At 40.2% G+C, this 270,799-nt stretch overlaps 5 protein-coding genes and 1 pseudogene across 6 annotated transcripts; all 6 read right to left on the bottom strand.

The window, feature by feature from the left end:
* Positions 1 to 15,847: 15,847 nt before the first annotated feature.
* LOC130916039 (high affinity choline transporter 1-like) lies at positions 15,848 to 71,904 on the bottom strand. Its single transcript, XM_057836402.1, has 9 exons — positions 71,707 to 71,904; positions 52,489 to 52,690; positions 52,286 to 52,399; positions 40,042 to 40,197; positions 38,503 to 38,651; positions 38,205 to 38,351; positions 30,843 to 30,996; positions 17,939 to 18,156; positions 15,848 to 17,848 (listed from the first exon to the last, which is right to left on the bottom strand). Exons 2-9 carry the CDS (start codon positions 52,670 to 52,672, stop codon positions 17,315 to 17,317), a joined length of 1,656 nt encoding a protein of 551 aa, XP_057692385.1. The 5' UTR covers positions 52,673 to 52,690; positions 71,707 to 71,904; the 3' UTR covers positions 15,848 to 17,314.
* Positions 71,905 to 87,895: 15,991 nt separating this feature from the next.
* On the bottom strand, positions 87,896 to 89,775 carry LOC130916030 (high affinity choline transporter 1-like; annotated as a pseudogene).
* A 17,719-nt stretch (positions 89,776 to 107,494) lies between these two features.
* On the bottom strand, positions 107,495 to 117,813 carry cfap161 (cilia and flagella associated protein 161). Its single transcript, XM_057837037.1, has 7 exons — positions 117,666 to 117,813; positions 112,119 to 112,208; positions 111,837 to 112,051; positions 111,693 to 111,774; positions 110,526 to 110,684; positions 110,343 to 110,416; positions 107,495 to 108,301 (listed from the first exon to the last, which is right to left on the bottom strand). The coding sequence occupies exons 1-7, from the start codon at positions 117,756 to 117,758 to the stop codon at positions 108,067 to 108,069; spliced, it is 948 nt and encodes a 315-aa protein (XP_057693020.1). The 5' UTR covers positions 117,759 to 117,813; the 3' UTR covers positions 107,495 to 108,066.
* A 2,745-nt stretch (positions 117,814 to 120,558) lies between these two features.
* On the bottom strand, positions 120,559 to 137,267 carry cers3b (ceramide synthase 3b). Its single transcript, XM_057837866.1, has 11 exons — positions 136,876 to 137,267; positions 134,124 to 134,297; positions 133,835 to 133,952; positions 131,695 to 131,813; positions 131,495 to 131,552; positions 131,345 to 131,395; positions 131,167 to 131,259; positions 130,956 to 131,084; positions 124,613 to 124,719; positions 124,297 to 124,450; positions 120,559 to 124,232 (listed from the first exon to the last, which is right to left on the bottom strand). Exons 2-11 carry the CDS (start codon positions 134,294 to 134,296, stop codon positions 124,119 to 124,121), a joined length of 1,116 nt encoding a protein of 371 aa, XP_057693849.1. The 5' UTR covers position 134,297; positions 136,876 to 137,267; the 3' UTR covers positions 120,559 to 124,118.
* Positions 137,268 to 142,025: 4,758 nt separating this feature from the next.
* On the bottom strand, positions 142,026 to 208,074 carry ano2a (anoctamin 2a). Of its 2 annotated transcripts, XM_057836755.1 has the most exons (28): positions 207,950 to 208,074; positions 195,016 to 195,191; positions 194,637 to 194,942; positions 175,665 to 175,760; positions 175,292 to 175,464; positions 175,113 to 175,167; positions 171,726 to 171,777; positions 171,578 to 171,633; positions 171,391 to 171,438; positions 171,244 to 171,308; positions 169,026 to 169,160; positions 168,787 to 168,947; positions 166,326 to 166,408; positions 165,922 to 165,933; positions 163,355 to 163,429; positions 163,230 to 163,286; positions 160,844 to 160,918; positions 158,862 to 159,063; positions 154,246 to 154,357; positions 154,111 to 154,168; positions 153,936 to 154,036; positions 153,682 to 153,845; positions 153,451 to 153,603; positions 153,155 to 153,207; positions 151,790 to 151,956; positions 151,548 to 151,653; positions 149,457 to 150,012; positions 142,026 to 148,001 (listed from the first exon to the last, which is right to left on the bottom strand). In XM_057836755.1, exons 2-28 carry the CDS (start codon positions 195,166 to 195,168, stop codon positions 147,445 to 147,447), a joined length of 3,831 nt encoding a protein of 1,276 aa, XP_057692738.1. In that variant the 5' UTR covers positions 195,169 to 195,191; positions 207,950 to 208,074; the 3' UTR covers positions 142,026 to 147,444. The 2 variants fall into 2 exon arrangements, with proteins under 2 accessions (XP_057692738.1, XP_057692739.1); XM_057836756.1 differs by lacking the exon at positions 165,922 to 165,933.
* Positions 208,075 to 212,098: 4,024 nt separating this feature from the next.
* Positions 212,099 to 270,466, bottom strand: vwf (von Willebrand factor). The gene is made up of 53 exons (XM_057837203.1): positions 270,219 to 270,466; positions 270,091 to 270,142; positions 269,143 to 269,286; positions 268,881 to 268,983; positions 267,320 to 267,528; positions 266,611 to 266,732; positions 266,173 to 266,392; positions 265,893 to 266,015; positions 265,721 to 265,832; positions 265,612 to 265,658; positions 265,336 to 265,472; positions 263,220 to 263,358; positions 257,817 to 257,917; positions 257,537 to 257,732; positions 257,117 to 257,332; positions 255,978 to 256,224; positions 254,387 to 254,478; positions 254,038 to 254,189; positions 253,551 to 253,654; positions 253,341 to 253,479; positions 253,126 to 253,260; positions 252,401 to 252,547; positions 252,195 to 252,335; positions 252,013 to 252,111; positions 250,856 to 251,012; positions 250,472 to 250,639; positions 250,138 to 250,273; positions 249,234 to 249,525; positions 247,956 to 249,075; positions 246,150 to 246,254; positions 244,969 to 245,112; positions 244,763 to 244,897; positions 243,407 to 243,565; positions 243,234 to 243,280; positions 242,966 to 243,143; positions 234,313 to 234,542; positions 233,851 to 234,040; positions 233,399 to 233,740; positions 232,888 to 233,126; positions 226,073 to 226,175; positions 225,919 to 225,990; positions 225,605 to 225,709; positions 225,317 to 225,522; positions 224,433 to 224,582; positions 224,133 to 224,249; positions 223,872 to 224,052; positions 219,219 to 219,259; positions 217,299 to 217,415; positions 217,098 to 217,196; positions 212,790 to 212,918; positions 212,674 to 212,713; positions 212,498 to 212,595; positions 212,099 to 212,388 (listed from the first exon to the last, which is right to left on the bottom strand). Exons 1-53 carry the CDS (start codon positions 270,222 to 270,224, stop codon positions 212,203 to 212,205), a joined length of 8,469 nt encoding a protein of 2,822 aa, XP_057693186.1. The 5' UTR covers positions 270,225 to 270,466; the 3' UTR covers positions 212,099 to 212,202.
* Between the last annotated feature and the right edge of the window lie 333 nt (positions 270,467 to 270,799).

Raw genomic sequence — 270,799 nt, 5'->3', positions numbered from 1 at the left:
GTCCAATGGTATGTCAGGCGATGGTTGGGTTAACATCGGTTTATAGTTGATGAACTAATGTTGACAAATAGTAAATTTATGATTGACCGGAAAATATGATTAAAAAGTCATTGAATTATGGATTAGCTGGCGTTTGGTCAAAAACATAACATTGATTCAGAATTGTTCCAACATTACTAATAATCGAAATGAAGTTTAGGTTTGATAAGGATTTCAACGTTGAAACAACATTAATTGAGGGTGCAAAACTGAAGTTGATTCAACGATATAAGATCGACAGCGGAATGTTGATCCAAAATCTTTTAGGTTCGCTCGGAAGGTTCGCTACAACAGAGCCTTCCTAAGAAGTCTACTGCTTTAAGATGGCGGCTGTTAACTAACACTGTCGAGTCTATCATTTTGCATCTTGTTCTCTATACATGTCATAGCTAGCGTAGCATCATGTGGGCGTAGTTTGTAGGCTATCGGCTCATGTCAGGTATTATTGGAGCCACCGAGCATCGCCTTTGCAGCGGCGTCACAACTCCCTTCCCTTCTCCTCACTCCCGATCTGCTCTCTCCGTGAGTCTGTGCATCACACTTTTCTCGCGTCATTCAACCAACATAGTAACGCATTGTAACGCACACCTTTTCATCCTCAGTAACGGTAACGGCGTTGCAAAGATGAAAAAAGTAATTAATTACTCACTTCTGGAAGGAAAAAATAACGCCGTTAGTAAAGCCGTTATACTCTAAAGCTGTTATTAACAACACTGGTAGGGACGATATTACCGTAATGCACATAACGCTAGCCCTCGTTCCTTGTGGAGGCTGGCCTGACCGCAGTAGTTTTGCAGGTTAGCAAGAATAATGTTATGCTAACTCTGATGTGGGTCGGCCTTTCAGTTGCAAAATTAATGGTGTTTCCCCCAACTTCCAAAACATTGACGTCTTTTTACATGACTTACAGTGGCTGCTGCTGGCCGGAAAAAAAAACTTTTAATAACCCCTCTGACATGAATCTGTCGGGACTGTGTGAGTATGTAGGTGTGTCTTTGTGGTGGTGGTGGTGGTGGGGGGGGGGGGGGGGGTTCAACTCATCAGCCAACCAAACATTCATTGTAACTACCTTGGGTTGTGTCTGCCATCTTAATTCCACAACCTGATCGTATTTTGTACAGATGTTCCAGTACACCATTCCTACCACAGATTTATAGCAAAATATAGTATGCATTCCAATAACTACCTGCATCCAATGACGTGGAACTCCATCAAAGCTTAGGTGGCTGAGTGATGTTGCCATGGTGCCCCCGTCCCACACATATATACACACACACACACACCACCCCCACTCCCACCCACACCACCAGCTCAAAATAAAACGTGACATGGAGTAAAAAATAATAATCATATTAATAAAAAAAATTAAATGTAAGACTGATGGCGTGCTTTTGATCAGGTTACGTCAGAGTTCTTCAGAAGTAATGTTTTGTACTTTACTTGATTTTTACTGTGTACAGTATTGACATGAATGCTCCCTTAATTTGCCAGATTGTTTTTCTAAAAACAATTTCCTTTATTTTTTTTTTTTTTATTTTTTTTAATAATTTAAAGCAACTTCACACCGACGTCATTTTCTACATACTGCTGCTGAGTGTCGATACTTGATATGTTCAGGTACACTGTAATTTCAAAACAACACGTTTCCTTTAAATTGTCTATTCTCGCCCTCTGCTGTACATATGAGATCATTACAGTGGCATGCAAGAAGCGCTAGTGGTGCTATGAAATGGTGACCATGTCAAAGAATGAAAATGACTTCACTCATAAATAATATACTAGTGCTGTCAAACGGTCAAAACTTTTGATCGCATTTAATTGCATATTTTCATGGTTAGCTCGTATTTAATTGGCACTTTTTTGTAAAAAAAAAAAAAAAAAAAAAAAAAAAATTATTGTCCCATTATTTTATCAAATTTTACTACTAGAGCCGCCAAGCGATTAAAACATTCATTGCATGCAGTCCATAATAAACCCGCGATTAATCACTTTTTTTTTTTTTTTTTTTTTTCAATGCAAAAATGATTGTTTTAAATGTTTTAAATACACTTATTAGCATGGGAGTTGACCAACAACAAAAGTTGGGCAACTTTACACTTGTAAAGATGACTTAAACACCCATTTTCCCCAAATAACTTAAAACAAAACAGCGGCAAGGAGGGTACATTTCTATGTAGCCTACAAGAATACTTTAATGAAATATATCATTTGTTGTCATTGGTTTAATTAATTTTTATGAAAATAAAATTAGCCCCCTCAATTTTTTTTTTTTTTCCAAATTAGATGAAATGATTGAACTTACCAAAATGCAGCTCTTTTAAAGCAGGTCATCTGTGAATGTCAGGGGGATTTGCACCAGTCAATCCACCTCAGAGTGCTACATTTTGGGTTAAAATGCCAAAGTTACGTTTTGCCCGAGAACATGGATTCTCTGTGTCTTTTTGCCCAAAAATGAGCTTTGGTCGGCCACGAGAGAAGCGCTTACAGCCTGGAGCCTTCATGCTGGAGGTTCTCGTGGTGGTTTCGTAGTGAGACTACACAATTGGCTCGGAACAGCTTTTTTTTTTTTTTTAATTGAAAAAAAATCCGTGATGGGCTGAAGGTGCAAAGTTTGAAGCGCAAAGTAACGAGGGTCGTCGCCGGAGTTTGACTTTTGGGGCGGGGGGGCACGACATGTTGATGACCCCAAAACGCAGTGTCAGCAATAAAATTAACTTCCAAGAATATTTATAATAATAATTTGAAAATGAGCGTTTTTTTTGTTTTTGTTTGTTTCACATCATTCTTGAGGGGAATTCTAAATCAGGCTGCTTAGGACAGCTATACTTTTCGCCAAGATTGTCATCCATTGAATATGGTACGCCTGCCGGTGTTGTGCCAATGTAGTTACCCCAGTCAAAACTTGTATCCCCTGGGCGGAGCCATATGGAGCTGGATTTGTGTCTTCATTATTCGATCCAAAAAAAAAAGTTGCTTCATTCAAAAAAAAAAAAGTTGCTTCAATCAAAATATATATTTTCAATTAAAAAAAAGTCAATTCAATTTAAAAAAAAAAAAAAAAATGTGTTTGAATGCAAAAATAAATTTGAAATTTAAAAAAATGCATTTGAAAGTTATTTTTCTTTGATTTTTTTTTTTTTTTTTTAACTGAAGTCATTTTTTTGGGGGGGTTAAAGCAACTTTTTTGATTGAATGGTAAATGGTGTTATACTTATATAGCGCTTTTCCACCTTTCAAGGCGCTCAACGAGTCATGTTGTTTTGCGTTTGGGCCACATTTTGGCTAGGACATTTGTGTCTTTTTTATTCAATCAAAACAAGTTGCTTCAAACAAAAAAATATATTTTCAAAAGAAAAATCAGTTCAATCAAAAAAAAAAAAAAAAAAAACATTTCAATCATAGAAAAAAAGTTTTTGATTGTGAAAAAATATTTGAGACTCAAATATTTGAATTTGAACACACAACAGCCCCCCCCCCCCTTAAACTCTGCTTATGACGGGGGGGGGGGGGTAGATGTTTGGTGTTGTTTATGCCAACAAAATTACAAAATAAGATTTGAGAATTTTAGGCCAACTTGGATTTCTGTGGTCATGGGCTTGTCTCGGTCTTAACTCCCAAAAGTGATCTTCTCGCATGGTGTGGTCTTGAGCCCAACACTACTTGGGTTTCTGTTTCAGAAAAAATGAATTAACTTCCACTAGATTACAAAATCATTATTAACCTGAGCATCCACTTTAGTTTGGTTGTGTGGCACCAGTGAGATTTTACATATGTAAAATTTGCGCCTTGGCTCACTAAAGTTTGAGCATAGACATCATCATTATTGACAGGTCGGCCATGCACTGCGCAACTCCTTCAAGCAGGGGGCTGGCCACATCAAGAGGAGCTATTCACAAACACACGCACACAGCGAACTAACGGTGGATTTCGGTTCAAAAAGTATGAAGGCTGTACCACATACAAACAGGAAGGATTGTCTCAGGAGTGATTTGTTCGAGGATTCAAGGTAATTATGATATTTTTTTGTACCATGCATGCATTTTGAAACATGAAAAAAATGGAGAAATTAGCTGCTAAGGCATTGGCATCATAGTTCGCAATATTTACGTAAAATAAATGCTACCTGCACATTTTTTTTTTTTTTCTTTTAACCAAGAATCGAGACTGTTTTACAACCATATCTATAAAGAATTCAGGGATTTAAGCATTTATTCACAAGAATTTCAACGTAAAGACCTCTTTGTTGTGGTAAGGTCTAGATAGTGAACTTAAAGACAAGCCGCAAATTTTTTTTTTCCTTTTAAACCTGTCCTGTTCAGCTGTTTGACACGGAGAATGGAAGTCTAAGTGCACGGTTGGTTGGTCTGAACAGTTTTAATGTTTCACATTGAGAGTATGACATACTCCCATTTTGATCATTCAACATACCTCGTTTATTATGACAAAGCAGCGATCAGGAAGGGCTTAGGGGGGAACAGAAGAAAAGGAACACAAGAGAAGAAAGAAAAGAAACACAACAACAAGAAATACATTGAACGTCTACACCAGTGCTTCTCAATTATTTTCTGTTACGCCCCCCCAAGAAAGACGTAAATGTTTCGCGCCCCCCCCAAACTCTGCCGCCACTGTAAATAGTATCATTTGTCTATAATATTACTATTATAAGTACGCCTCTGCCTCACATTGTATCCTCTTTTTCTATTAGAGAAAATAACAGAGATCAACTTATAAAGTACAACTTTATTAACATTGTTTCGTTTGTAACAGAAAAGACTTAACGCGCATCAATTTGCCTGAATTATAAAAAAAAACAAAAAACTCACATCCAAACTGTAAAAACACACTCAAGGTACATTTTTGACCATTTGATACTGAAAAATAAAATCAGTAAATAATAACAAATTCAAATTGATTAGAAACATTAACTCATGAAGACAATATGCCAAAAAATTTGACCGAAAAAAACAAAACTGAATAGAAGAAAAAAGTGTTTTTGGACAGAGGGACAGTTTTTATTTTCGCTGCTCGCTGCTCCCAGTATCACCTCCAGTTTGCCATGATCCATCCATCCATTATCTTCCGCTTGTTCCGGGGTCGGGTCGCGGGGGCAGCAGCTTTAACAGGGAAGCCCAGACTTCCCTCTCCCCAGCCACTTCAACCAGCTCCTCCGGCGGGATCCCAAGGCGTTCCCAGGCCAGCCGAGAGACATAGTCTCTCCAGCGTGTCCTGGGTCGTCCCCAGGGCCTCCCGCCGGTGGGACATGCCCGGAACACCTCTCCAGGGAGGCGTCCGGGAGGCATCCGAACCAGATGCCCGAGCCACCTCAGCTGGCTCCTCTCTACGCGGAGGAGTAGCGGCTCGACGCCGAGTCCCTCCCGGATGACCGAGCTTCTCACCCTATCTCTAAGGGAGAGCCCGGACACCCTGCGGAGGAAACTCATTTCGGCCGCTTGTATCCGGGATCTTGTTCTTTCGGTCACGACCCAAAGCTCGTGACCATAGGTGAGGGTAGGAACGTAGATCGACTGGTAAATCGAGAGCTTTGCCTTTCGGCTCAGCTCCTTCTTCACCACTACGGACCGGTGCAGAGTCCGCATTACTGCAGACGCCGCACCGATTCGCCTGTCGATCTCCCGCTCCCTCCTACCGTCACTCGTGAACAAGACCCCAAGATACTTGAACTCCTCCACTTGGGGCAGGATCTCATCCCCGACCCGGAGAGGGCACTCCACCCTTTTCCGACTGAGGACCATGGTCTCGGATTTGGAGGTGCTGATCTTCATCCCAACCGCTTCACACTCCGCTGCGAACCGCTCCAGTGAGAGTTGGAGGTCACGGCTTGATGAAGCCAACAGCACTAAATCATCTGCAAAAAGCAGAGATTCAATGCTGAGATCACCAAACCGGACCCCCTCAACGCTTCGGCTGCGCCTAGAAATTCTGTCCATAAAAATTATGAACAAAATCGGTGACAAAGGGCAGCCTTGGCGGAGTCCAACCCTCACTGGGAACGAATTCGACTTACTGCCGGCAATGCGGACCAGACTCTGACACCGGTCGTACAGGGACCGAACAGCCCTTACCAAGGGGCTCGGTACCCCGTACTCCCGGAGCACCCTCCACAGGATTCCCCTACGCACACGGTCGAACGCCTTCTCCAAATCCACAAAACACATGTAGACTGGTTGGGCGAACTCCCATGCACCCTCGAGGACCCTGCCGAGGGTGTAGAGCTGGTCCACTGTTCCACGGCCGGGACGAAAACCACACTGCTCCTCCTGAATCCGAGATTCGACTTCCCGACGGACCCTCCTCTCCAGCACCCCTGAATAGACTTTACCGGGGAGGCTGAGGAGTGTGATTCCTCTATAATTGGAACACACCCTCCGGTCCCCCTTTTTAAAAAGGGGGACCACCACCCCGGTCTGCCAATCCAGAGGCACTGTCCCTGATGTCCACGCGATGTTGTAGAGGCGTGTCAGCCATGACAGCCCTACAACATCCAGAGCCTTTAGGAACTCCGGGCGGATCTCATCCACCCCCGGGGCCTTGCCACCGAGGAGCTTGCCAACCGCCTCAGTGACTTCAACCTAGAGCAGGGCGGTAAACCGAAAATTTACCGTCACCGAAATTCTTAACGATGACCGACGTAATTTTGACCATGTCGGTAAATTCGGTAAATTAATAAAACAAGAAAATAGTCTTTTCATCCCGCTTTGATTCTGTGTTGTTCGTCTATGTTCATTCCCCTTTAAGAAAGCAGTGAATGTGCTTACGTAGGGAGTCACGTGATCATCAGGAAGCCAATCAAACAAAAGCCCGGTAAGCTAACGCTAGCAGCTAACGCTACAAGCAAAACGTGATGGAGTGTGGCTTAAGGGAGGTTCACCAAACTTTCAACCGACATTTAGTAGACTCTTGGTGGCATCCAGACGGGCTTTCACCCGCTGTCCTCCTTTGTTCTCACGATTTCCGGAGATGGTGCTTTCAGTGCTTTCTACTGGTAGCCAGGCTAACGCTAGCTAGCGGCTAACGCTACAAATGAACGTTATGGAGTCGGATAGAGGCTCTAACCTGGTCGAAACGGCTGAACTTAATGAGTGGATTGGGCACGGACTGCATCTAGCAGTTACTATGTGGCGTTATTTTGTATCTGTCTGTGTGTGTGATTCCTCTGATAGCTTTTGTGATGGTAAAGAATTCTGCATAAAGTACAATCCAACGGCGAAACTTATAATGACCGAGAAATGGCCCCAGCTATTTTTATTGTGCGTGCATTTATGAAAAAATGCACTGGGGGGGAAAAAAACGCTTAAACCATAAAGTAAACACTTGTATTTAATAATTATATCACAGCAGCCATTAACAATAAGTTGTCTTTTTGAAGTGTACTGTTCAAGCTGCAAGTCATTTGTGTTTTCAATTACATGTTTGCACAGGCATATTGATTTTGACAATGTACATTGTTCAAGTCATACACGCTGTTATAAATGTTCATACTTGAATTCTTATTGCTTACAATACATTTTTATTAGGGCTGTCAAACGATTAAAATTTTTAATCGAGTTAATTACAGCTTAAAAATTAATCGTAATTAATCGCAATTCAAACCATCTGTATAATATGCCATATTTTTCTCTAAATTATTGTTGGAATGGAAAGATAAGACGCAAGATGGATATATATTTTCAACATGCGGTACATAAGGACTGTATTTGTTTATTATAACAATAAATCAGTTCTAAATCAGTTATAGAAATTTTATATTAAAACCCCTCTTAATGTTTTCGTTTTAATAAAAATTTGTTAAATTTTCAATCAAAAAATAAACTAGTAGCCCGCCATTGTTGATGGCAATAATTACTTACACTATAAAATCAGTCGCACCCAAACGCCAGCAGAGGGCAGAAAAACTCCGCAAAACACAATTAACAGGTGGGCCTTTCACTCTAGTGACATTTAAATATGTCTGAGCTGGGCAAGTGCGTTAATTGCGTCAAATATTTTAACGTGATTAATTAAAAAAAAAAAAATTAACGCCAGTTAACGCGATAATTTTGACAGCCCTAATTTTTATAAATTTAATGTTTAGACTGCATGTACAATTGTTAAATACAGTATATCAAATTGAATGCTGGTAAATAAATCAACAAGAAATAGTTAATCTGTATTTCATGCATTGATTGATTTTCAAATTATATAACAGTCCGCTTGGGCGAATTTATCGTCATTTATCGTTATCGAGATAAATCTGCTCAATTTATCGTGATACATATTTAAGGCCATATCGCCCAGCCCTACTTCAACCCCAGAGATCGAAGAGCCCACCTCAGAGTCCCCAGACTCTGCTTCCTCAAAGGAAGGCGTGTCGGTGGAATTGAGGAGGGCTTCGAAGTATTCTCCCTACCGACTCACGACGTCCCGAGTCGAGGTCAGCAGTACACCATCTTCACTATACACAGTGTTAATAGTGCACTGCTTTCCTCTCCTCAGACGCCGGATGGTGGACCAGAATTTCCTCGAAGCCGTCCGGAAGTCGTTTTCCATGGCCTCACCGAACTCCTCCCATGTCCGAGTTTTTGCCTCGGCGACTGCCGAGGCCGCAGTCCGCTTGGCCAGCCGGTACCTGTCAGCTGCCTCCGGAGTCCCACAGGCCAAAAAGGCCCGATAGGCCTCCTTCTTCAGCTTGACGGCATCCCTTACTGCTGGTGTCCACCAGCGGGTTCGGGGATTGCCGCCACGACAGGCACCAACGACCTTACGGCCACAGCTCTGATCGGCCGCCTCAACAATGGAGGTGCGGAACATGGCCCACTCGGACTCAATGTCCCCCACCTCCCCCGGGACAAGGGAGAAGTTCTGCCGGAGGTGGGTGTTGAAACTCTTTCTGACAGGGGATTCTGCCAGATGTTACCAGCAGACCCTCACAATACGTTTGGGCCTGCCAGGTCTGGCCAGCATCTTCCCCCGCCATCGGAGCCAACACACCACCAGGTGGTGATCAGTTGACAGCTCCGCCCCTCTCTTCACCCGAGTGTCCAAAACATGCGGCCGCAAGTCCGATGACACGATTACGAAGTCGATCATCGAACTGCGGCCTAGGGTGTCCTGGTGCCAAGTGCACATATGGACACCCCTATGTTTGAACATGGTGTTCGTTATAGACAAACCGTGACGAGCACAGAAGTCCAATAACAGAACACCACTCGGGTTCTGATCGGGGGGGCCGTTCCTCCCAATCACGCCCCTCCAGGTCTCACTGTCATTGCCCACGTGAGCGTTGAAGTCCCCCAGTAGAACGAGGGAGTCCCCAGAGGGGGCGCTCTCTAGCACACCCTCCAAGGACTCCAAAAAGGGTGGGTATTCTGAACTGCTGTTCGGTGCATAAGCGCAAACAACAGTTAGAACCCATCCCCCCACCCGAAGGCGGAGGGAGGCTACCCTCTCGTCTACCGGGGTAAACCCCAACGTACAGGCGCCAAGCCGGGGGGCAATAAGTATGCCCACACCTGCCCGGCGCCTCTCACCATGGGCAACTCCAGAGTGGAAGAGAGTCCAACCCCTCTCGAGAGGATTGGTACCAGAACCCAAGCTGTGTGTGGAGGAGAGTCCGACTATATCTAGTTGGAACTTCTCTGCCTCACACACCAGCTCAGGCTCCTTCCCTGCCAGAGAGGTGACATTCCATGTCCCAAGAGTTAGCTTCAGCAGCTGGGGGTCGGACCGCCAAGGCCCCCGCCTTTGGCTGCCGCCCAACTCCCTACGCACCCGACCCCTCTGGCCCCTCCCACAGGTGGTGAGCCCATGGGAAGGGGAACCCACGTTGCCTTTTCGGGCTGAGCCCGGCCGGGCCCCATGGGGACAGGCCCGGCCACCAGACGCTTGCCTTCGAGCCCCACCTCCAGGCCTGGCTCCAGAGGGGGGCCCCGGTAACCCGCGTCCGGGCAAGGGAAACTGGGGTTCATTAATGTTGCTCATCATAAGGGGTCTTTTTGAGCCATACTTTGTCTGGCCCCTCACCTAGGACCTGTTTGCCATGGGTGACCCTACCAGGGGCTTGAAGCCCCAGACAACATAGCTCCTAGGATCATTGAGACACGCAAACCCCTCCACCACGATAAGGTGATGACTCATGATGTGGGGTTATATTGCACTGAGCATGCTAACAGTGCTCACTGGTTTACTGATATAACACTGACAAAGCGGGACGATTGTTGGCAATATTCGGCACGTTTTCGCTGAAAAACAACCAAGCGGCTTATCAATGAGATTGGGGTCTAATGTCTTTAAGTGGCGTCTTAACTGATTTGGCTTCCGGCTGTCCGCTATAATCATTTTTAGAGACAGTAAACAGTGGTCTTTCCTCGTCTACCACTGTATTAAATGTCAAAGCCAAAAGGTAAACGGCCCGAAAAAAGCGCATTCTCGACGGCCGAGGGAGAACCGTAGGCGAGGGCGGTCGTCGTGACGATCCCAAGCCGAAAATGGCACTTCTCGGGCGGGCTCGTGAGAACCGAAGAAGACAGCGGGTCGCTGCGTGAGTCCGGCCGGAAAACGGCTTTCGAAAACGGCGCACAGCTCTCCAGCTATTCATGAGTCTCTTCCGTGTGCTCTTGCTTACTTCAAAAATACTGCGCGCACTTTGAAAATGAGAGCGGCACTGCCACCCACTGAGTGGATGTGCAAGTACACTTTATTCTAGTACGGCAAAAAAAAAAAAAAAAAAAAGCATGTTCCCAGAGGTCACACGCGTCACCCCTGGCATCGCTCTGCGCCCCCCTGGGGGGGCGCGCCCCACTATTTGAGAAGTACTGGTCTACACTAACTACTTATACTGTATGTTGGTGCTATCGTCAGCTAGATGTATTTCCGGTTGACACCATGTGAGGGCCTGTTGAGCTGGGAAAGAGAGGGACGGGGTGGGGGAAAGGGGTAGAGTGTACACAAATCGGCTCTGTGATCTAGAACCCAGTAATCGTGTGAATCCCTTGTAGGTGTAAGCCCGTTGGCAACCGACCCTACACCGCCCCATCGCCAATCCCGGCAACGGGACCAAGCCGCACATTCGACATATTACGTAAAATAAATGCTACCTGCATGGTTTTTTTTTGCTTTTAACCAAAAATCGAGACGCCCATATCGATAAAGAATTCAGGGATTTAAGCATTTATTCACAATAATTTCAACGTAAAAAGTTTTTTGTTGTGGACTTGTGGTAAGGCGGCACCACAGTTAACTTAAAGATCAGCTGCACATTCGACATACTGTATTTACATAAAATAGATGCAGCATATTTCTGCCCCCTTTAATTCTGAATGACACTTGCAGAGCGCCATCTTTTCCATGCTATAGTCAATGAGACATTTTTTTTTTTTTTTTTTTAAATTCAAGGCTTCAATGTGATAAAGTCTTAATTTGTAAAATGCTTCCAAGCTAAAGATAATGACTCTTCCAGTATTTTTGTGTCACACTCTCATGCTCCTACCCAGTATCTACAGTTGCATAGATACCGCAGAAGAACCTGTTATGTTCGCTGTACTAAAGGCCACATGTTAAAAGTGATTCAGTGCAGTCTATGCGTCCCCTATTCACTCAAAGAGTCACAATCCAGGGAGGTAACACCGGGATACTCACAGTTCTGGATTCCTAGTTTTTTTTTTCTTCCAATAGTACAGTGGACCCTCATGCAATCCGTTCGACGACCAAGTTCGTACTGTGAATGTGCTCGTTTGACGAATATCTTTTCTCTGTAAGAAAGAATTGAATTCCAGTTAATGCGTACAACACTTCCCATGACCCCCCGTGTTATTCCTTAATAATAATTCAAAGCATCATTTTCAAGGCTAAATAATCTGGAAAATAGAAATTTATAAACACAATGTAATTTATATACGCACACAATGATTGCATGAGTCTTCTATAGCAACGTAACAAGAGTGCAAGCCAGTCGAATTTATACGCTTTACAAAGATCGCTAATGAGCACACTCTTTTCCTGATTTCTTACTATTTCTTGCTTTGCCCGATTCCGTGAATTTTTGTCTCTTTCTCACCACTGTCTTCGGTCACCATCTAACACCGATGCGCTATGCTTGCATGAGCCCTGTAGCGAACAAGAAAAAGAAAGGCTCTTCTGGTGTCTAGTATGGTGAACATTCGCTTGCATGACTTATTTTCTCTCGAGGCGATGCTTGTATAATGAAAAACTCATTAGGTGAGGATAGGTGCTCTTATCATGAGAGTCCACTGTATAAATTTATATTTTATAAAACCCTAGCCGAGCTTATTGGCACTTTCTCCACGCATATTCAAGATTTTGGGTGTTTCGAAGGGGGTAAAAACAGGGGTTAAAGTGGCTAGAATTTCTTGCCGGAACTCTCTGACGTGAAGGTCGCCACGGAGCTAGAAATTGGATTTATTTATTAAATTTTTTCCTCCTTTTTTTTTTTCTTTTTTTGGGGGGAGGGGAGGGGGGGTCAAACCTCTTAAACTACTGAATGCAAAGAAAACTGTTTTAGCACAGTTTTTTCTATAACACATACAGAAACAGATTTTCATTAAATTGTATTTTTTTCAATGATTTGCAAAATAAAAGTTAACAAAAACAGCAATAAACCCAATCTCCATCTCCTAATTTTTATTTTCCCTCATTTCCTCACATAATAAATACCATATCTCAATTTTAACTACTTAAGAACATAGGATGCATATTAAAATTGAAGTTAATGTAAACATTTTTTTTCTTTTTTTAATAACAAAGATATAAGTAACATACATCCAGAAAAAATAAGTACAAACTAGGCCTGCAAGCAGGACTGAACGGGCCCTCGCAATCTAGCGCAACTCGGACGTCACGCAACTCGGACTGTGTGCAGGTCAGGGTGGTGGCAGATCCTCCTCTCTAATCATCTCATTAGAACCTAACATGCTCGAAAGTCGCCTATTTACATTCCCACACCAAAGAGATAAAAACCCTTATTGGAGAGAGTACTACAAAAAAGGAGCCACTACTGAGCTGTGCAGTCAAGCCCTTATTCAAAACCAAAATTAATCTTCTAACTGGGCCAATTCGACCAAGTGTGCCAAATATTGTGGCTCTATAAACTGCCTGAGTCTCTGAAAAAAAATATTTCCTTTAAATGGCGAACAAAGGGTCGTCATGGCAACAGACAGAGACACGTGGACATGGGCTGTAAATAAGTATTTTAATAGGTCTTGAAACTACAATGATCAAACTGAAAAGAACTGGACATGTATTGGAAAAACGAGTGACTTTCTATTGCCGCTAGTTGGCGCTGTAGGGTTGATGCAAATGACCCCTACAAGGCCCTTCAGGGTATGACTCTCAACAAGCACGGGAAGTTTGGCGCAGATATGTTGTATATCTGCCGTGTTATGACTGTTCAAAGTTTTTGGAGAGAAAAATTGTTGACAGTCATTTTCACTTTCCTGTTTGGACCCCTCCGCTTCAACGAAACTTCAATATTTTTCATCAGGCACCTGAAGACAGGTCTTAAGGCTTCCCTTATGCAGGTTTGAGGTTGATTGATTTTTTTTTTCCCTTAGAGGAGGAGTGTGTCCCGTAAAAAAGGGCATTTCCTGTTCCCACTAGGAGGCGCCAGGCACAAATGGTAAATTTTCAATCCAGTCGTGCTCAGGCTGGTATACCTCACACACATGGCAGATTTAAAATAGATTGAACGTTGTATGAGGGAGTTATCAGTCATTTTCCGAATTCGATGTTTTGGCGAAAAAATGGCCGACTTTGGCACCCCGCCCAGGTCAGGCCCGTGAATGAAAACACACCATTTTGATAACTTAAGATTTCATATGCCTCATGAACAGTCTCGCCAATTTTGAGAATGATCAAACTAATTCCCTAGGTGCCAAGGTGTAAAATGTGCACACTGTAAATCGATAAAAAATTCACATTCAATCCAAAATACCTGATTTCCTGTTGGGTTTGGAATACGCATGCAAGAGACTTTTTGGAGCAGTTTTGTACAAGGTATTGACTCTCCGAATTTCATCCCTCTACGTTGAAAAAACCTAAATGGAGAGGCCTTTTTGAAAATTTCAAGGGGGCGCCAGTGAGCCATTTTGTTACATGTTTTCGTAACGTTGCAAGATTATTGAACGTTATGCAAAGCCGCATGTATGTCGAAATTTTTGTGAGTTTTCGTGCATGTTCAAGCCTCCAAATGTAAACTCCTACTGTGAACCGATAAAAATTTCACATTTGATCCAAATTACCCGATTTCCTGTTGGATTTGGAATACGGGTGCAAGAGACTTTTTGGAGCAGTTTTGCACAAGGTATCGACTCCCCAAATTTCATCACTCTATGTTAAAAAAACCTAATAGGAAACACCTTTTTGAAAAATTCAAGGGGGCGCCACTGAGGCATTTTGTTACATTTTTTCGTAACATTGCAAGATTATCGAACGTTATCCAAAGCCGCATGTATGTGCAAATTTTTACGAGTTTTTGTGCATATTCAAGCCTCCAAATGTAAACTCTTACTGTGAAACCATGAAAATTTCACATTCGATCCAAAATACCCGATTTCCTGTTGGATTTGGAATATGGGTGCAAGAGACTTTTTGGAGCAGTTTTGCATAAGGTATCTACTCCCCAAATTTCCTTGCTCTATGTTGAAAAAACCCAATAGGAAAGGCCTTTTTTAAAACTTCTTTCTGTCGCCACTAGTTGGCACTGTAGAGTTGATGCAAATGACCCCTACAAGAACCTTCAGGGTATGACTCTCAACAAACACGGGAAGTTTGGCGCAGATATGTTGCATATCTGCCGAGTTATGACTGTTCAAAGCTTTTTGCGTGACAAATTGTTTACGTTCATTTTCACTTTCCTGTTTGGACCCCTCCGCCTCAACGAAACCTCAATATTTTTCATCAGGCACCTGAACACAGGTCTTAAGGCTCCCCTGATGCAGGTTTGAGGTCAACAGATTTTTTTCCCTTGGAGGAGGAACCTGTCTCGTAAAAAAAGGCATTTCCTGTTCTCACTAGGGGGCGCTAGACCTAATGGGTAATATTTCAATGCACTCGTGTTAAGGGTGGGATACCACACATACATGCCAAATATGAAAAAGATCGAACGTTGTGTCAAGGAACTATTAGTCATTTACTGAATTTGTCATTTTGCCGAAAAAATGGCCGACTTTGGCACCCCGCCCAGGTCAGACCCGTGAATGAAAACGCACCATTTTCAAAACTTAAGATTTCATATGTCTCCTGAATAGTCTCACCAATTTTCAAGATGATCCAACCAACTCCCTCGGCGAAAAGGTCTCAAATGTGCACCCTGTAAATCGACAAAAATTTCATATTTGACCCAAAATAACCGATTTCCTGTTGGGTTTGGAATATGGGTGTAAATGCTTTTTTGGAGCGGTTTTGGACAAGGTATAGACCCCCCAAATTTCATTGCTCTACGCTGAAAGACCCTAATGTTATAGGCCAATTTTAAAATTTCAAGGGGGCGCCACTGAGCCATTTTGTTATATTTTTTTGCAACGTTGCAAAATTATCGAAATTTACAATTTTCCGGACGTATGTGCAAATTTTGGTGACTTTTCGTGCATGTTCAGGCCTCCAAATTGGCCGTTTTCATTTGCCCTGAAAAAAAAAAATAAAAATAAAAAAAAAAAAAATCCTTTGCAAAACAATAGGGCCTTCGCACGCTTAGTGCTCGGGCCCTAATAATAATAATAATAATAATAATAATAATAATAATCCTTTGCATTACAATAGGGCCTTCGCACGCCTAGTGCTCGGGCCCTAATAATAATAATAATAATCCTTTGCAAAACAATAGGGCCTTCGCACGCTTAGTGCTCGGGCCCTAATAACTTATACTATGCAGAGTGAAACAGAATATATTTTGAAGATTGCGCAAACATTGACTTTCTTAAATCATAAGGAAATTAATAAGTAGCCAAACATAAATGAACAAATATTAGTCCAAAGTGTACATTGACAGCTAAGATGTTCTGAACCTCCCCATCAGAGCAAATAAAACTATATATTATAATTAAGCCTCCTCAACTCTTTCGCTGCTCTTAAAGATTTGATCCATTTTATGTTGCATTGTCCTTTTTTTGTCGCATCAATTCAACTTTTTTTTTTTTTTGCTGTTCCAGAAAACATGCACATTTGAACCAATCAGAGCTAACTATCTATGCTGATCACATGTCAGCATGTCAGCCAATTGAACGGATAAATGAGACCAGGCGTTTTGCTTTGCTGCGTGCATTCGTACATGGATGTGACTCGTCATCGTCAGACTCGGATAACTGCAGCAGCTGGGGAAACCCCCATGCCGTCCGTGGAATAAAATAAATAATAAATATTGGTGGAAACGGATTACGCTACACAAGCACTTTATTAAGCTTGTTTTTAACACTTGTGTATGTAAATCTGATGTTGGTAGATTGTTTTGTTCTTGGAGATGAAATGCACGTGAGGCAGCTTAGCATTTTTTTTTATTTTTTTTTTTAAATAGCGTTTTGACATTTGTCGTCATATTTTCGGAATCAAACCACCGTGTACCGGAACAGCATTCCGGCCCTGAATCTTATACCGGAACTACGTTCTAGCCCTGAATCTTATACCGGAACTGCGTTCCTGACTGTTCTGGCCCACTTTCACCCCTGGGTAAAAAACACACAAGACACAACTATAATTGCTGTCAATTATTCTTTATTTGCAGCAGAATCAAAATCATGGAGAACTCCATTCCCACTCTACTGCCAATAACTTATTTCAGTGTTGTAACTTGTAAATATCAGATTCTTAGAAAGTGCAAACACAAATATTTTTTAAAGAACACTACCTAAAAATTGTAGAAATAGCCAGTAAAATGCTGTTAAACATTTAACACTTTAAATAAGTGAGAGTAGAACCTTAGCACCACCAGTGTGGCGTCTAATCTCTTAATAGTTCTTATAGGAAACTAAAACACCCGCCCAAGTTTCGGAAGCGGTTTAGATTAGGAATACAATCACATAACATGGATCAGTTGTAATAATAAAATAAATCTTACCGAAACTGGCATTGTGTAAAAAAGATTGGGTTAAATATGTGCTTTAACATTATGACTGCAATCCTGATATTGAATTAGCAGCAACCTGCTAAACTTTGCAATCCCTGTCACAATAATATTCAATACTTTGTAGAACAAACTAGAGCATAGAAAAAAATGTAAGTATGTGTTCATTAATACACCCATAAACAGGGCTTAGTGGAAACCATAATCCTATAAAGCTGTATTAAAAACATACTTCTTTTCCTCATTGAAAATTTGAATTGGTCTCTCCTCCTCTTCTTCTTCTTCTTCTGACTCCATAATCTCTTCAAATGCATCCAACACATCCAAAGACCGAGGAATGATCTGGCGAGTGAAGCCTAGGTGGACCACCCAGGACATGAGAACAATAGACGCCAGAGATATGATCGCTATTAGAGTCCTGAAGGGAAAGTACTGCATGATGACGCCATCTTTCTCCCTCCAGCCCGGGTAGAGCAAGACGGGCGAAATGCCGAGTTCCGGCTCACCGCTCAGCACACGGAGAAGCAGCGCTACCACGTAGCCGCCGATGGCACCGTAGCAATTGGCACAGCGAAGGTGTACCACGCAGAACAGCTGCGGAGTCACAATACAATAGAGTAGGTCCGCAGCAAGCAGCCAGAGAACTAGGATGCTGCTCTTATTAAAGGTCAGGCCGGTTCCAGCCAAGCCCACAAACAGCACACTAATCCGGATCACCCATTGTAGCTCCTTCTCTGAGGCCTGAAAAACACACACAAAGAAGATAAAGTCAACATTTTGTTTATGTGCTAACTGATGCAGCAGTCACAACTCTCTCATACACACACACACCTGCTTTCTGAAAGTCGTCTTGTATATGTTTTGTGTGAACATGGATGCTGATGACAGCAATGTTGAGTCCATGGAGGACATAACTGCTGCTGCTATAGCGCCAATGCCTAACACTGACACCCAGGTGGGTGTGATGTAGCAAAGAGCCAGCGGCAGGACATTCCCTGCCTCCCCTCGCTCATAAGGTGGGGGTAGACCATATTCTGTCTGGTTCCAGTCTTAGAGAGGAGATATAGAGGCACATACAGAGACAGAGAGGGAAAATAAAATCATGGTAATGGGGACAAAACGTATGTTTTAGACCTAATTAATTATCACATTTTCAACTAAGAAAGGAAAAATCCCTTTCAATGATAAATTTCTCTGTTTCACACTTTTAATTCTGTTGGGGAATTTTGCCCTACAGGGATGGAAAATGTGTTGATTGATTGCCAACTTCCTTCCTTATAGACTTAAGTATAGTGGAACCTCCAAAATTAAATATGCAAAACCGATGCTGGTCCACCTCTGATACGTTGCATAATTCAATTTCTGGTTGACCATTAATTACCAACTTAAGTTCCTGATGAGGCACGGGCTGCGTTTCAAAAAGAGTTTGGCTCCGTTCCAATCACAGTTTGAGTTCAATGTAAACAGATTCAGAACACTGACTTCACCTTTCCAACATGATTCAAAACAATTCATAGAAAAATATCTAGCATTAATATTATAGTATAGTACCATATATAATAGTATTATAACCAGATTTTTCGTAAAGGGTGTCATTTTAAAGTTATTTTTAGTGTAGAATCTGAATTCGGACGTACAGTGGGGAGAACAAGTATTTGATATGTAACCCGAGTATCAATGCCGCCCCGCGTTCCGCTCCCACCTCTGACTAGGCTGGGACGCGAACCCGCGCGCCGCGACGAATTCTAGTCGGCAGGCAAGTTCGGTAACCACTGCGCCAATAAAGCTCGAGCCAACGGCGCAGCCGTTAGCGACCTTACATGAAGGAATCGGCGGGGAGGTTTCCACGTGCTACAACGGATACACTTTCTGTGTACCCGTTACACTCTCCCCCCGAAACCTTCGCTGCCGATCCCGGACGAGCCCCCATTTGCAACCCGAGTATCAATGCCGCCCCGCGTTCCGCTCCCACCTCTGACTAGGCTGGGACGCGAACCCGCGCGCCGCGACGAATTCTAGTCGGCAGGCAAGTTCGGTAACCACTGCGCCAATAAAGCTCGAGCCAACGGCGCAGCCGTTAGCGACCTTACATGAAGGAATCGGCGGGGAGGTTTCCACGTGCTACAACGGATACACTTTCTGTGTACCCGTTACAGATACACTGCCGATTTTGCTGGTTTTCCCACTTGCAAAGCATGTAGAGGTCTGTAATTTGTATCATAAGTTCTCTTCAACTGTGAGGGACGGAATCTAATACAAAAAAACAGAAAATCTCGTATGATTTTTAAATAATAAATTTGTATTTAATTGCATGAAATAAGTATTTGATACATCACAAAAATCGAACTTAATATTTGGTACAGAAACCATTGTTTGCTATTACAGATACCAAACGTTTCCTGTAGTCCTTGACAAGGTTTGCACACACTGCAGCAGGGATTTTGGCCCACTCCTCCATGCAGATCTTCTCCAGAGCCTTCAGGTTTCGGGGCTGCTGCCGGGCAACACGGACTTTCAGCTCCCTCCATAGATTTTCTATCGGGTTCAGATCTGGTGACTGACTAGGCCACTCCAGGACCTTAAGATGCTTCTTAGGAGCCACTCTTTAGTTGCCTTGGCTGTGTGCTTTGGGTCGTTGTCATGCTGGAAGACCCAGCCACGACCCATCTTCAGGGCTCTCACTGAAGGAAGGAGGTTGTCAGCCAAGATCTGGCGATACATAGCCCCATCCATCCTCCCCTCAATACGGTGCAGTCCTTTACCCTTGGCAGAGAAGCAGCCCCAAAAAGTGATGTTTCCTCCTCCATGTTTCACCGTTGGGATGGTGTTCTTGGTGTTGTACTCATCCTTCTTTTTCCTCCAAACACGACGAGCCGAGTTTAGACCAAAAAGTTCAATTTTGGTCTCATCCGACCACATGACCTTCTCCCATTGCTCCTCTGGATCATCCAGATGGTCAGTGGCAATCTTCAGACGTGTCTGGACATGCACTGGCTTCAGCAACTGGACCTTGCGTGCGCTGTAGGATTTTAATCCATGACGGCGTAATGTGTTTCCGATGGAATTTTTCGAAACTGTGGTTCCAGCTCTCTTCAGGTCATTGACCAGGTCCTGCCGTGTAGTTCTGGGCTGATCCCTCACCTTCCTCATGATCAGTGATGCCCCACGAGGTGAGATCTTGCATGTAGCCCCAGAACGAGGCAGATTGACCGTCGACTTGAACTTTTTCCATTTTCTAATAATCGCTCCAACAATTGTTACCTTCTCACCAAGCTGCTTGCTTATTTTCCTGTAGCCCATCCCAGCCTTGTGCAGGTCTATTATTTTATCCCTGATGTCCTTACACAGCTCTTTGGTCTTGGCCATTGTGGAGAGGTTGGAGTTTGTTTGTTTGAGCATGTGAACAGGTGTCTTTTATACAGGTACCAAGTTCAAACAGGTGCAGTTACTTCCCGTAATGAGTGGAGAACAGGAGGGGTTCTTAAAAAAGAACTAAAAGCCGAAATATTTACTAGTTGGTAATGTATCAAATATTTATTTCATGCAGTTAAATACAAATTTATTATTTAAAAATTATACAATGTGATTTTCTGGATTTTTGTATTAGATTCCGTCCCTCACAGTTGAAGAGAACTTATGATAGAAATTGCAGACCTCTACACTGCTTGCAAGTGGGGAAAACCAGCAAAATCGGCAGTGTATCAAATACTTGTTCTCCCCACTGTATGTGGGATTACGGTAACTCCACAAATCGTTATTTATAGGAGACCAACATGACATTCCTTAGTTTTTTTCATGTTCACCGGAAGTACTTTCACTAAACCGCTAACAGTTAGCTTTACACTCTGCAAAAAAAGCTCTTTTTGTCATTGCATGTGGTGTCAGTAATCAATTTTTTTCGTTTAAAATGCTGTTAAGCAGCGATTTTTCATGTTTGAAGTGTCAGCTTTTAACCGCAAGTTTGCGTTTTGGAGAAGACTGCCAATGTTTTAGCAGGCTAATGCAGGTTTTCTTTTTTCCCCATTAGCCTCAATGTAGCAATGCTAACGTTTCCAGTGTTTAATATAGTAGGTTTCCTTATTCTGTATGTTTGAACTTTAATTCTACGGCGTGTTGATAACCAATAAACTTGTTATAGTAACTTGAGTCTCACATGCCATCAAAACGCACGTATACACGCACGCACAAATGTATGCACGCACGCACGTGACAATAAAACGCAGCCGTGAAAATTACCGACCGTGCGATAAATGGACTCATTGCATATCGCGACAGGCTTAGCAACTTCAATAAAACATGTCGTTAGTTAGTTGGTTAGATGGACTTACAATCTGGGTGACGGCGCTTTAAGTGTTCTTTCACGGCCGACGTACAGCCAAGCTTGGCATTGAAGAGACAGGATAACATTGTACCCTCCTTTGTTTCGTTGAAATAAGTCAATGTTTCGGCCACTCTGGTGCGCTTTTTTGGCTTTGTGTCGCTTTACCCGCTTGCATAACAAGCATCCGACATTAAAAAAATCTCCCGAACACCCCCCCCCACACAATTTTTTTCTCCTCGGATCGACACAATTCACGTGGGTCACCCATTTTGACTTCAAAACGGCGAATTTCGTCGAAAGGTGAGATATATTCATGCCTGAACAATGACAGATTTTAATTTCCCGCTTCAGGGCACGTACGTAGTGTAGCCTTGAGTGCGCCAAAGCGGGGTCAAACCATTCTGCTTAGACGGGAGGGGGGGGTGTTAAAGTAAAAGTTAATTTTAAAGTTTTTAAGTATATATCGAGTAGAACATAATATTTAATTAGACACTGATTTAAATAAGAAATATGTGAATGTAAAGTAAAATAAATTAAGGGTCATTCAGGGGCCCCTATGGTCCTAAGGCCCGGGACAACATACCCGGTTGCCGCCCCTTGTCGACGGGCTTGCATCGTGGGATATAGGGAGCTCTGGAGTGACCATCGTTGTTGACTCCATCACTAAGCCCTCTAAGGGTCGATCTCACCAAGTTCATTTCGCTGTTTAGGGGAATGGAACAGCCCTTAAGATGGCGGCGGGAATTCCCCCAAGGGGGAGTTTCGAGGGCAAGTGAGCGAGGGCACATTTAAACCGCGATTGAAACGCAGCCTTTGAGTCGCCCTCGCTCAATTCGTCTTAGCACTTGCTATGATGTCACGCGAAGGCCACTTGGAGGGTGGAGGGAAAGTGGTCGGAGGGGGAGTGATAGAAGTAAATGGAACACACTTGCCCTCTTTCACTCACAGGCCAAACAATCATGGATCAACTACATGTTGTTGGAGTAGCACTATAGTGCCTATTCCAAATGACACAAGCTATACGCAGACTCATGTCATTAAGACGGAGACGTATTCTGCGCTTGATGGCAATGCGTCGGTACCTGGTAATTTTCAGGATTATTAGTTTTGTATCAAATTTTATTTGGGTAATCCATCATTTATTTAATTGTCTTTACTTTATGATTTGTAGATAGTTTTGTTGGATCTGTTCCATTTCTCTAAACACCTCAAGTGAACTTGGTAAGATCGAACTTTGACGGCTTAGTGATCGAGTCAACAACGGTGGTCACTTCAGAGCTGCATATATCGCTAATGCATTGCTATGGCGGATGAAAAATATGTCCATGAGGTGGCGATAATGAAGCTCAAACACCTTTGGCTGCTGTCTATTTACCACCAAAGAAGGAAATGAAATAAGAAGCCAGCACGTTGTTTGAATGTTATAAAAAATTTATCATTGTGTTGTTGTTGTTTTTTTTAAATTGACGGCCTGTGGCAGTTACGGCGAACATATGAAGTGCCAAAATAAAAAAAAAATTAAAAATAATAATAATAATTAATGAATAAGTAAATGAAAATATAAAAGAATATTTTGTTATTGACTTTTACTTTTTGTCAATAAAAATAACAAGCAGAAAAAAAACGACAATTTTTGTCATTGACTTTTCTATTTCGCTTGCCTTTTCTATTTTGCTTTTACTGAAAGGAATGGTCTGTCAATCGACTGAAACTAAAACTAATGTCAACTAAAAATATAGCAGGTTAAATCAAGGGCGAAGGTTTGCATAGGGAAGGTCGGGACATAACACTAGCTTTTCAGGATGCTCAAATTGTCCCCACTCACCTTTAAGCAACCTAATTTGATTTAATGAGTTGAGTTCTAAAGGTCATTTAGATTGTCATCCAGTATGTTGTAAGGATAGAATTGACCCTACCATTATTAAGTGAACTATTTTTATTATGTTCAGATTTACATTTACCCCTTTTCACTTGCTGAATGTGCCAGTCCATTTCTTTCCTCCTCAAACGCACATTTGATTGACTGATGACTTGCATGTATTTAAAATGCATTGATTTATTTTCTACATTTAAAAATATTTTATTTGCAGCCTATGCAGACATTTCTTTCAAATAATTATATGTATATTCAACGTAGTCGAGGAAGTTTTCATTTTTTCGTTGCAGTCGTGTTTTACCTGAAGGAAGGCTCCATTTTTATTTATTTTTGTAATACCCTTTTTTCCAGTGATATATATATTTATTTTGACATTTTTGAGTGATTTTAAGACAAATGTCTATTTGTTGCATTCCTGGATAGTTAAAAGATTATAAAAAAAAGTTTGTATTTATTGTGTATCTTAATATAATTGAAGTTATGTTCAAATATTGCAATTTAAGTTAATAACTAATAAGCTAATAACATCGAGACATTTACTCTGGAAGCTTTCAAAATGTTTCATAGTTTTTGAAAACAAAGGTTTGAATGTCTGAAAGTTTTCAAAATGTTTATTTCGTAGTTTTTTAAAACAAAGGTTTGAATTGAATAGTGTATCACCTGAACCAATCCACATGAACAGTAGTGTAAGTCAATACAGATTTATTTAAGGCAAGTGAACGAGGGCGACTAAAACTGTTTTTGAAATGCAGCCATGGTCTCTTGGAGAGTCTCCCGAGGGAAATGGAAGTACAGTATGTTGATCACATAGTACAAGGTGAGCCAAACATTCGCCCGTGTGGCCTAGTTCTGCTTAAGGCCACGTTTAACCGATAACAATCTTATGCAATAACCCAAAAGTAGCGTTTTGCAGTCATTTTAATTGCGTATTTACACAACCATTATGTGTGGGGAAAACTGCATGCACACAGAAGCGCAAAGGTGTATGAAACCTCCAAATTGCCGTCGTAGTATATCTATTCCCTATGTGTAGTTGGCAGCACCACCCAAACTTGATTCCTGCATGTAACCCTTCCCTTCTGACGTTTCCTCTTTCGTCCTGGTTGAATAACAACATGGCGAAGCAAATCAGGCAGAGAAATTTTGTGTGGGCTGATGGGGAGGTAGAGCTGTTGCTTAACGTAACTATAAGCTACAAAGTTAGGCCGTGTACATGGTTGCTACTTGAAGATATGTTTACATAAATTTTCAGACTGTCTGCGTGCACTGACTTCATCAGTATCTTCACCCCCTTCACTGACAAATGTACTGGAGCATTATCCTGACTAGGGATGGGAATTGATAGGATTTTTACAATTCCGATTACATTGTCGATATTGCTTAACGATTCGATTCTTTGTCGATTCTCTTATCGATTCTAATTTGGCGAAGAAGAAGAACAAACGTTTTGATTGGCATGGAGTTTGTAAGGTTGTGACTTCTGATTAAACAAACTCACAACAAGGTCAAAAGAGGCCCAAAGCCTCAATATTAACTGTGGCAATAAGTGGCAAATGAACAAGAATGTGTAGTATTTTACTGAAACATTTTTCTAATAGAAATAAAAAAATATTGGTATATATTGGCATATAGGTCGTTGGTCTGCCGTTGGCAATATGTGTTAAACTTGCAGGGGTCCCCAAACTTTTTCCAGTGAGGGCCACATAACTTTTCTCTGATGAGGGGCCGGGGTCAGTTTGTAACATAAAAATTGCAGGAGTGCCTAAATGTAAAATAATTATTGTTTTTCAGAAAGCCACAATCAAATAACAATTTCTGGATATTTCACGGAACAAAAGTAAATAAAATAAAAATAATAATATAATATAATAATAATTAATAGTAATAACACTATTAATCAAATAGATAATAACCAAATAACCCTCTCTGAGTTCTTCACAGAAAAAGGCCAGACAATAAATAACACTATTGACAAAAAAAAAAAAAAAAAATCAAAATGCTCTCTGGTATTGTTCAGGGGGCCGGACCAAATGTCGGGGCGGGCAGTATCCGGCCCGCGGGCCGTAGTGTGGGGACCCCTGTTAAAGTGTATTATTTACCAGTATATTGAAATGCATGCCTTTTAGTTTTTATGGTGCTTTCACGCTCAAGTGGGGGCGCCCTTGCGCTTCCTCACGCGAAGAAGAACGCGCTCACGTGAAGAAGAGCGCGCTTACACGCGAAGAAGAAGAAATGCCGCATCCAAGCGAGTGAGCAAGTTAGTGAGAGAGGGAAGCACTGCTACGACCCTACGTTCTTTCTTAATGTTTGTAAAATATCTACAGAGGCAACGCCTGGATGTATCATCTTTTGTGTTGTTGTTGTGTGTTTCCACACGCGATCGGACACTTAAATCCAGTTGTGTAGTGGTTTGAACGATGTGCTAATGCTAGCGAACGCATGCTAATCGTGTTGTTATTACTGAATAAGCAGCTAATCATCGCAGATTTACGTTGATGCAAACCTGTTTGTTATTGGGGACGAAATTGATTTGTTTCATTTCTATTTTTAGTTTCACTCTTTAAGTGATGGTTGAATAAAGTCAGCAAATTATACCAACGTCTTCTGTATCGTCATTTCGGAGTTTAGCTAGCTGTCTCGGCGAGGACAGTGCAGTCTATTCCCTCCCGATGCAGTTTATTCCCTCCCGATGCAGTTATCTCCACCTTCTCTCCCGATGCAGTTATCTCTACCTTGCAATGATTGCAAGTCGTGTTGTTGTAATTTTTCCTCGTGAAGTGAAGACACAGTTTCAAGCGTTTGAACCTACGTGCTGTCATTGTTATGTTTACGGCTGCAATGCTCGTGCTAAACCATCTGTAACCTTTCATTTTCACACTCTTTCCTGGTGGAGTGTAGCCAAACGTTGGAGCGGGTGGTTCTTGGCGCCATGCTAGTTTGATGCGTCTAGACAACAAGACAGTCACGACGCAATATGCGTCTTCAGGACTCGTTAAAGGGATCGTTAAGGCTTTTTCATTGTGATGTCGAGGCCTCGAAACACTCGGAACTGGTTCGGAATTGGAATCGGATTTCGATTCCCATCCCTAATCCTGACAGTTGTAACCCAAAACTCACTTTGTCAACTGTTTGAACGACAACGACAGGGGCGAACATTATCAAGATTTCCACTCTGGTAGGCATTTCAAAATTTTTGCATTTTCAGCCCTTCAAAACACAGTCACTGTGTAAACGATAGGGCTCTCTGGAAATGTTTTTGCCATAGACTTTATAATGGTATTGAGTATTGACAGGTCACATCGGACACATACTGCGCTTACCCTTCAAGCAAGGGGCCGCCCACTTCAAGTGGAGCTATTCACAAACACATGCACGCAGCATATTTAACGCCGAGTTGAAAAAGTAAGAAAGCTGTACTGCATACCAACAAGAAGGATTGTCTCGGGAGTGATTTGATCGAGGATTCAAGGTAATTATTATATTTTTCGTTCCATGCATGCATCTTGAAACGTTGTGAAAAAAAATCAATGCGAGAAATTAACTGCTACGGATTAGCATCGTCCTTTGACATATTTACTAGATTTGTTCCGATCATGGTTTTTTGCTCCCGATCCGATCCCGATCGTTTTAGTTTGAGTATCTGCCGATCCCGCTAATTCCCGATCCGATTGCTTTTTTTTGCTCCCGATTCAATTCCAATCATTCCCGATAATTTTTCCCGATCATATACATTTTGGCAATGCATTAAGAAAAAAAGGAATAAAACTTGGACAAATATATACATTCAACATACAGTACATAAGTACTGTATTTGTTTATTATGACAATAAATCCTCAAGATGGATAGAAAGACTTGTGACTTTGTATATTGTGACTAAATATTGCCATCTAGTGTATTTGTTGAGCTTTCAGTAAATGATACTGCAGCCATTCAACCTAAATGCATGATGGGAGGTGGAACCATGACTGTGCGTAGTGCTACCAATGGATATATCTTCTTTGCGTTGGGAAATAACATAAGGTGTAAAGAAAAAGATCAATTACTACCTTGCTTCCCCACATTGCTCCAAAGGCTGCCAAAATTCAATCTACTCATTTTACGCTGCCTTTTATCTCTCTAAATGGGTAAAATGGAGCCATTACAGATTGAGCGCAACAATGCGTGAGTGGGTCGTGCAACGCATGCATTAATTGCATTAAATATTTAACGTGATACATTTTTTAAAAATTAATTTCCGCCGTTATAGGGAGAAATTTGATAACCCTACCTTAAGCCTAAACTAAAGACTCTGGATGAGTGTAACATATAATGTCTGTAACGTTAAATACAATTAGAAAACGATTTAATTAAAAAAATATACAGTATATAATTTAAAAAAAGGCATGGCCGATATTTTTTTGCAGACTCCGATACTTTGAAAGTGACGTGATCGGGCCCGATTGATCGGCATCCCGATTGATCAGGACATCTCTAATATTTACATAAAATAAATGCTACCTGCATATTTTTTTTTTTGCTTTTAACCAATAATCTAGACTGTTTCACTTCCATATCTATAAAGAATTGAGGGATTTAAGCATTTATTCACAAGAATTTAAACATAAAAACCTCTTTGTTGTGGTAAGGCGGAGCCACAGTGTGACTTGAAGACGTGCAGCACATTTGACATATTTACTTAAAATAAATTCTTCCTGCACTTTTTTTTTTTTTTGCTTCTAACCAAAAATCGAGACTGTTTTACGTCCATATCTATAAAGAATTTGGGGATTTAATTATTTATTTACAAGAATTTAAATGTAAAAAGCTCTTTGTTGTTGTAAGGCGGCGCCACAGTGTGACGTAAAGACGAGCAGGACACATTTACTTAAATTAAATGCTAACTGCCCGTTATTTTTTCTTTCAACCAAGAATCGAGACTGTCTTACGTCTATACCTATAAAGAACTGAGGGATTTACGCATTTTTTCACAAGAATTTTCAATGTAAAAAGCTCTTTGTATTTCCACTCGGTCAGCTTTGACAGAGATAGGCCCCCTCTTAATGGGCCCCACGCCCCATGTCCCGTCAATACCATTATGAAGTTTATGGTTTTTGCATTGTCACCCTCGTTGCCGTTGTCGTGTAAATGCCCCCAAAGAAAGCATCGACAGCCACCTCTCAAAACCTACGCAGGAAAACGCAAGTGCTCTGTGGTTGGACGGAATGTCACATCTCAGATGGGAAAGGCTCCTGAATAGTTTGGACTCTGAAACCAAAGTATTAGAAGTACTACATAAGTAAGTGGTAGGACTTTGGACCTGCTTGCTGTCTAGTGATTGGACTTTATTCTTGGAAAACAATAGGCTCAGAAAAAGCGTTCTGCGTTTGCTGGAAACAACAGTTCTCAAAAGTGCCTCAGTGTAGACGTCATTTTGCCAAGAGACTTTAATTCATGAGTTGTTAACAAGGGGCATAACCAGAAGCAATGTGATTGGGAACAACATAATGCCATATCTGAACCTGAGCTGTGATCAGCAACATGAGGAATGTCCGCCAGCTTCTGCAAAATCCTAAAAAACTTTCACTGACAAGGCTCATTTTCCCTCCCAGTGCAAAGAACTAATTTATTATGTGGTAGTCAGGCTAAAATGGCAATTCCAATCAGACTTTGCATTTTACCACTCTGTCATTTCTGAGAAATCTTGTCACATTACTACTAAGGCCTGATTTATGATTCTGCGTTCCGCTGACGGCAGAGCGACGGCGTAAACCCTACGTCGTCATTGAGCATTTGAAGTTCTGCATGAAGGGAACGCGTTGCTCTGTAATTCACTGCCAAGCCATTAGAGGGGTTTGGCTTTGTCTGTGTACGGTTTTGGGGGCCTCATGTCGAATTTCTTTAGTTGTCCTCCGGTCATAGACAGCAATGCCAACTGCGATGGAACGTGTGTATTTGCAGCTCCAGTTAAGCAATATTGAACAACGAATTTTGGTAATACAAATGTTGAAGCGTAAGACATTTGTGAATGTTTGAAAACAGCAATGTTGTTATGCTGAAATGGACACAACGTTTTGAGTGGACCAATCACAGTCTTTTGACGTTCACGTCACGACGAGTTGACGTGAAACTAGTCAGGATATTTTGGAGGCACACGTCAGGCTACGGTGTATGGTCGGAAATCAGGTCTGCATTAACGGCGTAGGTCCGCCATCACCTCAACGCAGAAGCATTAATGGGTGTAAATTAAAAAAAAAAAAAAAAAACCATCATGATACGATATGATTCTTTGGACACCAATATGATATTTGTTGATATTAAAGTCTGCCACAGTATGATTGGATTCGATTCAAGAGCCTTTAATCGATTGAATGTTATATTTAGGGCTGTCAAAATTATCGCGTTAACGGGCGGTAATTAATTTTTTAAATTAATTACGTTAAAATATTTGAGGCAATTAACGCACATGCCCCGCTCAAACTGATTAAAATGACAGCACCGTGTAATGTCCACTTGTTATTTGTGTTTTTGGAGTTTTGTTGCCCTCTGCTGGCGCTTGGGTGCGACTGATTTTATGGGCTTCAGCACCCATGAGCATTGTGTGATTATTGACATCAACAATAGCGACTACTAGTTTATGTTTTGATTGAAAATTTTACAAATTTTATTAAAACGAAAAGGTTTTTTTTTTTTAATAAAAAAATTTTATAACTTGTACTAACATTTATCTTTTAAGAACTACAAGTCTTTCTATCCATGGATCGCTTTAACAGAATGTTAATAATGTTAATGCCATCTTGTTGATTTATTGTTATAATAAACAAATACAGTACTTATGTACCGTATGTTGAATGTATATATCCATCTTGTGTTTTATCTTTCCATTCCAACAATAATTTACAGAAAAATATGGCATATTTTATATATGGTTTGAATTGTGATTAATTACGATTAATTAATTTCCAAGCTGTAATTAACTCGATTAAAAATTTTAATCGTTTGACAGCCCTAGTTATATTATGCACAAAGTTAAAACAATTGTTAAACTTCACCTAAATAGATCAAATACAGCGCATTTCTGAGGTTTCTGAGAATTTTGTTGCAGATCTGGGTTGTTTGAGCATATGGATATCTGTAAGTGTACTTGTAAAATGGGACCTGGGAGACCCAAGTGGTAAGGGATGTTTTAAGTTCACCTTTGGAGGATCTACTGCACTAATTTGGCTCGTAACAAGAGTACTGTGTAAACACTAAAGATGGGTGTCAGGCTACGAATGAGTCAGGAGATAATCTTGCTTTATATGTTGTGATCCTCTGCCTCCATGCCAACATCTAACTGAGGAGTTTGACCGTTCCGCTTTATGGCGACCCTGACTTATGCTGCACATACTGCAAGCAAATGAAATGGGAAAAAAAATGAAACTCTTCCATGCCAAACAAAAGCCACCAAGATGATATTGTTTATCTGTGATGGTCAAACAGTGCTCATTCCTCGTAGCTGTCTCGGTGGATTCAACCTCTAATGCTACGGGTGGTGGAGTGTTAAAGGATGTTTGTATACCTGCAGATGCAGCCACGGCACCGACGATCACAGAGGGAATTCCCATAATAAAAGAAAGGCCAGCAGCAGCAAAGCAGGTAACCTGTGCCTTGGATGAGGAGGCTGCTGCAAGGATCCTTTGGTGGAAAGACTGGTAAGCCAGTCCTCCTAAAGCCTATAAACACAGTACACAAGTTCAAAAAGCATGTTAGTTATACATCCTTTTACCAAATATCTTTCACCAAATACAGGTAGTCTTTACGACGGACCCGACTTACGCGATTTCGACCTTAAAATACCTGAGTATCGTCGGGGTTTTTTTAAATTTTGTTTTTTAATGTTGACTTTTGTTTTGTGCTTTTATTTTGGCACAGGAAGCGTAGAAAAGGAAGCGTATGTACTGACGCGCCCAGTGCCCCCGCCGAGTGACAGAGGAGACAGCCTGCGCGCACATTTGTTGCCTCTGAAGCATCCAGAGGCGACGGCTGTATATAACCCCTTTTGTTCTGTTTTCAGTTGTGTTGGAATACTTGGGGCGAGTTTATGTGATTGTTTTTCATTATGTGCGGACGCAAACTGATACATGCTAATGGTTTATTATTGCTGTATCATCAGCTATTTGTAAATGCAAATTTGAATTGCAGTGATTGAAGATGAGACAGATTTATTTATTTATTTATTTATTTTATTCTGCAAGTGTTGATGTCATGAGCAGTTGAATAAATTCAGCAAACTACAAGGACGTCTGACATCGTCATTTCAGAGCTTGGCTCACTGTCTAGCTAGGATTTAGCTCCTGTGTCTTGGCGAGGACGGGACGATGACATATAATGCATGTTTTTGGATAGTTTTTTTTTTTTTTTTTTTTTTTATTTAAAGGGTGTTTTGAGGTCCGACTTGCGCGGAAATCCGGGTTACATCGCCAGTGCAGGAATGGAACTCGTTCGTAAACCGGGGACTACCTGTATACTCCATGCGAGTGTTTCAGAGCTCAGATTTCATTACTTTTGACACTCAGAAACTATTAAAGTTGAGTGCACAGCCACGGTTCTCAATGTTAGCTAGTGCAAGCTCAACTGTATATGGCGGAAAACACGGACAAGGCTGAAAAAGCAGTTTCTGCTCTCGCACCCCTCTGTAAAATAAACTGCTGTATTTTAAGCCAAAAGAACTGTTGTGTCTGATAGAACAATATGTCTAGATGCTGCCATAGCAGATGCATGGCGCATTAAGTCCCCGAACTACTTTTAATTTGTTCGTTTTACCCTGAAAACCCCCGTTTACAGACGTCGAGCAACCTCTTTTGTTTCAACCCAGCCATAAAAAGAAGGTAAGTGATTATATTTATTATTCAAAATGTCTGTCATTTTTAGCTTAGAATCATTAATTGATGTCTAATATTTCGTGTAGAAAAAAAAAAGAAAAAAAAAGAAACGACTTTAAAAAATTATTTACTCGCATATTTGAAACTTTTAAACAAATTACGTCTCAATGAAAAAATTGGCGTCTGTAAAAAAGTCACGGATATCTACCTCATAACTATCACTTAATTGTATTTTTTTCATTACTGTTGCATTTTTCCCAATATTTTAGATGATAAATAATCGATCCAAACCAAGAAAAATTGAAAAAAAATCGTTTAAAAGGGTAGATATATGAAAATGAAAATCTCGATTACTCCTTGACGTCTGCGATTTCTGCATCGCGACCCTTGTTATATTACCATGTTTCACCCATAAAATCCCGAAAAAATCCAGCTGTGGCCATTCACATCTGTGTCTTGACACTCGATGATACATGCAATATGGAGTTTTTGGATCGAAACAAGGTAAGTACGCGATAATATCTCGTTAAAATCATGCGTCTTTAATTCTGCTCTCACGTGTTCTGACCTCCAGTTAGGGTTTTGCTGTTTATAAAATACTTTTTTTTTTTTTCAAAATGCACCCCTGTTCAAAATTTTTCTTCCCCCATACAATTGACATTTCAAGCTTTCCAATGATGTATTACACGTGCAAATCGGACAATTTTGAAATTTGGACAAATTGGGGGTCTCAGAGCGGAACTTCAAGTCACCTAAGTATTTTCCGCCATATACTGAAAGTACAAAAAAAAAAAACAGCAACAATTATGTAACAGAATTAATCTCCAAAATGAGGCAAATAACCACAAATGAAAAATCAACTTTTTAATGCCAAAATCATCACATATTAATTCCTTTTAAAATCATTGAAATAGACTGAATTATTAATTAGTGATTAATTAATTAAACTAATTAATTAAGACTAATTAATTAATTGAATAATATTTCAATAAGAATTAAATTAAGAATTAAAAGTCTTTTTAACAAGTAAGTAATTTTAACATATTAAAAGTCATATCGGCTCGATGTTGTCCATGCCGCTGTGGTGGTCACACTGAGCACTTGTAAAGCATGAAATAAAAACAAAGTTATATACATTACTTGTATCCAGCTAGTTAGGGCCCGAGCACTAAGCGTGCGAAGGCCCTATTGTTTTGCAAAGGATTTTTTTTTTTTTTTTTCTGGGCAAATGAAAACGGCCAATTTGGAGGCCTGAACATGCACGAAAAGTCACAAAAATGTGCACATACGTGCGGAAAATTGTAAATTTCGATAATGTTGCAACGTTGCAAAAAAATTTAACAAAATGGCTCAGTGGCGCCCCCTTGAAATTTTAAAATAGGCCTATAACATTAGGGTCTGTCAGCGTAGAGCGAAATTTGGGGAGTCTATACCTTGTCCAAAACCGCTCCAAAAAAGCATTGGCACCCATATTCCAAACCCAACAGGAAATCGGTTATTTTGGATCGAATATGAAATTTTTATCGATTTACAGGGTGCACATTTGAGACCTTTTCTCCGAGTGAGTTAGTAGGATTATCTTCAAAATTGGTGAGACTGTTCAGGAGACATATGAGATCTTAAGTTTTTAAAATGGTGTGTTTTCATTCACAGGTCTGACCTGGGCGTGCTGCCAAAGTCGGCCATTTTTTCGGCAAAATGACAAATTCAGTAAATGACTAATAGTTCCTTGACACAACATTCAATCATTTTCATATCTGGCGTGTATGTGCGGTATCCCACCCTTAACACGAGTGCATTGAAATATTACCCATTAGGCCTAGCGCCCCCTAGTGAGAACAGGAAATGCCTTTTTTTACGAGACAGGTTCCTCCTCCAAGGGAAAAAAATCTGTTGACCTCAAACCTGCATCAGGGGAGCCTTAAGACCTGTGATCAGGTGCCTGATAAAAAATATTGAGGTTTTGTTGAAGCCGAGGGGTCCAAACAGGAAAGTGAAAATGACTGTCAACAATTTGTCTCGCAAAAAACTTTGAACAATAATAACTCAGCAGATATACAACATATCTGCGCCAAACTTCCCGTGCTTGTTGAGAGTCATACCCTGAAGGGTCTTGTAAGGGTCATTTGCATCAACTCTACAGTGCCAACTAGTGGCGACAGAAAGGAGTTTTAAAACAGGCCTTTCCTATTGAGTTTTTTCAACGTAGAGCAATGAAATTTGGGGAGTCCATACCTTATGCAAAACTGTTGCAAAAAGTCTCTTGCACCCATTTTCCAAATCCAACAGAAAATCGGGTATTTTGGATCGAATGTGAAATTTTTACCCATTTGTAGTATAGTTTACATTTGGAGGCCTGAACATGCACGAAAACTCACCAAATTTTGCACATACATGCGGCTTTGAGTGGATTTTGATAATCTTGCGACGTTACAAAAAATGTAACAAAATTGCTCAGTGGCGCCTCCTTTAATTTTTCAAAACGGCATTTCCTATTAGGTTTTTTTTAACGTAGAGCAATGAAATTTGGGGAGTCGATACCTTGTGCAAAACTGCTCCAAAAAGTCTCTTGAACCCATATTCCAAACCCAACAGGAAATCGGGTATTTTGGATCGAATGTGAAATTTTTATCAATTAACAGGGTGCACATTTGAGACCTTGTCACAGAGGGAGTTAGTTGGATCATTTTCAAAATTGGTGAGACTATTCAGGAGACATAGGAGATCTACAATTTTCAAAATGGTGCGTTTTCATTCATGGTTCTGACCTGGGCGTGGTGCCAAAGTCAGCCATTTTTTCGGCAAAATGACAAATTCAGTAAAAGACTAATAGCTCCTTGACACAACGTTCAATCTTTTTCATATCTGGCATGTATGTGCTGGATCCCACCCTTAACATGAGTGCATTGAAACATTACCCATTAGGCCTAGCGCCCCCTAGTGGGAACAGGAAATGCCTTTTTTTACTAAACAGGCTCCTCCTCCAAGGAAAAAAATATATTCACCTGAAACCTTCATCGGGGGAGCCATAAGACATGTGTTCAGGTGCCTGATGAAAAATACTGAGGTTTGGTTGAAGCAGAAGAATCCAACAGGAGAAGTGAAAATGACTGAAGCCATTTCGTCTCACCACAAGTTTTGAACAGTCATAACTTCTACAACATATCTGCGCCAAACATCTCGTGCTTGTTGAGTCATACTCTGAAGGGTCCTGTAGGGGTCATTTGCATCAACCCTACAGCGCCACCTAGTGGCAATAGAAAGTCACTCATTTTTCTAATATATGTCCAGGTCTTTTCAGGTTGATCATAGTCGTTTCAAGACCTTTTGGAATACTTATTTTACGGCCCATGTCCACATGTCTCTGTCTGTTGCCGTGACGACCCTTTATTCGCTCCTTTTTTTGTAGTACTCTCTCCAATAGGGGTTTTTATCTCTTAGGTGTGTGAATGTAAAGAGGCGACTTTCGAGCATGTTAGGTTCTAATGAGATGATTAGAGAGGACGATCTGCTACCACCCTGACCTGCACACTGTCCGAGTTGCGTGACGTCCGAGTTGCGCTAGATTGCGAGGGCCCGTTCAGTCCTGCTTGCAGGCCTAGTTATTATTAGTTTTTTTTTTGTTTTGTTTTTATATTAAATATACCGCAATGGTTTTGGCACATTGTTTTTGAATCACCCTGTATATTATAGTTTGCACTCTCTACAGTCTGCTCTCAAGCCAATTAAATCAGTGCTTGAAGCTGGACAGAATCACACAATAAAAGGTAGATGTTGTCTGTACCTATGTAATATACCGTATTTTTCGGACTATAAGTCGCAGTTTTTTTTCATAGTTTAGCTGGGGGTGCGACTCATACTCTGGAGCGACTTATGTGTAAAATTATTAACACATTATTATATCATTTCATAGTTATTTTGGTGTTTTGGAGTGACATTGATGGTTTGGTAAACTTGTCAGCATGTTCATTATGCTATAGTTATCTGAATAACTCTTAATATTCTGTTACGTTAACATACCGGCCACGTTCGCATTTCGTTATTCATGCGTCATGTACCATTATCATACAGTACACTTCAGCATGTTGTTCTCTATTGTATTTTTATTTTAAATTGCCTTTCAAGACAACATATCTGTTGGGTGTTGGGTTATGTCAGTACTTCTCAAATGGTGGGGCGCGCCCCCCCCCCAGGGGGGCGCAGAGCAATGCCAGGGGTGGCGCGAGTGACCTCGGGGAACATGCTTTTTTTTTTTTTTTTTTTTTGCCGTACCAGAATAAAGTGTACTTGCACATCCACTCCGTGGGTGGCAGTGGCGCTCTCATTTTCATAGTGCGTGCAGTATTTTTGAAGTAAGCAAGAGCACACGGAAGAGACTCATGCAGAGCTGGACTCACGCAGCGACCCACAGCCTTCTCCGGTTCTCACGTGTCCGGGTGAGAAGTGCCGTTTTCGGCTTGGGATCGTCACGACCACCGCCCTCACCTACGGTTCTCCCTCGGCCGCCGAGAATGCTCTTTTTTTCGGGCCGTTTGCCTTTTGGCTTTGACTTTTAATACAGTGGGAAATGAGGAAAGACCACTGTTTACTGAGTCTAAAAATGATTATAGCGGAGAGTCTGAAGCCAAATCAGTTAAGACGCCACTTAAAGACATTAGACCTCAATCTCATTGATAAGCCGCTTGATTGTTTTTCAGCGAAAACGTGCCGAATATTGCCAATTGTCACAATCGTCCCGCTTTGTCAGTGTTATTAAACCAGTGAGCACAGCGGTGAATCAGCGAAAATAAAAACTTTCCCTCTGTCCAAAGACACTACCCCCCCCCCCCCCCTTCTATTCAGTTTTGTTTTTTTCGGTCAAATGTTTTGGCATGTTGTCCTGAAGAGTAAATGTTTCTAATCAATTTGAATTTGTTATTAATTACTGATTTTATTACATTTTATTTTTCAGTATCAAATGGTCAAAAATGTACCTTGAGTGTATTTTTACAGTTTGGATGTGACTTTTTTTTTTTTTTTTTTTACTTCAGGCAAATTGATGCGCGTTACGTCTTTTTCTGTTACAAGCAAAACTATGTTAATAAAGTTATACTTTATTATAAGTTGATCAATGTTACTTTTTTTCTTTAATAGAAAAAAAAAAGGACACAATGTTAGGCTGAGGCGTACTTATAATCGTAGTATTATAGACAAATGATACTATTTACAGTGGCGGCAGAGAGTTGGGGGGGCGCGAAACATTTACGTCTTCCTTGGGGGGGCGTAACAGAAAATAATTGAGAAGCACTGGGTTATGTGTTGGGTTTTATCAAGCAAATTTCCTCCAAAAATGCGACTTATACTCCAGTGCGACTTATGTTTTTTCCCTCTTCGTTGGGCATTTTATGGCTGGTGCAACTTATACTTAGGTGCGACTTATAGTCCGAAAAATACGGTACTCTGCTTTCTCTGCAGTCTGCTCGTAAGCCAGTTAAATCTGTGCATTAAACTGAACACATTATTCTTCAATAAAATGAACAATATCAGGTTAATCATTGTGATATTTTTAAAGGTTGTGAAAGCATGAGAGGATATGTCTATTTACATTTTGTGACGTTTCGTTGCCATTTTTGGACATTACAACATGATAGAAGATATTAACAATCCCACGGACATGTGGTATCTATGATGCAAGGATTCACAGGGAATAGTAAAATTGTAGATATATTGTGTTTTATGTACATATGTAAAATATAATTTTTATATATATTATGTTAAAGGTAATAGCTTTTTCACAATCCCTCAGTCATGTCAATAGAATACAACAGATTTTCTCTTTTTTTTTCTTGTAGCTATGCTTGAAGCTATATTATGCGAGCCCCCAAATTTGTGACATCTTTAGAAAAACACTGTGCATTATCCTCCACAAATTACGGTATGTCCTCATTGCAAAAAACACAGAACTTGAATTCAATCAATACACAAATGTGACAGAAATGATTGTTATCAAGAAGGAGCAATAAAAAATAACAACAGCAAAAGCAGAAAGAAAAATCATATTATGATTTAAAAGATCTGACCAACACTAGAAAGTCATCTGTCCATTTTCCTGAGTCTTCAAACTTCACTTCTCCTATCCATGAGTGGCCGCTTGACTGGTTGAAATGAGCTGTTTGTGCCAGGTCAGTCACCACAGGACTGAGAATCAAAAAGGGAATACAGAGCCACTAAAAACAAGAGAAAAAAACACTAGTTAGTCATCGCAACAAGTATGAAATATGCATTGAAAAAACACATTCTCAAAGCAACTGTGGCCATTCCATTCTTCAGGGAATGACTGCATTTACACAACCTCCGGACATTTTTTTGATAGCTCACCAGACTAATAAAAATGAAGGCTAGTTGGATGATATCGGTGTACGCAACAGCATAGAGGCCACCTAAAAAAGTGTATATGATAGAGACCGCCGCAGAGATCAAGATGGAGATTGTAGTTGATAGTTCAAGGATAATTTTCATCGTCCCCCCTGGACATGACACAAAATATTAAATCAAAGGAAACAGACCAAAGTATTAGTGCATGACATACAGACCAGAGCCACATTCATCAATCACATTAGGATATGGCAGAAAACACAGACAAGACTGAAAAAGCAGTTTCTGCTCTTGCACTCCTCTTTAAAAGAAACTGCTGCATTTTAAGCTAAAACAACTGTTGTGTTTGACAGAACAATATGTCTATATGCTGCCATAGCAGATTCATGGCACATGAAGCCCCCGAACTATTTTTAATTTGTCTGTTTTACCCTGAAAACCCGTTTACAGACGTCGCGCAACCGCTTTTGTTTCAACCCAGCCATAAAACAAAGGTAATTATATTTATTATTCAAAATGTCTGTCGTTTTTAGCTCAGAATCATTCATTGAGGTCTCATATTTCTATAAAAAAAACGACTTTAAAAAATTATTCACTCACATATTTTAAACTTTTAAACAAATTATGTCGCAATGAAAAAAATGGCGTCTGTAAAAAAGTCACGGATATCTACCTCATAACTATCGCTTAGTTGTATTTTTTTGGTTAATGTTTTCTCCGATATGATAGATGATAATAATTGATCCAAACCAAAAAAAGTTGAAAAAAACATTTAAAAGGGTAAATACTGTATATGAAAAAGAAAATCTCAACCACTCCTTGATGTCTGCGATTTCTGCATCGCGACCTTTGTTATATTACCATGTTTCACCTATAAAATCCCAAAAAAATCCTGCTGTGGCCATTCACAGCTGTGTCTTGACACTCAGTGATACATGCTACATGGAGTTTTTGGATCGAAACAAAGTAGGTACGCGATAATATCTCGTTAAAGTCATGGGGTCTGTAATTCTGTTCTCGCGTGCTCTCACCTCCAGATAGGGTTTTGCTGTTTAAAAAAAAAATATATTTTTTTAAATGCCCTCCTGCTCAAAAATTTTCTTCCCCCAGAAAATTGAGATTTTAAGCTTTCCAATGATGTATCACATATGCATATCGGACAATTTTGAAAATTGGCTAAATTGGGGGTCTCAGAGCGGAACTTCAAGTCACCTGAGTGTTTTCCGCCATATGAGTTTTAAAAAGATGTACAGCGCAGGCCAAAGGTTTGGACACACCTCATTCAATACAACACAAATGAAGGTCCCTCCTCCCTACCCTATTTATATATCAATAAATTTCACTGTAGTGTATTTAGTATATTTTTAATTATTTCACCTTTTTTGGCTATGTATATACAGTAATTCCACATGTGTTCATTGATAGTTTTATTACCTTCAGTGAGAATTTACAATGCAAATAGTCATGAAAATTAAGAAAATGCACGAAAGAGAAGATGCGTCCAAACTTTTGGTCTGTACTGTATATAAAAAAAATAATTACCTAGAGCAGCCAGGATGCAGGCAACCCACAAAATATCACTAAGTATAGCAGGAATCAATATTGCTGTAGTGAAAAACTGGCCATAGCGATTCTGAAATGGATCCAACATGGTCACGTAGCGTTTTGACCTCATTTGTTTGGCAAAAAACAATCCTCCTTGAAAGACAGAAAACACACCACAGTAGAAGGACAATTGTTAGGTTGATTTTCAAACAAGCACCGCATTCACTAAGCACCTATCTCAGTATTTTTCTAGGAGCATGGGAAACAGATTTAGTCAAGGGGAAGATGTTCCCTTATCAGTTTTGAAGGCCAGATTGACAAAAGGCCTCCGTTCACAACTGTCTAGCCCTAGAAAAAAAACAAAAACATGATACCGTTCTTGACAATTTTGCCTTGACAATATTCAAACTTAAACTGAAAAATAAAATAAAATACAAAAAGAACTATACGACACAATACAACACAAAGTTCAGGCTTTTACTAGGATTCAATTTACTCTACATTCTAACAATATAAGTAAGGAAAATGGAAACTAGGAGTAATGTAAATATAAAAGTGAGTAATAGTCCTTTCAGGTCATCAAGTGCCTAATCAGAGTGTTAGTGAGCAGAGGTGCACAGAGGTTGTAAAGACGGAAAGAGGAAATGAAAAACAAAACTAACCACACCTGGCCATACATCATATAAAGTACACATGATGAAAATTTGTTTTACAGCTGTAATTAACTATTATGTTATATTCTTGAGGTGAAATTATGAATTCTACTCCCACTTTTTTTTTTTTTTACACTGTTTAAACCCTGCTATGTTATTCCTCCTTGATAGTATTTGACATTAAATTACTAACATGATATTTAACCAGTATAACTTGTGTTTGTAGAATGTCATAAAATGGGGAAGCGAAAATGAGCCCATGGTCCTCTTCAGATTCTCGTTTTTTCATCGAGCAGGACCCAACGTTACAAAACAAGGTGAATGATTTTTTTTCCCAAGGCATTTTACATTAAATGTCTCTTTCCTACAGTAAAGAACTGGACACATTTATTTCTTGGGCATTTTTGATCACAAGAACAGATTGTAGGGACAAGACACTGCCTAACAACAGCCTAAGAATGACTCAAGGGGACTGAGATCAAGTCTATTTTAGAAGAGATTAGCTGATGTTATCTGTAACCACAATGTGGCATTTACCATCAACGAACATCTCGTCACCCAACTGTAGGAAACCCACGTTAGGTATTAACACATTAGCTGACCCTTACATTTAGAACTCATGACCAACCACATGTTTCAAAGGATTATGAACTAGCACTAGACAGGTCAAAAATGGCCAAGTCTCATGTCTAGCAAAATAAGTAATGACATGGTTGCTATATCTGGTGGGAGCGAGGTAGAAATGAGTGGTTCACAGTTCTAGGGATAAAACTAAAACTAAAGAGCTAAAGAACACACACCCTATTTCCCCTACCTTTGAACCCTGCTGCTTTAATAAAGAAGCGGCTTATTAACAGATGTTTACGGGCTAACGACCTTTATGCCTTCTAAACCATTTTTCTTAGCGGCCTGGAGCGTCATGGTGATGTTGCTGTTTTAAAAGCATTCAGAGTTTCTACTAGCATGACTGTTCCATTATTATCCAAAGCTCTGAGTTACCATGTGTAGCAGCTTGCGCTTTTAGCGCATTGTCAAACACGTCCTTAGATGTGTTTTGTGATGATAGCAAAGCTACATCTGTACGAAGGCAAGTGATTTACAGGTACATGGCAATCTATTGTGAAGAGAAGAGTCTTGGTGTAACGACTGTTGAAGAATGACTGTTGAATATCGTCTGTCTTCAGCAAGGCCCTGATGAGCAGTGTTGGGCACATTACTTTAAAAAAGTAATTAGTCATAGTTACTCACTGTTTCTTCCAAAAACTAACTGAGTAACTGAATTACTCTATAGTAAAAGTAACTAGTTACCAGGGAAAGTAATTATTTCCGTTACTTTAAAAAGAAGTTGTTGTATGTCAAAGAATTTGAAATTTTCTGAGCAGTATTCGAGTCAGTTGACTAGAGAAGAACAGACAGGTAGTTGTGTTATAGAACCTTTTTATTGCACCTCACCAGCAACAGATTTATCCTACACTTGAAGTGCAACAGAAATAAACAGTAAACAATATAATAAAATAACAATCAGCAGTAAACAATATAAAATAAGGGTGTAACGGTACATGTAATAGTATTGAACCGTTTCGGTACGTGGCAGTCGGTTCGGAACGGACGCGTACCGAACGAGTTTCTGACGTAATATAACCCTTACTTTTAGAGGCTGTGAATCAATCGGGTTACAGTTTCTTTGTGTAGATTATATTTACTCCGTCTTCTCTACTATAATGAGGACAAACACGGTAGGACAGTCCAGAAACGTCAACGGCGCGACAACGTGGCCGCCGCGAGAACGCAGTGAAACGCGGGCGTTAGAGTCAATCAGCCAATGCACGCCAGTCGCAGTGCGGCCGCGTGTTAGATGCGTCCCAGAAGCGGCTCAACGCGACGCACGCGAAAAGAGCGGCAGAGTTTATTATTTGACACGAGACGCGGCCCTCCTGCGTCAATACTACTACCGGTAGCTAGGATCGGGCCGGAAGTCACTCGTGTAATAATACGGTGGATCCGGTCGGTTTTCAAACTAATATGCAATCGTAACCTACTTTTTGAGTACATCAGATCTCTTGAGTGGTAGATCAGGACACAGTTGACTTGTCTTTGTTGATTTACTGCTGTCTTCTCTGCTATAATAACAACCAACACGGCCCCATGGGCAATACAAAACCCACCTACCACAACAGAACAAGTAGGAATTACATAGGAACTAAAGTTATACAACATAAAATATACAATATAAATGAATACTACCTCACATTTGTAAAATATAAACACGTAATAAAATAAATAACAGCTCATTTAAATAAAATAAATTGAAATGAGCTAAAACACCTGTAATTAAATAATAAGAATAATACACACATCCTGCTTACACAATTAAATTTATTAATTTCTGTGTGGCGCTTTAACTTGAGAAAATCCACCAATAAAGCTTTTGAAAACCGTTCATAAGAAAACAAAATGTTTCATTGAGGCATTTCATTTGTAAAATAACATGTTAATATCTTTGTCATTGGGATTGCTTTTCTCTTTAGCACAGGACTTCTTTTTTCTTCTTTCTTTCAGAAAGAAAGCTGACCAATACGCGGGGTCTGAAAGGCAAATTGTTGTTGGATTATCTTTAAATACCCGCTACTTTTTGAGCAGAATTCTAATTTTGTATAGGCTAATGTTCCTATTATTGAAAGCACAAAAGTGTGTAATTGACAACTAGCACATTTATATTTTGCATTTTGTTTTTTTACTGTACCGAAAATGAACCGAACCGTGACCTCAAAACTGAGGTACGTACCGAACCGAGATTTTTGTGTACCATTACACCCCTAACATAAAGTGAGTTGAATTAATTAAATCTAACTCTCACAGCCTGAGACAACTGGGCAAGTAGACATAGCCTACTTCAAGTATTTTGACTTGAAATAGTGTTTATATCTCCACCTCGTAAAGGACAAATTTTCCTCTGAATGCTCTGCCATCATATCCCTCTGCATCTGTTTTGCGTGTGTGTTTGCCGCACGCGCTGTTCCGGTTTGTGTGTGAAAACACCGGCTCTGATTGGCTTACCGTGACACATGACTCTAAGACTCAGCCAATCACAATCACTTCCATCATATCTATCCAGGTGGTGCATTCAGGTAGCCTCGTCCCCCTACTCCTCCCGTCACCCTCAAAGCGTCTGCCGTCCTCAAGATGGAAGCATCATTCTTGCTGGCTGACAGTGGGGGATGGGAACGAGGCTAGCATTCAGGTGTAGCAAAAACAGAAACGTTAGCAAGCTTTGGAAAGCATTGTCTAATTGAATGACCAGGGACAAACAGCCTGCAGTCATAAGAAGTACGTGCTGTAATTTTCTGATACAGAATTATCCGAGGCACCCTAAAGTGCACGTGGCGCCAATATTGTTTTGCTCACATGATGCGGGAGTGAGTTAGAGACACGGCCTGCCGAGAGCCGTACGTTTGTGTTAATGTTGAAGTTATGTGTGCTATTAAAGAAACAGAGTGCCAGCACGTCCTGTGTGGTACAGTGCCTTGCAAAAGTATTCGGCCCCCTTGAACCTTGCAACCTTTCGCCACATTTCAGGCTTCAAACATAAAGATATAAAATTTTAATTTTTTGTCAAGAATCAACAACAAGTGGGACACAATCGTGAAGTGGAACAAAATTTATTGGATAATTTTAACTTTTTTAACAAATAAAAAACTGAAAAGTGGGGCGTGCAATATTATTCGGCCCCCTTGCGTTAATACTTTGTAGCGCCACCTTTTGCTCCAATTACAGCTGCAAGTCGCTTGGGGTATGTTTCTATCAGTTTTGCACATCGAGAGACTGACATTCTTGCCCATTCTTCCTTGCAAAACAGCTCGAGCTCAGTGAGGTTGGATGGAGAGTGTTTGTGAACAGCAGTCTTCAGCTCTTTCCACAGATTCTCGATTGGATTCAGGTCTGGACTTTGACTTGGCCATTCTAATACCTGGATACGTTTATTTTTGAACCATTCCATTGTAGATTTGGCTTTATGTTTTGGATCATTGTCCTGTTGCAAGATAAATCTCCGTCCCAGTCTCAGGTCTTGTGCAGATACCAACAGGTTTTCTTCCAGAATGTTCCTTTATTTGGCTGCATCCGTCTTCCCGTCAATTTTAACCATCTTCCCTGTCCCTGCTGAAGAAAAGCAGGCCCAAACCATGATGCTGCCACCACCATGTTTGACAGTGGGGATGGTGTGTTCAGGGTGATGAGCTGTGTTGCTTTTACGCCAAACATATCGTTTTGCATTGTGGCCAAAAAGTTCAATTTTGGTTTCATCTGACCAGAGCACCTTCTTCCACATGTTTGGTGTGTCTCCCAGGTGGCTTGTGGCAAACTTTAAACGAGACTTTTTATGGATATCTTTGAGAAATGGCTTTCTTCTTGCCACTCTTCCATAAAGGCCAGATTTGTGCCGTGTACGACTGATTGTTGTCCTATGGACAGACTCTCCCACCTCAGCTGTAGATCTCTGCAGTTCATCCAGAGTGATCATGGGCCTCTTGGCTGCATCTCTGATCAGTTTTCTCCTTGTTTGAGAAGAAAGTTTGGAAGGACGGCCGGGTCTTGGTAGATTTGCAGTGGTCTGATGCTCCTTCCATTTCAATATGATTGCTTGCACAGTGCTCCTTGAGATGTTTAAAGCTTGGGAAATCTTTTTGTATCCAAATCCGGCTTTAAACTTCTCCACAACAGTATCTCGGACCTGCCTGGTGTGTTCCTTGGTTTTCATAATGCTCTCTGCACTTTAAACAGAACCCTGAGACTATCACAGAGCAGGTGCATTTATACGGAGACTTGATTACACACAGGTGGATTCTATTTATCATCATAGGTCATTTAGGACAACATTGGATCATTCAGAGATCCTCACTGAACTTCTGGAGTGAGTTTGCTGCACTGAAAGTAAAGGGGCCGAATAATATTGCACGCCCCACTTTTCAGTTTTTTATTTGTTAAAAAAGTTTAAATTATCCAATAAATGTTGTTCAACTTCACGATTGTGTCCCACTTGTTGTTGATTCTTGACAAAAAAATTAAATTTCATATCTTTATGTTTGAAGCCTGAAATGTGGCGAAAGGTTGCAAGATTCAAGGGGGCCGAATACTTTTGCAAGGCACTGTATATCTTTGCTAAGAAAAAGCACAAAACAAAACACGTGCGCTATTCTCAAACCTGAACGCACCCCAAGTCTTGGATGACAAATAAACAGAGCAGAGTAGACCCGCTACGGCTGGTAGTTTCTTCAATTTACTTAGAGTAAGTAACGCACCGCTTTTGACCATCAGTAACGGTAACGGCGTTGTAACGGCCGAAAAAATAATTAGTTAGATGACACCGTTACTGAAAGATGACACCGTTACTGAAAAAATAACGCCGTTATGTAACAGCATTATTTATAATGGCGTTATTCCCAACACTGCTGATGAGTGCACAGAGCCCTGACATTTTAACTGAGACGCTATACAAAGAAGCACACTCTTTTCATGTTTTCCATTATTTTTTGCTTTGTTTCAATTCCGAGCATTCCTTTCCATCCCTCAGCACTGTCTTTGGTCACTAATTTCGATGGTAAATGTTCACTTGTAAGCACAAATGATTCGGATGCATTTCGATACAAAATTGGACAACAAGAATGAGCGGCAGGTGGGCAGATGGGGGATTTTGTTGATGTGAGATACCTAGAAACTTGGGGAGACAAAGCAAAAGACAGAGCTCGCATGCCACCTGGTGGCATGCCGAGGCTTCTCTGACAGACTAAGCGAGGGAGTGGCTTTTCTGGATTTCGTACATAAAGTGAAATCTTATAATGAGACTTTTTTTTCTCTCGTGACGATGCTCATATCGTGAAAAACTGTCATTCATAAGCTACCCTGCCAACCTAAGGTCCTTTCACAAACATATCCCGGTAAATTCCCGTGTAAAGTGACGCCGAATTTACTGCGTCATTGCTTTCACGCATGTAGAGATTTCCCGGCAATGACGCGGGTTGGACACTTTCACACTTGTCCCGTGTTGCCCACTGGCACTCTCTGTACAGTGAGGGCTGCTTGCGTGATATTATAACCCGGACATTACGTCATTTTTGGTCAGCATCGGCTGTCACAATGTTGGTCAAATCGTTTGTGGGAGCGTTCTTTACGTCGTAACTGCAGCCAGTTCAAGCTCATCAAGACAGTATTAAAGTATTAAAGCCCAGGTGATCCAAGAGAACAGTGCCGGGATATCAACTTCCTGGGCGCCATTCGGCACCTCTGCCACCCTTGTTTTGAAATACCCTACATTGTGCTGGTATTTGAGCGTATTCTTTTTGCTGTCTTATTGGCTTTCTGCCTACCGCTTATGTTATTATTATTGATCCCCGTCGACCTACTGTCACGGACCCACCACAATCGTGTGTATTATTGTTTGTATTTAATAAACTCTTGAATGCATCCCTCCTTTGTTTTGTGCTTTGAGGTACAAACTTGTTTCCGCAGTTGCGGATCCTTACATCGGCAACAAAATAAACCACACATTTCCTAAGATGGACGATGGACTCTCTTCCTCGGCTCTACGATCCAATAGCAATTTAATTTGGTTATGTTTTCAGTTTCATTTAGCTATTTCCAGCTTGCTATTTTGATAATTGCAATGTTTGTTTACCGCTTTTCATTTTAGTGCGAAGAAAGAGTAAGTGACGATCGGCCCGCCATGATATTTACATCATCAGCCATCGTGCTGTGACCCGGGAATTTAACGCTTGCTCACACATGAGCCCCGCGACATTCCCAGGCATTATACTAAGACGAGACCCGTGAAATGTCCGCGTAATCTCCGTGTCAGTCGACCCGGGAAATTGCATTCACATACAAAGGCTGCCAGTTTAAATCCCGGGATTTTCACGGTGTTCCGGCACGTGTGAAAGGGGCTCTAGGGGAATTGTTTCCCTCTAGTGTGTTCATCTACCAATCACTGAAACATGATTATTCAATGTCAACCATCCCAATTCAAATGGATTTAACGTTTATCACTGTTAATGGCAGTGAATCAGCTTACAGACAAGTTAGCTACAATTACGATTAAGAAAAATTTCAATTTTACCTTACCTTGACTTGTAGCCAACAAAGCAGTCCTTGTCAAGAAAATTCCCAAAGTGCTTAAAAAAACACCTATGAAGCAGCTTTGTGGCTAACCAATCCTTTTAATAATAATAATAATAATACATTTTATTTGTAGAGTGCTTTTACCAATGCTCAAAGACGCTTTACAGTAGGAACAAAAACCGCAAACAACGTGAACAGAACAAAACAAAGAAAATAATTATAAGTTAAAAGCTAGTTTAAAAAGGTCAGTTTTTAACAGTTTTTTGAATGTGGGAAGGTCTGAACAGGTACGGATGGGTTAAGGGAGTGAGTTCCAAAGGGAGGGGGCAGAAGTGGAGAAGGCTCTGTCCCCCCAAGTTCGGTGTGTTCTTTGTTTGGGCGGTGGATGTTTCCATTAGAAGAGCGGAGGTGACGGGAGGGGGTGTGGAGACAGAGAAGGTCTTTGAGGTAGCGAGGGGCCAAGTTATTGAGTGCTATGTAAGTGAGAAGGATGATTTTGAACTGAATTCTCTATGAAATAGGAAGCCAGTGCAGTTTGTGGAGGACTGGGGTAATGTGGTTCCTACAGGGGGTCCAGGTGAGAAGGCGTGCAGTGGAGTTTTGGATATATTGTAGTTTATTGATGAGTTTGGATGGAGAACCGAAGAGAATGCTGTTGCAGTAGTCAACTATGGAGGTTATGAAGGCATGGATCGAAGCGGAAGATCGAAGATGATTATGTCTGATTTGTTACTGTTGAGTTGAAGATAGTTTTCTTGCATCCAGAAATTAATTTCACTGAGGCAGTTTTGAAGTGTGGATTGGGTGCTGTGCGAGATTTGTTGTGTGGTTATGTAAATTTGGATGTCGTCAGCGTAGCAGTGAAATTGGAGTCCATGTTTACGGATGATCTGACCAAGGGGGAGGATGTAGAGAATGAAGAGGAGGGGACCTAGAACTGAACCTTGGGGGACACCTTGTGGTAGGGGAACAGGAGGGGATGTGCAATTATTGATGGCGATGAATTGTTGTCGGTCAGTTTTATATCCATCAATGGCAAGCCTTAAATTGTCCTTCTGTATTGGCACTTGGGTCTGTTCTTCACAAATCGGCATGTAAACTCTTCACACCAATGTTCACTGGATGATGATTTCTAATTCAATTTTTCGAATTTTTATTTAATTTACCAGCTGACAGTTTCCGGACTACTGGATTCTGCCTTTTTCCCCATGTCATGAACCCTGCGACTATTTTAAAGACTTTTACCGGCCAACGAGCTTCATGCTACCTTGTTGCAGTGTGCAGTTTCATTCATCCCTTTATGCCTAGCCTGCGCTGTCATTTCTCGGAACAGCATAACATGGAGACATAGCCTTGGGTAAGTCAATCAGAATCCTGAGAGTGTGAGACTGGAAGTATTCCATTAGATTCCAACAATGGTCGGAGTTTCTGAGTGTAGCTATGCGCTTCAAATGCATATCTGAATGCACCCTTTGCTTTTTTGCTGTGTGGAATTGATGCTGTGTAAGCATGTTCTGAGGAAATAGAATCAAAGTGCAGTGGCAGAGGTGCTGTTGAATCTTACAACCAACTAATCACTTATCTATAGCACTTGTTCTTGAAACAGTCAAGTTAATGTAGAGCTGGAGCTTATTTTTAAGTCAAAGACCAGTATGACCTGCCATTGTTTCCAGTCAGGTTGCAGGGCACATACTTGTGATTCTCATGAAAGCTATGCATTACGGTAATGAAGGTCATTTACCAAAGCTAAATGAAAATCGCAGAATGCTATGATGACTCAATATTTTTTTTTTCATCAACAGTTTGAACTCCCTAATATTTTATTTTACAGTAAAATATCTATTTGATTAATGTCTAAAAACATGTAATAAGCGCATTACACATAATATTAATGATCAGCTGTGGGGGGAAATAAACATACAGTATGTAAACATAACTGTTGACAATATCAAAAAAGGCTAAACAATATTACCTTGTAGCCATCTTTTGTCTTGCATTTTATGATGTGCATTATCGGTCAAAATAACTATTTAAAACAACTGTGATTATGAAGGGACCATGAACACGGTGCAACAGTAATGAAAGCTGCATGCTTGGATACTAGATTTTTCTTGAATATTTTTGTATTTAAAGTAATAAACCATTATAGCTTATCATAATCTGGTAAACTATATACAGTGGTACCTCTACATACAAATTTAATTTGTTCCAGGAACTGGGTTAGAAGTCAAAATAGTCTATGTCGAGCGGGATTTTCCCATAAGAATACATTATAATTCGATTAATTCTTTCCACAGCCCAATAAACTACTGTAAATTCTTCATAAGTACTGCAGGTACAGTTACAAATAGTAACTACACATAGCAAAACAAATAAATTATGAATACAAATCGGTATAATATCATAATAATTATTATTTCTGTAATAAGTTCTGAAATAAATGATTAAAAACCTGACAAAGCTGGTGACTTCCTTGCCGAAGTTACAATAATATTAATAACAATTGTCACCTTAATATTAATAACAATTGTCACCTTAATTTATAAAGACTGGCGAACTGGTCGGAGCAGGACTGTCGAGATCCTAGACGTAGTCCATCATTTCCATCTTAATTTCAATGGTAAGTGTCACCTTTTCCTTTTTTTTCACCACCTGCACTAGCCTTCTTGAGACCATTGTTGATTTCTCCGCCGTGCTGCTGTCTTGCAGGAAGGATGAAATGACAATGAAATTGCGCCGCTGTTGGAAATTGTCGTATTTCGAGCATGTCATCATATGCCGAGATGAATGACGAGTCAAATTTTACGTCGGATGTCGAAAGGATTGTATGTCGAGGTTTCACTGTAGTTTTAAACAAATCTATATATTTTATAATGAAATTGAATATTTATGATGCTGTAATAAGGTAAAAACATCATAGCTTTTAATGGATGCATTACAGTAATGAAATTACGACTCTAAAATCAATTTGAAAAACATACAAAATACTATTTTGATAACAAATCATACATGGACTGGGCCACATAACAGACATACCCATCTTTCAATCAAAAATGGACCATTTCAGGTTTTCACGACTATATCCCTAAAATCTTCAAAGACATAGTTTAGGTTAGCTTCATGGCAATAACCCACAAAGAGAAACATCCATTCAAAATGTTTTTAGAAAGCATGAGAAAGCAGGGCGCCACGGAGAAACTTTACAAAAGCAGTGTTGGAACATGCAGAAAAATTCAGCTGAGATTCAAACAGAATTGTGAGGCAGACTAACTAATACTAACCACAGTGCTCCAGTCCTAATTTGTTGTTATAATACGTTTTGTGAATTATAATAATTTTTAGGGCTGTCAAAATTATCGCGTTAATGGGCGGTAATCTCACGTAATCAAACAGATTAAAATGACAGCACAGTGTCATGTCCATTTGTTACTTGTGTTTTTTGGTGTTTTGTCGCCCTCTGCTGGCGTATGGATGCGACTTATTTTATGGGTTTCAGCACCATGAGCATTGTGTAATTATTGACATCAACAATGGCGAGCTACTAGTTTATTTTTTGTTTGAAAATTTTACAAATTTTATTAAAACGAAAACATTAAGAGGGGTTTTAATACAAAATTTCTATAACTTGTACTAACATTTATCTTTTAAGAACTACAAGTCTTTCTATCCATGGATCGCTTTAACAGAATGTTAATGTAAATGCCATCTTGTTGATTTATTGTTGTAATAAACAAATACAGTACTTATGTACAGTATGTTGAATGTATATATCCGTCTTGTGTCCTATCTTTCCATTCCAACAATAATTTACAGAAAAATATGGCATTTTTTATAGATGGTTTGAATTGCGATTAATCACGATTATTAATTTTTAAGCTGTGATTAACTCAATTAAAAATTTTAATCGTTTGACAGCCCTAAAAAATATGTTACATAAGATAAGCAAATTAAGTAGTGGTGCTGTGAGATTCAAATTTAATATTTTGTATGACTTCCATGGGCTTCGGCAAGTATTCATACAATTTATTGATGAAGTCATCAGGAACATCAAAGAAAGCAGTCTTGAATGCCTCCCAGAGTTCATCAACAATCTTGGGTTTCGTCTTCCATGTCTTCTCTTTCATCCTACCCCAGACATGCTCAATAATGTTCATGTCTGGTGACTGGGCTGGCCAGTCCTGGACAATCTTGATCTTCTTTGCCTTGAGGAACTTTGAGGTAAACATTGAAGTATGCGATAGAGCACCATCCTGCTGCAGAATTTGTCCCTTTTTATGGTTAGGTTTGAATTGCGATTAATTACGATTAATTTTTAAGCTGTGATTAACTCGATTAAAAATTTTAATCGTTTGACAGCCCTAATAATTTGTATATTAAAAAAACGACTGTTACTACGCTGACACCTACATAATTTTTTTTTTTCAAATATTTTACTGCTGTGATATTTATGAAAAAGGATTGCCCCCTCACATACTCACCTAAAAGAAAGTTTATAAGATACGCAGGAGGGCCAAAAGCCCAGACGAGACCTTGGGCTGGTGAGTACACAGCCTCAGCAGTCCCCATAATGTAACCTCCTCCAACCCATGTTGCTAAAAGACACATGACAAAAATAAAAAAGTCAAAGCTGAACTTTAAGCATTAGTAGGTGACACACATGCGAGCAAATAGAAAGACTTACCCGTCATTGTAAAAACGCCAATCAGGACATTTATGTTTCGGCCCCCAACGATGGCCACTTCGCTCTTTTTGCCTGTGCATTTCTTCTCCACTTTTTTGGATTTGCGTGATGCCAATATCCCAGTTAGCAGGATAACAATGTAAAAGGCAGCCACAGCCACAAGTCCAGCCACATGCACTGCCATGCTTGGAAACCAGTGACACTGCCAACAGACACAATCCCACAATAACCACAAGGTTGATATGCTGTATATTTACTAATTATTCAAATGGCTATTAGTCTAAATAACAGTCTCTGTGTTAACAAAGTCTGGTGTGATTAAGCTAAAATAATACATATGTATAGTCCCTTCTAGGTTAAGTAAAGTTAAACACAAGCTGTCTACACACCAACAAGCTGTTTGGGAGGCGTGCACGGAGAAAACCTTTCCTCACTCACAATCATGAACGCAAACGTCTGGAGTTCGCCAAGCGGTACTGGGGCTTCAACTGGGACCGTGTGCTTTGGTCAGATGAGACCAAGATTGAGCTTTTTGGCAACAAACACTCTAAGTGGGTCTGGCGTGCCACGAAAGATGCGCATGCAGAAAAGCACCTCATACCCACTGTGAAGTATGGGGGTAAGTCAGTGATGCTGTGGGGCTGTTTCGCTTCCAAAGGCCGTGGAACCTTGTTAGGGTGCATGGCATCATGAATGCTTTGAAATACCAGGACAATTTAAATCAAAATCTGTTGCCCTCTGCCCGAAAGCTGAAGATGGATCGTCACTGGGTCTTTCAGCAAGACAATGACCCTAAACATATGGCCAAATCTACACAGAAATGGTTCACCAGACACAAAATCAAGCTCCTCCCATGGCCAGCTCACGCCACAGACCTCAACCGCATTGAAAACCTGTCGGGTGAGCTGAAGAGGAGAGTACAGAGGAGAGGACCCAGGTCTCTGGATGATTTAGAGAGATTCTGCAAAGAGGAATGGCTGAAGATCCCTCTTTCTCTCTTTTCCCATCTTGTGAAACATTATAGAAGAAGCTTAGGTGCTGTTTTGTTGGCAAAAGGAGATTGTACAAAGTATTAACACCAGGGGTGCTAATAATTGTGACACACATTATTTGATGTCAAATAATTATTTCTTTATGTGGGATTTTTTCCCCCACTGAATAAATGCACTTGTATTGAAGGTTGGATTTTTCTTTTTTTTCCATTAAGGTCCCATATTATTTAGAAAAAAAAATATTAGAAGCTAAAAAACACATAATTATTATAAATCCAATAATTATGGAGGGCACTGTATATGATGCGACATTGTAATTATCCAATGTTTTTTTTTTTACGTCGTTGGGCGAAGTTGCAGTAGGAAGGAATGAGTAAATATTGTTTTTTTCTTTTTTTCTTTTGGGAGTAGGTAGAAAGTTCTCGGTCGTGTGCAGATGAGAGAGGTATTGCTCGTGTCGCGTTCAAGGCCTACTCGGATTTCAAGCCATCAGCGACCTTGCTGCTATTTGATGACCGTCAATCCTGCCCCTGTGTTTTATTCCAACACATTGTTGAGGACACCAAGGTGGCTAATGGCTAGAAATAAAGTTAATAAACAGTTTTTGAACACGACACGAGCAGCTATACAACAGCGCCATGGTGCCAAGCAAGTTTAAACGTCATCTCCGAACGAAACACCCGTCGCTTCAAAATAAGTCGATGGACTATTTTGTTCGCCTTTGTGAAAACAAAGAGAAACAGGCACTTTTTTGAGAAAAACTACAAAGGTAAATTAGAAAGCCCTCAAAGCCAGTTACCTTGTTGCTGAACTTGTTGCTAAATCCAAAAAGCCCCACACTGTGACAGAGACATCAATACTACCTGACTGCAAAACCATTGTCTGCGAGATGCTCAGCCCTGATGCGGTTTAACCCTTTAACACCTAAGCTTATTTTGGCCGAATTTGCATGCATTTGATGTTGCCTTTATATTTAAAAGAAAAAATTGTTCACAATGGCCAAGTTGGGTCCCTTTTTTAAGGACACCTTGAACTTCATGTCCAAACTGTTGTTTTCTTCACTGACCAATTATAATCCACATTTTGGACCCAAAAAGACAAAAAAAATCCAAAAATATTTTTTCAAAATTTGTAATGTTGATGTCCCGTTGACAACCAAACATGCTCGACCAACCGTTTTGAAGCTTGATAATATTTATTCAACTTGTTAGGATAAACATTCAATAGAAAAAATAAGATTGAATAGTTTTATGTTTGACAATTCAACACAAACAACATGTATGGTCATAGGCGTTTTTGGCCTTTACACATACTATGGTCAAAACAGGTTATATACAGTGGAAAATAGTGAGGAAAAAAATATATATATATCATCTAACACAAAAAGGGTTTGGAGGATATCTCTTTGTGAAGTTAGGTATTATACCCATCACCTTATCTAAAGTATATACGTACATGCAATCAAGCTTCTCGAACACTCATCTTTATAAAAAATGAAAAGATTATAGTGAAGAAAAAATGTATATAACATTGAAAAAAAAAGTACTTTAAAAAATATTGACAAGTAGTTCAGTTCAATTCAAATTTTTCTGGCATACGACCCAATAAAGTTTTTTTTTTTTTTTTTTGCGAACTCAATAAAGCTTCTGGATGAACAGGTCACGGAGCTGCGTCACACACAACGTCACACAGCCTACTCTTTAGCGCGCTGCTGTCACTTCTACTAGCCAAGACGCCGACTCATCCCAGGAATACAACGACAAATACGGCTCATCTTCTTCCTTGAGTTAATGAAATAATGCATTACCTTACGCTAAATTTAGTTTTAGATTAATTCTGCACATTTCAAAGTCGCTCGCTCAATCGAACCGGTGCACAACACCGACCGATGCTTGCTTCGCATGCCTCCTTTTCCTTAGTTGGCGCCTCGTTTGGAAATTTATTAAAAATGTCCACATTCGGTTCGTCCTTCTTGACATCACAACGCCTCTCGGGATCTGTAGTTTTTTGTGCTACTTCGGTTTTGAAAAGGGATAAGAAATGATGGAAATATGGAGATAGATACATGGTCCATGCAGCGTTTTAATGCATATTTATGAGTGCAATAAAACTATAAAACTTACATGACATTATCTCCCGTTTTTCATGGGCGATTGACTTCAAATAAAAACTGGTGTGGACATCAACTTCCGCACTTTCAAATGAGACCAACCAGCGGCACGTGGGTGACGTAATTACAGCGTGACGAAGCTTCAAAGACGACATGCGTAAAAGCGTCGCTGCCGACACGTTCGGTGTTAAAGGGTTAAGACATTGCTGAAGTCCCCGTCTGATAATACTGAGCTTTTTCAAGCCTAACTACTGTAAAAAAAATAAAAACAGAGAAAGACTGAGAGCTGTTGAACAATAAGGATATCGGCTCTGTGTTCATCTAAACAGGCTCAAGTTCCACACTGAGTAAGTATACATACTGAGAAATTATTTTATAATTAAATATACTGTACAGAAAATAATTTTGGAACATTTTTGGATTATAGTGTGCCGCAAAATTTTTTCCAATGTAAAAACGTGCCGTGACTTAAAAAACGTTGAAAACACTGCTTTAAACAATTTCTTAGTAGAGCATTCCATATGCGCAGTAATAACCCCTGCCCTTAAGCTATCTGAGAATGCACACTCAATTATATCATTTCAATAGTCATAATTCAAATAACAACAGTATTCAAAAATAAAATGAATGATGCTGTACTGTCTGCACAGACTTAAGGGCAGTCCGAATCACTTCTTGAAGACAATGAGTCTGTTCTTTTTGGAAATAATGCATTAAAATTACTCAGAGGCAGAACACATCCTACTCAAGGTTTCGAATCACACTGTGGACAAAAAAGGCTACTCCTCTGCTTCCCGGGCATCATGACGCAAGTCAGTAAAGCTATAAGAAAGCAGACTTTTTGCACAGCCCCCTCAGTCTGACGTCCCTCCCTCACCAGCATGTATGTGAATTAGTGCTTTGTGTGTTGCAATGGAGGCCAGATGGACAGCACTATTTAGCAGCAGCGAGCAGAGCAATCTATTTATTCACCCTCATAAGAAGTGTTGATAGTTAGTAAACAGGAAGACAACATATCTGTACACCTCTTCTTAGTTCCTAACCTTGCTAAAAGTACAGAACCCCGTGGGTTTCACAAATGCATTCCCTGAACCCCTGGAATAAGATAAAGTTTTCTTTTTTTTTCCAATTTCAAAACCGATATACTGTAGAGGTGTGCATCGGCACTGCCCTCACGATTCGATTCGATTACGAGTCGGAGGGCCACGATTCGATTCGATTCAGATGGTCACAATTCGATTCAGTTCGATTTGGCAATGCATCGCGATGCATTAAAGCCTAGGATGCATTAAAATTCTAAAGCAAAGCATATTTTTAGTGAATCATGAGGCAACACAAGCGGTCAGACATTTAACAACTTTTTATTGGCTCTTGTGTCACTCCTGGTTGAAGTCAAATAACAAATACTTTCATATATACCGGTATATATTAAAAAAAAAAAAAAAAAATCACAGCATAATAATAATTAGTGCTTTGAATGAGACCAGGGCTTTCTCTTTTTTTTAGTAGCCGCCTTTCACACAGTGCAACATCTGAACTCCTGTGCAAAATCAGTAATAACAGTCACTGTATTTTAGTCACAACGATCCCATCAATAAAAATATTCAAGTAAATATTAAAGAAAACGACAAAGAAAATATTCTAGAGCAGCAGCATCTTTATCGCAATATCAATCCACGGATCAGTTCAGTTGCAAACAAAACAACTAAATTGCAATGTAGAACAAAAGTAAAATGTAGGCCTCCATTTTTTACACACCGCATAACTCTGGTCAAGTTTCCCACCAACCTCGTAGAAGCCAAAATGGCTCCAGATGTCTGCTTTCAATGTCTTAGGTGCATCAATAATCTTTCTCGCTCCCTTTTTCTCCGCGTCAGCCATTGTTATGTTATGTCCTATCTCTCTGCTCTCTCGATTGCAACAGCGCATGTCTGTGACGTTACTCCGGTGAGGAAGCGGATTTGGGTTCCTTGTCCCCCTTGCATTGCTTTGAATGTAAAGTAGCTCCCTCTACAGGTAAACATGAGAATAATAATACAATTGGGGAAACCAAATCCGTTGCATCACCGGAATTGCGCAGGGAAGATTTTTGAACATAGTTATATATTTTAAAATGCCCTGAATCGATTCGGCTTGTTGCCCACATCGAATCGAATCGTCCATGCCCCGCATCGGGATGCATCGCCGCATCGATTATTGTTGACACCACTGATATACTGTAGCTCAGCTAGCAAGCTAATAACGAAGCAAATTCCTTTTCAAATTTCTTCTCATTTCAACAGCAAGTTTTCAAAATAGGTTCAAATTTGATGTAGTGACCATGTAGTTTCTGTCATGTTTACATCTCAAATTTAATAAAAAGCTTCACATTTTATGAGTGCACAAAATGATCAACAAAATTTGTACACAAAATATGTACATGAATCTTCACACAAAAACAAGACAAAAGTGTGAGACAAAAATTTAAAACAAATAATTTTGCATTTTGCTTTTCAGGTTGGAAAATGAAATTCATTTCACACGAGGCCTGCACAATAAATCATTTGAACATTGCCATTGCATGCGCAATAGTCACATCGTAGGGCGTGCAATTGTTTTTTTGTTTTTTTTTAACATGTTACCTTTTCTGTTCAAAAAAGCTGCAAGTGTGCTGATTGTGGATCCCTTTATACACAACAAGCCTGGATTAAACAGCATTATATAAATAAGGGATGTCCCCGATCCGATCACGTGATCGTAAATTGGGCCGAACGCGCCATTTTTCAGAGGACCAGAATCAGGTGAGGTGAAAAGGATCCGGTTATAAGTCAAAAACAATAGTTATATTTTTCTGCTTCATGCTTGTACAGCACCAAAGCCTCTCAACCTCCATTCTGCGAGCAGTGAGACCAAACTGTTTTTTCTTGGTCATAGGTAGAGGCATGCGAAATTTCCGTTTCTTAGATTATTCACGATTCAGCCGTGGAAGATTCGAGAATGATTTACAAACATATAAATTCCAATTATGAAATTATACCAGGTAAAGCGGAACTAAAGCACAGTCAGTGCGGTCTTTGGGACGCAATGAAGAACAGACCGAGAGTAAATATCATGTTCAACTCATGCCGCTAGATAAAAAAATACAATAAAACCTCACTGCGGTCGACAGCCGCTACAAACAACGCCCAGTTGCTAGTTGCTACAAACATACGGCCACAATAATGCTACGGTAGATATCACATATATGTAGAACTAGATGCGAAATGACAGACGACGTCGGGTGTTAGAACATGTATAGAAAACTAGATATGAAATGACAGACTTGCTGCCGTTAGTAAACAGTCGCCATCTTAAAGCAGTAGACTTCTCTGGAAGGCTCTTCTGTAGCGAACCTAATGAACTTTTTATCTAAAATACTCCTAAATCTGCAAAATCTTGATTTGAATCTATCTTTAAAACACTTTAAAAAATTTCACATGTCGAAAGTAGACAGAAGGGAAATTATGGAATAACAGGAGCAATTTTTACAACTTTAACAGTTGATTCACAACATTAAATTAATTGAATGTAGTTTAAAGCTACTGATACAGAATGGGGACTTGAGTATTTCATTTACTGTTTTTAACAGTTAACTTGATCCTGAAATAGTAGTTTGGTTTAGCCGGAGAGGATTTCTAAACAATTTTGGAACTAATGTACGAAACATTAAAAGCAGCTAAAAGCTGGGGGGGTGCATCAATAACCGATTTATTTTAGAATCCAATCGTTGTTTCTGAATTGTAATCAAAATCAAATTGTTAGGTGCTCAAAGATTCCAACCTCTACTCACCAATGCAACTGGCGTTTGGTACTTAACGTTAATGATGATTGACAGGTATGTAACTTTGATCTAGCCAGAGATCAGAGGCCAGATGTAGCTGTACGATCAAAGGCACAAATGTGTTATTTATCGTTAAACTTGCAGACCAGTCTGAAGTGTGCTGTGCAAACTCATTCATTGTGTAAGTGAGAGGCTGTTCTCGGCAGCATGAGCGTCAAAGCGTGAATAAATTTGAGTGGACTCACTCAACGAATTATTTAATAAAGACAAGCATTTTTCTGCGTCATTCTTGTTTAAAAATAATTCACATTATGAAGGCGGCATGGTGGAACAGTGGTAAGCACGTCCACCTCACAGTTCGGGGATCGTGGGTGCAATTCCGGCTCCGCCCTTCCTGTGTGGCATTTTCATGTCCTTCCTATGACTGAGTGGGTTCCTGCCACATCCCCAAAACAGCGTGCATGGTATGCTGATTAAACACTCCAAATTGTTCGTAGGTTTGAGTGTTTGCGTGAATGGTTGTGTGTCTATACGTGCCCTGCGACTGGCTGGCAATCTGTTCAGGGTGACCCCGCCTTCTGCCTAGAGTTAGTTGTGACAAGTTCCAGCACCCCAGCAACCCTCGTGACGATAAGTGGTTCAGAAGATGAATGAGTGAAGGAATTATATGAATGTCATGGAGAGTTATTATAACAGCTTCAAACGTGACACAATGAAAAATGTGGGTGCGCCTACATTTTGTGCTGGTGCACTTTAAGAAAAAAGTTAGGTGCAACTAAGCCTGTCGCAATATGCAATAATTCCATTTATCGCGCGATATATAAAAAAGAAGGCGGTAATTTTTCCGCTGCGATTTATCGCCTCGCGTGCACGTGCGTGCGCGCGTGCGGCAGATGTGCTGTTAAAAGTTCGGATTCCTCGTTACCAACTGCGCAAAATGCATCTTCATTCCAGGTCCGGCAAAAACTAGCGCCGGAGCCAATCGTTCCCATTATATCCTATTGTTCAACGTATACCGGCCACGTCAGTGCTCCGGAGTGACTGAGGACCATCTACGGCGCGCCGGTGTTGTTGACGTGTGGCCGCTCCCGTCAGGAGTGACATTTCACGCGGGGCGGCTATTTTTCAGCACAACGCCGGATATTTACAACAAAGTCCGCCAAAACATTGTTACCGACTTGGCTGCGACGAACAACATGGCTTTGACAACGAACAGCTGAATGAAATTAAGAGCGCTGTGCTTCAAACGCGTCCTGTTTATGAAAGTCGATTGTCAAATGCTGGTTTTGTGTAGTAATGAGCAGAGGTGACTTCAGCGGCGCTTGCTAACTTTTTCAACGCGCCCACACACTAGATATCATGAAATGGCAAACTAGATGTGCTACGTCCCATGCCATTGGCTACGTGAGCCCAGAGTGATTATGGGACACGTAGTCCATATACTACATCGATGAATTCTAAACTGTCATGACTGAATGGAAGTTAAGAAGGCCAAATCAATCCATACCATTGACTATAGCTAATGTTGCAAATATTGTTAATTCAGTACGTGACACAGATGGATTCGGACCACAAATAGGATGTCTTGCTCATGTAGTAAACCTAGCTGCTAAGAGAGCTGTAGCAATCAACAGTGTGCCCTGCCTCACTTTACAAACAGTAAAGATTGTTCTCAGCACTTTTATATAAATTTTTTTCATATCAATAAGAAGTAAGCACAGAAATATTATGCACTAAAATGCATGTTTATATGATGGCAATTTAATTTTTGCTCGTTAGCAAAAAAAAAAAAAAAAAAAAAAAAAAAAAAAAAAAAATATATATATATATATATATAATTGTTATTTTTTTACAGAGCATTAAATGTATTGAATCGGATCCAAAATCGTGTCCCCCGTATCAAAAATCATACCGAACCTTGACTTAACTGTATCGTTGCATCCCTATGGAACACCATTGCAGAAGCTATGACGGGAAAAGTTTTCATTTGCCTAAATGCTTAAGTTATTAAGTGCAATTTTTTTTTTTTTTTTAAACACATTTTATTTATTCTGTGTTTCTGTGCGGTATCAATATTGTTGATTTTTACTTAAGAGGGATGGTCTATTGTTTTAGTTGTGATTTCTTTAAGAGTATTTTTGAATTTGAGAGTAAATATTTATCGCATTTAAATTGGTGTACTTAATCTATTAATATATACTGTATTCTCACTGTGTTATTGTAAATTGGTTAAAAAAAATATTGGGGGGGGCGCAATAATATCGCATATCGCAATAATTTATGAGAATAATTATCGCACACTAAAATTTGTTATCGCGACAGGCCTAGGTGCAACCAGTTCAACCAATGCAAAAAAGTAAGTGTGGAGCCTTGGCAATATATATCGCACTGTTATTTTTTTTCTAATATTGTTTAAGCCTATCCCAAACAGAGCTGTATAAGTTATCTGACAAAAATTCTTCTAGTTTTAATATCGCAATATTTCGCAACCCCCCCCCCACCCCCCCAAAAAAAAAATCGCAATGAAAGTTTTTTTCCTATATCATTCAGGACTATTTCAGACTGTTCCTTTTTTTGTTGTCATGTCAACATTCTCATTCTACTGCCGCATCCTGTAATCACATTATATTTTCATGGCAAAAAATGTGACGGAAATATTTTTTTTATTCAAGTGCAGTTCACGCTTCCAGTAGGTCTGTTGTACATCCTCATACCAAGTTTGAGTCAACCCTCCATAGAGTAAACCAGTTTCTCCTCCCATCAGATTGAGGACTAGCAGTTAAAAAATTGAAATTAAGCCTAAAAATTGGGGGCAAACCAGTGTAAACCCTAGTCTAAAACAACACTTTGCGTTTAGTCAGCATATGAAAACAGGGCCCAGTGTGTAACCTTCGCCGAAACCCTTAGATTTGCTCACCGAACCCAGGTTAAGAATCACAGACTTAGGTTCTACACCAGGGGTAGCCAACTCCTCGAGGGCCCCTATCCAGCTTGTTTTCCATGTCTTCCTCCTTTAAAACACCTGAATCAAATGATCAGCTCATCAGTAAGCTCTGCAGGAGCCTGATAACGATCCTGATTATTTGAGTCAGGTGTGTTGGAGGAGGGAGACATGGAAAACAAGCTGGATAGGGGCCCTCGAGCACCAGAGTTGGCTACCCCTGTAATCAACACACTAATCCAAACAGATGCTACAAGACTCTCTAATCCCTCAACTGTACTGAGATGCTGAATTCACCCTCCTAAATATCATTATGTTTTAATTACCTTTAACAAACTTTAAATAAAACTACAGCCTAACATTTGACTAGGAGCTTTGCTTTCAGGGATTAACATTGGCAACATGCCAGACGCTAAATGACAATATTAGTGAATCTTGATATGGTTGAGACAGTTTTGATCCTCATGAACAACTTAAATAAATATTAGAAAATTAAGGATAAAGAAATGTGAGAACAAATCTGCATTTCCCAGTTACTTTGTAAACAATCATTTGTATTGTCCGAACATTTCATCTTTGAACTAATTATTATTATTATCATTTATTTTTTAATTAATTTTTCAAAGGTAATACCAAACCATGTTATCCAGGCCACTAACGGCGGAAGTCTGTGCGCCCTTGACATCTACTGCGTATACATGTAACCACAGGCAACACAGGCACCAATAAATCCGTAATTAGTTAATTAGCCTTGATACAAAAAATGACAAATCTGGCTCAAAGATACTGGGCCATGCTACATACTGTAGCTACAAAGTTTCAAGATGACCGGTTAACAAATTACTAAGGAGCAGTGTTGGGCACGTTACTTTGAAAAAGTAATTAGTTACATTACCCACTACTTCTTCCAAAAAGTAACAGAGTTAGTAACTGAATTACTCTATAGTAAAAGTAACTAGTTACCAGGGAAAGCAACTATTTCCGTTACTTTAAAAAGAACTTGTTGTATGTCAAAGAATTTGAAATTTTCTGAGCAGTATTCGAATCAGTGGAATAGAGAAGAACAGACAGGTAGTTAACTTTTTAGTTGCTTCAGCAGATTTCAATTGCTTCCCACAGATGTCGACAAAAGCTTTGCCCCGGGACATAAATTACACATTACATGCAGGTTCTTTCCTTTAATTTCGACAAACTTGAAATAGTGTCTATATCTCCACCTCTTAAAGGACAATTTTTCTTCTGAATGCTCTGCCATCCCCACCCTGTGCATCTGTTTTGCGTGTGTGTGTGTGTGTATGCTGCACGCGCTGTTCCGGTTTGCTTGTGAAATCACCGGCTCTGATTGGCTTACCACGACACATGACTAACCCTCAGCCAATCACAATCACTTCCATCGCATCTCTCGAGGGGCTGCATTCAGGTAGGCTCGTCTGCCGTCCTCAAGATGGAAGCAGAATTATTGCTGCCTGACAGTGGGAGATGGGAACGAGGCTAGCATCAGATGTAGCAAAAACAGAAACGTTACCAAACTTTGGAAAGCACTGTCTAATTGAATGAGCAGGGACAAACAGCTTGGAGTCAGAAGTACGTGCGCTATTCTCGAACCTGAACGCATCCCAAGTCTTGGTTGACAAATCAACAGAGCAGAGAGTCGATTCGACACGGCTGGTAGTTTCTTCAATTTATTCAGAGTAAGTAACGCACCGCTTTTGACCGTCAGTAACGGTAACAGCGTTGTAACGGCGGAAAAAGTAATTAGTTAGATTACCCCGTTACTGAAAAAAATAACGCCGTTACGTAACGGCGTTATTTATAACGGCATTACTCCCAACACTGCTAAGGAGTAAGACTTTAAAGATATATTTCACAAGAACAAAAACTACTTGGGTGGCGCATTGATAGGCCATCCCTTACAAAGTGTGACGTACAGACAGTATACTTTTATTTTAGGGTTCTTCTGGCACAGGGCATTTTGCTTCCAAACCCCCCGTTGGGTACTTACATGTCTGTGAGACAGCCAGAGAATCTACTCTGACAGGGAGGAGTAAAATGATATCTATTTGCTTTTGCATTGATTCTCATCAACCTGGACCATATTCCAATTCAAGTACTTTAGAAATTGACTTTCTCATTCTAAAATTCAATTTTTTTCAACCAAAATTGCCAACTCATTTCTTATAGGAAAATTCACAGATATACATCATTTACATTCAAATTTCAAATTGTTCAGCACATTCAATTCCCATCTGGAGGGATTTTCAACAATCAAAAATTCTCCACTCTTGGAACCATTAACCATCCACACCAGACAGCACAATCCACATAATTATATATTATTCACATTACAACTGTAATGAACATCAGCTTTTAAATACGCGTCACGCAGCATCTCCTGACACATTGAAGAAGATGTGAGAATCTACGTCAAACCATATCAGGTAAAGAACATACCTGTGTGTCTGACTCCAGCCATAGACTTCTTAATGATATTGACGGGTCGGATTCGACCTTCAATGTGTTTCTCAAAGTCTGCATAAAGCTTAACCCCACCAAATATCAACCAGACGACAAAGCCATCAGCAAACCCATGCGGTACCAGAAGTCGCATTAATGGTAGGAAATACTCATAATTTATTAGCAACAACATAACAATGTTATAAAAAGAATTCAGAGACTAACCCAAACCCTTGTACTTTAAAAGTGTTGAAAAGTACATAAAATGCACACGTTACTTGTATTTTTAGTTTTAAACATATTTTATGGCTCTCACGAAATTACATTTAAAAAAATGTGGTGTTCATGGCTCTCTCAGCCAAAAATGCTCCCGACCTTTGTTTTAGCATGTATCATTCCACAAATGTGGGGTTCATGGCTCTCTCAGCCAAAAAGGTTCCCGACCCCTGTTCCAGCATGTATCATTTCACAACCTTCATACCATGCGCTGTCAGTACAAAGTGGTCGGCAATGTAAATAAATGATGGATTTACTCTAACAAAAACAATGTATGAAAAAAAAGTTTTGTATAAAGTCCTACTTATATTGCTGTCGGTTAGTCTATCTTGCCGTACGTTGATTGAGTGTGGCTATCTGCTGCTCACACACTGTATATAATCGTTTCATAGACAGATTTTCCTCAGAAAAATTACAAGGAAAAGGCAGTGTCACTACACAACAGTCTTCGGCTTTCGACTGTACAGAGAAGACGGAGGGTAAATCCAAATATAAGGAGCAAAAAAAGACAACTGTTACACGATGTAATAAAGGCTCAGTCCTTACCCTCGGTAACACACCAGGCACGTCTACGGCGCGTCAACAATGCCCGCGCGTCAACGCACCAGTGACGCTCGCCGTCAATTTCCAAAGGACGCAATTTAGGAGCAGAGCGTCTCTGGAGCGGCTCCATCGATTCACGCGAAGATTGCAAGATCGCGCGAGAGTAGCGGGTATTTAAAGATGATAATACAACAACCATTTGCCTTTAGACCCCTTGTATTGGTCAGCTTTCTTTCTCAAAGCAAGAAGAAAAAAGAACTCCTGTGCTAAAGAGAAAAGCAATCCCAATTACAAAGATTTCAACGTGTATTTTACTTTTTTTTTTCTTATGAATGGTTTTCAAAAGCTTTATTGATGGATTTTCTCAAGTTAAAGCGCCATGCAGAAATTTACAAATTTAATTGAGTAAGCAGGATTTGTGTATTATTCTTATTATTTATTTAATTACATGTGTTTTAGCTCATTTCAATTTATTTAATTTAAATGGGCTATCATTATTTTAGTATGTATTTATGTTTTACAAGTGTGATGTAATATTCATTTATATTCTATATTTTCTGTAATATAATTTTAGTTCCTATGTGAATATTAGTTAGGGGTGTGACAAAATATCGAAATGGCGATATATCGTGATACTTTGTGTCCCAGAAGGTTATCGATATGCTCCTGCCAAGAATCGTGATATCGTTTTAAAAAAGGTGTCAAGGTTTAAAAAAAAAAAAAAAAAAAAATTGTTATCAAAATCTTCCACCATAATACAACCCCTAGCAAAAAGTATCCAATCCCGAGTCTCGGACAAGCACTCACTCAGACATCTTATCATGTAGAACAAACTCAGATAAAAAGCTTGAAAAAATAATGAATTAGTTCAAAGTGCCAACTCTCTTTGATTGCAGTTGCCAGATCATCCATGCAGGTCGGAGCCTTGCTGTGGATCATTTTTTTCAATTTCCACCACAAGGTATCAATAGGGTTGGGATCTGGGCTATTTGCAGGCAATGACATTGACTGGATGAGTCTTTCTGCAAGGAATGCTTTAACAGTTTTAGCTATGTGGCATGATGCATTGTCATCTTGGAAAATGACAAACATATTTTCAATTGAAGGAATAAGTAAGCTGTCTAATATTTCAATGTAAACTTGTGCATTTATTGAAGATTTAACCACAGCCATCTCCCCAGTGCCTTTGCCTGACATGCAGCCCCACATCATCAAGTACTGAGGGAATTTTGATGTCGCCTTCAGGCAATCATCTTTGTAAATCTCACTGGGACGGCACCAAACAAAAGTTCCAGCATTATCACATTTTCAAGAGTCATGAATCTGCATTGGACAAGGTGTCAAGAGTCAAGAATCTGCATTGGACAAGGTGATGAGGCTGGAACTTTTGTTTGGTGCTGTTCCAGTGTGACCTAAAATGGCCCAAAATTACCTAATTGCCTGGAATTGACTGCCACTGACAGCCAATCCGTTTGAACTGGGAGGGTGGCAGCGAATGAACTTCATTCGCTTTGGCGTACCGATGGCTGACCACTGTATTTGCGGCGGACAAGAGAAAATGACTTCTCAAAATGTCGAAGAATTACGTCCGTGTTCCCCCACCCCCGTCAAAAGACAGACAGAGGACAGAGACGTCACCGGAGCTACCGAAAAAAAGGACTTTTGCTAAAAAGTGGCTACAGGATGTACCATGGCTAGAAGCAAATGATGCTCGCACGGAAATGCAGTACAAAATGTGCCGTGAGAATCCCAATGTCGGCGATAACAGCAGCGCATTTTATGTAGGGTCAAAGAATTTCAGCCATCCAAACTTTGAAAAGCACGAAAAAAACACCATGTGGCAATTAAGCAAACTATCGATGTCAGACAAGTGGCAGAATAGGGCGGAATAAAGGTAATGAACAGCGACATGCACTGACAAACGTGTTTTTGCTCGCATTTTACAAAGCTAAACATGCACGTTCAATGAGGTCTTATGAGGAGGACATCCCACTTTTAAAAAGGCTTGGAGTTAATGTGGGAGCCGCATAATGCCCTTTATTTTGAATTGGTGCTTTTATGTTTATTTCTTTATATTTCACTTCAAAGTAATGGCAATTTCGTTGTGCCAGTTGATGTTAATCAAGCATTAATTGTTAATATAATTAATTAAAGTTAATTGGCTCTAAGTAAAGCTCGTCATAAATTTATCGCATCAGGCGGGTCGTTTCTCAAGCTCAATGAGGACATTGTCACATCTCCAGGTCCTCCTCTGAGAACCTGGGCTAAAAAATTATGTGCACCCCTGACTATTATGTTACTTCTGACTATGAGATGAGGCTAGTCAGTCACTTCGAGAATCCTCAGCTAGCCCTAAGTCGTCATTGGTGGACCAACGCAGAATGGGAAAAATTTCTATGAGATGATGCTAGTCATTCATTTCGAGAATCCTCAGCAAGCCCCAAGTCGTCATTGGTGGAAAACGCAGAATGGGACAACCTCCAAATAAAATGATGTTAAAGGTGGTGCCCTTCCCAATTCACTATGGGGCCCAGAATGTCAACACCTTCTCAATTTTAGATGACGGGTCTGAGAAGTCGATGACACTAGCAAGGGCAACCAAAGCCATGGGCATCCCTGAAGATCTTCCTTTGCACACAGTGAGACAGGACATTGAGGTTTTCCTGGATATTGAGTGTCTTTCCGTGTCTCCTCAGCTACCCATTCTCGCAAAAGCTACTAGCTCAAAGGTGTATTTACAGCCAGCTGCCTGAGCCTCGCCAACCATACCTACCCGGTGGAACGCCTTAAGCAGAAGTTCATACACCTCTATGGTCTTCTCATTCCTGCCTTCACAGAAGCTGACCAATCACTTCTTATTAGATCAGTCACACTTTGTCACATCGATCCAACCAGTCAGGTTAGGACCACCTGGTAGCCCGCTATCCTTACCAGACAACAAACCCTCCAAGGCCCAGTTCAGCTCATGGGGTTTAGCGTTAGGGCCCACTAACTCTGTCCAGTATTTGTTTAACTTTTCGGCATCACAGCTTGAGGAGCTGTACCAACACGATGAGAGGCTGTAGCAAATAGACACAGTCCCTCCACCATCCAAAGAAGGATGTAATGCGGTCAAAGTAAGACCAAATGGCGGTGGCTCTGCTCAAAGCTAATAGTGTACACATCGATGTGGAAGGCACATGAAGTTATGCCACACCCCTGCTTTGCGATCCAGACATGCCACCACTCATAGCCTCTAGACGCTGTTATTCCGCTACTGTGTAGTATCGAGAGACGTCTCGTGAAAGATTCTAACCAAGCTTAAGCCTAGAAGAAATAGATCCAAGAGCTCACACAGGACTGCAACTGGCACTATGTCAGATCAGCAGATAACCCTGCTGACGACTTGTACTTGCCGAACCTAACGGATGGTTCTTAGGACCCTCCCCTTCCTTCTTTAGACCTCGGACACTTGGTCCGAGAACCTTGTGACAGAGCCACTCGCCAACCCGTCTGAACAACGCATGGCCACCGTCTGCGCCCTTGCAGTTACGCACCTGACAGTTTGAGTGGTCTGGTTTATGATACCGGGCAGCAACAAATCACAGCCAAAGTCCAGGGGCTTCAGGGGAGACTGCTTACCTGGCTTCCCGCCAAGTGCCAGAGTACCGGTGTGCTGAGAGAGAGAGGTGTTGCTGCAGCCCCAGCTATCTTCATTCCCTGAGGACTATAAACTGCAGAGCAAGGGGAAGCCAGTCCTTCCCAAAAGCAGCCATTGACCTTATCCCAAGCTCGACAGATCTTCTGGCTTGGTAAGTGCAACTGGTCAACTGTGACATTCAGAGGGCCTCAGTGACTCCGCCTTGCACCCCCTTTTGTTCTGGACCATTCACATCTTGTCTAAGACAGTGTTTTTCAACCAGAGTTCCGCAGCACACTAGTGTGCCGTGAGAGATCGTCAGGTGTGCCGCGAGAAATTATCCTACATTATCCTACAACGTTTTTTTTTTTTTTTAATTCGACGGGCCGAGTTGCAGTAGGAAGGAAGGATTAGATAGAAAGTTGCAGTCGTGTCTAGATGAGCGAAGTATTTCTCGTGCCGCATTCAACAACTGCTCGGATTTCTAGCTATCAGCAACCTTGCTGTCCGCGACAATGTGGACCACAGCACGTCTACTTTACATAATTTGACTAGACTCGTCAAGAGTCAATAAACACGAAAGCGTCCTTTCCATTTTATCCATATGTGATGACCGGCCATCCTCCCCGTATTTTATTCCAACACATTGTCGAGGACAGCGTGCCCACTCACGGACACGCTCTGCCCACCCAAAGAAAACTGGATGTAGTACTAACGGCAGTCTGAGCACCGCGTATGGTATCCGATTCATACAGTACTGATTTGTTCTAAGTTTTAACCTTTGCGTTGTTACCTCCTCTTTCACCTTAAAAAAAAATGAAATGTTGGTTTTGTTCCTTGGGGGCGGTACACACATTTACGCATATTTTGATTTTTTTATTTTTTATTTTTTTTACATTTAATCAAAGTTTTCACCAGTGTTCACCTGGCTGTTGAGTTTGGGGAGTTTTGAAGCATTCTGACGGGGACAAAATAGGGCTCAAAGCGTCAGCGGGCTCAATGACTGCTAGGGGGCGCTACATAGTGTATTTGGAATTTGTCTTTTCACGGTATGAAAGATTGCACCTGTCTTGACCTGCCTGCTGATTTTGGTGCATTTTGAAGCATTCTAAGGGGGTCAAATTTAGCTCAAAGGGGCTGCGGAACAAAGAATAACTATTATAATAACAAAACCGAGGAACCACAACAGGTTACCTAAAAAAACATTGTCACCAACATGTCCATGCTATTCAGTTTTGGATGTGTTCTAAGTCAAATAAAATCAAATCAACTTTAATTTGTTTAGACCAAATCACAACAACAGTTCTCTCAAGGAGAAAACAAAACATGTTTTAAGGTGCAGCAGCCCTACGCTGGATTTCGACCAACTTGAGCATTGTAGCTTTTTTTTCTTTTCTTTTTTTTTTTTTTATGCCCCCCCAGGTAAGACTAATGCCCACCCACACCTGGCATCCTGGTAACACCACTGCCTCAGAGTGTGTAATTTTCTGTGTTTAATTATTATTTTGTCCATTTTCATAGTTCTAAGAAATTAGTGATTTGCGTATTGAGATTCTCTGAGCAATCATCTTTCACATGAAGGTCATTTATTCTAAAAGATTACTATTTAATAGCTGCACACTATTACAGTAAGTCACAGCTGACTATCAGATGAGGCTAGTCAAGTGTCACTACCTATTTTTTGACTTATGGTTCAATCACACTGATAATGGTGTGTGTTTGTTAACCTTCTGTTGCCCTTTATGTTGTATTTTTTGTATAATATATGGTGTTTTAAATGAATCAAAATACTTATTTTCATATTTATAACACATATACATTTAATAACACTTATATTCCTATGTATACATTTAAAATTTTTTGAAATGTATTTCTCCCTCCCAACAGGAAATCCAACAGGAAACACTGCATGCGCAAATGGATTGGACGTCTAGCTCCGTCAATGGTATTGAAAGATGAGCTTTCACAGCCCTTCCTCCAGTTGAAATAAATTTGACATCTACCGTTGTCAATGGTAGGCAGAGAGTTAAATAAAAAGGCCGTCACGTTTACTCATTCATTCGACACATGCGCGCGCACACGCACATGCACACACACGCACACAAATATATATATATATATTTTTTTTTTTTAAAAAAAAGAAAGAAAATGTAGTTGTTTTTAAATCACCCCATTCGTCCATGAAATTCTTGTAGAGTGTATTAATGTTGGCATATCGTGTCACCCATGGTAAATATAGCGCCTATTGTGTCCTATACATCTGGCTAACGGTTTTTTAGCACGCGCGCGTACGTTTTTTTTTTTCTGTATGTGAGAGGTTAAATTGATTAAAATACGGGTCCACATGCTTAAAAATAAAAGACATACGATTAAAACCGAGCGCGAGCCGAAGAGCTTCTTCCACCTGTCAACGTCCAAAGATTATTGGGGGGAGGGGGTTTGAATTGAAACATGTGAAACTGCCCCCCCCTCATTAAAACTCACCGCTCCGTAAGACGATGTAAATTGTGCTGCTGTTGCTGCTTGCTTTGGTTTCTATTCCCACATCTGCCGTCCGCTCCGAGGTTATCAACTCTTCCGAGCTGCTCTATTGTTCGTCCTCGGCAGCTGCCCAAGCGTGCTGCGTTTACATGCCGTCACGGCGAGTGGAAAATTTCAGAAACATGACGCTGGAGATGTGGCACTGCCCACTATTTAGAACTCACGCGCGAAGACAGCGGCATGGTCTCTCGTCACCACCACCGCCACTTCGTTTTTGTGTCATCGTCAAAAGTGCGCGAGAATGGCCACCTAAAATGCTTCTAATAAGCCTCGCGTTCCTCTTCCTTGATTTGTTCTTTTAGTGATGATTAATATTAATGCAAATGAGTGGTGTATTTCTGCATTGTGGACGTACCTCATCCCCTCGGTGTCTAATTTTTGTGTGTGTAATTCATTAACACGTGTATTTTTCATTTTGTATATATTTTCTATTCTTTCTATCTTTATATCTATGTTGGCATATATGTATATGGCGGATAACACTCAGGTGACTTGAACTTCCGCTCTGAGACCCCCAATTTGGCCAACTTTCAAAATTGTCGGATATGCATGTGTGATACATCATTGGAAAGCTTAAACTCTCATTTGTCTGGAGGAAGAAAAATTATGAAGAGGAGGGCATCTTTAAAAATGTTTTTTAAACAGCAAAACCTTATCTGGAGGTTAGAGCACGCGAGAGCAGGATTAAAGACGCCATGACTTTAATGAGATATGATCGCGTACTTACCTTGTTTCGATCCAAAAACTCCATGTAGCATGTATCACTGAGTGTCAAGACACAGCTGTGAATGGCCACAGTTGGTTTTTTGGGGGGATTTAATGGGTGAAACATGGTAATATAACAAGGGTCGAAACAAGGTAACCAGTGCCACGCAATATTATCTCGTGAAAATCATGGCGTCTTTAATTCTGCTTCCGCCTGCAGTTTTTTATAAAGGTTTTGCTGTTTAAAAATGAATTTTTTTTAAAAAATGTCCTCCGTTCAAATTTTTTCTTCCCCCAGAAAAGAGAAAATTGAGATTTTAAGCTTTCCAATGACTTATCACCAGGGGTGAAAGTGGCTAAAATTTCTTGCCGGAACTCCCCGACGTGAAGGTCACCACGGAGCCAGAGATTTTTTTTTTTTTTTTCAGTTTTTGGGGGGTGGGGGGTCAAACCTCTTAAACTACTGAAATGCAAAGAAAACTGTTTTAGCACAGTTATTTCCATAACACATGCAAAAACTGATTTTCATTCAAAATTTGTATTTTTTTCAATGATTTGCTAAATAAAAGTTAAAACAGCAATAACCCCAACCTCCATCTCCTAATTGTTATATTCCGTTATTTCCTTACATACTAAATGCCAAATCTTAATTTTAACTACTTAAGAACATAGGATGTACATTAAAATTGAAGTTAATGTAAACATTTACCTTTTTTCTAGTAATAAAGATATAACATACATTCAGAAAAATAAGTACAAAGTACTTACATAATGCAGAGTGAAATGGAAAATATTTTGAAGATCGCGCATTGACTTTTTTTCAATCATAAGGAATAAATAAGTAGCCTAACATAAATGAACAAATATAAGTCCAAAGTGCACATTAACAGCTAAGATGTTCTGAACCTCCCCATCAGAGCAAATAAAACTAAATATGATAAATAGGCCTCCTCAACTCCCTTGTTGCGCTTAAAGATTTGATTAATTTTATGTTGCATTGCCCTTTTTTTGTCGCATTAATTCAACAAGCTTTTTTTTTTGCTGCAGAAAACATGCACATTTGAACCAATCAGAGCTAATTATCTCTGCTGATCACATGTCAGTATAGCAGCCAATTGAACGGATAAATGAGTCCAGGCGTTTTGCTTTGCCGCGTGCTTTTGCACATTGACGTGACTCATCATCGTCAGACTCAGATAACTGCAGCAGCTGGGGAGACCTCCATGTCGTCCATGGAATGAAATAAATAATGAATATTGGTGGAAACGGATGACGCTACACAAGCACTTTATTATGCTTGTTGTTAACACTTGTGTATGTAAATCTGATGTTGGTTGATTGTTTTCTTCTTGGAGATGAAATGCATGTGTGGCAGCTTAGCACTTTTTTTTTTTTTTTAACATAGCGTTTTGACAGTTGTCCTCATATTTTCTGAATCAACGCACTGTGTACTGGAACATCATTCCGGCCCTGAATCTTATACCGGAACTGCGTTCTGGCCCTGAATCTTTTACCGGAACTGCGTTCCTGACTGTTCTGGCCCACTTTCACCCCTGCTTATCACACATGCATATAGAACAATTTGTCAGGCTGGACAATTTATATATATGTATATATATATATATATATATATATATATATATACACATATATATACACACACATATATATATATATATATATACATATATATACACATATACACATATATATATATATATATATATATACATACATATATATATATATATATATATACACATATATATATATATATATATATATATATATATACATACATATATATATATATATATATATACACACATATATATATATATATATATATATATACACACATATATATATATATATATATATATATATATATATATATATATATATATATATATATATATATATATATATATATATATATATATATATATATGTATATTAGGGCTGTCAAAATTATCGCGTTAACGGGCGTTAATTAATTTTTTAAATTAATCACGTTAAAATATTTGACGCAAATAACGCATGCACTGAATGACCAGCTCGCACATTGCCTTAAACAGATTACAATGAGGCCGTTTATGGACATTAAGAGTGAAGAGAATGCCAACGGCCGCTTGGGGGCAGCGCCGTTCCATACTAATGTTATTTCTTCTAAACGTGGGAGAATTAGTAGTTGTGAGATGTTTATGCTGTATGCACAATGCAATGCAAATTGCTATTTGTGCTCCACACATATTTCGGTAAGTTTTCTTTCTTTTAGTGGCAATTATGTGTCTCTTGTTGTATTTTGGGTAAGATATGTACAGAGATATGTATTTTATAAAGGCCAGTGGACACAGGCGTTCTTTGGACCGCGCCGTTTATTGGCATAAGCTTCTCCTTCACAACAAACATAAGTATCGTTTAGTGAAAGGACAACAAAAATAATATTCCTATCTCTCTCAAAAAAAAAAAAAATGTTCACAAAAAAAAAAAAAAAACACTTCAGTCTATAGTAATGAGGCCCTATTCTCACAGTTAAACAACAATGCAAAATTAACTGGCATTCCATATCAAAATAGCATGTAAATGCAAAATACATGTAAAACTTACTCAGACTTTGGTCACTCTATTCTTATTATTGTTATTTTTATTCTTATTCTTATTATATTAACTCTACTTTTGATTGAAAATTTTACAAATTTTATTAGAACGAAAACATGAAGAGGGGTTTTAATATAAAATTATTTTAACTTGTAACTATAACATTTGTCTTTTAAAAACTACAAGTCTTTCTATCCGTGGATCCCTCTCACAGAAAGAATGTTAATAATGTAAATGCCATCTTGTGGATTTATTGTTACAATAAACAAATACAGTACTTATGTACAGTATGTTGTATGTATATATCCGCCTTGTGTCTTATCTTTCCATTCAAACAATAATTTACAGAAAAATATGGCATATTTTATAGATGGTTTGAATTGCGATTAATTGCGATTAATTACGATTAATTAATTTTTAAGGTGTAATTAACTCGATTAAAAATTTTAATCATTTGACACCCCTAGGGTTGTTCCGATCATGTTTTTTTTTTTTTTGTTCCCGATCCGATCCCGATCGTTTTAGTTTGAGTATCTGCCGATCCCGATATTTCCCGATCCGATTGCTTTTTTTTTTGCTCCCGATTCAATTCCAATCATTCCCGATAATTTTTCCCGATCATATACATTTTGGCAATGCATTAAGAAAAAAATGAATAAAACTCCACAAATAGAAAGACTTATAATTCTTAAAGGATAAACATGACTTTGTATATTGTGACTAAATATTGCCATCCAGTGTATTTGTTGAGCTTTCAGTAAATGATACTGTAGCCATTTAACTGCCCAAATGCATGATGGGAAGTGCAACCATGACTGTGCGTAGTGTTACCATTTGATATATCTTCTCTGCGTTGGGAAATAACATAGGGTGTTAAGAAAAAGATGAACTACTACCTTTCTTCTCCACATTGCTTCCCATGACATTTCTATTCGTAGGGAGACGGATTGTAAGGCTTTAGCCAATTAAAAAAAGGCTTCAAAGGCTGCCAAAATTCACTCTACTCATTTAACGCTGCCTTTAAGCTCTATACTGTATATAGGTAAAACGGCGCCATTACAGGTTGAACGCGACAATGTGTGAGTGGGTCGTGCAGCGCATGCAATAATTGCGATAAATATTTTAACGTGATAAATTTTTTAAAAAATTAATTTCCGCCGTTATCGGGATAAATTTGATAACTCTACCTTAAGCCTAAACTAAAGACTCTGGATGAGTGTAATATATTATGTCTGTAACGTTAAATACAATTAGAAAACGATTGAATTAAAAAATATCCAGTATATATATTAAAAAAAGGCATGTCCGATATTTTTTTGCTGATTCCGATACTTTGAAATGACGTGATTGGACCCAATCGATCGGGATGTCGATCGATCGGGACATCTCTAATATATATATAAAATCAGGGGTGCACATAAGTGGTCCGCATGCGCGCATGCGTACTGGACGTAGACAAACGCGCTGGCCCTCAACGGCTTCCATACGCTTTTGCGTACCGATGGCTGACCACTGTATTTGCGGCGGACACAAGAAAATGACTTCTCAAAATGTCGAAGAGGCAGGCCACACTGAGTAATTACTTCCGTGTTCCCCCACCCCCGTCAAAAGACAGACAGACGTCAGAGACGTCACCGGAGCTACCGAAAAAAAGAACTTTTGCTGAAAAGTGGCTACAGGAGGTACCATGGCTAGAAGCAAATGATGCTCGCACGGAAATGCGGTGCAAAATGTGCCGTGAGAATCCCAATGTAACCGATAAGAGCAGCGCATTTTATGTAGGGTCAAAGAATTTCAGCCATCCTAACTTTGAAAAGCATGAAAAAAACAGAGCGCATGTGGCAATTAAGCAAGCTATTGATGTCAAACAGGACCCCACTCGCCCTATGGACAAGTGGCTGAATAGGGCGGAATAAAGGTAATGAACAGCGACATGCACTGACAAACGTGTTTTTGCTCGCATTTTACAAAGCTAAACATGCACGTTCAATGAAGTCTTATGAGGAGGACATCCCACTTTTAAAAAGGCTTGGAGTTAATGTGGGAGCAGCATAATGCCCTTTATTTTGAATTGGTGCTTTTTATTTCTTTACATTTCACTTCAAAGTAATGGCAATTTTGTTGTCCCAGTTGATGTTAATCAAGCATTAATTGTTAATATAATTAATTAAAGTTAATCGGCTCTAAGTAAAGCTTGTCATAAATTTATCGCATCAGGCGGGTCGGCTCTCAAGCTCAATGAGGACCAAGTCACATCTCCAGGTCCTCCTCTGAGAACCTGGGCAAAAAAAATTATGTGCACCCCTGTATATACATATATATATATATATATATATATATATATATATATATATATATATATATATATATATATATAGAGAGAGAGAGAGAGAGAGAGAGAGAGAGAGAGATAAATAGATAGATAGATATACATACTGTATATGTAGATATGTATGTATGTATATATTTTTGATAGCATGTAGTAGAAACGTAGACTTAAGTATTAACGTTACTCTGCAAACATTTGACTGCCGACTTGTTTAATCGCCTGTCACGACACAAATAGAATAAAATATAATTAGTCTAAGCTGTCAAGGCCCCAGCACTGAAAGTCCAAAGTAAACACCACAAACCTTCTATCAAGAAAGGGATGTGTACTTACGTTTGGTCACGGATGCACACGAAGGAAAGCTTTCCTTACACACACCTAATGTGGCTGCGGTCAACTCGACTGCACGCCGCTCTTTTAGGCAAGGCAAGGCAAATTTATTTATATAGCACAATTCAACACAAGGCAATTCAAAGTGCTTTACATCACATGAAGATCATAAAAATCACATTTAAATCAATACAACGTAAAAACCAAGACAATCAAAATCGGAAATAAAATTATACATAAAAATTGCATTTAATAACAAATAGAATAAAAATAAATTAAATAAAAATAAAACAAAAACTACTACTAATAATAATAATTGAAATCAGCAATGGAGATAAGCACAAGAGGAATAGAAAGCAAGTAGATTGAAATATATAGACAGTTATGGATATGCAGTGCTAAACAAAAGCGTTTTTAGCCCTGATTTAAAAGAGCTAACAGTTTGAGCATACTTCAGACGTTCAGGCAACTTGTTCCAGAGGTGAGGAGCATAATAACTAAATGCTGCCTCACCCTGCTTGGTTCTTGTTCTTGGAACATGCAGAAGACCAGTTCCAGATGACCTTAGGGGTCTAGATGTCTCATAGGAATCTAACAAATCAAGCATGTATTTTGGTCCAAGGCCATTAAGTGTTTTGTAGACGAGCAGTAGTATTTTATAGTCTATCCTTTGACTCACTGGAAGCCAGTGTAGCCATTTCAAAACCGGTGTAATGTGGTCCAGCTTCCTTGTATTTGTGAGGACTCTGGCTGCAGCATTCTGTACTAGCTGCAGCTTCCTGACTGATTTTTTATCAAGACCCATAAATATACCGTTGCAATAGTCCAATCTGCTGAAAATGAATGCATGCATAAGTTTTTCCATGTCTTGTTGAGTCAGAAGCCCCTTAATTCTGGTTATATTTTTTAGGTGGTAATAAGCGGATTTAGTGACGGACTTTAGATGGCTATCAAATTTTAGGTCTGAGTCAATAATCACGCCAAGGTTTCTGACTTGATTTGTAGCTGTAAGTGACATTGAGCTAAGTTGCCTGCTTATTTTTTACCTTTCCTTTTTTGGCCCAAAAATGATCACCTCTATCTTCTCCACATTTAACTGGAGAAAATTCTGGCACATCCATTCATTGATTTGATGAATGCATTGTCTCAGGGAGACTAAGGGACTATAATCATGTGGGGACACAGAAATGTACAGTTGTGTGTCATCTGCATAGGCGTGATAGGAGATGTCATACTGTTCCTGTCAGGGAATGCTGGGCAGGCAGGTGTGTGTGGACCCAAACGCAGGAAACAAAATGCAAGGCAGGAGGCAGAAGGCAATGAACTCAAAAAACGTTCTAATTATAACTAACAAAAACACAAAGTACAAACAAAACCACTGGGGATCAAAGGGCAAGATTAAAACAAAACTTACTTAAATCAGAGGGACTGGTACACGAGGGCTTGGAACGGACTTGAAGTTTGGCAGAGACGGACATAGACATAGACAATGACGCAGCAAGGAGTGAACAGAAAATGGGAGCATATATACACACAAGCAGACAAGGGATAACGAGACAAGGAACAGCTGGGTAACACAGGTGGATGCAGATTGCAGAATACACTGGGAAAACACACACAGGTGAGAGCAATGGGTAATCACAGGACAAGTCACACGAGAAACCAAACACAAAACCTAACAGTACCCCCCCCTCAAGGGACGGATCCCAGACGTCCCGAGGAAACAAAAAGTCAGAAGGTTGCTCGGAGGAGGGAGCAACACCAGCCCGTCACGGCCAGTCAGGCGGGCGTCCAGGACGCCAGACGTGGGCCGATCGCACGGGTCGATCGGGAGGGCGCCCGGGGCGCCAGACATTGGGCGACCGCACAGGCAGATCAGGCGGGCGTCCCCGACGAGGTAGTGCTCGGTTGTCCATACCGCCACGTTTTGGCAGGAAACGGGGAGCAGCATCATCGGGGCGAGGGTCAGGAACAGAGTCGGAGTCGTCGTGCGGCCCAGGAACGGAGTCGGAGTCGTCGTGCGGCCCAGGAACGGAGTCGGAGTCGTCGTGCGGCCCAGGAACGGAGTCGGAGTCGTCGTGCGGACCAGGAACAGAGTCGGAGTCGGAGTCGTCGTGCGGACCAGGAACAGAGTCGGAGTCGGAGTCGTCGTGCGGACCAGGAACAGAGTCGGAGTCGGAGTCGTCGTGCGGACCAGGAACAGAGTCGGAGTCGGAGTCGTCGTGCGGACCAGGAACAGAGTCGGAGTCGGAGTCGTCGTGCGGACCAGGAACAGAGTCGGAGTCGGAGTCGGAGTCGTCGTGCGGACCAGGAACAGAGTCGGAGTCGGAGTCGTCGTGCGGACCAGGAACAGAGTCGGAGTCGGAGTCGTCGTGCGGACCAGGAACAGAGTCGGAGTCGGAGTCGGAGTCGTCGTGCGGACCAGGAACAGAGTCGGAGTCGGAGTCGGAGTCGTCGTCGGTGTCGTCGGTGTCGTCTGCTGGCGGGACAGCAGCGGTGTCGTCTGCTGGCGGGACAGCAGCGGTGTCGTCTGCTGGCGGGACAGCAGCGGTGTCGTCTGCTGGCGGGACAGCAGCGGTGTCGTCTGCTGGCGGGACAGCAGCGGTGTCGTCTGCTGGCGGGACAGCAGCGGTGTCGTCTGCTGGCGGGACAGCAGCGGTGTCGTCTGCTGGCGGGACAGCAGCGGTGTCGCAGGAGGCTGCTGGCGGAGCAGCAGCGGCGTCGCAGGAGGCTGCTGGCGGAACAGCAGCGGCGTCGCAGGAGGCTGCTGGCGGAACAGCAGCGGCGTCGCAGGAGGCTGCTGGCGGAACAGCAGCGGCGTCGCAGGAGGCTGCTGGCGGAACAGCAGCGGCGTCGCAGGAGACTGCTGGCGGAACAGCAGCGGCGTCGCAGGAGACTGCTGGCGGAACAGCAGCGGCGTCGCAGGAGACTGCTGGCGGAACAGCAGCGGCGTCGCAGGAGACTGCTGGCGGAACAGCAGCGGCGTCGCAGGAGACTGCTGGCGGAACAGCAGCGGCGTCGCAGGAGACTGCTGGCGGAACAGCAGCGGCGTCGCAGGAGACTGCTGGCGGAACAGCAGCGGCGTCGCAGGAGACTGCTGGCGGAACAGCAGCGGCGTCGCAGGAGACTGCTGGCGGAACAGCAGCGGCGTCGCAGGAGACTGCTGGCGGAACAGCAGCGGAGTCGCAGGAGACTGCTGGCGGGAGAACAAGACTGCGGAGAGTCGGCGCGGGAGCCACTTGACTGCGGGGAGTCGGCGCGGGAGCCACTTGACTGCGGGGAGTCGGCGCGGGAGCCACTTGACTGCGGGGAGTCGGCGCGGGAGCCACTTGACTGCGGGGAGTCGGCGCGGGAGCCACTTGACTGCGGGGAGTCGGCGCGGGAGCCACTTGACTGCGGGGAGTCGGCGCGGGAGCCACTTGACTGCGGGGAGTCGGCGCGGGAGCCACTTGACTGCGGGGAGTTGGCGCGGGAGCCACTTGACTGCGGGGAGTCGGCGCGGGAGCCACTTGACTGCGGGGAGTCGGCGCGGGAGCCACTTGACTGCGGGGAGTCGGCGCGGGAGCCACTTGACTGCGGGGAGTCGGCGCGGGAGCCACTTGACTGCGGGGAGTCGGCGCGGGAGCCACTTGACTGCGGGGAGTCGGCGCGGGAGCCACTTGACTGCGGGGAGTCGGCGCGGGAGCCACTTGACTGCGGGGAGTCGGCGCGGGAGCCACTTGACTGCGGGGAGCCGGCGCGGGAGCCACTTGACTGCGGGGAGCCGGCGCGGGAGGAACTTGACTGCGGGGAGCCGGCGCGGGAGGAACTTGACTGCGGGGAGCCGGCGCGGGAGGAACTTGACTGCGGGGAGCCGGCGCGGGAGGAACTTGACTGCGGGGAGCCGGCGCGGGAGGAACTTGACTGCGGGGAGCCGGCGCGGGAGGAACTTGACTGCGGGGAGCCGGCGCGGGAGGAACTTGACTGCGGGGAGCCGGCGCGGAAGCTTCGGGAACCCACGACGTCAGCACTGCCGCGCGCCGTCGGCGTTGACGGCCACGCCGAGGCTTTTGCTGAGTGCCTTCAGGTGGCAGGGGCGGCAGAATAGCCCCATTAGGCCGCAGTGAGCCTGGGCGTCCCCGCAGACCACCCCGGGGGGGTCCCCGATAGATGGCCCAACGGGATCCCAGGTAGGAGTCTTTGGCCAAGATTTCAGAACGGGACACCAAGTGCGACGGGTGGAAAGAAAAATTACCAGGGGAAACAGAGGGCGTGAAATCAAAATCCAGGTCGGAGTCAGAATCAGAGTCCAAAAATATATGCCGAGGGAACACAAAATCGGGGGAACGGGCAGAAAGCCGTCGGCGAGCATGCCGGTGCCGGTTGTTTCCCGCTGGGTCCACTAGTGGCTGCGTCATTCTGTCAGGGAATGCTGGGCAGGCAGGTGTGTGTGGACCCAAACGCAGGAAACAAAATGCAAGGCAGGAGGCAGAAGGCAATGAACTCAAAAAACGTTCTAATTATAACTAACAAAAACACAAAGTACAAACAAAACCACTGGGGATCAAAGGGCAAGATTAAAACAAAACTTACTTAAATCAGAGGGACTGGTACACGAGGGCTTGGAACGGACTTGAAGTTTGGCAGAGACGGACATAGACATAGACAATGACGCAGCAAGGAGTGAACAGAAAATGGGAGCATATATACACACAAGCAGACAAGGGATAACGAGACAAGGAACAGCTGGGTAACACAGGTGGATGCAGATTGCAGAATACACTGGGAAAACACACACAGGTGAGAGCAATGGGTAATCACAGGACAAGTCACACGAGAAACCAAACACAAAACCTAACAGTTCCATTATCTGAGCTAAGGGAAGCATATAGATGTTAAATAAGAGTGGTCCAAGAATTGACCCTTGAGGGACTCCACACGTGAATTTGGTTCGTTCTGACTGATGGTTTCCGATTGACACAAAGAAATCCCTATCATGTAAATAGGATGTGAACCACTGAAGTATAGTGTCAGTAAGCCCTACCCACTGTTCCAATCTGCTGAGTAGTATGTTGTGATCAACCGTGTCGAATGCGGCGCTGAGGTCCAATAGTAACAGAACAGATGATTTGCCTGCATCGGTATTCTGACGAATATCATTTAGGACTTTGATAAGCACGGTCTCGGTGCTGTGTTGTGGCCGAAATCCAGACTGAAATGAGTCAAAAAGATTATTTTGCATCATGAAAGTCTGGATCTGTTCGAACACAACCCTTTCGATAATTTCCCCCAGGAATGTCAGATTTGATATTGGCCTGTAATTACTAATGATTGAGGCATCCAGATTAGGTTTTTTTAGGAGAGGTTTTATTACTGCAGTTTTTAAAGTCTGTGGAAACTCTCCTGTTTGGAGAGAAGTACTTGTAATCTGAAGTATGTCTGGGGCTATGCAATGAAAAACAGGTTTGAAAAAGTTTGAAGGAAGGATGTCTCGGCAGCATGTTGTGGGCTTTAATTTTGACACAATTTCTGTTATAGTGGCATAGTCCAAGAGGCTAAACTGTCTAAGATTGACGTGGGGGACATTTTGGGAGGCATTTAGTGTAACAATTGTTGATCTGGAGTTGCACACAGTCTGTCTAATCTTTAGTACTTTGTGTGTAAAGAATGCTGCAAAATCATTACAGGACACCTCAGATGCCAATTCCTGAGGTATTGATGCTTGTGGGTTTGTCAGTTTGTCAACAACAGAAAATAGCGTGCGAGTATTGTTGGTGTTTCTACTAATGATCTCTGAAAAATATGACTGTCTAGCATTTTTCCGTTCCTGGTTGTATTTGCGAAGACTCTCTTTGTAGATATCATAAAAAACTAGGAGTTTGTTTTTTCGCCATCTGCGTTCTGCTCGTTTACAATCTTGTTTTTGTTTTAAAGCTAGTGTGCCATTTCTCCAGGGTCACCTCTTCTTTCTTGACAAAGTTTTTGTCTTAATCGGGGCAATAGTGTCAATTACAGTCATCACGCTGGAACTGAAACTATTTACAAGTTCTTCCACTGGAGCTGTTGTAGGGGTTAATGGTGAGGCATAGGCCTGTGTGAATAACGCACAAGTGTTATCACTTATGTAACGCTTCCTAATTAGCTCTGTTTCCCTTTTCAGAGGATCGACAGGGGTGGTCATTTTAAACATAATGCAGTTGTGATTAGAAAGAGCAACATCATTCACCTGAACCTCAGAGATGTTAAGACCTTTGGATATTATTAAGTCCAGTATGTGTCCTCTGTTATGTGTTGGAACTGTGACATGCTGAGATAAACCAAATGTATCCAAAATATTTAAAAGCTCTCTAGCACATCCTTCTTCAGGATTATCAACATGAATGTTAAAGTCACCCACTAAAACAACACAATCAAAGTCCATGCAGACAGAAGACAGTATTTTGGTAAACTCATCAAAAAACATTGTGTTATACTTTGGTGGTCTGTAAATTGTTACCAAGGCAGCTCTGCAAGGGCTTTTTAGCTGAATGACAATATATTCAAAGGAATCAAACTGACCACATGAAATATTTGTGCATTGAAAACGGTCCCTGATCATACTGGCAACCCCACCTCCTTTCTTATGGGTTCTTGGCACACTAAAGAAATTGACGTTTGTGGGGGTTGACTCAATCAGAACTGTCGAGCTATTATCTTGATCTAACCAAGTTTCTGTTAGGAACATCATGTCAAGGTTATGTTTGCTGATAAAATCATTAATTAGGAAAGATTCACTGGTGAGTTTTGGGAATGACATACTATGCTTAACAGGTTGGCAGAGTTCATTAAACGTTTTTTATTTCTCACTAATCTAGTCCATTTTTTTGTTGTTTATCACCACTTGGATTGTTGAGCATACAGACTGTACTCCATAGGGCCCTGGCTTTTGCTGGGACAGAACAGTCTTTGTAATGTTGTCACAGCCTGGACCCGGTGCATATCATATTGGTGTCGCAAACATGGCTTCCTTGATAGAAGGATAATACCCTGTAGTTCCTGAGTTGTAGTGCTTTGGCTTTGCCCGGAGAGAATTCCAGGGGAGGCTGGTTGGTTTGTAGCCATCTTCCCCTGGCACCTGTCGGGTGAGACAGGTACAGGGTGGAAGCGAAGACATGAACTTGAGGAGATCAAGAGACTGGTTAACTTTGCTATTTATCATATCAAAATCCACGGACTCCCGACCAGGTCGACTCATTATTCCATCCAAACTAAGTCGTCGGCGGGGTGGCTTCTGGGACTGTGGGGATTTAAGCCTTGATGGGGCCTTAGCCTGACTGAGTCGGCGGCGTGGTGGCGTCTTGGAGTGTGAGGATTTGGGGCTGGATGGGGCCTTAGCCTGACTGAGTCGGCGGCGTGGTGGCGTCTTGGAGTGTGAGGATTTGGGGCTGGATGGGGCCCCGTCAGCAGAGGATTGCACGGTCGGGTGGTTCTCCTCCTGTTGAGCTGATGGAGCCACTTCTTGGGTCTCGTCTGAAGGGGGTCGATCACCTGCTACCAGGGTCTCCTCCCATTGAGGCAGTGGAGCCTCAGCAGAAGAGGGTTGGTCACAGCCTGGCAGGGCTGGCTTAGTCACTTCCACTTCAGAGACTGTAGGCTCCATTTTTGGAGGAGACGTTGATCCTTGAGTAACGTTAACGCTTTGAGTAATTATTCACGCCCTATTCATGATGCACATGTATGTTTATGATATCATTTTTTATTTAGCACATATGGATAATATTGAGAATCCATCTGAATGTAAAGGACTGCTTATTCATTGCCAAAAAGCTTCGGGTGAAAATCTGACAGAACACATGACATAGCATTACTAAGTAACTAACGTTACAGCTAGATAGATATTCTGCCTGTGGGGTTTCTCGTTTTTAAGTTGCGAGTGGTAACGTTTCGCTTTGATCATAATAATGGTCTCCTCTCTGTAAAGTTTGATACTATGGACATACCACTCCCCTGCATACTGCAACTCTCTCTGTCTGCTTCTCGACGAAATTCATTAAAAAAAAAAATCATTTTTGAAAAAACCGGTCTATTGCCAGCTGTTGGAGTGCAAATTCAGAAATTGGAAATCCTGCGATCCTCCTAAATCGTTCACTCAGTCGCTCTCAGTGAATTTGACAGAGCCTTGGGTTGTTCAGGGTGTGCGGGGCTTTGGGATAGGCCCATTGGGCTATGCCGATTGCCCAAGGAGTTTGCGCCTTTCAGTTCACCTCAACCTGCCCAATTTTAGCCAATAATAATATTACATTGGATTTATACAGCACTTTTCAGGATACTCAAAGATGTTTTACACCGCATTGTTGTTTCACTCCAAACTCAATGGTGGCAAGCCACAATTATAGCCACAGCTCCTCTGGGGCAGTGCGACAGAAGCGAGGCAGCCTATTTGCACCATTGGCTCTTCTGACCACAATTCACCACTCATTCTCACACTACTTTCATACAGTCAAGTAGGGTTAAGTATCTTGCTCAAGGATTCCATTGCAATGGGCACAAGTGGGAGCTGCATTCGGACCCCAGGGCCTTCAATCAATGGACGACCCGCTCAACCATTTGAGCCACCGTCACCCCCAATAAGGCCTAAAACGTGACAACCATGATTTAGCACAGATGATCTGCGCCAGCCAGCGCAGTCAAAAATAGTGTCTCTTTAGCTGCCAGGTGAGGTCTCACACTCTATCACCCACTCTCACCGCTAAGCAGCATCGTCTAGTATTTCGGGAAGGCCTCAAAGCTTTTTTGGAGGGGACCCTCCTACTTAAAATCAGATGTTATTGGTTGATTCCCCCTGTCACTCTCCAAACCAACACATATAGCTTGACCTTCCCTCAGATTCATGAAACCGTAAACAATTAATGAGCCAGCTCAGTGGTCTTGTCAAGCGGCTGACATTTCTTATTGAATATTCTTTCAAGATTGTAACCTTTTGTTGCTGTTGTGAACATAACAGACATGACCACAATGCAGATAAGATAAAATATGTTGATGTACTTATTAGTCCAGAATATTTTAGTTCTTCTCTGAATGCATTGACGACTCTGAGGGTTCCCCACTGCTGTGTATTATGTTTATTATTTGTGTTGTACTCGGTCAGTAGGGGAGGTTTGGTACTTAGGGTACTAATATTGTCTAATATTTGAACTAAAACAACCTGGTCGAATAAAGCATTCTCAGCTACTGCAAGGTAGGAGTAGCAGGAAGTCTCAGACAGTCTCAATTTGATCACTGCAACCGTATTTACCATTACTGCATTTTCAAGTTTGTTTCTGAAAAAAGAAAAACAAATTCAACCTCACACTTCAAACTCATGTACTATATATGTGTGTGCTTGCACATTGTTTTAATTTGAACTATTTAAAGCACAGCAACATGAAGAGTTAATTTAAGCCCCTTTCACACATACCTGAACCCTGGTTAATTCCCAGGATTTAAACGGGTCGCCCTTATGTGTGAAAGCAATTTCCCTGGTCGACTGACACAGGGATGACGCGCACATTAACTGGGTCGTGTCCTAGTATAATGTCCGAGACTAACCCGGGACACTGCATGTGTGAAAGCAGCCTTTGAATTCGCGGGTCACAACGCAAAAGCTGATGACGTAAATATCATGGCGGGCCGATGGTCATTTCCTCTTTCTTCACAACAAGACTAAAAGCAATAAACAAATATCGCAATTATCAACATGGCAAACTGGAAATAGCTGAATTAAACTGGAAACATAACAAAATTAAATTGCTACTGGATCGTAGATCCGAGGAAGAGACAGATCATTGTCGATCTTTGGAAATTTGTGGTTTATTTTGTTGCCGATGCCGACCAAAAATGACGTAATGTCCTGGTTATAAAATCATGCCAGCCGTCCTCCTAGCACAGAGAGCATCCAGTCGCCAACACGGGATAAATCAGAAGCCCCTTTCAGACATACAACCTGGGTTATTCCCGGGACATCTCCCCATGTCTGAAAGCCATGACACGCGTATATCCCACGTCACCTTACACGGGAATTTACTGGGATATAAGTCTCAAAGGGGCTTTAGGCATACAATGAGTTATGGCAGGAGCTATACCCCTAAAAAGCTGTATTTGGGACAGTTATTTTCCTCATTGTAAAATGGTCAAGGTTTCTCTTCCACTTCAACTTCCACACACGGCCTCCTATTTCTTTTTGAATACATTAAACACATCCCAGGACTGAGAAATTATCCGGTGAATGAAGCCCAGGTGGACCAGGTAGAACACAAAAACAATACTTGCCAGAGAAGTGAATGAAATCAGAGTTCTGAAGGGAAAGTACTGCTTGATATCACCATCTTCCTCCCTGCAGCCCAGGTACAACTCACAAGAGGAATTCCGACGCAGAACAGGTGAGGTGTGACAATGCAGTAGGGTAGGTCTGTAGGAAATAGCAAGAATGCAACCATGCTACTTTTGATAAAGGCCAGACCATTTCCAGAAGAGGCCCACCAGAAACACACTAATCCGGATCAGCCATTGCAGCTCCCTGTTTGATGCCTATGAGTAAAAACAACAAAAATAGAAGATGTGTTAAATTGCGTGTTGCTCCCACCCACACATACCTGATTTCTCAAGCAGTCTTGTGTATGTTGTATATGTGTGAACGTGGAGTTTGAAGCCAGCAATGCTGAGTCCACGGAGGACTTTACTGCTACTGCTATGGAGCCAATGCCTAAAACTGACACCCCGGAGAAGGTGGGGGTAGGTGATATTCTGTCTGGTTCCAATCTTGGAGGAGAAAAATTCTTTTAACCTAAACTTTCTTTGAACTAAATCTTCAGTAAAAATTCTGTTCTGAACCAGTTTACCTTGAATGAATTGTCAGGACCGTGGGAATTTTGTATTGCAGCTAAAGTTGGAGTACAGTAGACACCCACTTATTTTTGGGTCACTATTCAAAAACTAAAAAAAAAAAAACATGCATTTGTTTGTATCAACTGTGAAACTTAAACTTAGCTTGTCAATGAAAAACCCACCTGGTTTTAGTTGTGTACTCTTTCTGTGATGTCCGAGGATGTCACCAAAATCCAAGGCAATAAGAAATCGTGACCAAGTTTTTGATATGCTGGCCTTAACAACGTATATCTCTGCTTTGATTTGTGAGTGCAAACTTGAGATATAGACAAGCATAATTATGTAGATTGCTACTTGGGGGTAAAATGCTGTTTTTTTGCTGTTCATGCCTAGTTTCACCAGCCCAGAGCCTTTCACACCCGAATTTGGGGACGGGGCCAAGTATCCATCCATAGCCTAGCATTCGAATGCCACGACTAATCATTAACAAATATAATTTTTATGCACTTTAATCTCTAAAAATATCTGGGCTTCTACTTGCCCAGAATGGCTTAGTAGCTGTGGGCAAAATTTTGTTATGCTGTAGCTGCCTGCTTCCTTTTATAGTGGATGCATGGAAGGTCTTACCATTAAGATATTTTTTAACTTTAAAGAGGATATAAGTAGAAATGTAGACATAAATTTTAGTCATAAAACGTTCTCTATTTTTGGAAATTATAAGGTAAATTAAGCTTTTTACAATTTACATATTGTTATAGTTTTGGGGATAGGCCATTATGTATGGATTGCTCCAAAATAGATTAATGATAATAAAAATAAATGCCAATTTCATTTTCCTCAGCAAAATATACATTATTTATTTATTTATTTCTGTGAAAAATCGACCATTTGGCTGGAGGGTCCCATTAAGTTAAGTTTGCTTGCAGTGTGCAGTGTTCTTAGTTTAAATACGTGTTTATGTTTTTGATTTACCCTGTTTTATACTGCCAATATTTGTATGTAATTAAAACTACCCATAAAATGAGATGATGCAGCTCAAGGGGTTATTCATGAAACACAGAAACAACTGTGTATGGTATCATGTGTGTACCTGCAGATGCATTCACAGCTCCAATGATCCCTGAGTGTATTACCAATATCGAAGACACACCTACAGCTGCAAAGCAGGTAAACTGAGCCTTAAGTGAAGAGGCCGCAGAAAGGATCCGATGGTGCAAGCTTGGCATGCCAGTCCACCTAATCCCTACAATACGTACAGGTAGGGTGAGAAGATGAAAACTCCACACAGGAAAGCGAAACGCAAACCCTGTGTGAGGTGAAGTTCATATAACTAAATGCTGCCTCACCCTGCTTGGTTCTTGTTCTTGGAACATACAGGAGACCGGTCCCAGACGACCTAAGGGGTCTAGATGTTTCATAGGAATCTAACAAATCAAGCATGTATTTTGGTCCAAGGCCATTAAGTGTTTTGTACACGAGCAGTAGTATTTTATAGTTTATCCTTTGACTCACTGGAAGCCAGTGTAACGATTTCAAAACTCTTCTAATGTGGTCCAGTTTCCTTGTATTTGTGAGGACTGTGGCTGCAGCATTCTGTACCAGCTGCAGCTTCCAGACTGATTTTTTTATCAAGACCTGTAAATATACCGTTGCAATAGTCCAATCTGCTGAAAATGAATGCATGCATAAGTTTTTCCATGTCTTGTTGTGTCAGAAGCCCCTTAATTCTGGCTAGATTTTTAGGTTGTAATAAGCAGATTTAGTGACGGACTTTAGATGGCTAACAAATTTTCGGTCTGAGTCAATAATTACGCCAAGATTTCTGACTTGATTTGAAGCTGTAAGTGACATTGTGCTAAGGTGCCTGCTTATCTTTGACCTTTTCTTTTTTGGCCCAAAAATGATCACTTCTTTTTTCTCCACATTTAACTGGAGAAAATTCTGGCACATCCATTCATTGATTTGATGAATGCATTTACTCAGGGAGTCTAAGGGACTATAATCATGTGGGGACACAGAAATGTAGAGTTGTGTGTCATCTGCATAGGTGTGATAGGAGATATCATACTGTTCCATAATCTGAGTTGGGGGAAGCATATAGATGTTAAATAAGAGTGGTCCAAGAATTGACCCTTGAGGGACTCCACACTTGAATTTGGTTCGTTCTGATGGTTTCCGATTGACACAAAGAAATCCCTATCATGTAAATAAGATGTGAACCACTGAAGAACAGTGTCAGTAAGTCCTACCCACTGTTCCAATCTGCTGAGTAGTATGTTGTGATCAACTGTCTCGAATGCGGCGCTGAGATCCAAAAGTAGCAGAACAGATGATTTGCCTGCATCGGTATTCCGAAGAATATAATGTACGACTTTGATAAGCACGGTCTCGGTGCTGTGTTTTGGCCGAAATCCAGACTGAAATGAGTTAAAGATTGTTTTGCATCATAACAAGCTGGATCTGTTAGAACACAACCCTCTCGATAATTTTCCCCAGGAATGTCAGACTTGATATTGGCCTATAATTACAAATGGTTGGGGCTTCCAGATTAGTTTTTTTTTTTTTTTTTTTTTTTTTTTTTTTAGAAGAGGTTTTATTACTGCAGTTTTTGAAGTCTGTGGAAACTCTCCTCTTTGGAGAGAAGTATTTATAATCTGAAGTATGTCTGGGGCTATGCAATGAAAAACAGTTTTGAAAAAGTTTGAAGGAAGGATGTCTCGGCAGCATGTTGTGGGCTTTAATTTTGACACAATTTCTGTTAAAGTGGCATAGTCCAAGAGGCTAAACTGTCTAAGATTGACGTGGGGACATTTTGGGAGGCATTTAGTGTAACAATTGTTAATCTGGAGTTGCACACAGTCTGTCTAATCTTTAGTACTTTGTGTGTAAAGAATGCTGGGAAATCATTACTGTTAGGTTTTGTGTTTGGTTTCTCCTAGTGTGACTTGTCCCTGTGATTACCCATTGCTCTCACCTGTGTGTGTTTTCCCAGTGTATCCTGCAATCTGAATCCACCTGTGTTACCCAGCTGTTCCTCGTCTCGTTACCCCTTGTCTGCGTATATAATGACCCAGTTTCTTGTCACTCCTTGTTGCGTCATTGTCTATGTCTGTCCTTGCCAAAGTCAAGACCCGTCCAAGCCCTCGCGTACCTGTCCATCCGTTTACGTAAGTTTTGTTGATCCATAGTCCTTTTGTTTAAACTTTGTGATTTTTGTTAGTTATTATTAAAACGGTTTTTTTGAGTTCACTGCCTCCTGCCTTGCATTTTTGTTTCACTGCTTTTGGGTCCACACAACCTGCCTTCCCGCGCATTCCCTGACAGAATGACGCAACCACTAGTGGACCCAGCGGGAAACAACCGGCACCGGCATGCTTGCTGACGGCTTTCTGCCTGTTCCCCCGATTTTGTGTTCCCTCGGCATATATTTTTGGACTCCGATTCTGACTCCGACCTGGATTTTGATTTCACGCCCTCTGTTTCCCCTGGTAATTTTTATTTCCACCCGTCGCACTTTGTGTCCCGTTCTGAAATCTTGGCCAAAGACTCCTACCTGGGATCCCGTTGGGCCATCTATCGGGGACCCCCCCGGGGTGGTCTGCGGGGACGCCCAGGCTCACTGCGGCCTAATGGGGCTATTCTGCCGCCCCTGCCACCTGAAGGTACTCAGCAAAAGCCTCGGCGTGGCCGTCAACGCCGACGGCATGCGGCGGTGCTGACATCGTGGGTTCCCGAGGCTCCCGCGCCGGCTCCCCGCAGTCAAGTGCCTCCCGCGCCGGCTCCCCGCAGTCAAGTGGCTCCCGCGCCGACTCCCCGCAGTCAAGTGGCTCCCGCGCCGACTCCCCGCAGTCAAGTGACTCCTGCGACTCCGCTGCTGTCCCGCCAGCAGTCTCCTGCGACTCCGCTGCTGTCCCGCCAGCAGTCTCCTGCGACTCCGCTGCCGTCACGCCAGCGGACGACGACGACTCCGCTGCCGTCACGCCAGCAGACGACGACGACTCCGCTGCCGTCCCGCCAGCAGCAGACGACGACGACGACTCAGACGCCGTCCCGCCAGCAGCAGCAGACGACGACGACTCAGACGCCGTCCCGCCAGCAGCAGCAGACGACGACGACTCAGACGCCGTCCCGCCAGCAGACGACGACGACTCAGACGCCGTCCCGCAAGCAGACGACGACGACTCAGACGCCGTCCCGCAAGCAGACGACGACGACTCAGACGCCGTCCCGCAAGCAGACGATGACAATGACTCAGACTCCGACTCAGTTCCTGGTCCGCCCGACTCCGACTCAGTTCCTGGTCCGCTCGACTCTGACTCAGTTCCTGGTCCGCCCGACTCTGACAACGACTCTGTTCCTGGTCCGCCCGACTCTGACGACGACTCTGTTCCTGGTCCGCCCGACTCCGACCACGACTCTGTTCCTGGTCCGCCCGACTCCGACCACGACTTTGTTCCTGGTCCGCCCGACTCCGACGACGACTCTGTTCCTGGTCCGCCCGACTCCGACCACGACTGCGTGCCTGACTCCCTTCACGATGACGACAACGTTGCTCCCCGCTTCCTGCCGTGGCTTGGCGGCACGAATGTCAGAGTCCTTCCTCGCTCGGGGCGCCCGCCTGATGAACCCGTGCGGTCGCTCAACGTCTGGCGCCCCAAGCGCCCGCCTGATCAGCCCGTGCGGTCGCCCAACGTCTGGCGCCCCGGACGCCCGCCTGATCGACCCATGCGCTCGCCCCGTGTCTGGCGTCCTGGACGCCCGCCTGACTAGCCCCTACGGGCTGATGTTGCTCCCTCCTCCGGGCAACCTTCTGCCCACCGTGTTTGGACTTTTTTTTTTTTCCTTGAGGATGTCTGGGATCCGTCCCTTGAGGGGGGGGTACTGTTAGGTTTTGTGTTTGGTTTCTCCTAGTGTGACTTGTCCCTGTGATTACCCATTGCTCTCACCTGTGTGTGTTTTCCCAGTGTATCTGTGAGCGTCATTGTCTATGTCTGTCCTTGCCAAAGTCAAGACCCGTCCAAGCCCTCGCGTACCTGTCCATCCGTTTACGTAAGTTTTGTTGATCCATAGTCCTTTTGTTTAAACTTTGTGATTTTTGTTAGTTATTATTAAAACGTTTTTTTTTTTTAGTTCACTGCCTCCTGCCTTGCATTTTTGTTTCACTGCTTTTGGGTCCACACAACCTGCCTTCCCGCGCATTCCCTGACACATTACAGGACACCTCAGATGCCAAATCCTGAGGTACTGATGCTTGTGGGCTTTTCAGTTTGTCAACAACAGAAAATAGTGTGCGGGTATTGTTGGTATTTTCTACTACTGAGCTCTGAAAAATATGACATTTTAGCATTTTTCTGTTCCTGGCTGTATTTGTGAAGACTGTCTTTGTAGATATTATAAAAAAACAGGAATTTGTTTTTTTCGCCATCTGCGCTCTGCTCGTCTGTAATCTTGCTTTTGTTTTAAAGCTAGTGTGGCATTTCTCCAGGGTGACCTCTTCTTTCTGGACAAAGTTTTAATCTTAGTTGGTATTACAATGCGCAGCCTCATTTTCGAGTGATATTTTTGTATAACACACACACAAGGCACACCGCATTATTGGGGGCATGAAAAACAAAAACTAGCATGCAGGCTAATAAGCCCACTAGCGTTTTTTTTTTTTTTTTAAAGGCAGCTGGACAAAACTGAGTTCAATGGTACATTATTAAAGAATTTAACAAATTAAATCAATCTTAATCAATCTACAAATCCATCAAACTCCTCATCTTCTGTATCCGAATTGAACAGCTAGGCTAGGTTTCGATCAAACACGGCAGGTTCCCTCTTGTCATTGTCAGAGTCAGTCTCCTTGCCGTGCATCTCCTCCTCCTCAGAAATAATTCCGGCTTTGGCGAAAGCACGAACAACAGTGCAAGCAGACATCTTAGCCCTAGCATACACAACCCGTTCGCAAATTGTGGCGTTTTCGAGGGTCCTTCGCCAAACCAATGTTGCTTAGCTTAACGCGTACACTCGAAAGTTACATTTACTGGGGGCACACCCCCGATCACACGCAACCTTCTTCCTTTAGGGTTCTCATGCGGCTCTCACTTACGTCGGCCTTTTCAAAAAATTGCTAAGTCAGGCAGACACATTTTAGTTCTCAGTCCACACAATAGACAGAGATTATTAGGCTCATCGTCTATTTTGGAGAAAAAAAAATACTTTTAGGTGCGCCTTATGGTTGTGAAAATACAGTGTTTTACATTGATAATGAACATGTAACAATTACCATACATATTGATATTGAATTATTACACAGCCCGAAGTCATCAGTCAATTTTCCTGCCCCTTCAAGCTTCACTTCTCCTATCCATGATTGCATGTTTGAATGGTTGATATGGGCTGTTTGTGGGAGGGCAGTCACTAGAGGGCTGAGAACAATAAATGGCACACAGAGCCACGAAAGCAATAAAAATAGAAAAAAACCAACCAGTCACAGGAAAAACTATTAATGGCAGTTTAAAATATTTGAAAGCTACTCCAGACCCGGCTGCAGAAAGAAATTACATGGGGGGCATTACATAATTTTTTTTTTGGGGGGGGGGGGCACGTCTTCAACGTAAATTTAGCCTGAACAGTTGCGTTATTACCCGTACATTACTACATCAGTACAGTGAAATATTTTCTGTCACTGAAGTCACAAGTGGTAGTTCATCGTAAAATCTATAAGACAAACGGAAAACATTGGTGCAGTTCTGTGCTTGTAGGAGGAGGTGGCAGCGCTATCCCTTCATGGTGACTTTAGGCCGCGTCTTTGTCATGGCTTGAGTTTGTCTTTAGTTTCTTGAAAAAAACACAGCTGTCCATTCCAATTTGAATTAGCAAAGGAGGAGCCGCTCAATCGCCATTTCTGCAAACGAAGCAATCCGTATCCAATCGCAGCACCCAATGGCCGGCTACTCGGCCCGGCCCCCTTATCTGTGATTGGCTAGAAATTGCCTTCATTCAGATTGGTTGAATTTATTAACGACAGATCAAGATAGGATGAATAGAGGGTTCATCCTCTCCGTGTGTCTGTGTGTTTTTGTGGAAGATTTAAAAAAAAAATAAAAATAAATAAAAAATTACAGTACACAGTACATTCTAATGGAGCTAGGGTGGGCACAGCAATCTGTCAGGGCAGGCTCGGCCCCCTAATGCCCCCTAATAAAGTCCGGCCATGCCGCCGGGTCTGAGTTACTCTGACATGACCTTTGTCCAATTTTTTTAATAACTTACCAGACTGACAAATAAGAAAGCGAGCTGAACAATATCAGTGTATGCAACTGCATAAAGGCCTCCTAAAACAGTCTAGATCAGACATGTCCAAAGTCCGGCCCGGGTGCCAAATACGGCCCGTGGTCAAATTTCATCCGGCCCCCAGCCCCTGTCATAAAATCAATAACGTCTGGCCCGCACACAGACTTAATAAATCAGTCAGCAGTACTGCTACCGGCATATGAAGTAGCTTACACACTAAATGCTGTTCCTCATTTACCCACGAAAAGGAAGCAGCACTCTAAGCAAAATCACCCCGTGTAACCCTTACTTCCAATTTTCTAAAATGACGACAATCAACAACAACAACAACAAAAGTTGACTGCGACGGCCGACGCTTCAAGGATAGGTGGAAATTGGACTATTTATTCACTAAAATACGCAACAGCTGTGTCTGCCTCATTTGCAGAGACAGTCACGATTTTTAAAGAGTTCAATGTGAGGCGATATTACCAAACAAGACACGCTGACATTTACGACAAGATTACAGGGAAGATACACAGCGAGAAATTGAAGCAACTTGAAGCTAGTTTAATTTCACAGCAGCGGTATTTCGCAAGGGCCCGAGAGTCGAAAGAGAACACCACAAAGGCTAATTGCGAGATTGTGGAAATTATTAATTAAAGAAAATAGGGCTGTCAAAATTAGCGTGTTAACGGGCGTTAATTAATTTTTTAATCACATTAAAATATTTGACGCAATTAACGCACATGCCCCGCTCAAACAGATTAAAATGACAGCAGTGTAATGTCCGCTTGTTACTTGTTTTTTGGTGTTTGGCGCCTTCTGCTGGCGCTTGGGTCCAAATGATTTTATGGGTTTAAGCACAATGAGTGAGCATGGTGTAATTATTGACATCAACAATGGCAAGCTACTAGTTTATTTTTTGATTGAAAATTTTACAAATTTTAATAAAACAAAAACATTGAGGGGTTTTAATATAACATTTCTATAACTTGTACCAACATTTATCTTTTAAGAACTACAAGTCTTTCTATCTATGGATCGCTTTAAGAGAATGTTAATAATGTTAATGCCATCTTGTTGATTTATTGTTATAATAAACAAATACTGTACTTATGTACCGTATGTTGAATGTATATATCCGTTTGTGTCTTATCTTTCCATTCCAACAATAATTTACAGAAAAATATGGCATATTTTATAGATGGTTTGAATTGCGATTAATTACGATTAATTTTTAACCTGTAATTAACTTGATTAAAAAATTTAATCGTTTGACAGCTCTAAAAGAAAATAATGAAGCAAATGTGACACAAAGAATGGCTTGCTAAAATTTGCTTAAATACATTGTTCTACGTAAAGCAAGTCAGCCACATTTTTTACCACACCAAATCTGGCCCTCTTTGCAAAAAGTTTGGACACCCCTGGTCTAGATGATTGAATTCTTCTGATTCTGTCGAAGTGCCCTTGGGCAAGGCACTGAACCCCGATTTGCCTACAATGGGTTGACAACGCCTTGCATGGCAGCGGCCCCATTGGTGTGTGAATGTGTGCGTGAATGGGTAAATGTGTGCTAATGTAAAGCGCTTTGGGCATTGTAACCATGCAGATAAATGCGCTATATAAGTACTGTCCATTTACCATTTGAGACAGCTGCTGATAATAGGATGGAAATCGTAGATGATAAATCGAGAATGATGCTCAATGTTGCCCCTGGAAATAACACAAAATGAACATTACAAAAACTAATCTACAAATACAAGATTGGCACACTATAAACCCACAAGATATCACTGACTAAAGCAGGAAATATTGCTGCAGTGAACAATTGGTCATAGCATTGCTGAAATGGGTCCAACATGGTCACATAGCGTTTGAACTAAAGATGCACTTATACCGATACCAGTATCGGCGGCGGGGTCGATCCTGCCCAAAATGGTGGTATCGGTATCGGCGAGTACCAACAAAGAGGGCGCTCATACCATTTACCGGTCCAGTATATTAACACTTGACCGCAGCTTTTTTTTCCTCCTGACGCTCACTACACTCTCTGTTGTGTGATGACACAAGATCAGTTTGCATGCCAAGCAGCTATCGCTATTGGCCTGCTCCAGACCAATGAGAGCGGGCCAATAGCCGCTCTTAACCAATGCCGGGGTAGCTTTTTCATATGTAGAAAAAACAAAGTACGAGAGGAAAATGTCAGCGGTGTGGAAATATTTCAGTTTATAATCTCTGTCGCGTACAGTGGCTGCATGCAAGATTTGCGGCCTGAACGTTTGGAGAGGTGGAGTTAAATCAGCCAATTTCAATACCTCGAACCTGATAAAACATTTGAAACATGAAACGTGTGAACGAACACAAAGAGTTTGAGGCTCCAACAGCAGGACTGCTATCCAGAGGAAGGGGGCTCGACCGGAGCAACAATCTCTGGTCAGTTCAGTTCGTCTACTTTACTTTTATTGTCTTTCACTCATAAGCGGATTTTAAGGGGGGAGGGCTGGCCCCCCCGTTGGCCGAAATTTGGCATTGCATAAAATTGACTTTCGTATAGATATATAAGTTGTAATGCAATAAAACTGCAACAGGAATTAATGATATGAACAAAAATATGTATTTTTATAGTGGGTCAAAATTATTTTTCGAACAGATCATGTGACTAGCACCTTAGACAGTCATTTGCTTTGCATATAATTTTCACACACACACACACAAAAAAAAATTAGGGAAGGGCAATTTTATTTTTCAAAGGATTTTTTTCTTTGATTGAAAATAGGTTTTTTGATTGAAGCAACTTTTTGGGAGATTGAATGATTTACACATGATCAAGACAATGATTAGACAAGACCATTATATGGTCCAAACACAAAAAGGATAGCTTCAATTAAAGAAAAACTTTTTCAATGAAAAATTAAGTGTTCAAATGCAAACTTTTCAATCTCAAATAATTTTTTTTTCTTTTTCTTTTTTTTGATTGAAGTGTTTTTCTTTTTAAAAATATTTTTTTTGGACGCAACTTATTTTTTGATTGAATAATAAAGACGAATAGGTCCTAGCCAAAATGTGGCCCAAACACAAATCAACATTACGTCAATCAAAAAAGTCGCTCCTATCAAAAAAATAAATAAATTATTCCATCAAAAAAAAATAAAAATAAAAAAAATAGCTTCACATGCATTTTTTTGAGTTCCAAATTTATTTTTGCATTCAAACACTTTTTTTTTGATTGAAGTGTTTTTATCGAAAATATATATTTTGATTGAAGCAACTTTTTTTTAAATTGAATAAACTTTTTTTTGGATTGAAAATATATATTTTGATTGAAGCAACTTTTTTTTTAATTGACGCAACTTTTTTTTTTTTTGGATTGAATAATAAAGACACAAATCTACCTCCATATGGCTCTGCCCAGGGGATACAATTTTTGACTGGGGTAACTACATTGGCACGACACCGGCGGGCGTACCATATTCAATGGATGACGATCTTGGTGAAAAATATTGCCTAAGCAGCATTATTTAGAATTCCCCTCAAGAATGATGTGAAACAAAAAACGGTCATTGTCAATTTATTATTATAAATATTCTTGTAAATTAATTTAATTGCCGACACTGCGTTCCGGGGTCATCAACATGTTGTGCCTCCCTTGCCCCAAAAGTCAAACTCCGCCTATGCTTTCACTGAAAGAAATGCCACAGTAATTTGAGACCTGTTTCAAAAGTAGGGTTGCCACCTTTCAGAAATAGAAATAAGGGACGCTCCCCTCGCACCCAAAGCCATACAGGCGATGAAAAAAAAGGGACATCCCCAAAACTCCTAAAATACATAGAAATGTATCCACAGTACTTATATGTATTCCGTGTTGGTTCAATACGGAAAATCAACTTTTAATTTCCAATTCGGAACGATTCGTTATTTCAAAGGGCAGGTGGCAAGACTATTTAAAAGTGCTGTAGAAGTATGCAAAGTAAGCCAAGCTAAGTGGCTCAGTGTGTATTGCTGCTGGTGCACAGAGAGAGAGGCTAATAGAGAGACAGGATGCTGTGGTCAATTACTATTACTTATAATTTCATGAAAGTTGATGAAATTTCAACATGTTGATGACCCCGGAACGCAGTGTCGGCAATTAAATTAATTTACAAGAATATTTATAATAATAAATTGACAATGACCGTTTGGGAGCCAAAACTCACGGTTTAAAAAAGTTTATTAATTATTCATTCATTGTATTTTTACTTTTTTTTTTTTTTTTTTTTTTTTTACTGTTGGGCTAGTAATATACATGTTTTAATTTCACAAATTTAGCACTATTTTGGCCTTTGAGAGCCAAAGGTTCATTTAACTATTGTCACCCATACTAGGTTTGGAATAAAAAGTTCTACTTGATTCACTTTGTACATATGTATATTTCAAACAAGTGGTATCGGTATGGTATCGGTATCAGCCGATACTGCAAAGCCAGGTATCAGTATCGGGGCCAAAAAATGGTATCGGCTCAACACTAGTTTGGACCTCATTGATTTTGCAAATATTGATCCTCCTTAATAAACAAAACATACCACAGGTTCTGACAGACCTACAGCACACAGAGCAACATGAAAAAAATACAACTTAACCTGAAATATACAGCGGGGCTTTCCCATTGGCAGTGTATCAAATACTTGTTCTCCCCACTGTATGAGCACTGGTGTTTTACCAATGTTTTGAGACTCCACATACACTGTACTGCTTTGTTTTTTGTTTTTATCCACTAACAACATCAGAAGTTTAAATTGAGTACAGTATACTGGGGAGAAATGAACAAAAAGAATTGAAAAGCTTTTTGCAATAGCCTTAGTCTACATTGGTTTATGTAACACAGCTACGTGTATAAAACTCTGAGAATAACAAATGTACATATATGTATATATTTTTGAAGGTTGTAACAAAAAAAATGTGGACTGCATGAAGTGATGTAAATACTACGCTTGATATCTGTTCTATCTCGATATCTACCATGTTACATTTCCCATCAGAAAGCATTCATCATCATCACTCAGTTTTATGCTTTCCCCATCAGGCATTAAAACGTCACATGACCCTAAAAATCTGAGCCACATGATCAACCCCATGGCCGCTACAGGATTGTGTAAGAACCTGGATTGTAAAGCTGTTGGGCTGTGTCCAAAATTAGGGATAAAAAACATCCTTGTAAAAACTCAAGAGTGGCATGATTTATGGCTGTTAAAGTCAAAACCATTAGAGACTGAAGAAGACCGCCTGTTCTAAATGCCCTCTGTTTTGACCCACGAAAGTCCTTTAAATGATGAGGAAATGTTGAACAATTGCTCGGTGTTTTCATGATCTCAAGATCTCAAAATGTTAGGAGCCTGATGGAAAGGGGGGGGGGTCAATTTTTTAACAGGAAATGTATTGGTGGGGTCGTGTGTTAAACACAAATTTTGCAAAGCAGCTGGTTGTCAGAGAACAGCAATTTTGTCTCAACAAATACTGAAACTTTATTCATCATGCATTTTAGGCATATGAAATGCCAAACCTATGTAAATGGTGAACATTAGTTTTACTATTCAAAATTGAACTTATAAAAATACATTTTATTCTATAATTCCCTTTTCGCAAACATTCATTTTAAACGACAAATGGTTCTCATTTCTGATACTTACCAAAAATAAAATTTACAAGATAATCAGGAGGTCCATAAGCCCAGACAAGACCTAGAGCTGAATAGTAAACAGCCTCGGCAGTCCCCATGATATAACCTCCTCTAACCCATATAGCTCCGTGGCGATTGCTCTAAAACTGCAAGGGAAGCTGAGCTTCCTCCAAAATCTCAAAAAATAAGTGATCAAATGTATACTGTTGTGTGCGCATGCCATTGACCTGCTCTACTTTTGTTCAGAATCAGATTAGTTAGTAGTTACGATGTGGATTGCATTTCATTCATTCGCACAGCTTCACAGTCCTTTAAACAGTGTGGACGCTGTGAGTCTCCAGAATTGAGAGTGTATTGTTCCACTACAGCAAAACAAGAAGGGTCATTGGCTCTTGGCAAGTCATTTCTCTTTGCAAATAAGGGAGACACAGTTGTTGTGTATTTGAGTGAAGAAGTAGTCCAATTTCCACCTTTTCTTGAAGCGTCGGCCGTCGCAGTCCACTTTCGTTTTTTTGTTGTTGTTGTTGATTGTCGCCATTTTAGAAAATTGGGAGTAAAAGGTCACACGGGGTAATGTTGCTGAGAGTGCTGGTGCCTTTTAGTGGGTAAATGATGAGCAGCATTTAGTGTGTAAGCTATTTCATATGCTGGTAGCAGTACTGTTGACCAATTTATTAAGTCTGTGTGTGGGCCAGACGTCATTGATTTTATGAAAGAGGCTGGGGGCCCAATGAAATCTGACCACGGGCCGCATTTGGCCCCCGGGCTGGACTTTGGACATGTCTGATGTAGCTAAAAGGCACAAAAAAGTAAAATCAATGCATCCATGACTTAGAAAGAAATTATGCGTTTAGAAAACAAAAAAATCTCTTTCCTGTAATTGTAAACACACCAACTACAACACTGATGTCGCAGCCTCCAACAATATTGACTTTGTTCCCATTGCCAGTGTATTTCTTATCCTCTTTTTTGGATTTGCATGACGCCAATATCCCAGTTAGCTGGACAACGATGTGAAAGGCAGCTACAGCTATGAGTCCAGTCACATACATTGCATGCTTGCAAATTGATAACATTGCCAGTGATGTCTGCAAAATTTACAATGTGTTATATGTTTAAAAGGTGTTAAAAATTAACTTCCAAATATAGTAACGGCTCTGCGATATTTGTTGCAATAATGCAGCTAAAATTTGATTTTATTATACCTTCTGTATTTACCAAGGGCGTAGGTTTGCATAGGAACAGAAGGGACATAACACTATGACCTTTTCAGGATGATCAAATTGTCCCCACCATCTTTTAAGCAACCTTATTTGCATTATACAATGAGTTCAGTTATGTAGGTAATTTAGATTGCCTTCCCATATGTTGTAAGGACAGAATTGACCCTACGATTAAGTGAACTATTTTCATTATGATCAGACTTATGTACAGTACATTTACCCTTTTCACTTGCTGAATGCACTTGCATTTATTTAAATGTATTTATTTATTTTCTACATTATTTATTTAAAAATGTTTATTTGCAGCATATGCATACATTTTTTCCAGATAATCATTAATCATAGTCGAGGTAAAAAGGTTTTTTTTTTGTTGAGTTTAGCTGCATGTGGACAAAAGCAATACTGTTTTACTTGACGAAGATGTTTTTTTTTTCAGTTTATCTATTTAGACAATGTTGAGTGGTCTTATCATAAGACCACTCATCATTCTCTAAATAAATATACAAACATTTGTCATAAGACTCTTACGACAAATGTTTGTTTTTTGCATTCCTGGCTAGTTAAGAGATTGTTAACAAGTATGTATTTATTGTGTATGTTAATATATATTAAGGTTTGTTCAAATATTGCAATATTAATGTACTGTCCCCAGCAAAAAGTGTACATGCAGGTTATGCAGTTATATCGTCCCTACCAATGTCGAGACTAAATAAGCCTACGCCCTAAATACTGAACTACATTTAAAAAAAAATACATTAGAAAAATTAACAAATTTGTGCAAGATATAACACTATTCTTTATTATTGTTAAGTCTCCTGCTTCTGCATCCTGAGCTCTGCCCACTTCCCCATGTTTGTGTGAGTGTCTGTAATTGCAGTTATGGAAACATTAGTGTTGGCGCACAGCTGCATTTCATCCAATTTGTTGAACAGGTCAGTGACAACGATTTCCTTTTAAGATCCCATATCGATCTAAATTTAAGCAGGTTTTGGTTAAACTGTTTTTATACTTAGGCAAATGTTTGGTGTGTCAAGTACATCTTTATAAAAACTGTAAAAAGTATTGTAGCACGATGTCTTTAGACATATGCTTATTTGGGTTTGTGACTTCTCATATCACGCTATTTTTCAGAAGATTGGAATCAGTTCAGAGTTTTTTTTTTTTTTTAAATACTGTATTTTTATTTTCATGCATTACCTCAAATAATAGGCTGCCATAGGGTGGTAGATGCCTGATCCATTTTTACTGGGAGGTCCACGAGTGATCTTCATCTATCGCCGTCAATTGCACAAAAAAATGATCAATCAGTGCCAACTTTCACCAGTTGAAATGGATTTTTTGTCTAGAGATGTCACTGGCAATGAATGGGTTAAGACAACGGTCTCCAAATCAAAAAAGGGCCACTGGATTCTCGTTTTTGTTCCAATTAATTGAGCACACAACACAGTTTAACCACTGAGGTTTCCACTAAAACAAGCAGAACATGACTGCAATCAACTGATTACACTTGTACGACACCAGATTGGTTCAAAGTTGTCGTCTTGTTTTGTTGGAATGAAATTCTGGACCCGCTGCGGCCCTATGTGGAATAGTTTGGAGACCACTGGATAAAGGGCTACAAGCAACAAAATAATCCAGAGAAAATGCTATTGCAAAAACAAAAATGCTGAAATTCTGTTTCCTACACTGATTTGAAGTTCAACATGTCAGGTTTTCACTCCTGAGCCCGTTTTAGACATACCTGTCATAAAGATATGTAAGATGAACGAATTAATCTAAATACATGTAAAAGTAGTGAAATACTAGTATATGTATAGACTATAAAGACATACATTTCAGCGGTACTCATTGTGTAACTGCAATGAAATACTAATTTTCAACATCGAAATCAAGAACTTACTGTGGGTTAGGTGTAGAAGTGCTCCTTCCTGTCCTGGCCACAGCCATCAGTTTCATTTACATTAGGAAATAGACCTCACTCATATGTAATGATTGAATTTGGGACAAAATATCGTTTGACAATATATCGCGGTATGAATCATCACGATTCGCATCCACTTTGGAAAAAATGGATCACGACATACAGTGGGGCAAATAAGTATTTAGTCAACCACCAATTGTGCAAGTTCTCCTACTTGAGAAGATTAGACAGGCCCGTAACTGTCAACATGGGTACCCCACAGCCATGAGAGACAGAATGTGGAAAAAAAAAAAAAAAAAAAAAAATTACATTGTCTGATTTTAAAAGAATTTATTTCCAAATTAGAGTGGAAAATAAGTAATTGGTCACCTACAAACAAACAAGATTTCTGGCTGTCAAAGAGGTCTAACGAGGCTCCACTCGTTACCTGTATTAATGGCACCTGTTTTAACTCATTATTGGTATAAAAGACACCTGTCCACAACATCAGTCATTCACACTCCAAACTCCACTATGGCCAAGACCAAAGAGCTGTCGAAGGACACCAGAGACAAATTGTAGACCTGCACCAGGCTGGGAAGACTGAATCTACAATAGGTAAAACGATTGGTGTAAAGAAATCAACTGTGGGAGCAATTATTAGAAAATGGAAGACATACAAGACCACTGATGATCTCCCTCGATTTGGGGCTCCATGCAAGATCTCACTCCGTGGCGTCAAAATGATAACAAGAACGGTGAGCAAAAATCCCAGAACTACTCAGGAACTACATGAAATCAAAATAGAACTTATTGGTAGAAACACAGGTTCCTATGTTTGGAGGAGAAAGAATACTGAATTGCATCCGAAGAACACCATACCCACTGTGAAGCATGGGGGTGGAAACATCATGCTTTGGAACTGTTTTTCTGCAAGGAGACCAGGACGACTGATCTGTGTAAAGGAAAGAATGAATGGGGCCATGTATCGAGAGATTTTGAGTGAAAATCTCCTTCCATCAGCAAGGGCATTGAAGATGAGACGTGGCTGGGTCTTTCAGCATGACAATGATCCCAAACACACAGCCAGGGCAACAAAGGATTGGCTTTGTAAGAAGCATTTCAAGGTCCTGGAGTGGACTAGCCAGTCTCCAGATCTCAGCCCCATAGAATATCTGTGGAGGGAGTTGAAAGTCAGTGTTGCCCAATGACAGCCCCAAAACATCACTGCTCTAGAGGATAGCTGCATGGAGGAACAGGCCAAAATACCAGCAACAGTGTGTGAAAAGCTTGTGAAGAGTTACAGAAAACGTTTGGCCTCCGTTATTGCCAACAAAGGGTACATAACAAAGTATTGAGATGAACTTTTGATATTGACTAAATATTTATTTTCCACCATGATTTGCAAATAAATTCTTTAAAAATCAAACAATGTGATTTTCTGGGTTTCTTTCCACTTTCTGTCTCTCATGGTTGAGGTTTACCCATGTTGACAATTACAGGCCTCGCTAATATTTTCAAATGGGAGAACTTGCACAATTAATGACTGACTAAATACTTATTTGCCCCACTGTATAGACTAGATGTACTGCCACTTGACTTTGGCACATAAATATTTTAGGCAAATTGTTATCAGCAGCTTTACCACAAGTAGCCAATAGTTATTTTGTGGCGCTAACAGAGCAGCGTGGATCAATTTCCACTCACTATACATAAGCAGAAGAACAAGTTTCCTACCTATTCATGAAAATTGATGAGTGATAGCAGGTCATTAAATCAAAGACCTTCCAAACTCACGGTTTCAAAATGGAACTAAAATTACCACATAACAACAAACTAAATAGCGTAACTAGCAATTGATGAAAGAATTGGAACTGGGTAAATATAATTTGCTATTTATTTAAAAAAAAACAAAAATGAACAAACTGCAACAAGTTCTATAAGGATTTATTGGGGGTTTTTTTCCAATCGAACCCAGGTTAAGAACCACTGCTCTAGATATTCTTTCACAGCTCGAAATCCAAAAAAATGTGAGATGGCAGGCGATCCCAATTGCGTTTTGCGGCTGCATTACACTGTACTTGAGTCTGTACTGCATTTGCATGTGCAAATGAACCCAAAAAAATATATACAGGGTGATTCAAAAAGAGTGTGCCAAAATCATCATTTGATCAATAAAGTGTTACCAGTTGATATCTTTTTTTGTGTAAATATCTCATATTACAGTCAGGACAGCTGCGTCTTATAGTCCAATGCGGCTAATCTATGAACAAATGCCGTTTTCGTGTCAAATTTGGTGGGTGGCGGCTTATAGTCAGGTGCGCCTTATAGTGCGTAAATTACGGTAACTTCAAATTTTCAAACCAAGTGCTCAAAGGTGGCAATCACTGGCACTTCAAATACATGAAATAATACTTGAAGTTACGTTCAACACATTTGCCTATGCCAGAGTTTTGTAATGTTTTTCATTTTTGACATATCGCGTAATGATTTACCCGAGGCACATTCTTTATGAATCACCCTGTATATTTTTTATGTTGTATTATATCATGATCCTGGCATATTAACGTGCATTGTCCCATCCCAAGTAAAGATCTATTTGAACTACATGTTTATACATATTTGTGCAAACAAATGATGTTCAAATTGTCTGTTTACAATGTATGTTTAAGCCTATTTGAACACTTTTTTTTTTTTTTAATCATTTTCCCTCGAGGAAAAATATGAGGGTTGGGTTGCCAATAAAAATGTTTTTGTTTCATTTTTCCTCAAGTGTTTGAAGGGAATAGGGCTTTTATTAGGCCATGTGAAAGCGTAAAGAGCATTCCGCATCCTGGCTTTTATTTTCAGTGGGTTTTGATCCATCTGACAGAAATGACTTGAAATGAAATGATGTGTTTTATTGTTTTTCTCCTCAAATTTACAGCTAAGAGAACAGGACATAACAAGATTTATACACAAACTATCTATTAATCACAAAAATAATCAGTAATTAGTGGATTATCAAAATAATCATTTGTGGCAGCCCTAGTGTTTATCAACGGAGCTAGAGCATCAGAAGATGAGGAAAGGATCATTCACCCACATCATCCCTCCAGTCAGGGTACACCCTGGGCCAGTCATCGGATAATTTCAGGAAAAATTCAAACTCATGCTTTTTCTATGGGCAATTTAGTCTCCGGGAACTTGGCTGATTTTTCATAAGTAAATGTCAAGGGTAGCCGAGTACCTCATAACACTCCAGTGACAACCCGTTTACAACTAAATATACAGTAATGGTTTTTCAAGAGTGTGGGAAGTATGCTTCACCACGGGCCTTCATATCACATTTTCTATTATTATTATCTTTAAAAACGACAAAACATGACCACCTATTGTTAGACAACACATATCAAATGCTTACACCAATAGACATTCCTGGTAAACAAATCTGGGTTCTACCTCAAATTTGGTGAGTGGGAAATCCTCCAAATGACAGAAATTACCTGTGTTCTCTATAATTACACACACTACATGTGATATACTCTGTTGGACCGTCTGGGCTTTCTCCGGGCAACGATATGCAGTTGCCCTCTAACTTGAGGCGATTGAGAAGCAGCAGGCCCTCCCCTGCTGGGTCAGCGGTGCACAGGATCCAGTGGTTATTAGACTTTTCAGCTTTATGTCCATCCAAGAAAGTATGAGCTGTCACTTCAAATTCATTGCCGTATGTGGTCCTGTGGGGGGATAACAAGTAATGAAAGCAGCGGTGCTATAAATAGTCCACTTGCACATTTGAATATATTACATTTTTAAGGATGCAGAAGGGGGAGGGTGAAAATAAATACATAGTTAAATCTAAATTCATGTGTTTTTTATAAGATTGATTCCAAAACTTAATTATCCATTATCTTTAATTAAAAAATCAAAAGTTGAGTCTTTGCGTTTATAAATTGATCAGCACAACTTACACAAAACACACAAGCATTTGAGTTGTTTCACTCAAAATTACTTTTTTATCTCCAACTATTCTCTGACTCTCCCATCTAGACCAATTCCAGGTCCAAATTTGTCATGCTTGCATGTTTTCTCCATACAAGGCGTGCACAATGGCAGTACACACGCATGCTGGATAGTTTACGTACTACTAGTAGGCTACTACAAAGACAGTGTTCTATTTCACTGACTGTGTGTATTGGAGTTTTTGTATTGGAAATAAAAGTGCCTGTGTATTATAATGCAAATCCCCACAGCTAGACGGTGCAATGATACATGACCACATTCGAAAACTAAAAGGTCCAGTAAGCCTCGATTTAACACTCCCTTTTTACAACACTCAAATAATAAGCATGCGAATAACCACTCTGCACGGTGGAAGCTCAACAGCAACAACAAATATTATAGCTACAAAGCATGTCTGACATTTTTGAAGACACCAAAAATAAATTTCCTTTCTGGACTCCACGGTCTAAATCTGCAGCCAACTTTTCCTAACTAATGCTAATATAGAACTATCTTCATGATTAGGAGTGGGAACCTCTTGGTACCTCACGATACGATACGATTTGCGATACAAAGCTCACGATAACGATGATTTGTTGATATGGCGATACAACGATTATCGATACATTGGTCAGGAAATCATTCTAGGATATTCTACAAACAAATAACGAACAGAAAAACAAGCTTCTGCTGTGAATTGGAATGAGTGTATCACTTGTAGACGTCCAATCCATTTGAACATCCCTCCCACTTCAAACGGATTGAACGTCTATGGCCATCAGTGACAGCCAATGCCAGGTAATGAGGTAATTTTGGGCCGTTTAAGGTCATTTACCTGTTGATTTTCAGTTACTTCCTGTTGATTTTGGGGTATTTTATGGGTCACTTCCTGTTTATTTTGAGACAAGAAATGGCCTGTAAATGCCACAAAATGAACAGCAAGTGACCTGTAAATGCCCTGAAAATCGGACAGAATAACTGTAAATGCTCTGGTTTCGGATGAACGAACGTTTCCAGTCTAAATGATTGGGTGTCAAGCATCATCAATGCAGCCTTATAGTTAACTGAGACACTATTATGGTGGAAGATTTTGGTAGCAACTTGTTGGTTCCCTTTTTCATTTATTTATTTATTTATTTTTTAAAACATTGACACCTTTTTAAAACCATATCTCAATTCTTGCATATCGATAACCTTTTGGGACACAAATTATCACGATATATCACCATTTCGATATATTGTCAAACCCCTATTCATGATCATCTTCATTTTTTTTTTCAACCTCAAATTGGATTTTAGAAAATTTCACAGTTTTTGTATTGAAAGAAAATGTTTTTGCGCCATGGTAATGCCTCTGTCAACAGTTAACTTTTCCTTTCTAATAGCGCCTTATTCAACGTGACCCTTGTAGCCAACAAGGTCTCAGGTTGTGACTATGTTATAAACAAACAAACAAAAATTCTAAATATATATTTGATCACCAACGTTAAATATGCTAAAGTTTCAGTGTGTTTAATTATTTTTAACAAAAATGATCTACCAAAACTTTTTTTCTCCCCAACACCAATGTGTGCTGCAGCACACCACGTCCCGCAACACTGTCAGTAGCTGTTGTGAGCTTTAAGATGAATTCTATATAGGCTTACTGGTGTAAATTGATAATAAAAATACGTTATGGTAGTTTGAATAGTTGAATTTTCCAGCAAAGAACTGGGCTTGAGTACCCCGGGATGAAGCACAAATGGGACAATTTGTGAATATAGAGGATTACTCTACCCAAGAATGAGATGCTCCATAACAGCCAGGGCCTGGTGTGTCTTGCAGTGGAGGAGGACCACATTAACATTGGCCTGTAAGAAAACAAAGCAAAGTTCATCCCCGTGAAATCATGTAAGGCACAAAGAAAATGAAGACACACAATCAGGTTGAATGTTTAACCACGGCGGCGAAGAGACTCACGGGTACAGGCAGGCCCTCGTGCTCAAGCCTCTCCTGGGGGTCAAAGTGCACCATCTTCCACCAGGATAGGAAGCTTTCGTTTGCGTCCAGGTTGACCTCCTGAAGACGTGACCTCAATGCGTTTTTTCGAAACGTTCGCGCGTCACTCGTCAAATATAGCTAAAAGAAAAAGTTTAATGATTGTCTCGTATACAGGACAGCCAAGAAGTTGCCACGTGATAAAAATGCATTGCAGTTGGCTTTTATAATTAATAAAAATAAATTCAAAGTAGAAGGTAACTTTGTCCATGTGTTACCAAGTTTTTGACAGTGTTTATTTTAAAATTAAAAAAAAAAAAGAAAGAAAATGTTTTCAGATGTAAATTAAGACGGAGTATTAGGGCCAAGTAAAGGAGAAGGGGAAAAAAAAGGACTACGAGATTAGATACTGGTACTACGGGAAAAAAAGTCGTATTATTACATTGGGTAAACCGCTAAGCACTTTATGGACATTTACCTCAGCTGGGAGCTACGATAAAGCATGAATATAAAGCCATATATTGATTATATTTTGATGTAGATGAGCCAAAAGATAAAGAATTTCCTTATTTATGAAGCAATTCTAAGAAGTAAACTCAGGAGATGCACAATATCATCCCAATTCGCTAATACGTCACTTACGACATAACTGGGAGCTTCAACGGAGTGTTGGTAGCCTACCAACGTCAACGTCACTATTTGTAGCATTGCCACTGACCTCGGGTTGACAGGTATGGTAGTAATAGCATGAGAGAAAAGTCATACTTTTACTACAAGAAAAAAGTCTAATTGTTACTACGACAAAAAAATTGTACTATTACGTAGCGGTAATGTGCCTCTTCTCCTGAGTCTATATTTTAGAATCTGCATCATAAATAAGGAAATCCTTTATCTTTTGGCTTATCCACATCAAATTATCAATAGATGGCGTTATACCGATGCTTTGTCGTAGCTCCGAGCTAAGGTACACAAACGTAAATTGTGTAGCGATTTACCCAATGTAACAACATAACTTTATTTCTCGTAGTACCAGTAAGACTTTAATCTCGTAGTCCTTCTCTCCCCCCCCCCCCCCCCCTTCTTTTATTTTGCCCTAATCCTCCGTCGTAATAAATAGTAGGGGATGCTGCAAATTTGTTTGTTACTTACACCCCCGGTGAAGCCATTTGCTGTTTTCAGGGCAAAACTTTGCTCATAATGCAGAGTCGCTCCTTCAGGAGTGCCATCCACACTGTTGTCATACAAGCAGTATTACAAGATTCAAATTAAAAACTACATTGGATATGTCTTTACCTGGTTATAGTGAATGCCGTGCGTGCAGAGGGCTGAATGCTTCTCCCCGCACTGACTCCACATGGACCTTTAATTCCAGGAGAAGGAACCTTGATCATGTTGTCAATGTACGCGTTGATGCCGAGCGCATAACACTCGCCCACTTCACTGACGTTCACCAACATCACAACATCTCCAAAATGCAGCGCACCATCATTAGTCACGCTCAGTTTCACCTAACACAAGTAGACATCTTTTCATCACTATATTGTGTGGTTATTATTGTCACTTGCATGATTGTACCGGAGTGAGGATGTTGTTCTTGAGGAAGTCAACTCTCTGGGCAGTCAGCTCGCCATTTTCTCTTTTACGCAGGTACTTGTTCCTTACATGCTGTATGTATTAAAAAGACACATCAGTATTTATAGATAGCTAAGAATTCGGGCTGACATAATTATGATTATTTTTGCTATAGTCGACTAATCAACTCATATATAAATAATGTTTTCTATTGTTTACTCTGGGCGTATTTTAAAGCCCAGAGTAAACCGAAAATAACATGATACAGTGGAACTTTTTTATTCTTTTCTAAAGGGATCCACGGATAGAAAAACCTGTACGTACTTCTTAAAAGATACACGCTATTATGAATTGAAATCATTTGATCTGAAAACCCCAATAGATGTTTTCGTATTTATAAAATTTGTAAAATTAGTTCAACTAGTAGGTCACCATTGTTGCTGACATGGCAGGGCGATGACTTCACATGGTTACGCTGCCGGGTTTCCAGAGTATGACTAGCGACATATACATGTGATCTGTTCAACCCTTTTTGTGAAAGCATACATTTCAAACATAACTTTGACATTAACACAGCTATTTTTCACTTATGTGACATCCCAAACATCTGAATGTTTTCGTTCTACAAAATAACAAACAACAAGACAAATAGAGCATTTTGATCGCAAAGTAACAATTTATTTACACATAACTAAACTATTGAACTGTTGAACTGTTTGCGCACATAACAACGGAGAAGGCTCTCGGCTGCTCCTGGTTGAATGAGTAATCTGATGAGTCCGAATCAAGATCGGTCTCACTTTTTTCATCATCTTCATCGTTGGTTTCAACCTCGGGCTAAGGAGTAACGCAACGGAGTTCCGCAGAATGCGTGTGGAACATGACGCTGTTGCGGACGTCATGGTTCTCATCAAGATAGATTTTTTTTTTTTTTTTTACATTTTTTTTTAAAAACAGAACAATTGTGGCTTATTGGAGTCTACAAGTCTTTAGGTCCAAGGTTCCCTTTAAAACCATTTCAGAGTCACGAAAGTGGACAGCTACTCAAAAGTTGACACTTAAGACTTTTAACTCTTTAAAAAGCAAGTGAGTATTTTTAAACATTTATTTATTTATTCTACATGTAAGCCCTTTAACCATTTATAGGGCAAGTTGTTATTTCTGGTCATTATTAAAAACTAATACATTTCAATAAAAGCTAAATCAATACAATTGAAATGAATAAAAACAGAAATACACACTGTTTACAACCCCAAGTAACACTGTTAAGTTGTTGTTGTTTTTTTTCTCCATAATATTGAACTCGGTGCACACTCAGTAGACGTCCAACTCAAAGCAGGAAGACTGGGTGTGAATGCTTATTTTTCAGTGCCACTGACTGCTAGACGTTTAGAGTTGCACCGATTAATCGATTATTTTATGGAATCAGCTTCCAGCTAGTATTAAAGAAGCCGAGACAGTCTGCACATTTAAGATTAGATTAAAAACGTTCCTATTCGACAAAGCTTATGGTTAGGCTAGTTGAAGTCGGAGTAGACTCACAGTTTAGTCTAAGCTGCACTAGAAGCTATAATGCTGGGGGCAATACAGCCGCTGAGTTCTATCTCCTTTTCTTACTCTACCTACCACTTGTCTTACTTTATTTCTATTTTCCAATGTTAATATCTAGTTGTCTAGTCTCTTCATCACTAGTCACCCGGTGTCCCCTTTCCCCCCTCCCCTCTGGGGAGGGGCTATTTTTCAGCTGCAGCCTCCTGACTGTCCGGACCCCTGGCTGGATAGACGTCCTCGCTGCTACCCCCGTCTCATCTGACTAGAGGGACTTCTTCTTGCACCTTCACTCCACTGTATTTTTACGGACCAGTGTTTCCCACAGGATTTTAGGAGACTGTGGTGGGAGGGTCTCTGACAATAGGATTTTTTGAAACTGTGGTGGTGGGCTGCATCGGAGTCGGACAGCCACACCATGTCGTGCCACGGCGATTTTTTTTTTTTTTTTCATTATTTTTTTCCCCCAAGAAAAACCATAACAAAGATATATTTGAAATATTTCATTAGCTAGGCTAATGTTATAGCTCTCAGCTACGGTACATGTATGTAAAATGCGTTGCTGATTACAGCTACGTTACCCTATGTAATAATGCGACTTTTTTTCTCGTAGCAATAGTACGACTTACATCTCGTAGTGACTCAGGGTTGGCAACCCAAACTGTTGAAAGAGCCATATTTGACCCCCCCCCCCCCCCCCCCCAAAAAAAAAACAAAAAAAAAACTGATACAGTATGTCTGGAGCAGCCAAAAATTAAAAGCCTTGTACAAGCCTTATAATTATCAATACTAGCTATATTAGCCTACTATAAAAATGAATAAGTTGGCTAGAAATACATAATTAGCCTTCATGATTAAATGTTTATTTTCCCTGCAGTGGATCCTATAGCGCACCACGTGACTACTCTGTTGTACGATGACACCACAAGTTTAACTTCATTACAATATTAATGAATTGAAAGAATGTTTGTATCATGTTTGTCCTACTAGAAATCCTATTAAAACAAAAAATATATTTCCCTCCCCCATCTTTTTCCATTAAAAAAAAAAAAAAAAAAAAAAAAAGCTCCGAAGCAGCACTAAAGAGCCGCATGCGGCCCAAGAGCCGCGGGTTTCAGGCCGCCGTCGTAGCCCTCCTTTCTCCTTTTTATTTGACCCTCATAAGTACTACATTACCACAACAATAACAGTTCTTCTGTCAATTGACCCATTTACAGGACTGGGGGAATTCTAATGGCCGTGTAAAGTTTTTCTTGATTCGGTGAGAAGGTGAATAGTTTTTTCCCCGTTGTTCGTGAACTAAATTTCCACACAAACGCACATCGAGGTACCATTAACTTAGCAAGGAGAGGTATGAGAGTCATTTTTCGAGTGTCCCAGAGCTCGCGAAATTGGGGGGGGGCGCATTTATCCAACTTTCGTCAGCCGTAATTGTCTGAAGTTGGCGCGTCGGTGTTGTGCCGAAAAATAGCCACTCCAGGCGAAATGTCCCCCCGACGGGAGCGCCCACACGTCACTCGTACAAACAGCCTTTTCTTACCAATCGATGGACACGGAAACGACGTTCTTGTACCGTGAATATGTATCATTTTACTCTGCTTGAACTAATAAATACTTTACTGTGACCAACGCTCTGAAAATAGAGCAAGGCTTTATTTTGGGCCCCGCCTCTCTGCGCAAGTTCAATCAAAGTTTGCTTTCCGTCCAAGACGGCCGTCCACCGCTCACTTTCGCCGAAAAGTCCGATCCAAACTATTGTAATGCCCCGGATATGGGGAAGAAGGAGAGAAGTCTGTATTTGCTTACCCACTTGATTGTGGTAACAATAATAAAGAAAAACAATAACAAAATAACAGCGGGCTGCTACGACATGCGACCGCTATCTCTCGCTATCTCGCTCGTTCTCCCATTCTTCCTACTCGTTCCCCTTGCGTCTCTTAAATGAATGAATAAATAAATAAAATACTACTCTAAAATGCTGCTCTCACTCGCGCGGGTTGTAGAGTGGAGTGGGCTACAGCTGTGTAATCGGCTGACTGACGCATCTGATTAGTATCTTTTTTTTTTTTCGGCGGGGGGGGGGGGGGGGCGCAAACGAGACTGTGGCGGGCCGCCACAGTCTCTTTCATTGGTGGGAAACACTGCGGACTATAATTTCGCTTGCTAATTCCCATTAGCCGTTCTGGGGTTCCTGTCTATCCGTCCTGGGAGTGGATCTCTCCTGACTGTGGTACTCCCCAAGGTTTCTCATTTTTCTCCCAATTGACTCTGGAGTTTTTGGAGTTTTTCCTTGCCGGCATGGAGGGTCTTAAGGATAGGGGATACCCAGGACTTGAACTGCATCTATTCATCTTTGTTGCTTCATTTCTAATTGTGTATCATATTGCCTCTGTAAAGCCCTTTGAGACTTCTGTTGTGATTGAGGGCTATACAAATAAAATTGAATTGAATTGAATTGATTAGATCGAGTAATTCGATTAGAAAAAAGCTTTGAATTCAGTTTAGCTGCTTCAAAGATTCGTTTAATTAGACTAGCATAATAGTTTGTTTTGAAAGTGTTGGATTTAGTTTGAATGATTTGGGAGGATACACTGCTCTCTGGTGGCAACAGTGAATATGACATTAGCGTCGAACATGGCTGAATCCAACAAAAGGCTAATATGTTTGTTAATGCATTCGTAATTTAGTTTATAGGTACATTTAGTAGTTTTTTGCGGAAACATGTTTTTGAGCAATTTGTTAAGAGAGAAAAATAAAAAATTAGCATTTTATAGCATTTAAGGTAGCGGACTTTTGCTATGCAAGTTAGGTTAATTCAATCTACTAAATCTACATATCAATTTGACTAATTAAACTCCAATTATTTTGTGTTAAGTGTTTTATTCCTAAAATGTGTGCTCATAGTTGTGCATGTGTTTGTCTTACAGCTTTACAAAATAATCAAAATGTGGAAAAAGTGAAGGAAGTCAAGTAAAGTCAAAGAACCACAAATAACGTCACATTTAGTGAGGACAGAACAGGTGTAATAAAATGACTTATAAACAGTGGCTGCCTGAGTTTTTGTTTTTTTATGGCAAAAGATTCCTCACAAAATATTATTTTGTTGTACTTGGATCCTTATTTTTTAAAATGCCTTTTGAGGCTATATTCAGCTATAATCTTCTGCGACACGTTAAATGTTTGTTGTCCGATTACTAGATTAATCAAACTTGTTCATTGATAGATTAATCGATTTCTTAAATAATCGATAGCTGCAGCCCTACAGACGTGCAATCCATTTTGGCAGAGAGGGGTGATTAGACTTTCATTTATTCGTACCTCCCCGTCAAAATGGATTGGACGTCTAGCACAATCAATGGCAGCCAGTGAATTAAAAGAGTGCCCTTTAAGTGTTACACAATAAATAAATAAAAAACAAAACGTGCATAACAGTTTAATATATATATATATATATATATATATATATATAAAAAAACTGAATATTTTTAGTTTTTTCCAATTCAAAAAGTGTAAAATATAATAAAACAATAACAAAATACATTTAAAAGTTTTTGTAATTGTATTTTTGTATTGTATTTACTATTGTAAAAATATATAACAAATTACTCTGAAGAGGCTAAAAAAAAAGAAGAGTACTGTATTTGAACAATTTGCAGGTCAACAATGTCCACACGATTGACTATCAAAATAGTAGATAAATATGGTAATTGATTAGTTGTTGATCAGTCGATAATTGGTACCAGCTGTGCTAAGAATATGACTGAATGATAGATGAATATTTGATCGACAGTTGGCTTAATACTTCTGCTAGAGATAAGCTACAGAAGATACAGATATAGGAGAAAAGTAATTGGTGAAAAAACAACTCAGGTAGATTTAAAAGATGGCTGGAGTGATGTTGAACTGGTATTGGGTGAATACGGGTCGGTAGAAAGGGAAGGAGGTGAATAGATACTGAAGAAAGATGGTCAATAACAATGAGAGCTTAGTCTGGACACTGACCTCTTCCAAGTGCTGCTCCTCGTTCCAGTTGCCAATTTTCACGCTCGTTCGGTAGGTTTTAAAGTCGGGCATGGAGGTCATTTTGTTAGCCATGTTGTCGTTGGCTTGGGCAACTCTTTCGAGCTACTTTCGAACAATATAAGTGGCGGCTTCTATGGCAACGTGTAACCAAACTAAGCGCCCACCGCTTCGCCGCTAGAGGACGCCAAAACACACGTCAACAAGCGATGTGCTTCACGCATGCGTGTAAAAAGCTTGTGTCATCCCTTTACGTGAAAATGACATAATTTTGAGATAAAATGCGTTAGTTTTGACGTGACTGTGACGGAAAAGCCTCTTTCCTATCTAAGAGTGCTGCTGTGTGTTTTATTTCCCACTGACCTCTATGGAAACATTGCTTTATTGTCCAGCTCCTCAGCATATAAGTGTGTTCACATTGAAAAATAGCATACTGTATATTTCAGATATTTGCTATACAGACTAAAAGTCGTATATAGAGCTATGCTTGTATAGTTGGCTTTAGGGATTGGCCAAAAGTACAGTAAATACCAATTGTTGTGAATGGTGATATCTGTAGAGCAATTACAGATTGCTACTATTGCTGATATTGGAATAGTTGAATTGATAAGCGGCTCCATAGTCAAAGTGAATATATCTGTATATATTTTGTAAATTAGGTGTGTAAAGTGTAGGACTAGTTTTCAAGCATGTCCCGATCACGTATTTTTGCACCTGAGTCCGAGTCACCTAATTTTAAGAATCTGCCGATACCGAATCCCGATCCGATAGCGAAAAAAAAAAGGTTTTTTTGTTTTGTTTTGTTTTGTTTTTATTTTTTTACAGCCCTTTTCCTGGGAGTGTTGCAGAGTATAAAACATATATTTTTGTATCTTTTGGCAATGCCATTGTATTTCCGGATTATTTTGTTAATTTGTAGCCCATAAAAAGTAAAAAATATATATATTTGGCAGAAAACACTCATGTGACTTAAAGTTCCGCTCTGAGACCCCTAATTTGGCCAAATTTCAAAATTGTCCTATATGCATGTGTGATACATCATTGGAAAGCTTAAAATCTGTATTTTCTGGAGGAAGAAAAAGAACAGGAGGGCATTTTTTGACCCCTTAAAAGCAAAATCAGTGAGTGAAAAATAGGCATTTTTGAGACCGCTGAACTTTTCATTAAGTTTTTCATTTAAAAAAAGGTTTTGGACACGCATCCTGGTAGATAATATATAACGAACACTTCAAGATTATCCCCCTTTGTCTCTCAAATCTTTGATAATCAATACGCATGCACTAAGACATGTGGGTGGGTGTACAATAATATAGGAAATTGGTGTGTCAGTAAATGTAGATTTACTTTAGCCCTGTGTCTTATTTTGTAAATAAACATGGCTAAACGGGAGTTAGTTGTATCATTAATGATAACTTTACTGCATACAATTTTTTATTTGGCTTGATTTTAATCTGTGCAAACAAAAAATATTTCTAGGGGAATTTTAGGGATTAAATTCCAATATCATACTATTTTAATTTTTGCAGAGGTGTTACAAAATATTTTTTCAAATAATGATTAAAGAGTGTGAATGCAAGATACTGAGAATAAAAGGCTCCATATGCATAAAGGAAACATATACATGTGGTTCCATAACACTATCTATTTATTGTATTTAGCCTTGAAGCCTAAATGGCGTTATACCAGTACTTGTATAGCATTTTCCCACCTTTCAAGGCGCTCAAAGCACTTTACACTACATCGCCATCTACAGTACCTACTGGTGACGCAGCACCAGGAGCAATGTGGGGTTCAGTATCTTGCTCAAGGATACTAAGGCACGTTCATCAGGGCAGAGAATTGAACCCACAACCTCTGAGTTGTGGGACAACTACTCTACCACTGAGCCACGCCATCCCCAGATCTAGGTTTTATGATTTAAGCATCTAATGTATATAATACATCGATTTCATCCCATAATAAGCAATCCAAACAGCAACAAAGGTCGAAAAGATGGACAGTACGCTAGTCAGTTAGCCTGCTATGTCCATAATTCTCGCGCAAGCGTTCGACTGCAATATATGTCTTTTTGTGGCTTTCCAGTAACTCGAGGTGAGAGCATGAGAGAGCATTATTAAAGACACCATGATTTTAACGAGATATTATCGCGTACTTACCTTGTTTCGATCCCAAAACTCCTTGTAGCATGTCATATCGATTGTCAAGACACACCTGTGAATGGCCACAGCCAGACTTTTTGAGGATTTTATGGGTGAAACACAGTAATATAACAAGGGTCGTGATGCAGAATTAACAGACAACAATGAGTCGTCGAGATTTTCTTTTTCAAATATTTACCCTTTAAAATGTTTTTTTCTCTATTTTTCTTTGTTTGGACCAATTATTTATCATCTAAAATATCGGGGGAAATGCGACAGTAACAAAGAATACAATTAAGCAATGAGGTAGATATCCGTGACTTATTTACAGACACAATTTTTTTCATTGTGACGTAATTTGTTGAAAAGTTTAAAATATGTGAGTCAATAATTTTTTTAAGTTTTTCTTTCTTTTTTTTTTTTTAAGCAAAATATGAGACATTAATCAATGATTCTAAGCTAAAAATTATAGACATTTCGAATAATAAATATAATTGCTTACCTTCTTTTTATGGCTGGGTTGAAACAAAAGCCGTTGAACAGTGTCCATAAACGGGGGTCTCCAGTGTAAAACGGACAAATAAAAAATAGTCCGGGGGCATAATGCACCATGAAACTGCTATGGCAGTATATAGACATATTGTTCTATCAAACACAACAGTTCTTTTGGCTTAAAATACAGCAGTTTATTTTAAAGAGGAGTGCAAGAGCAGAAACTGCTTTTTCAGCCTTGTCTGTGTTTTCTGCCAAATATATTAGGGCTGAACGATATTGATAAAAAGTTATCATTTGGGGGGGGGGGGGCGGTGCAGTTGTAATGTATTGCGATATTAAAACTAGAAGAATTTTTACCTGATAACTTGAATAGCTCATTTTAGGATAGGCCTGAACGATATTTGAAAAAATTAACAATGCGATATATATTGCCAGGGCCCCACACTTACTTTTTGCATTGGTTGCACTGGTGCGCCAAATTTTTTTCCTGAGGTGCACTAGCACAAAATGTAGGCGCACCCACATTTTTCATTGCATCAGCTTAAACGCTACATTTTTAATCACTCTGCATAACATTCATTAAATTCATATAAGTGAGTCCACTCAAATTCACTCAGGCTTTGCCACTCACACTGCCGAAAACATACTGATAGATGCATTATTAGTTTGATGCTTTTGATACGTTTCTGTTATTTACTGCAAAGTCCTTTGGTGATCAAGAGCAATAAAAAGGAATTGAGTTTAGTGTGTTTTAAGCTTCGCTAATATGTAGCTCCATATTAGGTCATGACTTATACTTCACAGTTCTTTATGAAAAAAATGTTTCGATATGTACAGGTTATCTACAAAGTATTCACAGTTTCACTTTTTGTACATTTTATGTCAGAGTTTTCCAAATTAATTGAATTGCCTTTAACAAATAATCTACACGTTAAATCTGTTTGTAGTGGAACGTTTTGCATGCTTTTCTTAAAGGCCACAAGAGGGCATAAGTTTACTGGAAAACATGTAGAATGTTGTTTCATTCTATGTAAAATAATCAGTGTGTTGTTTGCCTTTTGTGTGAATTTAAAGCTGAATCTAAACATTCTATAATTTTAAGAGACACTATTTTGTTTTATTTTTATGTTTTTTTTCTCCATTATTTAGTAGTGGTGATCCTTTTTTATGTACGATACAGTACACTGGAATAAGCTCTGTGCTTGCAATTGAACCCTTTACTTCCCTAATGTTTTTCTTATTTCTGTATTGCAGTTTCACACCTCTTTGTAATTTGGTCAAATACTGGCATTTAACTGGCTGTGAAACCCAACACAGCATTAACAACGGGTGGAACAAAACATACAGTGGGGGAAAAAATCAAGAATTTCAAGAATTTATTTGCAAATTCATTCATTCATTCATTTTCCATGCCGCTTTTCCTCACGAGGGTCGCGGAAGTGCTGGAGCCTATCCCAGCCAACTACGGGCAGTAGGCAGGGGACACCCTGAACTGGTTGCCAGCCAATCGCAGGGCACAAGGAGACATACAACCATTCACGCACACACTCATACCTACGGACAATTTAGAGTGTTCAATCAGCCTACCATGCATGTTTTTGGGATGTGGGAGGAAACCGGAGTTCCCGGAGGAAACCCACGCAGGCACGGGGAGAACATGCAAACTCCACACAGGAAGGCCGAAGCCCGGGATTGAACCCTTGATCTCAGAACTGTGAGGCAGATGTGCGAACCACTAAGCCACCGTGCCGCCTATTTGCAAATTATGGTGGGAAATAAGTATTTGGTCAAGAACAAAAGTTAATCTCAAAACTTTGTTATATCCCTATGTTGGCAATAACATAGGTCAAAACATTTTCTGTAAGTCTTCAAAAGGTTTTCACACACTGTTGCTGGTATTTTGGCCCATTCCTCCATGCAGATCTCCTCAAGAGCAGTGATGTTTTGGGGCTGTTGGTGGGCAATACAGACTTTCAACTCTCTCCAAAGATTTTCTATGGAGTTGAGATGATGAGATTGACTATGCCACTCCAGGACCTTGAAATGCTTCTTGCGAAGCCACTCCTTTGTTTCCCGGGCTGTGTGTTTGGGATCATTACTATGCCAAAAGACCCAGCCACGTTTCATGTTCAATACCCTTGCTGATGGAAGGAGGTCATTCATTCATTCATTTTCCGAGCCGCTTATCCTCACGAGGGTCATGGGAGAGTTGAAGCCAATCCCAGCTAACTATGGGCAGGAGGCAGGGTGCCTGAATCGGTTGCCAGCCAATCGCAGGGCACAACATGACGAACAACCATTCGCGCACACACTCATACGTACGGACAAATTTAGAGTGTTCAATCAGCCTACCATGCATGTTTTTGGGATGTGGGGGCAAACCGGAGTACCCGGAGAAAACCCATGCAGGCACTGGGAGAACATGCAAACTCCACACAGGAAAGCAGGAGCCCAGGATTGAACCCTCGATCTCAGAACTGTGAGGCGGACCTGCTAAACAGTCTGCCACCGTGCCGCCTAAGGAAGGAGGTTTTCACTCAAAATCTCACAATCCATGTCCCCATTTATCCTTTCCTTTACACAGATCGGGCGTCCAGGTCCCTTTCCAGAAAAACAGCCGCAAAGCATGATGTTTCCACCCCGTTGCTTCACAGTAGTTATGGTGTTCTTTTGATACAATTCAACATTCTTTCTCCTCCAAGCACCAGAAGTTGGGTTTTTACCAAAAAGTTTTTTGTTTTTTTTTGTTTCATCTGAACATATGACATTCTTTCTCCCAGTCATTATCTGGATCATCCAAATGCTCTCTAGCAAACTTCGGATGGGCCTGGACGTATACTGGCTGAAGCAGGGGGACACGTCTGGCACTGCGGGATTTCAGTCCTTGGTGGTGTCGTGTATTACTGACAGTAGGCTTTGTTTTGGTCCCAGCTCTCTACAGGTCATTCACGAGGTCACCCCGTGTGGTTCTGGCAATTTTGCTCACTGTTCTTGTGATCATTTTGACCCCACAGGATAAGATCTTGCATGGAGCCCCAGATCGAGGGAGATTATTAGTGGTCTTGTATATTTTCCAGTTTCTAATAATTGCTCCCACAATTTATTTCTTCACACCAAGCTGCCTACCTATTGCAGATTCAGTCTTCCCAGCCAGGTGCAGATCAACAATTTTGTTTCAAGTGTCCAAGTGACATCTCTTTGGTCTTGGAAATAGTGAAGTTTGGAGTGTGACTGTTTAAGGTGGTGGACAGGTGTCTTTTACACTGAGAATGAGTTCAAACACGTGCCATTAATACAGGTAACGAGTGGAGAGGACAGAGGAGCCTCTTAAAGAAGTTACAGCTCTGTAAGAGCCAGAAATCCTGCGTGTTTGTAGCTGACCAAATACTTATTTTCCACCATAATTTGCAAATAAATTCTTTAAAAATCAGATAAAGTGATTTTCTGGATATTTTTTTTCTCATACTGCCTCTCATAGTTGAGGTATACGTATGATGACAATTACAGGCCTGTCTCATCTTTAAAGTGCGAGAACCTGCACAATTAGTGACTGACTAAATACATTTTTTGCCCCACTGTATGAACAGAATAATTAAAAAAATAAAATGCAAACTACTGACATATCATAGCCTCAAAACTAGCAAAATTGGGACATTCAAAGGTCAAGTCAAGTCACATTTGGGAATCAGGCTGTAACAGCAAAATGTCGAGAAAGCTAACTGCTGTGAATACTTTGCTGATGCACTGTACTTCATTTTTATGATGACTACAAATATTCTGTCCAAGAAGTTACTAATCTTCGTCAGTGACCGTTGGCCCGGTCACGGACTCCTGAACCGTTCATGTGGCTCCGCTTGTGATTTCTATCCTCCTCGCTGTCGTCCTCCTCTTCATCGCTCCTGTCGTCTCCTTCCAGCTGCACACCAAAACAACACAGTGAGGGTGCTGTACAAAACGTGATATCCACCTGTTAAACGCACCTTACTGAAGAGACACTTGTAGAGCATTTTTGATATGAGGATGGCCCAGTAAAGGTGCAGCATTTGGAGTACCAGCAACATGGCGTTGAAAAAATAGTAGCCAAAAAACGGAGGGTAATGGTCCAGCGGATATACCCATGTGCAGTGGATCACCCTTCGAACAATCACAATAAAATTGGTTGAAATTTGACACTTTTTTATTTTATTTTTGTAGCTCTACAGTGTTACAGAATATGTCGATGGCTACTCCAAGTCGACAACAACATGTTCTCTTGCTCTTCATCTTATAATGAAAGGTTGAATTGTACATACTCACCAGAAAGGAAAAATACCAAGTCTGGTCAACATGAAAAGAAAGGTGAAGACCACAAACATGCCATTAGCAGTCTGATGCCACTTGGCATAGTTTAATACTTTGGCACCCTGCATGAAAAGAAAAATATAACTTTTATAATTTTTTTGCACAACTGTTAGATATTCACTTTTAGCAAATAAAGATTAGAAACAACAACAAATACAAATTATTAATTTATTACATTTACAGTACAGCATGAAGTTTTATGTGGGTCAAGCATAGGGATGTCCCGATCACATATTTTTGCACCCGAGTCCGAGTCACCTGATTTTGAGAATCTGCAGATACAGAATCCCTAGCTGATACCGATTTTTTTCTTTGTCTAAATTTGAACGAAAGTCACAAACATGTTGGTACTCTTCCAATCAATCAAAATCAATCAAAATTTATTTATATAGCCCTTTACAAAACCCGAAAGGCCCTCAAAGTGCTTTACAACAAAACATGGCTCAAGATAAATAAAATAAATAAAAGGCAGGAGAATATTATACAATGACATTTTAAAAAATAAAATAAAACAAAGAGCGCATCGCAATAACATTCCAGCAAGTAAAACAATAAAACCGATAAAATCGAAAAAACATTAAAAAAGCCCTTAAGCTAATAAAACCAGGCTATCCTAATCTTTGTAAAAGGCGAGTCTAAAAAGGTGTGTTTTTAGCCGAGACTTAAAAAGACCTATATCCGTGGTGGTGCGGATTTCGGGGGGAAGGCTGTTCCACAGCCTGGGGGCAGCAACCGCAAAGGATCGGTCTCCCCACTGTTTAAGTTTTGACCTTGGAACATCTAAAAGAAGCTGGCCGGTCGAGCGAAGAGTCCTGCCAGAGTTGCGAAAAGTTAAAATTTCCGATAGATAAGATGGAGCCTGGCCATTAATAGAATTAAAAACAAACAGTAAAAGTTTGAAATCAATTCTAAAATGGACTGGAAGCCAGTGGAGTGATGATAGCATGGGGGTAATATGCTCACGTCTAGGTGTACCTGTTAAAAATCGAGCAGCAGCATTTTGAACAAGTTGCAGCCGAGAGATCGAGGACTTGGGTAGGCCAACATAAAGTGCATTGCAGTAGTCCAGCCTTGAACTTATAAAAGCGTGAATTGCTTTTTCAAGGTCGTGGCGACTAAGAAAAGGCTTCACTTTGGCTAAGAGACGAAGCTGGAAAAAACTTGCTCTTACAACGGAACTAATCTGTATTTCAAAGTTAAGCCTGCTATCGAATATCACTCCGAGATTTTTAACATGTGTCTTAAAAATGTCAGCCGGAGCGCCAGAGTTGGGCTCAAGGGCTTTCATCATGGAAGGTGTGCCAAAAGTAATAAATTCAGTTTTGCTCTCGTTAAGGTGTAAAAAGTTTTGTGCAAGCCACTGCTTCACATCAGATATGCACCCTATCAATTTAGCAAGAGCAGTTTTTTTGTTAGGTCTCAGGGGCAGATAAAGCTGCAGGTCATCAGCATAAAAATGAAAAGCGATATTATGTTTTTTTATAATTGATCCTAAAGGTAGGAGATAAAGCGCAAAAAGAACAGGCCCTAAAATAGAGCCTTGCGGTACCCCGCAAGACAGAGAAGTTTGTGAGGAGGAAAATTCCCCAATCATTACCGAGAATGTTCTATGTTGTAAATAGGATTTAAACCATTTTAAAGCGTTACCACGGATACCTATGAAATGTTCTAAACGAGATACAAGGACTGAATGGTCAACTGTATCGAATGCTGCTGTGAGGTCCAGTAAAACAAGGATAGCCGGGTTTCCATTATCCACAGAAAGAGCAATGTCGTTATGTACTTTTAACAATGCTGACTCAGTGCTATGTCTGGACCTAAAACCTGATTGGAACTTGTCAAGGGTGGAATTTGTCTCTAAGAAGGTTTGCAATTGAATAAAAACAACTTTTTCTAAAACTTTGGAAAGGAAAGACAAGTGGGAGACAGGTCTAAAGTTGGACAGCACAGAGGAGTCGAGATGGGGTTTTTTAAGAAGGGGTCTGACTACAGCCTGTTTGAAGGCAGCTGGGACAAAACTGGAACTGAGAGAGGTGTTTATGAGAGACAGCAAACTTGATCCAAGGCAACTAAAGACTTCCTTCAGAAGCCTAGCTGGTATTCCGTCTAATGGACAGTTAGTGGGTTTCATGCTACTAACTATTTCGGTGAGGGATGACAATGAAATATGATCAAATTGCTCAAAGACATTGAGCAGTTCTGAAGGACGTACGTGATCGGATGAGAAACCAGAGTTGCAGACATTTTGCCTAACTGAAGAGACCTTGTTTTGAAAGAAATTGAGAAACTCTTCACATTTGGCAGCTGACACATCAGTTAAGACAGTGGGTTGTGGGTTTAAAACAGAATCAATAGTGTTAAAAAGGAGTCTTGGATGATTGGAGCTGTTATTTATAATGGTAGATAAATAACTAGACTTGGCCTGTTTTATGGCCTCCTGGTAGGCAGCTAAGGTGTCCCTCAGCAATCGCAGAGAAGCATGGAGTTTGTCCTTTTTCCACTGGCGTTCAGCACGCCTGCATTTTTGCCTGAGAAGGCGGATATTGTCGTTGAACCATGGAGCGGCTTTGGGTTTGGAGCTTTTTTGCCGTAGAGGGGCAATGGAGTCTAAGACAGCAGTGCAAGTGGAATGGAAAATGGAGAGAAGACTGTCAGAGCAAAGAGGAGAAGGCAGCACGGCGCCAGGATGCTGCTGTAAGTCTCCAAAAGCAGCCACAAACTCTCCTGATGTGCATGGAGTAATGCGTCGTTGGTAGCAGGCTGGAGATATTGGCTTTCCGGCAGAAAAAGGGGCAGAAAAGTCGAAAAAGATGGGAAGGTGGTCCGAGATAGCAGTATCCACAATTTCTGTGATGGAGACTGAAAGTCCAAGTGAAATTACCAAATCCAGGGTGTGACCTTGCTCATGAGTTGGGGCACTCACAGACTGGGTGAGGCCAAATGAGTCCAGAAGTCCTTTAATCTCATTTGCCAGCTGATTAGCTGAGCAGCAGACATGGATATTAAAATCCCCGCAAATTAAAACCCTGCCAAAGTTTGGAATAAAATCTGATAAAAACTCAGAAAACTCCGGGATAAAATCCTTGTTAGAACCAGGGGGGCGATATATTGTGGCACAAAGCAATGGGGGAGAAAGCCCAATAGAGAATAACTGCAGTTCAAAACTTGAATAATTATGAGCAGTTATTGGCCTGCATCTAAAATTGTCCTTGAATACAACAGCCAGGCCGCCACCACGGCCAGTCGCTCGCGGGGTGTTGAAGAAACAGCAGCCGGATGGGAGGAGCTCCGAAAAGGCGCTGTATTCACCTGGTTTCAACCAGGTCTCCGTTAGAAAAAGGAAATCCAAATGGTGTGCCGAAAAAAAGTCATTCAAGATAAACGTCTTATTCGTAAGGGACCTTGTGTTAATCAGCGCTGAGTGAACCAGGGATCGCTCAGCCGGGGGGGGTGGGGTCACTTTTTACGGGAGTTTTACGGAGTATAAAACATATATTTTTAGTCCCGCGGAAAGTGGGGTACTGAGGGTGCTGCAGGGTGTAGTGAGGGTGTTTGGGGGATAAAAAGTATTTTGGTATATTCTTTTTTTTTTTTTTTAAATAAATAAATAAAACATATTGAAACAATAGAGTATATAATTTTGGGGATTAAATATATATGGTGGAAAAAACTTGTAGTCCGCTCTGAAGTTCCGCTCTGAGACCCCCAATTTGGCCAACTTTCAAAATTGTTCGATATGCATGTGTGATACATCATTGGAAAGCTTAACATCTCAATTTTCTGGGGGAAGAAAAATTTTGAACTGGAGGGCATTTTAAAAAAAAATGTTTTTTAAACAGCAAAACCCTATCTGGAGGTGAGAACACGCGAGAGCAGAATTACAGGCCCGCCATGACTTTAACGAGATATTATCATGTACTTACGTTGTTTCAACCCAAAAACTCCATGTATCACTGACTGTCAAGACACAGCTGTGAATGGCCACAGCTGGATTTTTGGGGGGATTTTATGGGTGAAACATGGTAATATAACGAGGGTCGCGATGCAGAAATCGCAGACATCAAGGAGTGGTCGAGATGTTCTTTTTGATATATTTACCCTTTTAAACGTTTTTTTTATTTTTTTATTTTTCTTTGTTTGGATCGATTATCATCTAACATAACAGATAAAATGCTACAGTAACAAAAAAATACAATTAAGCGATAATTATGAGGTAGCTCTCCGTGACTTTTTTACAGACGCCATTTTTTTCATTGTGACATAATTTGTTTAAAAGTGTAAAATATGTCACTGAATATTTTTTGAACTCGTACTTTTTTTAACGAAATATGAGACATCAATTAATGATTCCAAGCTAATAACGACAGACATTTTGAATAATAGATATAATTAATTACCTTCGTTTTATGGCTGGGTTGAAACAAAAGCGGTTGCACGACATCTGTAAACGGGGGTTTTCAGGGTAAGACAGACAAATTAATAATAGTTTAGGCGATTAATGCGCCATGAATCTTCTATGGCAGCATTTAGACATATTGTTCTATCAAACACAACAGTTGTTTTGGCTGAGAATACAGCAGTTTCTTTTAAGGAGGAGTGCGAGAGCAGAAACTGCTTTTTCAGTTTTGTCTGTGTTTTCCGCCATATGTTAAATATGTTTTTTTGTTGTTGTTGATAACATGGTCACCACCTGACACCTTGCTTGCTAAAAAGTTAACCATTGACAGAGGAGGCGTTAACAAGGCGTAAAAATGAATTACTCCTCCTTGAGTCATCACCTTATTGTGCTGGAGGGATTTGTGTATCCCAATGATCCTAGGAGCTATGTTGTTTGGGGCTTTATACCCCTGGCAGGGTCACCCATGGCAATCAGGTCCTAGGTGAGGGGCCAGACAAAGTGTTACTCAAAAGACTCGTATGATGAAAAAATATTAATGGACTTAAGTTTCCCTTTCCCGGAAGTGGGTTAGGGGTCCCCCTCTGGTGCCAGGCCTGGAGGTGGGGCCCGAAGGCAAGCCTCTGGTCCTCCTTCCCATGGGCTCACCACTTGTGGGAGGGGCCAGAGGGGTCGGGTGCGTAGGGAGTTGGGCGGCAGCAAAAGCCTTGGCGGTCCGACCCCCAGCTACAGAAGTAAACTCGTGGGACATGGAATATCACCTCTCTGGCGGAAAAGGAGATGAGCTGGTGTGTTAGGCAGAGAGGTTCTGACTAGATATAGTCGGACTCGACACCAGACACAATTTGGGTTCTGGTAACAAGCCTCTTGAAGATGGGTTGGACTCTCTTCCACTCTGAAGTTGCCCACGGGGAGACGCACAGAGCAGGTGTGGGCATACTTATTGGCCCCCGGCTTGGCACCTGTATATTGAGTTTTACTACGGTACATTAGAGGGTAGCCTCCCTCCACCTTCGGGAGGCGGACGGGTCCCGACTGTTGTTTTTGCTTATGCACCAAAAAGCAGCTTAGATTACCCACCCTTTTTGGAGTTCATGGCGGGTGTGCTGGAGAGCGCTCCCTCTGGTGACTCCCTCGTTCTGCTGGAGGACTTCAACGATCACTTGGGCAATGACAGTGAGACCGGGAGGGGCGTGATTGTGAGGAACCCCCCCCCCCCCCCCAATCAGAACCCAAACGGTGTTCTCATTTTGGACTTTGCTTGTCCATAACGAACACCATGTTCAAACATAGGGGGTGTCCATATGTGCACTTGGCACCAGGACACCTTAGGCCGCAGTTCGATGTCTCATCGGATTTGCAGCCGCATGTTTTGGACACTCGGGTGAACAGAGGGGCGGAGCTGTCAACTGATCACCCCCTGGTGGTGTGTTGCTCCGATGGTGGATGAAGATGCTGGCCAGACCTGGCAGACCTGAACATATTGTGACGGTCTGCTGGGAATTTCTGGCAGCATCCCCTGTCAGAAAGAGCTTTAACACCCACCTCCAGCAGACCTTCTCCCAAAGTGAAAGCCAGTGATTGGCAAAAAAAAAAACAACAACAACAACCAACAAAACACTGATGAAGGCAAAATATTTATGCCAATACTTCCTATTTTTATTATTATACTATCATATATTATCATTATTATACTATCAGATATTATTATTATTATACTATCATTATATATTAATTTTATTATTTAACAGTTAAGCCTTCTGAGGTTCATTTTATCACAGTACAGTATATCATTGCATTGTACTGTACTACTATTTGTCACACTTAAACTAAATGGATCGGACTCAGTAATATTTCGGTATCAATATAATCATTGATTGTCGACATGATGAGCGAGCTGACCTCCAGCAGGATGTCGGCCGAGTCGTGGAGGGCCATCACGATGGTGCCGATGCGAATGTAGTTGGAGATCCACGAGAATGCCAGCAGAGTCACTGTGGCGATGTGGTGGATCACCTGCTCTTTAAAGTCCTGTACCAGCAAGTCAAAACTTCAAGCAAGCTCATTTGGAAATATTTCTTCATATAAATGTATGGATAAGTTACACACTTGCCTTCCGCTTCACATCGAACGTGAGGCTGAGGAGCAGTGAAAAATAGAAGCCCATTTCCAGGAAGTAATACCAGTACTGGGATTGCAGCAACGACTGTGTATGTGACAGGCCAATATGTTTCATTAAACATCCTATAAATTAATTATACTGTATTCTGTCGCATGTCAAAAATCCTTACCTGCTTAGGGAAGCCTGCCCAAACGTCCCTTAGATTATAAAACCATGGTTTCTAAAATCAAGAACAACACAAATTGCTGACATGACAACTCTATAAATAAAAGATAAAAAAACGTGACAAATAAAAGAGTTTAAATAAACAACCACTTGCATCATGGAGAGCGACAATGCCGCCAACAAATGCAGAAAAATAGAACACGCATCTCCAGCTGTGGACGTGAAAACAACACGAGCATATTTAAAAAATCGCATTTATGGAACAATTCTGATTGAACACACACACACACACACACACACACACACACACACACACACACACACACACACACACACACACACACACACACACACCTAGCCTCACAGAATCTCTTGCGGAGACCTGGACGCTGGAGGTTCCGCTTCCTCCTGAACCACAGCTGAACTCTTCGCTCGGTCCAGTTAGTCTTTTTACACAGAGCCCTCACGTCTGCCTAACACAAACACACACAAAAAGTTAGGAAATCTTTCAGAGAGGCTTTTTAAGGCCCCTTTGATCAAACTTTAGACTTTAATTTACTAAAATTTCAATCAATAGGAGTTGCTGATATGGGTATCTTAACCCATTCAGGGACAGTGGTCACACTCACTACAGTGGACAGCTTTGAAAAGTTGACACAAGAGGTGACTATTTTGGTCATTGAAAAAACTTAAATATTAGCATATTAAATATATATAACTTTTTAATTACTTTAGTATACTTAACTACCGACTTAAATACCGTATTGGCCCGAATATAAGACGGCCCTGATAATAAGATGACCCCCTCTTTTTGCAAGACTCAAGCTTGAAAAAAGACTTTTTGAACACCAAATTAATTTTTATACAAAAATAATTACAGTACATCCGAAACAAAGGATTATAACTAGGGCTGTCAAAATTATCGCGTTAACGGGCGGTAATTAATCACGTTAAAATATTTGACGCGATTAACGCACATGCCCCGCTCAAACAGATTTTAAAAAAATGACAGCAGTGTAATGTCCGCTTGTTACTTGGTTTTTGGTGTTTGGCGCCCTCTGCTGGTGCTTGGGTCCAAATGATTTTATGGGTTTCAGCACAATGAGTGAGCATGGTGTAATTATTGACATCAACAATGGCAAGCTACTAGTTTATTTTTTGATTGAAAATTTTACAAATTTTATTAAAACGAAAACATTATGAGGGGTTTTAATATAACATTTCTATAACTTGTACTAACATTTATCTTTTAAGAACTACAAGTCTTTCTATCCATGGATCGCTTTAACAGAATCTTAATGTTAATGCCAGCTTGTTGATTTATTGTTATAATAAACAAATACAGTACTTATGTACAGAATGTTGAATGTATATATCCATCTTGTGTCTTATCTTTCCATTCCAAAAATAACTTACAGAAAAATATGGCATATTTTATAGATGGTTTGAATTGTGATTAATTACGATTAATTAACTTTTAAGCTGTGATTAACTCAATTAAAAATTTTAATCGTTTGACAGCCCTAATTATAATATATTTGAGAGAAAAAGCATGTTATTTTGCTTCATTCAAATCTTAATATCTGAACATTTAAATATGTAAACTAAAGTGCAATCACATTCGTAAATGGCTTCTGGTTTTTGAAATGTAAATAAATCAATCTATTGTGATAAAACAACAAAATTGCAATAACTGTGATAACCATCAAAGTGAAGTCTAACTGTAACTGTAGTCTTTAAACGAATCTGGATAAGGAAAAACATCGCAATAAAATAATGCAACTGGTTAAACTTGATGAAATGAAGTGAAATGAAATGTCCAAAAGTATTGTAAATTGTTTAATAGTGGAGGATAAACTGTCCTCTGGTGGCAGCGTTGGGTCTGGGACTGCCGTTCAATAATGCTTCCCTACAGGAGTACTCAGACGTCTCCCAAGGATAAAGGAGAGCACACTTAACCCACATAAGGTTCTAAGTTGCTTCAGGTAAATGCTGTATATGTTTGTGTATGCATTTGTAATTAAATTTAGAGCTACAGGTTGTGGAGTACCGTGTGAGACGAGTATGTTGTAACCTGGGGACTACCTCTAATGTATTCCTTATATTTTTTGTAATTATAAATACATTTCAATATTAATGCAATGTTAATAAAAGTTATATTCATTTAATTAAAATGAATAAAACCAGAAATGCCAACTGGTTACGCTCTCAGGTAATACTGTACTCTAAAGTTGATATATTCGTGCTTGAAGGGGTTACATAACACTATGGGTAATTGCTCAATTGTCAGCTTGTCTACAAAGCTTCTGAAAGATAATGTAGCATTGATGATGTTGGAGTTCCCGAAAATGCATTCATTTTCACCAACATATAGTACGTACTTGCAAGTACAGAATCACTGACTTTTTGGCCATGTTGAGGCTCCTTAAATTCCCATTTAATTAGTTGCTAATTTACAGTAGTAACAACAATGCAATTTCTTGCATTTATTTACCTGTGACGGAACATTAGATTGTGTGCAGAAGTAATTTTCCAAGATAGCATTTTGCTCTACGATTCGCCGCGCCCTGTCTTTAACACTGCAAACGTCGGCCAGCGGCGCGGCTACCAACCTGCACACCAACATGGGGATGACAGAAATTACTTTTCATACTGTCATAGGAGAAGAGTGCGGTGATTTTTTTAATCCATCACTCATAAACTTGACTTGTAGTTTGGCAGTGACCATCCAGAAATATGTTTTGCCAAACTTTAATATAAAAAAGTTAGTTATTCGTGCTCACCTCTCAAAAAGGAACCTGACGAAAAGGAGGCCGAGGGCAAAGGGCAGCACAGCATACAGCTGGGAGGCTTTGGCGTAGACGCGGCCTTCGCGGTCCTCCAAATCCGTCCACGAGACATTCAATGGTAGCCACAAACGCTCCCACCACAGCCACTCGGTGACCGTGTGTAACATTCTTCCAAACACAAAAAGAATATGTACCTCTCAAACAACACTAGTGCGGTGCAGAGCAACTTTAGTTTATCATTTATATTCATTTATCATATTAGAAAATTTTTCCCTCAAAAAAACATTTTTAGAACTGACATATTACATAAAAAGAAAATTAACAGCACTCTAACAAGTGCTATTGAGATTCATGACTCTTAACCTTTTCACGCACAATTTTTTTCCCCTTGTTTTTTTTTTAATCTATACGGACCACTCATTCAACTCATTGGCTTCCTTAACGGCGCTAGACGTCCAATCACTAGAAGGGGTGAATGAACATATATATGTGTGTGTGTGTGTGTGTGTGTGCGTGTGTGTGTGTGTGTGTGTGTGTATAAACCCTTTAACAAATATATATATTTAACCCTAATATCATATTTAATACATTTTTAACCCTGTAACAAAAACTTAAACATTAGCAATTATTATAATTATAATATATAATAATTGATACATTATAATTAGTATAATAATAATAATATATTTTAATTAATACATTATAATTGCTAATATTTAAGTTTTTGTTGAATGACCAAAAATAGTCACTTGCCCTATAAAGGGTTAAAGGTCTTAAAGGGAACCTCGGTCTTAAAGACTAGTAGGTTCCAATAAGCCACAAATGTTCTGTTTTACTAAAATATGTTATTAGAAACACATAAAATATTGCCATTGGTTGAAAAATCTATAAAATTTAGTACATATTTTGATCTACGGAGGGGCCATGTTTTATGGACAGTCGGGGTGATGACGTAGATTGTCACCGTCACTCGACGAATACTACCGGGTTACTGCCATTCCTCTACGGGGCAAGACGTCCAACACATGCGCTGATCAGTTAAACGCGACAAGGACTTACTATATATGTTTTTATTAAGTCTTTAATTACCTTGTTAACAAAATACTTTTTGCATGTGTTTCCCTCTCATACTTTTAAGCATTGTGTTTTCTTGTGGTAGCTTTAAAGCAGATTGTTGATCTGTTGACCACATTAGTCACGTAGCATATTTAAACCACCTTTATTGGATATTAATTAATTTAAGTATTTTCTTAAGGCATCTTTAGTATGTTCTGTCTGTATGCACATAAACAAAACAAGTTGAAAGCGCACATTAGTACTTTGGGTGTCAAATTCGCCTCTTGTAGGACGTTTCACGGTGTAGCACATTTTGGCAGAACACAATTTTTTTCCCCCTGCTCTCGTCACGTCTCATCCCGTCTTTCCTTTTCATTATCTTTTGCTGCTCATTTTGTGAAATATCGACAGTGCTGTCATGCTCATTAACGTTCCTCTCAGGTTCAAATTGAAAGGGTTGAGCAGATGGCTAGAGTCATACTCTGGAAGCCTGGCAGTGTAACCATGTGACGTCACCACCCTGCGACGTCAACAACAATGGCGACCTACTAGTTAAACACATTTTACAAATTGTATAAAAAAAACGAAAACATCAAAACGGGTTTCAATATCACATTATTTTAACTCATAATAAAGTTGATCTTTTAAGAACTACAAGACTTGCTATCCGTGGATCCCTTTAAGTGTCTACTTTTGAATAGCTGTCCACTGTAGGGACCACTGGCCTTAAAGAGTTTAATGAACTTATACTTTTTAATTGCATGCCGCAATAGTAGTTAGCACCTTGAGCTACGTACATTGGAGACTGTCCACACATAGATGTGACTTGAGCCTTACAATTGCCTGGTGACCAGTCCACAGTGTAAACAATTCAGTTCTGAAGCCGTGCAGTTAATCTATGGACTGGCAAGGGAATATCCTGGATAGGTTGCCAGCCAAACAAACATGCACACCCTTGTCCAAAATCACAGTTTTGTTTTCTAAAGTAGGAGCACTCATAATAAAACCTTTGCAATCACAGAGATGAAATGTAAGGCCTACATATGAAGGCTTGTAATCTCACTCTGAAACCTCTTGGCTGTCATCTTGATGTCTTAAAACGTATTTACAATACTTTCCTGAAGATTAATGTATTGATATTGACTTTATGTGACCTCTTAACAACTTCCCTGTTACCGTGGAAGAATTCAACCCAATTTTATGTAGGATTTCTTAAGAATAGGACACTATTATTAGTTTACAGCAGTTTTAACGAAGCCAGCCATTTCAAAAGCGCAGATACTAAAGGGCAAAATGATAAACAAAACGATGTGAAGAGCAATTCACAGATAGAAAGATTACAAAGAAGTAAAGTCCTCCATTTATCTTGGACTCTGCCCATGTGTGTAGATAAAACATACGGGTAGTTTGTTCACAAAAATGACTAACCATGTTGCCGTTTTACACATTGAAACATGTTGTCGTTAAACGAGAAGCTGTTGAGTCAGTTATTGTCAGCGTGGCCGGGCTGGACCAGGCCGTCATTTGAATAGCTGCGGGCAATGTTTTTCCAGGCGAGTTCGAGCAGAGGAAAGGGCAGGACATTGGAAAAGGTGTGTACGTGGTTAGACAGCATGCAAAGTTAGTTTTAAAAAATACAGTAAAATCCCGTGGTATGAGAACACATGAAAATTTTAAAGCCCACACTCACCTTGTGGCTTTTTAAGGCAGGTATATAAGTAGTGTGTCAAAGTCATGTAGTCCGCTTACACACGCCCTGTTAGATCCTCTCTAACTGCCTTACTCAATGGAGACAACTTCATGCAAAATCAATATTTACTTATGTTCCGATCACTCCCTTCATTAGTTTGACATGAAAGCGTGTGTGAGAGAAAGAGAGAGAGAGGGAGGGAGGGAGATAGAGGGAGAGACAGCTCACCTGGGTGGAAAACTTGTAATGGTGCCCTCCCTTTTGGCCTCCCGTATTAAGCACACTTTCCAGAATGGTGCAAAGTACTAGTTTTCTCAGCAAAGAAATACCAATCAGATGGGATTGTTAGTTCATTATCTAGGTAAAATTCTGTTTCTGTACCTTCACCTGTAGGAATTCCCTCTGGAATGCAGGGGAACCCCCCCCCCCCACACACACACACACACACTCACAATGGCCCCCATTCTGTAGAAGAGGAGGAGTCAATGCATGGCATTCAAAGGAGAAACAGGAAACCTCCCATTAAGTCACTGCGCATATAAAGGACAGTAAGGTTAGTATCAAAGTTCACATGCATTTGAAAAGGTGGGAGATATTATTGGCAAGTTCAAATGTACAATAAAAGAAATGAATATAACTTCACCTGATTTATAACTGACAATAACAACAAGGCCTGTCTCTCATAAATTATTGCGATATGCGATATTATTGCGCCCCCCCCCCCCCCCATTTTTTAAAACAATTTACAATAACGCAGTAAAAATAGAGTATATATTAATAAGACTAAGAATAAGTAATATTAAGTACACCCATTTAAACGCAATAAACGTTTACTCTTAAATTCAAAAAAACTTTTTTTAAGAAATCACAACTAAAAACAATAGCCCATGCCTCCTTTAAGTAAAAGACAACAATATCAATACCACACAGAAACACAGAATAAATGTCTTTTTCAAGAAAAAATAAAATTGCACTTCAATAACTTAAGCATTTAGGCACAGAGGTATAAAGTTGTAGTAACACAAACAATTGCACTTCAACAACAACAGAGAAAACAGATTAATTAAGTAGCAGTAACAAAAATTTGGCTTCACTAAGGCTAGGTTTATACTGCAGGTCTTAATGCACAAATCCGATTTTTTTGTTATATGTGATTTTTTTGGCGTGCCCGTTCGGACTGCCTTTGTCCATGGAGCCCGTTCAAGTATCACGCATACGCACTAATTCGCAGTCCAAGATGCGCTCAGCAAAGTGACCCGCGTGCGCAGAAGCATCAAAACAAATGACACATGCTAGCTGTATGACATTCCAGGGTGATTGTATTTTGATTTCCAAAAAGATGGCACAAATAACAGACATTAATAATCCCCGTTTAGTCTTTTATTCAAAGTTTATATGGACTGATAGAACGCATACACGCACGCACATAAGCCTTGACTTGTGTGCGTGACATGACGTGAGTGTGTCAATTTGCCCAGTCTCGGCCTTGTAAGCAATACTGAAATATTGCTCCTTCGGCGTATAGAATGAAAATCGAAAATTGTCAGGCTTATCTTTTTCTTCATTATTTTTTTATGACTGTGGTCAAGCCCGCTTCGTGCATAAAAGCAGAGTTCAAGCTAAAAGCTAATGCACAGCTACATCGCTCCCATCCTGCCTGCCGCTTTCGCTTTGCTGACGTCATTGCTGCATGAATTCCGATTCGGAATTGAAAGTTCAGACCGCCAGCCACATTCTAGAAAAATGTGGCCTAGATCGGATTCTTTGTGTCAATCGGAAACCATCAGTCAGAACGAACTAAATTCACGTGTGGAGTCCCTCAAGGGTCAATTCTTGGACCACTCTTATTTAACATCTATATGCTTCCCGTAGCTCAGATAATGGAACAGTATGACATCTCCTATCACGCCTATGCAGATGGCACACAACTGTACATTTCTGTGTCCCCACATGATTATAGTCCCTTAGTCTCCCTGAGTAAATGCATTCATCAAATCAATTAATGGATGTGCCAGAATTTTTTCCAGGCAAATGTGGAGAAGACAGAGGTGATCATTTTTGGGACAAAAGAGGAAAGGTCAAAGATAAGCAGGCAACTTAGCATAATGTCACTTACAGCTACAAATCAAGTCAGAAACCTTGGCGTAATTATTGACTCAGACCTACAATTTGATAGCCATCTAAAGTCCGTCACTAAATCTGCTTATTACCACCTAAAAAATATAACCAGAATTAAGGGGCTTCTGACTCAACAAGACATGGAAAAACTTTCAGCAGATTGGACTATTGCAACGGTATATTGACGGGTCTTGATAAAAAATCAGTCAGGAAGCTGCAGCTAGTACAGAATGCTGCAGCCAGAGTCCTCACAAATACAAGGAAGCTGGACCACATTACACCGGTTTTGAAATCGCTACACTGGCTTCCAGTGAGTCTAAGGATAGACTATAAAATACTACTGCTCGTCTACAAAACACTTAATGGCCTTGGACCAAAATACATGCTTGATTTGTTAGATTCCTATGAGACATCTAGACCCCTAAGGTCGTCTTGAACCGGTCTCCTGCATGTTCCAAGAACAAGAACCAAGCAGAGTGAGGCAGCATTTAGTTATTATGCTCCTCATCTCTGGAATAAGTTACCTGAACGTCTGAAGTATGCTCAAACTGCTCGCTCTTTAAAATCAGGGCTAAAAACGCTTTTGTTTAGCACTGCATATCCATAACTGTCTATATATTTCAATCTACTTGCTTTCTATTCCTCTTGTGCTTCATCTCCATTGCTGATGTCAATTATTATAAGTAGTAGTAGTTTTTGTTTTATTTTTATTTATTTATTTATTTTTATTCCATTTGTGATTAAATGCGATTTTTATGTATAATTTTATTTCCGATTTTGATTGTCTTGGTTTTTACGTTGTATTGATTTAAATGTGATTTTTTTATGATCTTCATGTGATGTAAAGCACTTTGAATTGCCTTGTGTTGATTAATTGTGCTATATAAATAAATTTGCCTTGCCTTGCTTTGCCTAGACCACATACGAAAGTCACCCAGATCGGATTTGAAATGGTCCACTTCTTTGCGACCTGTCACGTTCAGACCGTCAAGTTAATGCTTCACTTGAGTCGGAAAATCTCGAAAAAATCGGATTCGTGCATTAAGACCTGCAGTATGAACCTAGCCTTAAGTGTCAAACAACATTAAACAGAGGTAAAACGGTCTCATTTCTTCAGCAATGTAGCGGACTACACATTCCGTGAGGGAACGCCATTTTGCGAGCTCTCTTTTGTATTTCTCAAATCAAGCGATTACCTCTATAACTGTCGATTGGCGTGACGAGGTAGGCTCCGCTTGTTGCGATGTAGTTTTCTTACCAAGCAGTGAAAACTAAAGAGGGTGATAGTGTTTCAAATGAGCATGCAGATTTGTTGTGTTGGCCCTCTTTGTTGAAAAAACCTCCAAACACGTTTTGCACACTGGTTCGTACTTTTTGTTTGCCTTGCTATTTTCATTTGGTTTAAAATCAAACTATTCCCACATCGGGTCTGTGGTGTTTGGCTTGGGAATCAGCATTTCCCGTCCATTTTCTGCTCGCGCACTCAGCCCCGCCTCCATCCATTGAATGATGGTCACGCAAACTCAAATGTATAAAACGAACAAACCCAGAAGTCAATAAAACAGAGTGAATCCTGGTCACAGCATACTGCACTGTTGGTAACAAGGAAGCCAAACTTTTAACAGCAAGTCCGCCGCACTTTTGCCGCACGCATGCGCACGCACAAACGCACGTGAGGCGATAAATTGCAGCGGGAAAATTATCGCCTTCATTTTCATTTACCGTGCGATAAATGGAACTAATGCATATCGCGGCAGGCTCAACAACAACGCTGCATTTTATAGATAATAAATTATAAGGGAAGCACTCAGAGGAAGATTTTACTTGTCAGTAAAATTAATTATGAAAAATAAAGTGAGCGAATGTAATTCATTTCATGACCAAGCTCATAACTCAATTTATTCAGTCATCAGTCATATTAACACACTGTATTATTAAAAAAAGAAAAAAGCGTATTAAATTAAATGTTAAAAAATGAGTTGTTTTTGTAATGTGTCCTCACTATAGTAATAGTAATGTCAGTTGATTGACTCTGGTTGGTTGAGTAATCTGCCTTTGTCTGTGGCTTGTGGCCTACAGCGGCCAAACACAAAAAAATACAACTAAAATCTATTTAGAGTATTTGTAACTCATTATCATTTAGGTTATAGGTCTTAACGTGAAAATGAGATGTGTTAACTTGAATTATGAAGTCTTGGAGCAAAATTTAAATTTCTGATGAAGAATAACTGTAACAGATAAGTTGTGTAAATTTGATATTGCTTAGTAGTGTTTACCTGAAATGTTAAATTGTATAAAATTAGTCCTAGGCTCACTCGTCACTCCCGATGCCTTCATAAAAGTGCCCTAGTTTAGCATAGACAGCTATACTGTTTAGCTCAGTGGTGGCACGTTATGCTATCATTGCAATAGCCCAGATTCAATTCTCGCTTAGATCTATTTATTACGCATGTAATTGAAACTAAGTCCAGTTTACTTAAAATTTAGAGTTCAGTTTACTTTAAATGTTAACTTCAAATTACTCGACATAAGTCCAGTTTACTTAAAACTGAGTTTTTGGCAATGACTTGGTAAGTTTTCCATCAAAACCTGAAAATTTAAAGTGCCTATGACAGCAAAAAGCATGTTTTTTTTTTCATATTTTCCGCGGTACTTTATGCTCCTGAAAGAAATTGACCGCTTGGATGTGCGTGGAAGCGATTGCCATATTTATTTAGTTTTTTTTAATCCCGCGTCATGAAAATGAGTGACTTCCGGGTCCAGTCTCGAGTTGAGAAAGAGGGCGCTGTGACGTGTATGGAAGAAGGAGTCCTCTTCACTGTCCAGCCGTACTGTTCTATGAGAAGGACTAAGGATTCAGCTGACTTTGCTTTTGCTTATTTGTTTATTTTTCGCATCACGCCAGCCAAACGGCTGCAGAAAAATTTTGCCGCACCAGGGAGAAGTATGAGCCTTTTTGGGGTTTCAAAAGGTTCCCATTCACCGGTGGATATTGGCCAAAACAAGCCCTACTACTGTGGGACCATTGGACTTACGAGGAAGTGAGTAAACATCGTGTTTTGTATTATGTCAAATACTGGAATCATTTTAATACGTAGGTGGCTTGCATTTTGCGGCTGACATGCTCCTTGTCGACTCGGCCGACGACACCGGTGGCTTGTCACACATCCCCCCGCCGGGAGTGCACTGTACTCGGTTTATTGTCTCCTTCATGTGCCCGGTGTTCTGTCAAATTTTCAACCCCATCAGAAATTGCAACTTTGTGTTAAGAATGGCCGCGAATACAGCGATTGCAAAGTAAACACTACAAACTTTCTTTAAATAAAGGACTATTTACTTGCTTACTTGTTTCATAATGGATGGGCAGGTAGAAATGATCTCCTAAGAACACATTCTTTCTGTCATGTTGGCTGCACAACAACTGCACGCTGCTCTTTGTTTATGTCGTCGCCGTGTAGTAAAGCATTATTTTTCTTTATACTCGTGTTGACCATATGGCAGCTATGCGTTCCTCCGACGTTGGCCGGTTTGTCCGGAGGTACTCTCCAGCTGCTTCCCCGGCGAGCTCTCCTGTCCATAGTAGCAGGGGAACGAGCTGTGACTTGCTCTCCGCTGGACAGGTTACCGATCGGCGAAGACAATCGACAACCCCGCAGCAGTGTGACTTGATCTGGGCTAGTTTTGTGTGATTTATTTTTTTGTTTCAAGAGCAAAAATAAGACTTTGAGACGTCACTCGGTTCGGGTTAGCATGTCGGCTAGTTGTCACGCCTCTTGGCTTGTTTAAATTCGCGGAAGTCGGGGGGGGGGTGTCAAAAGCCTGACTAAGTACGGCGGAACAATATAGCTTTCGGGAGGTGTGACAGTAAAGGTGAAGTCGACAGTTTTGACCATTATGGAGTAATTTTGCCATGTCGTACTGAATAAATGCATTTTTATTATTTCATATTCCATTTAGCACAAGATTGTTATTTGTCATGACCATACCATTTATTTAGCAATTGGGGAAAATACTTCAATAAAAAGAACATCCTTTAAAAATATTGGAGTAGAGAGACTGAAACAATGACATTTTGCGGCTCTCTTCGTCGCATTTTCCTCGTTCTGAATAATTCCCGCTCAAGGGGCTGCCTGCTAAATCAGACGAAACCATTCTCCCGCTGACGTCATCCACCTGTTGGGTCCGCTAGAGCCTTATAATGGTAGGTGTGGCTAGAAGGCTGAATAAAACACTAATTTCTCGTCATCTGCACTTTGCCAAATTGTTGTATATAGTCGAAGCGTCTCAAAATATGATTCTAATTCACATAATAATGCTATTTAAGACTTTTTCTTTATCCTGTCATACGCACTTTAAGTGAACTAAGTTACTTAAAATTCCATGTTCAAGTCATCACCTATTCAGAACTCATGACTTAAATCATGATTTATAATTTCAATCAAATAAATTAACCAAGTAATAGCTTCGGTACTAGGTTTTAAGTTGGGGTACTCATATGTTAAGCAAAGGCGGAGATTGAGGTGGCCGAAAAATGTATTTCCCATCTCTGAATTTAACGGGGAAGTTCAGAATTTTTGACATACGACTTAATCTTATAGTTACCGGGGGTTTAATTAGTCAGTGGAGTTGTTTTTAACAAATTCTGTGCCGTTTGTTAGTTATCTGTTAGTTTCAGGGCTCCGAAGTGGCTAAGCCAGTGTGAGTCACTGGTGCTTGCTTGCAATAGGCGTGTTGTGGTCACAAGCTGATGGAATAAATGATTAGAAACCTGATGAAGCTGGCGATTTCTTTGGCGATGTTACCACAATAATAATTGTCACCTTAACTCATAAAGACTGGCGAACGAAGGTTGTCGGAGGACTGTGGAGATCATAGACATTCTACAGTCGTATTGTCAAGCCTGCTCACAGATGCGCACACCACGCTCATATTTTTCTATCATTTCCATCTTCATTTCATTGGGAAGCATCACCTTTTTTCCTTTTCACCACCTGCACTATCCCTGGGACCCGTGTTTTCTCTCACAAGAAAATCTGCCGTGCGTCTGTCTTCCGGCAGAGCAAAGAAACTGCGGCGCTGTCATAAACCGTCGCATTTCAAGCATGTCGTCGGATGTAGAAACAAATTGTGAGTCAAATTTGACTTCAGATGTGTAAAAGGTCGTGTGTCGAAGCAATCCAATGTCGTGGTACCACTTTATACTGTGAGGTACAATTAGGTACTGTTTGTGCAAGAAAAAAAAAGACTGGAGACAAAATAGCAGACGAGACAGCACCGTAAAGTCAAAAGTGCGTAAGTCGAATATATGGTAACCCAGGGGCTACCTATATATATTACGGCTGTCAAAATTATCGCGTTAACGGGCGGTAATAATTTTTTTTTTAACTAATCACGTTAAAATATTTGACGCATTTAACGCACATGCCCCGCTCAAACAGATTAAAATGAGTGTGTTTTTGTGTTTTTCTTATGGTTTTTTTGTTGTTTTGTCATCCTCTGCTGGCGCTAGGGTGCGACTGATTTTATTTTACGGCAGGGAGCCCATGCGACGTCTCGCTCGGGTACGTCAACAATAGCGAGCTACTAGTTTAATTTTTGTTTGAAAATTTTATTAAAATGAAAACATTAAGAGGGGTTTTAATTAGGGCTGTCAAAATTATCGCGTTAACGCGCGGTAATTAATTTTTTAAATTAATCACGTTAAAATATTTGACGCAATTAACGCACATGTCCCGCTCAGAAAGTATTCTGCCTTTTGGTAAGTTTTACAGCAAGGCTTTTTGCGCTGTCCAACAGCGAACTCTTGTGGTCGCTTTGCGACATGGTTTATTATTTTCTTCTTTTCTTCATTATGGCTGCACGACGTCTCGGGCTGATAATGTTGTGCTTATATGATCCTTGGACAAGATTTGTCCGTAAGTATGGTTGTTGTAAAGAATGTACATATTATGTTAGTAAGCGAAATGTTATATTTTTTGTATGAGACGCTTTTTGTTTATGTTTAGTGAACCTGTATAGCGTGCTAAGCTAACGTTGTTGCTAATGCAATGCTGTGTACTTTTTTGTTGTTGTTTCACTACGGTCTAAAGAGGACAGTGGTTTGAGGCCATTTTATTAATAAATCAGATGAAAAAGGAAGAAGTCTGATTATTAAGGCGTCGTTCACTTGCTGTCTAGCTTTGGAAAAAGTAGACGCTTCAGAGTGAGGACAGCATAGACAGATTTAAATGACAGTAGAGTGAAATGCCCACTACAGTCCTTATGTACCGTATGTTGAATGTATATATCCATCTTGTGTCTTATCTTTCCATTCCAACAATTTATTTTACAGAATATATATATAATTTACAGAAAAATATGGCATATTTTATAGATGGTTTGAATTGCGATTAATTACGATTAATTAATTTTTAAGCTGTAATTAACTCGATTAAAAATTTTAATCGTTTGACAGCCCTAGTTTTAATATGAAATTTCTAAAACTTGTACCAACATTTATCTTTTAAGATGTCATATCTGTATGCCTTCTCAGTTATTTTTTCATTCCAGCATTTGATTCAGCTGGATGGGCGGGGCCGTTGCAGCACACCTGTGGTGCATTAGGAGCACTCATTATTTAAGGACTCCTGTCACCGTCTGCGAGGTTCAGACTATTGCTTGTTTGCGTGTTACTTGCCTTGCTTACCGCTGTGTGTGCATCATCTTTCGAGCTTCCCGATGTTTCTGCGGTCGTGTCCTGGTTTGTTCATTTTACTTTTATGCTGTTGTGGACTTGTAGTTAGATTTTTGTACTCTGTTATATTCGCGTCTTATAGCGTGCTCTCTTAGTTGTACTTTGTTATACTCGCGTTTTTAGGCGTGCTCCCTTAGTTGTACTTTGTTATATTCGCAATTTTGGCGCGCTCCCTTTGTTGTACTTATTAAATACAAACATTCACTATTTCTGTTTCTTGGTCTGTGATTTGGATCCGGATCAACGGCTTGCCGTTCACAACATAATAACTACAAGTCTTTCTATTCATGGATCGCTTTAACAGAATGTTAATAATGCTAATGCCATCTTGTTGATTTATTGTTATAATAAACAAATACAGTACTTATGTACAGTATGTTGAATGTATATATCCGTCTTGTGTCTCATCTTTCCATTCCAACAATAATTTACAGAAAAATATGACATATTTTATAGATGGTTTGAATTGCGATTAATTACGATTAATTAATTTTTAAGCTGTGATTAACTCAATTAAAATTTTTAATGGTTTGACAGCCCTAATATATATACTAGTATATATTGCTGACACTGCGTTTCGGGATCATCAACATATTTTTTGCCCCCACCCCAAAAGACAAGCTCCGTCTATGAAGTTAAGGCATTTCTGTATCAGTGCTTTTCTATCTATACCAGTGACAAATAGTGACAGTCAGAGTAATTAAACAATGTTCCACTAGATGGCAGAATGTAAAAGACGAACCTGTTTATCCACCTATTCCCTGCATTTATACACGTTACTGTACGGTACACAAGACAGTTTTGAAATTATCAATTGGTGTAGTGTATTAGATTTTTACAATGAATAATAATATGATGCAGGAAACTAATAGACCACAGTGTGAATGCTCTAAACTCTCAACCATAACCGCAACATACCAGAATACCACAACAAAGACTCATTTCATCCATTTCCAACACTGGACCATAATCTACAGGGGCACTGTGGAAGTCCAATTTGTTTGGGCATGTCTTCACTAACCTATGTTAACGCAGTAATAAAGTCATAATTGCAGTAAATAGCATGAAAATAACGGAAATAAAAGGTAATAAACTAATGAATTATTAAACTGAAAAAGTGGGTAATCACCATCTTCTTGTGGCGCAGGAAATTTAATAAAACAGACCATAATGATGTTGTTATTTTATTATCTTTTGGACTTGTTTTGTATATCAAAACCTCTAAAAATAAACATTTGATCTACGAGCGTAACTGTGGATTCTATAGCTCCCACGTTCCTCGGTGACGAGACGCATTGGGAAAGCTGAACGTGGGCTATTTGAGCTGCATCAGTGAGGTGAAAACCATGAAATATAAACAATAGAAATATTTTATGTTCCTTTGATGAGTGATTGGGAGCATTTCAGAAGATCACAGTCACTTTTTCTGAATTGTCCTTTGTGGTATAAATATGTGTGACATTTAACTCATTGGCTGACATTGACGGTGATGGACAATAGTCCATTTTGACTAGGAGAGGCCGTCAGTGAATGATTACTGCCAATCCTCCCAGTCAAGATGGCCGCAGTCAATAGTAGCTAATTAGTTACATAAAGTATAAGAAGGGTCTTGGGATAGGGATATTATGAAGGAACAAAGGCTCTAGGCACAGACAAAAAAAATCTGGAGAGTGTCCCCCTCAATCCCCACGTCTCTTTCTGCTGTCTCTCTTCTCCACTCATACTGGCGTGTTGCGTTTAAGTTCACTGGGGGAAGGGGGTACTCTGTCTCGCAGCTTTGTGAAGCTGGTAGATTGACTCGGCTTGGCGGGGGGCTCCTCGGTACCAGGAGCTCTGTGTCTGGAGGGCAAGGTGGAGCACCGTGCTTTGCCCCTGGAACGAGGCTGCTGAGGCGGAGGGCCTTTGAGCGAGAAGAGTTCACCAGAGCTGAGGGGCGGCTGCTGTGACTCAGTTTCGGGTTGGAGGGGCCCCAGCGATATAAGAGAAGTCTCCAGACGGATCCTAGAGAGGCTGCTGGAGTGGCTGGGTCTGGGGAGACTGTAAGACGTCTCCTTCCCTCGGTGGCGTGAAGGCAGGGTGAAGCAGCGGGCCTTGGCCCTGGCGCCCGGCTCCCGGGGCGGGGGAACGATAGGCGAAAAGAGCCTTGCGTCCGTATGGGAGGGGGTCATTTCTGCCAGAGGGCTGCTTAGAGAATGGCAGGAAGCTCTTTTGGATAGAAGTTCTTTAGAGCTTGACTGTGGAATCTTGGTATCGTTGATTGATGAGATGTCGTCACCTGAACGGCAATGTAAGAATACATAAGAAGAATTGTCACTAAAAACAGTGGCTTTCAAACATTTTGAGTCGAGGGACCCCTAGACTATATAAAGTTCGACACTTTTTTTATCGTGACTACCACCACCGGCCTAACAGCTCGTACATTGAATATAAAACAATGAGTATCTGGCCAATCAAATCAGAACCACAAAACATAAAAACAGTTAGTAGCGAGTCTTAAGTAGCTAAGAAAAGTATTTTTGCCAAGTGAAGACTAGGCCGAGGCTCAGTGAAACAGGGTTGCTGCCGCGGGGAAGCGCGTGTTCACCCACAGTGTTTTACCCGAAGTCTTTCAATTGAAAGTAACAAAAAGAGCTTTTTGGAGCAGTCTCAGTTAAAATGTTGAGGCTCGGTGTAATCATTAAGGCTGATTTATGCTTCTGCACTGCAGTAACGGTGGATCTACGCCGTTAACGCAGACCCGATTTACGACCTTACGCCGTAGCCTGACATGCGCCTCCCAAAAATCCTGACTACGCGTCACGTCAATGTGTGGTGATGTGAACGTTAAAGGACTGCGATTGGTCTGCTCAGAACGTTGTTTCCGGTTCTGCAAAACAACAGCGGCATATTTAAACATTCCAACACCACCACAAACGTCTTCTGTGTCACCTACGCCTCATTATTTACAGTATATTAAAAAACATTTGTTGTTCAATATTGATTAGCTGCAGCTCCAAATGCAAGTGTTCTATCTCCGTTGCCACTGCTGTCTAAGACCGGAGTAAAACTAAAGGAATTCGACAAGAGTCCCCCAAAATCATACAAACAAAGACAAAGCCACACCCTTCTAGTGGCAGGGCTGTGAATTACAGAGCAACACGTTCCCTTGACGCAGAAAATCGAATGCTCAACGACCACGTAGGGTCTACGCTGTAAACGGAACACAGAAGCATAAATCCGGCCATAGGGATGTTCCGATCGCATATTTTTGCACCCATTGAGAATCTGCCGATGCCAAGTCCCAATCAGATACTGAAAAAAAAGTGTTTTTTTTTTTTTTAATTTGAATACATGTTACAGTACTGTACTCTTTATAGTACTTCCTCTTCTGCTTTTTCCAGAAGAGTTGTGGACTATAAAACGGCTATATTTTTGTTTCTTATGGCAATGCCATTGTATTTCTGCATTATTTCGTTACTTTTTAGCCCTTGAAAAATAAAAAATAATTTTTTTTTTTTTTAAATGATGAACCCGATCCTCTGAAAAATTGCACAATCGGCCCGATTTCCGATCACATTATCGGATCGGGGACATTGGTAGAGCTTGCCTGAGGTAGAAAAGTATTTTAAATTAACTCAAAAAATGCTCTATGATCCCTTTAAAAATGTTCTTTATCCTGCCTTTACAAACCTTACAAATTGAACTGTACGCCTGGATGGAAACATGTTTAAAAAGATTTTCTTTCCCTTACCTATGATGCCCAGCTGGATCATGAGGGCATCCAAATCCACAACTGAATTGTCTTCCTCATTTGCTGTGTTCTCATTTTCCTCCCCTTGAAGTTCACTCTTCTTGTCTTCTTTGTCTCGCTCACCTTCCTCGCTTACTTTCATTTCCTCCAAATTTTCCTTTGACTTTTCTTCATCTTTTTTGTCAATTTCTTCTTCACATCCACAACTTCTGACTCCAGTTCTCACTACATCCTCAAATGACCTCCCAGCTTCTGAGTCGCTGTCACTGGTCCGACAGGGGTCCTCCTGAGTTACATTCACCCCCTCCTCATTCTCTTCTTCCACTTCCTTCTGTAACTGCTGTTCTTCCGATGGTGCCTCCACCACAATGTCTATGTTGGCCGGAAAAGGAAAGACGGGATGTTTGCTGGAGAGCGATTTGGAGTGGGCCTCCTGGTCTTGATTAAGCAGAAACTCCATCAGCATCATGTTCTCCTTCTTCAGCTGCTCCCGTAGTGACCGTGGCACATCTGGGATCATCCAGGCCACCAGCATGCTGAGGAACATGGCGAGGTTCTAGGAGGAATCAAACGGTGTCGTTATTAGAATGTGCAGCAAGTCCTAGAACCCACATACCGGTGCACTTCCTGATTAGACCGCCTGGAGGGACAGTTCAAGAGCACACTCGCTTTGCTTTCTTCTGAAGGGAATACGTACCGTTCTCGCACACACCATATAATTGTTTACATTAGTCTCACACATTCATCTAACTATAGTTTAGCCAGACTTTACTCCATGCCCTTGGACACGGTAAAGTGAATCACCTTATCAGGGCTCATGAGGGGGAAATGAAAAAATGGTAACGTTTCTCGTAGGCACCGTCTGTTTGCATTACTCTAACACACGTAATATAATTAATCAGGGAATCGTATCATTTCTCATATTTACTGTAGGACTGCACTACTCTAACACACCTAATATGAAATAAATAGCACACCATAGTTTAATGAAAAGAAGTTGAATAGATACACAACGCCATCTTATCATAGAAGCCCAACGTCTGCGTCACGAGCATGATTGACGCAACTCTTGCAATCAGTTCTCCCGGCCACTGCAAGGACAAAGAGCAGGGCGCGCTGTCCTAAAACAAGTAGCGCCTCGCCCAGCCCGGATAACAAGCTGATAGCGGGCGCTTGGGACATCAAGACCAGCATCGGTCGCTGTGGCAACCACGTCCCATCGACGCATGAACCTAACCGCCCAAAACCGGCCACAGAGGGATGATCCCAGGACAACACCCTCGGCCCAGCCCACTCCACCGCAGACTTCAAAAAGACTGAACACTGAGATAACAAACGCTGTTCGCTGCTTGGAAACATTTTCTTAGTAGCCTTGGTTTGGATCCAGAATTGTCCCTCCGTCGTCTGTTTTTGCCTTGTTTTTTGACCATTGTCGACGGATAAATTGTCAACCTGCTTTCAGTGAGTCTTCTTCAAACTTTTGGAACATGGAGTCAGTACAAAGGGTTAACATAAGAGGTGAACGCGCGGAATATCAGCCCTCCCGGTTGACTCACGGAAGCGGTAAGCAGCGGAGCACCATTTCCGTTCGGCTGTCGCCGTTTCAGTGCGGCTTGGCCGGGGGGGCGAATTCCAACACTTCTTGGTGAGGACACTCACTAAAATGGCTACTCCCCAGTTATTTGTGGACATATCACAATGAAGTTGAATAGGTATATTCTTTAAAGATGTATACACATTGATCCTTGGCGCCCAATTTGTATTTTTTTGTCTGAGGGCTAGTAGGGGGCATGCACTCTCTTCTGTGTTATCATGTCTATGGGCTAATGATACTTTTAATTAAAATTGCTGTCTGACAGGAAGTTCATTTGATCTCGACTGTAGTTCAGTTCCAGTTTGAAAAGCAGCTGACAAAAAGTGAAATTTAAAATTTGATGAATGAGCAGGCTGGCTAGATAACCAAATATTTATATTTATGGATAGGCAATTGAAAACAAATAGTGGGCAAAAAGGGCAAAAAAAAAAATCACAGGGATGAAAAGATAGTAGTCGGGGGACGTAACAGAAAATAATGAAGAAACAGTTCGTTACCTGAAAGAATATTACAAAAACCAGTTTTGCAGCCAGAACAGACCAGTACTGTTTGGAGAAGGTGTAAGCATCCGGTGCCCATGGTGGATCCCTGTAGTCCTTATACCTAATGAACACAAAGTGATGGTATCAGGTTCATATTGCTACATCGTAGACACTTTGCTCTTATAAAGTGGTGCAGTCCCCTGAACTCAAGGATTAATGGGAGGACTATGCAACGTAAAGTATTAAAGTATTGGCACCTGCACATGGATACTGTCGTGTTGGGCGCAGTGCCCGGCGGGAAGTTGGTGACGTTAAAGTAGGACAGCGAGTGCTCTGTGTAGCCGTTCATGGTGCCGTTGCCGCTATAAATGTACTGGTACACTATGCGTGGCACAAACTCCGATGTGAAGGAAATCACAAATGCCTGTAAAGAGAAACCACCACGGATCAATACTAATGAACTGTAACACACGTTCCTGATTAGGGTGAGCACAGCCTAGAATGTCACCAAATAAGCAAAATGGCACATATCTAGAAATATTCGCAGCATTGATTTATACCACATTTTTATGCTACACTCACTCATATACATATCAGCTGTATGACCATTCTTAAATGAACCAAACATGCATGTTTAAGGAATATGGAAAGAAGTTGAATATCCAGAGGTAGCCGAGGTAAACACCGAGAGACATGCAAACTCAACAACTGTAAGGCAAACGTGGTCAGCATTATACATCAGCTCAACGTCAAGTTGATAATAATACAGTGGTACCTCAACATATGAAGTTAATTCGTTCCAGGGCCTTGTTTGTAAGTCAAAATGGTCGTATGTCGAGCAGGATTTTCCCATTAGAATACATTATAATTCCATTAATTCGTTCCACAGCCCGAAAACCTAGACTAAATTCTTAATAAATACTGCTTTTACTATTACAAATGGCAATTACACAAAGCAAAATAAATAAATTATAAATAAAAATCGAAATACTATTGTAATAAAAATAATTCCAGTCATAATGTAACAAATCAGGTTCTAATGTGGCGGACGTTTTCTGCGTGCCTGTACCTGAACGCACCGCTTGGCTGACATGACAGTAACGTAGAGAGTGAGGTATAGATTTTACTTTCTCTTGCAATGTTTTGTTTCTGGCATCAACTGCGGTCGGAGGAAGATGGTCAAGATCGACATTCTACGGCCGTATTGTCGATCCAGTTCACAGATGCGCACACCACGCTCACATTTTTCCATCATTTCCATCTTCATTTCAATGGTAAGCGTCACTTTTTTCCTTTTTCACCACCTGCACTAACCTTGGAACCAGTGTTTTCGCTCACATGAAAATCTGCCGTGCGTCCATCATCCAGGAAAACAAAGAAACTGGCGGTGTCATAAATCGCCGTCTCGAGCATGACGTCGGATGTAGAAACAAATGGCGAGTCAATTTTTACATCGGATGTCAAAAAGATCGCGTGTCGAAGCGATCGTACTGTATGTCGAGGTACCACTGTAATTAAATGTTACGTGCGTAGACTAAAAAAAAACCAATAACAACATAAATTCGCTCAGACCATCCATCTACAATATGCCCATTAGGTCTGGCAACACACTTAACACTTACATTGGTAATGACAGAAAACTTGCTGATTCCACAGAGAATGTTGTACCATATTCCTGGATGTGGCATGCACGAGAAAAGAAAAAAAAAGGGAGAAACAAGGAAAGACATTGTGCAAATGTGTAGGAACTTAAATACAGAAACACAAATGGAGAGACAGTAGAGAATTTTTTTTTTGATGAACTCATCCACTCATCCACATTGATAGTGATAATTGTCCAATCTGTCAATGGCTTTGGAGGAGTTACAAAGTTCCGAGAGAGTTACAGAGTGCTGTCTTGTGTATGTTTTCCATGTACCTATGTCTTTTAACCTCACAGCGTCCGGCCGCCGGATCTCAGTCACAAACTTGGCGGCGTCAAGGCGGATCTCGATGACGTTGTTGAGCAGAGCAAAGGCGGGCGCTAGCGGGAAGGACGCCACGAACAGTGATACAAAGCCATATTGAATGACTGTGGACAGAAATGCACTTTTTTTAGAACGGTGTCCCTTGGGAGTGATTGAATGTGCAAAAGAAAAACAACGCTCACTCATTTCCATGTATTCCGGGCTCACGCCCTCAAAGGGCTCCAAGGCAAAATCCTTGTGGAACTGCTGCTTGGATCGCTTCTCTTCGGCTTCGTCCATTTCGTCCTCGGTGCCTCTGTCCTTGCCTTTTTGCTCTTGTATGTTTCTGTACATCTTCTTCAACTTACTAGAAAGAGCACACAACAAGCACCCTTAACTATTTCTTGTGAGCTTTGACGTTCTCTCAGGAATCTAGGTTTACAGCGAGAGAACATACGGAATGAGAACCTCGAAAACATTGTTTTGAATAAGCTGTTTTCCGAGCATGATCATGCTGAGTTGGATGCACAGCTCGATGAGGCAGCCTGGAGGCGCACACTATAAAGGGGATAGCTGGTTGAAAAACCATGCCACAAAATGTAGAAGAAGCAGAATGAGCTGTGAGGCCCTACCTCCTCCATGCGATAGTCGCTAAAGACGTAAACGTAGTCCCCAGGTCGACCGGAAAACCTGAATGACAATAACGCAGATTTAAGAATATAGAGAAGCGAGGCTGATGAGAGTGACTCACAAAAAAAGACGCTCACCTGCCCTTGAAGAAGGCCACATAGAAAATAGGTGCAAAAGCGTTCATGGATTTGAGAAAGAAGGACTTAAAGATCAACCTCTCCTCAAACTCCTCCTGTGTCTTTGGGAGCTCTAATTGAACAAGAACACAAAAAAATATACCGAAAAGTCGGAAAAGGGACTTATTCACATATGGGGTGATATGAGATATGGCTGACTTGATTTAGGAGTTCTTCAATGTCGTTCGGTATCGGTTGCTGTTTTAAGATTTGAGCAGTGTATAGTGGCAGTGAACTCTTTGAGGAAGTGCTGCCTGAACAAGTGCAAATATAATACATGGGGGAAGTATTTTAAATGGTATTCAAAAAATGCATAATGTGTCTTTTTGAATTCGTTGAGACGTATACCCAGTGTTATCACGAACACGTTACTAAGTCGCTCATTGTTGTAATCTGATGACTTTCTTCCAGTAACGAGCAATCTAACACGTTCATTTTTCCAAACCTGTTATCTGATTAGTTAGTTTCCTTGGTGTCTGTGCAGTAAGATTTTGTTATTGCCTCATAATGTACAGTGGGGCAAATAAGTATTTAGTCGACCACGAATTGTGCAAGTTCTCCTACTTGAAAAGATTAGAGAGGCCTGTAATTGTCAACATGGGTAAACCTCAACCATGAGAGACAGAATGTGGACAAAAAAAACCCAAAAAATCACATTGTTTGATTTTTAAAGAATTTATTTCCAAATTAGAGTGGAAAATAAGTTTTGGTCACCTACAAACAAGCAAGATTTCTGGATGTCAAAGAGGTTTAATTTCTTCTAACGAGGTCTAACGAGGCTCCACTCATTACCTGTATTAATGGCACCTGTTTTAACTCATTATCGGTATAAAAGACACCTGTCCACAACTCAGTCAGTCGCACTCCAAACTCCACTATGGCCAAGCCCAAAGAGCTGTCGAAGGACACCAGAGACAAAATTGTAGACCTGCACCAGGCTGGGAAGACTGAATCTGCATTAGGTAAAACGCTTGGTGTAAAGAAATCAACTGTGGAAGCAATTAGTAGAAAATGGAAGACATACAAGACCAGTGATAATCTCCCTCGATCTGGGGCTCCATGCAAGATCTCACCTCGTGGCGTCAAAATGATGAAAAGAACGGTGAGCAAAAATCCCAGAACCACACGGGGGGACCTAGTGAATGACCGACAGAGAGCTGGGACCACAGTAACAAATACTACTATCAGTAACACAATGCGCAGCCAGGGACTCAAATCCTGCACTGCCAGACATGTCCCCCTGCTGAAGCCAGTACACATCCAGGCCCGTCTGCGGTTCGCTAGAGAGCATTTGGATGATCCAGAAGAGGACTGGGAAAATGTGTTATGGTCAGATGAAACCAAAATAGAACTTTTTGGTTGAAACACAGGTTCTCGTGTTTGGAGGAGAAAGAAAACTGAATTGCATCCAAAGAACACCATACCCACTCTGAAGCAGGGGGGTGGAAACATCATGCTTTGCGGCTGTTTTTTTTTTTTTTTGCAAAGGGACCAGGACGACTGATCTGTGTAAAGGAAAGAATGAATGGGGCCATGTATGGAGAGATTTTGAGTGAAAATCTCCCTTCATCAGCAAGGGCATTGAAGATGAGACGTGGCTGGGTCTTTCACCATGACAATGATCACAAACACACAGCCAGGGCAACAAAAGAGTGGCTTCGTAAGAAGCATTTCAAGGTCCTGGAGTGGCCTAGCCAGTCTCCAGATCTCAACCCCATAGAAAATCTGTGGAGGGAGTTGAAAGTCCGTGTTGCCCAACGACAGCCCCAAAACATCACTGCTCTAGAGGAGATCTGCATGGAGGAATGGGCCAAAATACGAGCAACGGTGTATGAAAAGCTTGTGAAGAGTTACAGAAAACGTTTGGCCTCCGTTATTGCCAACAAAGGGTATATAACAAAGTATTGAGATGAACTTTTGGTATTGACCAAATACTTATTTTCCACCATGATTTGCAAATAAATTCTTTAAAAATCAAACAATGTGATTTTCTGGTTGATTTTTTTCCCACATTCTGTCTCTCATGGTTGAGGTTTACCCATGTTGACAATTACAGGCCTCTCTAATATTTTCAAGTGGGAGAACTTGCACATTTAGTGGTTGACTAAATACTTATTTGCCCCACTGTATATATGATGAAGAATATTGTAGTCATGTGCGAAGAGCATTTCGAATAGAACATGTTAGAAAGGTTCCCACTACGCGTTCGTTTCCATGGTAACCCCTCAGTTACTCCCTGTTTTTGTCACACGCAAGTGTTTTGGGACAGAGAAAGACGTGAGGAGCACGGGTGCACATTCGAGCCGAGTGCAGCCAACTGTTGAGATGTGCGAGGGAATGTTGATCTGTGTGCGTCCAAAAATGAACTTGAGTATTTTCCCTTAATTCTATAGGGTTCCAGCGGTAGGTTGGAGCCTCTACATGCACGGCCATTTCGAGCTTTGCCATTGCAACGGTGGGTAGTCATCACGCCCGCTCGTCCTCGCCATGTTGGCAAGCATTGTTTACATCTTAATCGTGTTCGCCGTGTTGGCGAGCATTGTTTACATCTTATTCGTGTTCGTTTAGCATCTTTGGGATGTATTGTAAGTCCGATTGAGTGTAAAGTGCTTAGATGCAGCCACGTTTTGTGGCCAAATTGATCGCGTGTGTGTACAGCGTACTTCCAGGTTGTGCGCGCGCATTTGCACCCGCCCCCACCAGCGCCATGTATAAAGAGAGTTGCGACACTCTCTGATCTCGCCACAGGTGGTCACATGGTTCATGGAGGCGTGAGTAGTTCCAAGCACAAGCAGTGCTGTAATGGTTTCCTATGGAACTTACAGCGGTGATTGTGACATTTACGGGACAATGGATAAATTCACTTATCTAAGTACTTGTGTGATTATGTTTCAACAAATTCCTTGCAGTTTGTCAGTTATTTGTTAGTTTCAGGGACTCTGAAGTGGCTAAACTAGCGCGAGTCAAAGGTGGTTGAAATAATCTCCATCGACAAATTTAACCCCGCTAACTCGAAGAATAAGCCTTATGTGAAAAATTCTGATCTTCCCCTTTAAATTCAATTATCGTAAAGTCAATTACATGTGATGACATTTTTCTGTTGTCATTCTTATGTGGGAGGCAGCAAAGGGAGAAAAATTGGTAAGAAGTAACCGATAAATTACCTTTAAAGTAACTAAGTTACTTTGATAATAATCACTAAAGTAACTAGATTACTTTTTGAGGCGTGCTCAGTAATCAGTAATTAATAGGGGTGTAACGGTACACAAAAATCTCGGTTCAGTACATTTTGAGGTCACGGTTCGATTCATTTTCAGTACAGTAAGAAAACAAAATGCAAAATATAAATGTGCTAGTTGTTTATTACACACCTTTATGCTTTCAACAATAGGAACATTAGCCTATACAAAGCTAGAATTCTGCTCAAAAAGTAGCGGGTATTTAAAGATAATCCAACAACAATTTGCCTTCAGACCCCGAGTATTGGTCAGCTTTCTTTCTGAAAGAAGAAAAAAGAAGTCCTGTGCTAAAGAGAAAAGCAATCCCAATGACAAAGATTTTAACATGTATTTTACAAATGAAATGCCTCAAAGAATCTTTTTTTTTTTCTTATGAACAGTTTTAAAAAGCTTTATTGGTGGATTTTCTCAAGTTAAAACGCCACACAGAAATTAATAAATTTAATTGTGTAAGCAGGATCTGTGTATAATTCTTATTATTTAATTACAGGTGTTTTAGCTCATTTCAATTTATTTTATCTAAATGGGCTATTATTTATTTTATTATGTGTTTATATTTTACAAATGTGATGTCGTATTCATTTATATTGTATATTTTATGTTGTATAACTTTAGCTCCTACCTAGGTGAATATTAGTTCCTACTTGTTTTGTTGTGGTAGGAGGGTTTTGTATTAAACACGGGGCCGTGTTGGTTATTATATAGCAGAGAAGACAGCAGTAAATCAACAAAGACAAGTCAACTGTGTCCCGATCTACCACTCAAGAGATCTGATGGACTCAAAAAGTGGGTTATGATTGCATATTAGTGTGAAAAACGACCAGATCCACCGTATTTTTACACAAGTGACTTCCGGTCTGCCCGATCCTAGCTACCGGTAGTAGTATTGACGAGGGAGGGTCGCGTCTCGCGTCAAATAATAAACTCTGCCATTCTTTTCACGTGCGTAATGTTGAGCCGCTTCTAGGACGCGTCTAACACGCGGCCGCACTGCGACTAGTGTGCATTGGCTGATTGACTTTAACGCCCGCGTTTCACTGCGTTCTTGCGGCGGCCACGTTGTCGCGCCATAGACGTTTCTGGTTTATACTGTCCTTCAGTGTTGGTCCTCATTATAGTAGAGAAGACGGAGTAAATATAATCTACACAAAGAACTGAAACCCGATCGACTCACAGCCTTGAAAAGTCAGGGTTACATTACGTCAGAAACTCGTTTGGTACGCCACCGTTCCGAACCGAGCACCACGTACCGAAACGGTTCAATACAAATACATGTACCGTTACACCCTTAGTAATTAAATTACTTTTTCAATTAATCTGTGACAACACCGTCCATACCCAGCTCAGTTAGCCACACTGCAATGGCTCCGTAGACCTCTTCCAACACCAGCACCACCAGCATGTTGAGAATGATGCCCGTGGTGGTGACCGTCATTCTCACACTGGCTTTGGCCTCGTGATCAGGGTTCATGGACCACACGCTTAGCATGCATATCCGATACACGGCCACCCCAAACACGGCTGAAAACGTCACAAAAACCTGGACACATACACACATACTGTTTAGTGGAATTTTTTTAAGTGTAAATGCAGAAACACATAAATTTCACATTTCTCTGTACAGTGGTACTTTTACTTACGAATATCTATACATACAGAATTTTCAGGTTAAAACACGGCTCTACGGGAAAATATCACCTCTTGTTACAAAAGAAATTTCAGGATATGAAATGCAAAAATACAGTATGGCTGGTAGTCACAGCTCCCAGACTTTACTGAACATAACATACTTACCGTAATTTTCAACTATAAGCCGCTACTTTTTTTTTTTTTTTTTTTCATTTTGAATCCTGCAGTTTACAGCCCAGTGCGGCTTATTTGTTGATTTATTTGGGTTAATAGGTCACACTTTATTTGACAGCGGCGTCATAAGGCTGTCATAAGACTGTGATATGACACTATCATGGGCATCACTGAATGCTTATGACAGATTTCATTATGTGTCATCTGGCAAATTATGTCACTAACTTCATTCATGTCCAGCTTACATCTTTTGCATCCATTCAAAAATGAGATCATTTGCCGGATAACACTAAATGACATCTGTTATAAGCATTCATTAATACTCATGACAGTGTAATGTCATAATTACGATTGTTTAATGACAGTCTTATAGCGCCACTGTAAAATTAAGTGTTACCAAATACCATAACTAGCAGTTAATGAAACAACTGGAACAGTAACTGAAGAAATAATTAGCACAGGACATGAATTTTGATTGTTATTTACATCTGTGGCGCTGCAATGCATGCAAGGAGGCATGTTGGACAACAACAGTGTTGACTGCAGGTGGCAGCAGAGGTTGACTGTCTCCCCTAAGGGAGCAGTGATAGCCAAATTAAGCTTCTTGAAGCAATGAAGCTTTGCAGCAAATTGGTTCAAAGCTTCATGTTTGTTTATTTGGTTTTATGACAGTCGTATGATGCCGCTGTCAAATAAAGTATTACTGGGTTAATATCTTTTGGCGTAAATATCCCATAATACAGTGAAGAAAGCTGCGGCTTATAGTATAGGCTTATCAATGAACAAATGCCGTTTTTGTGCCAAATTCGGTGGGTGGCAGCTTATAGTCATGTGCGCCTTATAGTGCGAAAATTATGGTATAGCTGCTCTGCTATTCGCTATGTTCTTTATTCTTGTTTTTTTACATTATGCACAACTCAGATTTTAGGTTTAATATGCAATAATCTTATTGTAACATGTATTTGTTACATGTTTGATGTATTTTTATGCATTATAAAAGACTTGTGTCTGAATTTTGGGGTGCTTGGAACACGTTAGGGCATTTATATGGAAAACGCTTCTCTTCTTACCGTACTTACCTAGTTACGAAACCACTTCCAGAACCAATTAATTTCATCAGTAGAGGTATCAATGCACATTTACCACACTCTTAAGTCGTGTAGTGTATTTTCTTATTTTTTTCAGTGTGCAATATAAACTTTCTGGACAACACAACTTCAACATGTCAACATACTGTAACAAATATCCGTAGTTAGCGGTACTATGTGGAAATATTCGATTCATAAATAGTGATTCATGTTTACACCTGTCCTGTTCAGCTGCTTACCAAAGCGAATAGGAATCTGTGAGTCTTTATAGACTGAATCATTTTAATGTGCCATGTGGGAGTTTCACATACTTTCAATGTAGTTGTAAATATTGTTTCATTTATTAGGAGAAAGCAGCGGAAAGGAAGGAAGCGGACAGTAACAATTTGATCTACAGAGAAAATACAGGAAACAAAAAAAGAAGCGTACCAGTAGCAGTAGTGTGGAAACGTTGATGAGGTAACCTGGCATGTGATCCTCGATGTCTAGAGACTCTGGCTCAAGCTGCTCAATTAATAAAGAAACAAGAAAAACAAAATAAAAAGGTTTATATTGTTAGTTTCCAGTGCTATCTTTCTATATTAGTATGTCAGAAGCACTAATGTATATTTACTAGGGCTGTCAAAATTATCATGTTAACGGGCGGTAATTAATTTTTTAAATTAATCACTTTAAAATATTTGACGCAATTAACGCATATGCCCCGCTCAAACAGATTAAAATGACATTGCAGTGTAATGTCCGCTTGTTACTTGTTTTTTGGTGTTTGGCGCCCTCTGCTGGCGCTTGGGTGCGACTGATTTTATGGGTTAGTACCATGAGTGAGCATGGTGTAATTATTGACATCAACAATGGCGAGCTGCTAGTTTATTTTTTGATTGAAAATTTTACAAATTTTAATAAAATGAAAACATTAAGAGGGGTTTTAATATAATATTTCTAAAACTTGTACTAACATTTATCTTTTAAGAACTACAAGTCTTTCTATCCATGGATCGCTTTAAGAGAACGTTAATAATGTTAATGCCAACTTGTTGATTTATTGTTATAATGAACAAATACAGTACTTATGTACCGTATATTGAATGTACAGTATATATCCGTCTTGTGTCTTATCTTTCCATTCCAACAATAATTTACAGAAAAATATGGCATATTTTATAGATTGTTTGCATTGCGATTAATTACGATTAATTAATTTTTAAGCTGTAATTAACTTGATTAAAAATTTTAATCGTTTGACAGCCCTAATATTTACATAATCATTCTCAAATATTGTTGCTTTTGTCTTGGTTACACATACAGGCCAATCTAGTATAAACCATTTCCGCAACTGGTCTTAAAAGTATTGAGCAGTAGCCGCTTTACAAAAGCAGTATAACTATATTTTTTAGTAGCATTGTTATAACATCGCAGAAAGTATCATTATTAAAGTGACTGTATTTTGATGATCACTTAACACATCGCCTGCTAAGCCTGAAATCACAAGGTTAGTCAACAAACATCAACAGCTAACATCGCATTTGCTAGCAGCATGATTTTGACAGCAATAGACAAAAAATGTATGTGTGTGTGTGATATGAGTGAAGAGAATTGGCAGGAAGAGAAAGGGAAAATGACAGATGAAGTTTCAAGTATATATTAAGATTATGCCTGTAAAAATATTTACATATTTTTGCAGGAACTTTCTTTAGAAAATCAAATTGAGTTGAGCTATTTTGATATTCAACATGCTGGGGAAAAAAACAACTTTGTTAGAAGAAAATGAGGACCAACTCTTAACTATTTGTTTAGCACACACACTTCAGTTATGGTAATAACAAAGTGCTGTCACTGAATAAGTCCAAGACATCGATATTTACAGTCAGTGATAGTAAAAAACATGATTATTAAAACATTTTAGAATTGAGTATTCATTCACAGTACAGTATATAGTAGAATTCCAATTATTTGGTTTAATGTTGAGGGGGGCAGCACTTTAGTTCAGTTATTAGTGCAGTTTAGTAACCTCTGAAATGTTCTATTATCTGATTGGTGTGTTACAGCAAGTCAAGTTTAACTAGCTGAACATGTCTGTAGTGATCTGCACTCAATAAATCATTGGCTACCACTGACAGAGATGAACGTCAATCCATTTTAACTGGATGGGCTATTAGTAATTGATCAAATTTATTCATCAACCATTTGATGAGCATGTATTTTTATTCAAATGTTGACATAATATTAAATATTGTTTATGTAGTTTTGTATACTTATATTGTATTTTGTATAGTATTCATTGTTTATATAATAACATGGTAGTAGTATTAGTATTAACAGGTTGATTAAACCCCCACTGAAGGCGCAGATTTTAAATGTCAGCAATTTTGTGTTTCCAACATTCCCTCACTTGATTTTGTACACACAAATTGTGTTATGTTTTCCACCTGGTGTATGCTTGCCAGATAAACACAGCCTCTCTCCTGCCTTTGTCTCTTCATCAGTAATCTGAGCTAATCTCAGGCAGGTAAGCAGCTTTGGACTCAACCATTCACAGAAGGTAGAGGATGGTAGTTACTTACTCTATATGTTTTCATAAAGAAACAACAAAAATATACCACATGCAGCTACTGAATCAGAATGTAATTGTTCCACAAGACAAGATCATTTAAAAAATTTGCACAACAATATTTGTGGAGCTCAGTGCACAGGTAGCGCTGCGGAATAAATAAGATTAGGATAAGAATTAGGCTCCCAAGTGAGGTTTAAATCACCTTTGAGAAACAACCCCGCCTTCTCCCCTCCCACTTTATCAGCTACCCTCTCCAACGAATACCTGGTTGGAAAGCATCCGGTCTCTCTCTCCGTCCGCTCCGTCCTCACTTTGAGTCATCTGCAACACAGTCCGTTTTTGAGGTGAATTTACACGCCCACAAATATGATAAGCAGATGATACAGTACCTTCCTTTTCCACTTTTCTTTCATTTTGGCTTTCTTTTCCTGTAATGCTTCTTCATACTCGGGTCGCAGCTCTTCCTTCAATGTGTATTCACAGACAACATGAGGATGTCACTTTTTGGTCAGTGAGATAAATAAAACCTCAAACTAAACCTCTTACTAACTTCTCTAATTGGTATACAAAGTGCTAAATGCTAAAATGCTAAGTCACAGGAGAGCACAAGGGTAACATATTATTTTTCTAACTCATTGATTGCCATTGATGGCGACAGACTTCCAAACTATTTGAACTGGAGAGAAAAAAAAAAACTTATTTGGTATTATGAGAAGAAAAGAAAATCCCAGAAGGGTAGAGTGGTATGAAAAAGTATCTGAACCTCTTGGAATTTCTCGCATTTCTGCATAAAATCACCATCAAATGTGATCTGATCTTTGTCAAAATCACGCAGATGTAAAAACAGTGCCTGTTTTAACTAAAACCACCCAAACATTAATAGGTTTTCATATTTTAATGGGAATAGTATGCAAACAATGACAGAAGGGGGAAAAATAAGTAAGTGAACATTCATATTTATTATTCTGTGGCGCCCCTTTGGCAGCAATAACAGACGCTTCCTGGAGCTGCAGATCAGTCTGGCACAGCTATTACGACTAATCTTGGACCATTCATCTCTACAAAATTGCTGTAGTTCAGTCAGATGAGTAGTTCAGTCAACTGTCTGACAGATGGCCTCAAGTTTTCCTGCAAAACATCCTGATAAACCTTTGAATTCATTCCATTAATGATTGGAAGATGTCCAGGCCCTGACGCAGCAAAACAGCCCCAAATCATGATGCTCCCTCCACCATGCTTCACGGTGGGGATGAGGTGTTGATGTTGGTGAGCTGTTCCATTTTTCCTCCACACATGACGTTGTGTGTTAGTTCCAAACAATTCAACTTTAGTTTCATTAGTCCACAAAATATTTTGCCAAAATTTCAGTGGAGTGTCCAAGTGCCTTTTTGCGAACATTAAACGAGCAACAATGTTTTTTTAGACAGCAGTGCCTTCCTCCGTGGAGTCCTCCCATGAACACCATTCTTGGCCATAGTTTTACATATAGTTGATGTGTGCACAGAGATATTGGACCGTGCCAGTGATTTCTGTAGTTCTTTAGCAGACACTCCCAGGTTCTTTTTCACCTCTCTGAGTATTCTGCGCTGAACTCTTGGCGTCATCTTTGGTGGACGGCCACTCCTTGGGAGAGAAGATCCAGTGCTAAACTCTCTCCATTTGTAGACAACTTCTCTGACTGTCGATTGATGACCATCCAGACTTTTAGAGATGGTTTTGTATCCTTTCCCAAAAAAAATCAACAATCCTTGACCGCAGGTCTTCAGACAGCTCTTTTTACCGAGCCATGATGCACATCAGACAATGCTTCTCAACAAGACAATTTTAATCTGGTGTGTGTTTTATTGTGGGCAGGGAAGCTTTAAACCACTCATCAGTGATTTGGTACACATGTGACTTAAATTGTTTGGTAAAAATTGGTTTCAATTGCTCTTTAAGTCTCTTTAGGCAGAAGGTTCACTTACTTATTTTTCCCCCTTCTGTCACTGTTTGCATGTTATACTCATGCAAACTCATGCAATGTGGGATGGCGTGGCTCAGTGGTAGAGTAGTTGTCACCCCAACCTAGAGGTTGTGGGTTCAATTCTCCTGCCCTGATGAAATCGCCTAAGTATCCTTGAGCAAGATACTGAACCCCACATTGCTCCTGGTGCTGCGTCACCAGTAGGTAGATGGCAATGTAGTGTAAAGCGCCTTGAAAGGTGGAAAAGCGCTATACAAGTTTACCACCATATACTCATTAAAATACGAAAAATTATAAATGTTAGAAATATGAAATATAAATGTTTAGTTAAAGCAGACACTGTTTTTTCATCTGTGTGATTTTGACAAAGCTCATATCACATTTGATGGTGATGTGAGAAATGGGAGAAATTCCAAAAGGTTCAGATACTTTTTCATACCACTGTATAAAAAGAAAGCAAACTTGTTTCCATAACTGCAAAAGTGATTAAAGCAACACTAGGAAGGGGGGTGGGGGTCACACCAGCGAGTGAAAGCCAGGCCAATGTTTATTCTGTATATCCTAGTAGCCTGACTTTTTTCCCTTCTCAGACCAACTTTTTGTCTCTTTTGTCGCTCTGCCAACTTTGCAGAATTCGCGTGAAAGCGTTCATATCGACTTCCGTCTTTATAATGAATGGGGAAAGGGGGAGTTGACGTACGCTGTAAAGCATTCAGCACATTTGTGGGGTTTTTTGTGTGTGGCAAGGTTCCTGCCACCCTCGTCAAACAATTAGTGCCGGTGAAGGCGATACAGACCCCCTCAAGATATAAAAGCGGTGTGATTCAGCTAGTTGTCAGTCGAGATATTTTCACAAATGTTATAAAGGTTGAAAAGTTAGTGTTGCTTTATCATCAGAAAATTTGGGGGAAAATCTGACACTTTAATTTAAATCCTTATGTGCCACACTGGGCTTCTTGTAGATGCGTCAAACATCTACTAAAATATGCTTACCTGGACTCGCTCCTTCAGTCAGCAAATGTAAAGGACACACAAGCATGCATAAGACAAATGACTAATGTTAAGAGTCAAGTGAGTATTTACGGACATCCTTTCAGGCACATTTGCCCCCATTTAAGAAGGGATCAATCCAATTATGACTGTTAACCAGGTAAAGAGAGTCACGCTTGTTCACGTGTGCGCATATTTACGTCTGCATGTGTAGGTGTGTGTGGACGATAACACCCCAATTGACCCGGGAGCCCAAGAGGTTTAACCCTCTCACCTCGACTGCTTCAGGATTAGACATTTCAATTACAGTATGTAAAGGATTTGGAGGCAAGAAGCTGCAAAATGGTGATATAAAAAAATGTAAAGAAAAAAAACAAGTTGCTGCATGGGCCTGTCACACAATGTACCTCCTCGTCCTCCAAGCTGGTCAGGTCCCAGGTGTGTTTCAAACACATCTGTCGCCTTTTCCAATGCTCCAGAAAACAAGCAGCTAGAGGATGACACACACAAATGTGCTATGACCAAATAGGATTGGACGTGCTAAAAATAGGACATTTGCAAACATCTTTTTTAGATATTGCCTCATTGTTGTTTGTTGGGTTTTGTTTGAGCATTATGCCCTGCTAAAAATAAAAAACTTTTCCAAATATTCTCTTAACATGTAAAAACATTTGATTAATCAGTGAAATAATTAGTTATTAAAAATACCTTCTTCTAATTCACTTAATTTCACTCATCTATCTTCTACATCTTAGTCAAGATGTTCAATCATCTACACAAGATCAATTTAAAATTGAACAACATTTGACCAAAAAAAGATCCAATTGCTCAGGTTAAATTGAATCACTGAATCCACACTTCACAACTGCCTGAGTGAAATTAAATCTTCAACAGTAACAAATCGGACATAATCATCATCAACCCTGCAGCTCATATCAAAGACTGTCAATTTTCCCTCACCATCAACAATTGCACCCTGCCTCTCTCAACACATTCCCGCAACCTAGATATCATTTTCGACAATAAACTAAGATTCAACCAGCACGTCAACAACATCACCAGAACTGCCTTCTTCCACCTCAAGAACATAGCCCAGCCCGTCTTCGCCCTTCCCTCACTTTGCTGCTGAAACCCTCATCCATGCCTTCATCACCTCCAGACTTGACTACTGTAACAGCATTCTTTTCAGTACTTCATCCCGACTCATCAATAAACTACAATATACCCAAAACTCCGCTGCACGCCTTCTCACCCGGACCCCCTATAGACCCTACCCACGTGACGTCACAACTCCGCTCTCCTGAATGGTACCGCCCAATTGTCCGTCAAAACATAGTGTTAACCTGTTACGGCTACGTACATTCCTCCTATTTACGGCGTGTTTTTCTGCTCCTTAACATTAATAATCAAAATGGTGAAGGTGTGTGTGGCTGTTGGTTGCACTAACAGAGAAGATGGAAGGAGAGACTTGAAGTTTTACCGTATTCCGAGGGATCCAAAGAGGAGAGCGAAATGGACGGCTGCAATGCGACGTGAAAACTGGGCACCAAAAAAATCACCACAGACTATGTAGTAGTCATTTTATATCTGGTAAGATGCATTTAAGATATACTTAGAGGGTTTTGGGCTGACAAATAACCACAATTAAGATCATTGCTAGGCTAATTGCCGACAACATATACGTATGTATGTAGTGAGAGTGCTATCGCTAAACCATATAAACATTAAAAGCCTTAACTCCATTGACAAACGACATGAAATACATTAGACTTGACAGTGGATGTTAGCAATAACAAAAGATTTTGAATTGAAAATTTCGTAACTCACCTTTCCAAGCACAAGATAGATTCCTGCCGAATTTTCGTGGACGAGGACCTGTTTCACCCAACCAGCAACGAAGTATTTATAAGCCTCCAAGCTCTTGAAGTTTTTCAAATTTTCGTGAGAATAGGCTGATTTTGTGTGGACAAGATAATTGTAAATATCAGCGTAGCAGATGTCAGGCAGACAGGGCGAAGACAGTGGGTCGAAAAACATCGATTTAGGCATCAAATATGGATCTGGCGACTGTATAGAACGCAGCTTTTCCTCATAACGCCTTTTATGCAACACATCCAGTGAGTTTACGGCATCAGAAAGCACCGGGTCTTCCATGAAATGCATTTTAAATTCCTCGATCAATTGAAACCAATGCTAATACAGAGACAAAATGACGGACAAGTGGGCGGAACCATACAGCGAGCACGTGGTTTTGTGACGTCGGTGGGTAGGGTCTATAGGAACCACATTACCCTGTCCTCCATAAACTTAACTGGCTTCCTATTTCATGCAGGATTCAGTTCAAAATCATCCTTCTCACTTACAAAGCACTCAATAAATTGGCCCCTCCGTACCTCACAGACCTACTTTGTCCCCACACCCCCTCCCGCCATCTCCGTTCTTCTATTGGAAACATCTTCGCACCGCCCCTACAAAGAACACACCGAACCTGGGGGGACAGAGCCTTCTCCATTGCTGCCCCCTCCCTTTGGAACTCACTCCCTAAACTCATCCGTACCTGTTCAGACCTTCCCACATTCAAAAAACTGTTAAAAACTCACCTTTTTAAACTAGCTTTTAACTTATAATTATTTTCTTTATTGTTTTGTTCTGTTCACTTTGTTTGCGTTTTTTGTTTTAACTGTAAAGTCTCTTCGAGCATTGGTAAAAGCGCTCTACAAATAAAATGTATTATCATTATTATTATTATTAAATTAATTCCTAGCCACACTTTTTCAGTCTTAAATCACAAATCCAAATCCTAATATGTGGTGTACAATAAAAAACGCTCAGATTGAATTAGCCAAAATGTATATGATTGGTAGCTACCCCATAGAGACATGAAGATGGCAAAAAGAACTGTAGCTCCGTTGTCAAACAAGTAGGATGCTTTGGCCAACGAGCACACCGTACTCAGCCGCCAGTAGTCGCACACTCCATCGCAAAGTGGACACATGGTGATGTTGAGGTTGTCGTTGCACGTCTCCTGACTACAAAAACAAACAAAGTGGCTAAGTATTACTGGACATTATTTAACGCACTCAAAAAGATTTTGCATATCTGCCTACCTTGGCACGTTGGTGTCCACAGTGAAGATTCCATAAAGAAAGACGATGATACCCAGTACGGATGGAGGGATGAGGAGCTGAGTGTAGACACCCAGCCAGGCGAAGTACAAGCCAATCTGCTCTCCAAAGTACTTCCTGTCCACATTATGGAAAATGCACAACATTACATATGTATGTACTAGGGCTGTCAAAATTATCGCGTTAACGGGCGGTAATTTTTTTTTAATTAATCACATTAAAATATTTGACGCAATTAAAGCACATGCCTCGCTCAAACAGATTAAAATGACAGTAGTGTCATGTCCACTTGTTACTTGTGTTTTTTGGTATTTTGTCGCCCTCTGCTGGCACTTGGGTGCGACTGATTTTATGGGTTTCAGCACCTGAGCATTGTGTAATTATTGACATCAACAATGGCGAGCTACTAGTTTATTTTTTGATTGAAAATTTTACAAATTCTATTAAAACCAAAACATTAAGAAGGGTTTTAATATAAAATTTCTGTAACTTGTACTAACATTTATCTTTTAAGAACTACAAGTCTTTCTATCCATGGATCGCTTTAACAGAATATTAATGTTAATGCCATCTTGTTGATTTATTGTTATAATAAACAAATACAGTACTTATGTACAGTATGTTGAATGGATATATCCGTCTTGTGTCTTATCTTTCCATTCCAACAATAATTTACAAAAAAATATGGCATATTTTAGAGATGGTTTGAATTGCGAATAATTACGATTAATTAATTTTCAAGCTGTGATTAAATTGATTAAAAATTTTAATCGTTCGACAGCCCTAGTACGTACACATATTAACATGTTTTGTAGTTTCAGTACATTAAGTAGCACAAAAATGGATGGATGCATATACTGGAATAATATAGCTTGACACCAGCTTCCTCCCTGTACGTCCGGTCTCAGAGTTTGGTCCGCATTGCTGGCAGTAAGTCGGATTCGTATCCAGTGAGGGTTGGACTAAGCCAAGGTTACTCTTTGTCCCCGATTCTGTTCATAACTTTTATGGACAGAATTTCTAGGCGCAGCCAAAGCGTTGAGGGTGTCTGGTTTGGTGGCCTCAATATTGCATCTCTGCTTTTTGCAGATGATGTGGTGCTGTTGACTTCATCAAGCCGTGACCTCCAACTCTCACTGGAGCGGTTTGCAGCCGAGTGTGAAGCAGATGAGATGAAGATCAGCACCTCCAAATCCGAGACCATGGTCCACAGTCGGAAAAGGGTGGCGTGCCCTCTCTTGTTTGGGGATGAGATCGTGCCCCAAGTGGAGGAGTTTAAGTATCTTGGGGTCTTGTTCATGAGTGAGGGTAGGAGGGAGCGGGAGATTGACAGGCGGATCGGTGCAGCGTCTGCAGTGATGCGGACTCTGCACCGGTCCGTAGTGGAGAAGAAGGAGCTGAGCCAAAAGGCGAAGCTCTTGATTAACTAGTCGATCTACGTTCCTACCGTCACCTACGGTCACGAACTGTGGGTCATGATCAAAAGAACAAGATCGCGCATACAAGCGGCCAAAATGAGTTTCCTTCGCAAGGTGTCCGGGCTCTCCTTTAGAGATAGGGTGTTAAGCTCGGTCATCCGGGAGGGACTCAGTGTCGAGCCTCTACTCCTCCGCGGTGAGAGAAGCCAATTGAGGTGGCTCGGGCATCTGATTCTGATGCCTCCTGGACGCCTCCATGGAGAGCTGTTCCGGGCATCCCACCAGCGGGAGGCCCCAGGGAGGACCCAGACACGCTGGAGAGACTATGTCTCTCGACTGGCCTTGGGAACGCCTTGGGATCCCGCCAGAGGAGCAGGTTGAATTGGCTGGGGAGAGGGAAGTCTGGGCTTCCCTGCTAAAGCTGCTGCCCCCGCAACCAGACCCCGGATTTAACGGTAGATGATGGATGGATGGATGGATGGATGGATGGATGGATGGATGGATGGATGGATGGATGGATGGATGGATGGATGGATGGATGGATGGATGGATGGACCAGCTTCTTACCATTATCCCATACTACCCCCAAAAACAAGTCCTTTGAGGACTGTAGTGTGAATGAATGCAAGTTGTTTTAAATGTGACCTGTGATTGACTGTTTCAAGTCCATGGTTTCCTCCACCTCTGACCAAGTTAGAGGGGATTTAGTCCAGCTCATCCGCTACACTAATGAGGGCGAGCTCTATAGAAAAGGGGATGGGTGGATACAGTTTAAAAGCAACCTGATCAGGTCCACAGGCTGGTATTTGTGCATGACTCCATAGTTTGCCCATTCTTCATGGAGGACCTGAGCGACAACAAAGAAGGTCACCACAAATACATGTATTTGCAATGACTTCCATTCACTGACCAAAGAAAACAGGACACACCTGTCTGTCATTACGCTGTTCTTTACATCCTCTCCTGGAAAATGGACCCTGAATTTTCCAAATAAGTATTTAGGTTCAATAATTCCTTTGAAAAATCTACAGACATGTTTTATTTGTAGTAACAAAATAAACTGTAGTCATGTTATCGTATTGGCAGTCAGGATTAGCTTTACAAAAGTATGCTCACGTCATGTAAAGGGAAGGCTGAGATGTAAACGTCCCGAGCCAATAAGGACATGATGCCTGCAATAGATTGAACAGCATTCAGGATATCATGAAACATAACTGATTAAAAGCTCTAAAATGGTCGCCCCATGGGACAATGCAGTACTCACCGGTGGTCTGGCAGGAGTGCCTGCAGGCTGTGCGTGAAATAATCTCTGCAACCTGAACACAAGCATGATGGGTGTGTCACATTCACCCAGAATTGCCAAAGTGTCGTTGGCTGGTTACACTACATGGCTCAAGTGACAGTTCCGATCATCTTTGCTCTCAAGTGGCACAAATACGACACATAGCATGACAGCAAAAAGAGTGGATTCAAACGGAGGTCACTTTCATTTAGACCAATGGGGAAAAAGTCAACTCTGGCCAACCAAATTATATAAAACCAGGGGGGGAAAGTGGGCCAGAACGGTCAGGAACGCAGTTCCGGTATAAGATTTAGGGCCAGAACGCAGTTCTGGTATAAGATTCGTGGCCGGAATTCTGTTCTGGTATAAGATTAGGGGCCGGAATTCTGTACCGGTACACGCTGCTTTGATTCCGAAAATATGACGGCAACTGTCAAAACGCTATCTAAAAAAAAAAATTTTTTTTTAAATGCTAAGCTGCCACACATGCACATGCAGATTTACATACACAAGTGTACACACATACACATACACATACACAAAATGCATAATAAAGTGCTTGTGTAGCGTAATGTGTTTCCACCAATATTTATTATTTATTTTATTCCAAAGACCGCATGGAGGTTTCCCCAGCTCCTGCAGTTACGTCACATCAATGTGCGTATGCAAAGCAAAACGCCTGGACTCATTTATCTGTTGGCTGACATACTGACATGTGATCAGCAGAGATACTGTAGTTAGCTCTGATTGGTTAAAATGTGCATGTTTTTTGGAACAGCACAAAAAAAAAAAAAAAAAAGAAAAGGTTGAATTGATGCATCAAAAAAGGGCAATGCAACATAAAATGGATCAAATTTTTAAGAGCAACGAAAGAGTTCAGGAGGCTTATTTATCATATTTACTTTTATTTGCTCTGATGGGGAGGAACAGCTTAGCTGTCAATGTGCACTTTGGACTTATATTTGTTCATTTATGTTAGGCTACTTATTCATTTCCTTATGATTTAAAAAAGTCAATGTTTGCGCGATCTTCAAAATATATTCCGTTTCACTCTGCATAATATAGGTCATTTGTACTTTTTTTGAATGTATGTTACTTATATCTTTATTATTATTATAAAAAAAAAAAAAATTTTTAAGTAAATGTTTACATTAACTTTAATTGTAATATAAATCCTATGTTCTTAAGTAGTTAAAATTGAGATTTGGCATTTAGTATGTAAGGAAATGAGGGAAAATAAAAATTACGAGATGGAGATTGGGGTTATTGTTGTTTTTGTTAATTTTTATTTTGCAAATCATTGAAAAAAATTTTTTTTGAATGAAAATCAGTTTTTGTATGTGTTATAGAAATAACTGCTAAAACAGTTTTCTTTGCATTTCAGTAGTTTAAGAAGTTTGACCCCCCCGCCTCCAAAAAAAAAAAAGAAATTTTTTTTTCTAAATTAATAAATAAAACAAATTTTTGTCTCCGTGGCGACCTTCATGTCGGGGAGTTCCGGCAAGAAATTGTAGCCACTTTCACCCCTGTATAAACCAAATTATTAACGCAATTTTCTTACTTCTGTGTTGCCCTATTGTGGAGTTATGCAACATTTCAGCTGTATTGGTTAAGGCTGCAACAAATAATCAATTAAATCAATTGAAACCAATTCATAAATTACTTGCCAACTAATTTGCTAATCTATTTTGGCCGGCAGCTATACGCAGTCCCGTTTGGGTCCTTGTTTGTGTGTAATGACATGACTACTTAGCACGGAGAGCTAAGCTAGTTAGGGATTATGCTAATCAGTGTCTTAAATGACCGTTTGTATTGTGTTTTGGAGAAGCATATTGGCACATGAGTGATTGTTAGATAGTAAAGTCGTCTCATTTATTTTTAATAAAGAAACCGTACATAAAAACTGATTCACATAACAGTTTAGTCTCCTTTCAACACAAAAATAAACTGTCATACAAGAGAGTGTGATTTGAAATTGGATTTTGATTGTATTTATGAACAACTGTATGATAAAGAAAACGGATTTATTACAGTTTGACCTCTCAGAATTCGATTTTGTTGTTTAGTTTGTTGAAAGAAAATGAATTAGTCATTGACACAATTGATATCAGCGCTTTGCCCACAAGAAAAACATGTCAATCAGCAGCATTTTATATTTGAATGAACAGGACTTATGTCTGACTTGTGTTCTTACAAATTATTTTAATGTTTTATGCTTAGAACCTTTATTAAAAACGAAGAACGAGTTTTATGTATTTAAAACAGTACAGTTTTAGACTACAGTACAATTAAGTCAGGAAGCTGTGATAAAATATTATTTTTGAATGAAATAGTCATCCATTTTGTCTACATTGTTACTTACAAAATGCCTAAAACAACTTCTAGTTAAACTGTAAAGGCAATTGAAAAAAGTGACCTTTATCCGATTAATCGCTTAAGTAATCGTCCAATTACTCGATTATAAAAATAATCGTTAGTTGCAGCTCTAGTATCGGTGTACATACATACGACAGTGGTGCCTCTACATACCAATTTAATTCCTTCCAGGACCTGGTTTGTAAGTCGAAATGGTCGCATGTCGAGCGGGATTCTCCCTTAAGAATACAGTACATTATAATTCGATGAATTTGTTCCAAAGCCCAAAAACCTACGCTAAATCCTTTATAAATACTGCAGGTGCAATTACAAATAGCAATACAAATACGTTACAAATACAAATCGTAATAATAATAATAATATAATAATAATAATCATGTAAAGAATTGGGTTTTAATGTGGCCGTTGTTTTTTGCATGTTGTTCTTGAACTGTGACTGACATAAGAGTGAGAGAGTGTGAGCTTTTTACTTTCTCTTTTTAGGTTCTGTTGTCATCGGCTACGGCAGACAGTAGACGTGTTATGTTGCAGAAGTTATGAAATAAATGAGTAAACACTTGACAAAGTTGGTGATTTCCTTGCCAATGTTACAATAACAATGTATGTCACCTGAACTTATAAAGACTGGCTAACAGAGGTCAGGGGAGGACCGTTGAGATCATAGACATATTCCAGCGGTATTGTCGAGCCAGTTCACTGAAGTGCACGCCACGCTTATGTTTTTCTTTCATTTCCTTCTTAAATGGCAAGCATCCCCTTTTTCCTTTTTTCACCATGTACACTAACCCTCATGGGACCCGTGTTGATTTCTCTCACAAGCATTTCCATCCGTCTTGCGGGAAAACAATGAAATTACGACGTATATCAAGCAATGACGAATCAAATTTTACGTCGGATGTCAAAAGGATCGTATGTCGAGGTATCACTGTATATCAAATTGGCCACTTATGCAGGCAATGTAAATCCATCCTAGATATCTAATTCTCCACTTACAATTCTGCTGCGTGTCGCATTGTCAAAGACAGTTTCTGTCGACGTGATGTCATACCTGCAAGAGGAACATCTCCTCATCAGCTGTTACGGCGCAATTTGACATTCATGCAAGTTGTAGAAATTGCACTATGTACCAAAGACAACCTGTGCATGTAATTTGCGAGAGAGGGACGACTTACAAGTGGAGCTTGTCTCTGATGAAATGGTGTTTGAGCGTCTTGAATTGTGCACGTGTCTGCGGGTCCCGCTGGATGTCGAAATCAGGGACGTCTGGTTGAAACGGCGTGTTAATTTTCGCGATGAAGGAGTCCCACATTCCTGCGATTCCTGCCCTTTTCCGCAGCTCACATTTCTGTGCGGGGAAAAAAAGGGAATTGCGGCATTTAGAACAGAACATTATTATTTAGCTATTTCAATAAAGATTTAAAATCTTCAACATTTTATTAGTTTTCCAACTTTATGAATAATCCAATCCAACTGTTTTTCGAACCAAATGTGGCCCTTGTGTAGAAAAATGTGAATCGGAATTTGAGGGGCGTATGAGTAAATTACCTTTTTGACAGCAACTTTGATCTTCTGAAGTTCTGCCTCTCGACTAAGGATTGTCCATGGAATGTGGAGCCGGATAAAACTGATGCCGTTTGCCCTCTGCGAATAAACACCAGCGTCCACATAAAAGTTTCATTTTAACATTCGGCAGAATGTACGTTGAATTGATGTTATCCTTGCTGGACTGTAGAGTATATGACAGAAATAACAGGAACACTCAACCAGCATGAGGTTTAACACTTGAGATTTGCAGCTGATTCCTCTTTGTGGCTAAAGCAATTGTGTCTAATTATTTGCATGAGTAAAGCCATAACTGCACTATGGACAAGGGGGTTTACCACTGTCTGACAGGCACAGGCAACTAAGTGCAGGTTTGAACATACTGTAACCCCTCTGAATTGCTTGTGAAACAACGAGCAACCAAGGAGTAATAGAACTGTTCTACAAACTTTTGGAAAATATCTGCAAAATGGCTAAATCGTACTTGCTGTGGTGACATGGATTGGAAAATAAACGATTTTAGTGCTGGTTGGCTAAATTATTAAAGATATTTAATGTTAGTTATTAAAATGATACATTGGTGTATTTATATAATATCAGTTTTACAAGTTTCTACATTTGACATGAGATGGATATATCAGTGCATGTCGCTGTTTAGTAAAATTTATATACAATAATTGTTAGAACCCACTGCAGGCCTGTATGCTTTTTCCTTTTTTTTCCCTCCCAGTCATCAACACTAATTCCACACACCTGTCCTGCACACCTGGTCATTACCTCAGCCTCCCTACATAAACACCCACAGTCCTCTAAGCCATTGCGAGTTTGTTAGCCTTCACTGCAACTTACGAGCGTTTCTAGTTACCTTGTCTTGCCGGATTTTTGATACACTTTTTGACCTTGTGGATTTTTGCCTCTAGCCTGCTCCTCGTCTGTGCCTCTGCCTTTTCTCGGTGACCTGAACCCTGCTACAGGACCGGATCTAGACACATCCTGCCTGGGCCTTCGCCTTGCTCGTCCCCCCCTGCTCGAACAGCCTTCCGTGCTTCTCCAAGGGCCAAGACTTCTTCCTCTCAGAACCATTGTTAATAAATCTGCTCTGAGCACTGCATTATTGGGTCCGTTTGTTCTCTGAGCCGTGTCAGAACAAACTCGCCATAACATGGACCCAGCAGGCTCTTCCCTGTATGAACAGGCAGTCAAAAACCAGGGCCAGCGTTTAGACGAGCATGAGCAGCTCCTGTCTCTTCTGACCCAGAGCGTGTCACAGCTTTCCCACATGGCTACTTCAATGCACAACCGACCTGCTGCCGAAGGGGAAACACTCGTGTGGCCTGAGCCAAATATCCCACCACCCACGAAATACTCAGGTGACCCGACAACATGCAGAATGTTTTTTAACCAGCTAAGGCTTATTTTTGTGTCTCAGCCCCGTCGCTTTTCCCAGGAAACAGCCAAGATTGCCTTTCTGGCCACTCTCCTGGAGGGGGCACCGTTGGGCTACTTCAACGCCCTAATGGAACAGAATTCCCCCCTTCTGGCCTCGTATGATCATGTTGCAGCCGAGCTGAAAAAGATCTACGACCACCCACTACGCGAGCAGGAAGCCGGAACTCTCCTCCTTCAGATGAGGCAAGGTGGCGAATCCATCAGAGAGTACGTCAGCCGGTTTCGCTCCTTGGCGGTGGAATCCGGCTGGGAAAGCAAGGCCCTAATTTCATCATTTAAGACTGGGCTCAACCCAGAGATCGGCAGGGAGATAGCGCTCAGGTGCCGTTTTTCGACGCTGGACGAGGTCATTAGCACGGCCATAGAAGTGTCGGACCAATACTACCAGTGGAGGCCCCATTCCATCGGCCGATCCGTTGGGCCCTCAGCCCACCGCGGTTTCGCCGAAGCTGCTTCTCCCACCCAGAGAGAACCGATGCAGATCGGCAGAGCTAAGTTGTCTGCAGAGGAGCGCAGTCGCCGGGTTTTGGGAGGACTCTGTCTCTACTGTGGGGAGCCTGGGCATTTTGCTGTCAAATGCCCCAACAAGAGGCCAGATTACGCACAAAAACAAAGTGTCTGTCAGTCGAACCATCTCTCTCGGCATAGCCTCTCGGGTCCAACCCACCGTGGTCTTAAGTTCACCTGTCTTCTCTCTCCAGCAGAAAGCATTGATCGACTCGGGGTCAGACACCAATCTGTTGAACATAGACCTGGCTAATCGACTTGGATTGCAGCTCATCAAAATGCCCTCACCTTTGGAGGCCGTAGCCCTGGATGGAAGTCCACTATGGCGGGTAACACACCGCACACCCATTATCCAAATGGAATTCCCTGGTCATCATACTGAGAGTATCAGTTTTCATGTTTATGCCTCACCCCACGAACCACTCGTTCTCGGATTGCCATGGCTGAAAAGGCACAACCCCCACATCGACTGGGACACCGGGAGGGTGGTCTCCTGGAGTCCGTCATGTGACTCGAACTGTATAACGCACGACTTGGCGAAAACTCAAAGGACCCAGATTGCATCCACCACGTTAGTCACACCGAAAGACGAACAAGCGGAGTTTCCAGCCCTTGATAAGGTTCCAGTCTGCTACCATGACCTCAGACAGGTGTTCAACAAATCCAAAGCCACTAGCCTGCCTCCTCATCGCCCACACGATTGCGCCATAAACCTACACCCGGGCTCAATACCCCCCAGGGGTCGTCTGTACTCTCTATCAGGCCCGGAAACCCAGGCCATGACAAACTATGTAAATGAATCATTGGCATCAGGACTCATAAGGAGGTCCTCCTCTCCGGCAGGCGCAGGATTTTTCTTTGTCGAGAAGAAGGACAAGTCTCTCCGCCCATGCATTGATTATAGGGGGCTTAACGAAATAACCGTCCGGGATCGGTACCCGCTTCCGTTAATGTCCTCTGCCTTTGAGATGCTCCAGGGAGCGCGGGTCTTCACGAAGCTTGACTTGCGCAATGCGTACCACCTTATCCGCATAAGGGAGGGGGATGAGTGGAAGACCGCATTTAATACTCCCATAGGCCATTTCGAATATCTGGTCATGCCTTTCGGCTTGACGAATGCCCCGGCTGTCTTCCAAGCATTGGTCAACGACGTTTTGAGGGAATTCCTGAACGTGTTTGTTTTTGTCTATTTGGATGACATTCTAATTTATTCGCCCGACCTGGAGACCCATATAAGTCATGTCCGCTCAGTCCTAGAAAAGTTACTTCAAAACAGCCTGTTCGTCAAAGCTGAGAAATGTGTTTTTCACCAACCATCTGTTCAGTTCCTAGGTTTTGTCATCGCTGAAGGAGAGATACGCATGGACCCAGAAAAGGTTCGAGCCGTCAAAGAATGGCCCAGGCCCAGTTCGCGAAAAGAGGTACAGCGCTTTTTGGGGTTCGCAAACTTCTACAGAAAATTCATAAGGGGGTTCAGTTCAGTGGCGTCACCGCTGCACTCCTTGACCTCTCTCAAGTGTTGTTTTCAGTGGGATCCTAAGGCTGAGGCGGCCTTCTGCAGGCTCAAGCATCTTTTCACCTCCTCTCCGATCCTCCACTTCCCTGATCCTACACTTCAGTTCATAGTCGAGGTTGACGCTTCCGACTCAGGAGTAGGTGCGGTCTTATCCCAACGATCTCCCCTCACCGGTAAGGTGCACCCATGTGCCTTCCTGTCTAAGAAACTCACATCCGCAGAAAGAAATTATGACATTGGAAACCGTGAACTTTTGGCCATCAAAGTAGCCCTAGAAGAATGGAGACATTGGCTGGAGGGAGCGGAACAGCAGTTTGTGGTGTGGACCGACCACCGGAATTTGGAGCATCTCAGAACCGCTAAGAGGCTCAACGCTCGACAAGCCAGGTGGTCCTTGTTTTTTACCCGCTTTGATTTTGTCGTGTCATACAGACCCGGCGCCAAGAACGCCAAACCGGACGCCCTTTCCCGGGTCTTTCCCTCAGAGGGATGTGCGGAAGACCCAGAACCCATCCTTCCGAAATCATGCTTGGCGGGGGGCTTCCAGTGGCAGATCATCAAGAAGGTCCAGGATGCCACTCAGGGAATGACCAGCCCACCTGGTACCCCGGCGGGGTTGCTGTTTGTGCCGCAAGGCCTCCGAGGGGAAGTCATTCACTGGATCCACACTTCCCGTTTTTCAGGCCATCCGGGGAGTAAACGCACCCTTGCACTCCTGGCTCAGAAATTTTGGTGGCCGCGCATGAGGAGTGACGTCAGAGATTACGTAGCAGCTTGTGTGGTTTGCTCCACCAACAAGACGCCTCGGAGGCCACCTGCAGGCGAGCTGCTTCCCTTGACGGTTCCAACGCGACCCTGGTCTCACATCTCTTTAGACTTTGTCACCGGACTGCCATCCTCACAGGGAAAGACCACCGTATTGACGGTGGTGGACAGGTTTTCGAAGATGGTCCGGTTCATCACCTTCCCAAAACTGCCCACCGCTAAAGAAACGGCCAGCGCTCTGCTCACCGAGGTGTTTAAAGTCCACGGCTTTCCGTCAGATATAGTGTCCGATAGAGGGCCACAATTCGTGGCTCGTTTTTGGAAGGCGTTCTGTGGACTCATCGGTGCGACTGTCAGCCTATCGTCAGGGTACCATCCTCAGAGCAATGGGCAAGCGGAGAGGATGAACCAAGAGCTGGAAACAACTCTGCGCTGCTTGTGTTCCAACCGACCCACCACATGGGCGCAAAACATCATGTGGGTCGAGGTCGCCCACAACTGTCTGCCGTGCTCTTCCTCTGGATTTTCCCCGTTTCATGTTGTGTTTGGGTATCCAGCCCCTCTATTCCCACAGACGGAGACGCCCACCCAAGTACCCTCTGCTTTGTTGTGGATCCACCGCAAGAAGAGGGTGTGGAACCAAGCCAGAGCCAGTCTCGTTAGAAGTGCTGCCCATATGAAGAAGTTGGCAGATCGCCATCGGTCGAGCAACCCGACATACAAGGTGGGTCAAAAGGTGTGGCTGTCAACAAAACATCTCCCTCTCAAGGTCGGGAGCCGCAAACTGGCTCCCCGGTTCGTTGGCCCCTTCCCAGTCTCCAAGGTCGTCAACCCAGTGGCCGTACGGTTGCGACTCCCCAGGACCATGAGGGTCCATCCAACCTTCCATGTGGGACAACTCAAGCCGGTCTGTGTGAGCCCACTGGTTCCCCCCACGCCGCCTCCTCCACCTCCTCGATTGATTGACGGCGGTCCGGCCTATACGGTGAGGAGACTCATGAAATCCAGACCACGGGGTCGCGGGTTCCAGTACCTCGTGGACTGGGAGGGCTATGGCCCAGAAGAACGTTCGTGGGTTCCTTCCTCTCACATCCTGGACCCGGACCTCATTCGGGATTTCCATCGGCTCCACCCCGATGCGCCTGGTCCGTCCGGAGTCCGTCCCTAGTTGGGGGGGTTCTGTTAGAACCCACTGCAGGCCTGTATGCTTTTTCCTTTTTTTTCCCTCCCAGTCATCAACACTAATTCCACACACCTGTCCTGCACACCTGGTCATTACCTCAGCCTCCCTACATAAACACCCACAGTCCTCTAAGCCATTGCGAGTTTGTTAGCCTTCACTGCAACTTACGAGCGTTTCTAGTTACCTTGTCTTGCCGGATTTTTGATACACTTTTTGACCTTGTGGATTTTTGCCTCTAGCCTGCTCCTCGTCTGTGCCTCTGCCTTTTCTCGGTGACCTGAACCCTGCTACAGGACCGGATCTAGACACATCCTGCCTGGGCCTTCGCCTTGCTCGTCCCCCCCTGCTCGAACAGCCTTCCGTGCTTCTCCAAGGGCCAAGACTTCTTCCTCTCAGAACCATTGTTAATAAATCTGCTCTGAGCACTGCATTATTGGGTCCGTTTGTTCTCTGAGCCGTGTCAATAATGCATTTGGCCAACTTCCTAAACACCAGGATTCATGCAATACATTTCGCAAAATTGCTTGGATTTTCATATTTCTCAAAAACTATAGCCATTTGACACATTTGACCTCATTATTCTTTTTTAATAACCCAAATTTAGTAATATCTTGTTACTTTTATGCAGGAAGCATTTTGCTTGTAGACCAGTGTAGTCAATGTTTGTCTTTTTAATCCAGCTATAGGCCTATGGACAAAAGATGCCAGATGCACTTCCTTAAATCCCTTTTTTTTTTTTTTTTTTTTAAATTTGAACTTATTTGCCTCCATTGACAGCACTAAAAGCTCAATAGCGTACCGCACGCATGCTTTTTTCACCATCGTAAACCGGAAGGGGATCAACATAGAAGCGCATGCTCGCATACAACCCATGCTAGTACTGTGTGTTTTCTGTCGGTAATCTTTCAAAAAAGAACATGCTGAGTAAACACTGCTGCTATGGAGCTTGTATAAACGACTTAAGACATTACAACATATGAAGGATGTTTTCCTCGTATATTTCCTGAAGCCAAAAACTTAAAGGAAAAAATGTGAACAATGGATCACTTTGTGCGGACGTCCAAAAGACCAGTTTAAGGCCAGCAAGGTGAAGCCATTCACCTTCATACTCAGTAAACATTTTGTTGGGGGCCATGGTCCAACAGATGACGATCTGTTGCCAGCCACAGCCTGCCCCGAAGAGGTAAGCCATTTTGATATTTGTACTGCTGCTTCTCTCTGACAATGAATGACCTGAAAAAAAATTAAAATGGCATATAACTGCCACTGTTGTTACCTTTCTGTTGTAAAGAAACAACTTTAGTGAGGGGGAAGTGTAAATAAATTAATAGAATTAAGTTTTGTTATTAATGAAAAAATTAAAAGTGTTCGCTGGCTGTCACTGAGTAGCATTTGCCATCTCTACACAAAAATAGCTATATAAATTACCCCCAAGAACGGTCAGAGACGTAAGACAACCAGAGGATATAATTAATAAGAAAGACAGGACATATGGTGGTAAAGGATAGCTTATTGAAACAGGAGAATGTCATTGTCTGTGCCGTAAAGCAATGTACGCTAGACAAAGGTGTCAATAAAAAAGCTACCTCTGGATCAGGTCGCCTCTTTTTCTTCTTTTTCAGCCCTCGACACTCAAGCCATCTCTTTAACTGAACATTTGTATGTTCTAACTTCTTCCACATCTTTACCAATGAATTTGGAACCAGGGACATCATTTTCGGACAGAATTGGTAGGTTTAGCTCAGTAGACATCTCATTCGTAGACTATTGACATGCATCTAGCATGAGGGACAAACGAAGGTTTGACCCCTCTAGCAACAGTTGCTAACGTCATGAATATTAGTGAGCAAAGGTGACGTGTTACGTGCGGTACGCTATTCTGGGAACTGGGATAGCGGGCAGTGAACGATGTTTCAGTGCCATTGACATTAATGGATGTCCAATCTATTTGAAGTGGTAAGGTTTGGCAGTGATTGATGGTGGCCAGCCCTCACTACACCTCACTATTGAAGGCAACGAATTTTAAGGTCATTCTAATCCAAAGTAGCCCTTCAAGAGGGGGAATGTCAACACATGACCGCTTTTGTTACCATGACAACCAGATGTACACGCATTTGTTGAACCAAAGTCTCACAATAGGAGTGCGGTTCAATGGCGTACAGCATGCATGCTATTTTTAGACCGTGACGTCGCATCGTAAAGCGGAAGTAAAGCCGAAGTGGGACATTATAGACCCGCCCTCGCATAGAAACAATGTTATTTGTGCTACTTTTCTCCGGTAATCTTTCAGAAACGAACATGCTGATCACACATTGCTTTTTTGAAACTTGTAGAAATGACTCTAGACATTATGACATATGAAGGATGTTTTATTCATACATTTCCCGAAACCAAAAACTCGGGAGGAAAAAATGTAAAGACCCAATCAACTTGCGCGGACTTTACCACCAGCGCGGTGAATCCATTCACATTTTATATGCTGTAAACATTTTGTTGGGTTGGCATGGTCTTTCAGAGGACAAAGAGGTAAGCAATTGTTAGATTTTTAACTTATTTTTTAGCATGACGTTGTGCCATACTGCTTCTGTCTGACCATGAATGACCTGATAAGAATTACAATGGTATCTGATTGCCACTGTTACAGTTTCTGTTGTAAAAAATAAATAAATAAATATACTGTATATATATATATGTATATATATATATATATAAATAAATATAAATTCCCCCCAAGAACGGTCAGAGACGTAGGACAACCAGAGGATATAATATATCAGAAAGACGGGGCTGGTGTTAAACGATAGCTTGTTGAAACAGGAGAATGTCATTGTCAGTCGCGTAACAAAAAGGCGTTGATAAAAAAGCTAAGGCTATGCTAAGGTCAGCTCGTTTTTTTAACTGAACATTTTTATGTACTTCCACATCTTTGCAAGTGAATTTGGCACCAGGGACATCATTTTAGTAGAGAATTGGTAGGTTTAGCTTTGTAAACATCTCCTTCGTACACGATTTCCATTCATTTCCTATTGGGGACCAACAGGGCTGTGTCCTCCCTTAGCAACAGTAGCTAACGTCATGAATATTAATGAGCGGAAGTGACGTGTTGCTTGCGGTACGCCATTATACTTGTCTTTTAATGTGCAGATCCTTGTTGTAAGAGGTTTGTAGCACTGGTAAAATGATGGATTTGGTCAAGAATTATTTGGTATAAATTGTACTCCACTTAAAATGCATTTTATTTTCACTCCAAGCACCCAACAATTTATACACAAATACTGGTGCACGATAATTATTGGTCCGATAATTATCGGTCCAATAATAGGAATTATGACGTCATCCCGATAAATTCAATAACATCATTAATAGGACCGATAATATGTATTGTGCTGGCTTTACAGTTTACAGTGACTTTACACACTAGTATAGAAAAGCAGATGACCATTTGCGAGGCATTGCTCCCACCTGCTGGTCAGAATAATTCGTTTCATCTATTTTTTTTCCACAGTAGTTTTGTTCACATTACAAGCTCATTCACATACACATTGCAGTGTCTAGTGGTCACATTGACAATCGTGAATGCTTTCTGTTACGTTTCCGCCTCGGAAATACTGTATGTCTCTAAGTATTTTATGTTTACTATAACATATGGATGTGCACCAAATGTTTACTTCTGTGGTGAAGGGTCAAATGTACAGAACTTAATATGTTGTTGTGTTATAGAAGCCAGCCAATGCTTTAGTAGCTCAAGCTAGAGTGCTATGCTATACATATAATAGTTGTGTATATGAGTGTATTGTGCAGTTTGTTGTATATTGAGTATTGAATATGTGTATTTTTCTGTTGTACTTTCACATTATTAAGGCGAGTGTCTTCCCATAAAAGCAAGAAAAGACCAAGCCTTGTGGTTTATGGAAGTGCATTTATTTTTAGCTGGCTGTTGGGCAGTGCAGAAGTGAAACGCACTGTTTTGCTCATGGCATTATGAAAAATCTGGTGAGATCAAAGGCAAATCTATGTTGAATCCACCACTAGTTTTTTTTGGTTTTTTTTTTGAAACCTCCAGGTGTTCAAAAACTAAGGTTATACATTTAAAAAAAATACATATATTTATTATTGGTTATCGATATCGGTATCGGCTTTGAGGAGCAGGAAGTTATCGGTATCGGTTTTAAAAAATGGATATCGTTCACCCCTATACACACACAACATAAATCAATTTTCCACGATACTCAATCATTAATTACTGGTAGGGATCCAAAAGCAGGGTAATTTGTTGATAACAATTAGATTAAAAACAGAAAAAAACTGCACCACTGATTCACATGATTTAATCACAGCAATGACCTTCAGCTAGGATGCCAAGTATTTATGCAGCACCTGTCCCAGCTGCATTGTGACATGTCATGAAAATCCATCCTTAATATTACCAAACAGCCTGGCCACATCAGTCAGTTCACCTGTACAATCTAAATCACAATTTCTGCATCAACTTTACTAACATATCGTATAAGTGTTTTTTATAATCTGGTCCTATTCCTCTCTCACCCAGTCGACTTTCCTAAAAAAAAAAAAACTTTGGTCACTGACAGATGGTCCGCAGTGACGACGCGTCTACTCATTCAATCAAAGCGAAACCCACCCGCCAGCCATACGCCTCTCTCGCTCCAGCATAAACACTTCTGAGTAGTGGATCACTCTCTAATAAGGCCCTATAATCTGGCCTTTGGCTTCACACTCATGGTCAGCAGTCTTAATCCTCAACCAAAACAGCAGCTGATATAACACACTAGCGCTTCGCAACCCGCATTCAAAACACACACATTGCTTCTAAAATAAGCAGGACGCTTGGGTTATCATACCGTGCAGACATGATGTTCTTTAACTAGGAAAAGATTGTGACAAGGTATTCCACAGGACATTCAAAATCACTGAAACACGCGAACACAAACTTTGGGTGAGAGACAGGGCGAACCTTGAACTGGCTAGCCAATTGCAGGGGTCTTATGTGACTGACTTTTGTAACCTATTTAGTTATTATTTAGTTATTATCAGGGGTGAAAGTGGGCCAGAACTGTCAGGAACGCAGTTCCGGTATAACATTCAGGGCCAGAACGCAGTTCCGGTATAAAATTCAGGGCCAGAATGCTGTTCCGGTATAAGATTCAGGGCCGGAATGCTGTTCCGGTACACAGTGCTTTGATTCCGAAAATATGACAGCAACTGTCAAAACGCTATGTATAAAAAAAAAAAAAAAAGAAAAAAGCTAAGCTGCCACAAATGCATTTCATCTCCAAGAAGAAAACAATTTACCAACATCAGATTTACATACACAAGTGTTAACAGGAAGTGTAATAAAGTGCTTGTGTAGCGTCATCCATTTCCACCAATATTCATTATTTATTTCATTCCATGGACGACATGGAGGTCTCCCCAGCTGCTGCAGTTATCTGAGTCTGACGATGATGAGTCACATCAATGTGCAAAAGCACGCGGCAAAGCAAAACGCCTGGACTCATTTATCCGTTCAATTGGCTGCTATACTGACATGTGATCAGCAGAAATAATTAACTCTGATTGGTTCAAATGTGCATGTTTTCTGCAGCAAAAAAAAAAAACTTGTTGAATTGATGCGACAAAAAAAGGGCAATGCAACATAAAATGGATCAAATCTTTAAGAGCAACGAAAGAGTTGAGGAGGCTTATTTATCATATTTTGTTTTATTTGCTCTGATGGGGAGGTTCAGAACATCTTAGCTGTCAATGTGCACTTCGGACTTTCATTTATGTTAGGCTACTTATTCATTTCCTTATGATTTAAAAAAAAGTCAATGTTTGCACGATATTCAAAATATATTCCATTTCACTCTCCATAATATAAGTCATTTGTACTTATTTTTCTGAATGTATGTTACTTATATCTTTAGTATTAAAAAAAAAGTAAATGTTTACATTCACTTCAATTTTAATATACAGTATATCCTATGTTCTTAAGTAGTTAAAATTGAGATTCGTCATTTAGTATGTGAGGAAATGAGGGAAAATAAAAATTAGGAGATGGAGGTAGGGGTTATTATTGTTTTTGTTAACTTTTATTTTGCAAATTATTGAAATAATACAATTTTGAATGAAAAATAAATAAATAAAATTTCTGGCTCCATGGCGACCTTCACGTCGGGGAGTTCCGGCAAGAAGTTCTAGCCACTTTCACCCCTGGTTATTATTTATTTAGTTAGTAAAGGGATCCATGTATTTTGATGCATGCAGCAGACATATTAACCACAATACTAGGTTCACTTAAGTTCAGTATGTGCCACCACAAAGTCAAAGTAGTAATCGCCGTTTTGATTGTGTGGTACTTATTTTAGAACCGATTATAATGATACATACCTATACAGATTAAATTATTTTAAAACCACTGCTCACCCCACCCTAGGGGTGTGACAAAATATCGAAATGGTGATATATCGTGATACTTTGTATCCCAAAAGTTTATCGATAATGCTCCTGCAAGAATTGAGATATCATTTTAAAAAGGTGTCAATGTCTTAAAAAAAATTAAAAAAAGGAACCAATAAATTGCTACCAAAATCTTCCACCATAATAGTGTCAGTAACAGTAACAGTTAACTCAAAGGCTGCCCTGACGGTGCTCGACACCCAATCCATTTAGAAACCAGAGCATTCACAGTCATTCTGTCAGATTTTATTTTATTTATAGTAGGGCTGTCAAAATTTTCGCGTTAACGGGCGGTAATTAATTTTTTTGAATTAATCACGTTAAAATATTTGACGCATTTAACACATGTGCGGAATGACCCGCTCAGATTAATGTCAGCACATTGTCATGTCCTCTTGTTACTTGCATTTGTTTTTTTGGTTTTTTTGGTGTTTTGTCGCCCTCTGCTGGCGCTTGGGTGCGACTGATTTTATGGGTTTCAGCACGCTCCGCTGACGTGATTATATGTCGACGCAAACTGATACCAATAGACAGTGCTATACAGACCAGATAATGTCTGCATTCAGTATTCAGTGGCAGTTCTCGCAGTCTCATCACACTGTTTGTGTCTTATACATGAATCGCTTGTGAGTTGCATTCTTTCTTTGTATATATTCATGAGCATTGTGCTTTTATTATAAAATTTCTATAACTTGTACTAACATTTATCTTTTAAGAACTAAAAGTCTTTCTATCCATGGATCCCTTTAACAGAATGTTAATAATGTTAATGCCATCTTGTTGATTTATTGTTATAATAAACAAATACTTACTTATGTACAGTATGTTGAATGTATATATCCGTCTTGTGTCTTATCTTTCCATTCCAACAATAATTTACAGAAAAATATGGCATATTTTAGAGATGGCTTGAACTGCGATTAATTACGATTATTAATTCATTTTTAAGCTGTGATTAACTCGAATAAATTTTTTAATCATTTGACAGCCCTAATTTATAGGTCACTTGCTGTTCATTTTAGGGCATTTCCATGTAATTTCCTGTTGCGTTTGAGTCACTGCCTATTCATTTGGGTGATTCCCAGGTCACTTCCTGTTCTGTAACACAAAATGAACAGGAAGTGACCCATAAAATACCCCAAAATCAACAGGAAGTAACTGAAAATCAACAGGTAAATGACCTAAAATGGCCCAAAATTTCCTCGATGCCTGGCTTTGTTTGCTACTGACGGCCATAGAAGTTCAATCCGTTTGAAGTGTGAGGCCCCAGTTCAAATGGATTGGATGTCTACTAGTGATAAACTCATTCCAATTCACAGCAGAAGCTTGTTTTTCTGTTTATTAGTTGTTTTTAGAATATCCTAGAACAGAGGTCACAGAACCGCGGACTTCGGTCCGGTTCTGGACCCCCAAGCCGTCTGGACCGAATCTCAAGCTGTCCGGACTAATACACGTTGCAACAAGAAAAATCCTTTTTTTCTGCGGGTTTACCGAGCGGATTTTGGCAACAAACAAAAACCTTAGCGGTGACGCGCGTGGGCCAGCCAATGGGAGTGAAGCATTTGAAAGTTATTTTTAGAACAGCATGTCTTACACTCGCTTTCCAGACTCCGCGGAGTAACAGCCAAAAACTGAGCCGAATGAAGTTAGAGAAAAGGCGAAAAGGTACGGCAAATGGCGTGCTCAAAATGACGTAAGGTTGATGCAGAAAACAGAGTGTTTAAGGAGGAGTAGACCAACACATTTTTGTTCATTTTACCTGGCGGCAGCACATGCCTCATCTGTTCAGAGACGGTGTTCTGCCAAAATCTGCTACATCGGCGAAACGTCCTACATTACTCGAATTTGACCAGTGGCGCCTCCAGAAATTTTTCATAGGGGTGGCCAGATGGGGCCACGTAAAATCTTGGGGTGGCCAAAACTAAAAGCCATAATTTTAAGTTTTCATTATATTATTGCAGTAAAAAGGTCAGGGGAAAACTATCAAAAAGACTTAAGGACATGGCTACTGATAAACTTTGGTGTATTCTGTAATATTTGATGTTACTAACGATTTAATGTGCATAGTCCATAACTATCCAGTCAGCATTTTGAGTTCCACAACAATTCTGTTTTATTGTGTTATGTATATATTAGTAATAAGGTTTACATTTAACTAGGGCTGTCAAACGATTAAAATTTTTAATCGAGTTAATCACAGCTCAAAAATTAATCGCAATTCAAACCATCTCTAAAATATGCCATATTTTTCTGTAAATTATTGTTGGAATGGAAAGATAAGACGGACATATACAGTACATTCAACATAAGTACTGTATTTGTTTATTATAACAATAAATCCACAAGATGGCATTAACATTAAGATTCTTTCTGTGAAAGTGATCCACGGATAGAAAGACTTGTAATTCTTAAAGGATAAATGTGAGTTTGTATATTGTGACTAAATATTGCCATCTAGTGTATTTGTTGAGCTTTCAGTAAATGATACTGTAGCAACTTAACTGTTCTGCCCAAATACATGATGGGAAGTGGTGCAACCATGAATGTGTGTGGTGGCTTCAAATGCTATATCTTCTCTGCATTGGGTACACTACAGGGTGTTTAGAAAAAGATCAACTCCTGTCATTCTTCCCCACGTCGCTTCCCACAATATTTATAGTTGCTGTGGGAGAGATGACAAAGCTTTTGCCAATTAAAAGTACGGCACCAATGAATGCTTGTATCTACTCCACTCAGTTGACACTGCCTCTTATCTCTGTATATAAGTAAAACGGCGCCATTGTAGGCTGTTTGCGGCAATGCGCGAGTGAGTCGTACCGCAACTGTGTGATTAATTTAAAAAATTAATTACAGCCCGTTAACGCGATAAATTTGACAGCCTTACATTTAACAAAACAAAATAAATGCATTCATTTGGGATGAAATGCATAACTGATGCTACAACAATCTAACGATATACTGGCAAGCGGGGTGGCCAGTGGGGTGGCCAACCAATTTATAGGGGTGGCCATGGCCACCCCTGGCCACCCCCTGGGGGCGCCACTGAATTTGGCACTCAAAGTACTACTGTGCGCGCTAAACTTGTTTTGTTTGGGTGCATACAGGCAGAACGTACTAAAAATGCCTTAAGAAAAAACTTAAATGCAGTTATACCAAATAAGGACGGTGTAAATACGCTACGTGACTAATGTGGTCAACCTCTTCAAAGCTAACACATAAAAACACAATGGTTAAAAGTATGAGAGGGTAATACATGCAAAAAGTATTTTTGAGGCAATGAAAAGGTTCTAAAAAACTAATTAAAAATAGTGAGTACTTGCCGCTTCTGAACGATGTGCGCATGTGTTTGGATGCTTGCGCAAGCGCGCTGAGCGTTGTGTAGACGTTTCGCCGCGTAGTAAGGAATGGCCGAACAATGGTAGCGCTTGTAAAAAGCAGCAATTTGAAAAGGAACTATGAGACGAAGCACGCAGCTTTTTCGCAAAGTTTCCCTATGAACTCTGCCATCCGTTCTCAAAAAATAGCAGGATTAAGGGCTCAATATGATCGCTTTATTATTTATTACTAATTAATTTTTATTAAATATTATTTACTACTTGCTATAAATTAATTTTTTTATATTTTATTTATATTTTTGAATGTTGTAATTATCAGCACGGCCACGTAAAGATACGTTTGTATTTTTTGTAAAAAAAGAAGCATTAAAAATATTTCTGGACCCGAGATTGTTGTAATTTTTAAATTTCGGACCCAGAGGATTTTTAATTCATGACCCCTGTCCTTGAATGATATCCTGACCAATGTATCGATAATCTTTGTATCGCCGTATCGTCAGATCATCGTTATCGTGAGCTTTGTACCGCAAACCGTATCGTATCGTGAGGTACCAAGAGGTTCCCACTTCTACCCCACCCCCTCTTTTGCTGGGATGACACCTGGAAAAGCTTGTGTTACCATGACAACTATTTCAGAGAACTGTAGAATGAATTTTCACAGAAGCATGCAGCACTAACAAACATAATTACAGTGATGCCTCGCTACTTCACGCTTCAAACTTCGCGTCCTCGGTCAGCACTAACAAACATAATTACAGTGATGCCTTGCTACTTCGCGCTTCAAACTTCGCGTCCTCGGTCCATTGAGGATTTTTTTTTTTCAATCCAAATACAAAAATAAATACAGTATCGTATTTTTCGGACTATACGTCGCACCTGAGTATAAGTCGCACCAGCCAAAAAATGTGCAATAAAAAGGAAAAAAAAACATATAAAAATCGCACCGGAGTATAAATCGCATTTTTGGGGGGAAATTTATTTGATAGAATCCAGCACCAAGAACAGACATGTCAACTTGAAAGGCAAATTAAAATACAATAGAGAACAACAGGCTGAATAGGTATACGGTATGCTAACATTACATGACGCTAGAAGTTAGATGGGGCCTAAAAAATCCAGCCCGACCCGACTGGCCCGCAGGTATTAAAGCCAGATGCCGCCCAGGCCCGATCAATTCACTTGATATGCTTGCCCGAGCCGGAAATTTTTTTTTTTTTTAATTAAGTTTTATTAGTAGGCACGGGCTCGGAAAAAAAATGAAATTTTATGTTTCATTTGTGGGGACTCGGAGAAGGAGGAAATGCGGGGATGCAATGCGTGGTTGCATTTTGTGTGATCATGTTAGTAACGATGCAGGTGGATATATGCATAATGATAACAAATTAAAGCCTGTCTTTTGTAAATAATTCTCCCAGTTAAACAAGACTGTAAGATGGATATTCAATAAAGATTTATATTTTTTTATATTTACGTGTCTGTTCTAACAGGCAGATAGTGGATTTGACATTTATTTTGATCTCCTCGAGTTGGCAGAAAAAAAACGGAAGTTTTCTCAATGTTTAAATAGTCTACATATTATTATGATCACTATAAATGCATTTACACAACGAAATAATGCTGGAAAAGTTTGTTAAATATATTTCTCGTTTGAGACCAAAGCACCACATTCGTTTACATTCAGCGAAGCCGACACAGGTTTCCGTATCTTCAACAATCAATTTGAATCCTTTCCATATCCCACTCCTACCGCAGTTCTTTGCTTTTCAATCCCCTGTCTTTAGTTTGTTTTTCACTCCTATCGCTGCTCCATATCGAAAAGGAAATACCAGGATGCTCGAACAGGGGAAGGTTGAAAAGAGAGCGGGGCCACTGCGTTCATGTGCGCAGGCATGCACAGCGCCTTCTCTGTTTTCTCAAATTATTTATTTTGTTTAACATCCATAATTTTTTTTTTTTTTTTTTTAAAGTTAGCGAGAGAGAAGTCGCCCCGACCCGACCGTAAATAATCACACATAAGTCACTCCAGAGTATAAGACGTACCCTCTGCCAAACTATGAAAAAAACTGTGATTTATAGTCTGAAAAATACGGTATTTAAAAATGTTAAGCTCCGACTTTACTTCGCGGATTTATTTTCGCGAAAAACGAGGGATCACTGTACTGTAAGTAAGTACACGCTTGACTAACACTTATCTGTGTGAGTTAAGTTTCTACCGCCTTAAAACTCAGAATGACTTATTGACAGAATTACATATTTGGCCCACATTTTGAGAAGAACAGAGGAACATGTTTCAAACAATATAATCTTATAAAATAAAGATAACCAGCAGATTAACAGTTCAAAATCCAGTGTCTCGCAAAAATGCAACCAACAGTGCAAGCCTGATCTTAGTTTCAGACCCTAACCCTTTCTTAACCTGTTTGGCTGCCCTCCAGCCAAAGGATTTGTGTTTGCTTCACTAAGGGTGACCCACAGAAGTGTGTCATAAAAGAGAGAAAAAGCATGCCCCACACGCCCTATAAAACTGCACCGAAGCCCTAAAGTTCACCCAAAATTACTGCTTCTAAATAAAAATTGCCAACTCCCCTGTTCATTTTCGAGCAGACTTTTCTTTGCATCCTGTTATGATACACATTCCGCCAAATTTTGTGACGATTTGTTGATTTTGTGATGTGAAACATGATCAGAGATGGGTAGAGTAGCCAAAAAAACTTACTCAAGTAAGAGTAACGTTACTTCAAAAATAATATTACTCAAATAAAAGTAAAAGTAGTCATCCAAAAAATGTACCCAAGTACAATTGAAAAAAAGTATCCAGTGAAAAGAATACTCAAGTAATGAGTAACATTGTGAGTAACTTCTTATTTATTTATTTCAAACAATGGTAGTTTTTCTCTCTCAGCACAAACTTATCTATATGAACGGTTGTTATAATGATACTGTGCAATAAGCCATTACAGAAATAGAAGCATTGTTCGTCCAAAGAGCATGAGTGCCCTCTAGTGGAGAAAATAGTACCTAGTTTGAATAGTGAATACTTCCTTCATAGTTACTATTATAAAATTAAGAGGATCATATCTCTGCTTTTCCGTGGTCAATCGGTTCCAAATAAAAACTGAGAGAGAGGTTTAAATCCACGCTTTCGATTACTGTTGAGGGCAGCACTCTATGTAAAATACTGTATTTTTTTAAAGTGCTTTCAAGACGCCAGGTGATTGAACAGACAGGCATGATCTTAGAACGGAAAGCTTACGTCAAATTTGTGTAATGGAATCATGTCATTATTGTTGCGACGTCTCATTGGTGAACTTGGTAGAGCTACTCTTGGCATCGCTGGCAGAAAAAATAAATAAATCTACTATGTACAATAAAGAGTTTAAATGTTGTTGACTCGTGTGTAGCCCAAAGTAGCGGAGTAAGAGAAGCGTTTTTTTCTTCACAAATCTAGTCAAGTAAAAAGTATGGCTTTGTAAAACTACTCTTAGAAGTACATTTTTCTCATTAAGTTACTCAAGTAAATCTAATGGAGTACATGTAACGCGTTGCTACCCACCTCTGGACATGATCACCCAGTTTCTTGGAGTAACCCTAAATTTCTTAGGGTATTCTGTTTGGTAAACCCTAAAATATAAACATTTTCAGCAGAATACAACTACTGTACGTGCAAAAACTCAAACAGCTGAGTTTTCAGCCATGTTAAGCTCCAGACCTCCAAAAAAGTTGATTAGTTGAATTGATAGTGATTACAATGAGTTCAAACACACCTCTTTATCACGCTCTATCTGCAGTCCGGCATTGAGAAGCTCGGTTTCAAACTCCTCCCTCATGAGAGCCTTTTCCTCCTCGGACAGCTTTGACTCCTCCGCGTCTCCCGAAGCAGGTCCTCCTCCCGCCTCCGCGGACTCTGGATCCCTTTCCCACAAGCCAGGTATAGGAATGCTGCCGTTGGACGCGATGGAGAGGCGCCCCTTGGATGCCCGCCTTTTTTTGGATTTGTAGCACAGCACATAATCCACCTTCCTCTTACCGTCGGTGAAAAAGAGCCCTGGGCCGAGGTCGATGCCAGAGTCCTAAAAAGAAAACGCATTCAATGAGCGCAGCGGTGGAGCAAAGGAGAACGACCTTTAAGAGAAAGATTTGTACCGGTGGAGGAGGCTCATCGTTGTCAGTCAGGCCAAAAGCGCGGGGGGCCCCGTTAGTGGCGTCGAGCCCAAGTCCGGAAAGTGAGCGGGCCAACGAGATAAGCTTTGCAGAGTGGACGGACGGCGACTCACTCATTGCTGTGACGATGGACATGTAGCCTTTTTCGTTTCATCCCTCTAACAGCAAATGGAAAAGAAAAACATGTTTAAAAATCAAAGCTGTTATCAACAGTGTCAAAAAATATTGGATCTCATTAGCATGTAATACAGTGATTCCTCACTACTTCGCGCCCTCAGTCCATCACAGATATTTATTTTTTTTCAATTAAAAATTAAATAAATACAGATGAGCTGTCCCGACCCGATCACGTAGTCTCACTCTCCCTCCTGATGCTTTTCTTCGTCAGTCATTGCACTGGACATGCTTATTAAAGTTAACGATGATTGACAGACATTTCGGTTTGATCTTGCCAGAGATGCTTGGAAGTCGAAACTTTAAAGTCCCGCATGCATCAATCATCGTTTAGCTTGTTAAACAGTTACTGTGGCAACTCATTGTGTGTAAGTGAGCAGCTTGAGCGGTTTTGAATTGACACACTCAATGAAGCATTTAATAAAGACAAGCATTTTTCTACTTTATTCTTATTTTTAAAAAAATAATGCAGTGGGACAGTAACATGTTTAAAACTTATCATAATTATTACATTAGAAGTGCTTAAAAACCATTTATAAAAATGAATAATTATTATTGTACATAAAAGTTTTTATTTTCATACTGTGGGGAAAAAAAGTGAAAAAAAATGTCTTATATGTATCTCTTTCCAATGCTAAATCTGAATAAGTACATTGAACACAAAAAAAAAAAAAAAAAAAAAAAATGGGGGGATGGGGTGGGCGCTACATCATGGTTTTTCACTGTATGTAGTTTTGACATTCAGCTTTTGTACGGAACAGCAAGTTGTGCCACCACCACTGAAACATTGAACATTTGGACAATTCAGTTGGACAAATCATCCAAAATTAAGTTTAATTGTATTGAGAGTGAATAGATGAATGAATATAACGGTTATGGTGGGATTTAGATTAATAAAAAATTTTCATCGCAAAACCTTGTACTCATGCGCGGAGTTTAAACCGGTGGTGGCCGAGAAGTGTCATTGCATGTAATTGACTTTCACATATATGATAATAAATTTAAGAGTTTTCCAGGAAATATTGTCTAAATATGTTGCAAAGCAATAAAACAATAAAAATGAATGAAATGAACAAAAAAAAAAGTTTTATAATGGGTCAAAATTATTTTTCCAACAGATCATGTGACTAGCACTTTACACGGTCATTTGCTTTGGCAATGGTTAGCCAAAACCACCTGAGGACCGAAGAAGCAAGATGGATATACATAATTTTTTCAAACTCAAGCTTTCAAAAGCGAAAACATCTGCTAAGCAAGAACCAAGGATTGAAAATGTGGCCCATGAAACACCATAGAGCACCGACAAAATGGTGAGTGGAGTTTAAATTTGCCCCACTAAAGACGCTAATTGTACAATAGAACCACCACCGGCGGGCGTACCATATTCAATGGATGACGGTCTTGGCAGAAAGTATAGCTGTCCTAAGCAGCCTGATTTAGAATTCCCCTATAAAATGATGGGAAACAAAAAAAACCCCGCTCATTTTCAACTTATTATAATAAAAATTCTTGTAATTTAATTTCATTGCTGATACTGCGTTTCAGGGTCATTAACATGTTGTGCCCCACTTGCCCCAAAAGTGAAACTCCACCTCTGCCTGTGCCACTAATATTTATTGGTAAATTTCATATTAGATTACACATTGTGAAAAATGGAACATCATCATCCAGGATTATGCAGTGCTTTAATGCAAATGCTTTCGATTTCAGTGGGCTCTTGACAGTTGACCATTTTTAGCATGTAACTTCAGTGAATGTCCCTTCAGAAATGAACAATAAGGGATGGCTTGCTACAAAATTTTCCACTGTGTGTATGTTAAGAAAGATTTTTTTTTACAAGAATATGATAGAAATATATTGTTGCTGTATTTATTTACGGAAATGTTGCACTGATATATTGTTTTAATTTGTGAAGAAGGCAATATTCTTTGGTAGATTGTCCGCGAAAATGCAAAAACAGTCTTCATGTTTCCATTTAGAAATAGCTGGTTTTAGCTCATTAATACTTGTATCATAAAATATTGTAAATTAATTTCCTGACCCATGTATCGATAATTGTTGTATTGCCAGTGTTGTGCATGAACACGTTCATATTGTGCGTGAACTGAACGTGTCATATTTTTTTCGCATGAACATTACTGTGAACACGCTCATTCCAGTGGTTGCGAGCGGCGTTCATAACCTCGTTCTGCTGGGGTACAAAATGTAACAGTGACCCAGTACCAATATATAAGTGAGTTTTACGAATGTGTCAGTACCCACGCAGATTTGAAATTGAATATGAAGATGAATCTGACACAGTTTCAGGGATTAAGTGGACAAAATTATTGTTGTCTGTGGTTCAAATATCGACACTGTCAATAATAGCTTTCAACCATGAACTTTTTTTCAAAATTTTGAATTATGAACAATGAACTAACAGAACAGTTCATTTTAAAATTTGTGAACTGCAATTTGAACTAGTTCATGTACAAAATGAACTTTCCCAACACGGTATTGCCATATCGTAAGATGAGCCGTGTAACGCAAATTGTACCGTATTGTAAGGTATCCAAAGGTGTTGTCTGATATTATCGAGTAGCTGATAATATCGGCCGATTAAAGCATTTTAAAATGATATCAGATAATATTGACATCGTTTTTCATTATGGGTTTTGCGGCAATATGCAAGTTGCTAAGGCTGCAACAACAAATTGATTAAAATGGATTAATAAATTGCCAAACAATTTGATAATCGATTTTTGCCGGCAGCTATGAGCAGTGCCGTTTGGGTCCTTGTTTGTGTGTAACGTGAGACTGTGCGCAAGAGAGCGAGAGAGAGAGCGAGAGAGAGAGAGTTCACTGCTACACTCAGGTTTAGTTGCTGAATCAATCATATTTACGCGAGTATTAGATTGTCTTGGATGTGTGCATTGTTAGATCCAGTGTGCCTCCGTCAGAGCTGAGTAAATGAAGCCAATTGCACTGTTTGTATTCTTTGTTGATAAGACATTACTACTTAGCACGGAGCGCTAAGCGCTGTCTGATTTCTTTTTATTACAAAAAAAAAAAAACATACATAAACCCATTCATATAACAGCTTCCAGTCTCCTTTCAACACAAACACACATTCAAACTGTAAATTGTCATACAACAGAGGGTGCTTTGAAATTGGACGTTGACTGTATTTATGAACAACTGAATGAATGTTCGAGGGAAAAAAAAACAAAAAACGGAATCATCAAAGTCTGCTTCCTTTGGTGTTTAGTTTGTTTAAAGAAAATAAATGAGTCATTGACACAATTTATTATCAGCGCTTTTTCCCACAAGAAAAAAACAGTCAATTAGCAGCACTTTTTTATTTGACTGAACAAGACTTTGTCTGAGAAATTATTTTTATGTTTTATTATTCAGAACCTTTATTCAAAAGTTTTATGGATTTAAAACAGTACAGGTAAGTCAGGTAGCTGTAATTAAATATTATTTTTGAAGGAAATAGTCATCCATTTTGTCCTCATTGTTACTTAAAACATGCCTAAAATAACTTCAAGTTAAATTGTAAAAATTGAATAAAATTACATTCATCCGGTTTATTGATTAATTGTTAAATTAAGCGTCCTATTAACCTATTATTAAATCGATTGTTAGTTGCAACCCTACATGTTGAGTTCAAAGTGAATGCAGAAGCCTCTTCCTTTGTACAAGGGCTTGTCACAGCTTAGCACAGCAGTTATGCTTATTGACCATTAGATGTCTCCAAACTGAGATGCTTGGTATATGCTTTGTGAGCAGACCATTTGCATTCATGATGCGGAAATTAAATAATTAAATAAAACCATAACTGATTGAAAATAATGAACTATAAACTCATTACATATAACTATTGCGTAATCAGGAAAAAATAATTACTAAGAAATACATATGGTAGTGCAATATAGGCACTTTTTCCATAACTTCAAATTGTTCTTACTTTCGCAGAATGTTTATTCGGAAAACTTTTAGCCTGCTGCATTTATAATTATTAAAGCATCCAGTGGGGCATCACAATCCAATTAGTCATAATATCTTAACTCCACGACCGCTTGTATTAGTATCTGACATCGGTATCGGATTTTTGGAGTTGGACAACGTTGAAATATTGGTTGTCAGTTAAAAAGTCATCATCAGACAACTTTAGTATCCATCCCATAGTTACAATCCACCCAAGAAACAAAACTGTTGATATATTCAGAGGAAGAAAGGGTGGCGAGCCTGCCGGGTTGACACATTGGTTTTCACTTTTACTTTTACACTTATCGGAAAACTGAAAACAAAAGGGTGAATGAGGGAACGAAAAAACGACCACACTATGCAGTGGAATGGGTGCTGAGTCAGCTTTGGCGAGGTGTTAGGGAGCTCTTAAATACAAATAGCTTCACCTAGATGCATATTTTCTGTGCCAACTTCAGTATTAACGTTCACTTAGAACTATTGTTGCCAAGAGCTGTCAAGTTGATTTGACTTTCCAGTATCATGTGACTTTCTAAAGTGATGGATAAAGAATTAAAGCCAAAGTTAAGCTGTCCCTCTGCTTTTTTGCCCCAATTGAGGACGTAGGCGAGGATTAAGCTCTGATTGAACGGGTGTCGTATACAAAAATCCGCTGGGGTAATGTGGTTACAGGGCTTCATTCGTTGGGATTTTTCTTTGATATTGACTCTCAATATGGAGAAAGGTAGTGGTGAGAAACTCTTGGTACCTCACGATACGATACGATTTGTGATAAAAAGATCACAATAACGATCTCATGATATGCGATACAACGATTATCAATACATTGGTTAGGAAATCATTCGAAGATATTCTACAAAACAACTAATAAACAGATAAACGACAACATCTTCATCCTTCAGCTGTAAGTTTATCACTAGGAGACGTCCAATCCATTTGAACTGGGAGGGTGGCAGCGAAACGGGCCTCTCCCACTTCTGTGGCCATCAGTGGCAGCCAATGCCTGGCAGCGAGGTAATTTTTGGCCATTTCAGATCATTACCTGTTGATTTTCAGTCACTACCTGTTGATTGTGGGGCACTTCGGGGTCACTTCCTGTTGATTTGGGGGCATTTTATGGGCCAATTCCTGTTGATTTTGGGTTACAGACAAGGAAGTGACATGGCAATCTACTGAATGAATAGGCAGTCACTCAAACTCCACAGGAAATGGCCTGTAAATGCCCTAAAATGAACAGAAAGTGACCTGTAAATGCTTTGAATATCAGAAAGAGTGACCAGAGGTGGGTAGAGTAACCAATAATTTTACTCAAGTAAGAGTAGCGTTACTTCAGAATAATATTTTTCAAGTAAAAATAAAGGTAGTTATCCAAAAAAGTACTCAAGTACAAGTAAAAAAGTATTTGGTGAAAAGAATACTCAAGTAAAGAGTAGCATTGTGAGTAACTGCTTATATTTTTGTTGGATTTTTTTCTAAACAATAGTAATTTTTTTTCTCAGCACAAAGTTATCTATGTGAACTGTTGTTATAAATATACTGTACAATAACACATTAAATAACCACATTGAGCCAAAGAAATACAAAAAAAAAAAACAAAAAAAACATTGAATTCCAATGAAAGAAAAAAATGCATTAATGAGGCATTATTCATCTAAAGAGCATGACTGCCCTCTGGTGGAGAAAGTTGTTCCTTGTTTGAAAAGTGAAGCGTTCCTTTACAATTACTATTTTAAAATTCAAAGGATCCTATCTCCAGTTTTCTGTGGTCAGTCGGTGCCAAATAAAACCTGGGAGAGAGGTTAAAATCTGCACCTTCGAGTCATGTTGAGGGCAGCGCTCTATATCAAATACTTCATTTTTTACGGTGCTTTAAAGACACCACGTGTTTGAACAGGCTGGCGTGAAGATAGAACGGCAAGCTGGCGTCTGATTAGTATAATGGAGTCATCTGATTATTATTGCGACGTCTCATTGGTGAAATTGGGAGAGCAACCCCGGTAATACACCAGGCACATTTCTACTCTTATCATCGCTGGCAAAAAAAAAAAATAATAATAATAATAATATGGAGAATAAAGAGGAAAATGAAACAACTCTTGTGTAGCCCAAAGTAGCGGCATAAGAGTAACGTTTTTTCTTCCCAAATCCACTCAAGTAAAAAGTACACCCCCGAACCGGTGCCCTATATTCGGCTTGGACTCCAGCAGACTCCGATGGCTGGATGGAGCCCTAGTGGCCATTATTCTTGCCTCATACTTTTATGCCTTTGGCGTAGTCACCTGCCACTCAAACACACCGGAACTAGCGTTGAAGTTGAATCTTTGTGTCAAAATGATTCAATCGAAAAAAAGTGCCTTCAAAACTTTTTCCACTTCAAAAAAAAGTGCGTTCAAAACTTTTTCCACTTAAAAAAAAAAAAAAAAAAAAAGTTTAAAACTTTTTGCTTTTCAAAAAAGGTGACACTTCAATAAAAAAATATATTTCAAATAAAAAAATATATTTTCAAAAAATATATATATTGATATTGATATTGATTTTTTTCTTTGATTAAAAATAGTTTTTTGATTAAAGCAACTTTTATTGCGATTGAATGATTTAGACACAAATGTCCTACCCTTAATATGGCTCAAACACAAAAAGGATTGCTTCAATCAAAGAAAAGAGTTTGAATGAAAAATAAAGTGTTCAAATGCGAATTTCTGAGTCTCAAATATTTTTTCACATTCAAACCTTTTTTTCTACGATTGAATTTTTTAAAATTTTGGATTGAAGTGATTTCTCTTTTGAAAATATATATTTTTTTGTTTGAATCAACTTATTTTATGAATGAATAATAAAGACACAAATGTCCTAGCCAAAATGTGGTCCAAACGCAAAATTACATGACTTCAGTCAAAAATGTTGTTTCAGTCAAAAAAAAAAAAAAAAAAAAAAAAAAAACTTGACTTAAATTTAAAAAAAAAAAATTCAAAGAAAAATAGTTTTCAAATATATTTTTTTGAGTTTCAAATTTATTTTTGCATTCAGACACATTTTTTTTTTATTGAAGTGACTTTTTCTTCGATTGAAGATATATATTTTGATTGAAGCAACTTTTTTTTTATTGAATATTAAAGACACAAATATACCTCCCTATATATAGAGAGTGAGAAGAGACACAGGGCAAAATTAATTAATGTATGAATGGTGACATCATACCTCAAAATAAACATTGTCAAACGATATCCTTTGCACATACGCTAGTTCTAATGAAACAAGTTTGTCAATTAGGAGAAAATAGCAAAATAGAAATGAAAGCATACTAATACAGGTAGAACAATAAATGAATGCCCTTCGCAAACGAAAGCATTCGTAAATCATGGCCACCACAGTAATGACAGAGTTGTTACTTTTTTGCAGGGTGTCAATGTTTCTAAAATTGAATGTTAAGGTGCAATTATCACATACAGGCTACTGTTCTTTAGGTGTCACTTCACACAGTCTCAATGATTGTTTACACTTAAGATGCGTGTAACACGCTCACCTCTACATAAGCAAATCAACTTCCTTGGACGTATGGACACGCTAGCAGCACTAATCCCAGTTTAGCTCATGTTAGTAAACAGACAGCTAATGTAAAGTGAGAATATGGATGCCGTAAACTGACCTGTCATTGTGCTCTCTCCCCCCAGAAATCGGCAAACAAGATTTTGGCTCAGTTGACAAGCAATTTCCAAGTAATGTCATATGGAGATGTCATATGGAGGTCCAAAGCTTATTATTAATTTACAACAAACAATATTTAAATATTTAGAGGTAGGTGATTGGACCATGAATTTTTTGTGTTAAGTATGTGAAATGGCTTACGGAAAATAAGCATGACAATTAATTCCACACGTTTTCAACAGCTTTTTCATTTGAAGAGTATGGAGAATAAAGTGACAGTAAGCTTATATCAGTAATAATAAACTGCAAGTTTAGCTGAATGTGGTTACGAGACAACTTCCTGGCACAAGCGAAATCCCTAACGTTCCACTTGACACCATGTTTTACTCTTCTTTTTTTAATATACTGCAGATGACGGTGATGACAATACAAAATAATCCATGAACTAAACTGTCTCACGTGAGACAATCGGCTCAGGACAAACAGACTAGAAATTAGCAGTGAGTAGTACAGATGAGAAATATTAAATGGCAAATGTCATGTCAGTTATGACCATGTAAAGACACATCACTGGAACCATCTGAAATTTTTTATGACGTGTTTATCTTCGACTTTGTCTTGCTTTTGTACAGGGGTTCCTCGACTTAAGTATACTCACTTGAGGGGAACTTTAATTACAGTGGGGCAAATAGGTATTTAGTCAACCACCAACTGTGCAAGTTCTCCTACTTGAATAGATTAGAGAGGCCTGTAATTGTCAACATGGGTAAACCTCAACCATGAGAGACAGAATGTGGAGAAAAAAAAAAACAGAAAATCATATTGTTTGATTTTTTTAAAGACTTTATTTCCAAATTAGAGTGGACAATAAGTATTTGGTCACCTACAAACAAGCAAGATTTCTGGCTTTCAAAGAGGTTTAACTTCTTCTAACGAGGTCTAACGAGGCTCCACTCCTTACCTGTATTAATGGCACCTGTTTTAGCTCATTACCGGTATAAAAGACACCTGTCCACAACTCAGTTAGTCACACTCCAAACTCCACTATGGCCAAGACCAAAGAGCTGTCGAAGGACACCAGAGACAAAATTGTAGACCTACACCAGGCTGGGAAGACTGAATCTGCAATAGGTAAAACGCTTGGTGTAAATGTATCAACTGTGGGAGCAATTATTAAAAAATGGAAGACATACAAGACCACTGATAATCTCCCTCGATCTGGGGCTCCATGCAAGATCTGACCCGGTGGCGTCAAAATGACAACAAGAACACGGGGCAAAAATCCCAGAACCACACGGGGGGACCTAGTGAATGACCTTCAGAGAGCTGGGACCACAGTAACAAAGGCTACTATCAGTAACACAATGCGCCGCCAGGGACTCAAATCCTGCACTGCCAGACGTGTCCCCCTGCTGAAGCCAGTACACGTCCAGGCCCGTCTGGGGTTCGCTAGAGAGTATTTGGATGATCCAGAAGAGGACTGGAAGAATGTGTTATGGTCAGATGAAACCAAAATAGAACTTTTTGGTAGAAACACAGGTTCTCGTGTTTGTAGAAGAAAGAATACTGAATTGCATCCGAAGAACACCATACCCACTGTGAAGCATGGGGGTGAAAACATCATGCTTTGGGGCTGTTTTTCTGCAAAGGGACCAGGACGACTGATCTTTGTAAAGGAAAGTATGAATGGGGCCATGTATCGAGAGATTTTGGGTGAAAATCTCCTTCCATCAGCAAGGGCATTGAAGATGAGACGCGGCTGGGTCTATCAGCATGACAATGATCCCAAACACACAGCCAGGGCAACAAAGGAGTGGCTTCATAAGAAGTGGCCTAGCCAGTCTACAGATCTCAACCCCATAGAAAATCTGTGGAGGGAGTTGAAAGTCCGTGTTGCCCAACGACAGCACCAAAACATCACTGCCTTAGAGGAGATCTGCATGGAGGAATGGGCCAAAATACCAGCAACAGTGTGTGAAAAGCTTGTGAAGAGTTACAGAAAACGTTTGGCCTCCGTTATTGCCAACAAAGGGTACATAACAAAGTATTGAGATGAACTTTTGGTGTTGACCAAATACTTATTTTCCACAATGATTTGCAAATAATTGTTTTAAAAATCAAACAATGTGATTTTCTGGTGTGTTTTTTTTTTCATTCTGTCTCTCATGGTTGAGGTTTACCCATGTTGACAATTACAGGCCTCTCTAATATTTTCAAGTGGGAGGACTTGCAAAATTAGTGGTTGACTAAATACTTATTCGCCCCACTGTACATTGGTATGAAAAAGTATCTGAACCTTTTGGAATTTCTCACATTTCTGCTTAAAATCACCATCAAATGTAAACTGACATTTGTCAAAATCACACAGATGAAAAAAGTGTCTGCTTTAACTAAAACCACCCAAACATTTATAGGTTTTCATATTTTAATGAGGATAGCATGCAAACAATGACAGAAGGGGGGAAATAAGAAAGTGAACCATCACATTTATTATTTTGTGCCCCCCCCTTGGCAACAATAACTTTGACCAGACGCTTCATGTAGCTGCAGATCAGTCTGGGACATCGATCAGGACTAATCTCAGCCCATTCCTCTCTACAAAACTGCTGTAGTTCAGTCAGAATTCTGGGATGTCTGTCATTAGGTCATGTCACAGCATCACAATGGGGTTCAAGTCTGGACTTTGACTTGGAAACTCCAAAACGTGTATTTTGCTCTTCTGAAACCATTCTGAAGTTGATTTACGTCTGTGTTTTGGATCATTGTCTTGTTGCAGCATTCATCCGCTTTTTAGCTTTAACAGTCTGACAGACGGCTTCAGGTTTTCCTGCAAAACATCCTGATAAACTTTTGATTCATTCTTCCATTAATGATTTGCAGTGTGGTCCAGGCCCCGAGGCAGCAAAACAGCCCCAAATCATTATGCTCCCTGCAACATGCTTCATGGTGCGGATGAGGTGTCGATGTTGGTGAGCTGTTCCATTTTTCCACCACACATGACGGTGTTTGTTACTCCCAAACAATTTAACTTTGGTTTTATCAGTCCACAAAATATTTTGCCAAAACTTCTGTGTCCCTTTTTGCGAACATAAAACAAGCAACAGTGTTTTTTTTTAGACAGCAGTGGCTTTCTCTGTGGAGTCCTCCCATGAACACCATTCTCTGACTTTCGACTGATGAACATCCCGACTTTTAGAGATGGATTTGTATCCTTTACGAGCTTTATACAAATCAACAATCCTTGATCTTAGGTCTTCAGACAGCTCTTTTGACCGAGCCATGATGCACATCAAACAATGCTTCCCATCAAGACAATTCTTACCAGGTGTGTGCTTTATAGTGGGCAGGGCAGCTTTAAACCACTCATCAGTGATTGGGCACACACATGATTTAAAATGTTTGGTAAAAATTGGTTTCAATTGCTCTTTAAGTCTCCTTAGGCAGAGGGTTGACTTACTTATGTTTTGCATGCTATCCTCATTAAAATATGGAAACCTATAAATGTTGGGTGGTTTTAGTTAAAACAGACACTGTGTTTTTATCTGTGTGATTTTGACAAAAATCGGATAACATTTGATGATTTTATACAGAAATATGAGAAATTCCAAAAGGTTCAGATACTTTTTCATACTACTGTATCTGGACTTTTTTAATAACCTTATTTACCTGGCAAGAAGTGTTTTTTTTTTTTTTTTTTTTTTTTTTTACATTACTCCTGGTTCCCCACATTAATCCACATCTTGCCTCTACTACCCAAACCCTTTGAGACAACCAGTTAAAATTGCCAATTTAGTGACTATTTATTTAAAAAAGCAACTTAACATTTCCCGCTAAAAAATGGGCAAAATGATCAGTGATTTTTATGTTCTGCCACATGATAGGAAAGGAGCCCGATAGAAGGCAATCACAAAGTCAATCTTTTGCAGAGAAATGATGGCTATGACAGTTACCAGCATACTTGATCAATATGTGTCATCAAAGCATGAGTTAATTTCATTTAAATCAACATACATTATCTTCTTTTGCCAAAATTATGACATTTACAGTTATGAATGTTACAATATTAACTGGATCACAATTTAAGAAAAGATCCATTCTATTCATTCTATATTGTGTGATGTATCTGTGATTATCTTGTAACCTGTGCACTAATAGAGACATTGTAATGTGACAAGCCCGGCAGGAGGGCACATGCACATGTCTGTCAGGCTTACAGGCCTGTAAGCCCTGCTGACAGCTCAACAACACAAATGCGAAAAGGTCAACATATGCACCCTCATATTAAGTGGACAGAGGGTACTAGGCAGGGTACGATGGTTGGGGGGGCGTCCTTTAATGACGCTCCTCTAATTTTAAACACTATCCATCTACTGTATCTTCTATAGCGCGTATCCTCACACGTTTAGCTGGGGTGCTTCAGGTATAGCTGACTTGGTGGGGACCAAGCAGCAAGCTACATCTGGGACTGGTTGCCAAACAATATTTTTTTTAATACTATAAGGAAACAGTAAAATGTACAAATAAAAAAAAGAAGAAGAAAAAAAATAGACTTATACTAAACATTCTATGAAACAAATTAAAACAGTAAGCAAAGCATTTCAACAATTCGTAAAATTAAATACTGAACTTACTAAGGCGAATAAAACTAAAACATTTTATGTTGTATGACAAAAGTGAGTCTAAATAACAAAGAAAATTAAAAACATTAGGCCAAAGATACAATTAAAGAGCTGTCAAAATCACAAGACTTTCACACTATATATGCAGATGAGTGCTATATAATAAAAAGCAATGATTATTAACAATGATTAAACAAAATTATGTTATGTGGAAATAGTTTAGCAATGTTTTATGTGGAAATAGTTTAGCAATGTTTTGAACTCCTGTGCGTATTTAGTCGGTCAAATAGTTGGAAAAGATGCTTCAACTCCTCGCCACATAGTCACACAAATTGTGTATGATTCATGAGAAGAGTTAAGAGGTAACACCATTGCAAAAACGGACAGGTGACACATGTGCGTAAACAAGCGTACAGGAGGCAATCCAAAACTCCTTTAAGGCTTAAACTAGGCAGTATTGTAGTGTTAACATTCCCAAAAATACACAAAAGTGATGACAGGATACTCACTAGTGCTCGTGGAGGATCCGCTGGCTGCACCGTGGAGATGGATGACGATGATACTGATTCCAAGACGCGTTAGGTGCGCAGTGGTGTGGGCCCGAGATGGTGGACAATCCACACGCGTTCCCGACACCCCCGAGCTTAACTCTGCGCGGGCACGCAAGCCTGCTAATTCCCCCTGAGTCCTAGTGACACATCGGACATCTTGTTGGCTTTCAAACCAAACTCTTGAACAAAAAAATGTAACCCCTCATATAGGACTCTCGCTTACTAAAGCTGTTGGTGAGTGTTAGAAACATTCACATGACAACAAAGTATTCATTCTAGTATGAAGGAAAAAAAGAAAATTGTATTCTGTGAAAAAAAAAAAAAAATTTTTTTGTACTTTTTCTAGTATTACTGATTAGTTCTTATCTGGTAGTCAAAATTAGTTTTCATTATAACAAGTGGAATTGCATAACCCTTGCTGAAGTATGACCTGTTTGAACAATAATTCTTTAATTCAAAAGAGATGTGCATGTGAAAGTGAAGAAAAATGTCAATAAAACCCAGTATTTCCCAGTAATAGAAAGTTTCCTGAGCGAAAGATGGGCGGCGACATCTTGGAAAATTTCTGCTCCGAACTTCCGGTTCACAAAGGACAACGTGAATTGCGGTTGACGTAAGCGGCGTGTTGACCAAGTTAAAACTGCTAAATCAAAGCAGAGGAAATGCCAAACTTTCACCCGACATTACACTGACCATTGGCGGCCTACAGAAGGGCTTTCTCCCGCTGTCCTCTGTAATTCCAGCTCTAATAGCGAATCTTAAAGTTGCTGCAGTTAAAAAGCTCATAGTTGGATCTCGGGATCGAGATCACTTAATTTGACTCAACTGTGTTTCTTCGTTTATATTACCTAGGGATGTCCCGATCCAGGTTTTTGCACTTCCGATCTGATACCGATATTGTTTTGCACTTCCGATCCGATACCGATACTGGCCGATACCAACCTATCTGAGCATGTGTTAAAGTTTAGTTATTTAGCCTCCTTACTTAGTTGTCAGACTCATGTTGAAAAAGGTTTTAGTACTCTTGATAACAACTAGCCAGCTGAATTAGGTGAGTTTGAATAACACACAACGGTTGGTAACAAGAAACTGACCTGTTTATTCAGTGACAAACACAAAACATTATAAATAACAAACAGAAATGGCATAGTCAGTCAGTAACACGTGCAAATAATATTGTAAACTGTCTTAAAAAAGCAAAACACACCAACAACCTCAGTGGAAAATCCCACAAATCCCCCAAGCTATTAGATGCTTTTAATGTTTCGTTCATTACTTACAAAAATTGTATAAAAAGCCTCTCAGGTTTAAATAAACGACTATTTCAGTATCAAGTTAACATTTTAAAACAGTAAATAAAATACTCAAGTCCCCATTCTGTATCAGCAGCTTTAAACTACATTCAATTCATTTAATTTCGCGAATCAACTGTTAAAGTTGTTAAAATTGTTATACCATAATTTCCCTTCTGTCTACTTTCGACACGTGAAAGTTTTAAAACTGTTTTGAAGATAGATTCAAGTCAAGATTTTGCCGATTTAGGAGTATTTTAGATAAAAAGTTAATTAGGTTCGCTTGGAAGGTTCACAACAGCCTACTAGGGAAGTCTTCTGCTTTAAGATGGCGGCTGTTTACTAACGCATCTGGTTTTCAATACTTCAATGTTGCTAACGCAGTCGAGTCTGTCGTGTAGCATCTGGTTCTATATACATATGATATCTATTATCTCCAGTAAAACGACGTTGACGTAGTTTGTAGCAGCTGTCAGCAGCAGTCAGGTATTCTTGTGTTTTTTATCCAGCGGCATGAGTTGAGCTAAAGTCGTGAGTTTAGCATTGGCATTAAGACAAGTTATGTTTACTTTCTGGACGCAATGCCGTCAGTTTCTCATTGCGTCCCGAAGACCGCGCTGTGTAGTAGTTCCGCTTTACTTGACATATTTCAATAATCGGAATTTGGATGTTTGTGAATCGTTCTCGAATCTTCAGCGGCGGAATCGCGTGTTGGATGGTGCGTCTTTACTCACGTGAGATAATGGCTCGTCATCCAGAATGAATTCTTCGGCAATGACTCTTGTTATTCCCTGGGCTTTGGGACTGTCGAGTGCCAGTTTGTCACGCATAGCAAAAGTTTCTGCCAGTGTTAGTTGCGTAGGACCTTTCTTTACGTCTTCGGTTTTCTTAACATACTCCTCATATTGTTTGTGGTGGTATTTCGCTAAATGCTTGATTAGGTTGGCTGCATTAAAACTTCTTACAGCTTTACCACTACGCTTGACTTTATTGTGGCATATGTTGCTCTCTGCCTCTTCGTCTTTGTCGTCCTTTAAGGTGAAATGATCCCACACAGCTGACATTTTTACCGATTAAGTCTCTCGGTAAATTGGGAGACGGTAATGTAAATGTAGTGTGTTGAAGGTGTGCCGTAAAATGCAAACCGGATTTTAGGGTAACTGGAGCAAAAACTGGAATGGATTATGTAAATCGGTGCGCTGATAAACCCGGACCGGACTTTCAAAAAAAAAAAAATGGATCGGAAGTCTGGATCGGAATTTTTCTCGTGTTCCAATCCGATACCGACGCGCATTTTTTTGCCCATATCGGCGTCCGATCCGATCCAAATATCGGATCGGGACATCTCTAATATTACCGTTACATTAGGGTGACCATACTCTGATTTCCAAAAAAGAGGACACTCAGCCCGGCCTCAAGATACTTGAATTTTACTCAAAGTTCACTCAAAGATGCCTATATCACTTTAATATATTTAAAGTGTGCCCCCTCACTCTGGACGGAAAAATGCAGTGTGAAAACAAATGAATAATGACTTTTAAAAAAAAAAAAAAAATTATAAATATATATATATATATATATACACGTATAATATATAATGCAGACCCATAGAAATGTAATCCAGTCAATACACATACACACAGTAGGCTATGTGCCAACTAAACATTTTTATAAATTACTATCACGACAATTGTCCTTGACAAATTTTTATTCCCATTCAATTGATATTCTCATTCAATGATCTAGATTTCACACAAACAAAAACCGAAATAAACTGACAAACTATTCAACCAGTATGTTTCCAAACGTAGCAGTTCAAAACTACGTTTCCCATCATGCATAGCGCGGCTTAGCTTACTGATAGCTAGCTGAGGCAAAAATCAAACTTTGCTATAAAAGTTAACAATTATCGGCAGCACAACGATGCGACACCAAACGGGATTTTACAGTCAAAGCTCCGACAGAAGTCAGCAGTTGCCATTATATACGTATTTATCGTAAAAAAACTTCAGGTGTTGTGGCCTAATCGTCAACCCAGTAGATGGCGGTAATGCCTCATGATAGGGGTAAACTGCCAACAAAAACAAGAACTACTCCTTCCCTCCCTACTACTAGGAGCCATGTCATCGAAGGCAGGCGCTGCCACCCAGTGGCCGGAGGGATTCTCTTAAAATTGGTCCAGTGAAAAATCATAAAAACCGGCCGGACGACGAGGATACTACGTGAAAGTAGGACTTGTCCGGGCAAAAGAGGACGTTTGGTCACCCTACGTTAAATACACAGGCTTGATACTCATTCAACGGGAGCTATTTTTTGTTTGGGTTAGCTCTGGCAGTGTTCGACGCAAGCTGCAACGAACGGCAGTAACTTTATTATATCGCAAAATATGAAAACGATTGAAACCATTACTCACCAAATGCAATCTGCTGGCAAATGCAGGCAAGTGTGTTTGATGTGCTCTGGTCTGCCCCGGCGTGGATAAGGCCTGCTTTTTGTTTTTGCAGCTTTGCAATGCAACCAAAGGCTCTTCAAGCACTTCATGTACACGTGCAGAGTGTGCGCGCGATTGGAATAATGGAACGTCCAAGTGTCACTTTTTTAAAAAGACCGATTTCTGAAGTGCTCAGTTTACGTACTAAGTTAATCACATGATGATAATAATTTTTAAAAATCTCCCGACCCACCCCCCCTTCCCCAAAAAAACATTTCTCGGATCAACACAATTCATGTAGGTCACCTTTTTTTACTTCAAAACAGCGAATTTCGCCGAAAGGTAAGAGATTTTCATGCCTGATTATGATGTACGAACTAGAACTGGAAAGACTGATTGTCTTGTTTTATTTCAAATTGTGGATGGTTTAATAAGTGTATATTGGATACAGACACACAGTGCAACAAAAGTACAATTACTACTTCCTTTTAGGTGCAGTGTTTGGACTGACAGCTGCATGCGGTGACAGACATGACAGTGTGTTGGCTACGGGTTCCGTTGGCACACAGGATGGGAACGCTGACAGGCTCTGTCTCTGTGGCGACGCAACACACGCAGTCCTGCTCCACCGTGGCCCTCTGTAGGGAGTACATCGACTTACTTCGACATTTACCCTAACAGACAGGGAGGGACAAAGAGGATCAGATGGTGAGACCGTTAGTAAGGACTCATTGATGTGTGATGAATCATCAAATTAAAGTGTGTGATTGTGTCTCCTCTTACCTCACAGTAGTGCAATTCAATCTGCTGCTCTGATTGGCAGTCATTCACTTTGACATAGTTTAGTGTTCCCGCTGTTCTCTGACACTCCGATTCCTCACCTTCTCAACAACAGGTATGTACACTTTTATTTAAAACAACTTCAAACCAATCAAATAACTAGTAGTCACGCTACTCACACGTCTCGCAGCACGTTGTTCCAATCCGCTTTACAGTACCCTGAGAACAAATCGGAAAAATTATGTCACGATTTGTGTGACTGTATATGCAGGTGGGATGTGTGTACTGTTCTCACCCCGTGTTCGAGGCATGATTGGCGGTTAAAAGGCAGGCAGGTGGTCGTTTTAATCTGTAGAGCCAGTTCTCCTTCATTGTTGACGAAACAAAAGTACTGGTTGCAGCCCTCCTCCTTTGTGGTGTTCACCTGGTGAGTTAATTACTTGAGTACAATTTTTTTCTTTCTTTTCAACATGGCGGTTGTTATGTTCCAACTGTGTACAATGTTGCAGCGGTTTGTACTTTTTTGCTGAAAACTTGGGCTTACATACCTGTCAAGTTGTATGGTTTCGGCGTAATTTGTACAAGTGAGCACTGATTTTTAAATGTACGGCATACATTCAAAATCTGTACGTTTTTCATGCATTATGTTTTTTTTTTTTTTTTTCTCCGTTCGGATTTTGTCACCGTTTCGGCAACGAGACAATGTGCAATACTACGTTGGTTGAATGACGCGAGAAAAGTCAGAGACACTGAAAGAGAAGAGTGTTGTGACGCTGTAGCAAACGCGATGCTAGGCTAGGTGGCTCCAATATTTCCTGACTGTAGCCGACAGCCTACAATCTATGCCTGGATATCAAATGCTTATAGAACTACATGCAAAATGACAGACGGCGGTTGAAGCAGTAGACTTCTCAGAAAGGCTCAGTTGTAGTGAATGTTCCGAGCAAACTTAAATAACTTTTTATCTAAAATACTCCTAAATCGGCAAAATCTTGACTTCAATCTATCTTTAAATGATGAAACCGTCTTAAAACTTTAACATGTCGAAAGTAGACAGAAGGGAACTAATGCAAAAACGGTAGCAATTTTAACAACTTTAACAGTTGATTCACAACATTAAACGATTTCCGAACATAGCAAAGGTTACTATGGTTTTTTTTTTTTTAATTAAAAAAACATGAAAGGTAACACCATTTACTTTGCCAAGTAACTCATTACTCTTACCTTCAGGTAACTGAGTTACTTACTCAATTACTTTTTGAGAGGAAATTGTTTAATTAATTAATTACTTTTTAAAAGTAAGATTAACAACACTGGTCAAAAAGATGAAGTCAGGTCTGCAGAATGAAAAGTGCCGAAAGCGGAGATTTAATTCTGCCAACTTGTTGCCAAAAACAATTTGCCTGCAACTATTGCTGATCACTTCTCAGAATTAGCTAAATAAATGTTCCCTGACTCAAAGATTGCATCGGTAAGTTAATTTTAACAATTGACCTTTTTAATTTATAATTGGACACACTAATGAACAACCTTCACGTCAAACTGAATTGCGAGCTGAAGTGCAGCCGTCAAGACAGGATAGAAATTGCCAAAAGTGCTACATACAATTATAACAAAAGTCACTGTTAAATTTTAGTAATCATGATGTAGCTGAAGATAGTGATTGTTCTTTGATTGCACCAGGTTATATGTTACAATATTACCAATAAATTCATTAAAAAAAAAAATTAAATTTAAAAATTGAGTTTTATTTTTGTTTCATATTGCATGCTATATACAACGTTGTAAAGATTAGTCACCAATTTGTAAGGGCATACAGTGGGGTGACCAAGTATTTGATACACAGTCAGTGGGAAAACCCATTGGCAGTGTATCAAATACTTGTTCTCCCCACTGTACGTCACTATTTGTAAGATTGCCAACGACCTCGGGTTGACAGGTATGGGCTTACTAGCTGGCGATACTTGTAAAATATTGAAGACATAAGCAGAGTTTAAGTGGTGGCCAAAAAGTTTCATTGCATGTAATTGACTGTCCTATATACATATATCTATATCTATTATATATATATACGTATATATATATATATATATATATATATATACGTGTGTATATACACACACGTATATATATATAAATATACGTATATATACACACGTATATATATATATATATATATATATATATATATATATATATATATATATATATATATATATATATATATATATATATACGTATATATACATATATATATATATACCAGGGGTCGCGTTAACCGGATATTTTCCGTCGTTGACCGGTTTTTTAAAACGGTGACGGAAAAAACTGAAGTTCGTCCGTCATTTTGACAGGTTGCAATTTACACCCCAGACCACAGGGTGGCGAGTTAGCATATTAATTAGCTATTGTCTCTCTTAATGCATGACGTCGTTGGCTCTTCTGTCAGAATATTGTAGCGTCACCGGGGTCTGGCGGCGGCACCGTGATTGACACATCAACGCAAGGTTCTTATTGGTGCACCCGGTGTGCCAGCGCGTCATCCAATTGATGGACAAGATTGCCGCCTGTGTATAGACCCCAATCACATGACGTCACAACTCCGCCCCCCTGACCGGAGCCGCCATATTGTGTGTCAGCTCGTCATGTTTACGCATTACCGCTACGTACATGCCTCCTATTACGGCGTGTTTTTCTGCTCGTTAATATTAATAATCAAAATGGTGAAGGCGTGTGTGGGGGTTGGTTGCTGTAACAGAGAAGATAGACGGAGAGACTTGAAGTTCTACCGTATTCTTAGAGACCCGAAGATGAGAGCGAGATGGACTGCTGTAATTCGACAAGAAATCTGGGCACCAAACGATCACCACAGACTATGTAGTAGTCTTTTTATATCTGGTAAGATGCATTTAATATATACTTAGAAGATTTTGGGCTGACAACCACAATTAAGATCATTGTGTGACGTTGGTGATTGGGGTCTATATCGTTGCCTCGTTTTCTTTGGGGGCGGAGTTGTTGGCGGTAAGCAGAGTAAAAAGGGAGAAAAATACCACGACTTCCGTGTCTAATTTTTCGCCGCCAAGCAAGCGTTACAATATTAATTAAAAATGAATGAATACTAAATACTATTGAATATGTCATCATTATCATTTTAAAAATTTAAGTGACGGGTAAAAATAGACTATGACCGGATTTTTATGACCCTGTCAGTCAAAATGACAGACAACGAAAATGTCTAGCGCAACCTCTGATATATACGTATGTCTACAGTGGGGAGAACAAGTATTTGATACACTGCCAATGGGTTTTCCCATTGACTGTGTATCAAATACTTGTTCTCCCCACTGTATATATATATATATATATATATATATATATATATATATATATGTATACGTATATATATGTATACATACACACGTATATATATATATATACGTATATATTTATAAGTTGTAAAGCAAGAAAACAAACAACAAAAATGAATGAACAAAAAAAGATAGTTTTATAATGGGTCTAAATTATATTTCAAACAGATCATGTTACTAGCACCTTAGACGGTCATTTGCTTTGCATATCATTTAAAAAAAAAAAAAAATGGGGAGGGCAATTCATTCATTCATTCATTTTCCATGCCGCTTTTCCTCACGGGAGGGCAATTTTATTATGATTTTTTTCTTTGATTGAAAATATTTTTTTATGATTGAAGCAACTTTTTGGGGGATTGAATGGTTTGGACACAAATGCCCTACCCTTAATATGGCCCAAACACAAAAAGGATAGCTAAAAATTAAGTGTTCAAATGTAAAATGTTTGAGTCTCAAATATTTTTTCGCATTCGAAAACTTTTTTTCAATGATTAAAATTTTTCTTTTTTGAAGTTATTTTTCTTTTGAAAATATATATATTTTTTGGATGAAGCAGCTTATTTTTGGATTGATTAATAATGACACAAATGTCCTAGCCAAAATGTGGCCCAAACACAAAACAACATTACTTCAATCAAAAAAGTTGCTTCAATCAAAAAAATTGACTTAAAAAAATAAATAAATTTTAAAAAATCAAATAAAAATAGCTTTCAAATGCATTTTTTGAATTTAAATTTTTGCATTCAAACACATTTTTTTGATTGAAGTAACTTTTTTTTTTTAATTGAAAATATATATTTTGATTGTAGCAACTTTTTTTTTTTTGATTGAAGCAACTTTTTTTATTTTTTTTGATCGAATCATAAAGACACAAATCCACCTCCATATGGCTCTGCCCAGGGGATACAATTTTTGACTGTGTAACTACATTGGCACGACACCAGCTGGCGTACCATATTCGATGGATCATGATCTTGGTGAAAAGTATAGCTGTCCTGCCAGCAGCCTGACTTAGAATTCCCCTCGAGAATGATGGGAAACAAAAAAAAAAAAAACCTCTCATTTTCAACTTATTATTATAAATATTCTTGAAAGTTATTCGGGGTCATCAACATGTTGTTTCCCCCCTGCCCCAAAAGTCAAACTTCGCCTATGATTGAAGAGTCACTATAATGGAGTGTAAAGAAAGGTATGTGTGAAATATAATGTTGTAAAAGTGGACTGGAACACACCTGCAGCCTCATTTGTCTTCCACCGGGCATTTGTAGAAAGCATGTAGTGGGGACACAGCGACCACAACAAGTGCCTTCTTCTTTCTGCTCCATGTAACCCTGTGGCAAGCACTTAGTGTTAATTTATGCACATACAGTACTTCCATATCCACCTAGAATTTACTAATGCAGTGCAAGATGTAAGTAAATGGTACAGTGTACCAATTGACAAGGGGAACAGGAGGTCGTCCTGCAGGAGAGCCTATGTTTCTTGACGAGACCACCTTCCACGATGCATTCACAGCGAGTGCACACATCTGCCATCAGCGATTCACCTGCCTATACAGAAAAGCAATTAAGAAGTCATGATATTAACTGATTCTCAATTTAGCACTAACCTCCAAAGACAGCTCACAAAATATTTAGTTGTTGTGTAATACCACACTTGATTGGTGAGTAAACTATTTACAGTGGGGCAAATAAGTATTTAGTCAACCACTAATTGTGCAAGTTCTCCCACTTGACAATATAAGAGAGGCCTGCAATTGTCAACATGGGTAAACCTCAACCATAAAAGACAGAATGTGGGGAAAAAAACAAAATCACTTTGTTTGATTTTTAAAGAATTTATTTGCAAAACATGGTGGAAAATAAGTATTTGTTCAATACCAAAAGTTCATCTCAATACTTTGTTATTTACCCTTTGTTGGCAATAACGGAGGCCAAACTGTTGCTGGTATTTTGGCCCATTCCTCCATGCAGATCTCCTCTAGAGCAGTGATGTTTTGGGGCTGTTGTTGGGCAACACAGACTTTCAACTCCCTCCACAGATTTTCTATAGCGTTGAGATCTGGAGACTGGCTAGGCCACTCCAGGACCTTGAAATGCTTCTCACGAAGCCACTCCTTTGTTGCCCTGGCTGTGTGTTTGGGATCATTGTCATGCTGACATACCCAGCCACGTCTCATCTTCAATGCCCTTGCTGATGGAAGGCAATTTTCACTCAAAATCTCTCTATACATGGCCCCATTCATTCTTTCCTTTACACAGATCAGTCGTCCTGGTCCCTTTGCAGAAAAACAGCCCCAAAGCATGATGTTTCCACCCCCATGCTTCACAGTGGGTATGGTGTTCTTCGGATGCAATTCAGTATTCTTTCTCGTCCAAGCACGAGAACCTGTGTTTCTACCAAAAAGTTCTATTTTGGTTTCATCTGACCATAACACATTCTCCCAGTCCTCTTCTGGATCATCCAAATGCTCTCTAGCGAACCCCAGATGGGCCTGGACGTGTACTTTCTTCAGTAGGGGGACACATCTGGCAGTGCAGGATTTGAATCCCTGGCGGCGCATTGTGTTACTAATAGTAGTCTTTGTTACTGTGGTACCAGCTCTCTGTAGGTCACTCACTAGGTCCCCCTGTGTGGTTCTGGGATTTTTGCTCACCGTTCTTGTTATCATTTTGACGCCACAGGGTGAGATCTTGCATGGAACCCCAGATCGAGGGAGATTATCAGTGGTCTTGTATGTCTTCCATTTTCTAATAATTTCTCCCACAGTAGATTTCTTTACACCAAGCCTTTTTCCTATTGCAGATTCAGTCTTTCCAGCCTGGTGCAGTTCTACAATTTTGTCTCTGGTGTCCTTCGACAGCTCTTTGGTCTTGGCCATAGTGGAGTTTGGAGTGTGACTGACTGAGCATGTGGACAGGTGTCTTTGATACCGATAATGAGTTAAAACAGGTGCCATTAATACAGGTAACAAGTGGAGCCTCGTTAGACCTCGTTAGAAGTTAGACCTCTTTGACAGCTAGAAATCTTGCTTGTTTGTAGGTGACCAAATACTTATTTTCCACTCTAATTTGGAAATAAATTATTCAAAAATCAAACACTGTGATTTTCTTTTTTTTTTTTCACATTCTGGCTCTCATGGTTGAGGTTTACCCATGTTGACAATTACAGGCCTCTCTAATGTTTTCAAGTAGGAGAACTTGCACAATTGGTGGTTGACTAAATACTTATTTGCCCACTGTATATACAACTTACCAGCTTTGGAAAAATCAGTTTTCCGCATTAAGCACGGTTTACCATCCTTTAACAGATCAAGATAAAGTTATCTACCATTAAAAAGAAAGATTGCTTACCCCTATGAGCGTGTGGTTGAGGACGCAGACATCCAAAGGAGCTGCAAGTGCAAAAAAAAATATACTGTTAAAATGGACTGGCGTTAGTCTGACATCTGCTGGAAAGACAGTGCTATTAATTTTCTGTTGATGACTGAAGCCAGTCTGAAAGGAAGCGGAAGTTCAAGATTTCTTACATTAGGGTTTAGGAGTGGGAACATCTTGGTACCTCGCGATACGATATAATTTGCGATACACAGCTCATGATAACGATGATCTGACGATATGGTGATACAACGACTATAGATACATTGGTCAGGAAATCATTCAATGATATTCTACAAACGACTAATAAACAGAAAAACAAGCTTATGCTGTGAATTGGAATGAGTTTATCACTAGTAGATGTCCAATCCATTTGAACTGGGAGGTTGGGTTCCCTCCCACTTCAAACGGATTGAACGTTTATGGCTCTCAGTGGCAGCCAATGCCAGGCAATGAGGTAATTTTGGGCCATTTAAGGTAATTTACCTGTTGATTTTCAGTTACTTCCTGTTGATTTTGGGGTATTTTATGGGTCACTTCCTGCTTATTTTGAGTTACATAACTGGAAGTGACCTGGGAATCACCCAAATGAATAGGCAGTGACTCAAACTCAACAGGAAATGACCTGTAAATGCCCAAAAAATGAACAGCAAGTGATCTGTAAATGCCCTGTAAATCGGACAGAATGACTCTAAATGCTCTGGTTTCGAATGAACGAACGTTTCTAGTCTAAATGGATTGGGCGTCGATCACCGTCAATGCAACCTTAGAGTTAACTAGGACACTATTATAGAGGGAGATTTTGGTAGCAACTTATTGGTTGCTTTTTATTTATTTATTTATTTTTTTTTAGACATTGACATATTTTTAGAACGATATCTCGATTCTTGGCAAGAGCATATCGATAACCTTTGGGGATACAAAGTATCGGGATATATTACCATTTCGATATTTTGTCACACCCCTATTAATAGGCTTAATCTTCGAGTTAGCAGGGATTTAGTTAGGTGGTGGAGTTGATTTCAGCAAATACTGTTTCGTTTGCAAGTTATTTGATAGTTTCAGTGCTCAGAGTGGCTAAGCTAGCGCGAGTCAATGGCACCATTATATCATGCTAATAAATTTAAAAAAAAACAAAAAACGATACAGATCTACGAACAGATCCATTTGTCAATTAAGGTCAAAACACAGATCATTGTTTCAGAACACCCATGCGGCCACTGGTGTTACCAGAATGCCAGGTGTGGGTGGGTATTAGTCTTACCTGGGGGGATTAATAAATAAAGCTACAATGCTCAAGTAGGTCGAAATCCAGCGTAGGGCTACTGCACCTTAAATCATGTTTTGTTTTTTTCCTTGAGATAATTGTTGTTGTGATTTGGTCTAAACAAATAAAAGTTGATTTGATTTTATTTGACTTAGAACACATCCATAACTGAACAGTATGGACATGCAGGTGAAAATGTTTTTTTAGGTAACTTTTTGTGGTTCCTCGGTTTTATTATTATTATCATAGTTATTCTTTGTTCTGCAGCCCCTTTGAGCTCAATTTGACCCCCTTAAAATGCTTCAAAATGCACTAAAATCGTCAGGCAGGTCAAGACAGGTGCAATCTTTGATACCGTGTAAAGACAAATTCCAAATACATTAAGTAGCGCCCCCTAGCAGTCATTCTTTGTCCTGCCGACGCTTTGAGCCCTACTATGACCCCTTCAGAATGCTTCAAAACTCACCAAACTCAACAGCCAGGTGAACACTGGTGAAAACTTTGATAAAATGTAAAAAAAAAAATAGAAAAATAAAAAATAAAAAATTTGTGTAAATGTGTGTAGCGCCCCCTAGGAACACAACCAACATCTCATTTGATTTTTTTTTTTTTTTTTTTTAAGGTGAAAGAGGAGGTAACAACGCATCAGTACTATATGAATGGGATACCATACGCGGTGCCCAGACTGCCGTTAGTACTACATCCAGTTTTCTTTGGGTGGGCAGAGCATGTCCATGGGTGGGCACTGACTTCCCACCTTCCTCGAATGCAGCATCAGTCTGCTGAGTTAACTGATGGCTGGCAAAATGGCGAAATGTGCATTTATAGGCTGTGGAAACATACAGAAGAAACGGGCAGAAGGAAGTTTCCACAAATTCCCTATGAAGAACGAGGAAAAATATAAACTGGTCACTTGCTGCTGGCTACGACATAAAAAAATCAGCGAAGAAAAACCCGCTGTGATATCACTCCACCCTGCTCCTCTGCAGAGCTTCTGGATTACAAATGTTGCTGTTCATACCGCAATAATTGACATGCAATTGTAAGTTTTAATAACTTTATCCTGAAAACATAGCCAACACTATTGATTGCATGGGTCATCGATGATTTTCATGTGGGCATATGTTGTTTTTTATTGGCCTGCTATAATGGTGCCATTGACTCGCGCTAGTTTAGCGACTCCGGAGCCCTAAATCTAACAAATAACTTGCAAACGAAATGGAATTTGTTGAAATCAATTCCACCAACTAACTAAACCCCCACTAACTCGAAGATTAAGCCTAATGTCAAAAATCCTAAACTTCCGGTTTAAAGCAACACTAGGTAACTTTTCAACTTTTATGAAATATTTTCATAACATTTGTGATGGTATGTCGACTGACAACTAGTTGAATGACGCCTCTTTTATATCTGTAGCACTTTCACAGGCACTAATTAAGTTTGTGGAGGGTGGCAGGAAGCCTGTCACACACAAAAAAACTACAAACGGCTGATTGCTTTACGACATACGTCACTTGCCCCTTTCCCCATTTGTTATAAAGATGGAAGTCGATGCTAACGCTTTCGCGCAAATTCTGCAAAGATGGCAGAGCAACAGAGACAAAATGTTTTGTCTGAGGAGTAAGATGAAAGAGTGGCTATCAGAATATGAAGAATAAACATTGGTCTGGCTTTTACTCGCTGGCGTGATGCAAGCAGAGATTAATTGACTCCCGCTACCCCATTAAAAAAAAAAAAAAAAAATACTGTAATTGTCTCTCAAAAATACAAAGCTATTTGTCAGTTGAATCACTTCCGCATACTTTCTCGGTATTTGTTCTACATTCCTATCAGACAGACTTTAGTGCCTCAGTGGGGTATTTTGAAGCAGTTTAGAAAGATCAAACAAAAACAAAATTCTAAAGGATGAGTTTTAATTAATGGAGGCAATAAAAAAAATGAATTTGGCATAAAACTTATTACGTATTCAATACATGACAAAGGACTAGGTTGCCAACCCCTTGCAAATATTGGGAGTTCCCTTTAAAAAAAAAAAAAAAAAAAAAAAAAATAATATATATATATATATATATATATATATATATATTAGGGCTGTCAAACGATTAACATTTTTAATCGAGTTAATTACAGCTTAAAAATTAATTAATCGTAATTAATCGCAATTAATCGCAATTCAAACCATCTATAAAACATGCCATATTTTTCTGTGAATTATATATATATTCTGTAAAATAAATTGTTGGAATGGAAAGATAAGACACAAGATGGATATATACATTCAACATACGATACATAAGGACTGTAGTGGGCATTTCACTCTACTCTCATTTAAATCTGTCTATGCTGTCCTCACTCTGAAGCGTCTACTTTTTCCAAAGCTAGATAGCTAGTGAACGACGCCTTAATAATCAGACTTCTTCCTTTTTCATCTGATTTATTAATAAAATGGCCTCAAACCATTGTCCTCTTTAGACCGTTTACGTAAAACTACAAAAAAAAAGTAAACAAGCATTGCATTAGCAACAACGTTAGCTTAGCACGCTATACAGGTTGACTAAACATAAACAAAAAGCGTCTCATACAAAAAATATAACATTTCGCTTATTAACATAATATGTACATTCTTTACAACAACCATACTTACGGTCAAATCTTTTCCAAGGATCATATAAGCACAACAGAGACGTCGTGCAGCCATATTGAACTGGCAAGAAAAAAATAAATCATGTCGCAAAGCGACCACAAGAGTTCGCTGTTAGACAGCACAAAACGCCTTGCTGTAAAACTTACCAAAAGGCAGAATACTGTCTGAGAGGGACATGTGCGTTAAGTGCGTCAAATATTTTAACGTGATTAATTTAAAAAATTAATTACCGCGCGTTAACGCGTTAATTTTGACAGCCCTAATATATATATATGACTTCACCAATAACTAATTGGTAAGCATTCGACTCAGTCGCAATCTCATTTGTGGTCAAATTATGGTTACATCACCACAGCAGGAACTGAAATCTCATTGCAAATCAAGGACTGTGCATTTACCTGGCGGAGCGGCCGTGGCGCTGTTGGTAGCTTGGGTGAACGAATAGGCTGCGGTTCAATTCACTGCTACGACTGCCTACTGTCGAAGTGTTCTTGGGCAAGGCACTAAACGCTAATTTGCCCCCAATGGGTTTGCTGGGCATTGCATGGCAGCAGTACCATTGGTGTGTGAATATGTGCGTGAAAGGGTAAATGTGTGCTAATGTGAAGCCCTTTGGGCATGGTAACCATGTAGATAAATGAGCTATATAAGTACTGTACTCTCCATTTACCAGACACACAATTAAAATAAAGATTGTACTGCTTCGTGTGATGTTTACCACAATGGCATTGAGGGCAGCAATCCTGCGTGTCGCAACGCAACTCATATCCCAGGGGGCAGGACTCAATTGCCATCGCAGAGCAGCTAATGTTGGTCGAAGAAATGAACAATTCGTCCTTCACCCTTACACACTTGTGCATGACGCATTTGTCGTGAGAAGACTGCCATTGCTCTCCAACCTAAACATACAAATATTGATTGCATTTGATGCAGCTGATACGATTGTCCGAATTAATAAGTGAATGTGGGAGCTCCAAACCTGTCGAAGCGTTCCTCCGATTAGTGTGTCCCCTCGAATTTCTCCATCTGACTCCACACAGCTGGTTGGTTGGCATTTCCCGCAGCATTCTCCAATGGATAGTGTGTATGTTGAACCCTGAGAATTATATGCATACTATTTGAACATGTACAGTGTTCATGTTTTTTTTTTAAATTGATTTTAAGAGTAGGTAGAATTTCAGTTTAAATTGTATCCATTTGGAATGGAAATAATCAAGTATTAATTGAATAAGCCTACTTATAAATGCTGAAGGAACTCAAATACATTTGTTTTTCTCACCAATGGGCAGTTTTTTTGGCACATAGGCGTAGAACACTGAGCAATGTGCAGTGATGTGACCTTGTCCTGCATCTCAGTGCAGGTGCACTTCTCACATCCCTCATCCCACTTGCTACCAACTGCATGGACCACGTCACCAACCACACACACCTGTTAGATAAGCATTTATTACAAAACGTCCTCCATACCAATAAAGAGGAAATCAATATACCGTATTGGCCCCAATATAAGACAGTGTTTTTTGCATTGAAATAACACTGAAAAAGTGGGGGTCGTCTTATATTCGCTGTCTAGACGTTATACCCATTCACGACGCTAGATGGCACCAGATATCATTGAAGCGATGTTCTGTCAAGACAGATCTCAGCTACTCTTGAGTTTAACCAGTTTGCATTATTTCATTGCAATGCTTTTCCTTATTCAGATTTGTTTCATGACTACAGTTACAGTTAGAATTCACTTTGATGGTTAATGCAGTTATTGCAATTTTCTTGTTTTATCACAATGGATTGGTTTATTTACATTTCAAAAACCAGAAGCCATTCATTTACGAATGTGATTGCACTTTAGTTTACATATTTAAATGATCAGATATTAAGATTTGAAAGAGGCAAAATAACATGCTTTTTCTCTCAAATATATTGTTATAGTCATTTGTTTCAGATGTACTGTAATTATTTTCGGTAATTAGTGTTCAAAAAGTCTTTTTTCAAACTTGAGTCTTGAAAAAGAGGGGTCGTCTTAAAATCAGGGCCGTCTTATATTCGGGCCAATATGGAACATCGTTCAGTCTATCCATTTTCTTTGTTCGGTATGTTTTATGAATGGAGTATCTGTTTCCACAGATTCTATGTGTTCAAAAAGGTGACTTGTGACACACTGACTTTGTCCGGCAGGCAGCTTGTCTTGCTGCAGCCGCAGTCATCCGTCTTGGTCGTTGTGATGAAGCCGGCCGGGCATGTGCGCGTGGAGTTTTGGCAGCTACACGAGCACTCGAACACATCGCAGCACTTTGTCTTTTTTATAGTCAGCCTCCGATTGGCGGCACAAACTGGGGTGGGATTGAGAGCGCAGGAGTCCTTCTTGCAAACTGGGGGGCCGAAAAGAAATTAAGCCACTGTAAATTCAAAGTGTTCACTTGTGTGTGATTTTGGGATATAAAAGTGTCCTACCACACTCGTGTATAGCTTGACATTCTCCTGGGTTTTTCAAAACCAGGGTCTCACCATCCTCACAGCGGGGTGCCTCAGGTACATCACAGTTCAACTGATCACACACTAAAAAGTCAAAGCGGGAGAACACTGATGCACTGAAGTCTCATAGAAAAGGACACACATGCATACTTTAAGTATTACAGGCTGAAAATCAAGTGACAGCAAATTAAGTTGTCTTGTATTTCAACTCTTATATCGTATGAAGTAACAAAACAGGTAGCAAAACAAAATAGCAACAGTGTTATTTTAAAACTACTTTGCACTGTACATACCGCATTCATATTCCGGGCAACACTTGGAGTCTCTCTTTTCCTTTAGCACTTCGCAGCCGCCGCACACTGGTACTAAACACATAACATAAACATCAAGTTATAAGACGTGGATGTCATGAAATACTGTAAACCAAGAAAAATGAAGAATAATTGCCTTTCACATCATTGCACGGCCGAGCAGTGCAGTTGATGCGTTGTTGGTCCAAACACAAGCAAATCAAACAGGGGTTGTCATCTGGTACCCAAGTCTGCAGATACTGTGCATACACAACACCAACCTTTTTAGTACAATACCACGACTACAGTACTTGTACACGATCGCAAATAGGTAAGAATTCACCTTATAAAGGTAATTTCCTTTTTTCCCAAACTCAAATAACATTTACATGAGTTTAATAATATATACTGTAAGTTAAACAACTGAAATGAACTGACCTTTCACACAATAAATTTGAGCGAGTACCGAATACAGTGCCATGGTGGCTAAAATTCAAGAGTCTGCAAAGTGTGACCAACAAGCAACATACACTCGAAAAAATGGGGTGTTGAACTGACATAAAAAAATTATGGAAAGAATTTGCACCTGATAATATTGCTTTCCTTCAGCATTTAGCAATTGTGTCCTTTTGACATAAAGCACACGTCTAGCCAACATTAGGCACTCATGTTGCGCGAACATAACGCACTCTCGTTGAGCCAACATAAGGCACTCCTGTTCACCCCAAAATACATGTTGAACCGACATTTAAGAAATACATATTTTATACCTGATTAAGTTGCTTTCCTTCAGTATTAAGCAATTGTGTTCTTTTAACATAAAGCACACATGTTGAACCAACATAAGGCACAACTAGGGCTGTCAAATTCATCGCGTCAACCGGCGGTAATACATTTTTTAAATTAATCACGTTAAAATATTTAATGCATGCACGGATAGACCCACTCATGCATTGCCGCAAACAGACTACAATGGCGCCGTTCTACGCACATATAGAGTTAAGAGGCAGTGACAAGTGAGTGGAGTGGATGCAGGCATTCATTTGGACCGTGCTTTTATTTATCTAAAACTTTGACATGTCTTCCACAACAACACTAACTATTGAGGCGAGCAACATGGAGAAGACTAACAGGAATTGATCTTTTTCTTAACATCCTGCATTGTACACAACACAGAGACGATATAGTATTTGCAGTCGCTACACACAGTAATGGTTACCCACTTCCCATCATGCATTTGGGCAGAACAGTTTTGTCCCTACATTATCTTTTACTGAAAGCTCAACAAATACACGACATGGCAATATTTAGTCACAATATACAAACTCACATTTATCCTTTAAGAATCTATCCGTGGATCCCTTTCACGGAAAGAATGTTAATAATGTTAATGCCACCTTGTGGCTTTATTGTTATAATAAACAAATACAGTACTTATGTACAGTATGTTGAATGTAGATATCCGTCTTCTTATCTTTCCATTCCAACAATAATTTACAGAAAAATATGGCATATTTTAGAGATGGTTTGAATTGCGATTAATTACGATGAATTAATTTCTAAGCTGTGATTAACTCGATTAAAAATTGTAATCGTTTGACAGCCCTAATTTTATGGCCGTCAATGGCAAGAACTTATATATGCCTCAATTGAATCCAGTACATTGGCATCAATAGTAGCGACATTCATGATAGTCAATGGCATGGACATACATAGCTGTCAGTGGTATTGACTTACTTAGGCGCCACTTCAATGTCAATGGGCTGTAATGGTAAGTGGTCAAAAATCACAACCACCTAAGTTTTCCTGTACTTGAAAATGAAAGGAAAATGTTTGCCATTAAAAATGAATGGAATTCCGGTCATTTTGATATTTAAACGGTACCGGTCGGTCAAACGGTTTGGAGTCTCCACTGCGCCGAAAAAAAATGTGGATAATAAGATTATGAAAGAAAGAAATAAAAATAAAGTTGAGGAATTTTACTAACTGGGCCTGTGCCTTGCAAAGCCCCATCTGAAAAAAAACGACAACAACAAAAAAAAAACATAATAATTAAATGGTGATGGTTATTGGGCCGGCCGGCTCTACCAATGAGGTGTCACTTATTTTTTCAGGGAGTTGGCAACCCTACTTTTAAATCTCGCGACAAATGACGAGACTATTGCAATTGGTTGGAAAGGCCCGTTAACATTATGTTGCATTAACATGATCTAATCTAGCTACTCATTCATTGTTCATTTTTATGTATGGACTGCATGATTGAATCATGCTCACCTTGGAAACATGATGTGTTCTTGCTGAAAATGCACACTGTCTTTTAGTAAACTTTACAACCTGCCTGATTCATTTTTTTGAGTGTAGAGTGCAACCTGTAGTTTAATCTCTCGACATACTGTATACATATTATCTCCCATATTTCACATATTGTATTGAAGTGTGGGGAAACAGTTATAAATCTACCATCGATTGATGAGTCATATTGCAGGAACGAGCAGTACGGATTATACATAAAGTCGGTTTCTTGATCACACTCATCATTTATTTGCTCACTCAAAACTATTAAATATCAAAGATCTTGTCAATTATCATACAGCTATAATGTTATTTAAAGCATATAATAAATTATATTATTAATATATAATTATAATTATATTATATAATCAGGGCTGTCAACAGACTTGCAGGGACCCGGGGACAAGAGACTATTATAGGCACCCCAAACCCCTGCCACCCGCTTGTCACGACAACATACGCAGTACTTTTAATGCTTTGCAAGCAATGACAGTGTAAATTTTCAAATTGTTAAATTTGAGATGGACAGTGAAATTTAACGGATCGTAATGTGATATGACACAATATAAACAAACAATTTCCATCTATTGTCCCATGTAGGCTGTATATACAACTGAGAGTGCTATGCCTGCATGCTAAGCAACAAAACAGTATAACTAAACATCCTGTGCCTGCCCCCGCCACATCCCTGGGGTTATCAAGCCCTCAAACAGTGATGCGTCTAGATTTTTTTGACAGCAAGGTCATTTATAACATCAGTGAAATCCGTTTTTTTTTTAACAAGCTGACGGTTATCATTTTACTGAAGGCTCGCTCTCCTCCAGCTACAGTCACTGGCAATAAGGTGTTATATTGCTGCATTGCTGGATTTTGAGCACAGGAAACACCCCTCCTGCTCTCGCTCAGTTTCTGCACGCCTGTGCTGCCTCTATTCTGAGCGAGCAAAAATGGATTTTGAGCATGCCTTCTGATCTCGCTAAATTTCTGGACTCCTGTGCTCGTCAGTTTTTTTCCTCTGCGCGCTCAGTTGAGCATACGCTACTATCGTGTCACGAAGCCAACCAATCAGAGAGCTAGCGGAGGGCAAACAGCCCACCAGTGTACTTCTGCTAGCTCTCTGATTTTTGCCCGCTCAGAATAGAAGCAGCACAGGTGTGCAGAAATTGAGCGAGAGCAGGAGGGGTGTTTTCTGTGGTCAAAATCCATTAATGCTCGCTCAGAATAGAGGCAGCAATCAAAATCCATGATTGCTCGCTCAGAATAGAGGCAGCAATATTCCGCCATATGGCAAAGACAAGAAAATGCATAGCAGTGTGCTACGTGTGTGGACGTGTGTAGCAGTTGCTATAATACACAGTGGGTTGTAAACCCAAGATAAATCCAGCTGCCGGACCCGAGTCTGTTCAGCCTCACGCACCTGCTCTCCACAGACTAATATACATCCCTGATCTCCCATTGCCTTCTCTCTCCTCGGCTCAACGCGAGCAGCATATCTTGTCATACCGCAGCTCAATAGGCTACTATGTACGTAGTGTAGCCTTGAGTGCGCCAGAGCGGAGTCAAACCATTCTCTGCTAAGACAGAAGGGGGGGCATCGTACAAAAAAAAGGAAAAAATATCCAGTATATTTGAAATATTTAATATGTTAAACGTTTTTAAGCATATATTGATTAAAATAATGATTTAAATAAATAGGAAACACAGTATATTAATTTAAAGTAAAATAACTAAGGGGAATTCAGGGGCCCCTATGGTACTGAGGCCCGGGACAACATTCTTTTTGTGTTCAACGTATTTATTTAGATTTAGCATTGGAAAGAGATATACATCTACAGAAGACATGTTTTTTCACCTTTTTCCCCCCAAAGAATAATTAAAAAAAAAAACCTTACGTATAAATATTTTCATAAATGGTTTTTAGGCACTTCAAATGTAATAATATTGATATATATATATGTTATTGTCCCATCGAATTATTTTTAAACAAGAATAAAGCAGAAAAATGCTTGGCTTTATTAAATGCTTCATTGAGTGAGTCCACTCAAATCCGCTCAAGCTGCTCACTTACAAATAATGAGTTGCCACAGCAACTGTTTAACAAGTTAAACGATGAGTGACGCATGTGGCGCTTCGAAATCCGCTTCTCTGGAAAGTTCAAACATTAAACAGCTGTCAATCATCATTAACTTTAATAAGCAACTCCAGTGCACTCACAGCCTGACCAACAGAGAGCAGGGAGAGGGAGCTAGAGTGAGAATATGCGATACTCGGGACAGCTCATCTGTATTTTTTTTTTTTTTTAATCGAAAAAAAAAAATCCACGATGGACCGAGGGCGCGAAGTTTGATGGTGAAGTAGCGAGGGATCACTGTAAATTATACTCAGGCATGAAAATGGGTCAGGGGTTAAAAAGGTGAGAAGGGTGTGGAGGAAATATGTTCCAGTACACTGTACACCCCAACAAAATATTGAGCTCTGTCGACCCATACTGTGTTTCAGCAGGGCCGTGCAGAGACCGGTGGAGGGGCAGGTGCTTGTAGATCAAAAGGGGCACATGAACAAGTATTTAATACACCTTAAAACAACAGAACTTCAATTTTAACCAGCTTTAGATAATAATTGGCTGCGACTGTGACATACTTTAATTGGGAGGGGGCAACAGTGAACAGAAATCAAAACTGCCATCAACACTTTCTGGCCGTGACTCAGTCAGTCTGCCTCTTTTCTTCCTTCAACCTCTGCATCAAAACTTCCTTCCTCAACTTGTTCATCTGAGAACAAACCACATCAGATGGTCACTGAGCCACCAACAGCACAGTTTTCTCAAAACTATTATTTCATTATTATCCATACTTAACAACTCTAGCACCTAATGATTAATAAAGCAATGACATAAAATCTTATAGAAAAATAACATTGTAATTGTGTTTATAATTGTATTTAATACCCGACTATCCTTGCAAACTTGTTCTTACCAGGTCTGCTATTCACCCAGCTGATGAGGTATCCACTGCCTTTAGCAGCCTCATCCAACTCCTTTTTTTATCCCTCAATCTCATTTCCCTACGAGGCATGTTTATGTAATGAAATATAAATATATATTTTTTTAAATTAAAAAAAACAGCCTCCCCGGTGGCTTTTAGTTTTAAAGCTTTCTTAATTTCTTTCTCTCTCAATAACGATGGAGGTAGATTTGTGTTTTTGTTATTCAATCAAAAAACAAAGTTACTTCTATCAAAAACAAAGTTGCTTCAATCAAAATACAGGATATACTTTTAATCCCCAAAAAGTCACTTCAACAAAAAAAATTGTTTTTGATTGCAAAAATAATTTGAGACAAAAAAAAAACATTTGAAAACTATTTTTCTTGACTGAAACAAATTTTTCCATTGAAGTAATGTTGTTTTGCGTTTGGGCCACATTTTGGCTACGACATTTGTGTCTTTATTATTCAATCAAATAAGTTGCTTCAAACAAAAATATATATATAAAAAGAAAAACTTTGCACATGTGTCAATCACCGTTTAACAAAGCCTGAGAGGGTTTGAGTAGACTCACTATGAAGCATTTAATAAAGCCAAGCATTTTCTTACAACTTTATTCTTGTTTAAAAAATAATTCGGTGGGGCAGTAACATGTTTAAAACTTATCTTAATTCTTACATTTTGAAGTGCTTGAAACCCATTTATAAATGATACTTTGGTGAAAAAAGTGAAAAAACATGTCATATATATGTATCTTTTTTCCAATGTAAAATCTGAATAAATACATTGAACACGCACAAAAAAATGGGGGGGGGGGGGGGCGGGGGGGGGGGCGCTACTTCGCGGTTTTCACTTATTGCGGCGGGTTCTGGTCCCCATTAACCGCGAAAAACGAGGGATCCCTGTATTTCTGAAAAGCTTTAAGAAGCCAGAGTCATTCCCACCACTCGTCGGGCCGGTGTTGTGCCGACACCGGCCGTCAGCTCAAGTCCCAGCCGAAAATAAGGTGTCTCTGGCGGACGACGGGAAGGATGCGAGGCGCCCCACTCCATCTGAGAGCATGCCGCTTAATTTGACTCAACAGTGCGTTTCTTCGTTAATATTACCGCTAAATACACGAGCTTGACGCCAATTTAACGGGAGCTATTTTTTCACGGGAGATTTGGCTAGCTCTGGCAGTGTTCATTGCAAGCTGCAACGAATAGCAGTAACTTTATTATATCGCAAAATATGAAAACGATTGAAAGCATTACTCACCAAATTCAATCTGCTGGCAAATACAGGCAAGTGTGTATGCTGCGCTTTGGTCTGCCCCGCTCTGGATTTGCAATGCAACCAAAGGCTCTCCAAGCACTCCATGTACACGTAAAGAGTGCGCGCGATTGGAATAATGGAACGCAGTTTGGGTCGATGATTGGTTCCCGTCAGTGAAGCATCTAGAAGGATTTGCTGACTGGATTTCTTAAGTGCTCAGTTTACGTACTAAGTTAATCACCCCCCCCCCCCCCCCCCCAAAAAGAATTTCTCCTCGGATCTACGCGATTCACGTAGGTCGCCCTTTTTGACTTCAAAACGGCGAATTTCGCCGAAAGGTGAGAGATTTTCATGCCTGTATACTCCTGCGAATTTGAAAATGAGCTATTTTACAGTTTGACTTTTTGTTTTTTTATGACAGATACCATCTCATGAGTCGAACCTGATATGAGCGTCCACGATGGTCCACACATTGCTTGCACCTCTCTGGTGACACACAATCTCCATGATGCAGAACTGTCCCCATCGGGCAGAAACAGCCCTCAGTGGGTGTGTCTGTACACGACGAAGCGTTACCAGTGGCAACCGACCAGTCACCACGCAACAGCTGTGTGCTGTCACAGTCTTCAACACAGCCTGTGTGACACGCGTGATATTCCATAGTGGCGGGGCAGTGGAAGGCTGCAAGAGAAGGCGTTTAATTGGAAGTCTGACATGGAATGTAAAATAGGAAAATGTGGTATTCTGGACAGGTATTCTGGACAGGTGGAAGTATAATTAGTTAAATATGAAAAATTACTCCCAATATGAGGAAAACTGTGGAATCCTTAGACAAAAATTGTAAAAATTGCCGCTCCGGAATGCAGAATGCCCCCCAAAAATTGAACATTTTGGAGAAGTGAAAAATGCTCAAGCATTAGCCTAATAAATAATTGCTCCCATATCAGACTTACGGCATATGTGGGGGCTTCTCCAGTTTACACAAGCCCCTCTCTGTCTACAAAGGAGTGCGTACGCAGAAATGAGCTCGCACACATCTGACTCCTGGCAAGCCTGCTCCTCGCATTTGGTAAGGAACATCAGAACAGGTATGTGTGCGTGACAGGCCTCAAACACTTGCGAGCGCAGGACCTGACATCCCATAGCGGCTCCGGAGGCACACACCACCGGGCTTTTGGCCACGCACGCGCCCCTGTCACCAGCCACCATCCAGTCAGAGATGAAGTTCATCTGGTCGGAGGCGGGGCTGCCGTTACGCAACGAGAGAATGTTGACGGATTGTTCGCCGCAGGCCCCTGTGATGTAACATAATAAACGAAAGTAAAACAATTGTAGGTTGATTCCCACACATGAACAGGCCAATATTTAAGTAAATGTATGTGTTTGGTGCTGTTCATGAAATTACCACAGAGTCCAGCAGTGTGACCGCTGATGCTGGAATTGTGCAGCGTGATTGTAAACTCGTTGCTCTGTGGCGTGAACGTCAAAACGTAGCCGAGGTCAGACTTGAGTTGCAGCATCATTCCTCCGTAACGAGCAAGCTCCAAACCTGCATGCCTCCACGGTAATGAAATCTCCTGTTGTCCTATTGACACCTGCACAAATTGAGTTTTATATACAGTGAGTTGAAAACGTTTTGGCACCCCTAACAATTTCTATTATTTTCATCAATATACCATTAGGTGTTTGGATCAGCAATTTCATTTTGTAAGTAATTGAAATGTAAATTGTCAGAGGTGCCCAAACCGTTTCATGCTACTATAACTCTGTAAGCTATGGCTGTCCAAATAATTTTCTTTGCGGGTCAGAAAAAGAAAATTTTAAGATGCCAAGGTGCCAAACTTTGCACACCACTAACTCAACTTACCGTAATATCGTCCTTCAGTAGGATTTTTTGTAACCCATGCGTCACCTCGATGGCTTTCATGCAAACGTGGTTATACTGTTTGGAGTCTTGACAAGGTCCGTTGTGAAGCGTGACCTCTGAACCCTCGCTGACAGCAAGGAGGGTATAGGAACACAGGCCCTCCGCATCCAGCCTGAGTGGCAAGCTGTCAAAACGCACCACGTGATTGGTTGAGCTGCCCATGCATATGCCTGTCAACAGAAACATTCACAGTCAGCACTCAGCGGGGAAACAGCCAGAGAGACTATAAATCGTCAAAGTCCTTGAGTCTAAATAAATGCTCTGATTGTATTTGTTTCAATTTCCATTTATATTTGAAGTGACACATATTCTCTAAGAGTGTATTTAGAGTGAAGTACACAAAACAACCAAGCGTAAATTACAGATAAATCAGAAGCTATCTGATTTGTCACATAAACCATGGCATATAAATCCATCCTTATAAAAAAAAAATAATAATAATAATAAAAACCCAATAAAGACCTGGCATATAGTTATGTGAGCATCACATTTTGGGTCATGCAGGCCACAATATTTACTTTTGGTAAATCCAAGTGTGGCCTACATGACCCAAAATGTAATATTCACATAAGTGGACACTGGGTCTCAATTATTATTATTATTATTTTTCAATTATTATTAATCACTCTTGTATTTTATGTATTAATCTATATATTATTTTACAGTATACTGTATACTTTTAAAATAAATCAATAGCAATTATATAGTGGTATCTCTACATACAATTGCTTTGACACACGGTCTTTTCGACATCCGACGTAAAATTGGACTCGCCATTTGTTTCTACATCCGACGACATGCTCGAAATATGACGATTTATGAGAGCGCCGCAGTTTCTTTCTTTTCAGACGCATGGCTGATTTTCTTGTGAGAAAAATCAACATGGGTTCCAACAATGTTAGTGCAGGTGGGGAAAAAAAGGAAAACGGTGAGGCTTATCATTGAAGTGAAGTTGGAATCGGTCAAAAAATATGAGCATGGGGTGCGCATCCGTGAACTGGCTCCACAATATGGCCGTAGACGGTTTATGATCTTGGCGGTCCTCCTCCTTTCAGCCAGACTTTATAAGTTAAGGTGACAATTATTATTGTAACATCACCAAAGAAATCGCCAGCTTCCTTATGTTTTTAATAATTTATTTCCAGTGTTGGGCACGTAACTTTAAAAAAGTAATTAGTTATAGTTACTCACTACTTCTTCTGAGTTAGTAACTGAATTACTCTATTGTAAAAGTAACTAGTTACCAGGGAAAGTAATTATTTCCGTTACCTTAAAAAGAAGTTGTTGTATGTCAAAGAATTTGAAATTGTCTGAGCAGTATTAGAGTCAGTTGAATAGAGAAGAACAGACAGGTAGTTGTGTTATAGAAGCTTGTAATATTTATTGCACCTCACCAGCAACAGATTTATCCTACACTTGAAGTGCAACAAAAATAAACAGTAAACAAAATAATGAAATAACAATCAACAGTAAACGATATAAAGTGAGTTTAATCAATTAAATCTAACTCTCACAACCTGAGACAACTGGTCAAGTAGACATAGCCTACTGTACTTCAAGTATTTTGACTTGAAATAGTGTTTATATCTCCACCTCTTAAAGGACAAATTTTCCTCTGAATGCTCTGCCATCATATTTCTCTGCATCTGTTTTGCTTGTGTGTGTTTGCCGCACACGCTGTTCCGGTTTGTGTGTTAAAACATTGGCCCTGATAGGCTTACCATGACACATGACTAACAGTAAGGGTGTCAACAATAATCGATGCGGTGATGCATCCCCATGCGGGGCAGGGACGATTCGATTCGATGCGGGCAACACGCTGAATCGATTCAGCGCATTTTAAAATATATAAGTACGTTCAAAAATCTTCCCTGCGCAATTCCGGTGATGCAATGGATTTGGTTTCCCCATTTGTATTGTTATTCTCATGTTTACCTGTAGAGAGAGCTACTTTACATTCAAAGCAAGCCCGTAGAGGTTAGATCGGGCCTAAAAAATTCCAGCCCAACCCGACACGGCCCGCTGGTATTGAAGCCCGACCGGCCAGATCAATTAACTAGATTTGCATGCCCGAGCCGAGTGATGCGGGAAAAAAAAAACGCAGCAGCAGCAGCAATTTATTTTCATTTCTTCAAGTTTTCTTACTGTTTAAATAGTCTACATATTTTTATAAGAGTTATAAAAGCATTTACACAACGAAATAACGCTGGGAAAGTTTAATATAAAAAAAACACGGTTTTGCAGACACACAGAGGAGAAGATTCGAAAGGATCACATTTGCCTTTGTGTGCATAAATAAAAGTGTCTTTCCTAACAAATTCTCAGTTGGCAGACAAAAAACGCAAGTTTACTCAATATTTAAATAGTCTACATATTTTTAAGAGATTTATAAAAGCATTTACACAACAAAATAACGCTGGGAAAGTTTAATATTTTTTAAAAAACACATTTTTACAGACACACAGAGGAGAAGATTCGAAAGGATCACATTTGCCTTTGTGTGCATAAATAAAAGTGTCTTTCGTAACGAATTCTCAGTTGGCAGAAAAAAAAACGCAAGTTTACTCAATATTTAAATAGTCTACATATTTTTAAAACCATTTACACAACGAAATAACGCTGGGAAAGTTTAATTAAAAAAAAAAAAAAACACGGTTTTACAGACACACAGAGAAGATTCAAAAGGATCACATTTGCCTTTGTGTGCATAAATAAAAGTGTCTTCGTAACGAATTCTCAGTTGGCAGGAAAAAAACGCAAGTTTACTCAATATTTAAATAGTCTACATATTTTTATGAGAATTATAAAAGCATTCACACAACGAAATAACAGGAGGAGAAGAAGAAAAAGAGGGCTGCGCCACAGCCCTCTGCGCATTTTTTTTTTTTTTTAAATAATGTATTAGTCTGGCGCGGCGGCCCGACCCGACCCGACCCATCCAAACGTGAATGCTTAACATTTCGGTTCGGGTCGGGTTCGGGCACAAGATCTAACCTCTATGCAGGGGGGACGAGGAACCCAAATCCGCTTCCTCACCGGAGTAACGTCACAGACAAGCGCAGATGTAATCGAGAGAGCAGAGAGATAGGACATAACATAACAATGGCTGAAACGGAGAAAGAGGGAGCGAGAAATATTATAGATATAAGATAGGCTAGACCTACATTTTACTTTTGTTCTACATTGCAATTTAGTTGATGTTTTGTTTGCAAATTGATCCGTGGATTGATATTGCGTTAAAGATGCTGCCGCACTACAATATTTTCTTTGTCGTTTTCTTTAATATTTACTTGAATATTTTTATTGATGGGTCGTTGTGACTAAAATACAGTGACTGTTATTACTGATTTTGCACAGGAGTTCAGATGTTGCACTGTGTGAAAGGCTGCTAATGTGTGTAAAAAAAAAAAAAAAAAGAGAAAGCCCTGGTCTCATTCAAAGCACTAATTAAATGCTGTGATCAGTTTTTTTTTTTTTTTAAATATATATATATTTGAAAGTATTTTCATTTGACTTCAACCAGGAGTGACACAAGAGCCAATAAAAAGTTGTTAAATGTCTGACCGCTTGTGTTGCCTCATGATTCACGAAAAATATGCTTTGCTTTAGAATTGTAATGCATCCCAGGCTTTAATGCATCGCAATGCTTTGCCGAATCAAACCGAATCGAATCGTGACCCTCTGAATCGAATCAAATCGGATCGAATCGTGGCCCTCCGAATCGTAATCGAATCGAATCGTGAGGGCAGTGCCGATGCACACCTCTAACTAACAGCCAATCACAATCACTTCCATCGCATCTATCCAGATGGTGCATTCAGGTAGCCTCGTCCCCCTACTCCTCCCATCACCCTCAAAGCGTCTGCCGTCCTCAAGATGGAAGCAGCATTCTTGCTGGCTGACAGTGGGGGATGGGAATGAGGCTAGCATTCAGTTGTAGCAAAAACAGAAACGTTAGCAAGCTTTGGAAAGCATTGTCTAATTGAATGAGCAGGGACAAACAGCCTGGAGTCATAAGAAGTACGTGCTGTAATATTCTGATACAGAATTTTCCGAGGCACCCTAAAGTGCACATGGCGCCAATTAGCAGTGCAACGGTTTGTGGTTTAAAGCCAAACTGTACGGTTCGGCCTGTACGGTTCAATACGCCTTTATGAACCGCGCCTTTTCGGTTTTGCAATTAATTTATTCCGAACGCTTGTGGAATGAATTGGTCGAGCTCTATGTGCCTGTGTGTGACGTGAAGCACAGCTGTGGAGAAATTCCCGCCCCGCCGCAAATACATGTCCGATTGCTGTCAAGCACCTGTGTAATAGAATCCAATTAACGCCCTCTCTCGCTTTCGAGCGAAGTGAAAGTGAAACAAGAAAGAAAACAAAAAGCTATGGCAAGCGGAGGAGTGGAGAGACCGAATTTTGAGGAAGCACTGGCTTCTTTCAAATCTGCGGTGTGGCAACATTTCGGTTTCCCCATAGACTACATTGCGGAGGGAGAGAAAATATCGAAGAAAAAAAAAAAAAAAAAATTTGCAAGCATTGCTCAGCGCTTGTTCCCTATGCTAATTGCAACACTTATAACACGACTCCGGCACCTCAGCCGGCATCATGCACAGATATCACTTTCTCAGAGCAGGACAACCCCGGAGATGACACCAATGAAAACACACAGCGGGCTTCGTTAATTTATTTGCAACGCTTAACCCGCGTTACATTGTTCCCTTGCGGACATATTTCTCCAACAACGTATTCCATGACATTTATGAAATGGCACGCAAAGCCATCGAAGAAGACTTCGCTAAAGCACATAGTTTCGCCGTGACCAATGATAGTTGGATGTCCCGTGCTACAGAGTGCTACTACCTAACTGTGACGGTCCACTATAATTCATACCTGTGAAGTTGTACGGTCTCGGCGTAATTTGTACAAGTGAGCACTGATTTTTAAATGTGTACGCCTTACGTTACGTTCATAATCTGTATGTTTTTCGTGCATTACGTTTTTTTTTTCCCTCCGTTCGTTAATACGTTGGTTTAATGACGCGAGAAAAGTCAGAGACACGGAGAGGGAAGGGTGTTTGTTGTGAGGCTGTAGCAAACGCGATGCTAGGCTAGGTGGCTCCAATATTTCCTGACTGTAGCCCACAGCCTACAACCTACGCCTAGATATCTCATGCATATAGAACTACATGTGAAATGACAGACTCGGTAGCGTTAGTAAACAGCCACCATTTTAGAGCAGTAAACTTCTCAGAAAGGCTCTGCTGTAGTGAACCTTCCTAGTGAACCTAAGTAACTTTTTATCCTCCTGAATCGGCAATATCTTGACTTGAGTCTATCTTTAAATGATGAAACAGTTTTAAAATTTTCACATGTCGAAAGTAGACAGAAGGGAACTAATGCAAAAACGGGAGAAATTTGATCAACTTTAACGGTTGATTCACAACATTAAATGACCTCAAAACATAGCAAAGGTTACTATGTTTTTGTTGTTGTTGTTTTTTTGAAAAAAATGGAAGAAAAAAAAAAAAACATGAAAGGTAACACCAGTTACTTTGCCAAGTAACTTTTTTACTACTGTGTGTGTATTTCAGTAGTCAGTCACTAAACTAGCCAAAAAGCTAAGAGGCATTTGAACAGTCGAAAATGTTTACATTTTAAGTGTTTATTTCATTTTCTTAAAAGCAAAATAAAGGCAGTTTAAAAAAAAAAAAAAAAAAAAAAAAAAAAAAAAAAAAAAAAGGATGCAAAAAGCTAACCGAAACCGAACTGAAACCGTGATCCCAAAACCGAGGTTCAAACCGAACCGTGGGCTAACTGAACCGTTGCACCCCTAGCGCCAATATTGTTTTGCTCACATGAGGCGGGAGTGAGTTAGAGACACAGCCTGCCGAGACCCGTACGTTTGTGTTAATGTTGAAGTTACATGTGCTATTAAAGAAACAGAGTGCCAGCACGTCCCGTGTGGTATATCTTTGCAAAGAAAAAGCACAAAAAAAACACGTGCGCTATTCTTGAACCTGAACGCACCCCTAGTCTTGGATGACAAATAAACAGAGCAGAGTAGACTCGCTACGGCTGGTAGTTTCTTCAATTTATTCAGAGTAAGTAACACACAGCTTTTGACCGTCAGTAACGTTAACGGCGTTGTAATGGTGTAAAAAATAATTAGTTGGATTACCCCGTTACTGAAAAAAATAACACCGTTATGTAACAGCGTTATTTATAACGGCGTTATTCCCAACACTGTTTATTTCAGAACTTGTACAACACGCCTACTGTCCGCCGGAGCTGAACATGTAAAGTGAAAGTAAAAAGTCCTCCCTCACGCTGACAGCCACGTTGTGCGTTCAGGTACACCACGCAAAAATACATCTGTCACATTAAAACCCGATTTATTACATTATTACAGGTATTATTATTATAATATTATTCTCATTTTTATTTATGTTGTATTTGTTTTGCTCTGTATAATTGCTATTTGCAGTAGTAACAGCAGTGTTTATTAAGGATTTAGTGTAGGTTTTCGGGCTGTGGAACGACTTAATGGAATTATAATATATTCTTATGGGGAAAATCCTGCTCGACATACGACCATTTCCACTAACAAACGAGGTCCTAAAACGAATTAACTCCGTATGTAGAGGTACCACTCTTTTCATACAATGTTAAATAAAATAATGACATTAAAATGAATAAAAACTGAAATACAGTGCCTTGCAAAAGTATTCGGCCCCCTTGAATCTTGCAACCTTTCGCCACATTTCAGGCTTCAAACATAAAGATATGAAATTTAATTTTTTTGTCAAGAATCAACAACAAGTGGGACACAATCGTGAAGTGGAACAACATTTATTGGATAATTTAAAATTTTTTAACAAATAAAAAACTGAAAAGTGGGGCGTGCAATATTATTCGGCCCCTTTACTTTCAGTGCAGCAAACTCACTCCAGAAGTTCAGTGAGGATCTCTGAATGATCCAATGTTGTCCTAAATGACCGATGATGATAAATAGAATCCACCTGTGTGTAATCAAGTCTCCGTATAAATGCACCTGCTCTGTGATAGTCTCAGGGTTCTGTTTAAAGTGCAGAGAGCATTATGAAAACCAAGGAACACACCAGGCAGGTCCGAGATACTGTTGTGGAGAAGTTTAAAGCCGGATTTGGATACAAAAAGGTTTCCCAAGCTTTAAACATCTCAAGGAGCACTGTGCAAGCCATCATATTGAAATGGAAGGAGCATCAGACCACTGCAAATCTACCAAGACCCGGCCGTCCTTCCAAACTTTCTTCTCAAACAAGGAGAAAACTGATCAGAGATGCAGCCAAGAGGCCCATGATCACTCTGGATGAACTGCAGAGATCTACAGCTGAGGTGGGAGAGTCTGTCCATAGGACAACAATCAGTCGTATACTCCACAAATCTGGCCTTTATGGAAGAGTGGCAAGAAGAAAGCCATTTCTCAAAGAAATACCATAAAAGGTCTCGTTTAAAGTTTGCCACAAGCCACCTGGGAGACACACCAAACATGTGGAAGAAGGTGCTCTGGTCAGATGAAACCAAAATTGAACTTTTTGGCCACAATGCAAAACGATATGTTTGGCGTAAAAGCAACACAGCTCATCATCCTGAACACACCATCCCCACTGTCAAACATGGTGGTGGCAGCATCATGGTTTGGGCCTGCTTTTCTTCAGCAGGGACAGGGAAGATGGTTAAAATTGACGGGAAGATGGATGCAGCCAAATACAGGAACATTCTGGAAGAAAACCTGTTGGTATCTGCACAAGACCTGAGACTGGGACGGAGATTTATCTTCCAACTGGACAATGATCCAAAACATAAAGCCAAATCGACAATGGAATGGTTCAAACATAAACGTATCCAGGTGTTAGAATGGCCAAGTCAAAGTCCAGACCTGAATCCAATCGAAAATCTGTGGAAAGAGCTGAAGACTGCTGTTCACAAACACTCTCCATCCAACCTCACTGAGCTCGAGCTGTTTTGCAAGGAAGAATGGGCAAGAATGTCAGTCTCTCCATGTGCAAAACTGATAGAAACATACCCCAAGCGACTTGCAGCTGTAATTGGAGCAAAAGGTGGCGCTACAAAGTATTAACGCAAGGGAGCCGAATAATATTGCACGCCCCACTTTTCAGTTTTTTATTTGTTAAAAAAGTTTAAATTATCCAATAAATTTTGTTCCACTTCACAATTGTGTCCCACTTGTTGTTGATTCTTGACAAAAAATTAAAATTTTATATCTTTATGTTTGAAGCCTGAAATGTGGCGAAAGGTTGCAAGGTTCAAGGGGGCCGAATACTTTTGCAAGGCACTGTACTTTCTGGCCATTGCCTCCAATAAAAGCTGGTTTTTATTTTTGAAATTTCAGTACTTACCTCATTACCAGCCATTAACAACGACAGACGTCCAATTAATTTAAACCGAGAGAACTTGTGAACTGGTTGTGAATCTTTCAGTGCAATTGACGGCATTAGACATCAATTTTGACTAGGAGGGCTAGCAGCAATCATGCGCTGCTAGCCATCAATGGCGGCCAATGAGTTGACTAAGTAAGCCTATAAGTGTACATACATGGGCATTCCCAATGGCAGGTGCAGGCCTCCTGGACTTTCACAGGCAGCATGTTGTTCCTGCAGGCCGGTGGCTCCAGTCTATCACAGCTGACTTTGTGGTTCTGCATGGTTATGGCCCCGCTGGGATGGCACAGCACTGAATGGCAGCCGTCCTCCAGCAGCCATGATTCCCCGGGCTATGATAACACAGATTTATGAATAAAAAGATATACTATAGTTACTGTAAAGTAACAGTGAAAGCTTTTCATTTCTGCTGCGTGACTCACTTTTCTCTCTGTGCCACTGTCATCTACGCAAACTCCAGGCGGACCAGCTGAGAGCCAAAGCAAATCACAGCCAACAACTACTGTCATAATCACTGATATTATAAAAACGACAACAATGCTGCCACGAGTTGAGTAATTTTCAGCTTTGTCCATATGTATGCGAGGACAGGCACCTCTGCAGATTCTCTCTGCGTAACTGCGGTCCAAAGTCAGCAGCATCCGTAGCTGATCCATACTCCTGAGGTGCAGGCTGTTGCCTTGTTTGTGGCCGATAGTGGCCAGCTCATTCTGGTCATAGTTTGGACCCACCGCGATAGGGAATACAGACACACCTAAGGAACAAGACAACCTATAAAATAGTGTAAAATAGAGGTAACAATGCTTGTTCTCATGCAAGTGTTTTTTTTTTTTTTTTTTTGATGACACATTTTTTTTGTGGGACTACTTAATAATTCTATCGCCAATTAAACGTAACTACTGCATGAACCTTAAAATGTTTTAAATGGAAAGGTGGAATGTCATTTTAACAGAATAATATTTTTGAAAGTGAAAAAAATGTGTCTAGGACACATACACAGTTAAAATTTTAAAATGCAATATGATGAGTTGTATTTTCCAGGATAAAACAGAAATAATATGATAAAGTCCGAATTTAACAAGATAATAAATTATTCCTGAAATCATACCTTTTGTTCAGGAAAACAAAAAAACAAAACAAAACAAACAAAACAAAAAAAAAATATATATATATATATAAGAAAATATTACAAATTTTATTTAAACGAAAACATTAAGAGGGGTTTTAATATAAAATTTCTATAACTTGTACTAACATTTATCTTTTAAGAACTACAAGTCTTTCTATCCATGGATCGCTTTAACAGAATGTTAATAATGTTAATGCCATCTTGTTGATTTATTGTTATAATAAACAAATACAGTACTTATGTACCGTATGTTGAATGTATATATCCATCTTGTGTCTTATCTTTCCATTCCAACAATAATTTACAGAAAAATATGGCATATTTTATAGATGGTTTAATTGCGATTAATTACGATTAATTAATTTTTAAGCTGTAATTAACTCGATTAAAAATTTTAATTGTTTGACAGCCCTAATATATATATATACATATAGATAGATAGATAGATAGATAGATAGATAGATAGATAGATAGATAGATAGATAGATAGATAGATAGATAGATAGATAGATAGATAGATAGATAGATAGATAGATAGATAGATAGATAGATAGATAGATTTATTTAGTTAGTTATAGGCCAGGATTTTCGCTTTATTTGACAATATATCACTGTCATACCTGTTTTTGGGTGAATCAAAGCTAGCATTATTGACTTTGTTTGTTTGCTCTCGCTATTGGGAAAAATGTCCCTAAACTGTATGAAGGAATCCACTTTAAAAATTATATCACATTATGAATTGCGTAAAACAGTTTGATGACCCCACAGGATGGAGTGACCTCATTTTTAGAATTACAGTTAAGGAGGAATTAAATAAGTTACCTGCCGCCAGTGCCTCATTCGCAGCTTCTTGGACCTGATCAGCCGACTTGTCAGTCACTATCATCACCACAGCCTTGGGCACGCCCACTCTCCCGCCTTTAATGGCTACCTGGACGGCATATCGCAGTGCCGAGCCTGAGCCGGTGAGACAGCGGTTAGTGTCGATGTGTCGAAGTGTGCGCCTCACATGCTTTTCTATCCTATACCGAGTGAAGGGGCTCCTGCTTTCCTTCTCGGAATGTTGTCTACGAGGTCATAAAGCTGGGGCTTCATCTGTTCTTTGCTCCACGTGAACTCTGTGGTCACGGTGTCACTGTATTGAATCACGCACACCTGAGTGCCAGTCGGACCTGCAGGCAGGCATCATGGAAAATTGTTCACCTATATTTAGCCATTTCTTTTTTTTATGTCACATTTTATTTTGTTATTGTTTCCTCTCATTTCAGATGCTTAACTTCCTGCCCTTGTGTCAGCTTGTTTGGGTGATTGTCTTCACGTGTGCCTTATTTAGTTGTGTACAAATAACCTGCTCATTTGATATAAATATTTTACCAACAAGTGTTTACGTAATTTTCGGACTATAAGCCGCTACTTTTTTCAATATTTTTGAATCCTGCGGCTTATAGTCCAGTGCGGCTTATATGGTGATAGTTAACGCTTTATTTGACAGTGGTGTCATTAGATTTTCGTCATAATAATGACACGACACTATCATGGGCATTACTGAATGCATATGCAGATGTCATTGTGTCATCCGGCAAATTATGTCAATATCTCCATTTATGTCCAGCTCGAATCTTTTATATCCATTCAAAAGTGAGACTTAATGACATCTGTCATAATCATTCATTAATGTGTATGACAGTGTCATGTCATAATTATAGTTGCCTTATGACAGTGTAATGGCGCCACAGAAAAATGAAGTGTTACCAAATACCATAACTAACAATTAATGATAGAACTGGAACAGTAACTGAAGAAATAATTAGCATAGAACATGAATTTTGATTATGATTTACATCTGTAGCATTGCAGTGCATGCTAGGAGGCATGTTAGACAACAACAGTGTTGACAGAAGATGGCAGTAGAGGTTGACCGTCATCCCCCAAGGGAGCAGTGATGGCCAAATGAAGCTTCTTAAAAAAAAATGAAGCTTTTCAGCCAATTGGTTCAAAGCTTCATGTTGGTTCATTTGGTTTTATGATGCCGCTGACAAATGAAGTGTAACCAGTTAATATCTTTTAGTGTAAATATCTCATAATGCAGTGAGGACAGTTTATAGTCAAGTGCGGCTTATCTATGAACAAATGTCGCGTTCGTGTCAAATTTGGCGGATGGCGGCTTACAGTCAGGTGCACCTTATAGTCCAAAAATTACAGTGGTTACCTATATCAACTGCAGTGATGAAGTCTCTCACAAAGGTTTTCATGTCGTCGACCTGCTCTCCGGACTTCAGTAGGAAAAGCACATCCACAGGTGTCTTACAAGGCACTGTGGGAACAAATTGCATACTGTATGTTCACATCAATACATTGGGAAAACTGCAATAACCCTTCAATTCACCATTCTTAAACTCACCTTTGCTTAAATTTTGCTTCAAACATTTTTTTAGTGCTGATCTCACCACTGTATTAAAAATATAATAGTTTGGTGTTGCAGAACAGAGAATTTTATTTTTGTAGAGAAAAGGTAAAGAAAATTTCAAATAAAGACAGCATTCCTCAGCGATACAGTCTATGGCAGAAAACACTCAGGTGACTTGAAGTTCCGCTCTGAGACCTTCAATTTGGCACACTTTCAAAATTGTCCGAAATGCATGTGTGATACATCATTGGAAAGCTTAAAATCTCAATTTTCCAGAGGAACAAAAATTTTGAACAGGAGGGCATTTGGAAAAAAAAAAAAAAGATTTTAAACAGCAAAACCCTAATTGGAAGCGAGAGCACGCAAGAGCAGAATTAAAGACGCCACGATTTTAACGAGATATTATCGCGTACTTACCTTGTTTCGATCCAAAAACTCCATGTAGCATGTATCACTGAGTGTCAGGACACAGCTGTGAATGGCCACAGCCGGATTTTTTATTTTATTTTATGGGTGAAACAATGTCATACGTATAACAAGGGTCGTGATGCAGAAATCGCAGACAACAAGGAGTGGTTGAGATTTTCTTTTTCATATAGTTACCCTTTTAAATGTTATTTTTCCATTTTTTTTGTTTCGATCGATTATTTATCATCTAACATATTGAGAAAATGCGACAGTAACAAAACAAAACAAAACAAAAAACAATTAAGCAATAGTTAAGAGGTAGATATCCGTGACTTTTTTACAGATGCCAAATTTTTCATTGTGACGTAATTCATTTAAAAGTTTAAAATATGCGAGTGAATAATTTTTTTAAAGTCTTTTCTTTTTGTGAAACTAAAATTTAGACATCAATTAATGATTCTAAGGTAAAAATGACAGACATTTTGAATAATAAATATAATTACTTCTTTTTATGGCTAGGTTATAACAAAAGCGGTTGCGCGACGTCTGTAAACGGGGGTTTTCAGGGTAAAACGGACAAATTAAAAATAGTTCGGAGGCTTAGTGCGCCATCAGTCTGTTATGGCAGCATATAGACATATTGTTCTATCAAACACAACAGTTCTTTTGGCTTAAAATACAGCAGTTTATTTTAAAGAGGGGTGCAAGAGCAGAAACTGCTTTTTCAGTCTTGTCTGTGTTATCTGCCCTATACATTTTATGGTAGAACCTACCTTCTAATCCATTCTCGTTTCTAACCCCCCCCCCCCCCCCCCCCCCCCAAAAAAAAGAAACTCCTAAAAAAGAACAAACTCTTAAAACTCTGTGTTTTTCTGGGAAACATAAAGTTGTTAGATTTCATACATGCATAATTACAGAACCAAAAACAAATGGCCTAATAAAGTTCTAAATGGTTGTTTTATGGTTTGTGAAGCAGTGACATACATGCCAGTGTTCACACACTTCTGACACATTAGTTTCAAATAAAATATTATACTATAAGTAATTTATATATTTACAAATTATATAACTGAATACATAAATGTATAGCATTTCAAATAATAAAGGCAATGCCTTCTAAATATTTTAAGGGCATCCATCTATTACATTGTCAACAAGGGTTCACTACAAAGCAAACTGATGGCAACGTGTTATCTCTACCTGTGAATGGGAGGTTGGAGAGCGTGGGCTGGACCATGGGTACCAGCGTGGGAAAGCGCGGGGTGACAGTGGTGCGTGTGATGTTGACAACACGATCAACAAGCTTGTTGAGATGAGTGTAGTCCTCCACCATTATTGGACGCTGTGGCGAGCTGAAGGGGAACAAGTCCACCTCTTTCACTTTGGAGCCGACGCCAATGGGGTACACAAAAGTTTGGGTGCTCGACGATGGTGGGCGTGTCACTGTGTCTGTGGGTGGGTTCTCCGTCACCAGGAAGACCAACTGTGGAGGGACAGAATGGTGTGGAGGTGGGACGGTGACTGCGTCCTGATAGACTGCCGTCACAGCGGCACCCGTGTTGGTCTTGCTTCCACCCCGCCAACGGATTTCCCTGAGACGTTGTTTCAACAGCATCGTTTGGTACCGTAGATCCCAACGGTGAATCTCCACGGTCACCTTGACTGAGTACTGAATGACGGTGATACGGATGAACTCCTTCTCCACAGACATTTGGGTCAGAACTTCCTCCAGAAATAAGAGGGATTTGTTGAAGTTAGCCTCTCCGACTGAATTAGAACCTTCAATGATGAATGTCACTTCCTTTGTTGGAGGTAGGGAAATTGATGGTGTAGCGGTGGTAGGAGACAGGATGGAAGCAGAGGTCGAAGTGGTGGTGAAGAAGTGTTTGGTAGGGAGGCCTTCTGGACGAGGTGCGAGGGTTGTAGTGGTCGTGCTGGATGTTGGCTCCAGCCCCAAAGTGCAAAGGTAGTCAGTCACTTCTAAAAGGCGATCGGGTAGCTCAGCTGTGCTACTTAGGACGTAGGCCCTGTTATCTGGGTTGGATTTTGTGATGTCATTAATCTGCCCCATGCTCACACCGGGACCGAGGGCCACGGTCAGTGTCGTGATATCATTCCTGCGGAGCATTTTAATGAATGGGCGCATGGGCCGAGGATTGGTGCTGGCTGTCAGAATAACAGCGACGCGGCCACTGTGCTCCCGTTTGTTTTTGTCGTAGATGTTGTACGACAGATATTTAATTGCTTCATCCAGGAAAGCAGCGTCGCCTCCGGCATAGTGCAGCTCGTGCACGGTCTTCTTAAAAAGCCACTTCTGAACCTAGAGACGAAATTTAAAAAGTGGGGGGAGCACTCATTTACTAGCTGACGTCAGTGAGTAAATGAGGTTACTTTATACAATGCAAATACAAGTTATGTAGAGTAGAGCATGAAGTGATGTCTCTATAAGTGAAACTACCCTCTCATAGGTTTACCTACCTGTAAGTGATAGGTTTTGACTCCAGAGTAGTAAAGCAGCACGGCAGCTCGAGTATGGGCAGAGCCCAAGCGAAAGCGCTCCACCACTCCCAGTATAAACTCTTTAGTAGCCTGAAACTCTGTCTCGCTCAACGCTGTGGAGCCATCCAGCAGGAAAACCAGATCCATGGCACGATCACATGTCCCCTCAGGCATCATTGTGGTCATAGTGAGAGTGGCAGGCTGAAGAGTTGGTGCAGCGGTTGTCAAACTGGTGCACACTTCGCAGTTTAGCGTGTTGTTTTCACAGTGACTTGAGGCCAAATCAGAAAGAAAACGGATTACAGTATAAAATATAATTTGTAAATCCATTTGTTTTTCCCCAATGTATTATTGAATTCCAAAAAACAACCTGTTATGTACACACATTTATATTATTATTTTTATGCTATTTAACATACAGAATGCACTTGCTGCTCAACACATAGTGCTCCATTGTTCTGTAGTTTCACCTTTACTTCAACCTAGAAATGACCTCTTTCCTTTGGATTAATCTAGGATGCCTGGTACTTCTTGGAGATGGTGATACTAAGGAGGACAGAGTCACTTCCATTTAGGTGATAAGAAAAACAGGTTTACGCCATCTCAATGAAATATGACCCCAAGTGTTCTGACGCCCACTTGTTTGCAAGTTTGGGATATACTGGAGTCAGATTTGAAACTAAGTGTGCCGCTTTCGTTAAAGATTTTGCTGTGTGATTGAACGCACCCTGAGAATTCTGAAAAGCACCCTGAAAAGTTTTGTCTGTCGACTCTTGTTTTTTCTCAAAGCTCCCAGAACAGAAAACAAACTGGTAGCGTTGTGGGAGCGTGGTTACGAGTCAACACCAGCAAACCCTAAGAAGGACCCACTAGTTACTCTTACCATATTTTGCAGTGGGCGGGGTCATTACGACTTAAGATGACTTTGTTGCCATGGGAGATTCTTTGACCCTCATGGATGCACACCTGACACTGAGTGGGCTCAACACACCTCATGGCCACCTCGTCTAACAGCTGACCTAAGAACAAAATGTCGAATATAAGGCACATTAACAGTTCTGAGATTCTAAACAGAAATAAAAGAGGACATAATAGTGTTGCCGTGTACTACAGTTTAAAAATTGCTTCAATGCCATTTGTGAGCAAACAGACACACCAATTTCATAATATGTCTTCTTTAAGATAGAAAATTTAATGGAGGTGAGTATGTTAGACACCTGGGGGGCAGTAAGCGTGACATCCTTCCACACATTCCAGAGAGCAATGGAGGGGATTGGGGTGTTGACAGGTGATGGGACAGGCAGGGCCACATGCGTTGTACCGCCACTGGCATAACTCCTCTCCTGTCGCCGCACTTTTTGGGTTCAATTCCTCACAGCTCATCGCTATGGAGAAAAAAGTTTTCACCGTCATTTGTGGCTATTGCATTCATTGTTTTTTTTTTTTTGTCTGATACGCATTTTATAAAACGACGGTGCAACAATATCCTGGCCCATGGAAAAGTAACATCACACGCACGTCAAAATACTGCTTTAGATTAAATCAGATCATGCTGCTGCTAAAAGGGACCAGAGAGAATCGAAGATGTTCATCACACTCACGGCAAAGCTCATTGGATCTCCAGCTGACAGCTACACCCTTTTGCGAACAAGCATGAGCGTAGGCTGCGATGACATCACAAAAACAAGCACAGTCAGCCACTGATGGACAGGTGCAAGCCGCCTCCACGCACATTTGTAAGTATGGCTCTGGATTCACCTAAATACAGATGAAAGCGAGAAACAACACTGAGCACATGAATTACGTACATCCGTGAAGTTAGCCCCCCCATCAGATGCAAATTTATAGAAAAATCTCATTTGTTTGTGCTGGTTTGTGCTGAAAAAAAATTTGTTTGTGCTGCTATCGTTTTTGCGATAATAATTCTTTTACAAGTCAGTCTGGGGTCAACCAGCCCCCCCATTTTGATTAAAAATGGCTAGAAATAGTGTCCATCGTTTGTTCTACGTTTGTGCTGGTTTGTAATGTAAACATTTTTAGTTTGTGCTATCGTTTTTGAGATATTAATTTCAAGTGATGACATAACGCAGCTCCCTATTTATTGCAAATGGGCCCGAAATGGTTTTATTCGTTTATGCTACGTTTGTGCTGTAAAAGTTTTTGTATATGCTGCTATTGTTTTATTGAGTTATTAATTTCGATTAATGACGTCAATCGCAATACCTCCGTCGCGGCTAGCAAAGCGTACCAAATCTCTCAATAACAGAGGGATGTCCCAACAACTACCACAAACAAATGGTACCTCATCAGGTCGATTTTTCAGTAAATGGGGGGCTTGAGATATTAGTTTCGAGTGATGACGTTCAGCCATTTTTTGAACCTCAGATTGAACTATAAAAGAATTAATATTTCAAAGAACAAACTAAAACATTTTCAGCACAAACCTAGTCCAAATAAATGACATTTTTTTCTATAAATTTGTGTCTGATGGGGGGCCAACTTCATGGAGGTCAATTATGTAGATGCAGTACATTCACACAAGTCACAAAATCCAAAACAAATGCCTGAGCGGATAATTATTCAATTTAAATGATACTAGCAGATGGTAAGCAGATGCAAATTCCCATTTGGAGTGACAACACATTACTGTTAGTCCATCATTATCCAAACTAAGAAAAAAATGTTACTACTGCATTGGCTTTCAATCCAGGTTTTTATAGACTTAATGTAAAGGAATCTTTTGCCCAATTGGACTCACATGGCTGTTGCAATCTTTGAAGAGGTGACCAGTGAGCACACGGCACGACTGCTCAACCGTTACCAGTTTGACAATGTTGTCATTGCAGGGAGTTTGTACCTGTAAATATAAAATACAGTGCAACATTGCAGTGTAATACAGTAAGTATTTGAAGATCCCTTCCACAAAAGCATAAACGTTACCTGTGTGACATCAGCGCACCTAGGAGCAACCTTCCAAGAGTTCCCAAAGTGCAAAGAGTCCACCTCTAGCTGATTGTTACTGCTGACTAGGTCATTATTCACGTTCCCGTCGAAGTTGCCGCACAAACCACACACCCGACTCTACACATACAGATAGTTAGTCAATGGGTACAAAAAACATTGCATGTGTAATAACACAGCCGTACCTTGTATTCAGCTGCAATGTGGACCATGAGGTTGGTACCCCGGTCCCAACTGAGTGAAATGTGTTTCCCGAGCAAGAGCGTATAAAATTGACCTGATCGGATGATCTCCACCTGTGCACTCTGGGGTACTGGAGTCTTCATCTTCACCTAAGCAAGGACCAAAACATGTAAATGAGACAAAAATGTTCCAAATGCACCAGAAATGCAAGTTCACTGTATATCATATTTATTTGTATATATTATTGTTATTATTATTATTATTATAAACGTTATTAAAATATTTTAATTTCAAGGAAAACTCAAGATACCACAGTGTGCAAGCAGTTAGCACATGAACAGTTCAGAGTTTGCGCTTCCAAATGAAAGTTCCAGAATTTCTGTATCAATTTTCCATGTTTTCCTGGTACTTGAATGTTCATTTTCAAAGGACTGCGACTTCCTCATGCATTGCCAAAATAGCTGTAAATGTGATTTTTAATTGCTGTCTTTATGTGGTCTGTAAATGACAAGCAAGCATGGTCCTAAGACAACTAGAATAGGCTCAACGCTGCAACCCATGTGAAGTTAAGTGGTATATATAATGGACGGATAAACGGAAAACTCAAGTATTTAGGTGCTGCATTTTGAACATAACATTGTGTCAAGACAGTATGAAGAAAGCAAATTTGTGCATGGTAAAATTTGTGTAGAGAGAGGTTCGCTATTAACTCTTTTTTAATGATTACCTCGCCATTTTGCATTACAATCAATCCCCCTTCGTAGTAGACTAACACAGACTTGGCACAGCGATGTCCAACAATGCCACAGGCTTCGTTCTCCACAAGAACTCTGAAGTTCCCCTCTTCTCCATTACACATGTTCTGTGGGCAAGGAAAGTATAAAGGACGGACTAAGTGGTGTAAAAAAGGACATGAAATACTTCGTTTTCAACTTGTCTTACCTGGACAAGGACATACTGGCAGAGACCAGCAAAGGAGTACTTAAGGCCATCAAAGGTGATGTAATGCGACTCCCCCACAGTGCGGCACACTCCATTGCAAAATTTCTGGGTGCAGCGCCACTTCCTGTTCTCACATACGCTGGGGGAAAAAAATCAACATAAAATGTCATGTCACTGCCATGAAGAACATAGACATAAAAATCTGTTTACCAAGTGTTGCAGTCCACCGGTATGCTTTGCCCTGACTGATAAGGTCTATTGTTATGGTAGCATGGACACTGCTCTGGCACAATGCAGCCTCCTTTATGGCGTACCTGAAATATCAGTCAGTTAGATGATTGCCTTTATTCAGTACTTTATCAATATAGGAAATACTGTTTTCTTATATCTTTGTTTCAAGCTAGAAAAAAACAAACAAACAAAACTGTGCTCTCTTGTCTTTGTCAAGAGATGAGCTGCTGAATTCTGCAACAATTGTAAGTTGCTGGTATTATTTTTAGGAAGACCAGAGAATTCATTAGAATTAAAGTTTTTTTTTTTTTTTTTACTTGTTTCTTTTAGAACTAAATTAACTTGGTGGGTGCCCAAAAATGCATTGTTTTGATATTGCTGAGCAGTTCAATTCCCTTTGCCTTCCAGGGCTTAATTTCTAAAATACAAGTACAACAATTGCCCAGATGAAGCTACTACTACTTACTGTGCCTGGTGGACAGAGGCAACCAGGGATACAGGCAAGAGAGACGCAGGGGAAGTCTACATTCTTGCAGTTTCTGGCGCATTCCAGGCCTTTTTCTCCCACATCACACTTTGCATGGACCAGTGGCGGGGAACATGGTGTAGAGCGCCTTTCTGCAAGTGCAAACGCAAATAAGAGTGTCACAATTAGTGCAGTTGGTCACAGCATGTTTATTAGCTTTGTATTACTTGATTATTATCATTAACATGATTGGGCAGGGGTGCTAAATAATCATTTTCAAGTGAATTTAAAAAGCCACAGTTTGTTTTAAAAAAAAGATCCAATTTATTTGAAGCATTTAGGATTTCACCTCTGGAGGGTGCCAAGTCGTCGTAGAAAAGATCAGACAACAAATTGCTCATTTCTCCGGCGCTGCAGCGCATGGACCCATTCTCACAGTAGCTGTAAACACATTAAAAGAATTACCCCTTGGTCCAATTAGTTACAAATGTACTTTGAAAAATGAAATCTTAAAAAAAAAAAAAAAAAAAATTAAGAACTCAGAATGAAACGCTGTAGTGTGCTCTGGCATGTCACTGAATAGAATGTCTGCAGTTTGGACCATGGTAAAGCAAAGATACACTGGAGTTGTAATGTGGAACAAGGGCGTAGGTTTGCATAGGGACAGTAGGGACATAACACTACCAACTTTTTCGGATGCTCAAATGGTCCCCACCAACTTTTAAGCAACCGTATTTGCATTGTATAATAACTTCAGTTATATAAGTAATTTTGATTCATTTCCCATGTGTTAAAAGTATAGAATTGACCCTACCAATATAAGTGAATTATTTTCATTATGTTTAGACTTATATTTACCCCTTTTGACTTGCTGAATGTGCCAGTCCACCCCCTCACCCCCCTAAACGCACGTTTGATTGGCTACAACACCGCTTCCTAAGCCCCCTTCGAAAGAGAGGAATATTAGATTTTCTTTTTTCGGCCAGCAGCACCAGTAGCCACTGCAAGTAATCTGAAAAGACGTCAATGTTGTGAGGTGGGGAACATACCGCAAATTTTGCTACTGAAAGTCTGACCTTCATCAGAGTTAGCATAACATTAAACTGTTAATTTTCTAACAGGCAAAACGAGTAGGATGCTGCTTGGAGAGAAATGTCCACCTGTATGTTTTTTACTGTTCACATTAAGAGAAATGTAGTGAATCGAGGTTTACCCCCTTCTCCCGAATTGTCATTTTAATTTTTCTATGTGGGCTTAAAGCAGCCCAAAGGAGCTTTCATTTTTTGTTGAGTTTGGCTGTGCTTGTGGACAAAAGCAGTAGTGTTTTGCCTGAAGGAAGGCTCAATTTTTATTTATTTTTGTTATTGCCTGACTGAAGTTTTTCAGTTAATGCCTTTATTTAGACAGACAATGTTGAGAGTTCTTAAAACAAATGTTTATTTTTTGCATTCCTGGATTGTTAAGAGATAAATAACAAGTTTGTATTTATTGTGTAGGTTAATATAATTGAAGTCATTTTCAAATATTGCAATTTAAATTTGCTAATACAATCCAGACATCTATTCTGAAGGTTTTAAAGTAGTTTTTGAAAACAGGTTTGAATCGAACGGTGTCATTTACCTGAAGCAACACAAATGAAAGTTAGTACAATTCAGTACATTTATTTTGCATTGGTCATTTAGACTATCAAGTAATTGGATTCGTATTTGTGAGAAATGTTTTCTTGACCCCCGTTGACCCAATCTGTTTGGTCTTATTAATATCCCGTCCTCAGTTATAACGTCCCTACCAAAGTTGAGACCTTGATAATGAGTGATGTAGAACTACACTGACTGTGTCATAGATTACCAAAAGTGCGACAGAATAATATAAAACCAATTTGTTTTTGACATAGCTCTTATCATCAGTGTATGCATTAACTGTATGTTAAGCCCACATACCAAATGCTGCTGTGGTCAGCATAGAAGTCATTCGGCTGGTAAAGCTGTCCATCATGCAGGCACGTGCACAGGTCTGCCGTCACACACTCACCGGAGTCGCTCAAGTACTTTCCGGCAGGGCAAAAACAGCCCTCCTCACATACACGCTCTCCTACACAACCGGCTTCTGGTCCGGACAGGGAGCGACAAGTGCGGTCGCATATGCTTCCGCAGGCCTCGTATACTTGGCCTCTGGTGCACTCCATCTCTGTTGATTGAAGTCACTATTTTTTAGGATGTCTCATCCTGATAATGTATTGCAGTACTGACAAAAATCTTGGGATATTGGACCTTTGGGTGAAATGGTGTTTGATCTATGACGATACCCCTACATTTTCTGGTTTATTTTGATTTGGTATTGAAACAGTCTGTTAGGGCCTCCACCCCTCCTTCTTGAGTCCTGCCTCAGGAAAGGTGAGTTTTGCCTGATTACAGGTCGAATGTCAGACGGGTGGAGCGGCCAGCTGTGAGCAATCGGCATCAACCAGCTTAAGAGCCCGGCGGATGCACCACCATGTCGCCCGAACAACTTGTCTGTTTTCCACGTCAGTTGGTTCTCGCATCCCTAGTATATCTATTGACTTTGACCACCGGCTCACGATATCTTTTCATTGTTTTTAGAGCCTGATCAGCACGCCCCTCGTCGGATACTTCTGCCAACCCATTGACCTGTCAAAACCCCCAGCTGACAGCTACACACGTGGCATCCACAGTGCTCACCACAACCACTCCGCCTCCTGCCTTGCTCGAAGCTCCAGACCCAAATAAACGAGACTTCTCTCGCTCACTCGTGTTTTGTCACGTTGTCTGCGTTGGGATCCCCCCACCAGTTCCGCGATCCCTAACACAGTCCTCTTCATATTGTTCAATTTTTTGACCTCAAGAAAGCTGGGCGACGCCTCACCATTGTTAAATAGGTGTACAACTCATCATTGAGAAGCTTCAAAAAGGATGTTCTCAGAGTGGGTATAGAGGTCAAATTAGGCTCACATCACTAAGTTAGTAGAGTTTTCAAAATGTATCCTAAAATTTCACCTGCAAGCCTAATATCCCTTTTACTTCTTGTACATAGGTTCAATATGAGTGAGAAGTGCATTTACGGCAAAGCGATGGAGAACGCCAGTGGAGCAGCACCCCTCTCGAGGTGCAGGCAGCTGCGTAGGAGGCCAGGGCAGAGCAGAGGCATTCCTCGCCATCACCACATGAACAAACATCGTGACGACAGAACCGCTGGAAGGGAGCCGGGTTGACCAAGAAGTGGCATGGGACGAACACATCTGACATCATCATTGAGCAGCCTTCTTCTGCATATCGAACTGAAGAAAAATATCACTGCATTTTTTTTTTTAAATCAAATCAGATGTTACTGTAAAAAGAAATATGGAAGATGAGTTTGATATGTTAGGGTTTAAACTGTTAATATAGGAACTGAAGTGGAGGTTATTAGTCATAAATTATTGCTATTTGCGACAGGTTTTGTTGCTGGTGAGGGATAGTCTAGACTTGATGGGTGTGTTCACCTCTTTTGGGGTTGACAGCACAGGGATCCGTCGCAGCTTTGTGGGTGGGACTGCAGTCACCGTTGATTCTCCAGGAGTGGCCAAATGCCAGCGGGCTTGCCTCGACCATCCCGGACGCGGACAAGAAGTCATCGCCTTGGTTACCATTGTAGTTACCGCAGAGACCACAAGTCCGCCCTGCCCATCGTGGTCCAAGCTGCAAATCGGTGAGTGGTGTTTTAGGACTTCCATACAAGCTTCTCACAGAATTTTAAAAGGTGCCATTAGTGATTTATCGCACCTTTAAGAGCACCCGGCCTCTCCCATCCCAATCAAGATGCAGGTGATCTCCAAATTTTAGATGCACAGATGACTGGACAAATCTCTGGATATGCAGTTTACCTAGAATCATTGATTTGCATTTTCATTTTATTTAATAAAATACCTATTTAAATTTTATTTTTATTTATTTTATTTTTTTTTGTAATTAAAAACATCATAAGGATTTGTAGTGGTTACCCCACCTCTTGCTCAAAGTTGGCTGGGCAAGGAGAAGCTGACTCGCCATTTAGACCCACTATAGAAAGTAAATTTCATAGTATTTACTGTAACTCATTGCCACCGATTGACAAAGATAATTCATTTACACTGGGAGCGAATATTTGCTGCCAGCCTCTCCAAGTCATAATGGATTGAACATCTAGTGCCGTCAATGGCAGCCATTGTTAAAGTTTAATGAGTGCCTTATAAGGGGTTATGAATGACTCACAAGCCCCTCCTTTTCAATCCTCATTAAAAACACTCAGGCAGTCAATTGTAAAAGTCAAACATGTTCATGTGTGCCCAACATGGGTTACTGAAATTGAATGAGGTGGATGGGCCAACTTCATGCAGGTGAACAACAACTGGAGTTGTGTTGCACATATGTACAATTTTTCTCATATATATTTCACCATTATGAAAATGACAAGGAATACATCATAACCATGATGTAATTTCCAGATAAACAGTTAGGCTTCTTCAGTTTTTCTTGGTATTTAATAGGGGTGCACGATATCCATTTTTTAAAACCGATACGATATCGATAACTTCCTGCTTTTCCAGGCCGATACGGATACAATAACCGATAATACTGTATATAAATAATTTTTAAATGTCTATTTACCTGAGTAGATTTGCCTTTGACCTAAACAGAATTTTCATGATGACATGAACATTATTATATTGAACAAAACAAAGACAAGAACAGTTTTGACTAGGGTTGTTCCGATCATGTTTTTTTGCTCCCGATCCGATACCGATCATTTTAGTTTGAGTATCTGCCGATCCCGATATTTCCTGATCCGATTGCTTTTTTTTCTCCTGATTCAATTCCAATTATTCTCGATAATTTTTCCCGATCATATACATTTTGGCAATGCATTAATAAAAAAATGAATAAAACTCGGACGAATATATACATTCAATATACAGTACATAAGTACTGTATTTGTTTATTATGACAATAAATCCTCAAGATGGCATTTACATTATTAACATTCTTTCTGTGAGAGGGATCCATGGATAGAAAGACTTGTGACTGTATATTGTGACTAAATATTGCCATCTAGTGTATTTGTTGAGCTTTCAGTAAATGATACTGCAGCCATGCCCCAATGCATGATGGGAAGTGGAACCATGATGGGAAGTAAAACCATGACTGTGCGTCGTGCTACCAATGGATATATCTTCTCTGCTTTGGGAAATAACTTAAGGTGTTAAGACAAACATCAATTGCCACCTTGCTTCCCCACATTGCTTCCCATGATATTTCTAATCATAGGGAGAGGGATTGCAAGGTTATAGCCAAATGTAGAAAATGCCAAAATTCACTCTACTCATTCTGCGCTGCCTTTTATCTCTCTATATAGCTAAAACGGCGTCATTACAGATTGAGCGCGACAATGAGTGAAAGGGTCGTGCAGCGCATATATGAATAGTGTTAAATATTTAAAGTGACACATTTTTTAATAAAATAATTGCTGCCGTTATCGGGATATTTTTGATAACCCTACCTTAAGCCTAAATTAAAGACTCTGGATGAGTGTAACATATTATGTCTGTAACGTTAAATACAATTAGAAAACAATTTAATTAAAATATATATACAGTGGGGAGAACAAGTATTTGATACACTGCCAATATGGCAGTGTATCAAATACTTGTTCTCCCCACTGTATATTAAAAAAAGGCATGGCCGATATTTTTTTGCCGATTCCGATACTTTGAAAATGACTTGATCGGACCCGATCGATCGGCATCACATCTCTAGTTTTGACTTCAAATAAAGTGCCCATACTTATTTTTTCATAAATATAATTTCAATCTTGGTCCATGAAACAACTTTCTTAACCTAGCAATTATAGGACAGTAAGCCCATCAATAACCAAAAGGCCTCTGAAGAACTTAACACTGAAGGATGCATACATTCGCTAATTGCCATAGTAAGGTTTATCACTCATTTATAGAAAAATACAGCCTCTAGAACAGTAACAAAACTTTGCATACTGGAAAAACAGGAGTGAAAACCTACACACACATCCCAATCCACTGACACCATGCCAAAAATATTATATATTATATACTATTAGGCTCCTCTTCAACTAATAATTTTGTAAATTCCTCATCCGTTTTACAAAAAGTGATATTTGCTGACGATACAAATTTGTTCTTTTCCCACAAAAATCCAACTGCACTTCAGCAAATCGTGAATAGTAAATTAGAGAAAATAGACATGGTTAAAATGTAATACACTCTCTCTAAACATCAATAAAACAAATTGCTTAGGTTTTCACACCCATAAAAAACAAGTCATTAAACAAATCTGCCTAAACATAAACGGAGAAAACATTGAAAGAGTCGGCTCTACAAAATTCCTGGGGGTCCATATTGATGAGTACCTCAATTTTCAAAAACATATTGATAATCTTACAAATAAATTGTCTAAATATGTTGCTGTTTTTCAAACTGAGACATTATCTCCCACTCTCTGCACTTCTCATTCTGCATAAATCTTTATTTGAACCACATTTACACTACTGTAATATCATATGGTGCAACGCATATCCAACTTATCTAAAAAAAAAAAAAAAAAAAGCTTGAAATAATGCAGAAAAAAAATTATATGAGCCCTAACATGGTCTGAGTTTAATGCTCCAACAAAAAGAATTTTTCACCGCCACCACCTTCTGAGGCTTAAAGACCACAACTATTATCAAAATGCTTGTGTAATGTATCATATCATCTAAAAACTAAACCATAAATTATGTGACCTCATACCAATCTGTACTCGTAAGCACACATATACTACCAGAAGAAAAAAAATCTAATCACTGGGGAAAAAAGAAAGCTAAAGTGTACAAGCTTCAGCATTGTGTGCAGAGGACCAGAGATTTGGAATGAATTTGACGAAACACTTAAAATGTCACACTCCATCTATTCTCCATCTTCAAGAAAAAACTCAAAACTCATATATGCTAATTCTTTGAATCACATTACTAAGGTGTCGCATATCAAATCCAATGTAACCTGAATTTTGAAATTGTTCATAGTTAATTGTATCTACAGTGGGGCAAAAAAGAATTTAGTCAACCACTAATTGTGCAAGTCCTCCCACTTGAAAATATTAGAGAGGCCTGTCAACATGGGTAAACCTCAACCATGAGAGACAGAAAGTGGAAAGAAACCCAGAAAATCACATTGTTTGATTTTTAAAGAATTTATTTGCAAATCATGGTGGAAAATAAGTATTTGGTCAATATCAAAAATTAATCTCAATCCTTTGTAATGTACCCTTTGTTGGCAATAAGGGAGACCAAACGTTTTCTGTAAGTCTTCACAAGCTTTTCAGACACTGTTGCTAGTATTTTGGCCCATTTTTCCATGATGATCTCCTCTAGAGCAGTGATGTTTTGGGGCTGTCGTTGGGCAACATGGACTTTCAACTCCCTCCACAGATTTTCAATGGGGTTGAGATCTATAGACTGGCTAGGCCACTCCAGGACCTTGAAATGCTTCTTACAAAGCCACTCCTTTGTTGCCCTGGCTGTGTGTTTGGGATAATTGTCATGCTGAAAGACCCAGCCACATCTCATCTTCAATGCCCTTGCTGATGGAAGGAGATTTTCACTCAAAATCTCTCGATACATGGCCCCATTCATTTTTTCCTTTACAAAGATCAGTCGTCCTGGTCTCTTTGCAGAAAAACAGCCCCAAAGCATGATGTTTTCACCCCATGCTTCACAGTGGGTATGGTGTTCTTCGGATGTAATTCAGTATTTTTTCTCCTCCAAACACAAGAACCTGTATTTCTACCAAAAAGTTCTAATTTGGTTTCATCTGACCATAACACATTCTCCCAGTCCTCTTCTGGATCATCCAAATGCTCTCTAGCGAACCGCAGACGGGCCTGGACGTGTACTGGCTTCAGCAGGGGGACACATCTGTCAGTGCAGGATTTGAGTCCCTGACGGCGCCTTGTGTTACTGATAGTAGCCTTTGTTACTGTGGTCCCAGCTCTCTGTAGGTCATTCACTAGGTCCCCCCGTGTGGTACTGGGATTTTTGCTCACTGTTCTTGTTATCATTTTGACGCCACGGGGTGAGACCTTGCATGGAGCCCCAGATCGAGGGAGATTATCAGTGGTCTTTTATGTCTTCCATTTTCTAATAATTGCTCCAACAGTTGATTTCTTTACACCAAGCGTTTTACCTATTGAAGATTCAGTCTTCCCAGCCTGGTGCAGGTCTACAATTTTGTCTCTGGTGTCTTCGACAGCTCTTTCGTCTTGGCCATAGTGGAGTTTGGAGTGTGACTGACTGAGGTGCTGGACAGGTGTCTTTTCTACCGATAATGAGTTAAAACAGGTGCCATTAATGCAGGTAATGAGTGGAGCCTCGTTAGACCTCGTTAGACTTCGTTAGAAGTTAGACCTCTTTGAGAGCCACAAATCTTGCTTGTTTGTAGGTGACCAAATACTTATTTTCCACTGTAATTTGGAATTAAATTCTTTAAAAATCAAACAATGTGATTTTCCGGGTTTTTTCCCACATTCTGTCTCTCATGGTTGAGGTTTACACATGTTGACAATTACACGCCTCTCTAATCTTTTCAAGTAGGAGAACTTGCACAATTGGTGGTTGACTAAATACTTATTTGCCCCACTGTATGTGTACGGGTGTGTGTGTAAGTGTATGTTGTCCAACTGGGCCCCTGCTAAAAGCTTTAAATAGCTTCTTTGGAATGTCATTTTCGCACATCTTATAGGAATAGAATGCATATGACCAAGTACTGCATATCTTGATATGTGAATAAACTGAACTGAAACTGAAATAATGTTATCAAATTTATTGGGATGACGTCATAATTCCTATTATTGGGCCGATAATTATCGGACTGATAGTTATCCTGCACCTCTAGTACTTAATTGTGTAGTGAGCCTGTTTTGGTCAAAAGTTAAGTGCAGTCCCTCATATTAGAATTTACAAAAATCTGTTTCTGTACTCTGCTCAGTAACCGTGATTGTTGCAGTCATCTCATTGACTTGAATGCATAAGCATGGACAGAGGTCTCTACTCTCTGAATTCTCAAATTACACCAAATACATTCATGTTTATCACAGTCATTTGGTGACAAAAGGCAGCTGCTCCCAATCAAAATGCCATACCGTGGTACATTGGGGTCTGGATATCCATGCCGTTGACAGAAACCACTCCCCCATGCTTTAATTTCACTGTCATGTCCTCCAGTGTGGGCAGGCTCAGGGTCACGGAACGCGTACACACAGCTTCCTTATCATCTGCGCACTGCAAGTGAAAGCAAACAGTTCAACAATATAGTGACAAACCCAGAGAGTGACTGAAAGAAACCGCTGAGTCATTTTTCTGCCAAATGTGAGTTCTTATGTAATATTATCTGTCTTAGCCGTCATGTTAGGGATGCTATCACTTTCAGGTCATAAATCTATAAAATAATAAACAGCATGTCGTAAACCTAAGACCACTGACAAGGATCGTCTGGATTCACAGGCATAAGGAGACATGTTTAAGGAGGACACAAGGTATAGAAAATCAGGGCACATGCTGCCTACTTCATATATCGCCAATGGTAAACTGAAACAGCGTGTGGGGAGGAAAATATTTTCCATTCGCTCCACGCTAGTAAGGTGCAAATTTGGCAGATGGAAGTCAGCCCATCTCCTATGACAAAAGCATCAGTCAAAAGGCCTCACTTTGACAGCTTTCTGCATAAACACATAGAACAGCCCAACAATTCTCCACATGACCAGTATCGCATATGATTATCTGCAATATAATCATAACAGCACCTGCCAATCCAGTCATATTGCTCCAATGACAGTATCCATGTATATTAGACTCATTTTGGCAACAAGCTATGACAAATAAATCGAATTCCATCATGCACAAATAATGCCAACTTTTGATTTAGCATGACTAATTCACAAAAAAGATACCTCATGTTGTATTCCCTTCTATTATTATTCATGGTTCAATTGAGCGATAAATATTTTCAATGTTTTCATTAAAAATCCATTATGATGGCTGCCGTTACTCAGCTGAAACAATCCAATTTCGACACAATACTAAAAAAAACATTCCATATTTCCACTTCTCCCCGAAATTCAGTTTGTACACAGACAAAAAACATTCTTATTGCCGTACAACTGCGGAAGTGTTTGTACTCACGTTTCAGGTTCAAGATGACCGAAGTCAAGCTCGCGAGCCACCCCGCCAAAAAAACTTTTCTGACATCGTCAGAGAAAATTTTGAAAACGAGGCAGTCAGGTGGTTCATTAATTACAGTACGGCATAAATGTGTGAGATATGGTGCAACAATGACGGTTTGCTGGACCGACACCATTAGAAAGACAGACAGATAGACAGCTTGAAGGCTAGCCATGAATAGTGATCAGTGGGCAGCGCATTTCTGACTCTGAGTCGCATACCTTGTATTGACCCTACATCCTTCGTACATACTTCACCCACGGAACTAATGTGGGGGATGTTGTGTTCCGTAAGATAACTTTTTGTCGTGTACGTTTCCGGTGTTCTGACAAATTTTGCAACCCATCAAAAATTGCTACCTTGCGGTTTTGCGCATGCGCGTAACGTTAAAAATGGCCGCGAATGCAGCGATTCCAAAGTAAACACTACAAACTTTCTTTAAAGAAAGGAATATTTACTTAAGTTTGATCATGTAAAGACATGTACAAAAGTTCTCAAACACATCTTACCATGTTAGCTGCACACAGCAACTGCACCCCATGCTCTCACTGTTAACGACTTCGCCGTGTCGTTAAGTATTAATTTACACCATTTTCGTGTTGCACATGTATGTTTATGATGTATCTAGTTTAGTTAGCACCTTTGGATAACATTGACAGTCCAATTGAATGTAAAAGAGGGCTTTTTCAGTGCCACAAAAGCTTTGGGAGCAAAATTTTATAAGGGAGCAAATTTTGACAGAACACCGGCAGAGAGAGTATAGACACGAGCGGCCGAACACAACACACGAACTCAACAAGTAACAAGACTCACATCATCCACTACAACCTAATATTTATAAAAACACACGATATTGGCGCTAACTACAACTCAAATGTGGCTGTAAGATTTTTTTTTGAAAATACTTTTTAGCCACATTGGCTAGACTGTTTATGACCCAGTGCCGAATGGACGCTTGACTTAATAATGTTTATTACATGCCATCATGTCTAACATAGATTTATAGGATTCGAGTTATAAAATGTGGGTTTCTTTTACCTGCACATTTTCAATAATGACAGAAAAGTCCTGTTGGTTACAGTCTTGGGCCAGCAGGTACTGACATGGACCCGTGAAGGTGAAGAATTTGTTGTCGAAGGTCTTGTAGTGGGACTGACCCACCACTAAGCACTCACCTGCACAGCAGATTAAACCACAAAATGCAAACCGCGCACACAACCAACATAAAATACTACACATTTCATTAGGTACACTTGCAAAATAAGACCCAATAAAGGATCTAAATTATACAGGCATTGGAAAATCATTTCTCACCAGGGCAACCTTCATTTGTGCATTCCCACGAGCCATGCCGACAAACACTGCGGAATAAAGCACCAAATTTGTGGCTATTATCTTGCACGTTTTGTGTGTGTCCACTTACCAGGTGTTACAGTCCTGAGAGATGGTGGAGCCAGGAGGGAAGTGTCGCCCCATGTGCACGCAGGAACACTGTGACACCTCTACACAGCGGTTACCGTCCAATACTTTACCCACTGAAAAGTGCATAAACATTCATACACATGGACATAAAGTTGAAGGTGTTTGTGAGTTACCAGGGCATGTGCATCCATCCACGCACTCTTCTTTGCAGACCTCCTGAATGTTGAGACTGTGGCAAGTTGTGGAACAGGACTTGGTGCATTCACTGTAATGCATTCCAATAGGACATCTGGGAACTAATCACAAAACACATGCTCATACTTTTATATTCAGTGGTAGGAAGTAACAAAGTACAAATGCTAAATGACTGATTGGATTGAAGTAGTCTTTTCCATGTGTGGACACAATCAATGTGCTTATTTCACGTAACTTAAAAACAATCCACTGACTTACAGCATTCGCTCTCCTGCTGCCAACCACGTAAAAGCATGCCGTGGGCATGGCATGTGCGAGCGTACTCAAGAAGGACTGGACAGTAGCAGTCTTCGCTGTCGCCCTGGCCGCAGTGGCATGCATCCTCCTGGCAAAGGGCCAAGAAGGCCTCATTTGATACCAAGTGGGCGCATCGCAGGAACAAGGGGGATGTTTGCAACACGCTGCAACTAGAGAGAAGCTACAAAAAAAAGATACAGGGATATTATTTACTTAGAAAGCACTTATCTCTGTCTACGGTTGCAAAATATTAGCAATAAACTGGCTGCAGATATCTTCCATATTTTCCATGTTTTGATTTCATTTGCACACACATCATTCTGTAATCTCAGTCAAGGATATGAAGGTTTTCTAAATTATTTTCACTTTTTTTTTAATGTGTGTCTGTATCTGACTGACCTCTGAGGTTTCTTTGGAGCTATTGCAAGACAAACTGGGAATGGAAACTCGTCTGCAGGCTTGACTTGGCCCCTTCACCGCCCATGAATTAGCAAAGTCATAGCTATCCTCAGTGAGGAATCCTGAAATGACGCACAACACATAAAGAAGTCGACAGCTTCCTCATTAATCTCTTGCTGCCACAGCTCTTTGTTTTGGTTAAAGGTTTTTCTTTAACCTGTTATCTTTTCCTGTATGGAATAGCTTCTCTTCCTGTTTCTCAGCCCTGGTGACTCAAACTATTTCCGAAATTCCAAGAAAAAAATGAACACCCTTTTATATCGTTCTAAAGCATAGCCTAATCTGAACATGTTTGCAACATTACAAGTAAGAAAACGCATGATCGTTATCCTGTGCGATTATCCTGTGGTGTAGGGTGCATTAAGACAGATTTTTCCTCCCCAATATTCACGGACAATGATTGAATCTGACCATCTCTAATATTTACAAATGCAAATTCCTTTAAAGAAGTCTGGGTGACTTGCTCCAAGGTTTATGGTTGGTGTGCTTTATTGGTCATCAAAGTATGCCACACACTTAAACAACTGTAAGAACAAATGTCTTGATTATTCCATGTCTTGTGTAGGATCTCTCACATTTTTACTAAACAAATATCTAAGCTGTTAAGAAATTGGCAGATGAATAAAAGTCTACAATATAGAGCACATACCTTCTTGAGCAGTGTATTCATCAGCTGTCATTGCATTGAAGTTACCACACAGGCCACATGTGTGGTTGGCATGATTTTTGGTGAGCGTAACGGCAACATTGCCCACGTTGTCAATAGTGACCGTGAAGCCAAATTCTTCGCTCCACAGCTTGTAGAAGCCCAGCTCCTGGCCCGCAAACACAGCGTGTGATGCGTACGGCAGAGGAAGACTGCAAAGCGATATGCAACAAAACAGTAAGATATAGTCTCTACAGCGGGGGTCCTCATCCGCGGACCGGTACCGATCCGTGCCACATTTGCTACCCGGCCACACAGAAATAATATTTTATTAACGACCGCATTCCGGCCGAATTAACTTTGGTCTGTGCCCCTGCTTAACACATCAATATCCCTGTCTACTCTAGATATAATACTACAGTATAGATTGTCGTCATAGAAATCCATTGATTAGACTGCAAGCTGTACATCTTGTTTTGTATATATAATATATCTATGTGCGCTTGCCCTCCATAATGTATGACGAGGCCCCGGGCACAGCACATTTGTTCCCCCACACTAGCGAAAATGACTGGAAAACAGACGTCTTTGGAGAGATTTTTTATGGCGAAAAAGGGCACCTGACGAGCCAGAAGATGAGCCTAAAACCTCGAAGACCCACGAACTGCAAGGGAGTGGATACGTGACCCGTTTGTGAATAAACCAAGTGATTCGAGCATGTCTGTGCAACAGGAGGATCAGCTTGTACAGATCGCAAATGACGGTGACCTTAAACGTACATTTGAGACAATTAAAGTCATACCGGAATATCCTGACAGCGCTACGAGAACACTGAAAACCTTGCTACAATTTCCAACATCGCATCTTTGTGAAGCGGGCTTCTTAATTAATGCTTAACGACACGGTGAAGGCATTAACGGTGAGAGAGCGGTGTGCAGCTAACATGGCAGGATGGGTCTGAGGAGAACTTTTGTCCATCCACGGTCAAACGTAAGTTAATATTCCTTTCTTTAAGAGAGTTTGTAGTGTTTACTTTGGAAACGCTGCATTCGCGGCCATTTTTAATGTTACGCGCATGCGCAGAACCGCATAGTTGCAGTTTTTCATGGGTTGCAAAATTTGTCAAAACACCGGTCCGTAAAAAAAAAGATATATACCTTGTAATCACAAACAAGTATCCTTGCGCAAGATACTGAGCCCCAATATTCTCCTGATTCTGTCACCAGTATAGGAAAGAGAAGAGAGTTAAAGTGCTTTGAGTTCCTCATTATTATTTACTAAAATTTTATTCATATTAAATCATTTTGAGTAATAATTTAGTGAAACTTAACTGCCTCGTGTTACTTATTATATTTCTATTTGCAGTCAAAACAATTGTTGAACTTGTTTTCCTGTATTACACGTGAACAAATTGTTGCAATCAGTTTCCTCAAACCATTTCAGTTGAACAAACTCATCGGGTTTTGCAATCTGCAAATGATCTTCATTTTGGACGACCAGTAGATGTATTCAGTACAGCCTATATGTCCTTATGTTTTTTAGGTTTTCTGACATCAAGCTATACCTTTTTTCTGACTGTGATAGCTTTCCGTCAACAGACAGATGTAGCTCAAAGACCTCTCCAAGAAACAATGTAACACCAGTTCTTTTCCCCCCGGCGAAATCACCTGCAGTTGAACCATATTGGAGGTTAGTTTATTTCTGCCATGGCAAAATCACACATGAATCACAAAAGTAAGTTAATGCTCAGTGATTAAAGAATGGAAGTGGATGTGTGCAACTTGCTTAGCACACCAGTGCACCGCATCTTCGTTAGGCTCACCTACCCAGAAGCGTGAAAGAACGACTTCTGCAGTCCCCGGCCAGCAGGTAGCTGCAGTCCCCAGGAAACTCGTACAAAACCCCATCGAAGGTGTGAACATGGTGTCGTCCAAAGAGGCTGCATCTCCCCGTCATACTTGCCGTGCATTCTGCACACCCATAAATATTACATATTCAGACCACTGTTATTAACACCACAAATATGAAAAAATCCTCCTTTTATGTGGTGACCTATTTTAGAGCTTTTGAACAATAATAAAGAACATTATTCGTTGGAAGTGTCTTCTTTTTGGTTAATACTTATAACTGGATGTGTTTCGGCTCTATTCATCATTTGTAAATGTGTATCTTTGTGTATTTAAACAAAACAAAACCAACACAAAATTCACTCAATATTCCTCCATTTGAAAGTTGAACAATTAGTCACCATTTCCACCCATCAAGACAAAAGTAAAAACACTCCAACTTTCGCTCGCCGATCTGCCACTAAAGCCAGTTAGCATTATACTGTAAAGCCAAAACTTTCACCGATCTGCCGCTAACGCCAGTTACCAATATACTGTATAGCCCACTCTTTCTATTTATTTCCAAATGACAACCATTGTGAAGCACCATGAATAACGCGGCTAACCATAACCGTGCATTTGCATGAAAGACAAGCAGGTGCTAATTCAGACAGCCAACCGGAGAGGAGGCAATTTTGAGGGAAAAACAAGGAACAAAAAATGTTAATATCAATTGTTAAATTAACTGTCAGCTACTTTAATCATCAATGTAATCATGACTTGTCAACTAATCTTAGAAGCCCTCATGTGAACTGGAGCTTATTTCCACTTGACTTGGAGCGAAAAGTAGGGATACACCCCGGATTGTTCACCAGTTATTTGCAGAGCAAATACAGACAGCATCGAAATTCATTAACTCAGAAATAATGATTGGGTTTTTTCACCCACCTGACAGACAGAGCAGAAGCCAAATTCCCCTAAACCACCTGCTTGCACACAACTGAAACACAAACACAATGACATGCTTAATTCTCATGATCCTCTTAAATCAATTTCCTGAAACATAGGTCCTGTACCTCCATGGCTCCACACTCGACTAATCCACGAATCTTGCAAAAAAAAAAAAAAAAAAAAAAAAAAGTGTACTAAAATCCTCCAAAAATGCTACTCTTTCAGCCTTTACATGGTGGTGCAGCGTAACAGTCTGTATCACATAACAGGCTCAACTGAGAATGGGGTCAAAAATTAAAAAGCCCCACTCATGGATTCTTAATTTATATTAAGGAAAGTCCTTCCCACCCATTTATCGCTGTTTTAACATCCTCCTTCTTACACCAGGTTATGTCAGGAAGGTCAGAATATCAGTCCGTGCATGTAGAGCGACACCATCAGACCGCCTCAGTGAGACAATACCAGGATATGCCCACTGATGTTCTGGCTGAGTGATTAGTCTGCTGGTACAAGCATGTGTCAGTGCCAACCCAAACAATTGTGCTACAAAACACACGGACGGGGAAGATATCTCACGCGAGAAACTGAGTTTGGTCGCTACGTGCCCAAACACATGACAAATTTATGCCAAAAATTGCACACAAACAATGGGAACAAGTTCTCTGGAAAACCTGAAAACATCACCTATCAGCTGGAGAAAGAATCA

The sequence above is a fragment of the Corythoichthys intestinalis genome, chromosome 5 (assembly GCF_030265065.1).
Source record: "Corythoichthys intestinalis isolate RoL2023-P3 chromosome 5, ASM3026506v1, whole genome shotgun sequence".
In the NCBI taxonomy this organism is placed as follows: Eukaryota; Metazoa; Chordata; class Actinopteri; order Syngnathiformes; family Syngnathidae; genus Corythoichthys; species Corythoichthys intestinalis.
The sequence above is the reverse complement of the archived record's forward strand: the minus strand, read 5'-3'. Positions and strand labels throughout refer to the sequence as shown.

Coding starts and splice junctions, on each gene's coding strand:
- LOC130916039 (XM_057836402.1), bottom strand. CDS start 52,672: ATGGCAGTGCATGTGGCTGGACTTGTGGCTGTGGCTGCCTTTTACATT. Junction 38,652..40,041: donor CTGCATCCTGGCTGCTCTAG/GTAATTATTTTT, acceptor TGTCATGTCCAG/GGGGGACGATGAAAATTATC. Junction 30,997..38,204: donor CAGATGACTTTCTAGTGTTG/GTCAGATCTTTT, acceptor CTGTGTTTATAG/GCTTTAGGAGGACTGGCTTA.
- cfap161 (XM_057837037.1), bottom strand. CDS start 117,758: ATGGCTAACAAAATGACCTCCATGCCCGACTTTAAAACCTACCGAACG. Junction 111,775..111,836: donor ACGGCATTCACTATAACCAG/GTAAAGACATAT, acceptor GTATGACAACAG/TGTGGATGGCACTCCTGAAG. Junction 110,685..111,692: donor CAAATGGCTTCACCGGGGGT/GTAAGTAACAAA, acceptor TTTTTCTTTTAG/CTATATTTGACGAGTGACGC.
- cers3b (XM_057837866.1), bottom strand. CDS start 134,296: ATGTTACACACGGTCACCGAGTGGCTGTGGTGGGAGCGTTTGTGGCTA. Junction 131,553..131,694: donor AAGAGATTCTGTGAGGCTAG/GTGTGTGTGTGT, acceptor TCACGTCCACAG/CTGGAGATGCGTGTTCTATT. Junction 124,233..124,296: donor ACAAGTGTCTCTTCAGTAAG/GTGCGTTTAACA, acceptor TTTGGTGTGCAG/CTGGAAGGAGACGACAGGAG.
- ano2a (XM_057836755.1), bottom strand. CDS start 195,168: ATGTCCATCGTCACAGCAATGAGTGAGTCGCCGTCCGTCCACTCTGCA. Junction 175,168..175,291: donor ATCAGAGACAAGCTCCACTT/GTAAGTCGTCCC, acceptor TTCCTCTTGCAG/GTATGACATCACGTCGACAG. Junction 148,002..149,456: donor GATCCAGCTGGGCATCATAG/GTAAGGGAAAGA, acceptor ATTGCCGTTCAG/GTGACGACATCTCATCAATC.
- vwf (XM_057837203.1), bottom strand. Junction 257,733..257,816: donor GAGGCCGGGTGCTCTTAAAG/GTGCGATAAATC, acceptor ACCGATTTGCAG/CTTGGACCACGATGGGCAGG. Junction 243,144..243,233: donor ACAGTGGCACAGAGAGAAAA/GTGAGTCACGCA, acceptor GTGTTATCATAG/CCCGGGGAATCATGGCTGCT.